The sequence below is a fragment of the Pseudophryne corroboree genome, chromosome 8, assembly GCF_028390025.1.
Source record: "Pseudophryne corroboree isolate aPseCor3 chromosome 8, aPseCor3.hap2, whole genome shotgun sequence".
NCBI classification, from domain to species: domain Eukaryota; kingdom Metazoa; phylum Chordata; class Amphibia; order Anura; family Myobatrachidae; genus Pseudophryne; species Pseudophryne corroboree.
Window position 1 is genome coordinate 394956984 of NC_086451.1, and position 288358 is coordinate 395245341.

The following is a 288358-nucleotide window of genomic DNA, read 5'->3' on the forward strand; positions in this document are numbered from 1 at the left end:
TACACTGGCCCTGTATGTTGTAAAAATTCAGGTGTACAGTTGTTAAAAATTAAAAGCTCATTGCTCATGTATGCTGTAAAATATTGGGGTGCTGCTGGCCCTGTATGTTGTAAATATTCAGAGGTGCATTTGTTAAAAATTAAAAGCACACTGCTCTTGTATGCTGTAAAATATAGGGGTGTTGCTGTTCAAATAACATTACACTGGCCCTGTATGTTGTAAACAATCATAGGTGCAGTTGCTAAAAATTAAAGCACACTGCTGTATGCTGTAAAATATTTGGTTGCTGCTGGCCCTGTATGTTGTAAAAATTCAGAGGTGCAATTGTTAAAAAATAATAGCACACCTCTGTATACTTTCAAATATAAGGATGCTGCTGGCCCTGAATGTTGTAAAAATTCAGAGTTGTAGTTGTTAAAAATTAAAAGCACACTGCTCTTGTATGCTGTAAAATACAGGGGTGTTGCTGTTCAAACACCAATACACTGGCCCTGTATGTTGTAAAAATTCAGAGGTGCAGTTGTTAAAATTTAAAAGCCCACTGCTCTTGTATGCTGTAAAATATAGGGGTGTTGCTGCTCAAATAACATTACACTAGCCCTACATGTTGTAAAAATTCAGGTGTACATTTGTTAAAAATTAAAAGCACACGAGTGAGGAGGACAGATGTGCTTACCTGAAACTCCAACTGATTGCGGCTGAAAACCCATCCAAATACCTCCCTACCTGCCCCTTCAGCCTACTGCATGTCTATTGCCCCTTTGCCGAGTCCCTGGTGAAGATGTAACTGGTCACGGAGCCGGGGAACGCATTAGTTTGTCCCTGCGGGTTGTGGCCTCCTCTCCTCACTGGAGCCACGGCCTCTGTTGAACATCACTTCTACCGGAGGGGTGAGGGGAGACACTCACCTGCTCTATGCCCGCACACCTCCCACTGCTGCCGCTCTGTACTCGGACTCCCTACTGGACTGCTCCATCCTGCTCTCCCTGTTGCTGGTGGCTGCTGCTGGCGATAACCTGCGGGGTCTGTGAGTGTCGCTTCTCACGCTGCAGTGTGGCATCCATCTTCCCACGGCTCTCAGGGACCGGACTGGCTTCTCTCTCAGCCTGCGGGACTACCCTTTCCAGCATTGTTGCCAGCTGCTGCTACCCCCCACAGGTGGCTCGCTCAGGTACCACAGTTTTTGTGCCCCATTGTTTCCATAGCATTCTATATATCATATACCTTCCTGTGCTCCCCCAGCCCTGCTATTCAGCCACAGTAGTGTGCAGTCTCACTATCCTACAGGCTGCTTTCTTCACCCTGGGACTGCTGAGCTCTGCAGTCTATCTGCTGCTACTCCTTTTTCGGACCTTCTGTGTTGTCTGGATTGGTAGTGATCTGTGCAGGCACGGTCACTACTTTCATCTACAGTCTGCAGTGTGTCCCACTGTGCCACCGTGGAGACTGCAGCGTGTTAACTTCAGCATAGCCTAGCCACTTCTCTCACATGTCTCCTCAAAAATATATTATGTTTTGACACTCTATGCCGCTGGGGATTTGAGAGTTTTTTTATATATATATATATATATATATATATATATATATATATAGACGCTCCTCCTGTTGTAGTGTTCTCCATCAGATACCGCACTCCTTCCACCTTTGATAGTCTCCTCTTGAAAAGCACAGTCTTTGATATCTCACTCATGCATCTACTACTCCTGCTCACAATGTCTCAGAGAAATTGCAAGAATTCTGCGACCCCTACTCCGAATATTCTACACACGTGGGAGAAAACTGGTACCCTTCCTAAGTGACTTTCCATTGCAGACCAGGCTTATTATTCAGAAGATACCGCCACGTCTGCTGAGACTCTCTCCCCAACAGCTATTGTTGCTATTGTTACCAAAACCATTCAATCGGCGATGAGATCTATTCTAGCTGACTTTAGGATCGAACTGGCTGACTTGGGCTCCTGTACAGATGCCGTTGAACATAAAATGGATGAAGTGTACCAGTACCAGACGGTGGTGGAACAGGAACTTGCTGATGTGAGGCTTGAAATTGAAACCTTAAAAGACCATCTTGAGGCTTTCGAAAATAGAAACAGATGGAACAATCTGCGTATCTGCAATATTCCTGAATCGGTGACTCCTGATGTCCTTCCTGAGTACTTGGAAGGCCTCTTTCTACATTTGGTTCTGGATATTTCCAAGTCTTCTCTCCTCCTGGATCGCGCTCACCGATCCCTTCATGCAAAACCTCATTCTTCACAGCCGCCACATGATGTAATTCTTCGATTCCACTACTTCCGATCTAAGGAACTAATAATGGCCCTCATTCCGAGTCGTTCACTCGGTAATTTTCTTCGCATCGCAGCGTTTTTCTGCTTAGTACGCATGCGCAATGTTCGCACTGTGACTGCGCCAAGTAATTTTGCTATGAAGATAGTTTTTTTACTCACGGCTTTTTCTTCGCTCCGGCGAACGTAATGTGATTGACAGGAAATGGGTGTTACTGGGCGGAAACACGGCGTTTTATGGGCGTGTGGATGAAAACGCTACCGTTTCCGGAAAAAACGCAGGAGTGGCTGGAGAAACGGGGGAGTGTCTGGGCGAACGCTGGGTGTGCTTGTGACGTCAAACCAGGAACGACAAGCAGTGAACTGATCGCAGATGCCGAGTAAGTCTGAAGCTACTCTGAAACTGCTAAGTAGTTTGTAATCGCAATATTGCGAATACATCGTTCGCAATTTTAAGAAGCTAAGATTCACTCCCAGTAGGCGGCGGCTTAGCGTGTGTAACTCTGCTAAAATCGCCTTGCGAGCGAACAACTCGGAATGAGGGCCAATGTACGCAGTCAGAGACACCCCGACTCCAAAAGAGGTGTGACATAGTCAACATCACTAAAGCCCTGAGGAATCACTCTATTAAATACAGATGGGGCTTTCCTTTTCAACTTGTTGTTTCTAAAGATGGAACCATGCACGTTGTTAGGACACCTCTTCAAGGCTATGAACTGCTACAAAAGTTTGGTATTATCATTGTTCTTCCATAGTTCCTGCAACAAGCGATGGCCGCACATTGGAGCAGCCCACTGACTCATGATCCATACTGGTCTGTTGCTTGACTGTTTGCCTGCCCACATGGCTTTCATAGTCCTATTTCTTTGACAGTGATGTTTTGACCTGTTATTGAATCTTCTACTTTATTTTATTATACTTTTTGATATGTCTGATTTAACACTTTGTTTATTACTGTTAGTCGCATTTCTGTCACTACTCCATGCCTTGCGGTACTCGGTCCTGGTTGGAGCACTGGCTCCCTGGAATGCTTCGCCCGATCCACTTTGCCTGCTATTGCTGGTCTTCGTGTTGATATTTTAAGATTTGGGGCAGTAACTCCGGGGAGACATTTATCTAATGTTTTGCTTGCTGTTCTGATTTTTTTTTCTTCTAGCTGTCATTTATGATTCTCATGATTGCTCTCTCATCTAATTTCTTTTGCTCTCATTTATGCCAATACTTCTTTTTCCTTCCCACCTTGGCTATGTCTCTATTCTTGGCTATGTGAACTGTCTATATGTGTGAAAATGCTTCCTCGTTCATTCTCACGCTTGAAAACTCTTCCCAATTTAGGGTAGGTCTTTGTGCCCTGTACTTACTTGATTGAACTTCCCCTATTCCTCATGGGGGTTCTTCCTGTTCTTTTCTTGGTTCTCCCATTTTCTTGTCTACTGATTTCTTCTTTGTTTTCTTTCTCTTTTACTTCTCTTGATGCAGTCGATGTCATCCATTCATTTTAATACTATCTCCTTTCTTTATGATCCCTCATGACTCTGAAAGTGACAACTCTTAATGTTAATGGCCTTAACTCCCCTACTATATGTGCCATGGCGATTCAGTTTTGTACTAGACGCAATCCTGATATTGTTATGCTGCAGGAACCTCCCCACCCATCCCTATCTTGCAAGAAATACCCGCATGTCTATTATTCTTCTATGTCTTCCTAGCGACGTGGCACTGCAATATTGTTACACCATGACCTTGCCATTACTATTGCTGACACCATCTCCGATGTTAATGGTAGATTTATCATCTTGACTGGTTGTTATAATCAATCTTCTATCATATTGGCTTCAGTTTATGCGCCAAATATGCAGCAGGGCTCCCTGTTCTCAGCTTTTTTCACCCGTCTTGCACAACTACCCTGATGCCTAACCATCATCGGTGGTGATTTCAATAATACCGTAAAGCCTCGCCTAGATCGATCTCGCACCAATGCAGCCCTTCCCTCCCATGCTCGACTCTCGAAACGTCTCATCTCCCACTTATCTCATTGTGATCTTTATGATGCCTGGTGGGTGCTCTACCACTCAGCTAAAGGCTATATGCATTACTCTCCACCTCACGATCTACACACATGCATTGATTATCTGTTTATCGATCGGACGACCTCTCATAATCTCCTCGGGGCCCAGACCTCTCCGGTTTCATGGTCAGATCATCGAGCAGTGGAAATGGATATTAATACTACCCACTCGGTTCCTTCCATGCGTCATTGGCATCTTAATGATGCCTTTCTCCTCAAACCCGATAACATAGCTGATCTTAGTGCAACCATAAACGACTTTTACACTCTAAACAATACTCCTGATATCCCTCCACCAACGATTTGGGAAGCCCACAAGGCTATCCTCCATGGTTCCTTTATCAGTTTGTCGATTGCACAAAAAAAGGCTACCCAGGCACGCATTCGTGACTTGGAGTCTACCTTTACTTTTCTGACTCATTTACATCAAAGACACCCTAAACAATTGTGACAAGAACACTGGGATAGTGTTTGAGGGCAGGTATGTTTGTCCCAGGTTCTTGTCTTACATGTTTTAGAAAATTAAAACTTCTAGGAAAATGCTTTTGTTTTGTTAGAACCTTTTCAGTTTGCTGGAAAAGCTGGATAAGGGCCCTGAGAGAGAGATAGGGCGAGTTCCAAACATTGGGCCCAGTTCGGATCTTTGGCCTCACAGAGGGCTAATCAGGGCTTTCAGCTGTGCAAGAGTCTTATAGGGCTTCTAGCCTGATTAATGTGTGCAGACTGCCTGGGAAGACTGCAGGATCTCTGTGAGAGAAACACGCTTCCTGATACAAGTGAGCTATACAGTGTTTACTGTAGAACTCTGTGTTTTTGTTTAGTGATAGTTAGGAACATCTTGTGTTTAGTTAGTGCCGGACAGGCAAGGTATTTTCTTTTGCTGTTTGTTTTATTTTCTGTATAATAAAACTGTCTGGGGCCAGTTGTACCGGAAACTGGATTTGTGTGGTTCCTCAGCTGCTGCATGCTGCCATTTATCCCAGGAAATGGCACCTTGTACCCTTACAGTGTTACAACATGGTGGAGAATGCGAGCATGCCATTCTGCGCATAGGTGAAAGCAGCAGCTTTGTGAGGCCTGCAGAAAACGGTGGTTTATGCAGATACAGCCCAGTGTGAAGTTACTGAGACTCGCCCTGAGGATTTGATATATGTCCTGGATGAAAGCAGCTACAAAGCCGCCTGAAAAATCTGTCGACATGGAGGAACTGCTTAAGGCCTTGCTGCAAGCTACAGCGGCTCAGCAGGAGGCCAACAGACAGCAGCAGGTGGCAATGGAGGAAAATTGGAGACAGCAGCAGGTGGCAATGGAGGAAAATAGGAGACAACAGCAGGCAGCTGTTGATGAACTTTACAGGCAACAGCGTCAGGATAGAGAGGCCTTAACAGAAGTGGTGCAGAGCCTTGCAGCCCGGATTGGAGATGTGGCCGTCAGTGCTCCGACCAGCTCTAGTTCTATACGGGCCAGTCACTTCCTGCAGAAAATGACAGAGGCTGATGATGTGGAGGCCTACCTGACCACGTTTGAAAGGACTGCCGAGCATGAGAACTGGCCGAAAGCACAGTGGGCCAGTCTGCTGGCACCTTTTCTGTCAGGTGAGCCCCAAAAAGCGTACTTTGATTTAAGCCCTGCTGAGGCTCGGGACTATGATAAACTAAAGACTGAGATCCTGACCCGCCTGGGAGTCATGCTGTCAGTACGAGCACAACGGGTGCACCGTTGGGTGTACGCCATGGAGAAGCCTCCTCGCTCCCAGATGCACGACCTTATTCAGCTAACAAAAAAATGGTTACAGCCAGAGACATTAACTGGTCCCCAGATGGTTGAAAGAGTCGTCATGGACCGCTACTTGAGATCTTTGCCCATGGTCCTGCGCAAGTGGGTGAGCCATGGAAACCCGGGTAGTACTGACCAATTAGTGGACATGGTAGAGTGGTATTTGGCAGCAGAGGAACTACTGATGACTACCCAGCAACCCATAGATCCTCGACAGCGCCCTTCAGTAAAGACTGGTAAGACTGTTCCGTGGGAAAATGTTGCTGGGCGGTTAAGAGAACGCAAGGCTGGAGAGACTGTAAACACTGGCCCTGGAGACAGGCCAATGGGGCTAGAACGGTCTATGCTGCCCAAACGGGTTGATAATCGTGTGGTATGCCAGGTCATGTTATTGCCAATTGCCCAGTCACGCAAGAACCCATGCAATGTGATGCTGCCTTTGAATGTCGCAGAATGTCTTTCTTTGCTAGGTTAGCCTGTACTGTGGTACCTTCACCTGAGCTGGAAAAACAAATGTGTGATGTGTTCTTAGAGGGTAACCGGGTAGAGGCCTTGATAGATTCAGGAAGTTTAGTTACCCTCGTGAAAGCGGGGTTAGTGAACCCCTTAAAGGTCCAGCAAATACCTATTGGGGTAACTTGCATACATGGGGATACCAAACATTATGTCACTGCAGAAGTGAATATAGAAACTTGTTGTGGGTCAGCAATTGTTAAAGTAGGACTGGTCCCCACCTTGTTGCATGAGGCCATAATAGGGAGGGATTTTCCTCATTTTTGGAAACTGTGGGAATCACGTTTATCAACAGATGTGAGAAGTAAAGAGCCAGTTGATAATACCGGTGATTTCATGGATGTACGTGTGTCTTCGGAACTTTCTGACCCTTTGCCTTTTGCTAGTTTGGTTGGGGAAGGGACATATGGGGAATCCAGTGAAGACCCTCTTGCTGGGAACACAGACATAGTAGTTAGAACTGAAAGCGTGCCTGACCTGGAGGTAAAGAAGGATCTGTTTGCATCTGAACATTTAAAGGATCCTACCTTGATAAAGGCTAGAGAAAATGTTAAGATTGTTAACGGGGAACCTGTGGTACCAGATGACAGGGTTACGTATCCCCACATGGCCATCTGTAATGTGCTCTTGTACCACATTGTCAAAAGGGGTGAGAATGTGGTGGACCAGCTGGTAGTTCTCCAGCCTTATCGGAGAATTGTACTAGATTAAGCTCATAGTCACGTTATCACAGGACATTTAGGGGCAGAAAAAACCACTGAAAGAGTTTTACAAAGGTTCTTTTGGCCAGGGGTTTATAAAGAAGTGTCTGAATATTGTTCTTCCTGTCCTGAATGCCAGTATCATGCCCCTAGACCCCATTTCAGGAGCCCACTAGTTCCCATGCCTATTATAGAGGTCCCGTTTGACCGAATAGCCATGGATCTCATGGGCCCTTGTTAAAGTCTGCTCGGGGCCATCAGTATATCCTGGTAATTATGGACTATGCCACTCGATATCCCGAGGCTGTCCCTTTACGCACTATCACAACCAAAGCGATAGCTAGGGAGCTGGTGCAGGTTTTTAGTAGAGTGGGAATACCAAAAGAAATTTTGACTGACCAAATCACTCCATTTATGTCAAGGATCATGGAAGAATTGTGCAAATTATTTAAGGTCACTCATCTCAGGACGTCCATCTACCATCCCCAAACTGACGGGTTGGTGGAAAGGTTTAATAAAACATTAAAAAGTATGTTAAAAAAGGTTGTTGAGAGAGATGGGAAAAACTGGGATTGTTTGTTGCCCTACTTGTTAATGGCCATCAGAGAAGTTCCTCAGTCCTCTATGGGGTTTTCTCCATTTGATTTGTTGTATGGTAGACACCCCAGAGGACTGTTGGACATTGCCAAAGAGATGTGGGAAGGACAGCCCACTCCTTATAGAAGCGTTATTGAACATGTAACACAAATGCAGGATAGGATTGCAGCTGTGGTACCTATTGTCAGAGAGCACATGGAACAGGCCCAAAGTGCTCAACACAGGGTCTATAACCGGAGTGCCAAGATACTGGAATTTGCTCCTGGAGATAGAGTTCTTGTTTTGGTACCCACTGTGGAAAGCAAATTCCTAGCTAAATGGCAGGGTCCATTTGAGATTAGGTAAAAAGTGAATGAGGTTAATTACAAAGTATACCAGCCGGGAAAGAGAAAACCCGAACAAATCTACCATGTTAACTTAATCAAACCCTGGAAAGATAGGTTGTCTCTGTCAGCGGAGCCTTGCCCTTCGGTGTCTTCACCTCGGTTGCTTCCCGCAGTAAAGGTGTCAGAGACATTATCAGCTGATCAGAACAATCAGGTTAAAGAATTTCTCATCCAAAATAGGTAGATATTTTCAGAGCTGCCTGGCCGAACAACCATAATAAAACATGACATTGTCACAGAACCAGGGGTCAGGGTTCATTTAAAGCCATATAGGATTCCTGAAGCTCAGCGAGAAGCTGTTTCTAAAGAAGTTAAAACCATGTTAGAACTTGGAGTCATAGAGGAATCTAACAGTGAGTGGTCCAGTCCCATAGTTCTCATACCGAAGCCCGACGGTAGCATACGCTTCTGTAATGACTTTCGTAAGTTAAATGAGGTGTCCAAGTTTGACGCATACCCTATGCCCCGTGTGGATGAGCTTATAGAAAGGCTGGGAACAGCCAGGTTTCTCACCACGTTGGACCTGACCAAAGGTTACTGGCAAATACCTTTATCTGATAGCGCAAAAGAAAAAACAGCCTTTTCGGTTCCGGAGGGGCTGTACCAGTATAAGATGTTACCCTTTGGGTTGCATGGGGCTCCAGCAACCTTTCAACGGGCGATGGATAAAATTTTGAGGCCCCACAGAAAATATGCAGCTGCCTATTTGGATGATGTGGTAATTCACAGTACAGACTGGGGGTCCCATTTGGTTAAAGTACAAGCAGTACTGAACTCAATCAGAGAGGCAGGGTTAACTGCTAACCCAAAGAAGTGCTGCCTCGCAATGGAGGAGGTAAAATACTTGTGCTTCTCCATAGGCAGAAGTCTGATTAGGCCCCAATTGAATAAAATTGATGCTATTCAAAACTGGCCTTGTCCAATGAATAAAAAACAGGTAAGGGCTTTTTTGGGAATAACTGGGTACTATAGACGGTTTATTCCCAATTTTGCGGCCACAGCGGTGCCGTTGTCAGACCTTACCAAAGGGAAGCAGTCAAATATGGTGAAATGGAACCCTGATGCAGAAAAAGCGTTCCAAGCGTTAAAAGTGGCTTTGTGTTCACAACCGGTATTGATAACACCAGATTTTTCAAAAGAATTTGTGGTACAGACAGATGCCTCTGAGGTAGGGATAGGGGCTGTGTTGTCCCAAACCAGAGATGGGGATGAACACCCTATCATTTATTTGAGTAGGAAACTCAATGAGCATGAAAAAAGGTATGCCATTGTGAAAAAGGAGGCTTTGGCCATTAAGTGGGCACTAGATACCTTGAGATATTACCTCTTGGGTAGACAATTCAGACTAGTGACAGATCATGCCCCTTTAAAATGGATGTATGTAAATAGAGGTAAGAATGCTTGTGTAACTAGATGGTTTCTAGCGTTGCAGGATTTTAAGTTTACTGTCAAATATAGACCGGGTACACAATTGGCCAACGCAGATGCATTGTCCCGCATCTTCTGTTTGGGGGCTACAAGTGTTCCGGCCCCTAGGTCGAAACAGGGGCAGGTATGTTTGTCCCAGGTTCTTGTCTTACATGTTTTAGAAAATGAAAACTTCTAGGAAAATGCTTTTGTTTTGTTAGAACCTTTTCAGTTTGCTGGAAAAGCTGGATAAGGGCCCTGAGAGAGAGATAGGGCGAGTTCCAGACATTGGGCCCAGTTCGGATCTTTGGCCTCACAGAGGGCTAATCAGGGCTTTCATCTGTGCAAGAGTCTTATAGGGCTTCTAGCCTGATTAATGTGTGCAGACTGCCTGGGAAGACTGCAGGATCTCTGTGAGAGAAACACGCTTCCTGATACAAGTGAGCTATAGTGTTTACTGGAGAACTCTGTGTTTTTGTTTAGTGATAGTTAGGAACATCTTGTGTTTAGTTAGTGCCGGACAGGCAAGGTATTTTCTTTTGCTGTTTGTTTTATTTTCTGTATAATAAAACTGGCTGGGGCCAGTTGTACCGGAAACTGGACTTGTGTGGTTCCTCAGCTGCTGCATGCTGCCATTTATCCCAGGAAACGGCACCTTGTACCCTTACAGTGTTACACAATGCACATATCTTAAACTCCTCTCCATCAAAGGCCAACTAGACCAGATCCTTTCCACTAGAGCTTCCCAAGCCCTCTTATGGGCTGGACAAAAATTTTACAAAAAATCCATTAAAGCTGACTCATGGCTAGCTCGCCAATTTCATGCTAAATGTACTCGTAACTGTATTTTTAACCTGACATGCTCTGACGGCTCTACTACATATGACCCCCAGCTAATGGCTAACCAATTTCGATCATTCTACAAATTTCTTTATAACGTAACTGCAACTGGCAGTGTACTCCTTCACAATCTAGATGCAATGCGGCAGTACTTAGATAACTGTTGTCTCCCTAAACTCTCCCCAACTCAAGCATCTTCCCTTAATACTCCGATTATGGACGAGGAAATTCTTGATGCTATTAAAACTCTGCGACGCTCCGCGGCTCCTGGCCCATACGGCTTCACTGCCCTTTATTTTAAGAAATGTTCTACTTCTCTCTTACCTATGCTCACGCTCTTTTTAATTCTCTCTTACAGGGAGCCTCACTCGACTCAGCCACTACCAGGGCCAATATTATAGTGATCCATAAGCCTGATAGAGATCCATCAGAAATGTGTAATTATAGACCAATATCTCTGTTGAGTATGGAGATAAAGCTCTTTGTCAAATTCTAGCCAACGGTCTGGCCCCCCTTTAACCCATTTTGATTCATCCGTATCAAGTAGGCTTTGTCCCTAATAGACAAGCCTCCGACAATACCAGATTGCTTATTGACTTAATTTACCTGGCTAGTAAGAGATCTCTCACGGCCCTGGTGGTGGCTCTGGATGCCGAGAAGGCTTTCGACAGAGTGGACTGGTCTTTCATACAGCAGACCCTTCTCTATATGGGGTTTGAGGGGCCCTTTCTCACTGGGGTTCTTTCTTTATATTGTAATACATTGCCCTCCATTTTGGTTAACGGCCTGGTTTCCGATCCTTTTCATATTAATAATGGCACTAGACAGGGTTGTCCCCTTTCGCCCCTAATATTTCCTATAGTCACGGAACCCTTAGCAGCAAGAAATCGACTACATAAAGATATCACTTGTATTAGATTTGGCCCCGTTGACCACAAAATCACCCTCTATGCTGATGACGTAATCTTGACCCTGACCAACCCTGCTCAATCTCTTCCTACTTTATTCATGGAAGTTGATCTGTACAGTCAATTTTCCAACTATAAAATAAATATTACCAAATCAGAAGCTCTAGATATTAATATTGTCACCCCGGAACTCACCTCTCTACAAATTGTGTTCCTGCTTCGCTGGCAGGATCATAAAATTAAGTATTTATGTATATATTTTACTAGATTACATTCAGACCTGTATTCTGTTAATTTCCCCAGATTGTTCGCCTCCATTAAATCAGAATTTGCATCTTGGAATTAACATTTTATTTCATGGCTGGGTCGTACGGCATCTGTAAAGATGTCAATCCTTCCTTGTTTGCTTTATTTGTGGCAAACTCTTCCCATACCTGTCCCTACAAAATCCTTAAAAAAATTACAAGGAGATATTAACAATTTTGTCTGGGCGGGGGAAAAACCTAGAGTTCGGAAACAAATTTTACAGAAACATCATACAATGGGGGGTCTTGGACTTCCAGATCTTGTAAAATATTACCGTGCTGTTCACTTGGCACCCTGCATTCTTTGGCATGCCCCGCCCTCCTAAAGAGTGTGGACATTTATAGAAGCGGACTGGTTTTGTGCTATTCTCTTAATACTCTCTTGTGGTCTCCCTCTTCGAGCCGTCCGGCTCCGTATACTCTTCTACTATCTACTCGTCACACTCTACATATGCGGGATCTCTGTGTATTATACCACTTACGCTCTTTTTATCCTTTGTTAACCCCTCTTTGGAATAATCCTGCTTTCACTCCCGGCCTGGATCCCAAGGCCTTTCATCACTGGACCCGACACAATCTCCTCTTGCCACTTGATATCGCTCCTTTGACTTCCTTTCCTGATTTTTGATCCCTTCAATCTCAATTTTCGTTTCCTCACAGTGTCTTTTATCAATATTTACAGATCCGTCATTTCTATAAATCTCTTCCACGTCTAACCTCCCCCCTTTTTTGTTCCCAGATGGAATCCCTTTGCCACCACTCCCACATAACTAGAAAACTCATCTCTACCTTTTATCAAATACTTGTTTCCTATCAACAACCCTTAAAAGACGCACATGAATTGGCATGGGAGAAAGATACGTGTGACGTTCTTGATCCCGCTGACTGGATTAACATTAGACTAGCAATTGCAAAATTCTCTATTTCTGCACGTGTCAAGGAAAACGCATATAAAGTCTATTACCACTGGTATATGGTCCCTGCTATGCTTCACGCCATCTACCCTACATCCAGTGATTTGCTGGAGACATTGCAGCCAAAGGGGAGTCTTCCTGAATACTTAGTGGCATTGCCCACTTGTTTGTACCTTCTGGAGTGAAATTCACAGCCTGATTACACAGGTCACTACTGTTCATATGCCCTCCTCCCCACTCTATTCCCTATTGTTTAGACCTATCCCTGATACTCCCCGCTCAACTCAAAAACTGATTAATCAGATTCTCAGTTCAGCTTAATGCCATATAGCCTCTCAATGGAAGCATCCTTCCTCGCCCTCCTTAACAGCTATGATTAATGCCACCTGGTCTACTTATAAGGTTGCGAAAATTACCTCAATTTTACACGACACTCCCTTAACGTTTATTAAGGTATGGTCGCCATGGACTACCCACTTTCAAGCCAAAATTCCATTAACTACCTTTTAACCTTCCATTACTCTCTTCCACGGATTTGGATACACTGACCACCTTGTTCTCTTCTCTCTTCCCACTCTACTGTTCCTTTTTCTCTTTTCTTCATTTCTATCTCTTCTCTTATTTTCTTCTCTTCTTTCTTGTTTTCTACTTTACTCACTCATGGCAGACTTGGTTTTATATTGCCTTTTTATTCCTATTGCCTTACCTGTTTACTATGTCTTGTTATTTACCTATCCTCAATCTCTCATGAGATTGACCCTCTCTGTTGATATATGTATACTGTTTGTTATTTTTGTTCTACCTTGAAAATACAGTAAACAGATTTTCTAAATAAATTTTTTTTAAAGCATACTGCTGTGTGCTGTAAAATATAGGGGTGCTGTTGGCCCTGTATGTTGTAAAAATTCAGAGGTGCAGTTGTTAAAAATTAAAAGCACACTGCTCTTGTATGCTGTAAAATATAGGGGTGTTGCCTTTCAGATAACATTACACTGGCCCTTGCAAGTGCTGGGAAGAGCACCGCCAGTCCAGTTGCTGATATTGAGATTGCGGATGTCACTATAGACGTACACCAGGATGAGGAGGATATAGCTGTAGCTGGCGCTGAGGAGGAAGTTGCCGATGAGAATTCTGATGTGGTTTGTTTGAATAAGGCACCAGTGGAGACAGTTGTTGTCCGTGGGATGAGAAAGCCCATTGTCATGCCTGGGCAAAATACCAAAAAAGCCACCTCTTCAGTGTGGAATTATTTCCCCACAAATCCGGACAACAGGTGTCAAGCCATGTGATGCCCTTTGTCAATCCGTAATCCGTAATAAGTAGGGGTAAGGATGTTAACCACCTAGGAACATCCTTCCTTTTACTGTACGTCACCTGCAGCGCATTCATCAGAAGTCATTGTCTAATGACAATTGAATGAAATTAAAGTGAAGTACATTGTCAAAGTATGTGCTGTTTGTTGCCTAGTTTTTAAAACTGCCATCCTGCCTGCCACTACAGTGCAACTCCTAGATAGGCCAGGTGTTTGTGCAGCACACTTGTGTCACTTAGCTTAGTCACTCAGCGACCTTGGTGCACCTCTTTTTTTTTCTTTGCATGATGTGCTCTTTGGGGCCTATTTTTTTAAACTGAAAACAGAAAGATACCCTTATTGTGCTTATTGTCAGTAGCAGCCCTTAGTCCCACAGATAAACCTTCACCGTGGTTTTAATAGACAAAATTTGACAAAATAGTGAAACCAAGTGGCGCACCTTTACACATTCAGTGATAATAAATTTGTATACACAGTATTGATGTACAAGATACTTCAAAAACTTCAAACAGATAATGATAAACTCTCCTTTGGATATTCGATACAATAAAGCTAAACTTAATTAAAGTTGTTTGAAAATACAACCAATGAAGGCAGCCAAATGCTTTTTCTGCATCTTTCTTTGTGTTCCAATATTCAGGTAATCCTGAAAGACTGTACCTGCACCGCCATCCTGTCTGTCACTGCAGTGCAACTCCTAGATGGGCCAGGTGTTTGTACCGCCCACTTGTGTCGCTTAGCTTAGTCATCCAGCGACCCCGATGCAACTTTTTGGCCTAAAAACAATACTGTGAGGTGTTCAGAATAGATTGGAAATGATTGGAAATTAATATTATTGAGGTTAATAATACCATAGGATCAATATTATCCCAAAATTCTGTGATTTTAGGTGTTTTTATGTTTTTTCAAAAATCATCCAGATCCAAAACCAAAACCCGAAAGGGTGGTTTCTGCAAAATCAATCCAAATCCAAAACACGAGCGGGGATCCAGATCCAAAACCAGAACACGAAAAGTGATGCACATCTCTACTCTATTCATTTTGATACAAAAGTTTCTCTGAAAATAAGGCAATGTAGACCAATTTTCTCATTTTGTGATGATATTTAAACAAAAAGAACATAAAGATAAGCGACAGAGACAGTTTTGAAACACCAGTGGGCGCAATATCCACATCTTCTCTTTCTATAACGGTTTCAACATACTTATAGTACAACTAGCTTGTCTAATTGTTTGTCAGCTGCTCTATTCAATTTAGGGGAGTGCTGTATCACAGACCATTCATACAGTATATGTTCTTTGATTAATTATATGTATGTAAGCAGATGGTCAAACATTTTGTCAACGTTTCAAGGCTTCCATGCCTTTTCATCATGGCCACATGTAATATTGTAAAAATAAATTATAAATAACTATAATAGAGAGCACAAACATACATAATAATAAAAACAATTTATTGTTATAAACAGCATTAAAATTCAATTAGTATAATAATATACAACGGAGCTAGAGAGCCAAGTGCCAATATAAAGAGACACTAGATCATATCATATCATATATTCATGATGAATTGGGATAAATAAATTGATGTAATCCCTTTTTAACTCCTATGATGGTTGATCCAGTAAAAAAGGGGGAAAAAGTTACTTAGTATCCAAGACAATTATTATTCAGCTGAATCCCTGTTACTAAATGCAGTGCCTGTAGTATTGTAAATTGCCTCATTCGATGGTACCAGTATTCATGCAGTGGTGCGCAATGATTCTCCAACAAAAGGTGATTTAAACTCCTTTGACAACGTAATGATGACACCACTCTGCCCAGTGGCGGAACAAGCAAGCGGTGGGCCCAGGTGCGACAAAATGCTTTGGCCCCCCCCCCCCCATCCAAGTCCACCCCGGGGGCAGTGCGCGCCGTAGGCGCGCGCAAAAATACATAGTGGCGTGGCTTCGTGGGGAAGGGGTGTGGCCACAAAATAATACCAACACAGTAGTCTCCATTATTCAAATTACGCCGCACAGTAGCACCACTACACCAGGTAGAGACCCTTTTACACCTTACAGCGAACAGATTCCTCTTTTTACACATTACAGCAGACAGCGTGCCCTTTTTACACATAACGGCAGACAGCGTGCCCTTTTTACACATAACGGCAGACCGCGTGCCCTTGTTACACATTACGGCAGACAGCGTGCCCTTTTTACACATTACGGTAGACAGCGTGCCCTTGTTACACATTACGGCAGACAGCGTGCCCTTGTTACACATTACGGCAGACAGCGTCCCCATTTTTACACATTACGGCAGGCAGATTCCTCCTTTTTACACATAGCAGCAGGCAGATTCCCCATTTTTACACATAGCGTCAGGCAGCCCCCCTTTTTTACACATTACGGCAGGCAGAGTCCCCATTTTTACACATAGCGTCGGGCAGATTACCCCTTTTTACACATAACGGCAGACCGCGTACCCTTGTTACACATTACGGCAGACAGCGTGCCCTTTTTACACATTACGGCAGACAGCGTGCCCTTGTTACACATTACGGCAGACAGCGTCCCCATTTTTACACATTACGGCAGGCAGATTCCCCTTTTTACACATAGTGGCAGGCAGTCCCCCCTTTTTACACATTGCAGCAGGTAGTCCCTTTTTACACATTGCGGCAGGCAGTCCCCCCTTTTTACACAGTGCGGCAGGCAGTCCCCCCTTTTTACACATTGCGGCAGGCAGTCCCCCCTTTTTACACATTGCGGCAGGTAGTCCCCCCTTTTTACACATTGCGGCAGGCAGGCACAAGAAAGAAAGAAGGAAAGAAAAAGAAAGAAAGAAAGAAAGAAAGAAAGAAAGAAAGAAAGAAAGAAGAATTATACTTACCCTCAGGCTCCTCGGTGCAGCTGCGTCAGACGACGATTCCCGGGCAGTAGAGAATGAGGAGGAGGGAGCCGGAGGACGGAGCCGCAGCAGCGCTTTGTTACTGGTGGAGGCGCTGCTGCTGCTGCCCCTCTGCTTCCCTATAGGCTGTTCTCGGAAGACAGCCTATAGGGAAGCAGAGGAGCAGCAGCAGCAGCGCCTCCACCAGTAACAAAGCGCTGCTGCGGCTCCGTCCTCCGGCTCCCTCCTCCTTCCCCCGTCTGTACCGCTGCTCAGCTCCTATCTCTGGGCGGCTGTGCGCTGCGGGCAGCGGTTGCCTGCAGCGCACAGCGGCATGTAATGAGTCAGTTTGACTCATTACATGCTTGGGCCCCTGGACAGAGGCGGGCCCCAGTGCAGTGCACTGCCTGCACTGCCGGTAGTTCCGCCTCTGACTCTGCCGTTAATAGGATATATTCTCACCATACATGCAGTTCTTAATGCCGTGTCCCATTGCACAAGGACGAAGCGGCCGCAGCGGCGGTGGATGCTCGATGTTGGTGCCGGGTCCTATCGCACAAGGACCAGATGGCACATGCAAAAGTGGCAGCAAACCAAGCTGGAAATCACAACGGTGAGGGGCACCTGGATGGGCACTACAGGTCTTAAATGCAGCTGGGTAGAGATGTCCTGGATATAGAGAGCTAAAATTGCGGCTCCGTAACTCCGTATCACAGCCCCTAATATTGTAACAAGCATGTTTACAAGACAACTGTCTTACCTTAAATACCATGCTGGACAAAAGAAAAAGACCAAAAAGAGAAGTTCCTGCCTCCAGAGGTGATGTAAAACTTGTCATACCATAGCAGCAGATACACTGTGGTGTCTGAAAACAGACTCAGCTACACCTCCTATAAGTGAAAATCCACTTTGAGGTGACAGTGCTCATATGTACAGTACAGTACAGTACGTAAGTAAAAACATAACTTAGTACTGTATATAGCACCAATGACCATATCAGTGGCAGAGGTGTTACGGTAATTGGTGCAAACTACTTAGCTTTGTTTTTACTTCATGCACACACTCTTCTGAATGGCAAACAGTGTAGAAAGGAACATTTTCTCCCTGTCTTCATGCACTTTCTTGCTAGGGATGGCCATTCACAGGTCCACCATCAATATCCATGGTGCCATTGATTCAATAAGCCATTGATGAGAAACCTTCAATGATTGTAAGCATCAATGGCCATACCTGCTGTAATTAGGGAAGGGGCAGTGGCTAAGGTTAATAATCATAGGTGTGCGCAGGGGGGGTGCCTGGTGCGCACAGGCACCCCCTAATGTCTGGCACCCTGATCTCACATGCCTGATGCAATGATCGCTGAGCAGGCTGATTACTGTACCCTCTGCGCTGCACCCTGTCAGGATTTCATTACTGACCTGACGCCGGGTTACTCAAGGGTGCCACTGCCCACCCGTCACATGCCCACCTCTCTCCTTCTATGCTATGCCAACGCCAGCCACTGATGAGGATCAGCATTCAGCCAGCGTTCCTCTTAGGAAGACAAATTCAATACTGGCAGGCAGTCGGCAGCAGCATTGACACATCACTCATTTTTCCATCAGCAGCAGTACTAGTCTGCGACTGTCAGTGTCAGTGAGTGACTGACTTGTAAGTAAGCTGCTGCAGCTTGCAGGGGAAAGAGAGGGGGAGCCAGACCAGGCTGAGGAGGAGCAGTGTAATTGCAGTGAGTGCTATCAGGGGTGTTTGTTTGGTGCACACCACAACATCTGACAATGTATCTGCTTTATTAGGATTGGTACAAGGGTGGATATTTTATATTGCGTTGACTGTCAATAGATGGTGCTAGACACGCCCAAAAGGCGGTGCTAGACACACCCCTCCGATGGTGCACCCCCTAATAAAATGTGCTGCGCACGCCTATGTTAATAATTATCAAAGCTTGGAGAGAGATAAAGTGGAGAGAGATAATGTACCAACCAATCAGCTTCTGTCATTTTAATGACTGTGGGGCAGATTTATTAAGCTTGGTGAAGTGATAAAGTGGAAGGTGAGAAAGGACCAGCCAATCAGATCATAGCTACCATGCCACAGGCTGGGTTTGAAAAATGACAGTTAGGAGCTGACTGGCTGATGCTTTATCACCTTCCAATTTATCACTTCACCAAGCTTAATAAATCTGCCCGTGTTTGAAAAATGACAGCTGACTGGTTTGTACTTTTTTCTTTCTCCACTTTATCTCTCTCTAAGCATTGATAAATATTCTGCTTCGTGGCAAAATGGATGGCAAAGTAAAGCATCATGTTCCAAAAGCCACCAAAATATTGGAATACCTCTGCCATTGGTGACAGAGAACCATCGGAACTCGCCATCCTTATTCTGTTATTTAAATTCTCCAGCCAGCAACTGTTTATATGTTATCTGACTCTCTAGTGAAGTACAACTCTCCCTGTTTCTCTCTGGCAATTTCACTCTTCCAGCCCAATGCCTCTGGGGGCTCTAGTTTTGTCTGGGCTGATGACATTCATAGGGGTACATTTACTAAGCTCCATGTTTTCCTGAGTTAGCAAACACAGGAGTGCATGGACATTTTTTAATTTGTGGAAACTTACTAAAGAACAAACACATAGAAACATAGAATTTGATGGCAGATAAGTTCCACTTGTCCCATGTAGTGTGCCCCTTTTTTACCATAATTTTATCTCAAACCTTATTTGATCCTTATTTCTTTGTAAGGATATCCTTATGTCTATGCCATGCAAGGTTAAATTGCGCTTCTGTCTTAGCCTCTACCACCTCTGATTGGAGGCTGTTCCACTTGTCCACCTCCCTTTTTGTGAAGCAATTTTTCCTCAAATTTCCCCTGAACCTCTCCCCGCCTGTCTTAGCGCATATCCTCGTGTCTTATTGCTTCTCTTCATTTGGAGAATGTTTCCCTCCTGGACTTTGTTAAAACCCTTGATATATTTGAAAGTTTCTATCATGTTCCCTCTTTCCCTTCTCTGCTACAAACTATACATATTGAGATTTTTTAGTCTTTCTGGGTATGTTTTGTGATGTAGGCCATGCACCATTTTAGTTGCCCTTCTTTGTACAGTTTCTAATGTATTAATATCCTTTTGAAGACATGGCCTCCAGAATTGAACACAGTATACTAGATGAGGCTGTACCAATGATCTATACAGTGGCATTATTACTTCTTTCTTTCTGCTGCTGATTCCTCTCCCTATACAACCAAGCATCTGACTAGCCTTCCTCATTGCTTTGTTACATTGCTTACCTGCCTTTAAGTCACCTGAAATAGTGACTCCTAGATCCCTTTCCTCCGCAATAGGTTCCAAGTATAGTGCCATTAATACTTAGTGATGTGCACCGGAAATTTTTCGGGTTTTGTGTTTTGGTTTTGGGTTCGGTTCCGCAGCCGTGTTTTGGATTCGGACGCGTTTTGGCAAAACCTTACCGAAATTTTTTTGTCGGATTCGGGTGTGTTTTGGATTCGGGTGTGTTTTGGATTCGGGTGTTTTTTTTCAAAAAACCCTCAAAAACAGCTTAAATCATAGAATTTGGGGGTCATTTTGATCCCATAGTATTATTAACCTCAATAACCATAATTTCCACTCATTTTCAGTCTATTCTGAACACCTCACACCTCACAATATTATTTTTAGTCCTAAAATTTGCCCCGAGGTCGCTGGATGGCTAAGCTAAGCGACCCAAGTGTCTGACACAAACACCTGGCCCATCTAGGAGTGGCACTGCAGTGTCAGGCAGGATGGCCCTTCCAAAAAATACTCCCCAAACAGCACATGATGCAAAGAAAAAAAGAGGCGCACCAAGGTGGCTGTGTGACTAAGCTAAGCGACACAAGTGGCCGACACAAACACCTGGCCCATCTAGGAGTGGCACTGCAGTGTCAATCAAGACAGGATGGTCCTTCCAAAAAATACTCCCCAAACAGCACATGATGCAAAGAAAAAAAGAGGCGCACCAAGGTCGCTGTGTGACTAAGCTAAGCGACCCAAGTGGCCGACACAAACACCTGGCCCCTCTAAGAGTGGCACTGCAGTGTCAGGCAGGATGGCCCTTCCAAAAAATACTCCCCAAACAGCACATGATGCAAAGAAAAAAAGAGGCGCACCAAGGTGGCTGTGTGACTAAGCTAAGCGACACAAGTGGCCGACACAAACACCTGGCCCATCTAGGAGTGGCACTGCAGTGTCAATCAAGACAGGATGGCCCTTCCAAAAAATACTCCCCAAACAGCACATGATGCAAAGAAAAAAAGAGGCGCACCAAGGTCGCTGTTTGACTAAGCTAAGCGACCCAAGTGGCCGACACAAACACCTGGCCCATCTAGGAGTGGCACTGCAGTGTCAGGCAGGATGGCCCTTCCAAAAAATACTCCCCAAACAGCACATGATGCAAAGAAAAAAAGAGGCGCACCAAGGTGGCTGTGTGACTAAGCTAAGCGACACAAGTGGCCGACACAAACACCTGGCCCATCTAGGAGTGGCACTGCAGTGTCAATCAAGACAGGATGGCCCTTCCAAAATATTGTCCCCAAACAGCACATGATGCAAAGAAAAATGAAAGAAAAAAGAGGTGCAAGATGGAATTGTCCTTGGGCCCTTCCACCCACCCTTATGTTGTATAAACAGGACATGCACACTTTAACGAACCCATCATTTCAGCAACAGGGTCTGCCACACAACTGTGACTGAAATGACGGGTTGGTTTGGGCCCCCACCAAAAAAGAAGCAATCAATCTCTCCTTGCACAAACTGGCTCTACAGAGGCAAGATGTCCACCTCATCATCATCCTTCGATTCTCACCCCTTTCACTGTGTACATCCCCCTTCTCACAGATTATTAATTCGTCCCCACTGGAATCCACCATCTCAGGTCCCCGTGTACTTTCTGGAGGCAATTGCTGCTGGTGAATGTCTCCACGGAGGAATTGATTATAATTCATTTTGATGAACATCATCTTCTCCACATTTTCTGGAAGTAACCTCGTACACCGATTGCTGACAAGGTGAGCGGCTGCACTAAACACTCTTTCGAAGTTACACACTGGAGGGAGGGCAACTTAGGTAGAATATGTTCTGAGGAAGCTGCCGAGTTGATCTAAAGGCAGAGAAACGCGTAAACCTTTCTACACTTTCTATCAAAAGCCGGCATTTTATTTATTGGCTTTTATGGCCTGAAAGCTAATCGATATCTGAGGAGAAGCGGCGCTGGGTACAGCATACCACCGCACGGTTCACGGGCAGTGTGGAGCCCGACACTGCAGACACAGAGGGAGACAATCAGGAGACGGCTGCAGGAGAGACAAGCACTCTAAGCAGCGTCGGTAGCCTGGTCCGGAAGTGAGAGACACTAGGAACAGCAAGTGCCGTGCAGTGTGGAGTCTGACACTTCAGCACAGAGGGAGCAGACTGAGAAGCGGTTGCAGGAGAGACGAGCGCTGGAGGCAGCGCCGGCACCGTGGCTTGGAAGCGGTGTGTGGTCTGGCAGAGAAGACGAGGTGAGCACTTCACTATACACCTCGCATAAATGGAAATACTGCCGTCTAGCTCTCCTATTACCAATTAAATCATCATCTGTACAAAAGGAAAACTGTGCCCCTCTTGTGCTTTAGCAATTAAGAGACTGCCTTATAGTGAACCATACTGGGTAAATCAATATTCAGTTTGAGTATTGCACAAAAAACAGCTCATTATCAAATTTACCTCATTTCCAGATAGGTCCGCATTTAAAGGAACTGCTACCAGCGGACGGGAAGAGGGATTATCACTATCGAGCTGGGCATACACATCGGTGCAACAGATCCCTAGTACCTGGATATCTGTCTATTCTAAAGGACACTCTGTATTGTAGCTCTTTTGATACAGGAATGAATTTGTTTTAAATTGTATATTTTTAAGGATTGCACAAATCATGTAATGTATTTGATCATATTTACCGGCCGGTATTAATATAAACAATAATTTTTATTGCTTAAAATTAAAAATTATTAATTATATACATTGTTATAGTACGTGTGTATCAATAATATTTTCATATCAGCGCCTCTACCCTCTTTCCACTTGTGGAAAGAAATTTTCTAGGTAGAATAAAGCCAGTTTGTGCAAGGGCCTCCAAATTGCCTCTTTTTCCTGCCAGTATACGTACGGACTGTCTGACGTGCCTACTTGGATGCGGTCACTCATATAATCCTCCACCATTCTTTCAATGGTGAGAGAATCATATGCAGTGACAGTAGACGACATGTCAGTGATCGTTGGCAGGTCCTTCAGTCCGGACCAGATGTCAGCACTCGCTCCAGACTGCCCTGCATCACCGCCAGCGGGTGGGCTCGTAATTCTTAGCCTTTTCCTCGCACCCCCAGTTGCGGGAGAATGTGAAGGAGGAGATGGTGACGGGTCACGTTCCGCTTGACTTGACAATTTTCTCACCAGCAGGTCTTTGAACCTCGGCAGACTTGTGTCTGCCGGAAAGAGAGATGCAACGTAGGTTTTAAATCTAGGATCGAGCACGGTGGCCAAAATGTAGTGCTCTGATTTCAACAGATTGACCACCCGTGAATCCTGGTTAAGCGAATTAAGGGCTCCATCCACAAGTCCCACATGCCTAGCGGAATCGCTCTGTTTTAGCTCCTCCTTCAATGTCTCCAGCTTCTTCTGCAAAAGCCTGATGAGGGGAATGACCTGACTCAGGCTGGCAGTGTCTGAACTGACTTCACGTGTGGCAAGTTCAAAGGGTTGCAGAACCTTGCACAATGTTGAAATCATTCAACACTGCGCTTGAGTCAGGTGCATTCCACCTCCTTTGCCTATATCGTGGCCAGATGTATAGGCTTGAATGGCCTTTTGCTGCTCCTCCATCCTCTGAAGCATATAGAGGATTGAATTCCACCTCGTTACCACCTCTTGCTTCAGATGATGGCAGGGCAGGTTCAGGAATGTTTGGTGGTGCTCCAGTCTTCGGTACGCGGTGCCTGAACACCAAAAGTGGCCCGCAATTCTTCGGGCCACCGACAGCATCTCTTGCACGCCCCTGTCGTTTTTTAAATAATTCTGCACCACCAAATTCAAGGTATGTGCAAAACATGGGACATGATGGAATTTGCCAAGATGTAATGCACGCACAATATTGCTGGCGTTGTCCGATGTCACAAATCCCCAGGAAAGTCCAATTGGGGTAAGCCATTCTGCGATGATCTTCCTCAGTTGCCGTAAGAGGTTTTCAGCTGTGTGCGTATTCTGGAAAGCGGTGATACAAAGCGTAGCCTGCCTAGGAACGATTTGGCATTTGCAAGATGCTGCTACTGGTGCCGCCGCTGCTGTTCTTGCTGCGGGAGGCAATACATCTACCCAGTGGGCTGTCACAGTCATATAGTCCTGAGTCTGCCCTGCTCCACTTGTCCACATGTCCGTGGTTAAGTGGACATTGGGTACAACTGCATTTTTTAGGACACTGGTGAGTCTTTTTCTGAGGTCTGTGTACATTTTCGGTATCGCCTGCCTAGAGAAATGGAACCTAGATGGTATTTGGTACCGGGGACACAGTACCTCAATCAAATCTCTAGTTGGCTCTGAATTAACGATGGATACCGGAACCACGTTTCTCACCGCCCAGGCTGCCAAAGCCTCAGTTATCCGCTTTGCAGCAGGATGACTGCTGTGATATTTCATCTTCCTTGCAAAGGACTGTTGGACAGTCAATTGCTTACTGGAAGTAGTACAAGTGGTCTTCCGACTTCCCCTCTGGGATGACGATCGACTCCCAGCAGCAACAACAGCAGCGCCAGCAGCAGTAGGCGTTACACTCAAGGATGCATCGGAGGAATCCCAGGCAGGAGAGGACTCGTCAGACTTGCCAGTGACATGGCCTGCAGGACTATTGGCTTTCCTGGGTAAGGAGGAAATTGACACTGAGGGAGTTGGTGGTGTGGTTTGCAGGAGCTTGGTTACAAGAGGGAGGGATTTAGTGGTCAGTGGACTGCTTCCGCTGTCACCCAAAGTTTTTGAACTTGTCACTGACTTATGATGAATGCGCTGCAGGTGACGTATAAGGGAGGATGTTCCGAGGTGGTTAACGTCCTTACCCCTACTTATTACAGCTTGACAAAGGCAACACACGGCTTGACACCTGTTGTCCGCATTTGTGTTGAAATAATTCCACACCGAAGAGCTGATTTTTTTTGTATTTTGACCAGGCATGTCAAGGGCCATATTCCTCCCACGGACAACAGGTGTCTCCCCGGGTGCCTGACTTAAACAAACCACCTCACCATCAGAATCCTCCTTGTCAATTTCCTCCCCAGTGCCAGCAACACCCATATCCTCATCCTGGTGTACTTCAACAGTGACATCTTCAATTTGACTATCAGGAACTGGACTGCGGGTGCTCCTTCCAGCACTTGCAGGGGGCGTGCAAATGGTGGAAGGCGCAAGCTCTTCCCGTCCAGTGTCGGGAAGGTCAGGCATCGCAACCGACACAATTGGACTCTCCTTGGGGATTTGTGATTTTGAAGAACACACAGTTCTTTGCTGTGCTTTTGTCAGCTTAAGTCTTTTCTTTTTTCTAGCGAGAGGATGAGTGCTTCCATCCTCATTTGAAGCTGAACCACTAGCCATGAACATAGGCCAGGGCCTCAGCCGTTCCTTGCCACTCCGTGTCGTAAATGGCATATTGGCAAGTTTAGGCTTGTCATCAGACGCTTTTAATTTTGATTTTTGGGTCATTTTACTGAACTTTTGTGTTTTGGATTTTACATGCTCTCTACTATGACATTGGGCATCGGCCTTGGCAGACGACGTTGATGGCATTTCATCGTCTCGGCCATGATTAGTGGCAGCAGCTTCAGCACGAGGTGGAAGTGGATCTTGATCTTTCCCTTTAACCTCCACATTTTTGTTCTCCATTTTTTAATGTGTGGAATTATATACCAGTATCAATAGCAATGGCCTACTACTATATTTACTGCGCACAACTAAAAGGCACCACAGGTATACAATGTAGATGGATGGATACTAGTATACTTTATGGATGACGAGTGATGACACAGAGGTAGGTACACAGCAGTGGCCTACCGTACTGCTATATACAGTATACTGGACCTGGTGGACACTGTCAGCGAACTGCTAAACTAGTCTAAAAAAAAGGCACCACAGGTATACAATGTAGATGGATGGATACTAGTATACTTTATGGATGACGAGTGACGACACAGAGGTAGGTACACAGCAGTGGCCTACCGTACTGCTATATACAGTATATACTGAACCTGGTGGACACTGTCAGCGAACTGCTAAACTAGTCTAAAAAAAAGGCACCACAGGTATACAATGTAGATGGATGGATACTAGTATACTTTATGGATGACGAGTGATGACACAGAGGTAGGTACACAGCAGTGGCCTACCGTACTGCTATATACAGTATACTGGACCTGGTGGACACTGTCAGCAAACTGCTAAACTAGTCTAAAAAAAAGGCACCACAGGTATATAATGTAGATGGATGGAGATTAGTATACTTTATGGATGACGAGTGATGACACAGAGGTAGGTACACAGCAGTGGCCTACCGTACTGCTATATACAGTATACAGGACTTGGTGGACACTGTCAGCGAACTGCTAAACTAGTCTAAAAAAAAGGCACCACAGGTATACAATGTAGATGGATGGATACTAGTATACTTTATGGATGACGAGTGACGACACAGAGGTAGGTACACAGCAGTGGCCTACCGTACTGCTATATACAGTATATACTGGACCTGGTGGACACTGTCAGCAAACTGCTAAAATAAAATGCACCACAGGTATAGGAATGTAGATGGATAGTATACTTAATGGATGACGACACAGAGGTAGGTACAGCAGTGCACTCTGCACTGTACTCCTCCTATATATAATATTAATTATACTGGTGGTCCCCAGTCCCCACAATAAAGCAGCACACTGTGAGCACAGATATGGAGTGTTTTTCAGGCAGACAAACGTATACTGGTGGTCACTGTCAGCAAAACTCTGCACTGTACTCCTGCTATAGCTGCTCCCCAGTCCCCACAATTAAGCAGTGTGAGCACTCAGCACAGATATATCATGCAGCACACTGAGCACAGATATGGTATGGAGCGTTTTTTTTTTCAGGCAGAGAACGGATAAAAAAAATCTAAACTCTGCACTGTACTCCTCCTAACAGCTGCTCCCCAATCCTCCCCACAATTATAGTAATAAACAAGCACAAGCAATCAAATCAACTGTCTTCTGACTTCTACTAAACGGAGAGGACGCCAGCCACGTCCTCTCCCTATCATCTCCAATGCACGTGTGAAAATGGCGGCGACGCGCGGCTGCTTATAGAATCCGAATCTCGCGAGAATCCTGACAGCGCGATGATGACGTTCGGGCGCGCTCGGGTTAGCCGAGCAAGGCGGGAGGATCCGAGTCTGCTCGGACCCGTGTAAAAAAGGTAAAGCTCGGGGGGGTTCGGTTTCTCGGAAACCGAACCCGCTCATCACTATTAATACTATATTTAGCCTTTGGATTTTTGAGACCCAAGTGCATGATTTTGTATTTTTGCCATTAAACTGTAGTTGCCACACTCTTGACCATTCCTCTAGTCTACCTAGATCCTCAATCATTTGTTTTACCCCACCTGGTGTGTCTACCCTATTGAATACCTTTGTGTCATCTGCAAAAAGGCATACTTTCCCTTTAATGCCATTTGCAATGTCACCAATAAAGATATTAAAAAGCACTGGTCCAAGGACAGATCCTTGGGGTACTCCATTGGTAACATTTCCCTCCTGTGAATGCACTCCATTTACCACAACTGTCTGTTTTCTATCCTGCAACCAAGATCTTATCCATTCAATAATCCTAGTATCCAATCCCAAGCTTCCAAGTTTATTTTAGAAGTCTGCGATGTGGAACAGTGTCAAAAGCCTTACTAAAGTCTAGATAAGCTATAACCACGGCTCCACCTTTATCTATCACTTTAGTCACACTGTCAAAAAAGTCAATAAGATTAGTTTGACATGATCTTCCCCCAGTGAATCCATGCTGTTTTGGATCCTGTAAATTGCTGGATTTGAGATAATGTACAACTCTTTCTTTTAAGAGTGTTTCCATCAATTTCCCTACTACTGATGTAAGACTTACTGGTCTGTAGTTGTTTGCCTCTTCCTTGCTTCCACTTTTGTGCAGTGAAACTACATTCGCTCTTTTCCAGTCCTCTGGAATTACTCCTGTAGCTAATGACTGGTTGAATAATTCTGTCAATGGTGCTACCAGAACCTCTTTAAGTTATTATAGTATCCATGGATGTAACCCATCTGGCCCCATCTGTCCACTTTCAGCTTTGAGAGTTCTGTTAGGACCTTCTCCTCTGTCAATGTACTTGTTTCATTTTCCTGCATATCCCTGCAACTTAACTGTGGCCCCTTCCCCTCTCTTTCAGTAGTAAATACTGAGCCAAAATAATTATTAAGATGATCTGCTGTTACGTTGTCACCCTCAACAAGACTCCCAGACTTGTTTTTCTCCTTTCACTTATAGACCTAAAAAAAAGTTTTGCCTCCTTTACCCACTGACTGGAACATTTTCTCCTCAGTTTGTGCCTTTGCACATCTGATTACCTTCTTAGTCTCCTTCTATCTAAGGAAACTACGAAGATCTATTGGACGAAACGCGTCTGTGCGTAGCTGCTGTGGATAACGCTGACGTGGCGCGTGAGCATTTGGAGTCCGGGAGACAGAGCTGACAAGCGTGGAGAGCACAGCTAAGTGTTTGGAGACTCAGCTAAGTGGTCCCAGCGTGAGAAACCACATGCTGCACTTTCTGTGATATTGCATACAGATGGAGCCACATTCATCTTGGCTTTCCTGCTTCGCTTAGGTGCACCATGGTTTATTAGCATAAGCCTTTCATCTATTGTTCTCAACTGCAATACAATACAGAGAGAACAATACAGCAGGGGATTAAGTCATTACAGCAGGAGATTAAGTCTGACTGCCCTGGCTCAGTTAATCCTATTAAAGGCAAAGATGAAGACGGCTCCATCTGTATATCACCCATGTTCCTTGCGAGTGGTTTTAATCAATTGAAGTACAGCTAAAAGAGTTTTTAAAGTACTTCATTATAGTGCGTCTCCTATTTTTTCAGTGTACAGATAAAATTACCATTGGAAACAAAGGCTATTTGGGAGTGCAGCATCACATATTGGAACAAACCTGAGAAGCCTGGAGATACATAGTTAACTCTGATTGCAGAAACGAGAGAACTCTGTGTGTTTGGTATATATATACTGTGTATATATATATATATATATATATGTATACAGTACTTTAAAACACAACGATTACAGTGCACCCCATAAAGTGCTTTATACACTTATATCACCAAAGTCCGGTGGGATATAGAGTCCTTCCACCTTTAACTGATTTATAACCGCACATGTGTCCGTCCAATGATTCAATATACAGGTGGACCGCAGCTGACACTCTTCAACCCGAAGTCCCACAGGTCACAATTTCTATTTAAAAAACAAAGAGTGCACTCCATAGTGCATTAAAAGATATATTAAGACAACACAGGTAAGGTATCCAGCAAGATTATCTTTTCCTGTACCATAAAATCAAACTCTGTGGGCTGATTACCACATGATAACATGGCAATGCTCCGATTACTCCCCGCTCGCCTCCTCCAGGAACCTTGCACCGCACTTGTCTGCTCTCTCACAACGGACTCACACGCACCAGGAACACAGTCGGATGATGCCGGGTGAAGACACTGCTTACTGGTGATGTCAGGGAAACCCACCTTACGCGTTTCGTATACACTTTCGTCAGAGGGCTGGTTTATATATATATATATATCTCTCCTGTAGGGTCCATAAATCTGTTTCATTAATGGTAATAGGCTCCCATCGGCCAGTAGTATTATGCTGCTCCTTAGGTAAACTTGAATAATAATCACTGTTACTTTACTTGCCCACTAGATGGAAGTGTAGTATCCCTGAGGGCGGTATTCAAATGATATATCATGCCCAATCTCATTTCTAAAGTGATCCCCGTTATCGTGCATATGGCACACATAGTAATCAGGTTCAGCTGCATAAAGGGTTGGGCGCCCCCACTACCCTGGGGGTAGCAAACTGAAATGATTATACCATGCCTGTCAGCAGAAACAGAACGGTTGTGGAAAGGGGTGAAAATAATTGAATACCACCCTTTAAAAGTCTTTTGACCAGAAAGATACCTCAGTAACTAACAATTGCTCCCTTAAGCAATTCCCCCAATCTTATAGCCAAACTGTGTATGTTATGTTGAGGCTATATTACTACAATGTAAGTAGAGTCAGTGCTAGCCTTAGTTCAGATCTATCATGCTTGTGCTGTATGCAGTGTATTGGTCTTGTATCACCACAAGCAGTATACTGGCACTGTATAGCATGGGCCACTTCCCCAGCCAGTTTTGGCTGCATAGGCCACACCCCTTCACTTCACACAGGTGGACAGTGGGTCATTGGTGGACAGTAGGAACCTCAGACTGCCAACTAAATCAGTGTATTACCTCTCCACAGCTTCTCCTAGCTGCTGATGATAGTATTTACCACAAGAATTTGCATTTTTTTATATACGTTACTCATTTTCATGAATTATATATCCTATATGAATAAACATATTTTAAACCCCTACACCAACAATGTGTACTTATACAAATTATTAGCAAAGGTTTAACTTCCTAAAATTAAAATAAAATATAGATATTTATATTTTTTATAATATTTTATTACCACCTACAAATATGTAATTATAAATGTATATTAAACCCATCATAGGGTACAACATAGTTACTGAGGGTTGCTAGACAACAGTTAATGGTTGTCATTGTTAATATATACTGCTAGTAAAATGACACTTTTTGCCATGGTTATGGTCCATTGCTAGGTAGCTGTTGCTGGTTGCCATAGTTAATATACATTGCCAGATAAATGACACTTGCTATATGGACCATTGTTAGGCAATACCTATAGTAGTAGCTGCCATGGAACCAACACAATGCTAGCAAAATGGCACTTGTTGCCTTGCTGGGCAATAGTTACCAGTTGCAATGGTTACAGTACATTTCTAGGACAATGGCTCTTGTTGCCATGGTTATGATTCATTTCGGGGCAACAATTAATGGTTACCATGGTTAATACACATTGCTAGGAAAATGGCATTTGTTGCCATAGTTACTGCCCATTGTTTGGCAAAAGTTACTTGTTACCATGGTTATTTATTATTTACTACTTTTTTATATAGCACAGCGTATTCTGTTGCACTTTACAATTGGTTACTGTCCATTTCTAATAGAAATTAAATGGTGGGCGACCTACAGTACAAAGCTACAACACGGTTTCTGAAACTGAGTGTACAGCACTTGCAAATTTGTAGATGTTGTTCCTGTAACATTTCAGAGTTTTATGCTCGCAGTATTTCAGTTTGAAACACCTCAGTGATTAGCGAGGGATGAAGCATAGCTGGTAGTAAGGAGGGACATTCCCAAACCCACTCATTTGTGGGGTTAAGTCTATTTCTTCTATGTCCACTGGAGACCTGAGGTTGAAGTTCTGGAAAATAGTGGTTAAAAATAGGAAGAGCTCCATTCTGGCCAGTCCCTCCCCGAGACAGATCCTCTTCCCTGCAGGATTAAAGAAAATTGGGAAATCAACATTTCATTGTTTGCAGTTTCAGTCGCCAGCAGTTACAATATTAATGCGATGGCTAATTACATGGAAATGGGCAGAGTAATGGTTTAAGTAAGAGAAGTAAGCATTATGCCAGAAGTAGGTGCCTCGAGTGATAGTGATATTTAAATGAAGGTATAGGAGCTTCATGGCATTCATACAAGTCAGATATATTATAGTGTCATTATGAATTACAATTACTTGTAGTTTTCACTGTTGGATGTACCTATCTGACTCATATAATTGGTAAAGACATTTTATAACATATACAATTGATAATGTTGATACAGTAGTTCTACTTCTGTAACCACACAATCATTTTACACATACTGTAGTCTATTGCAAGTGTCTTTGTATTATCACACATGTTTGTGTTGTGTACTGTTTATCAAATTCTATGCAATGGAATTACTAAAATATCCAATGGGAAAGTACATTCATAAGTGTTGGTGATGATGCACCTCACTGTGAACAAAATCTGCACACGCAAAATTTTGTTTTGCGAGACAAAGGGCCTGATTCCGAGATGGATGGAAATGCAAAGCCGCATGCAAGCAGCATTGTATTTCTGTCCGATCTGAAGGAGGGACATGCAGGAGACATCTCAGTAGTAGCTGCGATCCCAGCAAAGTGACCGATGCTCCTGAGGAAGCTGGATTATACCAGTGAAACGCGTTGAGTTACTCCACTCATCTGGACTTCACTCTCCAAACCGGCCCGCAAAGCCTTTGTCATCCTTCGGCACATTTTGGACTTCTCTCCTCACTGGACCCATTCATCAAACAGGTCTAATCCACCCCTACAGCTATAAATGGACTTGTTCCAACGCTGATGCTTACTAACGTGGGGATCTGGTAATTATTTACCTATTACAGTGAATGCACAAGGAGAGGGTGTCCTAGCCTTTAGGAATGGACAATTTCAATATAGGAGAATGTGAAATCCATGAAATTTTATCCAGATAAGACATTATTAAGTTTTATCGCCACCTTGTGGCAACAGGAATTCCTTCTTTTTTAGATTTGTATACATGTGATATGTTAATAAATTGTTACTTTTTTACATAGAGCAAACCATCTTTATTACTTTATCTAATACCTTATTATTTTGTTCAGCCAGCGCTGGTATACATTTTCTTTCTAAGTGACCGATGTTGCAAGCTGGGATCCAAAATCATGACCATCAGTCGCGATGTTCCACGTTGATGGCCAGCTGAGTAAGCTCCAGGTTACTCAGCTGATTGGTGGAAGTGAGGGCTGCAAGGCCAGTAAGCGAGACCCCTGGTTCTCCTCTCCCAGAAAATGGATGCGCAGAACCTACCTTGCGCAGCCGCAGATTCCCGATAATCGGGAATCTGCATGTGGATACAGACCTGTGGTCGGGTCTGAAACAGGCCCTCAATGTTGACAAAATCTGGATGAGTTGGAGATTGGGCTTGAGGTGGCCTTGATAAAGTTGAAAGTATATTGGGCATATGTTGCTCCAATATATCTAAATCAGTGATGGGGTGGCCAAATGTGTTGTGTTCTCTGTGGTGACATTTTCATGCAAAACATGTGTTAAAGAATCACACCTTCTAAACCAAAATGATAGCTCGCAAGGATACATATGCTTTCCAATATGTGTTCCTTTGTGGTTCCTGGAGGAAATGTAGATAGAAGTCTGCTTTCTAGGAAGTAAAATGAAAGGTGCAAAATGCATCATATTATAAGTCTAGAAAGATATCTTAGAGGTGAGGGATGAATCAAATCGATTTTTAGGGAAGAAAATTGTACCTTTTTTATGTATGTAGAAGTTGCCTTCATACGAATATGATATTCTAGAACAATGACAATGTTGCCTAAATAATTCAACTAGTGATAAAGTGTTTGCTACTGAATGACATTGGTGAATTTGTCATTGAGTGATAGGTTCTAACTTGTTGTACATACCTAAAGAGAAAGGCACGAATGCATCATTCCGACAGAATTTCCCTTCGTCATCCAAAAAATGTCCAGGGTTAAACTGATTGGGGTATTTAAACTGTTTGGGGTCACGTAGAGCAGAACCCAGCACTGGGAAGACTATGGTGTCCTGAAAAGTGGGAGCACAGTCAGTGAGAGATGTAACAAGGTCAACCATTTCCTCACCAGTTACTTATTCTGCAAGCTACTGTAATGGTGATTTTGGTGTAGCCAGACAGTATGATTTTGCTTATTCCATCACATTTTTTATTTTCTTGTAGTATTAATTAGACTCACATCAAATCTGGTTTCATCATCACTTATGTTCTTGTTCCTTCTTAGTAAAACTATGTCCTAATGACAGCATTTAAGTAAACCTATAGGTATGAAATCCTCTACAATGGAAAAAGATAACCTGGTCAGATGCTGTGAGTAGATAAAGACAACCTTTCTGTCAAACTTGACAGGTGGTGACACCCCTTTCTCCTAGGCGCCACCCCCTTTAATATTAAATGATAGTGTTTTATATCGCTTTAATATAAAATTTTATATTAAATTTTATATAAATTTATAGTGTTCGATATTAAACCGTATTAAAAATTTTCGCGTAACACCAGTCGCAGAGTGTCACGTAACACCAGTCGCAGAATGTCACACAACACCAGGCGCAGAATGTTCAATAAAGATCACAAGTCAGTTTGTGATGAAAAAATTCACTATTTTGAAGTAACACAAAATGTTCTTACATTCCAACAATTTAAACATCACGCTTGGTACACATGGTGTCGTTTTAAAAGTCATAATGACTAATGACCATGTCCATTTTCTTAGATGTACGGAAACATCACACATGGCAATAATTTAAAAACATATTGCTTTTAATGATGAATGATGATCTGACATCTTTTAATGGGCATGAGTTATGAATGATGATCTGACCATGGCCATTTTCTTAGATGTACGGAACCATCACACATGGCACTAATTTAAAAACATATTGCTTTTAACGGCCAGGGATGATGAATGATGACAGCACATTCTTAAAAAAAAAAAAAAAAAAGCAGTTTGTTATCTCTGTAGAAGAACATTAGCGCCACCTACAGGTTTATGTGTTGACTCAAATCGGATTTTCCGTATTTTGGATTAATTAAATATCATAATGAGATATCATGGTGATGAGTCCTAAAACTAAGCACAGAATGCATTTATGGTACATGTACACATTATACACACATGGATATTTATGGAATCATAAAATAATTTGTATTCATGTACATTAGTTCATAAGTACTTCTGTATAATGCTTTTTATGAATTATTTTTGTTATTAAATAAATTTATTCTAAATTTGGAAGGACAGCCAATTTGGTATGTGCTTGAAGAGCTGAGTATGACATGTACGGTACCGCTATCAGATTATATCTTTATTGTAACTGAAAAGCATGATTACATTTACTAATGTATAAACCAAAGATTATATGTTTAAAAACCCCGCCCCAGCATCTTGGAAATGTGAGACGGCATACCACAGGTTGGTGGGGGCCATATGGCTCACAGCAATGGCTATAAGAATAGGAAACCGAGCAGTATTGAGACAGATCACTGAGAAGAAAATTCAAACGAGTTTGCATCGCTATACACACGTGAAGACATTATGGTAAGTGTTGTTATTATTATTATTTATTATTATTATCATTATGGATCTAGCATGTTATATTTTATTTTTATGTATAATTGTCACCCCACTGAAGGTTGTTTAAATATGTGGTCATTTTAGGAATGCACCGACATTTTTTTTTATTTTTTTATCTTACACAATATTAATTAATTTAATCAATACTAAGCGGTTCCCAATGGTACTTACTAAATATCAATTGTAGATTAAAGTGCAGAGATTATATATGAAACATTTCAAATATAATTTCTGCACTTTAATCTACAATTGGTATTTAGTAAGTACCATTGGGAACCGCTTAGTATTGATTAAATTAATTAATATTGTGTAAGATAAAATGCACAGGCTAGTTGATCACACAAACAACAGTCATTTATTTTGGTTTTTAATTAATATGATTGCCTGAATGTTGTTTAAAATGTGTCGAGTACCAGGTATTTGTATTGGATTTTAATTAATGTGACTGTCTGAAGGTTATTTAAATATGTGGTAATAGCGACATCTAGTGGTTCATTTTGGGAATGCACCGACACAGTATTTCAATCCTAACATTTCAAATATCATTTCCGCACTTTAATCTACAATTGGTATTTAGTAAGTACCATTGCGAACCGCTTAGTATTGATTAAATTAATTAATATTGTGTAAGATAAAATGCACAGGCTAGTTGATCACACAAACAACAGTCATTTATTTTGGTTTTTAATTAATATGATTGCCTGAATGTTGTTTAAAATGTGTCGAGTACCAGGTATTTGTTTTGGATTTTAATTAATGTGACTGTCTGAAGGTTATTTAAATATGTGATAATAGCGACATCTAGTGGTTCATTTTGGGAATGCACTGACACAGTATTTCAATCCTAACATTTCAAATATCATTTCCGCACTTTAATCTACAATTGGTATTTAGTAAGTACCATTGGGAACCGCTTAGTATTGATTAAATTAATTAATATTGTGTAAGATAAAATGCACAGGCTAGTTGATCACACAAACAACAGTCATTTATTTTGGTTTTTAATTAATATGATTGCCTGAATGTTGTTTAAAATGTGTCGAGTACCAGGTATTTGTTTTGGATTTTAATTAATGTGACTGTCTGAAGGTTATTTAAATATGTGGTAATAGCGACATCTAGTGGTTCATTTTGGGAATGCACCGACACAGTATTTCATCTAATTCGTTTGACAGATATTAATCGTGTCTCATTTTCATTATTGGTTCAGAGACAGACAATGCAGAACATCAACAGCAAAGACGCTTTCATGGTTAGAACCAGATCTGATGATGATGATGATGCTTTGCCAAGTTATCAAACGGCGCATGGTAAGCTATGTCTATAAATGCCATTGACACGTTTTTATTTATATTTCAAGTTTAAATAGTATGAAATTATAGTCAAGGTCTACAATTTGTTCATTTTTAAAAGTTTAAATAGTATGAACGTACAACAGTCTGGATACATTGATAAGTAATTATTAAATAGTAATTATTAAATAATTATTATTTTCTCATTTTTATTTACCCCGATTTGACAGTAATCACAAATACAGAGAATTTCGATTCGGTTGAAGATAGCCCATTTGGTTTAGATTTCAGCATTATACACGATTTTACTAATATTTTGGAATTGGCGCCAGACTGTGAGTAACATGATATCTTTATTTATTTTTTATTTATTTATTTTTTATTATTAGTTTTATTTATTTATTTATTTTTCCACGGCTAAAGAATTAAAAATAAACCTTGTACAGTTGTGCTGATTTGTTGTCAACTGTACACACTTTATATTCTCAATAATGAATCGCTTTTTCATGTTATTCTAATTTTATACCGTATGTAATATTTATTTTTTCATTTTTTCACCGGCTAAAGATGCCACAAAAATGGATGATGCGACGGCTGACGGTATTCTACGGGATATATTGAACAAACCTGATTATTGTCACAACGCAGCTATACAGAACAGCAATGTTGTTGATGAGCGACCGTTTTTCCCACACGCGACAGGGGGTCGGGCTAAAACATTCGAATATAAAGCAGGTGTGTAATCAAACACTGTTATATGGCATATTGTTATGCTGTGATTTAAATGCTGATTTACATGCAGAGGCGTTTATATTTATGTTATAATATATGTATTACAGATGACGCTGTAGCAAGGCGATATGATCCTACGATACCAACAGGCCGTGATACAGTCGCGCAAATACACAGGCTTAGTACAAGCGGGAAAATATCAAAACGCACAACCGCCGCTGAAACGGAGAGCCATCAATTCGCAGCAGCAGGTGTGTAATCAAACACTGTTATATGGCATATTGTTATGCTGTGATTTAAATGCTGATTTACATGCAGAGGTGTTTATATTTATTTTATAATATATGTATTACAGATGACGCTGTAGCAAGGCGATATGATCCTACGATACCAACCGGCCGTGATACAGTCGCGCAAATACACAGGCCTAGTACAAGCGGGAAAATATCAAAATGCACAGCAGCCGCTGAAACGGAGAACCATCAATTCGTAACGCCGGCAATTGTACATAAGGACGTTGCTAGGTCATCAGTTATGGTGGTGCATAACGGTTGTATCAACCCGAACAAACGAAGGCCTGCTCGACCAAGAACGAGTGAGAGAAGTCATAATTCAGCATTTACAGATCTGAAAAGAAAATTGTCATATTCCGAAAATGATAAGCCGCAACGGAGAAGGATCGCGTTACAAACTGTATCATGCGTAAGTAATGATGTTGCTGTAACATCAAAACACACAGCGTTTAACACTGCAGACCGGGATGTCGCTGGTAATACAAAGACTGTAAAGGTTAAGAGGGCATCGCGTCTCTCAAGAAGTAATGTTAAGCAATTGTCGCAATCAGCTGTAATCACAATTCCAGATACACAGGTTTGTTCTGAAACAGAAACAAGGCACATAGCAGGCATTGGTTTGTTATCAAATATTGACTCAAGAAGTAATGTTAAGCAATTGTCGCAATCCGATGTCATCACTATTACCGATACACAGGATTGCTCTGAAACAGAAACAAGACACATAGCTGGTAATCCTGTGATATCAGATATTGATGACATAAATGGGCAAGAGCTTATTTCAAACTGTGTAGAGTCAACGACACAAGATCCGCAGAATAGTTCTGATGAAGTATTATCAGCCGTTGCAGGAATACCTGGTAATACTACAACGGTTGATTGTGTAACATCAATGCCCAATATTTTTACAACGACAGCCCTGGTACACGCATCGACTGATGCTTGTGCACCGGCGCGAGGGCTAGCGCCCGACATAGTTGATGAATGTCAAAATTCAGAACAATTAGGCCAAGACGCTGAAATACAATTTTACGCGTTGTTGGGTAAGATACGGGAAGATGTTGAGAACATGGGCGTAAAAGCCGGATATTTGTTAAAACACATTAAAGGTGTGTGCCACGGTAGTAAATGTAAACAAGACATTGTTAAAGAAGTTGTTGAGACGTATATGAATGTCATGTCAAAATACATAGATTGGTCGGTTAAGACAACTGAATTTATTAAAGCCAACATACATCATTTTGCAGAAATAAATGAAACTGATCCATGACTAGGCATGCTAGGCAATGGTTTGAAACGTGTTTTAAATTTAAATGCCTGTAAAAAAAACCCCACGAATTAAACCTTGTTTAACATACAAGATCTCACAGTAATTCCGACGTGCAAAGGTGAAACAGGCTGTGACAACATTAACCAGATTGAGAAAGCGCAAGCGGCACAGGGAACATGTGGTAGGCGGGAAGCAGAGTGCGATGTATGTAGATTTAGATCAATCGCCACCCCAAGCATTACCGAATGACGAATCACAGGCTGACAATATTGAGCGCAATGCAAGCCCCATATATGATGATGCTGTCGGTGTTGAGTCACCCGGTAATGACGAAGGTCGGCAACATGTATACTTGGAGGCGATTAACTGTTATGAACGACAACGACCGTATTTCAGAGCCGTTGAGTACCACAATCACTATCGGTTTGTTAATTTGGACAGGGTTACATCATTTGTAGAGGGGGTTCGAGCCATTCATACGGCTATACAGGCCATGCTCGATGGTGTCCTTGCGGGCGTGGATCCTGCCGACCGCGTTCAGCTTAGATTGGAGGGGGGTGGGTTACACAACGCCATCTATTCGCATCGTAAGCCACAAGAAACATTAGACGCTGCCAGTTTTTTGAATCAGATTACAAACACGCTTCAAAGTAACGCTGAATTCTTATTATCCACAGGCTTAAGATTTGTGATCAGTATTTTTATGAACAGATCAGGGTCTGGTTTGACTGGGAGGAGTTTACAACGCCTGCCCCAAAGTTTAATAATAAATAAAAGAAAGAGATATCTCTATGACTTCAGCCGCATAGGTAATAACCTGTGTTTGGCCGCTAGCGTCTGTAAACTTCTGGATAAAGGTAACAATGCCAATGATCATGTAATACAGGAGAGAGCGATCCAACTACATAAAGCTTTGAATCTGCCGCTTGATAAAGCGGTCAGCTTTAGCGATGTTGCAATTTTTGAAAATTATTTAAACGTCTCAATCAATCTCCTCTATTATAGTCAAAGTGATTGGAAATACTACAGTACGGACAGTCGTTACAAAGACACGCTGTTTGTGCTATATCACGATTGTCACTTTTATTGGATACTCGATATCAAAGCGTTTCTTGGAGCCCGATATTATTGCATCCGTTGTCATAGCGCTTACCATCATAGAAATAATCACGATTGTCTTTTCTTTTGTAAGGCTTGTCACAGGCCGGATTGTATTGACGATGGTGTGACGGCTTTAAGGTGTTCGGTGTGTAGGGTATTTTGTTGATCAAACGAGTGTTTAGAGCTACACAAAGCTTTAGCTCTTGATCACAAAATATCCGGTCTTGAACATGTATATTGTGACAAGTGTTGTCTCTACAGGCGAACAGATCATAACTGCCGAGGCCTAAAGTGCCCCATTTGTAAGGTGTTCGTTGATGGGTTTTCGAACCATTTGTGCTATATACAAACCATCAAGCCGGAAGAGCCCACAAAGAAATACATCTTTTATGATTTTGAGTGTATGCAGGAGACAGGTGTGCACATACCAAACTACTGTTACGCTTTAACATTAACGGGGGAGAAAGACTGGGAGTTTAAGGGTGTTGCATGTATCGAAGACTTTGTAAAGACATTCATGAAACCAAAATTTGAGCATTACACATTCATAGCCCATAATGCAGGTCGCTATGATGCATACTTTGTGCTGCGCCAGCTGATTAAGGAGAAATTAAAGATGGAATTATTATCTAGAGGCGGCAACATAATGTGCATCACGGTAAAAGATTTGAAGATAAGATTTATCGACTCTTTAAATTTTTTACCCATGCGGCTTAGCAAGTTACCAAAGGCGATGAGGTTTGACGGTACCAAAGGTTATTTCCCACATTTTTTTAACACAGCTGATAACCAAAATTACATAGGCGCTATGCCATCAATAGAGTATTTTGGTCCACAATACATGATGCCTGATGAATTATCTGAGTTTACAGCCTGGTATAAACAGCATGTACACAAACCGTTTAACTTTCAAAAAGAGCTCGTACGATATTGTAAAGAAGATGTGAAAATATTACAAAAAGCTTGTGATGCTTTCAGATCGGCTGTTATAGCCATGACAGAACAGGAATTTCTAATAACAAAGAAAAAAAAAAAGGTTGTGGTTAAACGTCACATCGAAGCTTTTCAATTAGTCACGTTGGCTTCCGTATGCATGGCCATGTACCGTTGTAAATTTTTACAGGAAAAGACACTGGCCCTTATCACAAGACTCAGAAGCGTTACTCAACGCCAGCCATACAGTGGTTAATGTACATAGAACACAAAGAAGGTGTGAGTATAAGACACGCTTTACAAGGGGGCGAGAAGAAAGTTGGTAAATACAGCCTGGATGGTTACGCCGTGATTAACGGAACACCCACTGCATTTGAATTTCAAGGTTGTTTTTATCACGGCTGTGGTGCTTGTTACAACGCCGATGATAAAAACAAACTGACTAAAACGACCTACGGTCAATTACACCACAAGACGCAGGTAAAGTTGCACTACCTTAAACGTTGTGGATTTCAGATACGTGAAATCTGGGGTTGTGAATGGAAGTCTATGCTAGATTCTGATGCGGATCTACAGGCTTTTCTGAAGGGCAAAGAATTACCCGAACCCTTGGAGCCGCGTGATGCTCTTTATGGCGGGCGCACAAACGCCATAAAGCTGTATCACAAAACAGGCTGTGATGAAAAAATTCAATATTTTGACTTCACCAGTTTATATCCATATGTTAACAAAACCAAAACGTATCCTATACAGCACCCACGCATTATTTATAAGGACTTTGGTGATGTCACAAAGTATTTTGGTTTTGCCAGGGTTAAAGTTTACCCGCCTCGTGGCCTATTTTTTCCGGTTCTGCCGGTTAAAATGGGTGGTAAGTTAATGTTTCCATTATGTCGCACATGCGCTGAGTCTGGACAGACTGAGCCGTGCGTTCTTGATTCAGAAAAACGTGCACTCATCGGTACATGGTGTACCGTGGAACTAAACTTGGCTGTAGAAATGGGGTACATGGTGTGTAAAATCTATGAGGTGTGGCATTTTGATGAGAGCTCTGACAAATTGTTTTCAGGCTACATTAAAACGCACCTCAGGGATAAACAAGAGGCCTCTGGTTATCCCGAATGGTGTACAGACGCCGAGAAACGCCAAGAGTATATAGACGCCTATCAAAAAAATGAAGGCGTGTCTTTACGCCCCGATCACATAGAAATCAATCCCGCTAAAAGACAAATTTCAAAATTGTTTTTAAATTCCTTATGGGGTAAATTTGGTCAACGTAGCAACATGCCCAATACGTGTCTAGTGACCGATCCCGACAAACTTTTTGAATACGCGTTCTTACCGTACTATGACGTGTCCGCTTTGGACTTTGTTGACGATGATACAGTTATGGTACATTGGAAGTATGCCAAAGATCATTATACCAGGGGCGCAATTTCAAATGTAACTATAGCCATCTTTACAACGGCTTATGCACGTGTTGAACTGTACAAACTACTGTATAGATTACAAGATAGATGTCTTTATCACGACACAGACTCTGTGATTTTTGTCAGTAGACCCGGTGACTGGTGTCCGCCATTGGGTGATTATTTAGGCGAGTTGACCAGCGAACTACCCACAGGCACCCATATAACAGAATTTGTGTCAGCCGGTCCCAAGTCATACGGCTATCGACTAAACAACGGAAAGACCTGTTTAAAAGTTAAAGGTATAACGCTCAATGTTGATAATGCGCAGCACGTTAACTTTGACAGCCTGAAAGAACTGGTCTTAGATTATCCTTTAAATCCCGAAGGCGATGACCAGAAAAAGGTTGTGATCCGTCAACCCGGTATAGTACGTGTGAAAAAGTGCTGGCAGATAGAGACGCGTACTTTGCAGAAGACGCAAAGGTGTGTTTATACTAAACGGTCTCTTACGGACAACTTCACAACACTGCCGTTCGGCTATTAAGATGGACACCAGATTTCAGCACCCTTTCTCATGTATTTTAGCGGGTCCGTCCAATTCGGGTAAAAGTTATTTTGTGAAAACGCTGTTGCAACACGCTGCAACACATATGACTCATGTACCTGATAATGTTGTTTGGTTTTACACCTGTTGGCAGCCTATATACGACCAACTTCTGCGTGATTACCCCGGTACGCGTTTTATAGAGGGCTTACCAGAGTCTTTTAGCGATGATCAACTTTTTCCCCCTGATAAGATTAATTTAACAGTGATTGATGATTTGATGGACGCGGCAAGTAATAATTCTGAGGTTGAGAAAGCTTTCACAAAGTATGTACACCATCGTAATCTCAGTATCCTGTACCTTGTCCAAAACATATTTTGTCAAGGTAAAAAGAGCAGAACTATACATTTAAACACAAAATATATGGTCCTGTTCAAAAACCCCAGGGATAAAATGCAGGTGGGCATTCTGGCTAGACAAATGTACCCATCGAAACATCGTTTTTTTCTCGAAGCCTATGAATCCGCGACGGCTGCCCCTTATGGTTATTTACTGGTTGATTTAAGAAACAACGCTCTTGACGATTATCGTTTATGAAGCGACTTATTCCCACTAGACATGCCTGTCGCTTTTGTCATTAAGAAGCGCGGTTCTATAAAGCTATAACCGTACAACCTTTAGTCATTTGTTGTCATTCTAACAACGGTGAACATGTCGGGGCGGATAAGACGTAATTGGGTGCTTTTAAAAACGTTAATTAAAGCAACACCATTCCAAAGAAATGCTATTTTATCCAACGCTTCAAACGATTTAGTCACGGCTATTTGTGAGATAGCGCTCAACACGCTTAAAGGTAAAATACCGCTGTCTCAACGCCAGTTGAACTACCTTAAAAAGAAGCGAGCGCTTATAAAATCACTTTGTAATAAGAAATGTGCCATTGGAAAAAAGAAGAGGTTGGTTAAACAGTCGGGGGGTTTTATCGGTTCGCTGCTTGGTTTTGCTATACCACTAATTACAGGACTATTGTCTAATCGTTGATGGAGTACGCTGAGAAAATGTATCTGGTACCTCAGAATCAGATAGACCGTTTACATAATAAACCGAACAGCGACGACATACGTAAAACAGCAACGCATGGTCTAGATGTAGAGATCGTGAAAATACTACAGAATAATGATTTATCAGAATATGAAAAAGCAAAGCGATATACAATGTTGTTGCAGAGATACCTGGTGTTGAGTAAACAGGCTGATAGTGAAATGTCAACTTTAGCTCTTTTATCACCCGTTGCAAAATCTGTTGATGAATCAAATAATACGACACAGCCTATTGCCCCCGATGCTGTTTATCATGAGCTTTTGAGCGGTGTTAATGACCGGTATAAGAAAAACTGTGAAATACTATTGAGTAAAATGACACGCTCTAAACACATCACAGACTGGAACAGTAAAGGGGAGTTTCTGTACAAAGGCGTCACTGTGCCTGGTTCCAACATGTTAGATTTAATAAGAAGCATCACGCAAAGTAACGGTGTGTCGATCCGTAATATACCGAATGGTTGGCCTGAATTTATGCGGGCAATGTCTGAATTGAATATTCCCTCAACCGTCATAGCCAATGTGGGGAATAGAATGTGTTTAGAACGATTAAAAGCTGAGAAGCAGGATGACTCTGATGGCGCTGTGACATCGCCCATGTCGTTACAAACCCTTAACAAAGGTCGGATAAATGTTTTAAGTCCCCCAGGTTTAACAACACCGCACGGTTACTTACTGCCTAGGAAAAGATCCGTAAATCTATTTCAGGATTCACAGTGGCTGAAACTATAACATATAACTAATTTATATTATTTTTATACACTGTATTTTGTGTTGGTATTTTGCGCCACAATGTTTAACTTATGTCAATAATATTTTATGTAATGTTTTAAATGCTTCCTTACTGTGTTATATATATATATATATATATACATATATCAATAAAATATGCTTATGCTTTATAAAACAACGTTTTGTTCTTTGTTTCTATTGCTGTAAACGGAAGAAATTTCAAGCACACGATATAAAGTTTAATAAACAACGTTGTTTATTAGAAAAACATCATAGATATGATGCGTTGTACATAAAACGTATCAAACAGAATGTTGATTACAAGTTACACAAACAATACAACGTTGTGCGTAACACGCTTCACACACAGCGTTGTGCGTGAAACGTTTTATGTACAACGTGTCATAGTTATGACACGTTGTACATAAAACGCTTCACGCACAGCGTTGGTTACAAGTTACACAATTCTGTATATATCTATATGCATAATGACTCAGACAATGGCTTCTTGGGAGTCGTCTTACAAAATTTGAAACAAAACAATCATTACGTTTTGTGTCATCACTAAAACGGGCCAGTACATCCACATATTTGTATTTTTTACACATGTAAAATATAAAGTATATGCAATATTGACCGCAAACGGTACTGTTAAAATTTTGCAACTGCTTATTTTGGTGATAAACACTTTTTGAATTCAAGTTTAAAAAATGTATTATTGCTTTTGGGAATAGGGGGCTGTCAGGGGCTAACCCGTAAGAATCAAAAAAGTAACATTCACGCTTTTCGTTAAAATAAGCGGCCAACCAGTGCTCACCCGGCTGCCCGCTGCTATGCGTATTGATTACAAACGCGCAGGGATATTGCGACAGTTTACTGACCGGCAACATATCGCACGGATACGTTCCTTTAAAAATATGCCTTGTGCTTTGCACGGCGTACAGAATACAGTTTATCTGTAATGTGTTCATTTTTTCAGCAGCGTAGTGTTAGTTTATTTCATTTATAGATAATCGTACAGCACATCGCGCCTTTGATTAATCTCGATGATGTTATCAAATAGAGCGTATATTATCACATTGACTGTCCGGTCCAACGCTTCTGCAAAGCGGAATTCGGCACGTAGATTGCCTGTTCTTATCAGGGAAAGGTGTTCTCCACACTCCTGTTCTGGTGAAAGGTCAAAAGCAAATAGCGTGTAGCCCCTGAGGTACTCTTCGCGGTCAATCAGTATACCATTGTCAGATTTCTGCTTATTTGTGATCTGTATGAGTGACATATACTCTCTTACAGCATTACCGCTTTCAAAGTCGGGTTGAAATGGCTTGGCGGGGTGCGGCGTTCCATCCAGATAAAGGGACGCAAAACTTACATTTTTATGTTCAAAGCACAGGGGGTTCCGGTTATGGATTCCTGAAAATGATTCGTTATCCACGAAACCGGCTATAACTGTTTTCGGCACTTGTCCTAAAAATAAATTTTCTAGATTAAATACTCTACTGCCTGTTGGTACGCTGTAGATTTTCATCCCAACGCGGTCAATCGCGTATTTCGCGTTACCGTTTAACAGAGCCTGCGCGTGCCCAATCCGCACGGCCGGTGAGACCTGAACTCTTTTCACGAACAGGGATGCAGCTGTGATCTGTATTTTAAAGGCATCCGCCTCAGACGACATTAAGCAGAATGCGTCTTTGTTTCTGGTTAGTTTAATCTTCAGATCAACGGCGTTTAAAATTAGTTTATGTTGATGGAAAAGGTCGCAGTGAAGCGGGCCTAGCAGTTCAACAGTGCGACTCTGCGCTGTTGCGCCTGCTCGTTTTTTGAATCCCGTATTCGGGCCGTCCAGCGCCGTGTTGTTAAATTCACCATCCGCATCTTTGTAAAATAATCCTGTTGTGTGTTTTGTTGACAATGCGTCCGAGCTGTAATTTAATATAGTCTCAATGTACGCGCGGTATGCGTAAAGATTGTTGGATTGTGATATGAGCCTGTCGCCCAAAGTTACATCCACTTGGTTGAATAAAGTCGCTATTGGGTAATTAATAAGCGCTACCCGCGCACCTTGCGGTATCGGCGTGTTATCGGTTCGTACGATCTTACATGTCACGTACAACAGCGTATTGTTCAGATCGTAGTAGTGTTCACCGCTGGCTGCTATATAAAATTCAAGCGGAGCTGTGTCGGATAACGCCGCTAAAGGTTGAACTTCGACGTATAGACTTTTCTCTATGCTAGTTTGTGTCGGGGGCACGTCAAAAATATCCAGCTCTGTTTTTGCACATTCAACGGATTCGTGGTGTATGAAAGACATGTTTAAAAAATATCACCAACGGCACTCTTCGGCTTTCTCTTCTTCTTTGAGTTGCGTCGTCTCTGTTTTTTATTTAAAAAGGGTATGTCCCAAGGCGGAAGCGTTATCATACGCTTCCGTTTTCTTTTAGACACGCCTTTTCTTGTATATATTAGTCCTGAACCGTCTTGCTTTGCTTGGTTCGCCTCGTGTATCTTATTCACAACGGCCGTTGTGGCTTGCCCGATAACATCTTTCGCTATATTACGAACCGCTGTCTTCATATGCGGTTTAGCCAACTCTAAACCTCTCCGGAAAAGAGGAACCGCTTTTCTGAAAAGACTTCGAAAAATACCGCCTAAACCGCAGCCGTACATGTATGCGCTGCCGTGAAAACCTGGTAATCCATTACCGGCTTGAGATTTATAATATTGCGCATAGAGTCCCGGATCGCCATAATTTTTAACAGCGACCATTCTGCTTAGTTAATAAAATTCAGTTTTGCGGCGTCTGAAGTGTAGCTTCACGATCGCTTTCCCAAACTTAAATGCCATGTTCTCGTTTTGGTCGTTCTTTATCTCTATGGCTATTGTGTCAAAATGTGTTTTGCACAATGGTACGTAATCGGGTTTCTCGTATCGTATTGTGACAACCTCATTGTTATAACCCTTCATTTCAACAGTGCGAAGTAGCGGTACATAACTATCCCCGACCCGTTGGTGTTCGATAATGTCTGTGTACACGTACATCGTATATTGGCCGCCTTTGATGTCGGCGCATGGTTTAGAAATATTAGTTTTAGGTTGTAAACCCAGTATCCATGTCAGCTTAGAACCGGCGTGGATTTGATACAACAGTTTACTGTCACATGTTACAACGCGTGCAAATGGATCATACGTTAGTCTTAATCCAACGTCCAGTTTCAGTTGTACAATTTCAGCGTTGATTACGTTCAGTAACGCTTCGATTGTTTCATAAAAACCGGGTTTAATGCACAAACTCGCGACTCTCGCCACCGGCTGTTCCGCCGTTCCATCCCATGATAATTGCAGTCTACAATCTTGGAAATCCAATGTATTCCACGTATGCGGGTATTGTATCTCAGTAAGTGCCACTTCCCATTCGCCATTTAAGTCTATCGGTTTAGCCAACTTTGTCGTATAGTTAGAAATCTTATTTTGCGGGAAGGTAACAGCCGATGCGTTGCTAGGTAAGGTTTCGCTCGTCTTGTTAGATACTGATGATCTTTATATGTCTTTTATCACCGATGCTGCGACCCAACTGTTAAATTTTGCGGGGTACCCGCGCCACTTGACTAACGCGTATTTACGGCCTCTGACCGTCTTATTTTTTAAAATCTTTTCCACTTTGTAAACTCTGTTATAGTTTTTTGGTATGCTTTGAAGCTCTTCGGGGTAAAAACTACCTGTTATAACTTCACCGTACAGATCTGCCAACTTATAAAGCGGTTTAATCCCTTTAGTGTTCACACTATGTACAACAAAAATCTCCTCAGAAAAGCTCTGTTCGTAACCTTTCTGAAATATGTCCTTATATTTAGAAATACGGACGTGGTCACCGATTCCTAAACAAACTGGGGCTTTCTTACTTCTAAAGTAATCACCGTAGGTCGTTTTGAAGACACTCAATGCGTTAGAGTCATTCACATCGTTTGGAGCGCACTTAATCGTTCTATGGTATGTGTTATTATAGCTGCGTATGAAGTCTTGTAAAACGTCTATATATCTGTAGGTATTCTTTGCCGTGAAATAGCGCCACATGCGTGTTTTTAAAGTCCTATTGAAGCGCTCTATAACAGCCGCTTTCACATCGTTATTGGTCGTGAAATGATTTATACCGTATTTTTCTAACACCTTTTTTAGGTTTCTGTTTAGAAACTCTTTACCGTTATCGGTTTGTAGCTTCATCGGCACATCGCCGCGCTGGAATATTTTTTCAAAAGCATTAGCGACCGTTGCTGCATTCTTAGCGGTCAGACTTTCACCCCACACCCTCTTACTGAATATATCGATGATTGTTAATATGTATTTAACGCCATCGTTGTATTTTGACAAATCTATCAGCGAGACCAAATCGCATTGCCACTGTTGGTTTATACCCGATACACAAATCATGTTCCTTTTATGGTTTTTTCTTGCTGGCTTGTGCAGCGTGTATGCGTCTTGTTCTTGTAACCACTTTCTTACGTCGGATCTTTTAAATTTATTTTTAACCGACCCATAATATTTATCAATGCCGCTAAAACTACCTGGTTTTAACACTGTGTAATATGCATCTTTCATCCGCCTGATTTGACGCGCTGCGTTGCGTGACATTCTGCGACTGGTGTTACGTGACACTATGCGACTGGTGTTACGCGAAAATTTTTAATACGGTTTAATATCGAACACTATAAATTTATATAAAATTTAATATAAAATTTTATATTAAAGCGATATAAAACACTATCATTTAATATTAAAGGGGGTGGTGCCTAGGAGAAAGGGGTGTCACCACCTGTCAAGTTTGACAGAAAGGTTGTCTTTATCTACTGCTGTGATTTCTCTACTGCAGTTAAACAAATATATGTTTCCATTGCAGCTGCTGTCATTAAAGCTCTCAATTGTGTCTTCCAGTGGTGATATTTTCTGATTATCTTACCTTATTTTAGAATTTTCACTATACACCAAGTCACCAATATTAACTGTACGACCTGAATTAATTTATAAGGAAGTCAAACGTAATAATAGAAACATTTTGTTCCACCAATAACTGTAGGTGAAACTTATGGCGCTAAGGGACAGATTTATCAAGCCTTGGACAGTGATAAATTGAACGGTGATAAAATACCAACCAATCAGCTCCTAAGTGTCATTTTTCAAAGGCACCCTGTAACATGGCAGTTAGGAGTTGGTTGGTTGATACACCATGCAATTTATCACTCTCCTAGGCTTGATAAATCTGGGCATAATTACTATCTGTTTTCTTTTTGCTGCAGTAGCTTTTCCTAGTCATAGGCAAAAGCAGGGGGGTTTCCGGTTGCCCAGAAACCCCCCTCCTCTTGGCAAGTGGCAAATTATGACAACAATACCAATGGTATATAATACGATTACTAAAGTTACTGCCGCATCATGCCCAGTGGTAGCAGTTTTTTCTATTAAGTATGCTGTGTGTGTGGTTCTGAGCCCTCATTCAGTGCACTGGACCAAATAGTAGCTACCAGTAAGAAGAGACAGGTGCCTTACCGTGAGGTGGGAGAATGTGTGCTTAGAAAGTGCAGTACTGGTTCTAAAATGTTTGTGCATTTATTTATTATAGTATGTTTAACCTTTTCCTGACCACTTATCTTTTTTATATTATTCAAATATATTTGATTCAGCCTATACTATAGATCATCTATACTGTATTCCATGTTCCGCAAAGTGGGATATTTGCAGATTGCATTTGGAAACCCCCCTCTAGAAATCCTGCGTTTGCCACTGCTAGTAGTCAGCAATTACAATACTTCCCAGGCACACTGTGATTGAGCTGGTGAATCATAGCACACTGCATTTGGTGATAGTGTCTGAAATATCCTCAATGCACTGTAATCCCCACAAGGGTTCAGTATACTGTATTATATCAACCTATATCATGTCAACATTAACCATGCCCCAGTCAATACTAATGAAATGTTTACTGGTCAGACTGTCAACAATGTGGTTTTAAGGTAAATCTATCCCTAACCTTAATACTAAACCTAACGCTAACCCCTAAACCTACTGTAACATTAACCCTAATGTTAATGTCGTCAGTTTGACAATGATATTTCACTTGTCGACATTCTTTCCATGTGCACATTTTCCATTATTGTCATCATTTGTGACTTCAACATTTTAACCATGTTAACATCATAAATGTCAACGTTCTGGTGTTGACATTTTGAATATGAGCATTGTCACTGCTGACCAGGGGTAAAAGTGACCCGGAACAGGGCAGAACTGTGTTCTGTCAGTTCCACTTGAAGACGGAACGTAGTTCCTCCTACTCCGGCTCACCTAACCCGATGTGTGCCGGTACCGTAGGGAGATGCTGAGTGCCCGATGTAATCACCGGCGCCCGGCTCTCCCTGCACAGGGGAAGCCCGGCGGCAGGAGCTCAGTACTGAGCTCCTGCTTCCGGCTCCTGGCTCTAGTGTGCGCTATGAGAGAGATGTCATGACATCTCTCTCATAGTGCAGGGAGCCGGACGCCGGGAGGATCACAGCGGTTGGACACGGGAGCGGGGCTTGGTAAGTATGGTGCTTTTTGGGGTTTTTTAAGGCACGTCTGCTGGGGCAAGCTACAGGGGGCAAACTACAAGGGGTAAACTACTGGGGCAAACTACAGGGGTGCCATACTACTGGGGGCATTACTACTTGGGGCACACTACTGGGGGCATAACTACAGGGGCTAAACTACTGGGGCATTACTATTTGGGGACTAAACTACAGGGGGGCATTACTACAGGGGGGGCATTACTACAGGGGGGCTAAACTACAAGGGGTATTACTACAGGGGGGCTAAACTACAAGGGGGCAAACTACAGAGGGCATTACTACTGGGGCTAAACTACTGGGGCATTACTATTTGGGGACTAAACTATAGGGGGGCATTACTACAGGGGGGCTAAACTACAGGGGGGCTAAACTACAGGGTGCATTACTACAGGGGGCTAAACTACAAGGGGGCAAACTACAGAGGGCATTACTACTGGAGGCATTACTACTTGGGGCAAGCTACATGGGGCTAACTACGGGGATGCATTACTACTGGGGGCATAACTACAGGGGCATTACTATTGGGGGCAATACTACACAGTGCCATTACCATTAAGGGCATTACTAATGGGGGCACTACTAATGAGTGCATTGTAAAGGAGGCACTTCATAAGGGGCATCACTACTGGGGACATTGCATAAGGGGCACCACTACTATGGGCTCTATATAAGGGGCACTACCAGTACAGTGAACATTGCATAAGGAGCACTACTACTGTGGTCACTGTAAAAGGGGGGCATTGTGTATTACGGGGTGCTCCTACTGTGGGCAATATGTGTATTAGGGGTGCTACTACTGTGGGCATTATTACTATTGTGTGATCATGCCCCTTTCGGTTTGATACCACGCCCCTTTTTTTGGGCGCGCGCTTACGGTGCGTGCAATACTTTTATTGCATGGGTGCTGGGGGGAGGGGGGGGGGGAGGGGGGGGGGGGAGTTCCACCACCTCTCTAGGACCACTTTAAGCACTGCTGCTGACAATCTGACTGTATACCCCCATTATACTGTACGAATACTTTCTCAATTTCATTACAAAATACCTTTTGGCATTTTAAAATACTCACCTCCAATATATACAGTAATTGTGTATAAATCCATGGAAAAAGAAGAGATGCTGACAACAGAATGTAAGAGGTAGTTGGACAATCTGGAAAAACCTCTATGTACATTCATTGACATGTGTCACACCTGAGACTCAGTAACGTCACTGAGGTTGGAGTCACCCAGTGTGCCGTACTAATCCTGTCACCCCATCTCTGGATCCTTGCGCATGCCCGGAACAGGGGCATGATCTAATACCTTTGAAGTTACACCCCTGAAGCATGACGTTTTGAGAGTGTGAAATCAATCTCATTCTGCTGGGGGCTTTGCCAGCGTCTGTAACACAGGCACTGTGTGGATGACGCTAGTGGGTATACATCATCACAGCTGCTCAGTGACACTATCTGAGGGGGTGAGACTAAAATAGCAGAGCAACTCTGCTATTATGGTGACACAAACTCAGATGGTGTCACCTGGAGCAGCCCGAAGCCCTACACCCCATAGAGATGCCACTGCTAAGAATTTACCTGTAAATTAGGCATATTTGTAAATGATATCCTCTTTATGATATACTGTATACCTGTCCTAAGAGATGGATTGGTGTACTGCTATGGAATTACATGTACGCACAGCTCTGTTAAAAGTGAAAAGTGAGACGTGAGTTACACTTCATTTACAGTTCAAGTTAAAAATAAGCATGTTCTTCTTTCTCATCAGAATTAATTACAGTTTCAGTATGATAACCCGGCGGACAGGTTGCCGATGTCAGAATACCGACTTTGGCATCCTGATATTTGAAATCTCAACCAGGGAGAAGTGCTTCCCCCTCTCCCCTCCCCTCCCCTCTAACTCTAACCCTCCCTTCCTGCAGCCTAATCCTAACCTCCCCTCTTATCGGCTAACCCTCACTTTCCCCCCGGTGGTGCCTAAACCTAACCGCCTCTGGCCTGCAGCCTAACCCTAACCCTCCACCCCTTAGTGCCTAAACCAAACCTCTCACTAGTAGTGACTTATCCTACCCCCCCCCCCCCCCCCACACACACACACACACACAGCCTATCCCTAACACCCCCCTCCCCGAAGCCTAACCCTATCCCCCTGGGTGGTGTCTAAACCTAACCCCGCCATCTTCCCGGCCCTAAACCTAACTTGCCAGCTACACCTACTAACAGGATGGCGGCTGTCGGGATTCTGGTGCCGGATTCCAACAGCCGGCATTGTAACTGCATCCCGTAATTATAAATCACTAGTTACCTAACTTAATTTTCTTGCTAAGACCATATAGTATATAATTAGTAAATACAATATATTAGCGTACATTAAGAAAAACATTAAGTAGCCTCCATCATCAGTGCTTACTGCACATTGATTTTGTAAACTGAATTCCAACGTTCATTAGTGTTAAACCATTTGTTTTATGAATACGTTGTAAAAATTGATAGATGTGTCCTCACCTTTGGAATGATAAAATCTCTGAAGTGCACATCCCGGGTCACTTTGTGTGGAAGTGCCATTGGGAGGAGGTCAATGAATCTTTGAATCTCATGGATAACAGCATCCATGTACGGCATATGAGAACGATCTTCAGTACATGGGGCCCGGTTTCTGCCAATGACTTGGTCAATTTCTTTATGGATGCGTTCTGCAGTGATGAAAAGCAGGTAAAGATGTTCTCAAAAATAACAGCTTTAAAGTCTTCAATCTTTTAATGAATAGTGAATATTTACACACTCAAATATTTAAATGAGGCATCAATTTTGTTTACTGTTAATTAAGAGATACTGTATAAGACAGATACAATTTGTTCCTTCAAGTATATTGTAGTTGCAGGGTTAGGCAATGCGTGGCCCTCCAGCTGCTGTGAAACTACACATCCTAGCATGCCCTGACAAATTTTAGCAAGCCCTATCAACAGAACTGTATCAAGGCATGCTGTGATACTGTATGTAGTTGTACAACAGCTGGAGTGCTACACATTGCCTACCTCTGTTGTGGTGCATTAACACATCTAATGATGAAATGTATGACTTTATGGTGAGGTGATGTACTATTGGACATCAGTAATAATACACTGATATCTTACCAAGCATGTACTATGAGTATGAAATTTCATTTTATTTTTTTAATAAATAGCTATTACAGAACAAAATTCCAGGGGGTGACCAGGGGGGGAATTCAAATGTTATCGGCACCATCTCCCGTCTCAAGTGACAGGAGATCGCAGGGGGCAATATTCATTTGATGCCCACTATCATGCTGATCGCGCCCATTAGTGTTGTGTTTAGCCGCATAAAGCGGCGAAACCCAACTAAACTAAATGGCGCGATTGGGAAAATTGCCATTTAGGCAGCCAAATGGATCATTTTTCACACATTTCATCTCTCCACCCCCGCCGGGTGCAAGACGAAATGTAGACACCAGCAGCCGATTGTATACAAACGGAGCTACATTTGAATATCTCCGTTCGGTGCCATCTAGTGGCAGCCGGCGTCAAGAAGATTTGAATTTCACCCTAGGTGTGGATACAACCAAGGATGTAGAAGAGTGAGGGAAAGGAGGTAGATAATAGAATCATTTTCAACAATTTGAATGGCTCTAAGCAAAAGCACTGCTTGTGGAACACTTAAAATTGCTTCCATTCTTAAAACTGCATATAGGCACCTTTTACAGGTAGGTGTCAGGTTGTTATTTAAATAGATCATGGAACAGGCACAAGCAAGAGGTCTCAGATGCAGATGGGCAGTGTCTGTGACACAATCCAACCCATGGAAACAAGAATCTACGCATCAGAGGAAAATGCTACACTTAAAGATGGTGACTACCAAAGACTGAATGATAGACTGTCTCCTTACGTAAATAAATTCAACTCACACATCTACATTTAATCAATAGTATGGCCTTAGTTAAAATTATTTTTCCACATAGGGGGGTATTCAATTAGTGCTGTTTACTTTCAATAAAAGTGCAGTTTTTTCAACTGATCGAAAACACCGGCACGGGCGAAATCTGCGTGGATCAGCAAATTCACAGCCAATCCATGTGTTTTGACAAATTTGCGGGCCATTTTCGCCCATGCCGATTCGACAAAACAAAAAAGCGAAAAGGCATGGGCAAAAAGTGATTCAAAAAAGGGCATAAACGCCCACTTTTGAATATACTAGGTTTAATTAGTGCATTTTTTGGGCTAGCTGAAAAAAAACGGCACTAAATGAATACCCATACTGTAGTTGCCCCATACTGTATTTGTCTACGCATTTGTTCTAAAAGTACATCAAGGCATCTATCCTGGAATAGAAGAGATCAGTGTCAAGTGCCTGAAGCCAGGACATGATAGCTTGTTGAACTTCACCATCATTTGCAAATCGCCTTCCACCCAGGTGTTTCTTCAATGGTCCAAAGAGATGAACATTAGAGATGTGCGGCGGGCACTTTTCGTGTTTTGTGTTTTGGTTCTAATTCCCCGCTCGTGTTTTGGTTTTGGATTGGTTTTGCCAAAACCACCGTTTCGTGTCTTGCTTTTGGATCTGGATGATTTTTGAAAAAAACATAAAAACAGCTAAAATCTCAGAATTTGGGGGTAATTTTGATCCTACAGTATTATTAACCTCAATAACATTCATTTTCACTTATTTCCAGTCTATTCTCAGCACCTCACACCTCATAATATTGTTTTTAGGCCAAAAGGTTGCACCGCGGTGGCTGTATGACTAAGCTAAGCGACACAAGTGTGTGGCACAAACACCTGGCCCATCTAGGAGTGGCACTGCAGTGTCAGACAGGATGGCAGATTTAAAAAATAGGCCCCAAACAGTACATGATGCAGAGAAGAAAAGAGGTGCACCGAGGTTGCTGTTTGACTAAGCTAAGCGACACAACCACCTGTCCCATCTAGTAGTGGCATGCGGTGGCTGAATGACAAAAGTGACCTGCAATTTTTCAGTCCACTGACAGCATCTCCAGCACCACCCTGTCATTGTTAAAAAATTCTGCAATTGGTGGACTTATACGACAATATCCCTGGACTAATACAGTAGTACCCTTGGACTTATACAGCAGTGCCAGACAGGATTGCACTTTAAAAAACCGTGCCCAAAACAGCACATGATGCAAAGATGAAAAAGAGGTGCACCAAGGTTGTTGCTGTATGACTAAGCTAAGCGACACAAGTGTGCGGCACAAACACCTGGCTCATATAGGTGTGGCACTGCAGTGTCAGACAGGAGGGTAAATATAAAAAAGGCCCCAAACAGCACATCATGCAAAGATGTAAAAGAGGTGCAATGAGGTAGCTGTATGACTAAGCTAAGCGACACAAACAATAGGCCCATCTAGGAGTGGCATTGCAGTGTCAAACAGGATGGCACTTAAAAAAAATAGTACCCAAACAGCACATCATGCCAAGAAGTAAAAGAGGGCAATGAGGTAGCTGTATGACTAAACTAAGTGACACAAGTGTGCGGCACAAACATCTAGCCCATCTAGGGTTGGCACTGTAGTCCCACTGCACTAATGGCGGATACCGGACGCACGTCTAGCACCAGCATAGTTGTTATGGCCTCAGTAATCCGCTTGCAACAGGGTATATATATATACGGCAGTAACGCTTGAATTATATGGCAGTACCACTGGACATATACGGCAGTATTACTGGAATTATACAGCAGGATTACTGGATTTATACGCCAGTACCACTGGATTATACGGCATGATCACTGGAATTATATGGCAGGATCACTGGAATTATATGGCAGGATCACTGGAATTATACGTCAGGATCACTGAAATTATATGTCAGGATCACTGGAATTATACGGCAGTATCAATGGACATATACGGCAGTATCAATGGACATATACGGCAGTATCAATGGACCTATATGGCAGTATCAATGCACATATATATGGCAGTATCACTGGACATATACGGCAGTATCACTGGACTGGAGTTATACACCAGTACCACTGGAATTATACGGCAGGATCACTGGATTTATACGGCAGAATCACTAAAATTATACGGCAGGATCACTAGAATTTTACGGCAGTACCGCTGGACATATATGGCAGTATCAATGGACAGGACTTATACGCCAGTACCACTGGAATTATATGGCAGGATCACTGGAATTATACGGCAGGATCACTGGAATTATACGGCAAAACCACTAGACATATACGGCAGTATCAATGGACATATACGGTAGTATCAATGGACATATACGGTAGTATCAATGGACATATACGGTAGTATCAATGGACATATACGGCAGTATCACTGGATATATATGGCAGTATCAATGGACATATACGGCAGTACCACTGGACAAATACAGCAGCACAGGGACACCACCACTGGACTGATGCAGGACAACACAGCACCACTTCAATGGACTGGACTTATACAGCAGCACTGGACATATGGCAGCAGAGGACACCATCACTGTGACTGGACTGATGCAGCACAAGATACTACCACTGTACTGATGCAGCACAACACAGCACCACTGCAATGGACTGGACTTATACAGCAGCATTGGACATATGGCACCAGAGGACACAACCACTGTGACTGGACTGATGCAGCACAAGATACTAACACTGAACTGATGCAGGACACTGAGGATGGAGACACGTTCTCTCTCTACACTCTCCAATGCTGGAGTGAAAATGGCGGGGACCCGCAGCTCCTTATATGGAATCGAAACCCTGCGAGAATCCGGCAACGGGATGATGACGTTTTTTCTCGTTCTGGCTTCTGAGTCAGGTGGGAAAACCCGAAGCTGACTCGGATCCGGGCTCGGGTAGTAAAGTTCGGGGGAGGGGGGTTTGGTTCTCTGAGAACCAAACCCGCTCATCTCTAATGAAAATCAATCTGTGCAAGGTCTGTAGGGAGGATGGTCCATGTGCTCAAGTTGAACATCTGTCCTGTCGTTATCAAAGTCTGTGCACCAAACCCAAACCTTGACAAGTTGGTGAGGAATTTCAGTTTCTGATGTGCCCTTTAGGTGCAGAAATGTGACCACACTACACACTTCAATGAGTGACCATGTTTCCGCCAGTCTCACAATCTTACATCTGATGTTGTGACAGTTTGACTGATATGAGGCGCAGTCTTTTGGCCTTCGGGGAAGCAGTGGTCTAACTGCTCTGTCCTGGTAGAAAGTTAGAATTAAATATAGAACATTAGACACCAAAGAGGTCTTTCTTATTTAACCACCCTTATTTTAAGGGGAATTGGTGGTGATTCTATCTTACAGTTGGCGTTTGAATTCTCACATGGCTCGCCACTTAGAAAGCCTCACTGAGTGGAGTAAAGGTAAAATATTATGCTATGGTTTTTTTCTTTGCGAGGAATCTGTGAAATAGCACCAGATCAGGGGATTATTTTTGTAATCTACATGTATCTAGGGAAGTGTGGTATAAAATGTCTTTTTTTTTCTTGAAGACTTGCTGTTTATTTCTTAATCCTTGCACTTTGTGTATCCACAGTTTTTATTTCACAGTGAAAACATTACCAAATTATAGAGAAACAGAGCATATAATAGGTAAAAGTTTAAAGTACAGTATATTATTACTTAAAAAAAGCTTAAGTATAATATGTAGTGGGATCAAATGATTAAAAAAGTTCAAATACCAGCCTGAGGAAGCAGACGTAGGCTCTGTGAAACATTGCTGCTGCTACAAGTATTTACTGGTATTACCTTCCCATTAATTTCTATGAGATACTAACTTTGTTTTTAATTGTTTTTATTATTTATATACTGTTGGTTTTTTTTTTACTATTTGTACACTGTCATATGTCAATAAATTAGCTTTATAGAATTTTACATTTTGGTATTGCATTTTTTTGGACCATTTGATCCCAGTACACGTAATACCGACGGACATCTGGTTTCTAAATAAATGTCAAAGCATTATTTCATCCTATTAAGTGTGAGTATACTACATAAGTTCTCCAACACAGTCAGGGCCGTTTCTAGCCAATTTGGCTCCTAGTGCGAGATTTAAAAATGCGCCTCCCCCATTCACATAAGAAAAAATGCGCCCCACCCCCATAGATATAAAGAGGAAAAGTATGCACGCGCTGAAGGCGCGCGCGCTCCCGGCAAGGGGGCGTGACCTCGTTAAAATGGGTGTGGCTTTGTTAAGGTGGGCGTGGCCTCATCTGATCCCATCATCACGGCCACCACAGGATAAAAAAAAAAAGTCCTAATTTTACACAGCACGGTAGGCAAGTGTCCCCATTTTACAAAGCACGGTAGGCAAGTGTCCCCATTTTACACATTGCGGCAGGCACGTGCCCCCATTTTACACATTGCGGCAGGAAAGTGTCCCCATTTTACACATTGCGGCAGGCACGTGTCCCCATTTTACACAGTACGACAGGCAAGTGTCCCCATTTTACACATTGCGGCAAGCACGTGCCCCCATTTTACACAGTACAACAGGCAAGTGTCCCCATTTTATACATTGCGGCAGGCAAGTGTCCCCATTTTACACATTGCGATAGGAAAGTGTCCCCATTTTACACATTGCGGCAGGAAAGTGTCCCCATTTTACACATTGCGGCAGGCACGTGCCCCCATTTTACACAGCATGGCAGGCAAGTGTCCCCATTTTACACATTGCGGCAGGCACGTGCCCCCATTTTACACATTCCGGCAGGCAAGTGTCCCCATTTAAAACACATTACGGCAGGCAAGAGTCCACATTTTATTTTACACATTACGGCAGGCAAGTGTCCCCATTTTACACATTACGGCAGGCAAGTGTCCCCATTTTACACATTGCGGCAGGCACGTGCCCCATTTTACACAGTACGGCAGGCAATTGTCCCCATTTTACACATTACGGCAGGCAAGTGCCCCCATTTTACACATTCCGACAGGCAAGTGTCCCCATTTTACACATTACGGCAGGCAAGTGTCCCCATTTTACACATTGCGGCAGGCACGTGCCCCCATTTTACACATTCCGGCAGGCAAGTGTCCCCATTTTACACATTGCGGCAGGCACGTGCCCCCATTTTACACATTACGGCAGGCAAGTGTCCATATTTTACACATTCCGGCAGGCAAGTGTCCCCATTTTACACATTGCGGCAGGCACGTGCCCCCATTTTACACATTACGGCAGGCAAGTGTCCATATTTTACACATTCCGGCAGGCAAGTGTCCCCATTTTACACATTCCGGCAGGCAAGTGTCTCCATTTTACACATCACGGCAGGCAAGTGTCCCCATTTTATACATTGCGGCAGGCACGTGCCCCCATTTTACATAGTACAACAGGCAAGTGTCCCCATTTTACACATTGCGGCAGGCACGTGCCCCCATTTTACACATTCCGGCAGACAGGTGTCCTCATTTTACACATTCCGGCAGGCAAGTGTCCCCATTTTATACATTGCGGCAGGCACGTGCCCCCATTTTACATAGTACAACAGGCAAGTGTCTCCATTTTACACATCACGGCAGGCAAGTGTCCCCATTTTATACATTGCGGCAGGCACGTGCCCCCATTTTACATAGTACAACAGGCAAGTGTCCCCATTTTACACATTGCGGCAGGCACGTGCCCCCATTTTACACATTCCGGCAGACAGGTGTCCTCATTTTACACATTCCGGCAGGCAAGTGTCCCCATTTTACACATTCTGGCAGACAGGTGACCCTATTTTACACAGTACAGCAGGTGGTGGTGGGGGGAGGGAGAGAGAGAGAGGGAGAGGGGCTGACTTACATTTGAAGCGGTTCTTCCCGCTCTACTTCAGCCGCCTCTCCCTCGTCTGCGCAGTGCTGGCCGGCTTGTCTCTCCCTTCTCCCTCCTCCCAAGTGCCCAGCTCGGGGGGCAGGGTTTCGCGGAATGACGCGATTGCGTCGTGACGTCACAACGCAAACACGTCATTCCGCGAAACCCCGCCCCCCGAGCTGGGCACTTGGGAGGAGAGGGGAGGGGGTTTGAAAGTGCTCAGGAAGTGCCGCCGCAAGAAACGGCACTGAACACAGTACTGTACCATTGGATACATTTATATGCATTATGGGGGTCATTCCGAGATGTTCGCTCGTTATTTTTTTCTCGCAACGGAGCGATTAGTCGCTAATGCGCATGCGCAATGTCCGCAGTGCGACTGTGCCAAGTAAATTTGCTATGCAGTTAGGTATTTTACTCACGGCATTACAAGGTTTTTTCTTCGTTCTGGTGATCGGAGTGTGATTGACAGAAAGTGGGTGTTTCTGGGCGGAAACTGGCCGTTTTATGGGTGTGTGTGAAAAAACGCTACCGTTTCTGGGAAAAACGCGGGAGTGGCTGGAGAAACGGAGGAGTGTCTGGGCGAACGCTGGGTGTGTTTGTGACGTCAAACCAGGAACGACACTGACTGAACTTATCGCAGATGCCGAGTAAGTCTGGAGCTACTCAGAAACTGCTAAGAAGTGTCTATTCGCAATTCTGCTAATCTTTCGTTCGCAATTTTGAGAAGCTAAGATTCACTCCCAGTAGGCGGCGGCTTAGCGTGTGCAAAGCTGCTAAAAGCAGCTTGCGAGCGAACAACTCGGAATGACCCCCAATATTTGCACTTTTCTTCTCTTTCCTCGTAACCCCTACAAGATAAGAGAAACCCTGAACAGTTCCAGGTGACATCTATGTTGCTCTCACAGTACTTTAGGACAGTAGTGAGAGTATTGGAACAAGGTGGGTTTGTATGTACTCTCCTATACACTCAAGTATTAGTGCATTATACACTATTATCACCCATATATTTGAGCACATGAATGGAAGAGCGTATCAGAAGGAATATAAACAGTTATTGGTCTAAGACAGCTGAGAACTACTAGCAGCCAACATATGCACCATTACAGTCTATGGCGTGTGTGGGCATATGCACACGCACATCAAAGACACAGGCACACTAGTCGTGCCATTCATGCAATGGATGAGCTTGGCTACATCAATATGTATGTCAATGTGACATGCAAAACGAATTCTGATGGCTGCCAATCATAAAATACGTGTACAAACAGAAGCAAAACGCTGTTCCTCACCACATAACTAAAACTAAGGATAACAAGCAAGCAGAATTCACTTAATTTAATATTTTTTAGACAAGAATGCCATGAACAAAATGCTGATATGATAGGGTGCCGTGATTCAAGAAAGTTTGGGAACCACTGGGTTACACACTAACACAAACTTAAAACACTGGCACATACTGGTGACACTTAACTGAACTACAGACTAGAGATGAGCGGGTTCGGTTCCCTGAGAACAGAACACCCCCCCCCCCCCAAACTTCACTATCCGTGTCCGGATCCGAGTCAGGCTCGGGTTTTCCCGCCTGACTCGCAAACCAGAAAGAGGCAAAACGTCATCATCCCGCTGTCGGATTCTCACAGGGTTTGGATTCCATATAAGGAGCTTTGTGTCACCGCCATTTTCACTCCAGCATTGGAGAGTGTAGAGAGAGGACGTGTCTCCATCCTCAGTGTCCTGCATCAGTTCAGTGGTAGTGCTGTCTTGTGCTGCATCAGTCCAGTCACAGTGGTTGTGTCCTCTGGTGCCATATGTCCAATGCTGCTTTATAAGTCCAGTCCAGTGGTACTGTGTTGTGCTGCATCAGTCCAGTCGTGGTGTCTTGTGCTGCATCAGTCCAGTCACAGTGGTGGTGTCCTCTGCTGCCATATATCCAGTGCTGCTGTATAAATCCAGTCCATTACAGTGGTGCTGTGTTATACTGCATCAGTCCAGTGGTGGTGTCCCTATGCTGCTGTATATGTCCAGTGGTACTGCCGTACATGTCCAGTGATACTGCCATATATGTCCAGCGGTACTGCCATATAAATCCAGTGATACTGCCGTATATGTCCAGTGGTATTGACGTATAATTCCAGTTTTACTGGCGTGAAAATACAGTCCAGTGATACTGCCGTATATGTCCAGTGGTACTGCCATATAATTCCAGTGATACTGCCGTATAATTCCAGTGATACTGCCGTATAATTCCAGCGGTACTGGCGTATAAATCCAGTCCAGTGATACTGCCGTATATGTCCAATGGTACTTCCATATAATTCCAGCAGTGATACTGCCGTATATGTCCAGTGTTCATGCCGTATAAATCCAGTGGTACTGCCGTATAAATCCAGTCCAGTGATTCTGCCGTATAATTCCAGTGATACTGCCGTATAATTCCAGTGGTACTGGCATATAAATCCAGTGGTACTGGCGTATAAATCCAGCCCAGAGATACTGCCGTATATGTCCAGTGGTACTGCCATATAATTGCAGTGATACTGCCGTATATGTCCAGTGGTATTGCCGTATATATGTCCAGTGGTACTGGTGTATAAACCCAGTCCAGTGATACTACCGTATATGTCAAGCGGTACTGCCATATAAATCCAGCAATAGTGCCGTATATGTCCAGTGATATTATTATTATTATTATTATTACATTTTATTTATAGGGCGCCACAAGTGTTTCACAGCGCCGTATAAAGGACAGTACAGGGAGTCAAAAATTAGCATTACAGTAAATAAATGACAAAAATAGAGTACAGGTACTGTAACAAAGAGCACCACAATTCTCAAGATATAATACAGCTTAGATTTAAGAAGCGAGGGAGTAATTATTGTACTACTTGGTGCTGGTGGCCATAGATAGAGATGAGCAGGTAAAGATGGTCGCTGAGTAGGAGAGAGCTGCGAGTAAAATGTGTCAAGAAGAGGGCTTGGATAACAATAGGAAAGAGGGCCCTGCTCTGAAGAGCTAACAATCTAGTGGGGAGGGGCGACAGACAGATGACATGAGGTGCAAGCAAGCGGGAGGAAGCCTGATGGCAGTATGCAAGCAAAGCACAGATGTTCAAGGCATGGGGCAGGGAGATGGAGGAGCAGCCTAAGGACTAGGTTATGCATCGGAGGGGTACGCTTTGATAAAATGGTGGGTTTTCAGTGTCCTTCTGATGAAGCTAGGTGACCGCGCCTAGGGAAACGCGTTAAGTGACAAGCTGCCACCAACATATGCATTCCATCCTGTGAGGATCCAGATATGGACTTTTAACATGAATATTCCTGCCTTGGAAATTTCTCTGTGGGACTGCATCATTACAGCACCGATTGGAGATAATCAGCCTCTGCACAAAACATCACAGCTTGCCTGCTGTTACTTTTCAAGCTCTTGGAGGACTCCATCGCCATGGGTAACACCAGCTGTATTTAAACAACATTATTCCCCAGGGAACTTTATTTCTTAGTCCGGGATCACATGTGGATGCATACTAGCAGCTATTCTCATTTTGATTCTCAGCTTCAATCTATGCCCAACTTTATTTGTTTTTAAGTGATATTTTAACTGTTTAGTGAATAAATTATTTACTTGTTTCAATTCATCCACGTTTCTGTTATTAATATTGGAGAAACTTCTACTAGCGCCAGTATACTTTTTTCATTACTGGCGTAAAAGTCCAGTGATACTGCCATATAAATCCAGTCCAGTGGTACTACTGTATAATTCGAGTGGTACTGCCGTATAATTCCTGTGGTACTGCTGTATAATTCCAGTGATACTGCCATATAATTCCAGTGATACTGCCGTATAATTCCAGTGGTACTGCCGTAAAATTCCACTGGTACTGCCGTCTAAATTCGGTCCAGTGGTACTGCCTTATAAGTCCAGTGGTACTGCCGTATAATTCCAGTGATACTGCCGTATAATTCCAGTGATACTGCCATATAAATCCAGTCCAGCGGTACTGCCATATAATTCCAGTGATACTGCTGTATAATTCCAGTGGTACTGCTGTATAAGTCCAGTCCAGTGGTGCTGCCATATAAGTTCAGTGGTGCTGTCCTGTGCTGTATATTATTTAGTCCAAATAAAGGGGTTATTAATATTTAATCCAAATAAATTTCACAGGGTTTGCCCTGTGTGGTGTAGAGGTACGCTCTCCTGTACCGCATATTGTTATATGGGTGGTCTTCAGTTTGCCAGCGGCCGGGATCCCGACGACCAGCATACCAGCGCCGGAATCCCGACCGCCGGCATACTGACAGCTTTTCTCTCTCTAGGGGGTTCAAGACCCCTCTGGAGGGAGAATAGATAAGGTGGCCACCATCCCCGCAGCGTGGCGAGCGCTACGAGCCCGCAAGGGGCTCATTTGCGCTCACCCAGCTGTCAGTATGCCGGCGGTCAGGATTCCAGCACTGGTATGATGGCCACCGGGAGCTCGACTGCCAGCATTACATAGTACACCCTGTTATATAACTCCAGAAAAATAATGGAGAACAAAAATTTAGAGGATAAAATAAGGAAAGTTCAAGAACCACTTCATCCTAGTGCTGAAGGTGCTGCCACTAGACATGACATAGACAATTAAATGCCATCAATGTCGTCTGCCAAGGCCGATAATCGATGTCATAGTAGAGGGCATTTAAAATCCAAAATACCAAAGTTCAGTAAAAAGACCCCAAAAAATAAATTTAAATGGTCTGAGGAGAAGTAAACTTGCCAATATGACATTTACGACATGGAGTGGCAAGGAACAGCTAAGGCCCTGGCCTATGTTCATGACTAGTGGTTCAGCTTCACATGACGATGGAAGCCCTCATCCTCCTGCTAGAAAAATGATAAGAGTTAAGCTGGCAAAAGCACAGCAAAGAACTGTTCTAAGATGGTGTCACAAATCCCCAAGGAGAGTCCAAGTGTGTCAGCGGATGCGATGCCTGACCTTCCCAACACTGGATGGGAAGAGGTAGCTCCTTTCACCATTTGCACGCCCTCTGTAAGTGCTGGAAGTAGCACCCACAGTCCAGTTTCTGATATTCAAATTGAAAATGTCACTGTTGAAGTACACCAGCATGAGGATATGGGTGTTGCTGGCACTGAAGAGGAAGTTGACAATGAGGATTATGATGGTGATGTGGTATGTTTAAATCAGGCACCGGGGGAGACACCTGTTGTCTGTGGGATGAATAAGCCCATTGTGATGCCTGGGCAAAATACCCAAAAAGCCACCTCTCATGTTGAGTTATTTCTCCACAAATCCAGACAACAGGTGTCAAGCCATGTGTTACCTCTGTCAATCTGTAATAAGTAGGGGTAAGAACGTTAACCACCTAGGAACATCCTTCCTTATACGTCACCTACTGCACTTTCATCAGAAGTCAGTGTCAAGTTGTAAAAATTTGGGTCGAGCGTAAGCAGTCCACTGATACCTAAATCTCTTCTTCCTCTTGTACCCAAGCTCCTGCAAGCCAAACTACCAACTCCCTCATCGTCAACTTCCTCCTCAGTCAGGAACGTCAGTAGTCCTGCAGGGCATGTCACTGGCAAGACTGAGGAGTACTCTCCTAACCGGGATTCCTCCAGGAGGATCCTTGAGTGGTACGCCTACTGCTGCTGCTGTTGCTGCTGTTGCTGTTGTTGCTGCTGGTAGTCGATCGTCATCCCAGAGGGGAAGTTGGAAGACCACTTGTACTACTTCCATTAAGCAATTGAAGCAATTGACTGTCCAACAGTCCTTTGTAAGGAAGATTAAATATGACAGCAGTCATCCTGTTGCAAAGAGGATAACTGAGGCCTTGACAGCTATGATGGTGTTAGACGTGTGTCCGGTATCTGCCATTAGTTCAGTGGGACTTAGAGAAATGATGGAGGAAGTGTCATCCCCAGTACCAAATCCCATCTAGGTTCCACTTCACTAGGCAGGCGATACCAAGAATGAACAGAGATGTCAAAAAAGTGTCCTCAGTGTCCTAATAAATGCAGTTGTACCCACTGTCTACTTAACCACGGACATTTGGACAAGTGGAACAGGGCAGACTAAGGACTACATGACTGTGACAGCCCACTGGGTTGATGTATTGCCTCCCGCAGCAACAATAGAAGCGGCACCAGTAGCAGCATCTCGCAAACACCAACTCGTTCCTAGGCAGGCTACGCTGTGTATCACCGCTATCTGTAAGAGTCACACCGCTGACAACCTCTTACAGAAACTGAGGGACATTATCGCACAATGGCTTACCCCAATTAGACTCTGCTTGGGATTTGTGATATCGGTCAATGCCACCAATATTGTGCGTGCATTATATCTGGGCAAATTCCAGCACGTCCCATGTTTTCACATTCAATTAATTTGGTGGTGCAGAATTTTTTGAGAAATTACACTGTCACTGCATATGATTCTGTCACCACTGAAAGAATGGTGGAGGATTATATGATTGACAGCATCCAAGTAGGCATGTCAGACAGTTCATATGTATACTGGCAGGAGAAAGAGGCAAGTTGGATGTCCTTGCACAAACTGCCTTTATTTTACCTAAGTTGCACCCCCTCCAGTGTGTACTCCGAAAGAGTGTTTAGTGCAGCCGGTAACCTTGTCTGTGATTGGCGTAGGAGGTTACTTTCACAAAATGTGGAGAAGATGATGTTCATGAAAATTAATTATAAATTCCTCCCGGAAGACCTTTACCAGCAATTGCCTCCAGAAAGTACACAGGGACCTGTGATGGTGGATTCCAGTGGGGTCGAATTAATACTCTGTGAGGAGGAGGATGTACACACTGAAAGGGGTGAGGAATCGGAGGATGAGGATGAGGTCAACATCTTGCCTCTGTAGAGACAGTTTGTGAAAGGAGAGAGTGATTGCTTTTTTTTGGTGAGGGCCCAAACAAACCAGTCATTTCAGCCACAGTCGTGTGACAGACCCAACATAAGGGTGGGTGGGAGGGCCAGGACAATTCCATCTTGCACCTCTTTTTCTTCTTTGCATTATGTGCTGTTTGGGGACTAGTTTTTTAAAGTGCCATCCTGTCTGACACTGATGTAAAACTCCAGGGGTATTGCCTTATAAGTCCTGGGGTACTGCCATATAAGTCCAGTCCAGTGGTGCTGTCTTGTGCTGCATCAGTCCAGTGGTGGTGTCTTGTGCTGCCATAAGTCCAGTGGTGGTGTCCTGTGCTGTATATTACATACTCCAATTAAAAGGGTTATATACATTACTTATATTATTCTCAAAATAATTTTTACAGGGTTTGCCCTGTGTGGTGTAGGGGTACGCTGCCTGTACTGCATATTATTATAATAGCTCCAAATAATAGGGTTATTATAATCCAAATAAATTTTACAGGCTTTGCCGTGTGTGTGTTGTTTAGGGGTACGCTCTCCTGTACCACCAATATTGTGCGTGTATTACATCTGGGCAAATTCCGGCATGTCCCATGTTGTTTGTGCCGCACACTTGTGTCACTTCGCTTAGTCATACCGCTACCTCATTGCACCTCTTTTTCTTTTTTGCATGATGTGCTGTTTGGGGCCTAGTTTTTTTAAGTGCCATCCTGTCTGCAACTACAGTGCCACTCCTAGATAGGCCAGATGTTTGTGCCGCACACTTGTGTCGCTTAGCTTAGTCATACAGCTACCTCATTGTACCTCTTTTTCTTTTTTGCATGATGTGCCGTTTGGGGCCTAGTTTTTTTAAGTGCCATTCTGTCTGCCATTGCAATGCCACTCCTAGATGGACCAGGTGTTTGTGCTGCACACTTGTGTCACTTAGCTTAGCCATCCAGCTACCTAATTGCACCTCTTTTTCTTTTTTGTATCATGTGCTGTTTGGGCCTATTTTTTAAATCTGCCATCCTGTCTGCCACTGGAGTGCCACTCCTAGATGAGCCAGGTGTTTGTGCCACACACTTGTGTTGCTTAGCTTAGTCATCCAGCAACCTTGGTGCAACCTTTTGGCATAAAAACAATATTGTGAGGTGTTCAGAATAGACTGGAAATGAGTGGAAATGAATGTTATTGAGGTTAATAATACCGTAGGATCAAAATTACCCCCAAATTATGTGATTTTAGCTGTTTTTATGTTTTTTTCAAAAATCACCCAGATCCCAAACCAAAACCAAAACATGAAAGGGTGGTTTTGGCAAAACCAATCCAGATTCAAAACACGAGCATGACACCAGAACCAAAACCAAAACACAAAACACGAAAAGTGCTCTCCGCACATCTCTACTATAGACTACAGAAAAACCGGACAAGCACCAAACAGTGAAATGACTGAAACCTAATTAAGCAAATACTTAAATGCTGATAATATTTAAATATGATTTTAAAATACTGTATTGACCAGTAAATCCATTAAAATCCTTAATCCTTAACAAGCAGAAAGTGAACAGTGTTCTGGTCTTTGACTCTATGGGGTATATTTACTAAGGTGCGGGTGTAGTGTGAAGTGGAGATGTTTCCCATAGCAACCAATCAGATTCCAGCTTTTATCTTCTAGAACAGGACTGGCCAAACTGGTCCTCGAGATCTACCAACAGGTCACATTTTCCAGACCACCTAGCTGGTGCACAGGTGTAGTCATTACTAATTAAGATGTGCTGCATTCATTCCTAACTGACAACTCTACAGATCTCCAGGAGGCCTGGAAAACATGAACTGTTGGTAGATCTCGAGGACCGGTTTGGTATGCCCTGTTCTAGAAGGTGCTGATAAGTAATATGTAGAATCTGATTGGCTGCTATGTGCAACATCCCCACTGCTATACGGTTCCGGTATGAATGGTCGACCATGTTATGGTCGACAGTCATTAGGTCAACCACTATTGGTCGACATTGACATGGTCGACATGGACACATGGTCGACACATGAAAGGTCGACACATGAAAAGGTCGACATGAGTTTTTTTACTTTTTTTGGTGTCGTTTTTTGTGTAAAGTGACTGGGAACCCCAATTAGTGCACCGCGTCCCCTCGCATGGCTCGCTTCGCTCGCCATGCTTCGGGCATGGTGCCTTCGCTCCGCTATCGCTTTGCTCGGCACACTTTACTGTTCCAATCGTAGTCCATGTGGATCGTAAAGTATGGAAAAGTTCCCCAAAAGAAAAAAAAGTTAAAAAACTCATGTCGACCTTTTCATGTGTCGACCTTTTATGTGTCGACCATTTTCATGTGTCGACCATGTGTCCATGTCGACCATGTCAATGTCGACCAATAGTGGTCGACCTAATGACTGTCGACCATAACATGGTCGACCATGTGAACGGATACCCTGCTATACACCCGCACCTTATTAAATACTGTATACCCCTATTACTTTAAGCCTTGATTCTATGTGTCTACGTACTAACCTTCTACATCTGGATGTTTGAGGAGAATCAGCAGGCCATAACGTAAGGTTGTGCTAGTAGTTTCACTACCAGCGCCAAACATATCAAATGTGGTATTGACAACTGCCTCCTTGTGAAACTCGCTCTGAGGTATATCTTCTTCCTGTGGAAATAGGATGGAGGAATATGTGTGTCAGTTTATGCAGGAATAGCAAATAATCCTCTAATAAAGTTGGTGTGGCCTGGCTGCTCTGGAGCATCACAATGTGACACTTATTCAGCATCTTATTATTATGTTTTACTAATGTAACACTTTTTAGCATTGCAATTAATAACTCTCACCTACTGTACGTAACACTGCATAACACATAGCTGGTGTTAATAAATAAAAGCATAAGCTAACACTTTAGCTACTCACTATTGTGGTGCCTTGGGGCAACTGACCTGTGGGGTCCCGCACTCTGGACTTGAACCTTAGTGTTAGTGTTAGAGACACACCAGATGAGGACACCTGGAGGTTGGTAGGTGAGCCCGTATTTTTGGGGCAAAAATTATGCCAAGAACCTAGATTTTGTTCTATGTTTGATGTTCGATTGCAGAGTTTATTATACAGTGCATCCGGAAAACCAGAAATAACACTGCTTTAAGTGCCTAAGGTTAATAAATGGCAAATGTAATAACACCCAAGCGCTGCCAAAAAGCACTGTGTGTGTGCCTTTAAATATCAACCAGTTAAAAGAAAAAAGAAGGCTGCGCTTGTGGTGTTATAAATAGACAATGCATATGGAGAACTGACAAAAATATATATATATAAAAAGATTATTTATTTGTTATGATAAAACACTGATAAATAAACATGTATACAATACATTAATGAATAAAAAAATATCTATACTCTGAAACACCGTACCTATTTCCAATAGATTGTCCACATAATAAATTAGCTTTTCTTGTATGTAATATTGACTCAATGCAGTTTGCATTAGTAGTACTGTTTAGAAATAGTAACACTGATGTAACTAATTGGTTATAATGTATCACTCCAGAGATTTCCCTCTATATGAGCAGTAGAGGAAACTTCAAACTTTGTGTAAGTGTGGAGGCAGCATGCACTTTATCACTGATAAATAATGGAAGTCCCGGCAATAGGTTAATGTGACAATTGGTATGTGTGTAGTGTTACCTCTCCTGTGGGCTGGTAACACCGAGCGTCCTCGGTGGAGTCCCCTGAAATACCCACTGATATGATGATGAAGGAGAGGAAAAAAAAGCACAAATGCGCTGACAGGGGCTGCTCCTTACAGTGGAAGACGACCTTAGATGGAATACAGGGAGCGTTCCTGTGTTCTCCCGTGGGCTGGTGGAAATCCATTATAGTGCCCACTTTTGTAGGTGGTAGGGAGAGATGCTAGCCGATGTCATTGGTCGGAGCCGCTGCTGATGGCCACTGATAGCAGTAGAAGATGCCACTAGTAACGGGAAAAGTCCTCTGATGAGAGATGGGGAGTTCCCCGTGGGTGATGATAGCCGCTAGTAGCGGGAGGAGGCGCTGTGCAATAGCGCTGGCCGGAGCCGCCACTAATAGTGGGAGAAGTCCTCTGGTGAAAAACGGGGAGCGTTCCCGTGGGTGAACAGTGCCGGTGAGGTGGATTCGGTGATTAGAGTATAAAAGGGGAGAAGCCTAATGCGTTTCATCACGAATCACGTGACTTTCTCAAAGGAATTCCTCCTCTAGAACGTTTTTCAGTATTTATAGCAGTTACAAGCATACGGCCAGGTGAGGCTCATTCATAATAAATAAACAGCAAAACAAAAAGTCAGCTCTCCACAGCTTGACATATACTATGGCCGTTATATAGATGACCTTTTCTTTATTCTCGATGGAGATATCAATCTTTTTTTGGATTTCACTTCACTTTTAAATAATAATGATTTTAATTTACATTTCACCAGCACGTTAGATAGGTCTTCCATCTCTTTCTTCAATGTCTCCCTCACTATAATAGATGGTGCCATCTCGAATAAAACCTTTAGAAAAGAGGTAGATAAATACAACTTCCTGCATTATGATAGTTCACATCATAAGCCTTGGATTAGAAATATCCCGTATGGTCAACTACGACGCTTCAGGCGCAATTGCAGTGAATATCATAACTATAAGGTACAAGCGGATGAATTATCTTAATCATTTTGTGATAAAAGTTATCCCTTAGAACTGATCCAATCAGCTCGTGCACAAGTTGATCAGCTCGATAGGAGAGACCTTTTTGAATACAGACCATCTAATCACAAATTTGAACAGGACAAACCACATTTCTTTTCACAGTACAATAACTCTTCCTGCAAAATAAGGAACATTGGGGCAGATGTATTAACCTGGAGAAGGCAAAAGGAAGTGATAAACCAGTGATATGTGCAAGGTGATAAAGGCAGCAGCCAATCAGATCCTAACTGTTCATTTGCATACTGGAGCTGATTGGCTGGTGCCTTTATCACCTTGCACATATCACTGGTTTATCACTTCTTTATGCCTTCTACAGGTTAATACATCTGTCCCATTATTTCCACTAATTTTCCTATATTGCTCACTGATCACATTCTTAAAACAGAAGGAATTGGTGATAAACCTTCAGTCATCTTCAAACGTTCTACTAATCTGCAACAACACCTTGCCCCCAGTTTCTTTGTAGATAGAAGAACCTCGGGACAATCAAGCACTTCTCTTAATTCTTCACAGTGGTTAACCAAAACAAAAGGCTGTTTTAAGTGCAGCTCTAACCACTGCTTAACATGTTCATAAATACAGAATAAAACCAAACTAATTTTTCTCGACAGATAATACACAATTTACCATCAACTTCTTCATCAATTGCAATAGTGTTTTTGTTATATAAATGTTAGTCTGTAGCTGCAAACTCATTTATGTGGGGCGCACAACACGCAAACTTAGAATTCGTTTTCTGGAACACAGGCGCAACATTCTTAAGGGCTACCCTCTTCATAGCGTCTCCAGACACTTCTCAGAATTTCATCATAAAGATCCACGAGATATTTATCTCATAGGTATCGAAACCATTTCATCCACTCCGAGGGGGGCGACAGATACAGGAAACTTTGTCAAAGTGAAAACTATTGGATTCATAAATTGAGAACCCTGGTTCCCGATGGACTCAACGAAACAATTGAATTTGATCTCTAATATTAGACTATTAACTCATAAAATTTTCTACGTTGGTTCACAATATCTTTAACCCTACCTTTTTTCTTTAATACAGTCCCCTTCCTTTTTCTTTTTTTTTTCTTTCTTTACTTTTTATATTAATCTCCCATTAGTTTAATATAATTATGCTATCAAATATTCATACTGTTAAAATTATACAAACTACGATTCTAATGCTCTTCTTTAATTATCATATATGCTCAGTCCTTATGTGACTGGTTTTTATGCCAGATTTTGAGTGTGGGGATTTGATCCTTGGTCCTATGGTTCCATGTGTGGTTGCTTCCACATAGCAATATATTCTAGATTTCAAGTGTAGGGATCTATTTCTTGGTCCTTTTGGCTCCTTTAGCATTTCTAAACTTAAAGTATTGGTTTTTATGTAATTGAATCCTTAAGACATCTTCTTAAGATTCTCCTCAATTTGTCTAATTTATTTTAATATGTCCGTAACTTGTTCTAGTCTAATGGCAAAACCAGGCTATTTCCCTTGGTAAACGTAAAATCATTTCCCAGTCCATAGAATCTATTAGTGGGAAAGTGAATTAAAGTAATTAATATAAATATTTTTTAAAAATATATATATTCTCTTTGCTCTTTATTGCCCGTTTAAGATTTGAATCAAGTAGATCATTTGTTACATATTACGGAGCACTAGTAAATCAGTGCTATCATCTGTTTCCTCTGTTACTTGTGATGCAGCTGTTTGTAGTCTGTATATTTGCTTTACTTATTTATTTTTTACATTTTTTTCTGTTTCTCTTTTCTATATATAGTTTATATTATATTTATTTATATATGCTCAAGGATTGAATTCTATAGATATTTAAAACCGTATATGTCAAGCTGTGGAGAGCTGACTTTTTATTTAGCTGTTTACTTATTATGAATGAGCCTCACCTGGCCGTATGCTTGTAACTGCTATAAATACTGAAAAATATTCTAGAGGAGGTATTCCTTTAAGAAAGTCACGTGATTCATGATGAAACACGTTAGGCTCCTCCCCTTTTATACTCTGATCACCGACTCCACCTTACCGGCACTGTTCACCCACGGGGATGCTCCCCGTTTTTCACCAGAGGACTTCTTCCACTATTAGTGGCTGCTCTGGCCAGCGCTATTGCACAGCGCCTCCTCCCGCTACTAGCGGCTATCATTACCCACGGGGAACTCCCCATCTCTCATCAGAGGACTTTTCCTGTTACTAGTGGCATCTTCTACTGCTATCAGTGGCCATCAGCAGCGGCTCCGACCAGTGACATCGGCTAGCATCTCTCCCTACCATCTACAAAAGTGGGCACTATAAAGTATTTCCACCAGCCCACGGGAGAGCACAGGAACTGTATTCCAACTAAGGACGTCTTCCACTGTAAGGAGCAGCTCCTGTCAGCGCATTTGTGCTTTTTTCCTCTCCTTCATCACCATATCAGTGGGCATTTCAGAGGTCTCCACCGAGGACGCTCGGTGTTACCAGCCCACAGGAGAGGTAACACTACACACATACCAATTGTCACATTAACCTATTGCCGGGACTTCCATTATTTAGCAGTGATAAAGTGCATGCTGCCTCTGCACTTACACAAAGTTTGAAGTTTCCTCTACTGCTCATATAGAGGGAAATCTCTGGAGTGATACATTATAACCAATTAGTTACATCAGTGTTACTATTTCTAAACAGTACTACTAATGCAAACTGCATTGAGTCAATATTACATACAAGAAAAGCTCATTTATTATGTTGACACTTATTGGAAATAGGTATGGTGTTTCAGAGTATAGATATTTTTTTATTTATTAATGTACTGTATACATGTTTATTTATCAGTGTTTTATCATAACAAATAAATAATCTTTTTATTTATATATTTTTGTCAGTTCTCCATATGCATTGTCTATTTATAACACCACAAGCGCAGCCTTCTTTTTTCTTTTAACTGCATCCGGAAAGTATTCACAGTGCTTCACTTTTTCCACATTTTGGTATGTTACAGCCTTATTCCAAAATGGAAAAAAGTAATTTTCGTCTTTAAAATTCTACACACAATACCCCATAATGACAACATGAAAAAGTGTTTTTTGGATTTTTGAAAATGTATTAAAAATAAAAAACTAAGAAATCACATGTACATAAGTATTTACAGCCTTTGCCATGAAGCTGAAAATTGAGCTCAGGTGCATCCTATTTGTCTCCATTGAATATCCTTGAGATGTTCCTACAGCTTAATTGGAGTCCACCTGTGGTATGTTCAGTTGATTGGACATGATTTGGAAAGGCACACACCTGTCTATATAAAGTCCCACACTTGACAGTGCATGTATGAGCTCAAACCAAGCTCGAAGTCAAAGGAATTGTCTGTTGACCTATGAGACCGGATTATCTCAAGGCACAAATCTGAGGAAGGGTACAGAAAAATATCTGCTGCTTTGAAGGTCCCAATGAGCATAGTGGCCTCCATCATCAGTAAATGGAAGAAGTTTGGAACCACCAGGTTGGCCGTCTAAACTGAGCAATCGGGGGTGAAGGGCCCTAGTCAGGGAGGTGACCAAGAACCCGATGGTCACTCTGTCAGAGCTACAGTATTCTTCTATGAAGAGAGGAGAACCTTCCAGAAAGACAACCATCTCTGCAGCAATCCACCAATCAGTACCATATGGTAGAGTGGCCAGACGGAAGCCACTCCTTAGTAAAAAGCACATGACAGCCCACCTGGAGTTTGCCAAAATGCAGCTGAAGGACTCTTAGACCATGAGAAACAAAATTCTCTGGTCTGATGAGATAAAGATTGAACTCTTTGGTGTGAATGCCAGGCATCATGTTTGGAGGAAACAAAGCTCCACTCATCACCAGGCCAATACAAACCCTACAGTGAAGTATGGTGGTAGCAGCATCATGCTGTGGGGATGTTTTTCAGTGGCAGGAACTGGGAGACTAGCCAGGATAGAGGGAAAGATGAATGCAGCAATGTACAGAGACATCCTGGATGAAAACCTGCTCCAGAGTGCTCTTGACCTCAGACTGGGGCGACGGTTCATCTTTCAGCAGGACAATGACCCTGAGCACACAGCCAAGATATCAAAGGAGTGGCTTCAGGACAACTCTGTGAATGTCCTTGAGTGGCCCAGCCAGAGCCCAGACTTGAATCCGATTGAACATCTCTGGAGAGATCTGAAAATAGCTGTGATCTGACGCTTCCCATCCAACCTGATGGAGCTTGAGAGGTGCTGCAAAGAGGAATGGGTGAAACTGCCCAAAGATAGGTGTGCCAAGCTTATGGCATTATATTTAAAAGGCTTGAAGCTGTAATTGCTGCCAAAGGTGCATCAACAAACGATTGAGCAAAGGCTGTGAATACTTATGTACACGTGATTTCTTAGTTTTTTCTTATTTGCAATAAATTAGCAAAAATCTCTTTTTCTTTTTTTTTTGTCATTATGGGGTATTGTGTGTAGAATTATGAGTACAAAACTGTATTTATTCCATTTTGGAATAAGGCTGCAACATAACAAAATGTCGAAAAAGTGAAGCGCTGTGAATACTTTCCAGATGCACTGTTATTTTTCTGATTAGTAGTGCTTGGTACTATAGGGTGTGCATCTGCATTTTTTTCTTTCTGTGTGGCGCTACAAGTCTTACCATGATAGTACCTCTCATTATGTTTGGAATTAGGGTCTGCAGTCCAAGGACCCCTTCCCCCATAAGTCACACTAATAAATTTACACATTTCAACCAAATCTTCACCCACAACACAAACCGTCCATCTTACAGGCAGTATGGTAGTAATCAGGACCTGATTCAGATATTTATGCAAATACCTCTGCAACCCCAAAACAGTTGTGATGCGCCCGCGTTTGAGTCACTACTTCCCCGTTACCTTCCATAAACACACCCTGTCACCCTGCAAATAATCCGCACTGCAAATGACATCGCAAGACCATTGCGCCACATGTGCAGGCAAATTTATACGCAAATGCAGTGGCAAAGAATTACTATTGTGTCCATCTATGAATCAGTCATTTTTTACTGATATACTACTGTATACTAGTAGGGGGAGGCCTCAGATTCAGAAGTTTATATGCACACTTAGAATGTTCTTGTGCAAAAAGTGAGTGCAAAATCAATGACTAAAACAAAAACAACCTCCAGCAGACATAGGGCCTGATTTATACCAGATCACTGCTGTGTGTTTTCGCACAGGGGGGTCATTCCGAGTTGTTCGCTTGGTAAATTTCTTTGCATCGCAGCGATTTTCCGCTTAGTGTGCATGCGCAATGTCCGCAGTGCGACTGCGCCAAGTAAATTTGCTATGCAGTTAGGAATTTTACTCACTGTTTTTTCTTCGTTCTGGTGATCGTAATGTGATTGACAGGAAGTGGGTGTTTCTGGGCGGAAACTGCCCGTTTTATGGGTGTGTGTGAAAAAACACTACCGTTTCTGGGAAAAACGCGGGAGTGGCTGGAGAAACGGAGGAGTGTCTGGGCGAACGCTGGGTGTGTTTGTGACGTCAAACCAGGAACGACAAGCACTGAACTGATCGCACTGGAAGAGTAAGTCTCAAGCTACTCAGAAACTGCACAGAGATGTCTTTTCGCAATATTGCGAATCTTTCGTTCGCAATTTTGATAAGCTAAGATTCACTCCCAGTAGGCGGCGGGTTAGCGTGTGCAAAGCTGCTAAAAGCAGCTTGCGAGCGAACAACTCGGAATGACCCCCAGTGGGCGATCAGGTACTAACTGTGCATGAGTATGCACCATAAAGCTCATGTGCATCGGACAGCAACAACAGGCATCGCCGCTCAGAGATGGAATGGTGCAAAAAATCCCATTGCACGGGCGTTCACAAGGTGATTGACAGGAGTAAGCCATTTGTGGGTGGTAACTGCCCGTTTATTGGAAGTGTCCAGAAAAATGCGGGTGTTCCCAAACGTTTTCAGGGAGGGTGTCTGACCTCAGCTCCGGCCCTGATCAGCCTGTTCTCATCGCACTGCAGGAGTAAGTCTTGGGCTGCGCAAACACTGCACAATGTGGATTTCAGCAGCTCAGCGTACACATAGGATCGCACACTTGCACAGTGAATTTACACTCCCCCTGGAGATGGCGACTATCTGAAAGCAGGACAGCAAAGTTTGCAGCCCAGCGATCAGGTCTGAATCACCCCCATAGAATGCTTTGCTTAAAAATGTCATTTCGTAGTCTGTGCTTGATAAATGACAGTTAAAAGCTGATTGGTTTGTTGCGGCCACTTCTCCACTTTATCTCTCTCAAGGACTTTATTTGACGAAGCAAAGCCGCAACTTCCTGGGGGGTCCCTTACAGTCAGCATAAGGCCTTGCATGGTTTACACAGCATGCGAGCGCCATTTTAAATTTTCCCCTTCAAGCCGCTAAGATGCAGTGACTTACAAAATTATTTTTATTAATTACGTTTTGGAATTATTGCGTGCCATTTTCTTGCTGTAGAAGCCCCAAAAACTTGATTCAGCTGCCCCTTTGACTTCCAACCATCAATAAACTTACCTGCGTTACACTAAAGAAAAAGTTAAGACTATTAAAAAAATAGTTGTAAATGTGTGTCTCAAAAAGTTGATGATACAGTCCAAGAATTTTTTTATTATTATTTTTTTACTATTGCTTTTATTTTATTTTTCGAATATTTAAGAACTACTTAAATAATGGCAGTAATAATGTTGTTTCTCAAACAGTTTCTTTTGTTAAGTTGTCATTAAAAATGTTTGTATAGGTTGGCAGCCTTGAAACTGACCTGCTTCATTTTAATGAGAAAGCAGTCAATAAAGTCACGAGGAGAACTGAGATCCAACGTCTCCATGTGTTCTTTCACCATTTCTGCAATAATTTCTTTGATTTTATCAACAGATTTTACATATTTCTTGTGAGGTCCTGGCATGTATTCAATCACTTTGGGAAAGATATTGTACATCTGAGAAGACATTAGAGCAATAACGTAAGGGCTTGTTGGCTAAACAAAACTTATATATAAAAGTACTGTAATAAACCATTAGGTCCTTAGACCTAATAATATTTACTAAAGGGCAAACTGTACTTTACTATTTAAGAACGATAACTGCAATGCTTTAAACCAATGACTACTGTGGTATGCAAATTGCCCCATATATGAAACAGCTGCTTACCAAGCGACATAAAAACTTTTCACTTATATGGATTACCACTGGATTATGTCAGACCAAAGTAGCATGAAGATGTTAGGTAAGCACTTATTAAATACACAAATTTTTATTTTTATGGTGACGACAAGTAATTGTCCCCTATAGAAGCATAATTGAGGCAGGGGTTTGCATTGTTGTGTTACAGCACGGAGGTCGTCTCTTCTAATTCCAGTAATGGCCTACCTGTGTGGAGTTTCTCCCTGTTCTTGTGTTGGTTTCCTTCCACACTCCAAAAACATACTAGTGGGGTTATTGACTTGTGACAACAAATTAACCCTAGTATACTATATAACTCTGTGTGTCATGTGGTAGGGCATATAGATTGTAAACTCCTCTGGGGTAGGAACTGATGTGAATGGCCAAATATTCTCTGTAAAACTCTGTGTATTATGTATGCTCTATATAGAAAACTATGAATGATAAATATTAACTAAGGGAATAAATTATTTTATAAATAATGGAGCATGATGTATTTGTTTACTATTGAGGCAATAGTGTTTTGTTTCTTAAGTGGGCCACATTCTACGGACACTTTTGTCACTATAAGTGCAAGTCTGTATTGTCACCACAGTACACGTGACACTTCAGGCTCTACAAGCATTAACATTCAAGAACACTCATGAGCTCTATTGGTTTCTTTAAAAGAATTTAAGGGGTAAAAATGTATGTATCACAACCAATTCTCCATGTGGTTTGGCATAACTTCATATGGTTTACGGGTTTGCAAACAGGGTTGGACTGCCCCACAGGGGTACAGGAGAACCCCTGGTGGGCCCCACTGCCTGCCCCCTTCCCCTTCCTCTAGGGATCAAGTTCCAGACTGTGTACTTAAATTATACATTATATATAGGCAGTAGCGGATCTTGCCACGGGCAAGCAGGACTTTTGCCCGGGGCGCCGCCTTCCGGAGGGCGCTGGCACCATCTGGAGGGCGCCGTACCATGGCAAGATCCACCACTGGTGTGCCCTCCGCTGCCCGCTGTGTCCCCCGGCTGTCCGGCTGTGTCTCCTGTGAAGGGAACTAGACGCGTAGCATCTAGTTTCCCTTCGTGGAGAGGACCTTTTGCTGTGCGGTGCGCGATGACATCATCGCGCACCGCTCAGCATTTAAGCGGCGCTACTACTGTACAGGGGGCGTAACTGACCATGCCCCTGTATTAAGCCACGCCCCCGTTTCCTGTCCCCCGGCTGTGTCTCCTGTGAAGGGAACTAGATGCGTAGTGTCTAGTTTCCCTTCGTGGAGAAGACCTTTTGCTGTGCGGTGCGCGATGACATCATCGCGCACCGCTCAGCATTTAAGCGGCGCTACTACTGTACAGGGGGCGTAATTGACCACGCCCCTGTATTAAGCCACGCCCCCGTTTCCTGTCCCCCGGCTGTCCGGCTGTGTCTCCTGTGAAGGGAACTAGACGTGTAGCGTCTAGTTTCCCTTCGTGGAGAGGACCTTTTGCTGTGCAGTGCGCGATGACGTCATCGCGCACCGCTCGGCATTTAAGCGGCGCTACTACTGTACAGGGGGCGTAACTGACCACGCCCCCTGTATTAAGCCACGCCCCCATTTCCTGCCTGGGGCGCAGAGAGGGCTCGAATCGGCCCTGTATATAGGTTACCTTATACTGCACAAGACTTTTGTTTGTTTGCTACAGTGCATTGTGTATTTGCTACAGTGCATGCATGCACAAGCTGTATTTACTGTACAGTATATATTTAAAGGGGCCCAGACCATGCATTCTTTCATGGTTATGTAAATCAATGTGGTGGATGGCCACCCCCCCTCTGTAGTCTGGCCACACCCCTAAACATGGGCCCCTACCACTGCATTTCCCTGGTTGACCCTTCGTGCCCCGACACTGTTTGCAAACCACCACACATCATATGCAGTTGGAGTTGTCACCTTAATCTGTAGTGGTTAGTAAACTGCATACAAAGGCTCCAAATTCGTTCCTTACCTGTCCTGAAACAGAGCTAAACCATTGAAAGAGTTCATTTAAGAAATTTAGCAGGCGGAGGAAAGTTTCGTCTTCATAATCAAACCGATCCCCAAAAACTACAGAGCATATGACATTTGAAACAGCTTTGCTCAAAAAGAGTGTTGGATCCAGTGGCTGTCCTGTCATTAGAAAAGACACAGGAGTGATTTTTATCATCTGTGCTTTTTACGATACATGCAATTTTACAAAGCATTGCTCACATTATTCAGCACCATTTACAGTACTTGTCTAATTGATATTTAAGATTGTTCTGACTAGCGCCAATTTGGTGCAAATATGAGTCTGGTCCTACCCAAAGCCAAGGTGAAAATAAACCTCCAAATGGGTGTCAGAAGGGATTACATGGGCAAAGAGAAATTATTGTCTGGCATTGGCTATTGAGGACCTGTTTTAATGTTCAGTACTTACGGCAGCTGGTGGAGAAACTGAAGTTAGTAATCTCAAATCTTTTTACCTTATCCATTGCTGGGTTCTAATTTTGATCTTTAGGTTGAGGTGACAACAATGAAGTCAAACACCCCAAACAATTAATCCTCTTTGTGACTGAATACTTAACTGATATCAAATACTTAATAAAAGATGAGATGTCGCAGCTGCTGCCAAAGGATGCAGGGGAAGACCCCAGACTGCAGGGTCAGTATTTTTGGCCTTTAATGGGCATACAGAGGTGGATGAGGTCTGTTTGGCACATTAGAGGCATGTAGTTATCTGATGGGCATGTGGAGATGGTCTGATGGCTTTGGGGAGCTCTGATGGCATTTAAGGGTGATGTGGGATTGGGTCTGATGTGCACTAAAGGCAATTTTACAAAATAAATTAACATTAATTAACATGGGACTTCTGAAGATGGGACTCGTGGTTCCAATTCGACCTCCTTCTATTTGTTTATAGTTTTAATCTGACATCTTCTTTCTATTAAAGTGCTTCTAATAAAAACGTCAAAGTAATCCCATACTACTGCTGAAGTTGTGACTGATATTTTATCCCAAAAATGTTGCTCCCAGGTATCAACCACATCAGAGCCCACACCTATCTAAGTGTGCCAAACCAGGTTTTACTTCCAAAATCTGGGTCTCCCAACTGCTACCAAATCTACAGTTGCCTGTGAGTAGTTGAGGATGCCCCTGGACAAATATTCTACGGCAGTAACCAGTAACAGGTTATGGGACATAAGTATAATATCAATATTGGAAAGTGAGTGGTACTGTAACATGTAGAAAGACAAGAAAATTGCTTCTCCAAGGTATGCCTAGCTCTCATCTACTGTACATGTATAAAACCATTTTCATTCAGAATATCAGAGGAGTTCAGTTGAGTAAATATTTCTCTCCACCTATTTCTCATGGGTTCAAAACATGGTTAAAATTACTTAACTATATGGGATGTTGGGGGAAAGAAACTACTATACATATATGATGATGAACCAACACCTGAGAAAATACTTTACATCTATTTAGACTTATATTATCAGTGGTCCTTACCCTTTACTGTCTATAGCTTAGATGGGTTTCGTTCACTTTGATTTTAGACATATGCAAATTTGAGAAAGAAGGCGAGTCCTTTGTACAGTATGTAGTGCACTAAGACCACAGAAGTTATTTGGTTTAAATTAAGAACCTTATTACATTTTCATGAAATGTATCTCAAACTCATTATACTAATGCACATCCCTAAATATTTAGAACATTATGTAAGAAGTAGAGATGAGCAGGTTTGGTTCTTAGAGAACCGAACCCCCCCCCCCCCCCCCCCCCGAACTTCACGATCTGAGCCAAGATCCAAGTCCGGCTTGTGACTTCCTGCCAGACTAGGATCCCAGAACAAGGCAAAACGTCATTATCACACTGTCGGATTCTCGTGGGTTTTGGATTCCATATAAAGTGCCGAGCGTCGCCGCCATTTTCACTCCGGACTTGGAGAGTGAGGGATACAGACCTCTGTCTCTCTCTGTGGGTGGTGGCATTGGGTGTGGTCAGTGTGTGCTCTTTAGTGGTGCTGTCCTGGGTGCTTTCCTGGCTGTCACTTTGCTGTACTGTGCTGTTAGGGGTGCTGCAGTTGTACATGGGTGTTGCTGTCCTGTCACTGTGCTGTTCAGGAGCACTGTCCTCTATGCTGTAAAAATATAGCGGTGCGAATGGAGTCTAGATTTGGAGTGAAGAAAAGTGAGTCACTGTGAGGCGGTCACATTGCAGTGTCAAAGTCACTGTGACCAGACGGACAGATGAGAGGCTGAGGCTGCTTTCACAATTTCAAGCAGCACAGGAGCCAGAGCACTGACCGGGAGTAGGACTCAGGAGTGGGACATTCTTTTACGTTTAACACCATTTCAATCCGGGTAAGAAATGAAATAAGGACTCAGAGGAGATGCTTTTACATATATATGTATTACAGTGCGTTACGGTGGCATGTATAATAGGAAATGGGGCAGGGGGGCATGAGGCACTTACAGTGTGTGGCATATCATATGGGGCGGGGGCATGCACATTTACTATCTATCTATCTATCTATCTATCTATCTATCTATCTATCTATCTATCTATCTATCTATCTATCATGACCAGCACTCCCAATACTGGTACTCAGCAACCGCGGTGCACAACTCCAATAACTTAAATATAGGAAGAAACAGCGGCACTCCAGCGGATTTTTCAAATAATACACAACAATAGTTGTGTCAGCGGTGTTTCAGATTTTACTCCTTTGTCAGGCAACAAAACTTGATAACAAACACATTACTCACCTAAATATTACATTATTCATTCCTTTAGAATGTAAGCTCTCACGAGCAGGGCCCTCTTCCCTCATGTGCTTATTCTTTTTCTTACTGTAATAATCTTCAACTCCACCAAATCCAGCAGTCTTCTGCCACCTGATACTTATTCCAGTGTCATCTGCTGATGTAGCTATGTTTATTTACCCTGTACTTGTCCTATACTGTCATCAACTGTAAGCTGCTGTTTTCCTGTTTTTGATTATTTGTTTATGTATTCTGTAATTGGGCGCTGCGGAACCCTTGTGGCGCCATATAAATAAAGGATAATAATAATAATAATAATAATAAAATACCCAGCGATGTCTCCTCCTTGCAAAACGCGGTCAACTCTGGGTATTTAGGTGAGTAATGTGTTTATGTTTTGTTGCCTGACAAAGGAGTAAAATCCGAAATGTCGCTGATACAACTATTGTTGTTGTGTATTATTTGCAAAATCCGCTGGAGTGCCGCTGTTTCTATATATATATTAGTCAAAAATTTGCCCTTATCTTGCGCTATTTGATCAGCAGAACCTCCAAAACAATCCCCCTGTTAGTAAGGATTCAGACCGCATATCACCACCAAATGAATCGGAGGGCACTTAATTACTTTCTATTAGACCAGCATTTTGTACAGAAAGTCAATTTATCTCCAAAAATATTTCTATAAAAAATATGTGCTTAGTTCAACACAAATAGATCAGCAAACCCTTTTTCACATACATATAATTTTGAACATAATTTTATGTCAGAAGATAGTAAAAGTGGGGTATTTCTCTTCACATCCCTTACTAGGATGTGTGTATATATATATATATATATATATATATATACATACATACATACATACATACATACATACAGTGTGTTGAGGTCGCGGTGGCTTGTATAATGTGTACCGGGGCAGGGGGGGCATGCACATACAGTGTGTGGCATATGTGGGGGCATGCATTGTATAGGCAGTGTGGCATATAATGTGGGGGCATGCATTGCACAGGTGGTGTGACTGTGAAATATAAATATATATATATAATAATAATAATAATAATTTTATTTATATAGCGCTCTTTCTCCAACAGGACTCAAGGCGCTTTACAGACATCAAAAACAATGCACATGATACAGAGGATTTGAGTAATACAACAATAGACAAGCAACAAAGACATGAAAGAAAACCTTAAGCCCACAGAAAGCATAACGCAGGATTGGTGCAGGCATTTTGGGTAATAACTTCCAAGGGTTGTGTATTCCACCCTTATAGGTACCAAGTGCAGCAGCCATCTTGGGCGCTAAGCGTAGGATTACCCAGGGTGGAATAGTCTACCCCTAGAAGAGATGACACAAAATGGGGGTGATTTCAGAGTCCTACAGTTTAGAGTAGGGTTCCAACAAAACCACAAGGTCCATGTATTTTTCATCCCATTATATATATTATATATATATAATATACATACACAAAAGGTCCCTGGCACTCCGGACTTACGTTCACCTTGCTCCGGTGCCCTCCCTGCTGTTTACTTATGCTAATTAGCCATGTGTTTGGAGGCTGCACCGTTATAGCATATGTTTCTGCTGCTATTCACAAGCACATTGTTCGGCGACACGTCACTTCCGGCGGAAGTGACGTCACCGCCGGAAGTCAGGCGCCGAGTAGCGCGATTTGTAAACAGACCTGTGGGTCTGGTTTATAAGGTATTAACAGACTAAATTCAAGTTTATTTAGGCTGATATGGACAATGTGCTTATATGCACTATTCTAAGCTGTGCAGCACTGATTTTGTTAAATAGAATTCTACTTCCGGTTTCGGAGCTGACGTAAACCGGAAGTGATTTGCATAATGAAAATCTAATTGTTGTGGGTATAAATAGGACCTCATTACAGCATACTCTGATCTCCTGATGAAGCCCTGAGCTGGGCGAAACGCGTTGAGACACCGAACTACTGACCTGCCGACCTACCTTTGCTGACATTTATGTCCTTTATAAGCTAAGCAATTTATTACTATTTTTTATAAATTCTTTGTATACTAAATAAATATATATCTTTCTACAAGAGATACTGATTAGATCGTTACTATATCATCGAAAAAGGTATCCAGATGACCACCACCCTCTGATGAGGACAAAGACTTAAGTGTTTACACTGATACGCCTAAAACCATTGTTTAATCTGGTACGCATGTAACTTTATGTGAGACGTACAAATAACTGACACAAATTGTTGAATAATTACTATGCTATATAGCGATTCCCTGTCTCCTAAATTCTATTTAGATTCCACCGGAGGTATGGACTTGAAGACCATGGGGACCGATAGGCATTGAGTCAAGCCGTAATCCGGTACGCAATATTATTCTTGCGTGTGACGAAAACTAACCTAAGGGATACTACACTAAAGGCGCTCTGCTGTTTCTTCCTCTACTTTCAGATATATATATATATATATATATATATATATAATATACATACACAAAAGGTCCCTGGCACTCCGGACTTACGTTCACCTTGCTCCGGTGCCCTCCCTGCAGATCTGCATCTGTATATAAAGTCCTTATATGGGCGGCACTCAGAGGCTATTACACGCAGTATATGTGAAAAAAGCCCCGCATGATGAATTTATTAATGACATTCTGGGGTATTATTCCCCTTCCTCAGCCAATCAGAAAAATCAAACACAGTGCTATTTATAAGATAAAACAACCCTTACCCTCCAGTACAGCTCCAGTGTGTCCCCACTCTCCCGGCCGCCGGCCCATAGTGGCACTTCCGGTCGCGGGTCTCACGTCGCGCCAGGAAGTGAGGTCACCCGCCCGGCTCCGGTTGCCATGGGTACACACTGTGAATGAAAACAGTGTAGAGTGAAACTAATATATAACTTTGTGAGAGGATGCAAAAGCAATTTAAAAACAATTTAAAAACAGAGTACATTTTATATAAACTGATGCATGAATGTGCTAAGTGTAAAAAATTTGATATATGTATAAATATATATAAATAAAAACACCAAAAGTGCATATGTAGACCGTGTTGGAGAATTACCATAACAATTTATGCATATATGATAAAAATGACCATAACAATTTATGCATATATGATAAAAATGTCAAAAACCACTAGTGACTTGTATCAAATTAATAAAATAAAGTAAATACCAAAAAAGATCTCTTATTACTAGAGATGAGCGCCTGAAATTTTTCGGGTTTTGTGTTTTGGTTTTGGGTTCGGTTCCGCGGCCGTGTTTTGGGTTCGAACGCGTTTTGGCAAAACCTCACCGAATTATTTTTGTCGGATTCGGGTGTGTTTTGGATTCGGGTGTTTTTTTCAAAAAACCCTAAAAAACAGCTTAAATCATAGAATTTGGGGGTAATTTTGATCCCAAAGTATTATTAACCTCAAAAAACATAATTTACACTCATTTTCAGCCTATTCTGAACACATCACACCTCACAATATTATTTTTAGTCCTAAAATTTGCACCGAGGTCGCTGTGTGAGTAAGATAAGCGACCCTAGTGGCCGACACAAACACCGGGCCCATCTAGGAGTGGCACTGCAGTGTCACGCAGGATGTCCCTTCCAAAAAACCCTCCCCAAACAGCACATGACGCAAAGAAAAAAAGAGGCGCAATGAGGTAGCTGTGTGAGTAAGATAAGCGACCCTAGTGGCCGACACAAACACCGGGCCCATCTAGGAGTGGCACTGCAGTGTCACGCAGGATGGCCCTTCCAAAAAACCCTCCCCAAACAGCACATGACGCAAAGAAAAAAAGAGGCGCAATGAGGTAGCTGTGTGAGTAAGATTAGCGACCCTAGTGGCCGACACAAACACCGGGCCCATCTAGGAGTGGCACTGCAGTGTCACGCAGGATGGCCCTTCCAAAAAACCCTCCCCAAACAGCACATGACGCAAAGAAAAAAAGAGGCGCAATGAGGTAGCTGACTGTGTGAGTAAGATTAGCGACCCTAGTGGCCGACACAAACACCGGGCACATCTAGGAGTGGCACTGCAGTGTCACGCAGGATGTCCCTTCCAAAAAACCCTCCCCAAACAGCACATGACGCAAAGAAAAAAAGAGGCGCAATGAGGTAGCTGTGTGAGTAAGATTAGCGACCCTAGTGGCCGACACAAACACCGGGCCCATCTAGGAGTGGCACTGCAGTGTCACGCAGGATGTCCCTTCCAAAAAACCCTCCCCAATCAGCACATGATGCAAAGAAAAAGAAAAGAAAAAAGAGGTGCAAGATGGAATTATCCTTGGGCCCTCCCACCCACCCTTATGTTGTATAAACAAAACAGGACATGCACACTTTAACCAACCCATCATTTCAGTGACAGGGTCTGCCACACGACTGTGACTGATATGACGGGTTGGTTTGGACCCCCCCCAAAAAAGAAGCAATTAATCTCTCCTTGCACAAACTGGCTCTACAGAGGCAAGATGTCCACCTCATCTTCACCCTCCGATATATCACCGTGTACATCCCCCTCCTCACAGATTATCAATTCGTCCCCACTGGAATCCACCATCTCAGCTCCCTGTGTACTTTGTGGAGGCAATTGCTGCTGGTCAATGTCTCCGCGGAGGAATTGATTATAATTCATTTTAATGAACATCATCTTCTCCACATTTTCTGGATGTAACCTCGTACGCCGATTGCTGACAAGGTGAGCGGCGGCACTAAACACTCTTTCGGAGTACACACTTGTGGGAGGGCAACTTAGGTAGAATAAAGCCAGTTTGTGCAAGGGCCTCCAAATTGCCTCTTTTTCCTGCCAGTATAAGTACGGACTGTGTGACGTGCCTACTTGGATGCGGTCACTCATATAATCCTCCACCATTCTATCAATGTTGAGAGAATCATATGCAGTGACAGTAGACGACATGTCCGTAATCGTTGTCAGGTCCTTCAGTCCGGACCAGATGTCAGCATCAGCAGTCGCTCCAGACTGCCCTGCATCACCGCCAGCGGGTGGGCTCGGAATTCTGAGCCTTTTCCTCGCACCCCCAGTTGCGGGAGAATGTGAAGGAGGAGATGTTGACAGGTCGCGTTCCGCTTGACTTGACAATTTTGTCACCAGCAGGTCTTTCAACCCCAGCAGACCTGTGTCTGCCGGAAAGAGAGATCCAAGGTAGGCTTTAAATCTAGGATCGAGCACGGTGGCCAAAATGTAGTGCTCTGATTTCAACAGATTGACCACCCGTGAATCCTTGTTAAGCGAATTAAGGGCTGCATCCACAAGTCCCACATGCCTAGCGGAATCGCTCCGTGTTAGCTCCTTCTTCAATGCCTCCAGCTTCTTCTGCAAAAGCCTGATGAGGGGAATGACCTGACTCAGGCTGGCAGTGTCTGAACTGACTTCACGTGTGGCAAGTTCAAAGGGCATCAGAACCTTGCACAACGTTGAAATCATTCTCCACTGCACTTGAGACAGGTGCATTCCATCTCCTATATCGTGCTCAATTGTATAGGCTTGAATGGCCTTTTGCTGCTCCTCCAACCTCTGAAGCATATAGAGGGTTGAATTCCACCTCGTTACCACTTCTTGCTTCAGATGATGGCAGGGCAGGTTCAGTAGTTTTTGGTGGTGCTCCAGTCTTCTGTACGTGGTGCCTGTACGCCGAAAGTGTCCCGCAATTTTTCTGGCCACCGACAGCATCTCTTGCACGCCCCTGTCGTTTTTTAAAAAATTCTGCACCACCAAATTCAAGGTATGTGCAAAACATGGAACGTGCTGGAATTTGCCCATATTTAATGCACACACAATATTGCTGGCGTTGTCCGATGCCACAAATCCACAGGAGAGTCCAATTGGGGTAAGCCATTCCGCGATGATCTTCCTCAGTTGCCGTAAGAGGTTTTCAGCTGTGTGCGTATTCTGGAAAGCGGTGATACAAAGCGTAGCCTGCCTAGGAAAGAGTTGGCGTTTGCGAGATGCTGCTACTGGTGCCGCCGCTGCTGTTCTTGCGGCGGGAGTCCATACATCTACCCAGTGGGCTGTCACAGTCATATAGTCCTGACCCTGCCCTGCTCCACTTGTCCACATGTCCGTGGTTAAGTGGACATTGGGTACAACTGCATTTTTTAGGACACTGGTGAGTCTTTTTCTGACGTCCGTGTACATTCTCGGTATCGCCTGCCTAGAGAAGTGGAACCTAGATGGTATTTGGTAACGGGGGCACACTGCCTCAATAAATTGTCTAGTTCCCTGTGAACTAACGGCGGATACCGGACGCACGTCTAACACCAACATAGTTGTCAAGGACTCAGTTATCCGCTTTGCAGTAGGATGACTGCTGTGATATTTCATCTTCCTCGCAAAGGACTGTTGAACAGTCAATTGCTTACTGGAAGTAGTACAAGTGGGCTTACGACTTCCCCTCTGGGATGACCATCGACTCCCAGCGGCAACAACAGCAGCGCCAGCAGCAGTAGGCGTTACACGCAAGGATGCATCGGAGGAATCCCAGGCAGGAAAGGACTCGTCAGACTTGCCAGTGACATGGCCTGCAGGACTATTGGCATTCCTGGGGAAGGAGGAAATTGACACTGAGGGAGTTGGTGGGGTGGTTTGCGTGAGCTTGGTTACAAGAGGAAGGGATTTACTGGTCAGTGGACTGCTTCCGCTGTCACCCAAAGTTTTTGAACTTGTCACTGACTTATTATGAATGCGCTGCAGGTGACGTATAAGGGAGGATGTTCCGAGGTGGTTAACGTCCTTACCCCTACTTATTACAGCTTGACAAAGGGAACACACGGCTTGACACCTGTTGTCCGCATTTCTGGTGAAATACCTCCACACCGAAGAGCTGATTTTTTTGGTATTTTCACCTGGCATGTCAACGGCCATATTCCTCCCACGGACAACAGGTGTCTCCCCGGGTGCCTGACTTAAACAAACCACCTCACCATCAGAATCCTCCTGGTCAATTTCCTCCCCAGCGCCAGCAACACCCATATCCTCCTCACCCTGGTGTACTTCAACACTGACATCTTCAATCTGACTATCAGGAACTGGACTGCGGGTGCTCCTTCCAGCACTTGCAGGGGGCGTGCAAATAGTGGAAGGCGCATGCTCTTCACGTCCAGTGTTGGGAAGGTCAGGCATCGCAAACGACACAATTGGACTCTCCTTGTGGATTTGGGATTTCAAAGAACGCACAGTTCTTTGCGGTGCTTTTGCCAGCTTGAGTCTTTTCAGTTTTCTAGCGAGAGGCTGAGTGCTTCCATCCTCATGTGAAGCTGAACCACTAGCCATGAACATAGGCCAGGGCCTCAGCCGTTCCTTGCCACTCCGTGTGGTAAATGGCATATTGGCAAGTTTACGCTTCTCCTCCGACAATTTTATTTTAGGTTTTGGAGTCCTTTTTTTTCTGATATTTGGCGTTTTGGATTTGACATGCTCTGTACTATGACATTGGGCATCGGCCTTGGCAGACGACGTTGCTGGCATTTCATCGTCTCGGCCATGACTAGTGGCAGCAGCTTCAGCACGAGGTGGAAGTGGATCTTGATCTTTCCCTAATTTTGGAACCTCAACTTTTTTGTTCTCCATATTTTATAGGCAGAACTAAAAGGCACCTCAGGTAAACAATGGAGATGGATGGATTGGATAGTTTACTAGTATACAATTATGGACGGACTGCCACGGTTAGGTGGTATAAAAAAACCACGGTTAGGTGGTATATATTATAATAATAATACAATTATGGATGGACGGACTGCCTGCCGACTGCCGACACAGAGGTAGCCACAGCCGTGAACTACCGCACTGTACACTGGTTGATAAAGAGATAGTAGTATACTCGTAACAACTAGTATGACACTATGACGACGGTATAAAGAATGGAAAAAAAACCACGGTTAGGTGGTATATATTATAATAATAATACAATTATGGATGGACGGACTGCCTGCCGACTGCCGACACAGAGGTAGCCACAGCCGTGAACTACCGCACTGTACACTGGTTGATAAAGAGATAGTAGTATACTCGTAACAACTAGTATGACACTATGACGACGGTATAAAGAATGGAAAAAAAACCACGGTTAGGTGGTATATATTATAATAATAATACAATTATGGATGGACGGACTGCCTGCCGACTGCCGACACAGAGGTAGCCACAGCCGTGAACTACCGCACTGTACACTGGTTGATAAAGAGATAGTAGTATACTCGTAACAACTAGTATGACACTATGACGACGGTATAAAGAATGGAAAAAAAACCACGGTTAGGTGGTATATATTATAATAATAATACAATTATGGATGGACGGACTGCCTGCCGACTGCCGACACAGAGGTAGCCACAGCCGTGAACTACCGCACTGTACACTGGTTGATAAAGAGATAGTAGTATACTCGTAACAACTAGTATGACACTATGACGACGGTATAAAGAATGGAAAAAAAACCACGGTTAGGTGGTATATATTATAATAATAATACAATTATGGATGGACGGACTGCCTGCCGACTGCCGACACAGAGGTAGCCACAGCCGTGAACTACCGCACTGTACACTGGTTGATAAAGAGATAGTAGTATACTCGTAACAACTAGTATGACACTATGACGACGGTATAAAGAATGGAAAAAAAACCACGGTTAGGTGGTATATATTATAATAATAATACAATTATGGATGGACGGACTGCCTGCCGACTGCCGACACAGAGGTAGCCACAGCCGTGAACTACCGCACTGTACACTGGTTGATAAAGAGATAGTAGTATACTCGTAACAACTAGTATGACACTATGACGACGGTATAAAGAATGGAAAAAAAACCACGGTTAGGTGGTATATATTATAATAATAATACAATTATGGATGGACGGACTGCCTGCCGACTGCCGACACAGAGGTAGCCACAGCCGTGAACTACCGCACTGTACACTGGTTGATAAAGAGATAGTAGTATACTCGTAACAACTAGTATGACACTATGACGATGGTATAAAGAATGGAAAAAAAACCACGGTTAGGTGGTATATATTATAATAATAATACAATTATGGATGGACGGACTGCCTGCCGACTGCCGACACAGAGGTAGCCACAGCCGTGAACTACCGCACTGTACACTGGTTGATAAAGAGATAGTAGTATACTCGTAACAACTAGTATGACACTATGACGGTATAAAGAAAGAAAAAAAAATACCACGGTTAGGTGGTATATATTGTAATACAATTATGGATGGACGGACTGCCTGCCGAGTTCCGACTGCCGACACAGAGGTAGCCACAGCCGTGAACTACCGCACTGTACTGTGTCTGCTGCTAATATAGACTGGTTGATAAAGAGATAGTATACAATACATACAACAATGAATATACTACTATACTGGTGGTCAGGCACTGTGGTCACCACTAGTCACACTGGCAGTGGCACTCCTGCAGCAAAAGTGTGCACTGTTTAATTTTAAATTAATATAATATTATGTACTCCTGGGGGCTCCTGCTATAACAACCTGCAGTGCTCCCCAGTCTCCCCCACAATTATTATAAGCTTTGCCTTTTATACATTGATGTGCAGCACACTGGGCTGAGCTGAGTGCACACAGACTGAGTCACACTGTGTGACTGGCTGCTGCTGTGTATCGTTTTTTTTCAGGCAGAGAACGGATATAGCAGAGAACGGATATATATTAAAATAAATAAAAGTTAACTAACAACAACTGCACTGGTCACTGTGGTAAACTCTGTCTGACTCTGCACAATCTCTCTCTCTCTTCTAATCTAATTTCTAATGGAGAGGACGCCAGCCACGTCCTCTCCCTATCAATCTCAATGCACGTGTGAAAATGGCGGCGACGCGCGGCTCCTTATATAGAATCCGAGTCTCGCGAGAATCCGACAGCGTCATGATGACGTTCGGGCGCGCTCGGGTTAACCGAGCAAGGCGGGAGGATCCGAGTCTGCTCGGACCCGTGAAAAAAACATGAAGTTCGTGCGGGTTCGGTTTCAGAGAAACCGAACCCGCTCATCTCTACTTATTACATCCATATATTCTAACAAGGCTGGGTTTCTGCATGGAACTCTGCATCAACTTAGCTATATCTTCCTTCTTTTCTGGAAGGAAGATATAGCTAAGTTGATGTCTATCATTGAAACTCAAAATTCCTCTATCAGCCCTATAAAATTTACAATGACGAGTAGTACAAAGGAAATTTGTTTCCTTGATATCTGTATTCAGATTAGAAACAATCAAATTCATACCTCACTATACACGAAACCCCCTGTCCGTAATACAATTCTACACACTGATAGTTTCCATCCTAAGAATACCATTCGTGGGCTTCCCTATTCACAGTTTATTCGGGTGTGTAGAACGAAGAGTGATCAAGATGTGAAACTAAAACAATTGGATATTGTGGTTGAGAAATTTAGGGCAAGGGGGTATGCCCTAGGGGAATTGAGAAAAGCCCGGGACAAAGCCCTGAAAGTGACCCAACAGAACCTTAACCGTAAAATATATTTTAATAAAAAAAACAGGAGACACCATTGCTTGGGTGAATGAATATAACATACAAAGTCCCCAGACATCACAGAAAGCCAAGAATTTGTGGCAGATGGTGATTCTGATTTGAAATGCTGTCACGCGTGGGAGAAATTTAAAGGATTTATTGGCAAAATTGATGTAACAGGTTTTCTTGAACCCCACACACCCCAGAATTTTCTTAGCCGTAAGAATGGGTGTTATAAATGTCTGGGATGTTCTACCTGTTCGTACATGCTTGTTGGAGACTCTATCCCTCATCCACACACAGGAAAACGGTTCAGTATCCAATGGCCACTTACCTGCACAAGCCGTTATGTGATTTATGTTATAGTTTGTCCATGCGACCTATACTATGTAGGTAAGACTGAATGTCAATTTAAGGTTAGGCTCACTCAGCACCGATCAGCCATACATAATGCGCTGATATCAGGTACAAGTGAGCAACCGGTGGCCCGGCATTTTGTACAGTCTAGACACGGTTTATTTAGCCTAAAATACAAGGTAATTGACTATGTTCCACTTTCCCGTCGGGGAGGTGATCGGGGCAAAAAGCTTTTACAGCTGTAATCCCGGTGGATTTTCAGATTGGATTGTTTAGCCCCGAAAGGCCTTAATGAAACCTTGGGTTTGTCCCATTTTCTGTAGATCAGACTCATTGTATGCAGATTAAAAACTAAACGAGTATAGTACTCCTTCAGACATAGGCCCTCATTCCGAGTTGATCGCACGCTAGCTGCTTTTAGCTAAGCCGCCACCCTCTCGGAGTGTATATAAATTTAGCTGAAGTGCGAACGAAATGTTAGCAGAACAGTGCTGACATTTTTTCAAGCAGTTTCAGAGTGACTGCAGACCTACTCCTTCATTGCGATCACGTCAGTCTGTTTAGTTCCTGCTTTGATGTCACAAACATGCCCTGCGTTCGGCCAGCCACTCCCCCTGTTTCCAGGCACGCCTGCCTTTTCACCTGACACGCCTGCGTTTTTAAGCACACTCCCGGAAAACGGTCAGTTACCACCCAGAAACACCCACTTCCTGTCAATCACTCACCGATCAACAGAGCGACGAAAAAGAGTCGCTAGATCTTGTGTAAAACTGCATAGTTTTGTGTGAAAGTACGTCGCGCTTGCGCACTGTGGCCCGTACGCATGCGCAGTTTTGCCATTTTTTTACCTGATCGCTGCCCTGCGAAAATCGGCAGCGAGCGATCAACTCGGAATGAGGGCCATAGTTTTAAGAAATATGTGATCATATAATTCTTAGCCACTAGATGGCAGCAGCTCCATGCAGAAACCCAGCCTTGTTAGAATATATGGATGTAATAAGAAATCTTTTTTAGTATTTACTTTATTTTATTAATTTGATACAAGTCACTAGTGGTTTTTTACATTTTTATCATATATGCATAAATTGTTATGGTAATTTTCCAACACGGTCTACATATGCACTTTTGATGTTTTTATTTATATATATTTATACATATATCGAATTTTTTACACTTAGCACATTCATGCATCAGTTTATATAAAATGTACTGTTTTTAAATTGTTTTTAAATTGCTTTTGCTTCCTCTCACAAAGTTATATATTTGTTTCACTCTACACTGTTTTCATTCACAGTGTGTACCCATGGCAACCGGAGCCGGGCGGGTGACGTCACTTCCGGCGCGACGTGAGACCCGCGACCAGAAGTGCCACTATGGGACGGCAGCCGGGAGCGTGGGGACACACTGGAGCTGCACTGGAGGGTAAGGGTTGTTTTATCTTATAAATAGCACTGTGTTTGGTTTTTCTGATTGTCTGAGGAAGGGGAATAATACCCCGAAACGTCACTAATAAATTCGCCCTGCGGGGCTTTTTTTACATATACTGCGTGTAATAGCCTCTGAGTGCCGCCCATATATGGACATATTATATATTTATTAGAGCGATGTGGTCATGGGCTACATGCACCCCGCCCTGTGAGTGGTAAGTACAGCTGTGTACCCCGCTTCTGTGGTGGAGAGTGCAGTGTTACATGCACCCCACCCTGTGAGTGGTAAGTGCATAGCTGTGCCCCGCTTCTGGTGCGGTGAGTGCTGTGGTTTTTACTCTGTGTGTATATGAAGGGGTTAATCTATGGTTAGCTCTTATTAACCGTGGCCACTAGCTTTCTCATGCACCCCTGTGTGGACTTTATTATCCTGAACCTGTCTCAGCTGTTTTTTAGCAATCATCTTTGAGCCAGTGCAATAGGTGACTAGTGTGCCTTTAAAAGCCATAAAGTCTGTGGCAGGTACACATTACATCTAGCAGGCAGATGATGCAGCAGTGTGGTAGTCAGGTTTTAAGACTCTGTGATAGTGTAGGACCTGTATGAAGGTGGGGTACCTTGAATCGGTATACAGGCTTCCGTGCATTGGCCAATCCACCAACTAAACCCCCATCATTTATTTATTGAATTGTTGAGGATAAGTGAGTTTACTTTGGTGAGTGCTGGGTTCTCTGTTATATTTATTAGAGCGATGTGGTCATGGGCTACATGCACCCCGCCCTGTGAGTGGTAAGTACAGCTGTGTACCCCGCTTCTGTGGTGGAGAGTGCAGTGTTACATGCACCCCACCCTGTGAGTGGTAAGTGCATAGCTGTGCCCCGCTTCTGGTGCGGTGAGTGCTGTGGTTTTTACTCTGTGTGTATATATATATATATATATATATATATATATATATATTTATTTATTATGTGGTTCGTTTGTTTTTTTAGAGTGTTGGTCAAGTTTGGACTAGCTGACGTGAACAACATGGTCACCTTAATTGCCAACTTAACAAAATAATGTTGAATGATGCTGAAAATTCTGAAACTTTGCCTGCGACTACAGCATTGGCAGTGGGAAGGAAACGGAGAGATGGTTTATGGACACATTTTACTTATTGTACAACTGAAAGAAAGACACAGTGTATTATTTCCAGTGAGGATGGAGTGCTGTGTGGAATTAAGATGGCTGGAAAAAACACTACAAATTTTAAGAGACACTTGAAGACACGCCGTCCTTAAGTGTTTTCTAAGGTCAACATGACTTGTTGTATGTTGAATGATATTTCAATAACATAACATTGCCCAAGGAAAACTGTCATATATTGGCCTGCCCTGTATGTACTATGATCAATTCTAGTTGCACAGGTACAGCAGTGTTGGCCAAGGGCCAGGAGGAGGAGAATGTGGAGGTGAAGCAAGAGAAAATATGTATGGAGTTGGGAGGGCTGTGTAGGCTGAGTATAGCTTGTGAAGCGTATGTCAGTGGTTCTGGAATTTGATAAGCGGCCCTGAATAGGTGAGTTTTCAGGAAATGCTTAAACTTGAAGGTTTGGAGTAGAGAGACTAGAAGGAAAGCCTTATTATGTGTGTGGATGACTGGATGTAATCTGTGACAGATTACAACATGATTTTGAGTCAAAACATATTGAATGTGGGGAACTAAAGGACAATTCAGTGAGTCAAGGATGACACCACCTAGGCAGCAAGCTTGTGGTATTTATCGTATAGAGTTAATAACAGTTCAGTTCAGGGCAGCATTCAGTGACGTGGACCAATACAGATAGTGATAATAAATTTGGGGAGGAACATTGTCCACATAGACTGATTATGAAGTAATTCAATGGGCTTGACTGTACCCATAATATAAAACACTTTTTTAATCCCCTAGATTCCAGAAACTATTGCTGTACAGAAAATAGTCTGGGAAAGAGATAAACAACAGACAACTCTTCTGAATGTGATTGCTTTAGCTTCAAAGTACCATCCAGTTGTAAAAGAACAACAAACTAAAGATAGAGCTCTAGCCTTATGGATAGGTCATAGTGGTCTGCCAGCCCGGAGAGTGGCTACGCAACAACTCTTTGTCATGAGAATCACTCAGTTGAGCTAAACAACTATATATTATCATATGATGATATGCATCCTTACGGCTTAATTTTTTTTGTCGCAGTAGTACTACTGTACTACTACTTACTTGTATCAAGATCAACCAGGTTGTATTGTTCTAGTGATTGATTTTTGTATTCTTTAATTAATAATACTGTATTTTTATACTATTTTATCCATCCTCTCTTGCCCTAGATTTACTTGCGCTGTGCAACAAGTCTTTGTCATGAAAATCACTCAGTTGAGCTAAATAGCTATATACAGGTTGAGTATCCCATATCCAAATATTCTCAAATACTGAATATTCCGAAATACAAACTTTTTTGAGTAAGACTGAGATAGTGAAAGCTTTGTTTTTTGATGGCTCAATGTACACAAACTTTGTTTAATACTCAAAGTTATAAAAAAATATTGTATTAAATGACCTCCAGGCTGTGTGCATAAGGTGTATATGAAACATAAATGAGTTGTGTGAATGTACACACACTTTGTTTAATGCACACAGTTATAAAAAATATTGCCTAAATTACCTTCAGGCTGGGTGCATAAGGTGTATATGTGACATAAATGCATTCTGTGCTTAGATTTAGGTCCCATCACCATGATATCTCATTATGGTATGCATTTATTCCAAAATACGGAAAAATCCCATATCCAAAATACTTCTGGTCCCAAGCATTTTGGATAAGGGATACTCAACCTGTATTATCATATGATGATATGCATCCTTACGGCTTAATTTTTTGCAGAAGTAATTAACCGTACTACTACTTGTTTCAGTCAGGTTGTATTTTTCTAGTGATTAAATGTATTCTTTAATTAATACTGTATTTTTGTATACATTTTTATCAAGCCTCTCTGTCCCTAGAATAGATTTACTTGCAACAAGTTGCAATGCCTGCTGCTGCATCACAGGCTTTTGCCTACCAAGCAGGTATTTTTCTGTTGTCATGTTACAGGGCACAGGGCAGGGAGGGAATCAAGTGATCATCAGGGCCCATCGCAACAGGGGGGGCAGGGGTCATAAGAGAGAATAAAACAGTTTGTTTTATCAGTATGTATGTGTACTAGTATGTATATGTACATTGCTTTTTACAACTTGTGTGAAGTGAACTTCAACTACTACTAGTACTTAAGGTTTTAACAATTTTAATTAAAGAACAATTGTATTCTTGAATTGATATTTGCAGAAAATAAATTACCTGCTGTGAAGGAAATATCATTGTGATGCACTTGTTTGTTACCTAGATTACTAAACACATACAGCAGTGAAAGGTGTACAAAGTACTTAGTTGAATAATAGAGAAATGTTCTACATTAAACTGCAAAGTTATGACTAAAACATTTATTAAAATTAGACGAAAATGTTAACTGAGATCCACTGACTAAATCTTGACTAGGACAAAAAGAAAAAATAAGACTAAAATGTGAATTTTATTTTAGTCAAATTTTAAGAAAGTGACTAAGACTAAAACTAAATTTAAAATCCTTGACAAAATTAACACTGGGTGCTGGGAAAATAAATGTACACTGGTCCTGTCCTGTATGCTGTAAAAATACAGGGGTGCTGTGAAAATAAATGTACATTGGCCCTGTCCTGTATGCTGTAAAAATACAGGGGTGCTGTTGTTAAAATAAATGCACACTGGCCCTATCCTGTATGCTGTAAAAATACAGGAGTGCTGTTGTTAAAATAAATGTACACTGGCCCTGTCTTGTATGCTATAAAAATACAGGGGTGCTGTGAAAAAAAGTACACTGGCCCTGTCCTGTATGCTGTAAAAAATACAGGGATGCTGTGAAAATAAAGAACTCTGTTCTGTGTGCTGTAATAATAAAGGGGTGCTGTCCTGTGAAATGGAAATCAATAATTTGGAGGAAAAAATAGTGAAAGATCAGGAACCACTTCCTGTTCCTCGTACTAGTGCTGAAGCTGCTGCTACCACCAGTCATTACAATGATGATGCAATTCCATCACTGTTGTCATCTGCTAAGGCTGATGCCCAATGTCATAGAGGTCATGTAGAATCCAAGAAGCAATTGGGTATTCTTACATAGGCATAGTTCATTGAGGCCATGGTGACAGACCTGCCAGCTTTGCAGAGGGGAGACAAAGCCTAAATACGTATGTTTCCAGGTGTCTGTTATTACACTAGTGCAAGAAGACACTTGATACAATGAGTAGTAGCAAAGCAAGTGTAGGGGTCGAGCACAGATAGAACAAAAGCAATTTTGAATTTTGTATCTCATTTCAATAGGATAGGTGTCCCTAATCTACAGTATACACAGTATTTTAAGGAAATGCCTCATACAGCTTGTGCAAACTTCTGCTCTTCTAAAATCCCACTGAGACAGTTATACTAACTCAGGGCTTTGCAAAGCCCCTGAAGAACTGCAGCTTTGACAGTTGGATTTAAAGCACCAACAGAAAGAAAAGTTAAACCAGAGCCGCATGCAGGGTCAGCCCAAGCTTATTTTTTTAGTAAGCAAAAATAAATGTTGGCGCCCCTTGATGGGATAAATGGGTGTGGTCTCTCAAGGAAGGGTACAGGGTAATAGTGGGTGACAGGGAGATAGTAGGTATCTAGTGATGCAGGGGTGACAGGGAGCCAGTGGATAACTGGTGAGTCAGGGGTGACAGGGAGATAGTGGGTGACTGAAGCAGGGGTGACATTGAGATAGTGGGTGACTGAGGCAGGGGTGACATTGAGATAGTGGGTTATGAGGCGGGGTTATAGGGAGATAGTGGGTGACTGAGGAAGGGGTGACAGGCAGAAAGTGGGTGACTGAAGGAGACGTGACATTGAGATAGTGGGTGACTGAGGAAAGGGTGACTTTGAGATAGCGGTTGACTGAGGCAGGGGTTACATTGTGATAGAGGGTGACTGAGGGAGGGGTGACAGGGAGATAGTGGGTGACTGAGGCAGGGGTGACAGGGAGATAGTGGATGACTGAGGCAGGGGTGACAGGGAGACATTGGGTGACTGAGGCAGGGTTGATATGGAGATAGTGGATGACTGAGGCAGGGGTGACAGGGAGATAATGTAGTGGTTGACTGAGGCAGGGGGGATAGGGAGATAGTGGATGACTGAGGCAGGGGGGGGCAGGGAGATAGTGGGTGAATGAGGCAGGGGGTGCAGGGAGATAGTGACAAGGACCAGGGGCACACTGACACACACACAAACACACACACACAATTTACAGGGAGAGCTGGCAGCCATGCAGAGGCACATACCTTCTCACATCTGCCATAGGGCAGCTCCATCTCCCCATCATCACCACATGCTGCACTGTTCCCTCGCCCTGTTTCCGGGCATCAGGGGAGGGCTAGGAGCCTGGCACTCACACAACTGTGCATTGATCAGAGAGGAGGGTGTCCGGGGTGGAGGGCCACGGAACTGTATAGTGAGTGACTGTGACTCACTGTCTGTTTCAGCACCCTCTACTGTCTGGCACTCTACGCCATCACGTACCTTGCGTATGCTTTAGTCCTGCCCCTGGCTGCATTCCGCTTCCAGGGGCATAGCTAGACCTATGGAGCCCTTCACCAGCCACTCCACCATGCAGTATTTAGAGTGGGTCAAACATTCACATGTGGTTGGATGGGTGCTTGGAAGCCACCCAGACAGCCAAACTACAACCATGTTGTTAGGCTGATTTGTTTGGGATTCATAGCTTGCTTACAGTAGATATTACTTTATATCATACTATCTGCCTGCCTTCTCCATCTCTCATTAACCAAGAACTGGGGCATCTGCAAACCTCCCAACTGTCACAATTTTCGTGGGACCGTTTCTTTTTTTGGACTCTCCCACTGTCCCACCCATGGGCAAGAGTGTCCCATGGTGGTGGTGGGTGGGGGTGGAAGTTGGGAGGCTCCTTTCACTCGCTGCACTGCTTAGCAGAGCAGTGGTGAATAGACATTGTGCACATGTGCATGGCATCTATTCACTGGGGACGGAGGGACTGGGGGCATGCCAGCAGCTTAGAGAGCACTGGGCATGCCCCCCCAATGATGAACATAGGGTTGTGGTTTACGTTTGTGGAATCCTCTGAAGCTACACCCCTTTTCTGCAGGCTACACCCCCTTTTGGGCACGCCACACGATGAGACAGGCATTCCAGACTTCCGATGTTGTGAGGTATGCATCATTAAGTAAGGAGGGACAGAGAAGAAGCCACAGGCAGTAAAACTAGGTGCAGGGGGAGTGCTATTGGGTCCTGGAGGCAGCTCAGGCACCATAGAATCTGCACCTACCATAGCTATGCCCTTGCCTCCTTCTTTTTCCATATTGCAGTGAAAATCATTGCTCCCAAATCCTTGGGGCTAGATTCTTGCAGTTTGTCAAAAAATTATGATCTACAGCTTTGACCATTGTATTTAAAATGGCAACAGAAATAAAAGTGAAGTCAGTGGCACATAATATGTTTAGTTTTGACAAACCTATAGTAAATGATAGTAAATCTTGACCTCCATTTCTTTCCACGATACTGTCAAAACATAGGCATACTTGCACAAATTGCAGCACATAGTAGACCCAATGCTGTTTTTGCACTTTGTAAATGATCTATTATGTATAGAATGTGTTCTGTAGTTGGATGTGGTAGCATTAGTGGTTATGGTTATTTATTTGTTTATTTATTTATAACAGTTTCTTATATAGTGCAGTAAATTACACTGCGCTTTACAATTGGACACAATGATAAAACAAATAGTCATAGAAGTAGGAAGCCACTGCTCGCAATATTACAATCTATAGCGAAATAGGCATTGATACACAAGGATAGGTGCTATATATTGCATAGTTGTCCACCGGATTGTAGAGGTTCTAGGTGGGTTGCATGATATCACATCTCAGCAATGATGAACAGGGGTCAGAAGGAAGGGAAAGTAAAGAAAGAGAAAATATGTGGAGGATATGTGTGGACTGTACAGTAGGGATATAATTGGATAGGAAAGCTTATGATGGTTGAGTGAGTGGTTCTGGAATTTGATATGCTTGCCTAAAGAGGTGAGTTTTCAGGGAAAGCTTGAAGGTTTGGAGACTAGGGGAGAGTCTTATCGTGTGTGGTAGGGCATTCCACAGAGTGTGTGCAGCCCGAAGAATATCCTTCAATCTTGCATGGGAGCAAGTAATGAGTGTGGATGAGAGACGTAGATCTTGTGAAGAGCGGAGAGGTCATGTTGGGAAATATTTGGAGATAAGCGAAGAGTTGTAGATTGGTGTAAACTGGAAATATTGGATCAGTCCAGCACCAGTATCCAAAGAGCAAATAGTGTTCAAATATTCCTTGCTTCCAATTATTTATGTATATATCATATTATTTTGATGACATATCAGTTTTAATATATATTTTTTTCTTTTTTTGGTGCCACCACTATGTTTCAGGTCAAAGACCAACACTTATCTGTACAAAAAAGAAAGAAGAAACATTTATTGGGGTGCACACTGGAACCTTAGTATAATATTAAAATGTTTAACATTTATTGATATGCATTAATATTCCAAGAACGTGGTGAAATGTTAAAAGATTATAGTGTGATATAAAGATTTAATGTGTGAATAACAACTATTAATATCTCCATCTGTTTCTTCTATTTCTGTGATCCCTAATGTCTCTATCCAAGCTGTATTGCATATACAGTATAGTCTGTGCTATTTCTGTTACAATAATATCATCCTATTCATCAATCCTCTCATGATACAACAATTCATTTGTTGTTTCAATGTTATGTTACCAGTGTCGGACTGGAGCATGAAGGGCACATCGGGGGTATGCAGTGGTAGGGGCCCATGATTAGAGGTGTGGCCAGCCTCCAAAGGGGGTGTGGCCAGCCACCACAGATGTTTGGCTAACCATTATAGAGTAACTTGTCTGGACTCCTTGATAATTTATATAGTAATTAATTTTAGTGCATGCATGATAATGTGTCAGATTAATAATAACAATGTACTGTAGAGAATACATCATCATCCTGTGCAGTATAAGGTAATATATGTATAATATATAATTCAAGTGCACAGTCTAGAACCTGATCCCTAGAGGAGGAGGGCCCCCCAGGCAGTGGGGCCTACTGGTGGTTTCCCCTGTTCCCCTGTGGGCCAATCCAAGCCTGTATGTTACTATTCTAAGAATACTGTCTTTCAACAGGAATTGGCAACCTTTTTCTTAATCTCATATATAAATTCCACTGTTATGTATCGGTGTCAGCTCTAATTGTCTTGTTTTTTGATGGGAGGATAATACACCTTTGTAATTATTTAGGACCACAGTTTATTATAATGTGGTTATACGTTCATGTGTATGATAATCAGATTAGTATAGTTACTAACTAACTGGGTGATTCATCGCGCCCTACGGGCGCTCTTCACACCGTTGTAAGGGTTACGCCCCCTTAACCCCCACACAACTTGAAGGTGCAAGACCATGGTGTTCACAGGTATTAGAGGTGCTTATACACACAGTGGGCACAGCTATCTGCGGCGTGTATACACACTGTGTTGACAGGGTGCAAAGACTTGTCTACACACAGTGGCCCTCATTCCGAGTTGTTCGCTCGCTAGCTGCTTTTAGCAGCAGTGCAAATGCTAAGCCGCCGCCTACTGGGAGTGTATCTTAGCATAGCAGAAGTGCGAACAAAAGGATTGCACAGCGGCTACAAAAAAGAGGAAGGTTTTACAGGGGCGTACACACAAACTGGTCACAGGTAGGACAGTTCCTTATGGACACACTGGCCACAGTATTAGTGTTGCTTATTACCAGAATGTGATATGGTGGCATCTATATGTACCATAAAAAATTGTGTGTGGTTTGGATTTGAAAGGGGGTGGGTGCAGTGAGGTGGAGGTGCCTCGTTACCCTTGGATTTAGGTAGTGCCTGCTAGGGGCTTCAGATGGTGTTCAAGGTGGTGTGTGTGTTGTTTCAGGGGTCCAGTAGTGAATGGGGTGTGTACATGGTGCGAGTGGTGTTGGGGCGGCTGCGGGAGGGATGGAAATGGTGGAGGGAGGAACGGGTGATGAAGAGGTGGGTTCAGAGGGGGTGCAGCATATGATAGTGGGGGTTCATCGGTGCTGATGGTGGAGTAGGTTCAGGTGGTTTAGGGTGAGGGGTGGACGTTGTATGTGATAGTTTTTGGGGAGGTTGGTGCAGGAGTGTGGAGGGTGGTGAAGGTACTGTGGTTGGTGGAGAGGTGGTTTTGAAGGGGTACGTGGATTGGGGTGGGGGTCCCCAAGATGCTGTGGGTGCTGGGTGACCGGTTGCAGGTGGGTGACTGTATATGCTGCGGCCTTGGGTTTGAGGGATGGGGGAGGGGACTGGAGGTTTTGTGCTTTAGGGAGTTTTGCGTGCGTGGGGCAGGGAGATGAGGGAGGGTAACCGAAGGTGGCATGGGTGGGGGAGGTCCACATGGGGTGGGTGGGGGAGGGTATTGGGGGTGTGTGGTGTGTGCAGGGGTGGGGGGAGTGGGGTAGGTGGATGGGGAAGGGTGTGTTAAAGGTGCAGGGGGTGGTGGAGGGATGGTGTATGTGTGGAAGGCGGGTGGCAGGTATGGTGTTTAGTTTGGATGGGGGATGGGCTTATGAGGTGCGGCGGTTGTTTCACAGGCAGGTGCGTTGATGTGGCGGGTATCAAATTTAGATTGTGTGTGGTTTAGATTTGAAAGGGGGTGGGTGCAGTGAGGGGGAGGTGTGTTTGTTGGGGTTGTGAGTGTGCAAGGGTTGTGTTAGTTGCTGTGTGGTGAGGGGTAGGGGGTCCTGAGGTGTTGGGGCTGGGAGGGGGGTTTGCACAGATGGGGAAGGTTTTTTTTTGGTGTGCAGGGCGGCATGCCTCCACACTGTGTGCCAGCGTCAGGTGTTTAGGCGCTGGTGTCCCCATCCCTGCTGTCTGGCTGTCAGCTGCCAGGCATAGTGCTTAGTGTCAGGAGAGGAGCGTGGTGCGACCCACGGCTGCAGCGGGAGGGATATCCGTCTGAGCAGCAGTGGGGTTTAGGGAGAGGGTGGTACGTGCGGCATCCCGCTGACCATGTTCCTCACCGCCTGCCTGGCTGTATGACCGCCCCCCCCCCCCGCCGCTGGCTGTGTACAGTAGACCGTGGGATGTATGAGGGAGGTCTTCCCGGTGTGGGGTGTGTGTAAGGCGCCTGGTGTGTTACAGTGCGAGGTGCGGCGGCCGTCCACCTGCCGCCTCCTACTGTTTTGTTTCCGGAGTGGAGCGTGGTGCGGCTGAAGGCTGCAGTGGCAGGAGCTCCGTGTGATCAGCAGTGGTAAGTGGGTGGTGCGTACGGCAGGCGGTGATATTGAGTTGTATGAGGGAGGGTTCCCCGGCGTGGGTGTCAGTGGCGTTACCGGGAGAGGTGCCGTGTCCGTCCACCTGCAGCGTCCATGTGCGGAGGGTATGGCCTGTGTGCTGCCAGGACCTGTGTTTGCTGCTACCGCTGGCCAGCTAGTGTTGTCACAGGGCATGGTGTGTCTCCCTGCACATGCTGCTGACCCCGCCCACCGCTGTGACTCCGCCTAGCGTTAGAACGCCAGGCACAGAGTCACAGGGCTATTATATAGGAGATGACTATGCTCTGATCGTTTTTATTTTACCATTCATTCACATATATTTTACGAGCCAAACTATTTCAAAGTATTCTGATTTTGGCCACTTTAAATATGCATGGCTTATTGATTTTTATAATTATTTAATTTTTCAATAGAGCAAAGCCACATTACTATTCTACTCTCTATGGGTTAGATAAATGTATCCCTTAACACACGATAGTTGAGAATACCAAAGGTGTACTTTTGAATATCTTTTATTATTTGTAAAGCCGTTCCTATCAGGCGGCATGTGTTACTTCTCCCATCTTGTCATGTATATTACCACTGGCCGTCTTCCTGCAGCGCAACTATAGGAGCACTGCTGCAGATCTGTACAGCGGGCTGAGGTCTCCATCTCTTTACCGTGGCTCAGATGGATTAGTCGCCATCGGCAGCGGAGACACGGAGGCTGTGCCCTCACTGCACAGCGTGGTCTGGGTAAGTGCAGCCTGTATGTGCTGGCACATGTGGACGGCTTCAGTCTTCGATATGTGGTTTAGATGGAGTAGCCGCTGCCAGCAGCGGAGTCAAGCTGTGTCTTTCCACAACACTGTATAATTTCTGTGGGATGATTACATATGATCACTTATATTAACATGCACAATAGGTTCACAGGGGCAGATGTATTAACCTGGAGAAGGCATAAGGAAGTGATAAACCAGTGTTAAGTGCAAGGTGATAAAGGCACCAGCCAATCAGATCCTAACTGTTAATTTATATTAGAGATGAGCGCCGGAAATTTTTCGGGTTTTGTGTTTTGGTTTTGGGTTCGGTTCCGCGGCCGTGTTTTGGGTTCGACCGCGTTTTGGCAAAACCTCACCGAATTTTTTTTGTCGGATTCGGGTGTGTTTTGGATTCGGGTGTTTTTTTCAAAAAACACTAAAAAACTGCTTAAATCATAGAATTTGGGGGTCATTTTGATCCCAAAGTATTATTAACCTCAAAAACTATAATTTACACTCATTTTCAGTCTATTCTGAATACCTCACACCTCACAATATTATTTTTAGTCCTAAAATTTGCACCTAGGTCGCTGGATGACTAAGCTAAGCGACCCTAGTGGCCGACACAAACACCGGGCCCATCTAGGAGTGTCACTGCAGTGTCACGCAGGATGTCCCGTCCAAAAAACCATCCCCAAACAGCACATGACGCAAAGAAAAAAAGAGGCGCAATGAGGTAGCTGTGTGAGTAAGATAAGCGACCCAAGTGGCCGACACAAACACCGGGCCCATCTAGGAGTGTCACTGCAGTGTCACGCAGGATGTCCCTTCCAAAAAACCCTCCCCAAACAGCACATGACGCAAAGAAAAAAAGAGGCGCAATGAGGTAGCTGTGTGAGTAAGATAAGCGACCCTAGTGGCCGACACAAACACCGGGCCCATCTAGGAGTGTCACTGCAGTGTCACGCAGGATGTCCCTTCCAAAAAACCCTCCCCAAACAGCACATGACGCAAAGAAAAAAAGAGGCGCAATGAGGTAGCTGTGTGAGTAAGATAAGCGACCCTAGTGGCCGACACAAACACCGGGCCCATCTAGGAGTGTCACTGCAGTGTCACGCAGGATGTCCCTTCCAAAAAACCCTCCCCAAACAGCACATGACGCAAAGAAAAAAAGAGGCGCAATGAGGTAGCTGTGTGAGTAAGATAAGCGACCCTAGTGGCCGACACAAACACCGGGCCCATCTAGGAGTGTCACAGCAGTGTCACGCAGGATGTCCCTTCCAAAAAACCCTCCCCAAACAGCACATGACGCAAAGAAAAAAAGAGGCGCAATGAGGTAGCTGTGTGAGTAAGATAAGCGACCCTAGTGGCCGACACAAACACCGGGCCCATCTAGGAGTGTCACTGCAGTGTCACGCAGGATGTCCCTTCCAAAAAACCCTCCCCAAACAGCACATGACGCAAAGAAAAAAAGAGGCGCAATGAGGTAGCTGTGTGAGTAAGATAAGCGACCCTAGTGGCCGACACAAACACCGGGCCCATCTAGGAGTGGCACTGCAGTGTCACGCAGGATGGCCCTTCCAAAAAACACCCCCCAAACAGCACATGACGCTGAACCACTAGCCATGAACATAGGCCAGGGCCTCAGCCGTTCCTTGCTACTCCGTGTGGTAAATGGCATATTGGCAAGTTTACGCTACTCCTCCGACAATTTTATTTTAGATTTTGGAGTCCTTTTTTTACTGATATTTGGTGTTTTGGATTTTACATGCTCTGTACTATGACATTGGGCATCGGCCTTGGCAGACGACGTTGCTGGCATTTCATCGTCTCGGCCATGACTAGTGGCAGCAGCTTCAGCACGAGGTGGAAGTGGATCTTGATCTTTCCCTAATTTTGGAACCTCAACATTTTTGTTCTCCATATTTTAATAGGCACAACTAAAAGGCACCTCAGGTAAACAATGGAGATGGATGGATACTAGTATACTTATGGATGGACTGCCGAGTGCCGACACAGAGGTAGCTACAGCCGTGGACTACCGTACTGTACTGTGTCTGCTGCTAATATAGACTGGTTGATAATGAGATGTAGTATGTATAAAGAAGAAAGAAAACAAAAAACACAGGTAGGTGGTATACAATTATGGATGGACTGCCGAGTGCCGACACAGAGGTAGCTACAGCCGTGGACTACCGTACTGTACTGTGTCTGCTGCTAATATAGACTGGTTGATAATGAGATGTAGTATGTATAAAGAAGAAAGAAAAAAAAACCACGGGTAGGTGGTATACAATTATGGATGGACTGCCGAGTGCCGACACAGAGGTAGCTACAGCCGTGGACTACCGTACTGTACTGTGTCTGCTGCTAATATAGACTGGATGATAATGAGATGTAGTATGTATAAAGAAGAAAGAAAAAAAAACCACAGGTAGGTGGTATACAATTATGGATGGACTGCCGAGTGCCGACACAGAGGTAGCTACAGCCGTGGACTACCGTACTGTACTGTGTCTGCTGCTAATATAGACTGGTTGATAATGAGATGTAGTATGTATAAAGAAGAAAGAAAAAAAAACCACGGGTGGGTGGTATACAATTATGGATGGACTGCCGAGTGCCGACACAGAGGTAGCTACAGCCGTGGACTACCGTACTGTACTGTGTCTGCTGCTAATATAGACTGGATGATAATGAGATGTAGTATGTATAAAGAAGAAAGAAAAAAAAAACCACGGGTAGGTGGTATACAATTATGGATGGACTGCCGAGTGCCGACACAGAGGTAGCTACAGCCGTGGACTACCGTACTGTACTGTGTCTGCTGCTAATATAGACTGGATGATAATGAGATGTAGTATGTATAAAGAAGAAAGAAAAAAAAAACCACGGGTATATGGTATACAATTATGGATGGACTGCCGAGTGCCGACACAGAGGTAGCTACAGCTGTGGACTACCGTACTGTACTGTGTCTGCTGCTAATATAGACTGGTTGATAATGAGATGTAGTATGTATAAAGAAGAAAGAAAAAAAAACCACGGGTAGGTGGTATACAATTATGGATGGACTGCCGAGTGCCGACACAGAGGTAGCTACAGCCGTGGACTACCGTACTGTACTGTGTCTGCTGCTAATATAGACTGGATGATAATGAGATGTAGTATGTATAAAGAAGAAAGAAAAGAAAAACCACGGGTAGGTGGTATACAATTATGGATGGACTGCCGAGTGCCGACACAGAGGTAGCTACAGCCGTGGACTACCGTACTGTACTGTGTCTGCTGCTAATATAGACTGGTTGATAATGAGATGTAGTATGTATAAAGAAGAAAGAAAAAAAAAACCACGGGTAGGTGGTATACAATTATGGATGGACTGCCGAGTGCCGACACAGAGGTAGCTACAGCCGTGGACTACCGTATTGTACTGTGTCTGCTGCTAATATAGACTGGATGATAATGATATGTAGTATGTATAAAGAAGAAAGAAAAAAAAAACCACGGGTAGGTGGTATACAATTATGGATGGACTGCCGAGTGCCGACACAGAGGTAGCTACAGCCGTGGACTACCGTACTGTACTGTGTCTGCTGCTAATATAGACTGGATGATAATGAGATGTAGTATGTATGTATAAAGAAGAAAGAAAACAAAAACCACGGGTAGGTGGTATACAATTATGGATGGACTGCCGAGTGCCGACACAGAGGTAGCTACAGCCGTGAACTACCGTACTGTGTCTGCTGCTAATATAGACTGGTTGATAATGAGATGTAGTATGTATAAAGAAGAAAGAAAAAAAAAACCACGGGTAGGTGGTATACAATTATGGATGGACTGCCGAGTGCCGACACAGAGGTAGCTACAGCCGTGGACTACCGTACTGTACTGTGTCTGCTGCTAATATAGACTGGATGATAATGAGATGTAGTATGTATAAAGAAGAAAGAAAAAAAAAACCACGGGTAGGTGGTATACAATTATGGATGGACTGCCGAGTGCCGACACAGAGGTAGCTGCAGCCGTGAACTACCGTACTGTGTCTGCTGCTAGTAGACTGGATGATAAATAATGATATAAAAAATATATATATATCACTACTGCAGCCGGACAGGTATATATTATATAATGACGGACCTGCTGGAGTGGACACTGTCTGTCAGCAGAATGAGTTTTTTAATTTTTATAGAATAAAAAAACACCACACAAGTCACACGACAAGTGTACTTTTTCAGGCAGACATTCAATCACAATATACTATACTGGTGGTCAGTGTGGTCAGGTCACTGGTCACAGTGGTCAGTGGTCAGTCACACTGGCAGTGGCACTCTGGCAGCAAAAGTGTGCACTGTTTAATATGTACTCCTGGCTCCTGCTATAACCTATAACTGCTCCCCAGTCTCCCCCAAATTAAGCTGTGTGAGCACAGTCAGATATTATACATAGATGATGCAGCACACTGGGCTGAGCACAGATATGGTATGTGAGTGTGACTGAGTCACTGTGTATCGTTTTTTTCAGGCAGAGAACAAGAACAGAACGGATTATTAAATAATAATAAATTATAAAACTGCACTGGTGGTCAGGTCACTGGTCATCAGTCACTAGTATAACTCCTCCTAAGCTCCAGTAAGTAAATGAAGTGTCTCACTCTCCTATCTATTTTAATTTCTAAACGGAGAGGACGCCAGCCACGTCCTCTCCCTATCAATCTCAATGCACGTGTGAAAATGGCCGCGACGCGCGGCTCCTTATATAGAATCCGAGTCTCGCGATAGAATCCGAGCCTCGCGAGAATCCGACAGCGTGATGATGACGTTCGGGCGCGCTCGGGTTAACCGAGCAAGGCGGGAAGATCCGAGTCGCTCGGACCCGTGTAAAAAAACATGAAGTTCGGGCGGGTTCGGATTCAGAGAAACCGAACCCGCTCATCTCTAATTTATATATTGGAGCTGATTGGCTGGTGCATTATCACCTTGCACATATCACTGGTTTATCACTTCCTTATGCCTTCTCCAGGTTAATACATCTGCCCCACAGTTTTAAACAGCTGGGAAGATAACCTATGGCCGTTTCACCATTGGCTTCCTCAGGGCTGTAACCCGAGCCATTCTGTTTCTGCTGATTTTTATCACCTGTGTCAGTTTTCTATTGGTGGGGTGAACTGTCAATCATGAATACTATTCAGTCCTATTGTATATTATGTTTTCAGGTCCAAATAGCATTATTTTTTATTTAAATGTTCTTGTATCCGTATCCATATTAATTTTACTATATATCTGTGTTCAGTTATCTACAGTATCCTGTCACAAGCATATTTTAAACATGTGGAATTTTTTTTAGCTGGTGGTGAGCCATATCTATTTTAGATTGGTAATAATATCTTATTCCACAGCCATATTACATTCCTATAAATTCCTCCATATAGTTCCTCATCCACTTATGCATATAGTGATAGAATCATCACCCTCTATACAGGTATAAAAATATTAATCTAATTCATTAATGTTCTTGTATTAATGTATCTTTATTAAGGTGATTAATGTGATTATTTTGTTCATGTTGATTTAATGTTATACTGTAAGTGTGTAAATACTGTGCTATTACTGTGTTGGTTGATGTTGAATTAAATTATGTAAATTTTATTAATCATGTGCAGCGTATGTTGAATCCGAATGTACCTTATAAGTGACTACAAGTGAAATTAATACTCAGCTTATCTATCATGAATTAATATATTTTCTTTTATCTATATATTTATCGATTTCTAGTTATTTGTATTTAACCTTTAATATGCATCAATATTTTTTCTCTCTCTTTTTTGTCAAAAATGTTCTGGTTTACTGTATCTATACTTACCCATTATATATATATATATATATATATATATATATATATATAGTACCAGTACAAGGCGGCACTCGGAGACTTTCACAAAAATGGAAACGTGTTTAATGTGAATCAACGTTTCGGGAGCCGAACTCCCTTCTTCAGGACACAGCAAACAACTTGTTTACTGCGTCCTGAAGAAGGGAGTTCGGCTCCCGAAACGTTGATTCACATTAAACACGTTTCCATTTTTGTGAAAGTCTCCGAGTGCCGCCTTGTACTGGTACTATACATCGAGCTGCTGTCTCTTAAGGAGGGCACCAGAGCTGATACCCTGGGAGGACGAGTAGTGCCAGACCTATCTCTGGACTATATATATATATATATATATATATATATATATATATATATATCATCTATTAAAATTAATCCATTTAGTCTGCTACTCAATAAAATGTTTTGATATATAATGAATGCTGCAGGTTTTGTGACCTAGTAAATTATAAAATTAGTGATAAAATGTGTATATAACTCCAAACGTACTAAAAAATAAAAAAATTTGTAAAGTGATAATCAAATTCCTAGAGGGTGATACGTGTCCTCAGTTGCACAGCGGATTGTCATGTTAATGGGTCAATCCCTTACCATTACATGCTTAAATTTTCCATGTGGTAAGTATGTTTCTTATTTTTATAAATTAAAATATATCTGATTATTTCCACACCAGTCCTCGGTAGGTATATTTCCTGTTATTGTATTAGGAATTTTCATTGTCTTATATACTCCTTGGAATTTCTCCACCTTTTTTTTCCCCTCACAGGTGATGGGTTATGTATTTCTTATTTTTTTTTTAAATATATTAAGGATTGTCTGATTATTTTTACACATGTCCTTGGTAAGTATGATTCCTATTTTCCATTTAGGAATTATCATATAGGGTCTTTTCTCCTTAGGTTGTTAATTTAATAAATCCTCCCTTCTCATAAGATGTCTTAGATCTGGTACGGTGTTGGGTTTGAATGTTCTTATAACCTACATCATAATATTCTATAAGAAGTCCCCAAAATGGTTTGTTATTTCAAGTTTTCTATTATAACATTGAAAATATTGAATAAAGATGTTATTTCAATGATCTCACGGAAAAGCTTAATATTGATTATATTCATTCATTCCTAAGGGATCAACCATATTCATAAGGAAGATCCATTTGGTTTCCTTCCTCAGAAGTTCCTTTGTGGTGTCACCACCTCTGATTCCCAAATGGATTTGCTCCAAACCAAAGGCTTTTAAATCTTTGTGACATGCTACACTTGTAATTTTCTGAAATCTTTGGAGATCCATATAAGCATTTTTGATATTTCTTTTGTGCTCCACAGTTTGTGTCCTCAATTGCCTGCTCATCATGCCGACATACATCTTGCCGCAGGGGCATGTTAAACAGTGTATGACCCCTACTGTTTTGCAATTTATGCAGTCAAAAATCTTCCTCTTCTAGCCATAATGATCTTCGATTTCTTTTGTCTGTTGGATATATTGGTAAGTACTGCATGCACCACACGGGAAACGTAGATCCTTTCTCCCAAGGTTTCTTTTAGTTCTTTGTCAGTGGTTATCACATTCCAGTGCTTCTGCAGTATGTGTTGTATCTGTTTGTATTCATTGCAGAATGTTCCTATAAACCTGATTTTTGTTGTTGTTGTTGTTGTTGTTCTCCTTGTGGTTCTTTTTTCGTTTTGGGGTATATTAGGGATTTTCTATCTGTGTTAGTAGCTATTCTATAACCTTTTTTATGTTTGTGTTGCTGTATTCCCTTATCCTCAGTTTGTCAGAGAGTTCTTCTGATCTCTTCTCAAAATCATCTTTACCAGAGCAATTGCAACATATCCTCAAGAATTCTTCTTTAGGTGCTCTGCGTATCGTGGCTGGAAGGTAGGAACTTTGATATGTAAAATACTGTTTGTAGCCGTACAGAGCCGGCCCTAACCAATATGATGCCCTAGGCAAGATTTTGGCTGGTGCCCCCTAGCACAACCCCTGGTTCCGCCTCTGACCTTGCACCTCTTTCCCAGCACCATCACCCCTCACCCATAGCAGTCCTTATTTTGGGGTTTGTACCCCCTATATTTTAAATAGGAACAGTTTGCACATTTTGCGCACAGCCCAAAAAGGGGTGTGTTTTTGCTGGCTAGGGGCATGGCCCCACAATAGTAACCCCAATTCCAATTACACCACACAGTACTGCAACTTTATTCATATTTGATCATGCGATAGTGTCCATAATTCATATTACATCCCACAGTAGTATCACTTTACCTTAAACGTTACTCCTCACAGTAGAGCCCATTATTCACATTACATCACAGTGAATTGCTCCTTATTCACATTACACCACACCCTATTGCTCTTTATTCACATTAGACAACACAGTAGTGCCCTTTCTATATACAACGCCACATAGTAGAGCACCTTATACACATAATGCCACACATTAGTAATGCATTTATACACATAATTCCACACAGTAATGCCCTTTACACATGAGACACATTATTAATGTCCTTATAAACATAATGCGCCTTACACATTATTACAACCTTTATTAATGCCCTTTTACACATAATGTCCCTTACACATATGCCGCACATTATTAATGCCCTTATACACATAATGACACACATAGTGCCACCTACACATTTGCTGCACATTATTAGTGCCCCTATACACATAATGACACACATACAGTAGTACCCTGTTACACATATTCCACACAATATTAATGCCCTTATACACATGACACACATAGTGCCCCTTACACATATGTTGCACATTATTAATGCATTTTACATGACACACATAATGCTCCTTACACATATTCCGAACACTACTGCACAACCAACCCACTCACATGCACACAGCACTCACACTGCCACTAACACTGTGACCTCTGCCTCTGCTTGGATACAACATGTGTCCTCATAAATTTTGCCTCAGTGCTAACGTCGGGCACCTTTTTTTATGAAAATGCATCTTATTTTCATTGCTATGTGGCTAGGATGCACAAGCAGCTTCTGCTGATTAAAATGATATGCAGCGTGCCTATATACTGTGTGAGACTATGGCTGTATCTGCATATGAAATGCTACACACAGAATATAGGCATGCCGCATATCATTTTAATCAGCAGAAGCTGCTGATGCCCCTAGGCATATCAAATGCCCTAGGCAATTGCCTAGTTTGCCTATGCCTATGGCCGGCTCTGTAGCCGTAACTTTTCTGTACAGATCCATAGTGAGTTTTCCATCTCCTTCTACCCTAACGGTCAGATCTAGGAATGTTATTGATGTTTGACTAATTTCTGACATCAATCTCAAATTCAGATTGTTCCGGTTCAATGTATTGATGAATTTCTCCAAAAGTTCTTTCTCTCCTTCCCATAATATCAAGATGTCATCGATATAGCGAAACCATCCTATCACATGTTCTGTGTATCTATCCTTATCATGTGAAAAGCTAATACTATTGTAACAGAAATAGCACAGACTATATATGCAATACAGCTTGGATAGAGGCACTAGGGTTCACAGAATTAGAAGAAACAGCCGGAGATTTTAATAGTTTTTATTCACCAATTCAATCTTTATATCACACTATAATCTTTTAACATTTCACCACGTTCTTGGAATATTAATGCATATCAATAAAAGTTAAACATTTTAATATTATACTAAGGTTCCAGTGTGCACCCCCAATAAATGTTTCTTTAGTTTCTTCTTTCTTTTTCATACAGATAAATGTACATTGGTGTAGTTTGGTTATTGGCCTTGTATGTGAGTAAAAGTATTTTATATTGAATATGGTAGAATACAGGTAACCAATGGAAGGACTGACAGAGTGAATTTGCAGCCGATGAATGTCTTGCGTGGAAGATTAGCCTTACAGCTACATTCAGAATTAATTGAAGTGGTGAGAATCTCTTTTTGGTAAGACCACTAAGAAAACTATTGCAATAATCAATGCGGGAGATAATGAGAACATGGATTAGAGTTTTTGCAGTGTCTTGTGTAAGATATGGTCAGATTTTGGATATGTTTTTATAGATGCATGTAACATGATTTTGAGATAGATTGAATGTGGGGAGGAAAGGACAGTTTTTAGTCAAGTATGACTCCTAGACAGCGAGCTTGTGGGGTAGGATTGATTGTTGAGTTCTCAATAGTGATAGAGATGTCAGGTTGGTAACTACTGTTGGCCAGTGGAAGTATAATAAACTCTGTTTTGAAAATATTAAGTTTGAGGTGGCGAGATGACATCCAAGATGAAATGGCAGAAAGGCATTCAGTGACCCTGACCAATACAAATGGTTAATCTACAGACAGGGTTTGTTTCAGAGTTAGAAACAATTAAAGAAAGGAACAAAAAAATATGCAAATTGCACCTATCAAAACATGCTGTGCTGCAGATGGGGCAGATTTAAAATGTGCAGACAGATTTATAACTGGGAAGAGGTGTGTTCTACCTTACTTCTAAATTGCAGTGTAAAAATAAAACTGATCAGTATTTGTCCGCTAGATTGAAAACACTCAGTATTTTCCCTGCAAGCAAAATATAAATGCATTTGAACCCTTACATTGCAACTATGTTCATTCCATAAGCAAATTGTTCCTTGTTTTTGCTCATTTTTTTAATTTACTCATAAGTCTTATTCAATCCCACAACATATCCACAGCAAAATGACTTACCTTTACTTTTCAGGAATTCTTCATTAAGGAACTGGACCTCTTCCTGGATTCTTTCTTCAATACTTCTCTTACCTATCCCAAAATTTCTTAAGGTCATCAAAGAGAAACGTCGCAACTGTTTCCACCGCTCACCATTACTGAAGATCACTCCTATAAATATTGTAATAGAACGTGAACAGTAAATCATACGTGAAAAGTGCAATGTCTATTTAACTGATAATACTAAGCAGAAAGTGGTGTGCGACAGCATCAAGAATTTGGGCATACATTTACTAAGGGGTAGATTTTGCAAGCTACTGTTTTTCAGAATGTTTAATCTAAGAAAAAGAAAATGTAAATCTTGCTAGAGACAAAATATGGCACATTTGGCCTTTAATATGATTGATGTCTTAAATATCAGGGTAAAGCAAGTTGGATGATGGTAGTTTGCAAAAGCTACTGTTTAGAAAATTCCCCTGTTGGTGCCTGTGGATAAATTGTAGTATTGTCGTATATACAGTATGCCACAGTCCCTCCACTTATGATCATAAAGCAGCCCTTATTATTTTTTATGCTGCTGGATTTACCAATATTTGCATTCCAAAGCTTGGCCACAGTAACTGACACCAGATGATGGGATCACGACAGTTTCTAGCCAATTTGGCTCCCAGTGTGAACACAAAAAAATGAGCCCCACCCAGAAAAAGGTGCGTGGTTTAGCAGAAAATGGGCGTGGCATTTCAGGAAAATACTACCTTACACCATATTATGCCCAAAACAGTAATGCACCTAGTACAATAATATGCCCCACACAGTAATGCCCCTTGGACCATATTAAGCCCCACACAGTAATGCCCGCTAGTACCGTGCCTCACTTAAAATTGACACTGTATCTGCTTGTTGTCAAGGGGTTGTTTCATGCTGCTGGCCTTCTAGCATGTACCCTCCGCTGCTACTGCCAACACCGCCAATGCCGCATCCCTCCGGGCTCCATCTATTAAATGTCCCTCCCAAAATGGCAACCACTTCAAGCATCCTTAAAAACTGTCCTCTCTCAGGCGGCGGCCATTTTGAGAGTGACATTTTCACAGTATTCTATGCGGCCGCCCAGGCCTCATAGAATACTGCAGCAGTGTGCTCAGAATGGCCCTGGACCAGCGCCCCGTGGGATTGCACAGCAGGCCTGGCCTTAAAAATGGCACTGGAGGGAAAGTTAGCTTATAGTAGGCTATGATGATCATGATCATCCAGTGCACCTGTAAACCTGTGTTAATAGCAGTTTTCAATAGTCACACTTTAATAATAAATAAATAGCCAACATTTAAAAATAGAAGCGCTTATAATTTTATATAATGGCCAGTGTATCCTAATTCTGCTGAAAATTAATGAATAGTCATTTTGTGCCCTATTTCGCATTCAAAGTTAGCTGTACATAAACAAAATAAACCGACACGTGTATATGAGACTTCACACGTTGCCAATGTAAGTCCGCTTTCTCTAACTTTCTCTACTGACAGGCTATGAGAAGTTTCCTCTTGCAGATAGACCCAATAGAAACCCTGATTTGTGTACAGCTGGCATCATTCCAATGCTTCCACCACTGTTCTCTAACGACTTATTGTTGTAAAACCAGGACTATTTCTTTATGGATAGGAAGGTGAATAAGACTTGGTTGACTATAGATAGTGTGGATAATCTTAGGGGCCAATCCAATTAGCCGCGATGATTCGCCTTTGCAATATCATCACGACAGTGGCCGCACTTTACGGCGGGCCAAAATTGCACAAAACTGCTCGCCACCCCATAGAGGTCCGAGCAATTTTGTGCAAATTGGGGCTAATTTGAGCCTGCGGAGGGTGCAAGATCGGGTGCCGTTGTTGGAGTTTAAACGCAGTTGCAACGGCATATCGCACCCATCCCGGTTAATTGGATTGACCTCGTCATTTGAGATAACAATTTAATAACTATATGGTTTTAGCCTGGACTTCTTATCAGCCATATGCAACCCTTGCAAGGACTGTGATGGAACTCCTATATTTTTCTTCTTCTCCTTGGCTACAGTTAATATGGATCTAAGACTCTAAAGTGTTTGCCTCAAAAAGCACAGGGTTAAATAACAAAACTGCAATCTTTAGGTAATGTGCAATTATTTTAAAAGCAGCTTTAAGCCTGATAATGTTTGAATTTTTTTGTGTGAATCTGTAATGGTGTCTCCCCTTCTCACCATTTGTTTGTTTTAGTTTTCATTGCTCACCTCCGCAGTGGGTGTTGGTCATTGATGTGGGGTCACAATCAGTGAACATCCAAACACATTTTTGTAGCTCTACTTATTAGGGCCAGGGAACTGAATAAGCCTTGGCTAAATATTGCTAGTAAGTAAAATTCAAAGTGTGGAGATTACAATTGAATAACTATATGTACTTAGGGGGTCATTCCGAGTTGATCACTCGCTAGCTACTTTTAGCAGCCATGCAAACGCATTGTTGCCGTCCACCGGGGAGTGTATTTTCGCTTTGCAGAAGTGCGACCGCTTGTGCAGCAGAGCGCTTGCAAAGTCATTTTGTGCAAAACAAAACCAGCCCTGTAGTTACTCTTTGTGTGCATTGATTCTAACGACGGAGGGACGGCTTTTGACATCACACACCCGCCCAGCATTCGCCCAGCCACGCCTGCATTTTTCCCGACACGCCTGCGTTTTTCTAAGCACTCCACTTCATGTCAATCTTCCTGCGTTCGGCCGTGTGACTGAAAGCTTTGCTAGAACCTGTGCAAAACCACAATGCTCTTTGTACCCGTACATTATGCGGTGCATACGCATGCGCAGAATAGCCTTTTTTTCACTGATCGCTGCGCTGCGAACAACGTCAGCTAGTGATCAACTCGAAATGACCCCCATAGTCTTGACTTTAAATTGGACAAAAACTGAAAGAGAAACATGAAACAACTAACACAACTACAGATTAAATGCTTTGCAACTTCAAATGTGTATACAAATCTCTCACCCTACAATCCGGTATCTGTTCAGATGGTTGACAATGTTACGGATGACACTCATTAGGTCTCCAACTAATGGTCGACAATGACATAGTTGACATGGACAAATGGTCAACACATGAAAATAATCGATGCATGAAAGGTCGACGTGGCTTTTTAAAAAAAATATATTTTTAACTTTTTCATACTTTACCATCCATGTGGACTATGGCTGGGAATAGCAACCTGTGCTGAGCACAGTGGTAGTGTAGTGAGGCGAGCCATGCAAGTGGATGCGGTACACTAATTGGGGTTCCTGGTCATGTTACAGAAAAAATTACACCAAAAATAGTTCAAAAATCAATGTCGAGCTGTTCATGTGTCGACCATGTTCATGTGTCGACCATATGGCCATGTAGATCATGTCAATGTCGACCATTGGTTGTCAACCTAATGAGTGTCGACCTTAACATTGTCGACCATTCATACCGGAGCCCTACAATCCTAACTCTGTGAACACTATGCAATCAGTTTGTGCTTAGAAGAAAACACTTTGCAAGGGAAAAAACCCCTGCAAAAAACCAGGAGCGCTGTGCCTATTCGTTTAAACAAATACAATTTATATATCACACTGGACACTAGATCCTATTTAAAACATTTTCTTGTTTTTATTTTTATCATAAACATAAATGTAACAAATGCTGCAGCATATATTAAAAAATATTGATAAAATGAATATCACATATTCCATACAATTCAATTCCCTAATACTCAATGTTGTTCCTTTCAAATAAGCATTAATCCGTCGAGAATGTCCAATCCCACATATATATATATGTGTGTATATATATATATATATATATTTCTCACTGAGTTTTGTGGGTTCTATTAGCTTAATTCTCACGTAAATGGCTGCTTCCAAAATTTGTGTCATTTATGTATCTAGAGGCTTGATCATTGAATATGACAATAAAGTCCCGAACTACTCAGAGTGCTGAGTTTATATGTGTGCACACATTTTTCTTGAAGAAGAGAAATTATAATAAATATAGAGTTAATAATTTTCACACATTGTTGAAATCATTTCACCTCCAAGGTATTAAAGTGCTTAATATTGATCATCAGGCTCCCTCTATTGATAGTATACTGTCAAAGTCAGAAAAATATCACGCTGCACGTTGCCATATATGCACCTCATGCGTGTGCATGCTACATATTTAATCAAAATAATGGATTTTATAAGTTAATATTCCCCTGAGTCCAGCAGGTATCAGTGGGTCTCAAATGGCTCTTTGACCTTAGAGATTCCCCAAACAATAGTTTGCATGTTGGGAGGGCTTCACGTCTTCATATGCATAGGTAAGCACAGGAATAGTAATTGAAGATTAATTGTATTCCAAATCAGTATCTTTCCTGCAGACGGAGTACAATAGCCTTTAATTACACTGAGCTTTGAGACTCAATGAGGAGGGCCAACACCTGTGTTTACAAATGGGGCTGGATTTGTCTCCAGAAGAATGATTGCTGAGATGTCATTGTCTCAACTGAGAGTGGACAGTGAGATAGTATTCGCCAAACAATAGCTTCCCACAAGACAGGAATGTGTTGGTCATCACCCATTGTTTTGCATAACCAAGGCCACTGATGCAGCTGGCTCACATGCTGTGAGGGACACACACATCTTGTTGTTGACACACCCCCACAGCTGGAATGCAGGTATGATATTATCCACTGGAAATCACAGGGCTCACTCACTCACACAGCTACCTGGCACCCAGCAGCATGGCGGCTACATCCCCAGGACTGACCTCCAAACTAAAGGCTAAGTATTGAATTCACATGGCTAGATAAGGAAATATAGACAGATTGCTTTAAGGTCAATGGTGCTGGTTTAAATAGGATATTGTAACTTGGTTGTGTGATTGTTGGGTGTTTGTGTTGATACTCTGTGAAGTCTGTGATGAATTGGAACAGTAGACAATCTGTAGCATAGTATTTGTGGTATTTGTTTGCCTATGGTGATTTAAAATAGATTGTGCTGGTTAGTTATAATATATCTTGTTAATCATAAATACCACCATGCAGTTACGTTTGAACATGTGCTGGTAGCAATGGCAGGCTGATATGTGTGGTTACATTGTGATCTGGTCTTGTGATGAATATGCTCTGGTTATTGAGATACTGAAGTTGTTTGGAATGTGAAATTGAATAAGATGGTTCTAGGAAGTTGTTTGGAATGTGAAATTGAATAAGATGGTTCTAGGAAGTTGGATTGAAATTGTGAAAGGTGATTTAGATGGTTTGCAATTGTAAAATCAGAACATATGCATTGTTCTGAGGCTTGGACATTTTGGAATAAAATGGAGTCTTGTGTCTTCTGCTATGTGATTGTGGTGTAGCAGAGAGTGCCATGTGTTTGGACCTGCAAATCTAAAATGGCTGCTGTTGGGTATTTTCCCCTCCCCCTTTCAACCATGTGGTGCAGTCTTTGGAATCATGGGAGCTTTCCCAAAATGGAGTCTAGCTTCTGTCCCATGCGGTATTGTAGGGTTGTGTATATAGGGACAGCCAGTATGGGTAAGGTCAAGTATTTTCTCCACAAAGATTCTAAGCATTGACTAACTGCGCAGCGATTGTTCCTCACATGTGTGAGTTTTCTCCGCAATCATATTGATCTTATTGTTATTGTGAGCCATATCTCTCTCTCTCTCTCTTCTCCTCTTTCTCTCTTATTTTCCCTTAAAACGTAATTGCATTGTATTGTATTTCCCGTGTAGTTATCTGGTTAGTTAGTCTATGTTATATTGTAGTGTATGACTTGTATTGTATTAATTCTTTTGCAAGTATAACATTCATAATATATATATAAGGCGTTGGACCCTAAGCACGGTATCTGTGTATTTCTTATAGTGTTAAGTATTCTCAGAGCGTCGGTGACGCTCAAACAGCTTTGAAGTTAATAAGGTTACACTGTGTTGCATCTACACTCTACCACTACACAGAGGTTTACAGTATAAGTACATTCCTTAAGGTATAGTTATTCTAGTTTAATTCTGTAAGTATCTGCAATGCCTGTGTTCACACCCTGTGCACAGCGTCTGCACATACCCTTGCGGTACCTTTTGCGCCAATTGCGTACTGTGTTCTTTAACCTTTAATGTGTTTTTAATAGGACAAATATTATAGACATTGTCAATACCTATTATTACAGGTAGAGTGGATTTCTTTCAAGTGTCCTGATGTATTGTCACAGTGTTCAGGCTCCCTCTGCTGGTATCAGCCCTATTGCATACACACTGGACGGATCTTATCCACAGCACAATACCAGTCAAGCAGGTGATCGTCTCTCACACGGTCCCTGGACCGTGATGAGCCTGATGATCAATATTAAGCACTTTAATACCTTGGAGGTGAAATGATTTCAACAATGTGTGAAAATTATTAACTATATTTATTATAATTTCTCTTCTTCAAGAAAAATGTGTGCACACATATAAACTCAGCACTCTGAGTAGTTCGGGACTTTATTGTCATATTCAATGATCAAGCCTCTAGATACATAAATGACACAAATTTTGGAAGCAGCCATTTACGTGAGAATTAAGCTAATAGAACCCACAAAACTCAGTGAGAAATATATATATATATATATATATATATATATATGTGGGATTGGACATTCTCGATGGATTAATGCTTATTTGAAAGGAACAACATTGAGTATTAGGGAATTGAATTGTATGGAATATGTGATATTAATTTTATCAATATTTTTTAATATATGCTGTAGCATTTGTTACATTTATGTTTATGATAAAAATAAAAACAAGAAAATGTTTTAAATTTTAAGGATCTAGTGTCCAGTGTGATATATAAATTGTATTTGTTTAAACGAATAGGTACAGCGCTCCTGGTTTTTTGCAGGGGTTTTTTCCCTTGCAAAGTGTTTTTTTCTGGTTAATTAGATAAGGAACGCAATTATCCTTATAACTAGGAGCAGCAGTGCCTATTGGTGTTATAGTTCAGAATCTCCATTCTTTCGGCTCTTGCTGGCGCCCGATCGCATGCACGGGGGATTCCACGATATAATAAGTGGGATAACCTGTGGATGCAATTTGTACAGTTTGTGCTTAGTAGCAGTGGCGTCATGAGGCGGGTGCTGGGGGTGCGGCCCGCACCCTGGTGTCACCCTTCAAAGGGGTGACACCAAAAAGAGCTGCACACCCGCACCCTCATCCACTTCTACATCTGCAGCGGCACCCACACGCACCAAGCCCCCACACGCCCGCCGACTTCATAAGCCTGCCTGTGCAGGACAACGAGGCCGGGTCCGTACTGCGGTCTGCGGCTGCCGCAAGCTCTGTACAGATGAAGGGTGCTGTACGTCACTACCCGTGATGTCATCACGCACACGCCGGCACCGCAGCCATTCTGGAAGGGAAAGGGAGGAGAGGCAGTGTGCAACATTACCGAAGGGGGAGGACCTGGCTGTACTGCTGTGAAGAGACTGCGGACCTCAGTGGCTGCTACTTCCTTGGCTGGCTGTGAGCTATTTCAGCTGCCAGAGGGTGTGTTTCTGGTCTAATGTTACAATTTACAATATACTATTACAGTATAATCCAGTGTTATTTTTGTTTAAAAAATGTTTTTTGACTAAATTAACAAAATATGTATTTTTTATATATATATATATATATATATATATATATATATATATATTTTATTAAATTAGTCAAAAAAATGATTTAAACAAAAATAACACTGGATTATACTGTAGCAGTATATTGTAAATTGTAACATTAGACCAAAAACACACCCTCTGGCAGCTGAAACAGCTCATATATATATATATATATATATATATATATATATTTATACATACACACAGTGTTTGAAGTGGGTCGGTACACACCAGTGTGGCATACCGCCACTTCAAGCACTGACTGAGACCATCGCCGCTGCAGTATTTCAAATTCAGCGCTACTGAACCGGTAGCCAATCAGGGGCGGCTCATTGGCTGCTGATTGGCTGCCGGTCTATGGCAAATTTAATATAATGGCGGTAAATAGGCGGACCAGAACCGCGCCAAAGGACACCATCATTGCCCGCTGTCTCCTTCGCACCCACGCCCACAGCCTCCTGCTCAGCACCGCCGCCTCCCACAGCACAGCCTCCTCCGCACTGCTGCCTACAGCCTCCTCATCCGCCACCACCGCCGACCTCAGCCAACTCTGCACAGCTGCTGACCACAACCTCCTCCTCCACGACGCCAATCACAGCCTCCTCCACACCTCCACTGCGGATTAGCTAATTTTATACTGTTGCCTTTCTCTCTCCCTTCTGTATGTCGTTGCTGTCTCTCTCTCTGTCACTATCCCTGTCCCTATGTCCCTGCTGTCACTCTCCCTGTCCCTCTGTCACTATCCCTGTCCCTATGTCCCTGCTCTCACTCTCCTTGTCCCTCTGTCACTCTCCCTGTCCCTATGTTCCTCTGTCACTCACCCTGTGCCTCTGTCACTCTCTCTGTCCCTGAATTGCGGCTCATACTGTGTGGCATAATGTGAATTTTGGCTCATTCCATGTGGCATAATGTGAATTTGGCTCATTCCATGTGAATTTTGGTTCATAATGTGTGGAAAAATGTGAATTTCGTCTCATTCCTTGTGAATTTTGGCTTATTCCATGTGGCATAATGTGAATTTTGGCTCATACTTCGCCTCAGGCAGGCGAAGCAAAATCCCTGAAAACGTCCCAGTTTTTATCCAAAAACAGGGCTGTTGAAAACACACAGGTTTCACTGTGACTGAACCTGTGCGTTTTTGGGAGAAAATGTACTTTTTGTACTTCAGGTGACCTAATTGGATAGCCCCCCCAAAAATACAGTATCAAAGAAGCAGTGTTGATAACCCCACAACGCTGCGTCGCAGCCCCGTGAACTCCTCTGCCTATCAAATCAGGCAGAGGTGTTCACATAAGTTGGATGCGATTGCATCTTACTTTGTGAGCACGCATGGGGTGGTCCGTGTCGGGGGGTGACACCATCAGTTATCACACCGGGTGACACCAACCCTAGTGACGCCTCTGCTTAGTAGCATATGTAATATCATGATTTGAATGAAATTTTAAATACTTGTAATTTAAATTTTGGTCAGTGAGGCATATTTAATGAAGGTATACTGGGCTGGTGTCTGCATAGTCAAATACAGTGTAATCTATCACCTTTCATCAGCTAAACATTTAACTCACTTGCCTTTATTAATCAGCCATAGTATTCCTTTAGATGCAATCTAGGGTCAGATGTGCTGGTCATTTTGCATTCACATATACAAATTGTTTATAACATCCCAAACCAATGTGGTTTAACAAAAATATAAAGGAATTAATGAACATAAAAAGATGAGCATTTAAAAAATACAAATCTGAGGGGGATGCGGAGTCATTTTAACACTATAAGGACTGTAACAAAATATGCAAAAAAGGTATGAGTGGCTAAAGTAGAAACTGAAAGACTAGTAGCAAAGGAAAGCAAAGCGAATCCCAATTTTTTTTTTAAGTACATCAACAGTAAGAGACTAAAGAACGAGAGTATAGGCCCTTTAAAGGACAAGAGGGGAGTCTTAATCAAAAAAGATAATGACATAGCAAATAAACTAAACAAGTTTTTTTCAATGGTATTTACCAGAGAGGACCAAATGCTGGGTCTAACACAAAATCTCAACAAAGATAATGTCCCACTGCTAAATGCTTATTTGAGTGAGGAGGTAGTCTGTGACCGATTAAAAAAGTTAAAGATTAATAAGTCACCTGGTCCAGATGGAATTCCCCCGAGGGTTCTTATGGAGCTGCACGCTGAACTAGCAAGACCTCTATTTTTGATCTTCATGGATTCGGTTAAATCGGGTATGGTTCCCAAGGACTGGCATATAGCGGAGGTAGAGCCAATATTTAAAAAGGCGAGCAAAGCTGAACCAGGTAATTATAGACCAGTTAGTCTTACATCTATAGTGGGGAAAGTATTGGAAGGTATTCTAAGGGACAGTATTCAAAAGTTCCTTGAAGCAAATAAGGTCATTAAAAGGAACCAACATGGATTTGTGAAGGACAGATCATGTCAGACCAACTTACTTGGCTTTTATGAAACAGTAAGTGCAAAACTGGATCAGGGTAAGGAGGTGGATATAATCTTTTTAGAATTTGCCAAAGCTTTTGACACTGTACCACACATGCGTCTTATCTATAAGCTACAAGAAATAGGGCTAGGGAGCACAATATGCACTTGGGTCAGTGTTTGGTTAGATAATAGGGAGCAGTGCAATGTGGTCAATGGATCATTTTCAAATTGAACCAAAGTACTAAGTAGTGTGCCACAAGGGTCTGTACTTGGACCACTTTTGTTCAACATTTTCATCAACGACCTAACAGTAGGTCTAGAGAGCATGGTGTCAATTTTCGCAGACGATACCAAATTGTGTAAGGTTATAAATACGGAGGGAGATGCTGAGCCTCTTTAGAATGACTTAACTAAACTGGAAGCATGGGCAGCAAAATGGAGAATGAGATTCAACACAGACAAGTGTAAGGTAATGCACTGTGGGGGCAAGACCAAAAATGACACCTATATACTAAATGGGGTAATATTAGGGGAATCTGTACTGGAAAAAGACTTAGGGGCTCACATAGATGACAAGTTAAGCAGCAGTACCCAAAGTAGGAGTGCAGCAAAGAAGGCTAATAAGATATTAGCATGCATAATATGGGGAATTGATACAAGGGACGAGAGTATTATACTCCCATTATATAAATCACTAGTGAGGCCACATCTTGAACACTGTGTGCAATTTTGGGCACCATATTACAAAAAGGATATCCTGGAGCTAGAAAAGGTTCAGAGGCGGGCGACCAAACTAATCAAGGGCATGGAGACACTGGAATACGAGGAAAGGCTTGCAAGGCTAGGCATGTTTACATTGGAAAAGAGGAGACTAAGAGGGGACATGATCAACATCTACAAATATATAAGGTGTCAATACACAGAGCTTGGGAGGGACCTGTTTTCTATAAGATCAGCACAGAGAACACGTGGTCACTCGCTTAGGTTAGAGGAAAGGAGTTTCTGCACATTGAGGCGAAAAGGTTTTCTCACAGTAAGGACAATACGTGTTTGGAATTCCCTGCCTGAAAGAGTAGTAACTGTGGACTCAGTCAACACCTTTAAGAATGGGTTAGATAAATTCCTGTTGGATAAAGATATTCAGTGTTATGGTGCGTAGGCACGCATTATAGCTAATTTAACTAGTCCTAACATAAAAATAACTAGTCCTATAATAAGACTGCATAGGAGACCACAAATAGGTTGAACTCGATGGACAATTGTCTTTTTTCAACCTTAGTTACTATGTTACTACAGTAAGTGTTTGAAAATGAACCGCTGAATAACATCAGTAAACAGGTATTTGAAAGTTTAACTTTAACAATTAACTTCATTATGTTGTAAACCTAAATAACTAATTTTTAATTCAAATACACCATGTACCACACATTGCTTTTCTTCATAGGACTCCATGGTATTTCCTCCAAAGCAATTACATAATTCATTCTCCCTGCAAATAAACCCTTTGTACACATTGGGTCTAATTCAGACCTGATCACAGCAGCAAATTTGTTAGCTAGTGGGCAAAACCATGTGTACTGCAGGTGGGGTAGAGATAACCTTTGCAGAGACAGATAGATTTGGGTGGGTTATATTGTTCCTGTGCAGAGTAAATACAGGTTGATTTACCTTTACACTGCAATTTAGATTTCAGTTTGAACACACCCCACCCAAAGCTAACTGTCTCTGCACATGATATATCTACCCCACCCCCCCTGCAGTGCACATGGTTTTGTCGATTAGCTAACAAATTTTCTGCTGCGGTCAGATCTGAATTACCCCCATTGTCACCTCAATTTTCTACTCCCTTCTAATTAACACTCATGAGCTTTTTACTTCTCTTTATACATTGAAATTAACAATCACAACCTGTCACCATAATAACATTCACAAACCTATTACAAGTATATATATCTCTCGCTCCTACTTCTATTAGCTGGTGACATTTCACCAAATACAGGCCCCAACCACTTGCACCACTTACATTCACCTGATCTGCAGCAATATATAAATCCAGCCAACGTCATAAACATCATGTATCCCATCACCCTCCAAATCATTAAAATGTGCCTTATGGAATGCATTCTCTGTTTGTAACAAATTAGCATCCACTGCCTCAATCTTGCATACACCGGACTATACTTAGTTTCTGAATTCACTAACACTCCCTTCCCTCTCTTAGATCACAAGCATATAACCTGCATGTTCTCCTTTACTTCAAAATCAATGTTATTGAAGTCCTCCAATCCTCCTCAAACTTGCAGAAATATTATCACAATTAATTTTCAAGAACTTTCCACCTCTATACAACAACTGCTCTCTCCTATTTCAGCATTCACTTCTGCTAAGACTGCTATATCACACCTGAACCAAACTCTAGAAATAGTCATTGATGAAGTGGCTCCAGCTACCCATCATACCCCACATAGGCCTAGATGTCATCCATGGCACTCTAAATTAACAAGACACCTACCAAGGACCTTAAATAACAAATATCTACCCATAATATATAAATCCTAAGTGGTGTAAAATAGTCCCATAGGGTCCTTTTGTATATATAAACATTTGTATAACTGTATATACATAATTGACAATTCTACACTCTGAAGAGCAGTCTTATAATTCTATTATTATTCAGTGTGAGTCTCATGTCAGACTTAAAAAGGCACAGATTCTGCAATGTCATGCATACATAGTGTGAAAAGCCACAATCTGATAGTCTCAAATTGCATTCAAGACAGACTATGATTAAAACACTAAGGGAAGATCAGTTGTTCTATTACAGTTTCAATGTTTCTATTACACAATGGCCATGATAAATTTATGGAATGCACACATTTGCTTATGACCTCAAATTTTGTCGCGGTCAGAGTTTGCAGGCTAGATCATCATATGAACAGCCCTGGTATAATTTTCCCCTTACCATGACCTCCAGAACTTATCTTGTACAGCAAAGGAGTGCACGCTCTGGCACCAAACTCCTCCGAATAGTCAATGAGAGCCTCCTTCACTACATCATAGCCGAAGAGCACCACAGCCGGTTCATTTCCCATGTAGATGGTGTATACTGGACCATACTTTTCCTTTAGCTACATAGAGAGAAAAAATCAATACAGGTTACACTCATTAGGTCAAATGTACAGTACATGACTAAATAGAAACACAGATAAGATAAATTGTAGCTTGAATCTAATGACTGAGATATGTACAACTAGTTGGTACCAAAGACTATATATAATATTATTATTATTATTATTATTATTATTATTCTTTATATGGTGACACAAGGGATCCACAGCACCCATTACACAGTACATGATCAAATGAGCAAACAAGAAAGCAGCACTAATAGTTCAAGACAATATAGTACAGGCATGGAAAATCAGGGGTTAGGTGCCATTAAAGGGAATATGCAGAACCGGCACTAACCAATATGATGCCCTAGGCAAGGTTTTGGCTGGTGCCCTCTAGCACCAATGCTGGTTCCGCCTCTGACCCTGCACCCTTTCCCAGCACCATCACCCCTCACCCAGAGGAGTCCTCATTTTTGGTGCTCCTACCCCCCATATTTTAAATAGGAACAAAGCACACATTTGGCATACAGCCCAAAAAGGGGCGTGTTCTTGATGGGAAGGGGAATGGTCACACAATAGTACCCCCAATTTAAATTATGCCACAGTAGTGCAACTTTAATCATATTTTATTAAGCGATAGTGTACCTTATTCACGTTACATCACACAGTAGTACCACTTTACCTTATATACGAAACTCCTCACAGTAGTGCCCCTTATTCACATTACATAACACAGTATTGCTCCTTATTCATATTAGACCACACCATATTGCTCTTTATTCACATTAGACCACACAGTAGTGCCCTTTCCATACATTACGCCGCACAGTAGAGCACCTTATACACATAATGCCACTCATTAGTAATGCCTTTATATACATAATACCACACAGTAATGCCCCTTACACATATGACACACATTATTAATGTCCTTATAAACATACACTCTGGCTGTAGCTGCATACAAAATGGTACATTACAGTGATTTCCAGGAATAAACTGTAAGGTAACATTTCGTATGCAGATACAGCCACAGTCACACACAGGATGTAGACATGCCGCATATCATTTTAATCAGCAGAAGCTGCTTGTGCCCATAGGCATGCCAAATGCCCTAGGTATTTGCCAAGTGTGCCTATGCCTAGAGCCGGCTCTGGGAGTATGGAGTATAAGATTGTGTAAGTAAGGAAAGGAAAGACACATGAGGAAAGAAGGCCCTGCTCTTATTTATATATATATATATATATATATATATATATATATATATATATAGATATAGATATATATACACACACACACACACACACACACACACACACACACACACACACACACACAATACTCATGCTTCACTATGGAATTTTAAGTATTTCTATGTGTGTAAGTTTAATTTTGAAGGACTTCCTGGTAAACTAGATTGTTAGTCTTTCCTTCAGGCTGGAGAATGGCCAGACTGTCAGATGAGCTGACTCTGAAACAGGCCATGGGCGAAGCACTCCTTGGATCCACGCCAGCCACTTTAAAATGCTGCCCCTGAGCTTTGTTAATGGTCATGGTGTAGCAGACCTTTACCGGGAACTGCAGCCGCATGAACTAGAAAAGGTAGTTTGATGTGATCAGAGGAATTCTTGGAATGAAGATAGTTTCAGGTGGATGCTAAAGAAGCGTCTAACAATCCTCCAATTTAAAAGGAAACAAAAATGACAGATTGTCAGTAAAAGAATTGTTAAAAAATGTTTGTTTTTAAACCTAGATTAACATGCTACTAAAAATAAATACACTTACTTACAGTAGGCATTTAATTTGGTAACATTTGTATGCAAAAAAACAAATCTAAATCTTATCTGGATTATGAGATAATGAAGAATTTATTAAAAACACAACACATTTCACCCCTTTGGGGGTGTGCTTTTGAAAATCCCCTTCTTAGTTGGTACCTACATTACAAAACAAAGCTACTGTCCAAATATCAAGTTCCTAGCCCTCATGGTTCTGGAGATTTTGTGATGAGTCAGTCAGTGCTGTTTGGCTTTTTCACCCCCTTTAGAAACATAGAATTTGACGGCAGATAAGATCCACTTGGCCCATCTAGTCTGCCCTTTTTTTAACCATATTTTTATCTCAAAACTTATTTGATCGATATTTCTTTGTAAGGATATCCTTATGTCTATCCCATGCATGTTTAAATTGCTCTAGTGTCTTAGCCTCTACCACCTCTGATGGGAGGCTATTCCACCTGTCCACTACCCTTTCTGTGAAGTAATTTTTCCTCAGATTTCTCCTGAACCTCCCCCCCTCCAGTCTCAGTACATGTCCTCGTGTCCTATTGCTTCTCTTCATTTGGAGAATGTTTCCCTCCTGGACTTTGTTAAAACCCTTCATATATTTGAAAGTTTCTATCATGTCCCCTCTTTCCCTTCTCTGCTCCAAACTATACATTTTGAGATTTCTTAGTCTTTCTGAGTATGTTTTGTGATGTAGGCCATGCATCATTTTAGTTGCCCTTCTTTGTACAGTCTCTGATGTATTAATATCCTTTTGAAGATATGGCCTCCAGAATTGAACACAGTATTCTAGATGAGGCCGTACCAATGACCTATACAGTGACATTATTACTTCTTTCTGCTGCTGATTCCTCTCCCAATGCAGCCAAGCATCTGACTAGCCTTCCTCATTGCCTTGTTACATTGCTTACCTGCCTTTAAGTCACCTGAAATAGTGACTCCTAGATCCTTTTCCTCATCAGTAGTTTCCAGTATAGTGTCATTAATACTATATTTAGCCTTTGGATTTTTGAGACCCAAGTGCATGATTTTGCAGTTTTGGGCATTAAACTGTCATTGCCACACTCTTGACCATTCCTCTAGTCTACCTAGATCCTCAGTCATTTGTTTTACCCCACCTGGTGTGTCTACCTTGTTGCATACCTTTGTGTCATCGGCAAAAAGGCATACTTTCCCTTTAATGCCATTTGCAATGTCACCAATAAAGATATTAAAAAGCACTGGTCCAAGTACAGATCCCTGGGGTACTCCACTGGTAACATTTCCCTCCTTTGAATGCACTCCATTTACACAACTCTCTGTTTTCTATCCTGCAACCAAGATCTTATCCATTCAATAATCCTAGTATCCAATCCACAGATTCCAAGTTTATTTAGCAGTCTGCGATTTGGAACAGTGTCAAAAGCCTTACTAAAGTCTAGATAAGCTATATCCACGGCTCCACCTTTATCCATCACTTTAGTCACACAGTCAAAAAAGTCAATAAGATTCGTTTGACATGATCTCCCGCCAGTGAATCCATACTGTTTGGGATCCTGTAAATTGCTGGATTTGAGATAATATACACTCTTTCTTTTAAGAGTGTTTCCATCAATTTCCCTACTACTGATTTAAGACTCACTGGTCTGTAGTTGGTTTGCCTCTTCCTTGCTTCCTCTTTTGTACAGTGGGACTATGTTCGCTCTTTTCCAGTCCTCTGGAATTACTCCCGTAGCTAATGACTTGTTGAATAATTCTGTCAATGGTGCTACCAGCACCTCTTTAAGTTTTTAGTATCCTTGGATGTATCCCAAATGGCCCCATAGATTTGTCCACTTTTAACTTTGAGAGTTCTATTAGGACCTTCTCCTCTATAAATGTACTTGTTTCATATTCTTGATTATCCCTGCAACTTAACTGTGGCACCTTACCTTCTCTTTCAGTAGTGAATACTGAGCCAAAATAATTATTAAGATGATCTACTATTACATTGTCTCCCTCAACAAGACTCCCAGTCTCTGTCTTTAGTTTTATAATTCTGCCTTGTGTTTTTCTCCTTTCGCTTATATACCTAAAAAAAGTTTTGCCACCTTTACCCACTGACTGGGCCATTTTCTCCTCCGCTTGTGCCTTTGCACATCTGATTACCTTCTTAGTCTACTTCTGTCTAACAAGATATATCTCTTTGTCTTCATTATTTTGTGTCTGCTTATATTTCCTAAGAGCCATCTTTTTTTCTTTCACAATATTTGCTACTTCTTTCACAGACCACTCTGGCTTCCTTTTCCTTGTTTTTTTTTCTAACACTTTTGATACAAGGGTCTGTTGCCTTTAATATTGCACTTTTTAATGTTTCCCACCTCTCCTGCACTGCTTCCAAGTTCCTCCACTCTGCCAAAGAATTGCTTAAACATTTTCCTATCCCTACAAAATCAGCCTTCCTAAAATCCAACACCTTTGTTTTGTATGGGATGAGTCAGTCTGTGTCTTTATGCTGAACCATACTGCTTGATGATCACTGGGGGTGGACTTTTGAAAAATCCCTTGTTAGTGGATGCCGATGTCACGAAACAAAGCTACTGTCTAAATTTCAAGTTCCTAGTCCTCATGTTTCTGGAGATTTCGTGATGAGTCATTAAGTCAGTTAGTGGTAGTTGGCTTTTCTCACCCCTTTTCATCCCTTTGGGGGTGGACTTTTGAAAAATTCCTTCTTAGTGGGTGTCTACGTCACAAAACAAAGCTAATGTCCAAATTTCAAGTTCTTAGTCCTCATAGTTCCAGAGATTTCATATGAGTCAGTGAGTCAGTGATATTTGGTTATTACATGTGTGTGTATATATATATATATATATATATATTATAGATGAGCGGGTTCGGTTCATTGAGATCCGAAACCCCCCGAACTTCTCCTATTTTACACGGGTCCGAGGCAGCCTCGGATCTTCACGCCTTGCTCAGTTAACCCGAACGCGGCCGAATGTCATCATCCCACTGTAGGATTCTCGTGAGATTCGTATTCTATATAAAGAGCCGCGCGTCGCCGCCATTTTCACTCGTGCATTGGAGATTGAATGGAGAGGATGTGGCTACGTTCTCTCCCTGAAAAGCTCAGTATCTGTGCTTAGTGTGCAGCATTGTGGGGACCACCAGTATATAATTATAGTAGTAGTACAGTACAGAAGGCTATTGCTGTATCTTGCAGCTCCATGTCAGACTCAGTTCTAGACAGTATCCTGATCATCAGTGCTCAATATCTGCTGCATTGTTGTGTGACCAGTATATATATATATATATATATATACTAGGTGATTCATTGCGCCCTACCGGCGCTCTTCACACCGTCGTTAGGGGCTACGCCCCGTTAACCTCTGCACGGCTTTGAACATATGCAGGGCGGTAGATAACAGAATCAGAAACGCAGGGCAGTATAGAGGGCATACAGAAATGGTGTCCGGTTGAGATAAGATAGAGAGGCGTAGGGGGGGAGAAAGGGAATGTACAGACACGCTGTGCGATCGGTAAAGGATAGGGAGAGTCAGGGTGGTAGGGAGAGGATAAAGAGAGGCAAGGGGTTAGAGAGAAAATACCGTTGCAAGAGGCTACGACCCATTATCCCCTGCACGGGCTTCAGCTGTGCTATAATTGTTATTACATGGAGTATTACCTGATTTTTTTTTTATGGCAGTGGGTAAATATTGTAAGGGGGGAGGGCGTGCGATTGTCAAGGGGCGTAGGCCTTTGTGAGGGCGTGCAGTGTGGCCGCAGGGCACAATGAATAACATAGTGTAGTATATACTGCTAGTGTCTGCATTATGAAGTACCAGATGAGTAACAGCAATGCACTATAGATAAGATACCAAGGTGCTGTGGCCACAGGTAGCAGAGCCGCTTATACACACAATGGCCACAGGTAGCAGAGCCGCTTATACACACAATACCCACAGGTAGCAGAGGCGCTTATACACAGTGCCCACAGGTAGCAGAGGTGCTTATACACCCAATGGGCACAGGTAGCAGAGCCACGTGTACACACAATACCCACAGGTAGCAGAGCGGCGTATACACACAATACCCAGAGGTAGCAAAGCCGCTTATACACACAGTGCCCACAGGTAGCAGAGCCGCTTATACACACAGTGTGCACAGGTAGCAGCGCCACTTATACACAATGGGCACAGGTAGCAGTGTTGCTTATACACATAATGGCCACAGTATTAGTGTTTCTAATTAATCCAATGTCCATTGGTAGCAACTATGCTCAAAAAAGTTTGGGGGTTTGGAAAGGGGGTGGGTTCAGTGAGGTTCCTATCCGTGCGGCTGATCAGCCCGATTCAGGGAATCACTTGTAGCGGCTGTGGATGGTGTCCGAGGTGCTATGTGTGGTGGAGGGGTGGGTGTGGGAGGGGTCACGGATGGGGAGTGTAGTTGCTGTTGGTGGGGGAGGGGTGGGTGCGGGGGACTGTGGATGAAGGAGGGGGTATGGAGGTAATGTGTGTGTGTGGGAGGGGCAATGTAGGGGTGTGCGTGTGGAGGTGCAGGGGGGTGAGCTTAGGTGATGGGTTTCAGAAGTGCTGTGGGTGGGGGAGGTGTGGGATGGTACGGATGGGGGATGTAGATGTTGTGGATGGGGGAGGGGTGGATGCGGGGGAGCTGTGGATGGGGGAGGGAGTCCGGAGGTGGTTCGGGTGGTGGTCCAGAGGTGTTGCGGGTGGGGGAGGGGCAGGTGTGGGAGGTCCGCAGATGTGGATGGTGTCTGTAGATAATGCGGGCGGGTAGGTGCTGTGGTTGTGGGAGTGGCGGGGGTGTTGCGGGTGGGGTACGTGATCTGGATGGGGTAGGTGATGTGGATGTGCGGTAGCCAGGGGAGGGGCGGGTGCGGGGATGGCACGGATGGGGGAGAGGGTCCGTGGGCGCTGTGGATGAGTAAGGGGTGGGTGCGGGGTTACGGCGGTTGTGGTGGGCCAGGTGTGCTGCTGCGGTGGGTGGGGGAGGGTGCCGGTGCAGGGATACCGCGGTTGGGGTAGGGCGGTTGGTGCAGCTGCGGCAGGTAGGGGAGGGGCCGGGGAGGGGGTGCAGCGGTGGGGAAGGGGCGGGTGTGAGGATGCTGCGGGTGGGGTGCCAGGGGTGGGGGTGGGGCGTGATGGGGTGTGGATGGGGTCTGTAGATGCTGCTGGTGGTGGAGGGGCAGGTGCAGGAGGCTGTGGATGAAGGAGGGGGTCTGGAGGTGCTGTGTGTGGGGGAGGGTGATGTAGGGGGAGGTGGGGTTGCAGAGGGGGAGGTTGGATGATGGTCTGTAGAAGTGCTGGGGGTGGGGGAGGTGTCTATAGATGATGGGAGTGGGGGAGGGGCCGGAGGTGCTGTTGGTGGGGCAGTGGTGGCTGTGGGGTGTGGTGGGGGTCCGGATGCGCCGCAGGCAGAGGACAGGCGGGTGCGGGATAGGGCGGATGGGGGAGGGGATCAGAGGGCGCTGTGGGTGGGTGAGGGGCTGGTGCGGGGTTAACGCAGTTGGGGAGGGCCGGCTGTGGTGGTGTTGTAGGTGTTGGAGGGGCAGGTGCGTGGGTGTTGGGGGGGAGGGGTGGGTGCAGGGGTGCTGTGGGTGGGGGAGGGGGCTATTTGGCGGGGTGGTGCAGTTGGGTGGGTGTGAGGGTGCCACGGTTGCGGGAGCGGGTGGTGCTGCAGGAAGGGGAGGGATGGGGGTGGGGGAGCAGGGGTCCTGTGCGTAGGGGAGGGGCGGGGTGCCATGGGTGGAGGGTTGGGAGCAGGGGTGATATGGGTGTGGGAGGGGTTGTGGGAGAAGCTGGTGTGGGAGTGCCGTGGGTGGGGGGCTGCGGGTGGGAGTATGGTGCCATGGGTGTGGGGACAGGTGCGGGGGGCAGGGACGGGTGCAGTAGTGCTGCGGTTGGGGTGTGGGAGGCGGCTGCGGGGGTTTCCGAGGGTTGGCGCTGGTGGGGGAGGGGGTGCGGGAGCAGGGGTGTTGCGGATGGGGGAGAGGCGGGTGCAGGAGGGGCAAATGCGGTGGTGGTGGTGCGGGTGGGGTGGAGGGGTGTAGCTGGGGAGAGGTGGGTATGGGAGTGGAGTGGGGGAGGGGCGGGGTGCCGCGGGTGGGGGAGGGGGCAGTTAGCCGGTGTGGTGCGGTTGGGGGAGGGTGGGGGTGAGGGTGCTATGGTTGCAGGGACGGGTGGGGGGGTGCTGCAGTAGGGGAGGGGTGGGGGTGCGGGAGCAGGGGTGCTGTGCGTAGTGGAGGGTCGGGGTGCCATGTGTGGGGAGTTGGGAGCAGGGGTGATGTGGGTTTGGGAGGGTTGGGGGGGCTGTGGGAGAAGCTGGTGTGGGAGTGCCGTGGGTAGGGGAGGGGGGGGTTCTGGGCGTGGGGGCGTTGTGCCATGGGTGGGGGACAGGTGTGGAGGGGCAGTGGCGGGTGCAGTGGTGGTGCGGATGGGGGGTGGAAGGCGGCTGCGGGGGTTCCGAGGGTTGGGGGTGTGGCGTGGGTGGGGGAGGGGGTGCAGGAGCAGGGGTGTTGCGGATGGGAGAGGGGTGGGTGCAGGAGGGGCAGATGCGGTGGTGGTGCGGGTGCAGTGGAGGATGCAGGGGTGTAGCGGGGGGAGAGGTGGGTATGGGGGTGGAGTGGGGGGGTGCCAAGGGTGGGGGAGGGGGCGGTTTGCCGGTGTGGTGCATTTGGGGGGTGGTGGGTTTGAGTGTGCCACGGTTGCAGGGGCAGGTGCTACAGGTAGGGAGGGGTGGGGGTGCGGGAGCAGGAGTGCTGTGCGTAGGAGATGGGCGGGGGTGCCATGGGTGGGGGGTTGGGAGCAGGGGTGATGTGGGTGTGGGAGAAGCTGGTGTGGGAGTGCCGTGGATGGGGAAGGGGGGGTGCTGGGGGTGGGGGCGTGGTGCCATGGGTGGGGGGACAAGTGCGGAGGGGGGGCAGGGGCTGGAGCAGTGGTGGTGCAGTTGGGTGGTGGGAGGCAGCTGCTGGGATTCCGAGGTTTGGGGAGGGGGTGGGGGAGGGGTGGGTGCAGGAGGGGCAGATGCGGTGGTGGTGCGGGTTGGGTGAAGGGTGCAGCGGGGGGAGAGGAGGGTATGGGGGAGGGGCAGGGTTGAAGCGGGTGGGGGAGGTGTTGGGGGTTCTGCTGCAGGTGTGGGAGCTACGGGTGGGGGTGGGAGTGCCGCAGTGGGAGCGGATGTGGGGGATGCGTTGGGTGCCGCAGGGGGGGCAGCGGGTGTTGGTGCTGTGGGTGGGGGAGGGGGCAGAGTGCCACGGGTGGTGCGGGTGTTGGTGCTGCGGGTGGGGGAGGGGGTGTAGTGCCACGGGTGGTGGGTGGAAGCGGTGGGTGTCGCGGGTAGGTGGCGCGGGTGTTGGTGCTGCGGGTGGGGGTGAGGGTGGGAGTGCCGCGGGTGGGGGGCGAATGCGGTTAGTTGCAGCGGGTGTTGGTGCTATGGGTGGGGGAGAGGGCGGGAGTTCCGCCGGTGGGTGGCGCGGGTGTTTGTGCTCTGGGTGGGGGAGGGGGCGGGAGTGCCGCGGGTGGTGGGTGGATGCGGCGGGTGTTTGTGCTACGGGTGGGGGAGGGGGCAGGAGCAGTGGCGCCACAACGTAGGTGCGGGGGGTGCGGGCCGCACCCGGGTGTTACCCTCTGAGGGGTGACACCAAAGTGCCGGCTCCTGCTCAGTGACAGGAGCTGGATGCTGCAACCCGGCTCCTGTCACAGCGCAGAAGCCAGCACTGCAGATTCAGCAGTGTCCGGGTGAAGGCCGTATACCCCGACCCACAATGTGCCGAAAACGGGGGTCGGGACACGAAGCCACGCCCCCTTCCGTGAATCCACGCCCCCTTTTCACTCGTGACCGCACCGGGTGTTATAACAGTAAGTGACGCCTCTGAGCGGGAGTGCCGCGGATGTTGGTGCTGCGGGAGGGGGAGAGGGCGGGAGTGCCGCGGGTGGGGGGCAGATGCGGGTGGTTGCTGCGGGTGGGAGGGGGAGCGATAGCAGCTGCCAGTGCTCAGCATGTCCCCCTGAACTCTGCAGCAGTAGTCTGTGAGGCGGGTAGTGTGAGTTCCGCTCACAGTCAGCGGCTGCTCTGTCACCAGAGAGTGTACAGGGAGAAGGGAGACAGGGGACTGGGCGGAGATAGGGAGGGGACTGGGCGGAGATGGGGAGGGGACTGTTCCTGGCCAGATCTGTGCCTGTGACTCTGCCCAGTATTAGACGGCCAGGCACAGACAAGGCAAATATATATATATATATATATATATATATATATATAGTACAGTGCAGCATTTTGGTGACCACCAGTATAGTAGTACAGTACAGTAGACTATTGCTGTATCTTGCAGCTCTGTGTCTAGTATACTATTCATATCTGTGCTGCATTGTTGTTGTGAGCAGTATATAGTAAGACAGTGCAGCATTGTAGTGACCACCAGTATACATAAACAGTAGTACAGTACGGTAGGCCATTGCTGTATCTTGCAGCTCTGTGCCAAGTATACTATCCATATCTGTGCTGCATTGTTGTGAGCAGTATATAGTAGGACAGTGCAGCATTTTAGTGACCAGCAGTAGTAGAACAGCAGTACAATAGGCCATTGCTATTGATATATTACTGGCATATAATTCCACACATTAAAAAATGGAGAACAAAAATGTGGAGGGTAAAATAGGATAAAGATCAACATCCACTTCCACCTCGTGCTGAAGCTGCTGCCACTAGTCATGGCAGAGACGATGAAATGCCATCAACGTCGTCTGCCAAGGCCGATGCCCAATGTCATAGTAGAGAGCATGTAAAATCCAAAAAACTAAAGTTCAGTAAAATGACCCAAAAATCTAAATTAAAAACGTCTGAGGAGAAACGTAAACTTACCAATATGCCATTTACGACACAGAGTGGCAAGGAACGGCTGAGGCCCTGGCCTGTGTTCATGGCTAGTGGTTTAGCTTCACATGAGGATTGAAGCACTCATCCTCCCGCTAGAAAAGTGAAAAGACTTAAGCTGGCAAAAGCACAGCAAAGAACTGTGTGTTCTTCTTAGGAGAGTCCAATTATGTCGGTTGCGATGCCTGACCTTCCCAACACTGGACGGGAAGAGGTGGAGGAGCACCCACAGTCCAGTTCTTGATAGTCAAATTGAAGATGTCACTGTTGAAGTACACCAGGATGAGGATATGGGTGTTGCTGGCGCTGAGGAGGAAATTGACAAGGAGGATTCTGATGGTGAGGTGGTTTGTTTAAGTCAGGCACCCGGGGAGACACCTTTTGTCCGTGGGATGAATATTGCCATTGACATGCCTGGTCAAATTACAAAAAAATCACCTCTTCGGTGTGGAATTATTTTCACAGAAATGAGGAAACAGGTGTCAAGCCGTTTGTTGCCTTTGTCAAGCTGTAATAAGTAGGGGTAAGGACGTTAACCACCTAGGAACATCCTCCCTTATACGTCACCTGCAGCGCATTCATCAGAAGTCATTGACAAGTTCAAAAACTTTGGGTGACAGCAGAAGCAGTCCACTGACAACTAAATCCCTTCCTCTTGTACCCAAGCTCCTGCAAACCATACCACCAACTCCCTCAGTGTCAATTTCCTCCTTAGACAGGAATGCCAGTAGTCCTGCAGGCCATTTCACTGGCATGTCTGATGAGTCCTCTCCTAACTGGGATTCCTCCGATGGATCCTTGAGTGTAACGCCTGCTGCTGCTGGCGCTGCTGTTGTTGCTGCTGGGAGTCGATCATCATCCCAGAGGGGAAGTCGTAAGACCACTTGTACTACTTCCAGTAAACAATTGACTGTCCAACAGTCCTTTGCAAGGAAGATGAAATATCACAGCAGTCATCCTGCTGCAAAGCGGATAACTCAGGCCTTGGCAGCTGTGTTGGTGTTAAACATGTGTCCAGTATCCACTGTTAATTCACAGGGAATTAGAGTATATCTTTAGGTAGTGTGTCCCTGGTACCAAATACCATCTAGGTTCCACTTCTCTAGGCAGGCGATACCGAGAATGTACACAGACGTCAGAAAAAGAGTCACCAGTGTCCTAAAAAATGCAGATGTACCCAATGTCCACTTAACCACGGACATGTGGACAAGTGGAGCAGGGCAGACTCAGTACTATATGACCTTAACAGCCCACTGGGTAGATGTATTGCCTCCCGCAGCAAGAACAGCAGTGGCGGCACCAGTAGCAGCATCTCGCAAATGCCAACTCGTTCCTAGGCAGGCTACGCTTTGTATCACTGCTTTCCATAAGAGGCACACAGCTGACAACCTCTTACGGAAACTGAGGAACATCATCACAGAATGGCTTACCCCAATTGGACTCTCCTGGGGATTTGTGACATCGGACATAGCCACCAATATTGTGCGTGCGTTACATGTGGGCAAATTCCAGCACATTCCATGTTTCGCACTTACATTGAATTTGGTGGTGCAGATTTTTTTTTTTAAATGACAGGGGCGTGCAAGAGATGCTGTCGGTGGCCAGAAGAATTGCGGGCCACTTTCGACATTCAGCCACCGTGTGCCGAAGACTAGAGCACCAGCAAACACTCCTGAACCTGCCGCTCCATCAGCTGAAGCAAGAGGTGGTAATGAGGTGGAATTCAACCCTCTATATGCTTCAGAGGATGAAGGAGCAGCAAAAGGCCATTCAAGCCTATACATCTGCCTATGATATAGGCAAAGGAGCGGGAATGCACCTGACTCAAGCGCAGTGGAGAATGATTTCAACATTGTACAAGGTTCTGCAACCCTTTGAACTTGCCACAAGTGAAGTCAGTTCAGACACTTTCAGCCTGTGTCATGTCATTCCCCTCATCAGACTTTTGCAGAAGCAGCTGGAGAGATTGAAGGAGGAGCTAAAATGGAGCGATTCCGCTAGGCATGTGGGACTTATGGATGGAGCCCTTAATTTGCTTAACCATAATTCACGGGTGGTCAATCTGTTTAAATCAGAGCACTACATTTTGGCCAACGTGCTCGATCCTAGATTTAAAGCATATGTTGTATCTCTCTTTCTGGCAGACACAAGTCTGCAGAGGTTCAAAGACCTGCTGGTGAGACACTTGTCAACTCAAGCGGAACGTGACCCATCAACAGCTCCTCCTTCACATTCTCCCGCAACTGGGGCTGCGAGGAAAAGGCTAAGAATTCCAAGCCCACCCACTGGCATTGATGCAGGGCAGTCAGGAGCGAATGCTGACATCTGGAGGTGGACAGACTCATCAAGCTGGACCATGATAGTGGTTGGATTGATGAGAACGTTTTGGAATTTCTTGCTGTTGATTTTCCAATATGTCCTGTGCTATATATGCTACCAAAACAACACAAATTGCAGGTGGATTCCCCTGGCAGACCAATAATATCTGCCAAGGGCTCCATACTGCAACACTTAGCCCTGTTTCTTGACTACTTCTCGTAACCTTTTGTGAAAACCACTAAAGTTATCTAAAGGATACAGGTCAATTCCTGTCCATATTGAATCAAATTGTATCTTTTCCAGCTGATGCAAAATTAGCCACTCTGGATGTGGTATCGTTATATATGATCATACCACACCAGGAGGGTATTAAAGCTGTATGAGAAGCTCTTACAATGGGTCCCTAAGAAGGACCACCCTTTGAGTACATCTGTTAATTATTGATGAAGGTCCTAGTGTGTAATTACTTTATATACCAAGGTGAATGCTATTTACAGTTAGTAGGGACCACAATGGGGTCTAACATCTCCCCAGTTTATACCAATATTTATATGACTAGATTTGAACAAGAACACATTATATGTAAATACTCTGATAAGATTCTATATTACCGGAGGTTCATTTATGATATTTTTTTAATTTTGAGTGGTGATACCAATTTTTTCAATAACATGGTAGAAACCATACATGACCTGAATACTCCAGTGCAAATCATAGCTTCATTAAATGCCACAACCATTGATTTTTTGGATGTTGCAGTTCTTAAAAATGGGTGCACACTTGAATACACATTGGTGGTCATTCCGAGTTGTTCGCTCGCAAGCTGCTTTTAGCAGCTTTGCACACGCTAAGCCGCCGCCTACTGGGAGTGAATCTTAGCTTATCAAAATTGCGAACGAAAGATTAGCAATATTGCGATAAGACATCTCTGTGCAGTTTCTGAGTAACTCGAGACTTACTCGGCATCTGCGATCAGTTCAGTGCTTGTCGTTCCTGGTTTGATGTCACAAACACACCCAGCGTTCGCCCAGACACTCCTCCGTTTCTCCAGCCACTCCCGCGTTTTTCCCAGAAACGGTAGCGTTTTTTCACACACACCCATAAAACGGCCTGTTTCCGCCCAGAAACACCCACTTCCTGTCAATCACATTACGATCACCAGAACGAGGAAAAAACCGTGAGTAAAATTCCTAACTGCATAGCAAATTTACTTGGCTCAGTCGCAATGCGGACATTGCGCATGCGCACTAAGCGGAAAATCGCTGCGATGCGAAGAAATTTACCGAGCGAACAACTCGGAATGACCCCCATTGTTCCAAAAACCAACTGATAGGAACACATTGCTGTGGGCCTCTAGTCATTACCCAGAGTCCCTGAAACCTGGATTACCAACATCACAATTTTTAAAAATCCTGCGAAACAATTCTGATAAATCCAGGCTGATTTACAGTTACAGGAATGTATACAACGATTTGCAGAACGCGGTTATCTGGCTAAAGTTAATGAGTTGCCTCACTAAGGCCAGAAAGATATTTTGTTCTAATAAGAAACAGAAAACTATTAAAAAATATTGGTCATTGGTCACCACAGATCCAGCTTTTAAGAAAATGAATGGCCAGAGACCACCGCAGGGGTTCAAATTTAAAAGATGCCCTGCTCAGACCTAATATGCAACCTAGCACTGTGCCGGAGAACAACTGGCTAACACAGTAAAAGGAGTGTTACAGATGCCTGGGCTGTACAACATGCTGGGCAATGGTGACTGGAAAGTTCGTTAACCACCCATATACTGATTGAAAAAAGTACTTAAAATATCATTTAACTTGCCTTATGGACCATGTGATATATTACCTCATATGCCCTTGTGGGTATATGTATGTTGGAAAAACCATACGAAGATTTCGTGAGCACATGAATTAACACAGATCTTCCATATGCTTCGCTTATAGTAATGGATTCTCTGACAAACCTGTTGCTGTACATTTCCTGAAGGAGGGCTATCAAATTTCTGCTCTCCGTTCTATGATTATAGACTGGATACCACTGCCCCAGAGAGGGAGTGATCGAGGATTAATGCTTTTGAAGAGGTAAGCATGGTGGATACACTACTTGGATATAGAGATGAGCGGGTTCGGTTTCTTTGAATCCGAACCCGCACGAACTTCACTTTTTTTTCCACGGGTCCGAGCGACTCGGATCTTCCCGCCTTGCTCGGTTAACCCGAGCGCGCCCGAACGTCATCATGACGCTGTCGGATTCTCGCGAGGCTCGGATTCTATCGCGAGACTCGGATTCTATATAAGGAGCCGCGCGTCGCCGCCATTTTCACTCGTGCATTGAGATTGATAGGGAGAGGACGTGTCTGGCGTCCTCTCCATTAGAATAGAGATAGATAGATTAGATAGAGAGAGATTGTGCAGAGTCGCAGACAGAGTTAGTTTACCACAGTCAGTGACCAGTGCAGTTGCTAGTTAACTTTTATTTAATATAATATATCCGTTCACTTCTCTCTGCTATATCCGTTCTCTGCCTGAAAAAAAAAACGATACACAGCACAGTCAGTCACACAGTGTGACTCAGTCTGTGTGCACTCAGCTCAGCCCAGTGTGCTGCACAGTCATCAATGTATAAATTAAAAGCTTATAATTAATTGTGGGGGAGACTGGGGAGCACTGCAGGTTGTTAGCAGGAGCCAGGAGTACAATTATATTAATTAACAGTGCACACTTTTGCTGCAGGAGTGGTGACCAGTGCCTGACCACCAGTATAGTATTGTTGTATACTACTAATATCTCTTTAAATATCAACCAGTCTATATTAGCAGCAGACACAGTACAGTGCGGTAGTTCACGGCTGTGGCTACCTCTGTGTCGGCACACGGCAGGCAGTCCGTCCGACCAGAATTGTATTATTTATTATTATATACCTACCACCTAACCGTGGTTTTTTTTTCATTCTTTATACCGTCATAGTGTCATCCTAATTGTTACGAGTATACTACTATCTCTTTATCAACCAGTGTACAGTGCGGTAGTTCACGGCTGTGGCTACCTCTGTGTCGGCACACGGCAGGCAGTCCGTCCGACCAGAATTGTATTATTTATTATTATATACCTACCACCTAACCGTGGTTTTTTTTTCATTCTTTATACCGTCATAGTGTCATCCTAATTGTTACGAGTATACTACTATCTCTTTATCAACCAGTGTACAGTGCGGTAGTTCACGGCTGTGGCTACCTCTGTGTCGGCACACGGCAGGCAGTCCGTCCGACCAGAATTGTATTATTTATTATTATATACCTACCACCTAACCGTGGTTTTTTTTTCATTCTTTATACCGTCATAGTGTCATCCTAATTGTTACGAGTATACTACTATCTCTTTATCAACCAGTGTACAGTGCGGTAGTTCACGGCTGTGGCTACCTCTGTGTCGGCACACGGCAGGCAGTCCGTCCGACCAGAATTGTATTATTTATTATTATATACCTACCACCTAACCGTGGTTTTTTTTTCATTCTTTATACCGTCATAGTGTCATCCTAATTGTTACGAGTATACTACTATCTCTTTATCAACCAGTGTACAGTGCGGTAGTTCACGGCTGTGGCTACCTCTGTGTCGGCACACGGCAGGCAGTCCGTCCGACCAGAATTGTATTATTTATTATTATATACCTACCACCTAACCGTGGTTTTTTTTTCATTCTTTATACCGTCATAGTGTCATCCTAATTGTTACGAGTATACTACTATCTCTTTATCAACCAGTGTACAGTGCGGTAGTTCACGGCTGTGGCTACCTCTGTGTCGGCAGTCGGCAGGCAGTCCGTCCATCCATAATTGTATTATTATTATAATATATACCACCTAACCGTGGTTTTTTTTTCATTCTTTATACCGTCATAGTGTCATACTAGTTGTTACGAGTATACTACTATCTCTTTATCAACCAGTGTACAGTGCGGTAGTTCACGGCTGTGGCTACCTCTGTGTCGGCAGTCGGCAGGCAGTCCGTCCATCCATAATTGTATTATTATTATAATATATACCACCTAACTGTGGTTTTTTTTTCATTCTTTATACCGTCGTCATAGTGTCATACTAGTTGTTACGAGTATACTACTATCTCTTTATCAACCAGTGTACAGTGCGGTAGTTCACGGCTGTGGCTACCTCTGTGTCGGCAGTCGGCAGGCAGTCCGTCCATCCATAATTGTATTATTATTATAATATATACCACCTAACCGTGGTTTTTTTTTCATTCTTTATACCGTCGTCATAGTGTCATACTAGTTGTTACGAGTATACTACTATCTCTTTATCAACCAGTGTACAGTGCGGTAGTTCACGGCTGTGGCTACCTCTGTGTCGGCAGTCGGCAGGCAGTCCGTCCATCCATAATTGTATTATTATTATAATATATACCACCTAACCGTGGTTTTTTTATACCACCTAACCGTGGCAGTCCGTCCATAATTGTATACTAGTATCCAATCCATCCATCTCCATTGTTTACCTGAGGTGCCTTTTAGTTCTGCCTATAAAATATGGAGAACAAAAAAGTTGAGGTTCCAAAATTAGGGAAAGATCAAGATCCACTTCCACCTCGTGCTGAAGCTGCTGCCACTAGTCATGGCCGAGACGATGAAATGCCAGCAACGTCGTCTGCCAAGGCCGATGCCCAATGTCATAGTACAGAGCATGTCAAATCCAAAACACCAAATATCAGTAAAAAGCCTCTTTTTTTCTTTGCGTCATGTGCTGTTTGGGGAGGGTTTTTTGGAAGGGACATCCTGCGTGACACTGCAGTGCCACTCCTAGATGGGCCCGGTGTTTGTGTCGGCCACTAGGGTCGCTAATCTTACTCACACAGCTACCTCATTGCGCCTCTTTTTTTCTTTGCGTCATGTGCTGTTTGGGGAGGGTTTTTTGGAAGGGACATCCTGCGTGACACTGCAGTGCCACTCCTAGATGGGCCCGGTGTTTGTGTCGGCCACTAGGGTCGCTTATCTTACTCACACAGCGACCTCGGTGCAAATTTTAGGACTAAAAATAATATTGTGAGGTGTGAGGTATTCAGAATAGACTGAAAATGAGTGTAAATTATGGTTTTTGAGGTTAATAATACTTTGGGATCAAAATGACCCCCAAATTCTATGATTTAAGCTGTTTTTTAGTGTTTTTTGAAAAAAACACCCGAATCCAAAACACACCCGAATCCGACAAAAAAAATTCGGTGAGGTTTTGCCAAAACGCGGTCGAACCCAAAACACGGCCGCGGAACCGAACCCAAAACCAAAACACAAAACCCGAAAAATTTCAGGCGCTCATCTCTACTTGGATATTGTATCCCCTATAGGCCTGAATGAAATGAACACCCTTTATATTGTTTTATAAGGGTGACTATGCTGCATAATGTGAATATAAATGGTTCGTAAAACCATGACAGTGTTGAATTTGGCACTTTAAAAGCGATTATTTTTCTTTCTTTTATTCATTTTTCACTTTTTTAATTGGTGACCTGACTCTGAGATTGACAATGTTTATGCATTTGTATTTATATTGTTTTTATGGTATGGGCACCTTTGGACTCCTATGCCGATGCCTTGTATGCTTTCTGTACTTTATATACCATATAGAAAGGGGTAGTGTATTACTATTCCAGTGAAGTTGTGCGCTCCACACAGAGTATATGCGGCCTACAACGATGGTGGAACCCATGCCGCTGCGAAAGTGAAGCGTCTATGTGTTTCAGATGTAATCCACATATTTTACGCAACACTTCTGGTCGCAGGTTCCTTGGGACTGTGAGTGGAACGCAGGGTGCATCGCAAGTGATGTGGTCATGCGTTCCATGCTTTAAGTAAATGGCGTCCGTGCCACTTCCGGTCACGGATGCCGCACTAAATAATAAACATGTGCATGACTAAAGGCCAGGACTGCAAATATGGGTGAGTGGTGTTTTGCCCATATATATGTGTATGTGTATATATATATATATATATATACAGTATATATACACATGTATATTTAAAGAAAATAGGTACTATATGTAATTGATAAATACAAGTACCGCTTATTAAGTGTAGTATGAAATCACTTCCGTTATTAACCATGTGTTTAGGCCTTAATCAGCCAGGTAAGGTATATGAGTCCTTGGGTGCCCATGGGGGGTTTGGTTGTGTTTGTTATGGTCTAGCTAAGCAACCCTGGGACTGGATAAAGGTCCTGGCATGGTCCGAAACGTCAACCGATTGTATTTTAAGAATGCTGCAATAAATTTGGATTTTATTACATGGGAATAAGAAGTCTGGTGAGTGCATTCACTTTTCTATGGTATATATACTAGCTATTCTACCCATTTTTCACATGGTAATTTCTGATTTTCACGGTTGTACATATAAATGAGTGTTAATAATTTGGTGAATATATAGAGATGTAAATTTGAGACGTGTTAATGAGAGTAAATATGAATCCCTGGTTCTTGGCGTTACCCGAGGAGCACCCGGAGCAGATACGGTAAAAAGTGACAGGACCATTTTTGTAGTTTATTCAATTCTACACACTGGAGGTGCAATCCAGGTTTTGATCCGATTGTCCGTTTGGGCATTATCGTTAATGCAACAAAAGCCACGTATCGGTAATGACATCATTTTGTCAACCCCCTTTTCATCCCCTTAGTGAAGGTGTATTCAAATTCTGATTACGTATTTTTCCTATTTCCCACCTACAGAATACCTATGTTAAATTTAAGCTTCCTAACATATCGGGAAGTACGAGAATTAGTGATGAGTCAATCAGTCAGTGAGTAAGTGAGTGAGTGAGGGCTTTCGCATACAGTATATATATATATATATATATATATATATATATATTTGCATGTATTTATAGATACGACGTGATGAGTTAAGGAAGAAGAACAACTAAGGTAGATCACATCCACAGAAGAATATATATTTCCAATGTCCTATTACCTTAACTCATCATAATTTGGTGAGCACAGTACCTTAAAGGGATTATTCTCATTAAAGAAATGTGCAGCAATGTAGAAAGCAAGATTTGAGAAGGGCTCATCCTTTTTATTTTTTGGACTGACACCACATGATCCTATTTGTATTGTAACATTTGTATGTTGCAGTATATGTAACTTAGCACCATATCGCTCTGTATTTTTTACTTTGTCCACATTGGGGTCTATTCATGAAGCAGTGAAAAGAGTGGAGAAGTGAGCCAGTGGAGACGTTGCCCATGACAACCAATCAGCTGCTACATATAATTTTATAGAATGCACTTGATAAATATTACCTCAATGCTGATTGGTTGCCATGGACAACTTCTCCACTGGCCCACTTCTCAGTTTGTTTCACTGCTTCATTATGTTTACTGAATGTTTGTCTTCCTACACAGTATTTTAGCTGACACAAGGAGGACTGGTGGAATAAAACACAAATATAATTAGATACAGACCTAATATTGGAGTGGGCAACACAGGTTAGATGATACAGCTCTCATCCTTACCCTCTGTCCCAGGCTCACTGTCTACCCCATCTGTGTAACCCATGTCTGTCTGCCCCTCCCGTTTAGAATGTAAGCTCTCACAAGCAGGGCCCTCTTCCCTCGTGTGCCTTTCCTTCTCTTACTTATAATGTCATCTACTCCATACTCCCTACAATGGCACTAAACCCTTTTCTGCCATCCTGAGGCTTATTTTAGAGTAATGACTGCTGATGCAAAAATGATTATATTCCATGTGCTTGCACTGCATTGCCTTGTACTGTAATACCCCTTTCAAACAGAAAAAAAACCCAGCTTCAACTAGGCTTGGACCCGGGACACAGAGCACGGTTTGAAGCCATGGTTACCCCTTTCACACATGGGGACAACCCGGGTTATTTCTGGGTCGCCACCCTTCACACTGGACATGGTCTTTCAGTGACCCAGATCTTCTGGCTTTCAGTGGGTGCTTGGAGATGATGTCATTTCCAAGGGCTACTGTACCTGGCCAATTTATATCTTTTAGGCATTTCTTGGGTCATCTAGACCTGGGTTTCACCATTCAGACATAAGCCAGATTGTCAACATGGGTTTCAAGTCTCCGGAAAAATCCTGATAGCGACCAGGTTTGTGGATCTGGAACTGTCAACCTTAGACCTTTCAGACATATGCCGGACCCAGGTCGATGTGCGTTCACGTGCAAAAACCCAAGTTTTAGGTTTATGTCTGAAAGGGGTATAAGTCAGTGTTTTCTTGTTCTGATCATTTAATTACAGATGTGTCCTCATCCTCAAACATCTTGCCTCAATACGCCACCCAGCGGGAGATACCTGGTGTGAGTGAGTTGACAGGTCCCGTGCAACTCCGTTAGTGCCAGGCGTTTTTATTTTGCCTAAAATGCATCTTATTTGAATCACTATGTGAATAAGATGAATAAGCAGTGTTTCTAGGATAACACTGAAATGTAGGATTTCATATATAGATACAGCCATGGTAGCACACAGAATATAGGCATGCCACATATCATTTCATTCAACAAAAGCTTGTGCATCCTATTCGTGAATAAGAAACATTTTAATGGAAAAAGTTGCACGAAAGCACGCTCGGCACTACCAAGTCATGCCACAGCATGGCATGACTAAAAGGGCTGTTTAATTTGCAGGGAGGCTAGATGTACATTAAGTGGACATATTTGTATGTGCTCTGTAAGAAGAAGGACAAAGACAAGATCCATGACACCACTACAAGGATTTTACTTTGACTAATCACTATGCCTTCAGACTTTGTTGGATTTTGTAGCTAACAGCTTGATTACACTACGTTATACTGAATCTGATCATTTGGGCAGATGGCTTTGACTGATGAATGCTCAAAGTTAATACCTATGCATTGTAAATCAGTTTCATATTTTGGTTTGCGTATTACCTCAGACTATTATCATCTAATTTCAAACATTGTTTTACTGAATTGTGTTTCCTGTTTATAGTATGATAGGTCATGAATTGTTATTTTAACTACTTCCCTGGCTAATCATTTTTCCAAAAACCATTCAGAAATTGTTAGTATTTTAATGATTGAATTAGGTTAAGAATATCTATTTGAAATGTACCTAACATGATTTTATCTAAAAAACAAAACAAAACATTTTTATAGTTTTTTTTTTTAAATAAACATAGGTTAAACATTAATACCCAAAATATCGGTCTATTGATGATTGGGAACATTGCATTTAGGGATGAGCAGGTTTGGTTTCCAAGGAACAGACTCCCCCCATCCCCCCCGCGAACATTGCTATCCGAGCTGGGATCCGAGTCTGACTCGGGACTTCCGCCTTCCTCGATTAACAAAACAAGGCAAAACATCATCATCCCGCAGTCGGATTCTCTTTTAGATTCTATATAAGTCCCCGGTGATCGGCGCCATCTTCTCTCTGGCATTGGAAAGTGTACTGGATGGACGTGTCCTTCTCCAGTACTTTGTCTGGTGTGGCATGGGGTGGGTGCTCTGTGGTATCTGAAAGGGCTACTCTGTCTGCTGTAAATGAAAGGAGTGCTCTCTCTGTCTGCTGTATCTGAAAGGGGGGCTCTCTCTGTCTGCTGTATCTGAAAGGGGTGCTTTCTGTTTGCTGTATCTGAAAAAGGGGTGCTCTCTCTGCTGTATTTGAAAGGGGTGCTCACTCTGCTATATCTGAAAAAGGGGTGCTCTCTCTGTCAGCTGTATATGAAAAAGGGGGTGCTTTCTCTGTCTGCTGTATTTGAAAGGGGTGCTCTCTTTGTCCGCTGTAACTGAAAAAGGGGTGTTCTGTCTGTCTGCTTTATCTGAAAAAAGGGAGCTCTCTCTACTTGCTTTATCTGAAATGGGTGATGTGACCATATATCCAGGGGCTCTGCCCCAGTGTAAAATTAAAAGAATAAAAGCTAAAAAAAAAAAGCCAAAAATTATAATTATAAAACAATACATATTTTTGTTTGTGTTGTACTCCAGTGTACTATACAATTTTTATTTTATTTTCATAAGTACTCTGACACTGCCAGTCAGAAAGCAGTATATTATGTCCTACTCATATTGTAAACGCATTGTGCGACATTGTGGTATTATATATATTTCTGACTTATTTGTGTGACACTGTAACCGCTGGTGCGTGATTTAAAAAAAAACTTCTAGATATTTCTGACTCATTTGTGTGACGCTGTCGGTGAAGTCAACCGCAGTGTGTAATTATTATACATATTTCTGAATAATTTGTGTGACACTGTTGGTGAAGTCAACCGCAGTGTGTAATTATTATACATATTTCTGACTCATTTGTGCGATGCTGTCAGTGAAGTCAACTGCAGTGTGTAATTATTATATATTTCTGACTAATTGCTGTATCCCTCTTTGTGTTGATAAAAATGGAGGACAAACAATTGAAAAATCAGGAACCACTTCCTACTACTAGGGCTGAAGCTGATGCCACTAGTCATGACATTGACAAAGCAAGTCTGTTAACGTCATCTGCTTAGGCCGATGCCCAAAATGTCAAAGGGCATGTCAAAATCAAAGAAGCAATATTTTACAGTGCTAAATAAAAATAAACAAGTAAAGTTAGCTGATGAGAAACATAAAATTGGTAATATGCCATTCACTACACAAAGTGGCCAGGAAAGGCTGAGGCTTTGGCCTGTGTTTATGTAAGCCCTCCTCCCTGTAGAAGAGTTAAAAAAATGAAACTTGTTAAGGCACAGGAACCAACTGTGCGTTCAGAAACATCACCAATCCCCAAGGAGAGACCAAGTGTGTCCGTGGTTGCGATGTATAAGCCTGACCTTTCCAATACTGTATGGGGAGAGGAGGCTCCTTCCACCATTTGCACGCCCTCTGCAAGTGTTGGGAGGAGCATTGCCAGCAACGTGCTGACATTGAGATTGAGGATGTCAATGTAGAAGTAAACCAGGATGAGGGGGATATTGGTGTATCTGGCGTTAATGAACATGTTGACGATGAAGATTTTGATGATGGGGATGTGGTTTGTTTAAATAAGGCTCCAGTGGAGACAGTTGTTGCCCGTGGTATGAAAAAGCCCATTGTCATGCCTGGGCAAAAGACAAAAAAATCCACCTCTTCTGTGTGAAATTATTTCTCCCCACACCTGGACAATTACTGTGTAGCCATCTTTAGCCTTTGTAAAGCCGTTGTAAGTAGAGGTAGGGACCATAACCACCTACGAATCTCCTCCCTGTTACACCACTTGCAGCGCATACATCACAAGTTGTTGACACTTTCAGAAATGTCAGCTAAGAATGTACCGAGTCCAGCGACACCTGGCTCCCTTATCTCTTTTGAATCCAAGCCCCTGCAATACCCAACACCAACAACCTCTTCGTCAATTTCCTCCTCAATCATTGCCAGCTTGTTTTGTGGCGGTCCAGACAACAGAGGTGTAAGTAAGGTTTTCGGAGCCCAGGGCAAGATAAAGAGTGGTTCACCCCCCAAAAAAAGAAAAAGAAAGCACATAAAATCAACTGTGTGTGCGCGCCAGAGGCGCACACCGGGAAAAATGGGCGTGGCTATGCACCAGAAGGCGCATAGTCATATACCAGATGGGGCGTGGTCACATACCAGAAGGTGCATGGCCACTGAAAATGGGGCGTGCCAACATGACTATCACCTACATCCTGTGTCGCCTCTCAGCACACTATCACCTACCCCTTGTGTCATCTCTCAGCACACTGTATCGTCTGCATAGTCTTTTAACACACTATCATCTACCCCCTGCATCGTCTCTCAGCACACTATCACCCATCTCTTGTGTCGTCTCTCAGCACACCATCACATAGTAACATGGTTTCTGAGGTTGAAGAAAGACAATTTGTCCATCGAGTTCAACCTTATCACCTACCCCTTGTGTCATCTCCCAGCACCTTCATTCAATTTTTGCACATTACGGCAGTAGAGTTCCCTATTTACACAGTACACAGGTAGAGTCCCCTTTTTACACAGTACACAGGCAGAGTCTCCTTGTTACACAGTATGCAGGCAGAGTCCCCTTTTTACACAGTACACACAGTGCCAGATACACATTGACCCACAGTGTAGATACACAAATGCCCCAAAGTGCCAGATACATATTACTCCAAAGTGCCAGATACACATTGCCCCACAGTGCCAGATACAAATTGTCCCACAGTGCCAGATACACAAATGATGCACAGTGTCAGGTACACATTTCCCCAAAGTGCCAGATACACATTGCCCCACAGTTCCAGATACATAAATGCCCCACAGTGCCAGATACACATAGCCCCACAGTGCCAGATACACATAGCCCCACAGTGCCAGATACACATAGCCCCACAGTGCCAGATACACATAGCCCCACAGTGCCAGATACACATTGCCCCACAGTGCCAGATACACATTGCCCCACAGTGCCAGATACACATTGCCCCCCAGTGAGAGATACACATTACCACAACCCCCCGCTCACTGCTGCTATCTGCTATGTGAAGGAGGAGAGCGCAGTGCCCCTCCTGCCCCTCAATGCTCCATGAAGTCCGGTCTCCAGCGATGGGTATCTTGGCACCAGTTCATTAGCCAATCAGAGCTTGTGCACCAGCAGCCAATCAGGAGCTGGTCCGCAAGCTCTGATTGGCTAACAAACCAAACCAATGAGACTCACCCCACCGCCGCCAGAGACCAGACACTGAGCACATTGAGGGGCAGGAGAGGCACTGTGCTCTCCTCCCCTCACATAGCAGCGGGATGGGGGATGGCCCGGGGGCAGAGTAATAGCAGGGGCGAGTGGGCATGATGCCCTGGCCGCCAGTGGCGCCCCCCTCTGCTGTGCCTGCCAAGGCGCCCAGGACATGTGCCCTGCTCGACCCCCTTGGTTACGCCTCTGCCAAACAAACCAAACATTTCAGCCACGAGTGACGGTCACTGTTGCTGAAATGACTGGTTTGTTAAAATTTGCATGCCCTGTTTAATATACTGTACAACATAATCAATTTCCATTGTGCTCCTCTTTTCTCTGCATTATGTGCTCTTTGGAGCATTTGTTGGGCATAGTTTATGAAACTTATATCCTGTCTGCCACTTCAGTGTCACTTCTAGATGTGCCACGTGTTTTTGCCATCCACTGCTGTGACTTAGCTTAGTCATCCAGCTACCTTGGTGCAACCTTTTGACCTAAACTGGATGAGAACAATATTGTGAGCTGTGAGGTGTTCAAAATAGACTGGAAATGAGTGGAAATGAATGTTATTGAGGTTAATTATACTGCAGGAACAAAAACACTCCCCAAATTCTGTTATTTTAGCTGTTTTTATGATTTAAAAAAAAAAAAATTCAAAACCAAAACCCGCAAGGGTGGTTTTGGCAAAACCAATACAGATCCAAAACACGAAGGAGATAGAGATCCAAAACCAAAATCCCAAACCCCCAAAATTACCCGGCACACACCAGTAATTGCAACCATCATGACCATCGGGAACCTACATTTTTCCAGTGTCTGCTTCTATCTGCAGCCACTGACAGAGCCGGCCCTAATCAATATGATGCCCTAGGCAAGATTTTGGCTGGTGCCTCCTAGCACCACTTCTATATCCGCCCATGACCCTGCACCCCTTTCTCATCACCATCACCCCCAGTCATAGCAGTCCTCATTTTGGTGCTACTACCCCCTATATTTTAAATAGGAACACTGCGCACATTCCACGTGCAACCCAAAAAGAGGTGTGTTCTGTTGGGAAGGGGCATGGCCACACAATAGAACCCCCAATTAAAATTACGCCACACAGTAGTGCAACTTTATTCACATTATATCATGCAGTAGTGTCCCTTCTTCACGTTACATCACACAGTAGTACCACTTTACCTTATATACAGCACATTACTCCTCACAGCAGTGCTCCTTATTCATATTACATCACACTGAATTGATCCATATTGACATTATACCACACCATATTGCTCTTTATTCACATTAGACCACACAGTAGTGCCTTTTCTATACATTATGTCACATAATAGAGCACCTTACTAATGCCTTCATACACATAATACCACACAGCAATGCCCCTTACACATATGACATACAGTACATTATTGTCCTTATAAATATAATGCACCTTACACATTATGCCATCCTTTATTAATTCCCTTATACACATAATAACACACATAATGCCCCTTACACATATGTTGCACATTATTAAAGCATTTATACACATGACACACATAATGCCCCTTACACATATGCTGAACACTAGTGCACAACAAACCTACCCACACACAGCAATCACACGGGCGCTAACAGTGTGACCTCTGCCTTTGCTTGGTTACAGATGTGTCCTCATACATCTTGCCTCAATATGCCATGCAGCTCCCATCCAGCTCTGCTAACGTTGGGCCCCTTATTTCTCATTGCTCTGTGACTAGGATGCACATGCAGCTTATTATGATTAAAATTATATTTGGCATGCCTATATTCTGTGTGTGACTGTGGCTGTATCTGCATATGAAATGCTACGTTACAGTGATTTCCAGGAATACACTGTAACGTAGCATTTCGTATGCAGACACAGCCGCAGTCACACATAGAATATAGGCATGCCGCATATAATTTTAATCAGTAGAATCTGCTTCTGCCCCTCGGCATTCCAAATGCCCTAGGCATTTGCCTGGCTTGCCTATACCTAGGGCCTGCTCTGGCCACTGGGGCAAAAAGCAAGGTAAGGGGGACTTCTATAACATTTCCCTGGTGGATGCTAATGGCAGCACAGCAGGCACTGGGGCAGGGAACCAGGAAATAGAGGGATCGTGATTACATAGTAACATAGTAACTAAAGTTGAAAAAAGACAATTGTCCATGGAGTTCAACCTATTTGTGGTCTCCTATGCAGTCTTATTATAGGACTAGTTATTTTTATGTTAGGACTAGTTATATTAACTATAATGCGTACCTACGCACCATAACCCTGAATATCTTTATCCAATAGGAATTTATCTAACCCATTGTTAAAGGTGTTGACTGAGTCCGCCATTACTACTCTCTCAGGCAGGGAATTCCAAACACGTATTGTCCTTACTGTGAAAAAACCTTTTCGCCTCAATGTGCGGAAACTCCTCTCCTCTAACCTAAGCGAGTGACCACGTGTCCTCTGTGCTGATCTTATAGAAAACAGGTCCCTCCCAAGCTCTGTGTATTGACCCCTTATATATTTGTAGATGTTGATCATGTCCCCTCTTAGTCTCCTCTTTTCCAATGTAAACATGCCTAGCCTTGCAAGCCTTTCCACGTATTCCAGCGTCTCCATGCCCTTGATTAGTTTGATCGCCCGGCTCTGAACATTTTCTAGCTCCAAGATATCCTTTTTGTAATATGGTGCCCAAATTTGCACACAGTATTCAAGATGTGGCCTCACTAGTGATTTATATAATGGGAGTATAATACTCTCGTCCCTAGCATCAATTCCCCGTTTTATGCATGTTAATATCTTATTAGGCTTCTTTGCTGCACTCCTACTTTGGGTACTGCTGCTTAATTTGTTATCTATGTGAACCCCTAAGTCTTTTTCCAGTACAGAATCCCCTAATATTACCCCATTTAGTATGTAGGTGTTATTTTTCTCTTCCTGCAGCCCTGCACAGTGGGTTTTCTGATTGATCACATCTGATGCAGCCATGCCAGGCAAGTGGTTAAGAACCACCTTCCCCAATACCCACCTCTTCCAGAGATTCATGTAATTGCAATACAACTTAATTACTGGTTTTAAGCACAGTTGTTCAAAACTCTATTTAAAATTTCATTATACAGGAAATAATCAGCAGACATCTCTGCTAGTAACCTTTTCCACAATAAGAACAGGTAAATGCATACAGTATACAATTTACCAACAGTACAATTTTTAAATTAAATGTCAGCAACTGACAGATACAGTAGGTTAAAATATATTTCCAGTGTTAAAGTTACTGTTGCTCTTTCTTCACAATACCATACAGATGTGTCATTGCTCATCTTGGCCGCAAACCAGTTGGCCGCATCAGTATTGCAATTTGCCGCGCCCGTGTTCGGCCTGCTTGCAGAAGCGTATGCACCCATGCGATCCTTTGGATAGCCAGTGCACGCGCAGTGCACATGCATATCTGCGGGCATGCTAATCGCGGCAAATGTCCGCGGGTGTACCGCGATTAGCAGGTTAGATGAGCTAGGACTCCTCTGTCATTAAGTAATTTGCACATCATAACATTTTACTTTTACTAGTTAACTATTATTATACTGCAGTATAACTAACCAAAATATCTTTAAATTTAAGGCCCATACACACTGGGCGTTTTTGGCCTCAAATTTTTATTTTGGCCATTTTGAGCTATTTTGAGGTCAAAGTCACCCAGTGTGTATGGCCCAGCGACTGAAGACTGGCGATGATGCGTGCTCCAGCATCATCGCCAGCAAGGTGGTCTGTTGGCTGGTAAAACCAATATGCTTGAAGATGATAGTTCATTTTATAGCCATCATCGCTCAGTGTGTACGGCTGCGAGCGATGATGGCTGGAAGCTGAACTCTCCTCCTCCCGGTGGACCCGCCCTGCACTCCTCCGGAAGCCCCACCTGCTATCCGCCGCGGTCCTTCTGCTCTCTCCACTCCCACTCAGTGCTCTGGTCTCCCTCAGCTACCGCTCAGTGCTCCAGCCTCCCTCTGCTACCTCAACTACTGCTCAGTGCTCTGGGTTCCCTCCTCCAGACGCAGCTCCCTCCAGACACAGCGATATCAGTGAGTCGCTGCGCATAGGCCAGCAATACTTATGTAATGCATTTTTAATTTTTTGCCAGTAATATATACATTGCTGGCACAGGCTAGCAATGTATATATTACTGGCTCCACAGGCGACCAATGATCACTAAGGTAATAATTAGAGATGAGCGGGTTCGGTTCCTCGGAATCCGAACCCGCACGAACTTCAGGGTTTTTTACACGGGGCCGAGCAGGCTCGGATCCTCCCGCCTTGCTCGGTTAACCCGAGCGCGCCCGAACGTCATCATCACGCTGTCGGATTCTCGCGAGGCTCGGATTCTATATAAGGAGCCGCGCGTCGCCGCCATTTTTCACACGTGCATTGAGATTCATAGGGAGAGGACGTGGCTGGCGTCCTCTCCGTTTATAGAGATTCGAGAAGAGAGTGAGACAGTCTCACTAGAGAGAGACACAGTAGTAATTTTGGGGAGCATTAGGAGGAGTACTACTACTACTAGTACTTGCTGAAGTGAAGTGATAGATAGTGTGACTGTATTGTATTATCTGACTTGTGGGGGAGACACTGACAGTGGGGAGCAGTTAGAGTCTGAGAGCAGGACTCAGGACTCAGGAGTACATAGTACATATAACGTACAGTGCACACTTTTGCTGCCAGAGTGCCACACCAGTATAATATATATTGTGATTGTATGCTTAGGAGTACTACTTGCAACTGCAAGTTGCTGATAGTGTGACCAGTGACCTGACCACCAGTTTAATAATCACCACCAGTTTAATTAATATATATATATATATATATATATATATATATAAAATTGTATATAATTAATATATATATAATATTATAATTGTATACCACCTACCCGTGTTTTTTTTTTTTTCTTTCTTCTTGATACATACTACTATAGTAGCTTACTGTAGCAGTCTGCGGTGCTGCTGAGCTGACAGTGTCCAGCAGGTCCGTCATCAGTCATCATTACCTAATAAATATATATCTACCTGTCCGGCTACAGTACTAGTGATATTATATATACATATATATATTGATTTCATATCATTATCATCCAGTCTATATTAGCAGCAGACACAGTACGGTAGTCCACGGCTGTAGCTACCTCTGTGTCGGCACTCGGCAGTCCATCCATAATTGTATACCACCTACCCGTGTTTTTTTTTTTTTCTTTCTTCTTGATACATACTACTATAGTAGCTTACTGTAGCAGTCTGCGGTGCTGCTGAGCTGACAGTGTCCAGCAGGTCCGTCATCAGTCATCATTACCTAATAAATATATATCTACCTGTCCGGCTGCAGTACTAGTGATATTATATATACATATATATATTGATTTCATATCATTATCATCCAGTCTATATTAGCAGCAGAAACAGTACGTTAGTCCACGGCTGTAGCTACCTCTGTGTCGGCACTCGGCAGTCCATCCATAAGTATACTAGTATCCATCCATCTCCATTGTTTACCTGAGGTGCCTTTTAGTTGTGCCTATTAAAATATGGAGAACATAAATGTTGAGGTTCCAAAATTAGGGAAAGATCAAGATCCACTTCCACCTCGTGCTGAAGCTGCTGTCACTAGTCATGGCCGAGACGATGAAATGCCAACAACGTCGTCTGCCAAGGCCGATGCCCAATGTCATAGTACAGAGCATGTCAAATCCAAAACACCAAATATCAGTAAAAAAAGGACTCCAAAACCTAAAATAAAATTGTCGGAGGAGAAGCGTAAACTTGCCAATATGCCATTTACCACACGGAGTGGCAAGGAACGGCTGAGGCCCTGGCCTATGTTCATGGCTAGTGGTTCAGCTTCACATGAGGATGGAAGCACTCAGCCTCTCGCTAGAAAAATGAAAAGACTCAAGCTGGCAAAAGTAGTAGCACCGCAAAGAACTGTGCGTTCTTCGAAATCCCAAATCCACAAGGAGAGTCCGACTCCAATTGTGTCGGTTGCGATGCCTGACCTTCCCAACACTGGACGTGAAGAGCATGCGCCTTCCACCATTTGCACGCCCCCTGCAAGTGCTGGAAGGAGCACCCGCAGTCCAGTTCCTGATAGTCAGATTGAAGATGTCAGTGTTGAAGTACACCAGGATGAGGAGGATATGGGTGTTGCTGGCGCTGGGGAGAAAATTGACCAGGAGGATTCTGATGGTGAGGTGGTTTGTTTAAGTCAGGCACCCGGGGAGACACCTGTTGTCCGTGGGAGGAATATGGCCACTGACATGCCTGGTGAAAATACCAAAAAAATCAGCTCTTCGGTGTGGAAGTATTTCACCAGAAATGCGGACAACAGGTGTCAAGCCGTGTGTTGCCTTTGTCAAGCTGTAATAAGTAGGGGTAAGGACGTTAACCACCTCGGAACATCCTCCCTTATACGTCACCTGCAGCGCATTCATAATAAGTCAGTGACAAGTTCAAAAACTTTGGGTGACAGCGGAAGCAGTCCACTGACCAGTAAATACCTTCCTCTTGTAACCAAGCTCACGCAAACCACCCCACCAACTCCCTCAGTGTCAATTTCCTCCTTCCCCAGGAATGCCAATAGTCCTGCAGGCCATGTCACTGGCAATTCTGACGATTCCTCTCCTGCCTGGGATTCCTCCGATGCATCCTTGCGTGTAACGCCTACTGCTGCTGGCGCTGCTGTTGTTGCCGCTGGGAGTCGATGGTCATCCCAGAGGGGAAGTCGTAAGACCACTTTTACTACTTCCACCAAGCAATTGACTGTCCAACAGTCCTTTGCGAGGAAGATGAAATATCACAGCAGTCATCCTACTGCAAAGCGGATAACTGAGGCCTTGGCATCCTGGGTGGTGAGAAACGTGGTTCCGGTATCCATCATTACTGCAGAGCCAACAGACTTGTTGGAGGTACTGTGTCCCCGGTACCAAATACCATCTAGGTTCCATTTCTCTAGGCAGGCGATACCGAAAATGTACACAGACCTCAGAAAAAGACTCACCAGTGTCCTAAAAAATGCAGCTGTACCCAATGTCCACTTAACCACGGACATGTGGACAAGTGGAGCAGGGCAGGGTCAGGACTATATGACTGTGACAGCCCACTGGGTAGATGTATGGACTCCCGCCGCAAGAACAGCAGCGGCGGCACCAGTAGCAGCATCTTGCAAACGCCAACTCTTTCCTAGGCAGGCTACGCTTTGTATCACCGGTTTCCAGAATACGCACACAGCTGAAAACCTCTTACGGCAACTGAGGAAGATCATCGCGGAATGGCTTACCCCAATTGGACTCTCCTGTGGATTTGTGGCATCGGACAACGCCAGCAATATTGTGTGTGCATTAAATATGGGCAAATTCCAGCACGTCCCATGTTTTGCACATACATTGAATTTGGTGGTGCAGAATTATTTAAAAAACGACAGGGGCGTGCAAGAGATGCTGTCGGTGGCCAGAAGAATTGCGGGACACTTTCGGCGTACAGGCACCACGTACAGAAGACTGGAGCACCACCAAAAACGCCTGAACCTGCCCTGCCATCATCTGAAGCAAGAAGTGGTAACGAGGTGGAATTCAACCCTCTATATGCTTCAGAGGTTGGAGGAGCAGCAAAAGGCCATTCAAGCCTATACAATTGAGCACGATATAGGAGGTGGAATGCACCTGTCTCAAGCGCAGTGGAGAATGATTTCAACGTTGTGCAAGGTTCTGCTGCCCTTTGAACTTGCCACACGTGAAGTCAGTTCAGACACTGCCAGCCTGAGTCAGGTCATTCCCCTCATCAGGCTTTTGCAGAAGAAGCTGGAGACATTGAAGGAGGAGCTAACACGGAGCGATTCCGCTAGGCATGTGGGACTTGTGGATGGAGCCCTTAATTCGCTTAACAAGGATTCACGGGTGGTCAATCTGTTGAAATCAGAGCACTACATTTTGGCCACCGTGCTCGATCCTAGATTTAAAGCCTACCTTGGATCTCTCTTTCCGGCAGACACAAGTCTGCTGGGGTTGAAAGACCTGCTGGTGAGAAAATTGTCAAGTCAAGCGGAACGCGACCTGTCAACATCTCCTCCTTCACATTCTCCCGCAACTGGGGGTGCGAGGAAAAGGCTCAGAATTCCGAGCCCACCCGCTGGCGGTGATGCAGGGCAGTCTGGAGCGACTGCTGATGCTGACATCTGGTCCGGACTGAAGGACCTGACAACGATTACGGACATGTCGTCTACTGTCAGTGCATATGATTCTCTCCCCATTGAAAGAATGGTGGAGGATTATATGAGTGACCGCATCCAAGTAGGCACGTCACACAGTCCGTACTTATACTGGCAGGAAAAAGAGGCAATTTGGAGGCCCTTGCACAAACTGGCTTTATTCTACCTAAGTTGCCCTCCCACAAGTGTGTACTCCGAAAGAGTGTTTAGTGCCGCCGCTCACCTTGTCAGCAATCGGCGTACGAGGTTACATCCAGAAAATGTGGAGAAGATGATGTTCATTAAAATGAATTATAATCAATTCCTCCGTGGAGACATTGACCAGCAGCAATTGCCTCCACAAAGTACACAGGGAGCTGAGATGGTGGATTCCAGTGGGGACGAATTGATAATCTGTGAGGAGGGGGATGTACACGGTGATATATCGGAGGATGATGATGAGGTGGACATCTTGCCTCTGTAGAGCCAGTTTGTGCAAGGAGAGATTAATTGCTTCTTTTTTGGTGGGGGTCCAAACCATCCCGTCATTTCAGTCACAGTCGTGTGGCAGACCCTGTCACTGAAATGATGGGTTGGTTAAAGTGTGCATGTCCTGTTTATACAACATAAGGGTGGGTGGGAGGGCCCAAGGACAATTCCATCTTGCACCTCTTTTTTCTTTAATTTTTCTTTGCGTCATGTGCTGTTTGTGGAGTGTTTTTTGGAAGGGCCATCCTGCGTGACACTGCAGTGCTACTCCTAGATGGGCCCGGTGTTTGTGTCGGCCACTAGGGTCGCTTATCTTACTCACACAGCTACCTCATTGCGCCTCTTTTTTTCTTTGCGTCATGAGCTGTTTGTGGAGTGTTTTTTGGAAGGGCCATCCTGCGTGACACTGCAGTGCCACTCCTAGATGGGCCCGGTGTTTGTGTCGGCCACTAGGGTCGCTTATCTTACTCACACAGCTACCTCATTGCGCCTCTTTTTTATTTTGCGTCATGTGCTGTTTGGGGAGTGTTTTTTGGAAGGGCCATCCTGCGTGACACTGCAGTGCCACTCCTAGATGGGCCCGGTGTTTGTGTCGGCCACTAGGGTCGCTTATCTTACTCACACAGCTACCTCATTGCGCCTCTTTTTTTCTTTGCGTCATGTGCTGTTTGGGGAGTGTTTTTTGGAAGGGCCATCCTGCGTGACACTGCAGTGCCACTCCTAGATGGGCCCGGTGTTTGTGTCGGCCACTAGGGTCGCTTATCTTACTCACACAGCTACCTCATTGCGCCTCTTTTTTTCTTTGCGTCATGTGCTGTTTGGGGAGTGTTTTTTGGAAGGGCCATCCTGCGTGACACTGCAGTGCCACTCCTAGATGGGCCCGGTGTTTGTGTCGGCCACTAGGGTCGCTTATCTTACTCACACAGCTACCTCATTGCGCCTCTTTTTTTCTTTGCGTCATGTGCTGTTTGGGGAGTGTTTTTTGGAAGGGCCATCCTGCGTGACACTGCAGTGCCACTCCTAGATGGGCCCGGTGTTTGTGTCGGCCACTAGGGTCGCTTATCTTACTCACACAGCTACCTCATTGCGCCTCTTTTTTTCTTTGCGTCATGTGCTGTTTGGGGAGTGTTTTTTGGAAGGGCCATCCTGCGTGACACTGCAGTGACACTCCTAGATGGGCCAGGTGTTTGTGTCGGCCACTAGGGTCGCATAGCTTAGTCATCCAGCGACCTCGGTGCAAATTTTAGGACTAAAAATAATATTGTGAGGTGTGAGGTATTCAGAATAGACTGAAAATGAGTGGAAATTATGGTTTTTGAGGTTAATAATACTTTGGGATCAAAATGACCCCCAAATTCTATGATTTAAGCTGTTTTTTAGGTTTTTTTGAAAAAAACACCTGAATCCAAAACACACCCGAATCCGACAAAAAAAATTCGGTGAGGTTTTGCCAAAACGCGGTCGAACCCAAAACACGGCCGCGGAACCGAACCCAAAACCAAAACACAAAACCCGAAAAATTTCCGGCGCTCATCTCTAGTAATAATAGATACATTGCTGGCACAGGCATATATGTGTAGTGTGTGTACTGTATGTAGTGTGTGCCTCCTGTTGGTGTCATTTGTGCAGTGTTGTGTATGTAGTATGTGCCCCTGCTGCTGCTTTGTGTGTAGTGTGCTGTATATAGCGTGTGCCACCTGCTGCCGCCATGTATGTAGTGTGCTATATGTAGTGTGTGTCCACTGCTGCTGTCATGTGTGTAGTGTTCTGTATGTAGTGTCTGCCTCCTCCTGCCACCATGTGTGTAGTGTGCTAACCCCTACTCCAGCCTTGTTTGTAATGTACTGTATGTAGTGTGTGCCTCCTGCTGCTGCCATGTCTGTAGTGTGCTCTTTGTGTTTGCTTTTTTCCTGTGGATCCATTGTGTATAATTTTCTTCTTATTGAGGTCAATGTGATTTTGTTTTATTTTCCTGTGGGGACCAGTATTTTTTTTCTTTCTTGTGCAATGTGTTTAGTTTGCGCATGTATCTGAGTTGCACCACACGTGTCCCATGTGGTGTTTATACAGAGGTGCAGTACAGAGTCAGACACATGCACCAAGAAGTGTACTAGACATGTTGAACATTCCTGGGCAATTGCAGGAGGATGGCTAATCAGACACAGATGTAGCATAGCAATAAATGCTGATAGTGGCTGGGTACAGAGACGCTGCATTGCTCACATTGGATGCCATACTCAGATGGACAAGCTTCGCTTAGCATTGTACTGGTGAAAGTCTCAATGGTGCGACTGATGGTAGCATCTAAAGACGCAAAAAGCATGATTGCAGTGCCTGTATACACTGACAGAGGACGTCTCAGTCCTTGCACAGTTGGATGCATGGTTGTAGACCATGGAGGGCTTTGTAACGGTATTACCATGCAGACACAACAACAACAAAAGACGCAAGGAGAAAGCAACAGTGTCCAGCTCAGAATCAGGCCTCATGAAGAGTGATACTGCCCTCTTGACAGAATCCACCCCCTCGACAGACCCTGCCCCCATTAGGGCTGGTTCTGTAAATTTCCCGGGCTGGTTTTCGAAACCCAATCCACCCCTGTAAGCCAGTAATATATACATTGTTGGCACAGGCCAGCAATGTATATATTGCTTGCACCACTGGCCACCAATGAAGAATATAAGCCAGTAATATATACATTGCTGGCACAGGCCAGCAATGTATATATTACTGGCCCCACTGCCCACCAATGACATCTATTTAAGCCAGTAATATATAATTTGCTGGCACAGGCCAGCAACGTATATATTACTTGGGCCACTGCCCACCAATGTATATGACTAAGCTGACAACATATACATTGCTGGCACAGGCCAGAAATGTATACATTACCTGCACCACTGCCCATCGATATATATGAATAAGCCGGTAGCCGTAATGCTGGAGGCAGGTGACCGCAACGAGTCCCCTTGCGGGGTTGCTGTCTCGCTTTGCTCAACAAAAGGTTCTCTTCCACCTCTATGGGTGTCGTGGACACCCACAAACAGGATCAGACACTGTCTGCTGGAATTCTGCCGGCATATGATTTTTTTGGTATGTTGCTATACGTATGTTTTTTTTTTACCCTTTGTATTTTTGTTTACAGAAATGCCACAATCACGTTATCAAACCTTCTGGACTTGATTCATAGACTTATATCACTAGACTGATTGTCTGTGGCGAACTAAAAGTCGAGAGTACTTTGACAAAATCAAAAAGTTAAGGTCATTCCAACAATTGGTGGACTAAAGTAATAAGTACTATGATGAGGCTGACATAAAGTGGGTGAAAAGTAAGATACAAAATTTGAGGATCATCTTCAAAAAAGAACATAATCGAGTTAAAGATTCACAACGTTCCGGTGCTGGAACAAGTGAAGTTTATACACCATCCCTATGGTATTAGGGCCTTCTTCTATTTACCCTGGAAGAAGAAGCCGTGACCCAATCCCGGAGTTCAGTGGAGCTATATTCTCTGGGGCAGATGGCAGAGGCTAATAATGAGAATCCTGAGAGTGTGGATTAGGGATGAGCGGGTTCGGTTCCTCGGAATCCGAACCCGCCCGAACTTCATGTTTTTTTACACGGGGCCGAGCGACTCGGATCTTCCCGCCTTGCTCGGTTAACCCGAGCGCGCCCGAACGTCATCATCCCGCTGTTGGATTCTCGCGAGGCTCGGATTCTATCGCGAGACTCGGATTCTATATAAGGAGCCGCGCGTCGCCGCCATTTTCACACGTGCATTGAGATTCATAGGGAGAGGACGTGGCTGGCGTCCTCTCCGTTTATAGAGAAGAGAGTGAGACAGTAGAGAGAGACACAGTAGTAATTTTGGGGAGCATTAGGAGGAGTACTAGTTACTTGCTGAAGTGATAGATAGTGTGACTGTATATTATCTGACTTGTGGGGGAGACACTGACAGTGGGGAGCAGTTAGAGTCTGAGAGCAGGACTCAGGAGTACATATAACGTACAGTGCACACTTTTGCTGCCAGAGTGCCACACTTCCATTGTGACCACACTGACCACCAGTATAATATATATTGTGATTGTCTGCTTAGGAGTACTACTTGCAAGTTGCTGATAGTGTGACCAGTGACCCGACCACCAGTCACCACCAGTTTAATATATATATATATATATATATATATATATAATTGTATATAATATATATATATAATATTGTATACCACCTACCCGTGGTTTTTTTTTTTCTTTCTTCTTTATACATACTACTATAGTAGCTTACTGTAGCAGTCTGCGGTGCTGCTGAGCTGACTGTGTCCAGCAGGTCCATCATCAGTCATTACATAATAAATATATATACCTGTCCGGCTGCAGTACTAGTGATATTATATATATATATATATATATATATATTGATTTCATCTCATTATCATCCAGTCTATATTAGCAGCAGACACAGTACGGTAGTCCACGGCTGTAGCTACCTCTGTGTCGGCAGTCGCTGGTCCATCCATAATTGTATACCACCTACCCGTGTTTTTTTTTTTTTTCTTTCTTCTTTATACATACTACTATAGTAGCTTACTGTAGCAGTCTGCGGTGCTGCTGAGCTGACAGTGTCCAGCAGGTCCGTCATCAGTCATTACATAATAAATATATCTACCTGTCCGGCTGCAGTACTAGTGATATTATATATATATATATTGATTTCATCTCATTATCATCCAGTCTATATTAGCAGCAGACACAGTACGGTAGTCCACGGCTGTAGCTACCTCTGTGTCGGCAGTCGCTGGTCCATCCATAATTGTATACCACCTACCCGTGGTTTTTTTTTTCTTTCTTCTTTATACATACTACTATAGTAGCTTACTGTAGCAGTCTGCGGTGCTGCTGAGCTGACAGTGTCCAGCAGGTCCGTCATCAGTCATTACATAATAAATATATCTACCTGTCCGGCTGCAGTACTAGTGATATTATATATATATATATTGATTTCATCTCATTATCATCCAGTCTAAATTAGCAGCAGACACAGTACGGTAGTCCACGGCTGTAGCTACCTCTGTGTCGGCAGTCGCTGGTCCATCCATAATTGTATACCACCTACCCGTGGTTTTTTTTTTCTTTCTTCTTTATACATACTACTATAGTAGCTTACTGTAGCAGTCTGCGGTGCTGCTGAGCTGACAGTGTCCAGCAGGTCCGTCATCAGTCATTACATAATAAATATATATACCTGTCCGGCTGCAGTACTAGTGATATTATATATATATATATTTATTTCATCTCATTATCATCCAGTCTATATTAGCAGCAGACACAGTACGGTAGTCCACGGCTGTAGCTACCTCTGTGTCGGCAGTCGCTGGTCCATCCATAATTGTATACCACCTACCCGTGGTTTTTTTTTTTCTCTCTTCTTTATACATACTACTATAGTAGCTTACTGTAGCAGTCTGCGGTGCTGCTGAGCTGACAGTGTCCAGCAGGTCCGTCATCAGTCATTACATAATAAATATATCTACCTGTCCGGCTGCAGTACTAGTGATATTATATATATATATATTGATTTCATCTCATTATCGTCCAGTCTATATTAGCAGCAGACACAGTACGGTAGTCCACGGCTGTAGCTACCTCTGTGTCGGCAGTCGCTGGTCCATCCATAATTGTATACCACCTACCCGTGGTTTTTTTTTTCTTTCTTCTTTATACATACTACTATAGTAGCTTACTGTAGCAGTCTGCGGTGCTGCTGAGCTGACAGTGTCCAGCAGGTCCGTCATCAGTCATTACATAATAAATATATCTACCTGTCCGGCTGCAGTACTAGTGATATTATATATATATATATATATTGATTTCATCTCATTATCATCCAGTCTATATTAGCAGCAGACACATTACGGTAGTCCACGGCTGTAGCTACCTCTGTGTCGGCAGTCGCTGGTCCATCCATAATTGTATACCACCTACCCGTGGTTTTTTTTTTTTTCTTTCTTCTTTATACATACTACTATAGTAGCTTACTGTAGCAGTCTGCGGTGCTGCTGAGCTGACAGTGTCCAGCAGGTCCGTCATCAGTCATTACATAATAAATATATCTACCTGTCCGGCTGCAGTACTAGTGATATTATATATATATATATATTGATTTCATCTCATTATCATCCAGTCTATATTAGCAGCAGACACAGTACGGTAGTCCACGGCTGTAGCTACCTCTGTGTCGGCAGTCGCTGGTCTATCCATAATTGTATACCACCTACCCGTGGTTTTTTTCTTTTCTTTCTTCTTTATACATACTACTATAGTAGCTTACTGTAGCAGTCTGCGGTGCTGCTGAGCTGACAGTGTCCAGCAGGTCCGTCATCAGTCATTACATAATAAATATATCTACCTGTCCGGCTGCAGTACTAGTGATATTATATATATATATTGATTTCATCTCATTATCATCCAGTCTATATTAGCAGCAGACACAGTACGGTAGTCCACGGCTGTAGCTACCTCTGTGTCGGCAGTCGCTCGTCCATCCATAAGTATACTAGTATCCATCCATCTCCATTGTTTACCTGAGGTGCCTTTTAGTTGTGCCTATTAAAATATGGAGAACAAAAATGTTGAGGTTCCAAAATTAGGGATAGATCAAGATCCACTTCCACCTCGTGCTGAAGCTGCTGCCACTAGTCATGGCCGAGACGATGAAATGCCAGCAACGTCGTCTGCCAAGGCCGATGCCCAATGTCATAGTACAGAGCATGTAAAATCCAAAACACCAAATATCAGTAAAAAAAGGACTCCAAAATCTAAAATAAAATTGTCGGAGGAGAAGCGTAAACTTGCCAATATGCCATTTACCACACGGAGTGGCAAGGAACGGCTGAGGCCCTGGCCTATGTTCATGGCTAGTGGTTCAGCTTCACATGAGGATGGAAGCACTTAGCCTCTCGCTAGAAAACTGAAAAGACTCAAGCTGGCAAAAGCACCGCAAAGAACTGTGCGTTCTTCGAAATCCCAAATCCACAAGGAGAGTCCAATTGTGTCGGTTGTGATGCCTGACCTTCCCAACACTGGACGTGAAGAGCATGCGCCTTCCACCATTTGCACGCCCCCTGCAAGTGCTGGAAGGAGCACCCGCAGTCCAGTTCCTGATAGTCAGATTGAAGATGTCAGTGTTGAAGTACACCAGGATGAGGAGGATATGGGTGTTGCTGGCGCTGGGGAGGAAATTGACAAGGAGGATTCTGATGGTGAGGTGGTTTGTTTAAGTCAGGAACCCGGGGAGACACCTGTTGTCCGTGGGAGGAATAGGGCCGTTGACATGCCTGGTGAAAATACCAAAAAAATCAGCTCTTCGGTGTGGAAGTATTTCACAAGAAATGCGGACAACATTTGTCAAGCCGTGTGTTGCCTTTGTCAAGCTGTAATAAGTAGGGGTAAGGACGTTAACCACCTCGGAACATCCTCCCTTATACGTCACCTGCAGCGCATTCATAATAAGTCAGTGACAAGTTCAAAAACTTTGGGCGACAGCGGAAGCAGTCCACTGACCAGTAAATCCCTTCCTCTTGTAGCCAAGCTCACGCAAACCACCCCACCAACTCCCCCAGTGTCAATTTCCTCCTTCCCCAGGAATGCCAATAGTCCTGCATGCCATGTCACTGGCAATTCTGACGAGTCCTCTCCTGCCTGGGATTCCTCCGATGCATCCTTGCGTGTAACGCCTACTGCTGCTTGCGCTGCTGTTGTTGCTGCTGGGAGTCGATGGTCATCCCAGAGGGGAAGTCGTAAGCCCACTTTTACTACTTCCACCAAGCAATTGACTGTCCAACAGTCCTTTGCGAGGAAGATGAAATATCACAGCAGTCATCCTGTTGCAAAGCGGATAACTGAGGCCTTGACAACTATGTTGGTGTTAGACGTGCGTCCGGTATCCGCCGTTAGTTCACAGGGAACTAGACAATTTCTTGAGGCAGTGTGCCCCCGTTACCAAATACCATCTAGGTTCCACTTCTCTAGGCAGGCGATACCGAGAATGTACACGGACGTCAGAAAAAGACTCACCAGTGTCCTAAAAAATGCAGTTGTACCCAATGTCCTCTTAACCACGGACATGTGGACAAGTGGAGCAGGGCAGGGTCAGGACTATATGACTGTGACAGCCCACTGGGTAGATGTATTGACTCCCGCCGCAAGAACAGCAGCGGCGGCACCAGTAGCAGCATCTCGCAAACGCCAACTCTTTCCTAGGCAGGCTACGCTTTGTATCACCGGTTTCCAGAGTACGCACACAGCTGAAAACCTCTTACGGCAACTGAGGAAGATCATCGCGGAATGGCTTACCCCAATTGGACTCTCCTGTGGATTTGTGGCATCGGACAACGCCAGCAATATTGTGTGTGCATTAAATATGGGCAAATTCCAGCACGTCCCATGTTTTGCACATACCTTGAATTTGGTGGTGCAGAATTTTTTAAAAAACGACAGGGGCGTGCAAGAGATGCTGTCGGTGGCCAGAAGAATTGCGGGACACTTTCGGCGTACAGGCACCACGTACAGAAGACTGGAGCACCACCAAAAACGCCTGAACCTGCCCTGCCATCATCTGAAGCAAGAAGTGGTAACGAGGTGGAATTCAACCCTCTATATGCTTCAGAGGTTGGAGGAGCAGCAAAAGGCCATTCAAGCCTATACAATTTAGCACGATATAGGAGGTGGAATGTACCTGTCTCAAGCGCAGTGGAGAAAGATTTCAACGTTGTGCAAGGTTCTGCAACCTTTTGAACTTGCCACACGTGAAGTCAGTTCAGACACTGCCAGCCTGAGTCAGGTCATTCCCCTCATCAGGCTTTTGCAGAAGAAGCTGGAGGCATTGAAGGAGGAGCTAAAAGGGAGCGATTCCGCTAGGCATGTGGGACTTGTGGATGGAGCCCTTAATTCGCTTAACAAGGATTCACGGGTGGTCAATCTGTTGAAATCAGAGCACTACATTTTGGCCACCGTGCTCGATCCTAGATTTAAAACCTACCTTGGATCTCTCTTTCCGGCAGACACAAGTCTGCTGGGGTTCAAAGACCTGCTGGTGAGAAAATTGTCAAGTCAAGCGGAACGCGACCTGTCAACATCTCCTCCTTCACATTCTCCCGCAACTGGGGGTGCGAGGAAAAGGCTCAGAATTCCGAGCCCACCCGCTGGCGGTGATGCAGGGCAGTCTGGAGCGACTGCTGATGCTGACATCTGGTCCGGACTGAAGGACCTGACAACGATTACGGACATGTCGTCTACTGTCACTGTATATGATTCTCTCACCATTGAAAGAATGGTGGAGGATTATATGAGTGACCGCATCCAAGTAGGCACGTCAGACAGTCCGTACTTATACTGGCAGGAAAAAGAGGCAATTTGGAGGCCCTTGCACAAACTGGCTTTATTCTACCTAAGTTGCCCTCCCACAAGTGTGTACTCCGAAAGAGTGTTTAGTGCCGCTGCTCACCTTGTCAGCAATCTGCGTACGAGGTTACTTCCAGAAAATGTGGAGAAGATGATGTTCATTAAAATGAATTATAATCAATTCCTCCGTGGAGACATTGACCAGCAGCAATTGCCTCCACAAAGTACACAGGGAGCTGAGATGGTGGATTCCAGTGGGGACGAATTGATAATCTGTGAGGAGCGGGATGTACACGGTGATATATCGGAGGATGATGATGAGGTGGACATCTTGCCTCTGTAGAGCCAGTTTGTGCAAGGAGAGATTAATTGCTTCTTTTTCGGTGGGGGTCCAAACCAACCCGTCATTTCAGTCACAGTCATGTTGCAGACCCTGTCACTGAAATGATGGGTTGGTTAAAGTGTGCATGTCCTGTTTATACAACATAAGGGTGGGAGGGCCCAAGGACAATTCCATCTTGCACCTCTTTTTTCTTTCATTTTTATTTGCGTCATGTGCTGTTTGGGGAGTGTTTTTTGGAAGGGCCATCCTGCGTGACACTGCAGTGCCACTCCTAGATGGGCCAGGTGTTTGTGTCGGCCACTAGGGTCGCTTAGCTTACTCACACAGCTACCTCATTGCGCCTCTTTTTTTCTTCTTTGCGTCATGTGCTGTTTGGAGAGTGTTTTTTGGAAGGGCCATCCTGCGTGACACTGCAGTGCCACTCCTAGATGGGCCAGGTGTTTGTGTCGGCCACTAGGGTCGCTTAGCTTAGTCATCCAGCGACCTCGGTGCAAATTTTAGGACTAAAAATAATATTGTGAGGTGTGAGGTATTCAGAATAGACTGAAAATGAGTGGAAATTATGGTTTTTGAGGTTAATAATACTTTGGGATCAAAATGACCCCCAAATTCTATGATTTAAGCTGTTTTTTAGGGTTTTTTGAAAAAAACACCCGAATCCAAAACACACCCGAATCCGACAAAAAAATTCGGTGAGGTTTTGCCAAAACGCGGTCAAACCCAAAACACGGCCGCGGAACCGAACCCAAAACCAAAACACAAAACCCGAAAAATTTCAAGTGCACATCCCTAGTGTGGATCCAGTAAGCACTGTAAATAAACATTTTTTTCACATACCATGTTCTTCAAGTAAAAAAGTATATTACATGTGCTTAATTCTTTTATCAAATTTAAGCCAACTCTGGATTTGGAAATGGAGTGTGCCGGAACAGACAACTCCAACTCCAAGTGTACCATGATTGTCAGAGCGAGTTTTGAGGAATGCGGAGGTATTTCTTCAACGTCCCCCGGATAAACTTGCTATTTTTGGAATGCATGTGGCTGCCGAAATGCGTAAAATGTTGCTGGAACAAGCGCTTTGGTACAAGGAAGTGGCATGTGCTACTGCGATAATGGGCCAAAAGAATCAGTTGCCTGAGAACTAGGGATGTGCACCTGAAATTTTTCGGGTTTTGTGTTTTAGTTTTGGGTTCGGTTCCGTGGCCGTGTATTGGGTTCGAACGCGTTTTGGCAAAACCTCACCGAATTTTTTTTGTCGGATTCGGGTGTGTTTTGGATTCGGGTGTTTTTTTCAAAAAACCCTAAAAAACAGCTTAAATCATAGAATTTGGGGGTCATTTTGATCCCATAGTATTATTAACCTCAATAACCATAATTTCCACTCATTTTCAATCTATTCTGAACACCTCACACCTCACAATATTATTTTTAATCCTAAAATTTGCACCGAGGTCGCTGGATGGCTAAGCTAAGCTAAGCGACCCAAGTGGCCGACACAAACACCTGGCCCATCTAGGAGTGGCACTGCAGTGTCAGGCAGGATGGCCCTTCCAAAAAATACTCCCCAAACAGCACATGACGCAAAGAAAAAAAGAGGCGCAATGAGGTAGCTGTGTGAGTAAGCTAAGCGACCCTAGTGGCCGACAGAAACACCTGGCCCATCTAGGAGTGGCACTGCAGTGTCACACAGGATGGCCCTTCCAAAAAATACTCCCCAAACAGCACATGATGCAAAGAAGAAAAAAAAGAGGCGCAATGAGGTAGCTGTGTGAGTAAGCTAAGCGACCCTAGTGGCCGACACAAACACCTGGCCCATCTAGGAGTGGCACTGCAGTGTCACGCAGGATGGCCCTTCCAAAAAATACTCCCCAAACAGCACATGACGCAGAGAAGAAAAAAAAGAGGCGCAATGAGGTAGCTGTGTGAGTAAGCTGAGCGACCCTAGTGGCCGACACAAACACCTGGCCCATCTCGGAGTGGCACTGCAGTGTCAGGCAGGATGGCCCTTCCAAAAAATACTCCCCAAACAGCACATGACGCAAAGAAGAAAAAAAGAAAAAAGAGGTGCAAGATGTAATTGTCCTTGGGCCCTCCCACCCACCCTTATGTTGTATAAACAGGACATGCACACTTTAACCAACCCATCATTTCAGCGACAGGGTCTGCCACACGACTGTGACTGAAATGACTGGTTGGTTTGGGCCCCCACCAAAAAAGAAGCAATCAATCTCTCCTTGCACAAACTGGCTCTACAGAGGCAAGATGTCCACCTCATCATCATCGTCCGATTCATCACCCCTTTCACTGTGTACATCCCCCTCCTCACAGATTATTAATTCGTCCCCACTGGAATCCACCATCTCAGATCCCCGTGTACTTTCTGGAGGCAATTGCTGCTGGTGAATGTCTCCATGGAGTAATTGATTATAATTCATTTTAATGAACATCATCTTCTCCACATCTTCTGGAAGTAACCTCGTACGCCGATTGCTGACAAGGTGAGCGGCGGCACTAAACACTCTTTCGGAGTACACACTGGAGGGAGGGCAACTTAGGTAGAATAAAGCCAGTTTGTGCAAGGGCCTCCAAATTGCCTCTTTTTCATGCCAGTATACGTACGGACTGTCTGACGTGCCTACTTGGATGCGGTCACTCATATAATCCTCCACCATTCTTTCAATGGGAGAGAATCATATGCAGTGACAGTAGACGACATGTCAGTAATCGTTGGCAGGTCCTTCAGTCCGGACCAGATGTCAGCATCAGCAGTTGCTCCAGACTGCCCTGCATCACCTCCAGCGGGTGGGCTCGGAATTCGTAGCCTTTTCCTCGCACCCCCAGTTGCGGGAGAATGTGAAGGAGGAGATGTTGACAGGTCGCGTTCCGCTTGACTTGACAATTTTCTCACCAGCAGTTCTTTGAACCCCTGCAGACTTGTGTCTGCCGGAAAGAGAGATCCAACGTAGGTTTTAAATCTAGGATCGAGCACGGTGGCCAAAATGTAGTGCTCTGATTTCAACAGATTGACCACACGTGAATCCTGGTTAAGCGAATGAAGGGCTCCATCCACAAGTCCCACATGCCTAGCGGAATCGCTCTGTTTTAGCTCCTCCTTCAATGCCTCCAGCTTCTTATGCAAAAGCCTGATGAGGGGAATGACCTGACTCAGGCTGGCAGTGTCTGAACTGACTTCACGTGTGGCAAGTTCAAAGGGCAGCAGAACCTTGCACAACATTGAAATAATTCTCCACTGCGCTTGAGACAGGTGCATTCCACCTCCTTTGCCTATATCGTGGGCAGATGTATAGGCTTGAATGGCCTTTTGCTGCTCCTCCATCCTCTGAAGCATATAGAGGGTTGAATTCCACCTCGTTACCACCTCTTACTTCAGATGATGGCAGGGCAGGTTCAGGTTTTTTTGGTGGTGCTCCAGTCTTCTGTACGCGGTGCCTGCACGCCGAAAGTGGCCCGCAATTCTTCTGGCCACCGACAGCATCTCTTGCACGCCCCTGTCGTTTTTTAAATAATTCTGCACCACCAAAATCAAGGTATGTGCAAAACATGGGACGTGCTGGAATTTGCCCAGATGTAATGCACGCACAATATTGCTGGCGTTGTCCGATGCCACAAATCCCCAGGAGAGTCCAATTGGGGTAAGCCATTCTGCGATGATCTTCCTCAGTTGCCGTAAGAGGTTTTCAGCTGTGTGCGTATTCTGGAAAGCGGTGATACAAAGCGTAGCCTGCCTAGGAAAGAGTTGGCGTTTGCGAGATGCTGCTACTGGTGCCGCCGCTGCTGTTCTTGCAGCGGGAGGCAATACATCTACCCAGTGGGCTGTCACAGTCATGTAGTCCTGAGTCTGCCCTGCTCAACTTGTCCACATGTCCGTGGTTAAGTGAACATTGGGTACAACTGCATTTTTTAGGACACTGTGGAGTCTTTTTCTGACATCCGTGTACATTCTCGGTATCGCCTGCCTAGAGAAGTGGAACCTAGATGGTATTTGGTAACGGGGGCACACTACCTCAAGAAATTGTCTAGTTCCCTGTGAACTAACGGCGGATACCGGACGCACGTCTAACACCAACATAGTTGTCAAGGCCTCAGTTATCCGCTTTGCAACAGGATGACTGCTGTGATATTTCATCTTCCTCGCAAAGGACTGTTGGACAGTCAATTGCTTACTGGAAGTAGTACAAGTGGTCTTCCGACTTCCCCTCTGGGATGACGATCGACTCCCAGCAGCAACAACAGCAGCGCCAGCAGCAGTAGGCGTTACACTCAAGGATGCATCGGAGGAATCCCAGGCAGGAGAGGACTCGTCAGACTTGCCAGTGACATGGCCTGCAGGACTATTGGCTTTCCTGGGTAAGGAGGAAATTGACACTGAGGGAGTTGGTGGTGTGGTTTGCGCGAGCTTGGTTACAAGAGGAAGGGATTTACTGGTCAGTGGACTGCTTCCGCTGTCGCCCAAAGTTTTTGAACTTGTCACTGACTTATTATGAATGCGCTGCAGGTGACGTATAAGGGAGGATGTTCCGAGGTGGTTAACGTCCTTACCCCTACTTATTACAGCTTGACAAAGGCAACACACGGCTTGACACCTGTTGTCCGCATTTCTGTTGAAATACTTCCACACTGAAGAGCTGATTTTTTTTGGTATTTTCACCAGGCATGTCAATGGCCATATTCCTCCCACGGACAACAGGTGTCTCCCCAGGTGCCTGACTTAAACAAACCACCTCACCATCAGAATCCTCCTTGTCAATTTCCTCCCCAGCGCCAGCAACACCCATATCCTCATCCTGGTGTACTTCAACACTGACATCTTCAATTTCACTATCAGGAACTGGACTGCGGGTGCTCCTTTCAACACTTGCAGGGGGCGTGCAAATGGTGGAAGGCGCAAGCTCTTCCCGTCCAGTGTTGGGAAGGTCAGGCATCGCAACCGACACAATTGGACTCTCCTTTGGGATTTGTGATTTCGAAGAACGCACAGTTCTTTGCTGTGCTTTTGCCGCAAGTCTTTTCTTTTTTCTAGCGAGAGGATGAGTGCTTACATCCTCATGTGAAGCTGAACCACTAGCCATGAACATAGGCCAGGGCCTCAGCCGTTCCTTGCCACTCCGTGTCGTAAATGGCATATTGGCAAGTTTACGCTTCTCCTCAGACGCTTTTAATTTTGATTTTTGGGTCATTTTTTTACTGATCTTTTGTGTTTTGGATTTTACATGAACTGTACTATGACATTGGGCATCGGCCTTGGCAGACGACGTTGATGGCATTTCATCGTCTCGGCCATGACTAGTGGCAGCAGCTTCAGCACGAGGTGGAAGTGGATCTTGATCTTTCCCTATTTTTTAAACCTCCACATTTTTGTTATCCATATTTTGCGCACAACTAAAAGCCACCACAGGTATACAATGTAGATGGATGGATAGTATAGTATTACTTATACTTATGGACGACGAGTGACGACACAGAGGTAGGTACAGCCGTGGCCTACCGTACTGCTGCTTAGTGCTTATATATAAATATAATATACTGTATAACGGACCTGGTGGACAGTGTCAGCAGACTGCTAAACTAGTATGAAGAAAGAAAAAAAAACCACCACAGGTATACAATGTAGATGGATGGATAGTATAGTATTACTTATACTTATGGACGACGAGTGACGACACAGAGGTAGGTACAGCCGTGGCCTACCGTACTGCTGCTTAGTGCTTATATATAAATATTATATACTGTATAACGGACCTGGTGGACAGTGTCAGCAGACTGCTAAACTAGTATGAAGAAAGAAAAAAAAGCCACCACAGGTATACAATGTAGATGGATGGATAGTATAGTATTACTTATACTTATGGACGACGAGTGACGACACAGAGGTAGGTACAGCCGTGGCCTAACGTACTGCTGCTTAGTGCTTATATATAAATATAATATACTGTATAACGGACCTGGTGGACAGTGTCAGCAGACTGCTAAACTAGTATGAAGAAAGAAAAAAAAACCACCACAGGTATACAATGTAGATGGATGGATAGTATAGTATTACTTATACTTATGGACGACGAGTGACGACACAGAGGTAGGTACAGCCGTGGCCTACCGTACTGCTGCTTAGTGCTTATATATAAATATAATATACTGTATAACGGACCTGGTGGACAGTGTCAGCAGACTGCTAAACTAGTATGAAGAAAGAAAAAAAAACCACCACAGGTATACAATGTAGATGGATGGATAGTATAGTATTACTTATACTTATGGACGACGAGTGACGACACAGAGGTAGGTACAGCCGTGGCCTACCGTACTGCTGCTTAGTGCTTATATATAAATATAATATACTGTATAACGGACCTGGTGGACAGTGTCAGCAGACTGCTAAACTAGTATGAAGAAAGAAAAAAAAACCACCACATGTATACAATGTAGATGGATGGATAGTATAGTATTACTTATACTTATGGACGACGAGTGACGACACAGAGGTAGGTACAGCCGTGGCCTACCGTACTGCTGCTTAGTGCTTATATATAAATATAATATACTGTGTGTATAACGGACCTGGTGGACAGTGTCAGCAGACTGCTAAACTAGTATGAAGAAAGAAAAAAAAAACACCACAGGTATACAATGTAGATGGATGGATAGTATAGTATTACTTATACTTATGGATGACGAGTGACGACACAGAGGTAGGTACAGCCGTGGCCTACCGTACTGCTGCTTAGTGCTTATATATAAATATAATATACTGTATAACGGACCTGGTGGACAGTGTCAGCAGACTGCTAAACTAGTATGAAGAAAGAAAAAAAAAACACCACAGGTATACAATGTAGATGGATGGATAGTATAGTATTACTTATACTTATGGACGACGAGTGACGACACAGAGGTAGGTACAGCCGTGGCCTACCGTACTGCTGCTTAGTGCTTATGTATAAATATAATATACTGTATAACGGACCTGGTGGACAGTGTCAGCAGACTGCTAAACTAGTATGAAGAAAGAAAAAAAAACCACCACAGGTATACAATGTAGATGGATGGATAGTATAGTATTACTTATACTTATGGACGACGAGTGACGACACAGAGGTAGGTACAGCCGTGGCCTACCGTACTGCTGCTTAGTGCTTATATATAAATATAATATACTGTATAACGGACCTGGTGGACAGTGTCAGCAGACTGCTAAACTAGTATGAAGAAAGAAAAAAAAACCACCACAGGTATACAATGTAGATGGATGGATAGTATAGTATTACTTATACTTATGGACGACGAGTGACGACACAGAGGTAGGTACAGCCGTGGCCTACCGTACTGCTGCTTAGTGCTTATATATAAATATAATATACTGTATAACGGACCTGGTGGACAGTGTCAGCAGACTGCTAAACTAGTATGAAGAAAGAAAAAAAAACCACCACAGGTATACAATGTAGATGGATGGATAGTATAGTATTACTTATACTTATGGACGACGAGTGCACTGACGACACAGAGGTAGGTACAGCCGTGGCCTACCGTACTGCTGCTTAGTGCTTATATATAAATATAATATACTGTGTGTATAACGGACCTGGTGGACAGTGTCAGCAGACTGCTAAACTAGTATGAAGAAAGAAAAAAAAACACCACAGGTATACAATGTAGATGGATGGATAGTATAGTATTACTTATACTTATGGACGACGAGTGACGACACAGAGGTAGGTACAGCCGTGGCCTACCGTACTGCTGCTTAGTGCTTATATATAAATATAATATACTGTATAACGGACCTGGTGGACAGTGTCAGCAGCAGACTGCTAAACTAGTATGAAGAAAGAAAAAAAAACCACCACAGGTATACAATGTAGATGGATGGATAGTATTACTTATACTTATGGACGACGAGTGACGAGTCGACACAGAGGTAGGTACAGCCGTGGCCTACCGTACTGCTTATTAGTGCTTAATTATATATATAATATACTGTATAACGGACCTGGTGGACACTGCAGTGTCAGCAGACTGCTAAACAAACTAGCATGAAGAAAGAAAGAAAAACAAAAAACACCACAGTGTTTTTCAGGCAGACAAACGTATACTGGACTGGTGGTCACTGTCAGCAAAACTGTGCACTGTACTCCTGCTATAACTGCTCCCCAGTCCCCACAATTAGGCAGTGTGAGCAGTGCACTCAGCACAGATATATCATGCAGGAGTGCAGCACACTGAGTGAGCACAGATATGGTGGAGCGTTTTTTTTCAGGCAGAGAAACAACGGATTAAACTCAAAACCCTGCACTGTACTCCCTAACAGCTGCTCCCCGTCCCCAATCCTCCCCACAATTTTAACTAACTAAGTTCTAATATAATACAACGGACTCGGAGAGGACGCCAGCCACGTCCTCTCCCTATCAATCTCAATGCATGTGTGAAAATGGCGGCGACGCGCGGCTCCTTATATAGAATCCGAGTATCGCGAGAATCCGACAGCGGGATGATGACGTTCGGGCGCGCTCGGGTTAACCGAGCAAGGCGGGAGGATCCGAGTCGCTCGGACCCGTGTAAAAAAAAGGTGAAGTTCGGGCGGGTTCAGATTCCGAGGAACCGAACCCGCTCATCACTACTGAGAACCCTATCGTAGTGGCATCTACCACTTCTCAGTCCCATTCCCAAATACCTACCTGTGTCCAAATCCACTATCCACTCCACACCTTTTCCGCATGGCCAAATCCTCCATATAACACCCCATTTAATCTGTCGGGTGCCCCTCCCACAACAGACACCCACCCCATCACCTCATCTTCATCCTCCTGTGGTTTTTACTCAGCTCTGCTGAGTGTAGAATCCAGTGAAGAAGGCGATCCTGATTTTTTAACATTTGTGATTTTTTTTTAAAGTGGTTTTTCTAATTTAATGTTCCTCAAAATTTGTTCTTTTGACATTCTCACGGCTTCTTGATCCAGGGCATTTTGGGATTGTTCATTTAGACCAAGGGGGTGGACCATGGACTTGATTTGTTCCATGTACATGAACGCTGTGATCTTTTTTCTTTATTATGTTCTTATTTATTATTGGTCCTCATTTTGTATCTTCCTCTAAACCCCAAGTATGTCAGCCTCATTGTTCCTCTGAACTATATGTCCCAAATTGTTGGAGTACCTCATGTTCTTGGTTTTGTTAAAGTAATCTCGGCTTTTTGGCCACTTCTCGCAATACAAGATTATGAAATCAGTCCTAATCTGGTTTGTGATTTTCTTCACAATTTTGATACTAAAGTTTAGTAATGTTTACTTAAAAACAGTGTTGTATTTTTATTTCAAACATATTTAGGGGTGTAAAAATTTTATTTTGCATGTAAAGTACAGTTAAAAGGTTTGAACAATTAAATGTTGACAGCAATAACTAGGGGACACTTTAAAGAGGTTAGGCCCATGTTATTGCTATCACACGTTGCTGGGATAATGATACCCAAAGACTGGGGAGAGATCAGTGTCCCAAATTTCAGGTCCTGAAGAGATCTTCCAGTTGCGAGGAATCGCAGGGTGGCAAAAAGCCTGTCCTTGGCAGGTATGGCTCTCCGCAGCTTGGTATCCTGCCTCTGTATGAATGGCATCACCAGGCCCAATAACTCCTCGAATGTAGCATAATCCATCTGAAGGTAATTCCGTTAGTCATCCGGATTGTTCTCACGCCGTTCGGCAAGCAGCAGCATATGCGACAGAGACTCCCGATGCAGAAGCCAATGCTTGGTCCAGCAAGAGCATTCCCTTCTCCTTCTGTGTACTCTCTCCCTGTCATTCACCACCAAAGCCACGGCATATGATACTAGAACATGATAACGAATTACATCCATCACAAGAATGAGAAAAAACACTTTGTAAAGGCAATCCCAACGAATAATACACTAGTACTGAGACAAGGGCCCTCATTCCGAGTTGTTCGCTCGGTAAAAATCTTCGCATCGCAGCGATTTTCCGCTTAATGCGCATGCGCAATGTTCGCACTGCGACTGCGCCAAGTAAATTTGCTATGCACTTAGTAATTTTACTCACGGCTTTTTCATCGTTCTGGCGATCGTAATGTGATTGACAGGAAATGGGTGTTACTGGGCGGAAACAGGCCGTTTTATGGGCGTGTGGGAAAAAACGCTACCGTTTCCGGAAAAAACGCAGGAGTGGCCGGAGAAACGGAGGAGTGTCTGGGCGAACGCTGGGTGTGTTTGTGACGTCAAACCAGGAACGACAAGCAGTGAAATGATCGCAGATGCCGAGTAAGTCTGGAGCTACTCAGAAACTGCTACAAGGTGTGTAATCGCAATATTGCGAATACATCGTTCGCAATTTTAAGATGCTAAGATTCACTCCCAGTAGGCGGCGGCTTAGCATGAGCAAATCTGCTAAAATCCGCTTGCGAGCGAACAACTCGGAATGACCTCCAAGGTTCAGGTGGCAAACCAGGAACAAAAATGCACTGAGATAAAATGGCCCCTGCTCCCACCCTTAGAATTCAAATCCATCCCATTATGTAAATAGCCTTTCTAATGAAAGAATTTCAGCAAAGTCTTTTGCCTCCTGAAAATCTCTTGCTCTTTGGGAAAATAGCTCAGTGTATATTAGTGATGTGCACCGGAAATTTTTCGGGTTTTGTGTTTTGGTTTTGGATTCGGTTCCACGACAGTGTTTTGGATTCGGACGCGTTTTGGCAAAACCTCCCTGAAAATTTTTTGTCGGATTCGGGTGTGTTTTGGATTCGGGTGTTTTTTTTACAAAAAACCCTCAAAAACAGCTTAAATCATAGAATTTGGGGGTCATTTTGATCCCATAGTATTATTAACCTCAATAACCATAATTTACACTCATTTTCAGTCTATTCTGAACACCTCACACCTCACAATATTATTTTTAGTCCTAAAATTTGCACCGAGGTCGCTGGATGGCTAAGCTAAGCGACACAAGTGGCCGACACATACACCTGGCCCATCTAGGAGTGGCACTGCAGTGTCCGGCAGGATGGCACTTCAAAAAAATTGTCCCCAAACAGCACATGATGCAAAGAAAAAAAGAGGCGCACCAAGGTCGCTGTGTGACTAAGCTAAGCGACACAAGTGGCCGACACAAACACCTGGCCCATCTAGGAGTGGCACTGCAGTGTCAGGCAGGATGGCACTTCAAAAAAATTGTCCCCAAACAGCACATGATGCAAAGAAAAAAAGAGGCGCACCAAGGTCACTGTGTGACTAAGCTAAGCGACACAAGTGGCCGACACAAACACCTGGCCCATCTAGGAGTGGCACTGCAGTGTCAGACAGGATGGCACTTCAAAAAAATTGTCCCCAAACAGCACATGATGCAAAGAAAAAAAGAAGCGCACCAAGGTCGCTGTTTGACTAAGCTAAGCGACACAAGTGGCCGACACAAACACCTGGCCCATCTAGGAGTGGCACTGCAGTGTCAGGCAATATGGCACTTCAAAAAAATTGTCCCCAAACAGCACATGATGCAAAGAAAAAAAAGAGGCGCACCAAGGTCGCTGTGTGACTAAGCTAAGCGACACTAGTGGCCGACACAAACACCTGGCTCATCTAGGAGTGGCACTGCAGTGTCAGGCAGGATGGTACTTCAAAAAAATTGTCCCCAAACAGCACATGATGCAAAGAAAAAAAGAGGCGCACCAAGGTCACTGTGTGACTAAGCTAAGCGACACAAGTGGCCGACACAAACACCTGGCCCATCTAGGAGTGGCACTGCAGTGTCAGGCAGGATGGCACTTCAAAAAAATTGTCCCCAAACTGCACATGATGCAAAGAAAAATTAAAGAAAAAAGAGGAGCAAGATGGAATTGTCCTTGGGCCCTCCCACCCACCCTTATGTTGTATACACAGGACATGCACACTTTAACGAACCCATCATTTCAGCGACAGGGTCTGCCACACGACTGTGACTGAAATGACTGGTTGGTTTGGGCCCCCACCAAAAAAGAAGCAATCAATCTCTCCTTGCACAAACTGGCTCTACAGAGGCAAGATGTCAACCTCATCATCATCCTCCGATTCCTCACCCCTTTCACTGTGTACATCCCCCTCCTCACAGATTATTAATTCGTCCCCACTGGAATCCACCATCTCAGATCCCTGTGTACTTTCTGGGGGCAATTGCTGGTGAATGTCTCCACGGAGGAATTGATTATAATTCATTTTGATGAACATCATCTTCTCCACATTTTCTGGAAATAACCTTGTACGCCGATTGCTGACAAGGTGAGCGGCTGCACTAAACACTCTTTCGGAGTACACACTGGAGGGAGGGCAACTTAGGTAGAATAAAGCCAGTTTGTGCAAGGGCCTCCAAATTGCCTCTTTTTCCTGCCAGTATACGTACGGACTGTCTTACGTGCCTACTTGGATGCGGTCACTCATATAATCCTCCACCATTCTTTCAATGGTGACAGAATCATATGTAGTGACAGTAGACGACATGTTAGTAATCGTTGCCAGGTCCTTCAGTCCGGACCAGATGTCAGCACTCGCTCCAGACTGCCCTGCATCACCGCCAGCGGATGGGCTCGGAATTCTTAGCCTTTTCCTTGCACCCCTAGTTGCGGGAGAATGTGAAGGAGGAGCTGTTGACGGGTCACGTTCCGCTTGACTTGACAATTTTCTCACCAGCAGGTCTTTGAACCTCTGCAGACTTGTGTCTGCCGGAAAGAGAGATACAACGTAGGTTTTAAATCTAGGATCGAGCACGGTGGCCAAAATGTAGTGCTCTGATTTCAACAGATTGACCACCCGTGAATCCTGGTTAAGCGAATTAAGGGCTCCATCCACAAGTCCCACATGCCTAGCGGAATCGCTCTGTTTTAGCTCCTCCTTCAATGTCTCCAGCTTCTTCTGCAAAAGCCTGATGAGGGGAATGACCTGACTCAGGCTGGCAGTGTCTGAACTGACTTCACGTGTGGCAAGTTCAAAGGGTTGCAGAACCTTGCACAACGTTGAAATCATTCTCCACTGTGCTTGAGTCAGGTGCATTCCCCCTCCTTTGCCTATATCGTGGGCAGATGTATAGGCTTGAATGGCCTTTTGCTGCTCCTCCATCCTCTGAAGCATATTGAGGGTTGAATTCCACCTCGTTACCACCTCTTGCTTCAGATGATGGCAGGGCAGGTTCAGGACTGTTTGCTGGTGCTCCAGTCTTCGGCACGCGGTGGCTGAATGCCGAAAGTGGCCCGCAATTCTTCGGGCCACCGACAGCATCTCTTGCACACCCCTGTCGTTTTTTAAATAATTCTGCACCAGCAAATTCAATGTATGTGCAAAACATGGGACGTGCTGGAATTTGCCCAGATGCAATGCACGCACAATATTGCTGGCGTTGTCCGATGTCACAAATCCCCAGGAGAGTCCAATTGGGGTAAGCCATTCTGCGATGATGTTCCTTAGTTTCCGTAAGAGGTTGTCAGCTGTGTGACTCTTATGGAAAGCGGTGATACAAAGCGTAGCCTGCCTAGGAACGAGTTGGCGTTTGCGAGAAGCTGCTACTGGTGCCGCCGCTGCTGTTCTTGCTGCGGGAGGCAATACATCTACCCAGTGGGCTGTCACAGTCATATAGTCCTGAGTCTGCCCTGCTCCACTTGTCCACATGTCCGTGGTTAAGTGGACATTGGGTACAACTGCATTTTTTAGGACACTGGTGACTCTTTATCTGAGGTCTGTGTACATTTTCGGTATCGCCTGCCTAGAGAAATGGAACCTAGATGGTATTTGGTACCGGGGACACAGTACCTCAAACAAGTCTCTAGTTGCCTCTGAATTAACGGTGGATACCGGAACCACGTTTCTCACCACCCAGGCTGACAAGACCTGAGTTATCCGCTTTGCAGCAGGATGACTGCTGTGATATTTCCTCTTCCTCACAAAGGACTGTTGGATAGTCAATTGCTTACTGGAAGTAGTACAAGTGGTCTTCCGACTTCCCCTCTGGGATGCCGATCGACTCCCAGCAGCAACAACAGCAGCGCCAGCAGCAGTAGGCGTTACACTCAAGGATGCATCGGAGGAATCCCAGGCAGGAGAGGACTCGTCAGACTTGCCAGTGACATGGCCTGCAGGACTATTGGCTTTCCTGTGTAAGGTGGAAATTGACACTGAGGGAGTTGGTGGTGTGGTCAGTGGACTGCTTCCGCTGTCATCTAAAGTTTTTGATCTTGTCACTGACTTCTGATGAATGCGGACCAGGTGACGTATAAGGGAGGATGTTCCTAGGTGGTTAACGTCCTTACCCCTACTTATTACAGCTTGACAAAGGCAACACATGGCTTGACACCTGTTGTCCGCATTTGTGTTGAAATAATTCCACACCGAACAGGTGATTTTTTTTTGTATTTTGACCAGGCATGTCAATGGCCATATTCCTCCCACGGACAACAGGTGTCTCCCCGGGTGCCTGACTTAAACAAACCACCTCACCAGCAGAATCCTCCTTGTCAATTTCCTCCCCAGAGCCAGCAACACCCATATCCTCATCCTGGTGTACTTCAACAGTGACATCTTCAATTTGACTATCAGGAACTGGACTGCGGGTGCTCCTTCCAGCACTTGCAGGGGGCGTGCAAATGGTGGAAGGCGCAAGCTCTTCCCGTCCAGTGCTGGGAAGGTCAGGCATCGCAACCGACACAATTGGACTCTCCTTGGGGATTTGTGATTTAGAAGAACGCACAGTTCTTTGCTGTGCTTTTGCCAGCTTAAGTCTTTTCATTTTTCTAGCGAGAGGATGAGTGCTTCCATCCTCATGTGAAGCTGAACCACTAGCCATGAACACAGGCCAGGGTCACAGCCGTTCCTTGCCACTCTGTGTCGTAAATGGCATATTGGCAAGTTTACGCTTCTCATCAGACGCTTTCAATTTTGATTTTTGGCTTATTTTACTGAACTTTAGTTTTTTGGATTTTACATGCTCTCTACTAAGACATTAGGCATTGGCCTTGGCAGACGACGTATATGGCATTTCATCGTCTCGGCCATGACTAGTGGCAGCAGCTTCAGCACGAGGTGGAAGTGGATCTTGATCTTTCCCTATTTTAACCTCCACATTTTTGTTCTCCATTTTTTAATGTATGGAATTATATGCCAGTATCAATAGCAATGGCCTACTACTATATATACTGCGCACAACTGAAATGCACCACAGGCATGGATGGATAGTATACTTGACGACACAGAGGTAGGTAGAGCAGTGGCCTTCCGTACCGTACTGCTATATATACTGGTGGTCACTGTCAGCAAACTGCAAAACTAAAATGCACCACAGGTATAGAATCTAGATGGATAGTATACTTGACGACACAGAGGTAGGTAGAGCAGTGGCCTTCCGTACCGTACTGCTATATATACTGGTGGTCACTGGTCAGCAAAACTCTGCACTGTACTCCTCCTATATAATACTGCTGGTCCCCAGTCCCCACAATAAAGCAGTGTGAGCACAGATATATGCAGCACACTGAGCACAGATATGGAGTGTTTTTCAGGCAGACAACGTATACTGGTGGTCACTGGTCAGCAAAACTCTGCACTGTACTCCTCCTATATAATATACTGGTGGTCCCCAGTCCCCACAATAAAGCAGTGTGAGCACAGATCTATGCAGCACACTGAGCACAGATATGGAGTGTTTTTCAGGCAGACAACGTATACTGGTAGTCACTGGTCAGCAAAACTCTGCACTGTACTCCTCCTATATAATATACTGGTGGTCCCCAGTCCCCACAATAAAGCAGTGTGAGCACAGATATATGCAGCACACTGAGCACAGATATGGAGTGTTTTTCAGGCAGACAACGTATACTGGTGGTCACTGGTCAGCAAAACTCTGCACTGTACTCCTCCTATATAATATACTGGTGGTCCCCAGTCCCCACAATAAAGCAGTGTGAGCACAGATCTATGCAGCACACTGAGCACAGATATGGAGTGTTTTTCAGGCAGACAACGTATACTGGTAGTCACTGGTCAGCAAAACTCTGCACTGTACTCCTCCTATAAAATATACTGGTGGTCCCCAGTCCCCACAATAAAGCAGTGTGTGCACAGATATATGCAGCACACTGAGAACAGATATGGAGTGTTTTTAAGGCAGACAACGTATACTGGTGGTCACTGGTCAGCAAAACTCTGCAAGATACTCCTCCTATACAGGGCCGTTTCTTGGGGCAGGCGAGCAGTGCAACCGCACTGGGCGCCCGCCGTGGCACTAACTGTGGCTCCCTGCTTCCCCCTCCTATTTCTCGCCGAGTAACCCGCTCGGGGGGCGGAGTTCCACGGAATGACGCAGTTGCGTCGTTACCTCACGACGCAACCCCATCACTCAGCGAAATCCCCCCCCCCTCCCGAGCGGAGTTTAGAGGGGGATCCAAGTTAGGAAGAGGGAAAGGCCGGCGCGAGGAGCGACTGGTGAGGCTGGCCGAAGAGCGGTAATCGCCTCTGTAAGTATTCTCTCTCTCTCTCTCTCTCTCTCAATGTGTAAAATGGGGAAACCTGCCGTAATGTGTGAAATGGGGACTCTTGCCTGCCGTAGTGTGGGGATTTAATGTATCAAGGGCATTGCGGTGTGTGGCATAATATGGTGCAGGAGGCATTACTGTGTGGGGCTTAATATGGTAGAATTTTTTTTTTCCTGTGGTGGTCGTGATCTGTTGGAGCAGCGTCAAAAACTGGATTGTGAGGTTTTCTTTTTAGACGAGGCCATGCCCATTTAAATGAGGCCACACCCATTTAGATGAGGCCACTCCCCCTTGCCGAGTGCGTGTGTGGGGGGCACATTTTTTTATGTCATGGGGGCGCATTTTTAAATCTCGCACTGGGAGCCAAATTGGCTAGAAACAGCCCTGCTCCTATATAATATACTGGTGGTCCCCAGTCCCCACAATAAAGCAGTGTGAGCACAGATATATGCAGCACACTGAGCACAGATATGGAGTGTTTTTCAGGCAGACAACGTATACTGGTGGTCACTGGTTAGCAAAACTCTGCACTGTACTCCTTCTATATAATACTGCTGCTCCCCAGTCCCCACAATTAAGCAGTGTGAGCACACATATATGCAGCACACTGAGCACAGATATGGAGTGTTTTTCAGGCAGACAACGTATACTGGTGGTCACTGTCAGCAAAACTCTGCACTGTACTCCTCCTATATAATACAACTGCTCCCCAGTCCCCACAATTAAGCAGTGTGAGCACAGATATATGCAGCACACTGTGCACAGATATGGAGTGTTTTTCAGGCAGACAACGTATACTGGTGGTCACTGGTCAGCAAAACTCTGCACTGTACTCCTCCTATTTAATACAGCTGCTCCCCAGTCCCCACAATTAAGCAATAAGCACAAATATTTTTGCATCAAGAATTCAAGATTAATAAACGGAGAGGACGCCAGCCACGTCCTCTCCCTAACATTTCCAATGCACGAGTGAAAATGGTGGCGACGCGCGGCTGCTTATATAGAATCCAAATCTCGCGAGAATCCGACAGCGGGATGATGACGTTCGGGCGCGCTCGGATTAACCGAGCCATACGGGAGAATCCGAGTATGCCTCGGACCCGTGTAAAATGGGTGAAGTTCGGGGGGGTTCGGTTTCCGAGGAACCGAACCCGCTCATCACTAGTGTATATGCACTACTTTGGGTAAAAGATATATCTTTCAGAGATGTTGTCAAAGTCTTTTGAAATGAAAATCTACTAGTGTGTATGGACCTTTAGACTTCAATAAGAATTAATTTATTGGTATACACTGTTTTATTACTCAGTTCTGTTAGGGTCTTTTTAGTACTCTATAGCAGTAACTACAGCAATTGAATACGGCTAAAAAGTTTCTAATGCTTGTTAGAGTAAAGTTGAGGCTTCTTCCATAGACAATTTTCCTAGTAAAACAGCTGCACTGTGTAGCCGATCATATATCTTGATGGGACATTACACTTTTATCTTCAGGATAATGAGTCCTGGCATTGAGTCACTCAACAGATACAGATAACAGTGTAACTTTCAGAATGTTTCTCTTGTATTAATGTGATAGGTAGATTAGGCAGTATCTTCTATAACGAGCTTCCTATTCTACGGTATCTCCCAAACTTTTTTAAGAGAAATACTATTAAGAATTGGTTGAAGTAAGTTTATTTTCCTACTCCCTATTGTAGTTGGCTTATTATAATAGCAGGATAAGGTCCATCTCACGTAAGAGTCAGTTTACATCTTCTTTCTTCCTGACTTCAGCTGTAGAAGGCTTTCCTTTTTGGCAGCATGTGATGGAGCTGTACAAGGTTGTATTGGCCCACAGGAGTACAGAGGAATCCCCTGGCAGACCCCACTGTCAGACAGCCCATCACCTCCCCTAGGGATTTGGTTTCAAACTGTTAACTTAATTTATAGATTATGCCTATGTTAGATTATACAGCACTGGAAAATGGTGTATGTTCTACAGGCATTACTATTATTAATCTGGTACATTATCATCCATATACTTTCAGTACTCACTGTGTATATATTTATAAGGGCCACAGACCATACTAATAGTTATCCATGCCTCTGTGGTACCTGGCCACACCCCTAAGCATGGGTCCCTACCACTGAATTTCCCTGGTGGGCCCTTCATGCCCCAGTCTGACATGCTCTCTCTTGTCTTCTCCTAAGCCATCATTGTAATAATTACTGATGGGAAGTGTGCAGGAGCCATCAATTTCAGTTATCTGGGGCCCATAACAGTTATAAGCAAAGGGATTTCATGGCTCACCACTCCTGTGACAGCTACAAACTGTGAAACCTCTTTGCTACCACACATGGATTTTTTCACTCTGGCAGCCCTCCGGAGGATGGATCTCTGGATACTGCCTCCAAATGAAAGTCCTACAGAAAAAGTTCACCTCTCCCACTGTCTGCTTCTCTAGGATGGGAGGACTCTAAGCATTTCCCAGCACCATCCCTTGGGATGTTTTTTTTACATGCCCAAAGTCTCTATCTACAGCTTGTTACTCCCACTGGCTCCTCCTCTTGTTCTGACCTCACTCCTTCAGCAGAACTGCACCTCACCATGACCAAAGCACTACCCAGACACTGTTCCTCCACATCAGGAATTCCAGGGTCGACAGCTCAACATCCACTCAGCATGCCTTTTACACTGCAGAGCATGCAGCTTCCACCTGCCTGCTCCCAGCACATGCCACCGATAGTGGCCAGCATTGTCTTATGGTGGAACTTGTGCTGAAGCCTCACTGGAGACATCACGTGACAGCCCTCTCTCACAAGACAATTGCAATATATGGTAACTAGACAGTAAATACATTTAAAATACATTTACTACATATACACTTCACATTACACTCATAACTGCATAAACAGATAACATTTATACACTATTTCCCCTACAGTGGTGCCCCATGCCAGACACATGTGTTACACAGTGCATACACATTAAGGCTCAGCTGTGATTGAGATGCATCTTTATCAGAAATGTCTCAGAAAAGTGCTGGGTGTCCCTGGGCAAACACAGGGAGGTGGCTATTCAGACAAACTGAGATATTCTATCTTATGGGCATGTCACAGGGTTGTCGTGGGCATGTTGTCTGTTGCTCCATCATTCACACTGAAGTCTATACTTAGATGGAAAATCTGTACCTGCCATAGGGCAGTTGCAAGTTTCAATGGTGTGACCGATGGTGGCATCAAAAGGTGCACCAGGCCGTGTTACACCATCTACAGACACCATCTACAGTCCTTGCATTAACAGATGTACACCAGAGAAGGGCTTGTAGAGGCATTTGAATAAGTCACATACATACAGCAACCTTGTCTCTACCCACCTCTGAATCCGGAACCATGGGATATATTAACTAAAGCTTCTAAAAGAGACCAGTGGTGGTGTTGCCCAAAGCAACCAATCAGAATCTGTCATTTCTCTATTGCAGTCTAGAAGATAGTAGACAGAATCTGTTGCTATGGACAACACCACCAATTTTTGGCTTTAGAAGCTTTAGTAAATCTTCCCCCATGTACTTTAATATAATTGCATTTACACATGTAGTCAAGCTCAGCTTTGCCACTGAGCGTCCTAGTGATGGCAAAGCTGGCTCGGCTTGCGTGCGGTGTACTATGACGCGTGTGCTCATGCACATGCCACCTTAGGAAATACATTGGGCTGTTGCTCGTCGCACCTGTGGCATGGCACGTCCTGTATTCCCATGCAGCGTTGCAGGTGCGATGAACATGGCTACATCTTTAAGTGCACAATTCAAACCAAACAATTGTAACCAATTTGAATGGAGCTTTAATTGCAGGGCAAGCTGGGAAGTGTAGTTTCACAACACCTGGAGAGCCACAGGTTGGCCAAGCCTGTCCTAGGCAATTAAAAGTAAATAAAGTTAATTGTCATGGTTCATAGTACAGTTTGTTATTGACACCAGATCCATTTTTTTTACAGTGTGCCAGAAAGAGAATTCCCTGCAGATGTGCATAATACAATATTTTAATATTTTGATAAATACTTTTTAAACTATATTAACTGTAAAAAAAATTCAAACAATGTTATTAACGTTTTTGAAGGGAGTAAATGTCAGTTAAGTGGTTAAATAACACATTTCAATATACTGTCAAACCCAGTATTTAAACTCGTAACCTGTCGCATTCCAACCAAACACCCTACTCATTGAGCTATTTGATCCTGAATAAAAAGTATGAGATTTCTAACTATACTAAGCAATTTGTACTTTGTAAAAGAAAATAATCTACATAGATCTGCTCAGATGCAATGTTGATAATTTTTTCACAAAGTACAATGTAAGCTTCAAATAGCCAGGATACTCTAGCTTAAGGGGGGTACACACGGATAGATCCGTGTTTAAAATCTAAGCAATCTGACTAGATTGCTTAGATTTTAAGAACAGATCTGCCGTGTGTATGCCCCACAGCGATAGCGATGCGCGGCCCCGCGCATTGCTGTCGCTGGAGCTAGATTGAGCCTGCATGCAGGCTCAATCTAGCAGGTCACTCACTTCAGCACTGTGTGAAGTGAGCGGCCCCCCGTCATCGCCCTTCCTCGCTCAGCACATCGTAATGTGCTGAGCGGGGGGAGAGATGTGTGCTGAGCGGTCTGTGTTAAGATCGCTCAGCACACATCTCTCCCGTCAATACCCCCCTTTAGAATTCTCTACGGACAGAAGGGGTGAGGGAGGGAGACTGGAGCGGTCAGAAGATGCTGGGCTTCAAAAAGGGGGAAGAAGTGCTGCCAACAGCGCCCCTCAGCAGCGCTGTGTGCAGTGGCACTCTCCGACCCACCCTAGTTACATCCCTGATTGACACCATAAATTCATGCTGAATACACTTACCTTACTGAGTGATTTAAAAAGCTTTCTGGAATTGAGTTGCAGAATATTGCCCAAGATGGGCAGTGGGGTTGGCCCTGGCGGAAGTCTGCCATTGCTCTTCTGTCTCCTAGCTATAGTAAAAAGCAGAAAGCTCACACAGCCTAAAAGTAACACAGCAGTTGCTCCAATGATCTCCATTCTGATACTGTGTTCAACCTCACTGAAGCTATTAAAATGCATGCCAGTCTTATTTATTCATTTAGTCATTACAATGGGCTGAATTTGGCTCACTTTGCTACCAGTTACATAATAGTCGGTTGAGAGTTTACATCACTAAAAGTACTTCGTTCACTAAGAAAAAACATCTAGGGCCAAATGTAATAGACTGAGAGTTTCAGAAAGTGAGAGATTTGGTAAGGTTTTTCAGTTATTTTTAAAGTGGCAATCATTTACACTTCAAAACCAGGTTGATCTTGCTGTGTAAATGATTGCCGCTTTAAAAAAAACTGCAACACTTTACCAAATCTCTCACTTTTTGAAACTCTCACTCTATTACTTTTGGCCCCTAATCTCTTGTGAACTGAAAAAAACTATAAACTGAGTGGCACATGCATGACTCCTGTAAATAGATACTGTAAGATTAAGGAAAACTTAACTTTTATATCCATAAATTTGATTCATACATAATATTCCCGAATTTTGACAAAATACTTTGATATTACACATAGGTAGCATGTCAGACATTACAATTAACCTCTATCATAGCTTCAAGTAAATTATCTATAGTGTTTATATTTAAGTACATCACAAAAGTAAGGTTTCAACCATAGAATCAGGTTTCACTTGTTGCCAATTTGTATTCCTTAGAGTAGTGGTCTCCAACCTTAATTAGGGTGTGAGCTACTTTCGGAAAATAAAACCTCTGAAGGAGCTACCCCCTCCCCCCAATGCACGTGCGTTCCTGGGGAAGTGGGTGTGGCCTCACAAAGTGGGTGTGGCCTCACAACTACAAGTAATGCCCCCACGCGTAGTGCCAGATACACAAATATTGCCCCTCAGCAGTGCCAGATATTCAAATAATGCCTCCCAGCAGTGCCAGATACACAAATAATGCCCCCAGGAGTGCCAGATACACAAATAATGCCCCCCCCCCCCCGCAGTGTCCGATACAGTGCCCCACACAGTGCTAACCCTTGTTGGCTTCTTCTACTGCCGCTGGTGCTGCTCCTCCTGTATGAGGGACGGAAGGGGAGGAGATCGCAGCGCGAGCCTCTCCTGTGAAGTCCGGAGAGCGGCTATGGTGAGGGTGACAGAGTCTCTGGCGCCAGTGGGCATTTATAATATGGTGCTGGTAAGTGAGCCAATCAAAACTCGCGGTCCGGCAGCCAGTCAGGTGCCTTGAGCTCTGATTGACTGACGGCTAAAAATGAAGGGAGGAGGAGTGCCAGTGACTGCCCAAGCCCGTGCGCTCTGTGAGCTACCGAAAATACTACAGCAAGCTACCGGTAGCTTGCGAGCTACGGGTTGAGAATCACTGCCTTAGAGTATGCAAGTGAATTATTATTATTATTATTATAAAAATTGTGTAGGAGACAATCCCCAACCTATCACCATAAGGCCTTTTGAAAGGAATTGTGTGAATAAACGGGGTGACACATGGATTACAAATTAAGGACTTGTATATCAGTGAATTGAATCTTTTTTCTTGTACAGATTGAGTATCCCATTTCCAAAATGCCTGAGACCAGAACTCATTTGGATATCGTATTTTTCCGTATTTTGGAATAATTGCATACCATAATGAGATATCATGGCGATGGGACCCAAGTCTAAGCACAGAATGTATCTGTGTTTCATATACACCTTATACATACAGCCTGAAGGTCATTTTAGCCAATATTTTTAATAACTTTGTGCATTAAACAAAGTTTGTGTACATACACACAATTCATTTATGTTTGATATACACCTTATACACACAGCCTGAAGGTCATTTAATACAATATTTTTAATAACTTTGTGTATTAAATAAAGTTTGTGTACATTGAGCCATCAGAAAACAAAGGTTTCATTATCTCAGTCTCACTGAAAAAATTCTGTATTTCAGAATATTCCGTATTTTGGAATATTTGGATATGGGATACTCAACCTGCATATGGACACACTATACAATTATATGGAAGATAATCTGGCAGAGCAAATGACAATGGTCCATTTTCTCCCAAACACTGGAAAACGAACAAAACCTGTCGTTCACACAAAGTGGTTAATCACAAATTAAACCAACTTGGATGAACAACTGTTTACAATTATCTAGCAAATTATCTGGCAGATCTGGCTGGTTGGAATGAAAATCTGGTAATGGATAAGAATTAGTCTGTTTTGCAGTGTTTGGGAGCAAATGATCAATTGTTAATTGTTCTTATCCATTACCAGTTTTGCATTCCAACCAGCCAGATCTGCCAGATAATTTGCTAGATAATTGTATAGTGTGTACCTAGCTTAAGGACTACTATTCCAGTGATTGATTTTTTTTTTTAGATTGAACCAATTTGAAAATAATGAAGGGGATGTAATTTGTGGCGAGATGTAATGTCATCCGAGATCACCGGAGGTGCGGGATGCCAGACGATCTTTGATGTTGTTTTAAAGCAGCACTCACTTACAAGGCATGGTTTTGGTTTGTATGTGAATGCATCTTTAAAAAAAACGGCACACTACTGGATAAACTTGTTCCTTAATTCTGTTACTCCATTTATATTGAAGTACATAAGGTACATCAACCAACGCATCTTTGTGGAAACCTAGCAGTGCTTATGTACCACTTACTTTTTGTTTGATATATATGCTGTTCAAGAACTGGTGCTCTTGTGAGTTGGGAGAAGGTGCAGGTTATTCGATCTAATTTTTATATAAATTCCACAAGTGAAACATGGGGTGTTTCGTGCTAAATGCAGAGTTGATATTTTGCAAACAATGTTATAAATTGCAGTTATCTCTAGTAAATCATGTTCTCCCAAATATAGAAATCCCAAATCTGAGTACCTTGGAGCCAGATTGTGCAAGTGGCCAGAGCCCAGGGAAATACAAAAGTTCCATGGATGCATTCCCACCCACACCATGGATGTGTAAAGACAGATTACACAAAAAAGGAGCTGATAATTGAGCAGACGCATAGTTTATGGCATCATATTGGACTTTGTAATCATGTTTTCTATTCTGCATGTGTCTATCCCTAAATAAAAGAGGCCGCCAGGAAGCAATTTAAATTCCATTTGCTAGCCTTCATGCTATAATGCAAATGCTCCTTGAAGCTCATTATGGTCTCAGGTTGGTAAGTGAGAGCACAATCTTATCCAGTTGCCTGGCATGGTTGCACCAGATGTGACCATGCCAGGCTGTGCTTTCCCTGACATGGTGAAATCTGTTGTAATCAGACAAAAATGCCCAGTTGGTGGCTGCCGGAAAATAATCTTTGCAGTAGCCATTCTCAGTTCCCTCCACCAGTGCCTGCCAAATTTAAATAAAAGCAGCTCCCAAACTACCAGGTTATACCAGGCAGCTTCAGAGAGAAGAAGCCATCAGGGTAATGCAAAATCACAACCTTGCAATGTTTCGGTCATCGATGGGCCAATATATAGGGTACTGATATTTTTTATTTTTTTTATTTAAGAAAATCAATATTTCAAACTTTTTTTTTAAAGAAAATATGAACAGTTTAAAAAAAATACAGAGCGTTTTTTGTAGAAAAAAATAAGGCAGTTAAGTGTTTAAGCACTGCCTGGGTATATTAGTAGCGGTGACTGTGTGTATTTTTACACTTTTAAGTCTACTATATTATACAGAAAATCTGTCATCTCTAATTGGTTATAAAGTGGTTTTGAAATTATTATTTCCATACTAATAATATTTAGCTATTGATGTGGTGGTGGCACCCATATCACATGATGTTTGCTTAATTCTGAAAGATTCAATCCACAGTTGGGTGTCAAACATGGATCCATTCTAGGACACCTACACCACCTACAGTATTCTATTAATTGAACAGGTCACAAAAAAGATGGAAATGAACTAGCCTTTGAGATCAACAGTCTGGGCACTGTAGATATAATATGGATAACAATGTTTGTAGCCAAATTGTGCCATGGTCTTGTTTCTTGGCTCTTGGTTTGAGATGCAGGACTTGCGAGTTTGTTACCATATTTGGGTGTCATCAAAAGCATGAGAATTTTAGTCAATTTTTTTATTTTTTTCCCAAGGAAATCTATTTCTGGATATTTAAAAATAAAAATTATGATGGATGTTCAGGAATGGATTTAACATTTTTGTTCACTTTACAGTAAATGCTCACATAGCTGTGATTCAAGGGCCTTATACAGGTTTGTTAACAAAACAAAACAAAAAAGCACACTAATGGGCAAAACCATGTTGCACTGCAGATGGAGTAGATGTAACATGTGCAGAGATATTTAGATTTGGGTTGGGTGTGTTCAAACTGAAATCTAAATTGCCGTGTAAAAATAAAGCAGCCAATATTTACCCTGCACAGAAACAATATAATCCACCCAAATCTAACTCTCTCTCTGCACATGTTACATCTGCCCCACCTGCAATGCGGCATAATTTTGCCCATTAGTGTGATTTTTTTGGTTTGTTATCAAACCTAATAACCCACCAAGAGTGTTCCTTTAATTAAAAATACTAATATAATGAGACCTTCATTTCTAAACATTAGGCACATTTTCAGAAGGAGTTAGTAGGAGGTCCTTTAACCTGGGTTGTCACCAGGACTTAATTTATGAGAATGGAATAATACTGTCTCTTTGTAAAAGGATCTTTGACCAGTATGATCCTCTGTCTCTGCCTGAATAAAAGTTCTTGGGTGCCTACCAAATAAAATAAGTTGACTACTGAAAAATGTAATAAAGGAAAGAGTTTATTAAGTCATGGTTCGCTTGCTCTCAAGTAATCTTAGTACACTTCAGTTATCCAAATGTTTACTCTTCATTTCAAACAAAGTCTACAGGTATGCAATGAGTTCAGAAGCAACAAAATGTCTAATGTACCCAGCCCTTTTAGATTAGTACACAACGTTAAGGTTTTCCCGGTCACTGTGCAGGGTAAAGTCACAAACATATTTGTAGCATCATTGTGCCACCTGTGTCTCATCAAAATGAAGCAGACTCACCCCTCCCATATCAGATAGCCTTCAGTATTAAGCTTAGCTACAGAACATCCACACAGTACTCTTCCAGTCTACATCCGAGATAAGTACATACCTCTAGACCAGGGATGGGGAACCTTCGGTCCTCCAGCTGTTGTTGAACTACACATACCAGCATGCCTTGCTACAGTTTTGCTATTTGGCCATGCTAAAACTGTTGCAAGGCATGTTGGGATGTGTAGTTCAACAGCAGCTGGAGGGCCGAAGGATCCCCATCCCTGCTCTAGACCAAAGTAGGCACTTGATTACTAGCTCTCATCAGAAGTGGCCCAGATTCTCGGCCCTCTAGAAATCTACTAGCAATTGTTTCTCATAGCTCAATAAACATTAAATATAGGCCTACATAGCAACTGTATTAATTATATACAAATCCAAAGTATTTTGTCTAAGTACTGTTTCTGCTGGAAAAACTTAGTCCATCACCTCATGCAGGTGAAATCTCTTTTTTGCAGTTTATTCTATAACTATGTTTTAGTTCAAAGCATAGTGTTACATCTCTTCCAGGAGCGGTTCTAGGCACGGGCAAGCAGAACGGGCGCCCGCGGGCGCGGCTGCAGTCACCCCGCAGGTGCCTGCCGCCCACCTGCACCCCACATCCCACTCCCCGCTCCCCGGCAGCAGCAGGTGCCATGGGCTGTGTGGGCGCCCGCTGCAGCCAGCACCATTGCCAGATGGTGGATGTCATAATTGACCTCTAGTGTCTGTGCGGCTCCCATAGAAAGGAGCGAGCGGCCAGAGACGAGCCGCAACGGCAGCAGCAGTCGGGAAGCAGGAGCGGGTCTGGTGAGTATTGTGGGTTTTTTGTGTTTTTTGTTGTGTTTGTAAGTGGCGCTACTAAGGCGCACAACTGCAGGGGGCACAACTACTGGGGGCACAGCTACTGGGGGCACAACTACAGGGAGCACAACTACTGGTGGCACAGCTACAGGGGGCACAACTACTGGGGTCAAATCCACTGGGGTCACAACTACTGGGGGCACAGCTACAGGGGGCACAACTACTGGGGGCATAACTACAGGGGGCATAAATGTGGCCACGCCCTTTCCCTAAGAAGCCACACCCCTATTTTTTTTGGCACCCACTAACTCTGTCTTACCTGTTGGGGGAGGGGGGGGGCAAAGGAAACCTTCACCCTGGGCACCACGAGGTCTAGGACCGGCCCTGATCTCTTCATATGGCCACTGATAACATTTTTAAATGATAGAAGGTACAAGTAGTTCTTATTTGACGTACTGTACGATCCCATTTTATTCTTTGTTTAAAAAGTTATTGGAAAAACAAAAGTAAACATTAATCACCACAACAATGGGGTAAATTTATCAAGGTGGGAGCTTTTAGAACTGGTGATGTTGCTCATAGCAACCAATCAGATTCTACTTAGCATTTATCTAGCTGCTTCTAGAAGATAATAGATTGAATCTGATTGGTTGCTATGGGCAACATCACCAGTTCTAAAAAAAACCTCCCACCTTAGTAAATTTACCCCAATGTTTGGAGCAGTTATAAAGGGTCGTTGTGGCATAGGCTTACCTTTCAGCACACTATACAGATTTATTCAAGTCCAAGCACAGTAATGAATGTGGGATTAATTCTTAATATAACACCATCTGGGAGCTGAAGCCTGATTCTGTAGCAGCTTGCACTTTCTCAACTACACTTCCCTTACATTTCTTGTTCACTAGGCATTGATATATAGAACATTTAAGGAAAAAAGGTATTGTGGATGGGCAATAATTACTCGGTAATAGGCATTTAAACCATTTTAGTCCATCAGTTGCTTTTATAGTTTAGGCTTATTTGAGAGTTTAGTAAATGATAGGCTGTGGCCAGTGGTGCCAAGAGAGGGGGGGAGAGGATACAAATTACCCGGGCTCAGGTCTGATGGTGGGGCCCCCTCCCCCTTACATGGCAGCAGTAGCTGCAGCTCTTCTCCTCAGCCCAGCATACGCTGCTGTGTACTGGGCTGCAGTGTGGCCATTGAGGTGCTTAAAATACTATTTTTTTCAGTATTTTTTTTGAAGGGTACATGACCACACCTCCTGTGATTAGGCCACGCCCTTTGAAAAGTACCTGGGCCCAGCCCAACTCTCGCAAGCCCTGGCTGTGGCCATTTATATAAGTGCATATTATATAAGTGCATATGTATCAACGTGTGACTATAATTGCAGCATACTGTAACTTTAGCACTATACTGAAAGGAAAACCGAAGGAGAACATTCTACAGAAGAACTGCTTTAAAACAACAAATGTGAGTTCACATAAGGGCCCTACACACTTGGCGATACCACTACCAAACGATATGAACGTTCTCGTTCATTAATGAACGAGATCTCGTTCATATCGTTCAGTGTGTAGGCACCAACGATGAACGATGCGCGGCCCTGCACTCATTCATCGTTGGTGCCGGGTTGCTTATGCATGCAGGCCAATATGGGCAATCTCGTCCATATTAGCATGCACTGCTATGGAGCCGGGTGACAGGGGGAGTGAAGAAACTTCACTCACCCTGCCGCTGGGCCACCAGTCGGTCGTATTGGCCGTCGGGCAGCTCGGCGGCGGGTCGTCTGATGTGTAGGGCCCATTACTCTGTACAATAAGCAACTGCTGTCTCTAACCTAGACATTCAGCACTGAACTCCCTGCTTTAACACTACAAGAACTTACCACTTCACTTGAAACTGCACGTATTTGTTAGTGATGAGCGAGGTTCGGTTTTACTCGGTTTTACTCGGTTCTCAAAACGGCATCTTATTGGCTATCCAAAACACGTGACATCCGTGAGCCAATAAGATGCCGTTTTGAGAACCGAGTAAAACCGAGTAAAACCGAGTAAAACCGAATCCGCTCATCACTAGTATTTGTATTCCTCGGCCTGCGGCTACACCCCCAGCTCACAGTCATCCTCCGGTGAACATATAAATCAGCGCCTCTGCCTCCATATTTGATGACTTTTCACATTATGAGAAGAGGCAAGAGGAAGAGTACAGTGTCAAGAAGGTGATTAAAAATTAGAGATGCACACGCAATCAGGAACAACACTCAGGCTTTCACTTCCACTCCTATATTGGTGTGGAACAGAAAGGACTTTAACATGCAAATATACTCTATAATTACCACATTAGTGGACAAACTGAAAAACTAGGAGCCAAAGCCTTCGAATTTGTACCCCCTTCTCCATTTTCAGGGAATACGATAATCTTAGATTTAATGCTGGGATGCAACTAAACTGCTGTATACCACAAGATCAAGATGGGATATTTTCCCCTCCATGGAGTCTGGAGAATTATTCTGTGAAAATCTTGTGGGTTTATTTTTTTCCATTTTTTAATTGCATTTTTATTTACATATTTTGTGTCGTTTTTCAAAGCTCCCATTTACAAGCATGTGAGCACACGTATGTGTCCCAGTTACACGCATGTGAGCATACCTGTGTGTCTTGTTTATTTTAGTCATATTTTATGTTTAAATAAAGCAGCCCTTTAGATGTTTTAGCAGCCCCTCATGAGCCCACACAGCAGCCCCGAATCACAGAGAAAAAATATTCAAACAAAACCACATCATTTAGGTGTCAGTGGACTGCTTACGCTATTACCTTAAGTTTCTGAACTTGACAATGACTTATGATGAATGTGCTGCAGGTGACGTATGAGGGAGGATGTTCCCAGGTAGTTAACGTCCTTACCCCTACTTATTATGGATTGACAAAGGCAAAAGATGGCTTGACACCTGTTGTCCGGATTTGTGGAGAAATAATTCCACATCGAAGAGGTGGCTTTTTGGTATTTTGCCCAGGCATGACAATGGGCTTTTTCATCCCATGGCCAACAACTGTCTCCACTGGTGCTTTATACAAGCAAACCACATCACCATCAGAATCCTCATTGTCAACTTCCTCTTCAGCGCCAGCTAAACCAATAGCCTCATCCTGGTCTACTTCTACAGTGACATCCTCAATCTCAATATCAGCAATTGAACTGGTGGTGCTCCTCCCAGCACTTGCAGGGGGCATGCAAGTGGTGGTAGGAGCCTCCTCTTCACATACAGTCTTGGGAAGGTCAGACCTAGACATCGCAACCGCGGACACACTTGGACTCTACTTTTGGATTTGTGATATCTCTTAACGCATAGTTGTTTTTTCCTGTGCTTTAACAAGCTTTCTTTTTTTAATTTTTCGAGAGTGAGGGCTTCCTTCTTCATGAGAAGCTGAACCACGAGTCATGAACATAGGCCTAGGCCTTAGCCTTTCCTTGCCACTTCGTGTTGTGAATGGCATATTGCCAATTTTACGTTTCTTATCTTTCTTTTTTTTTTTGGTTATTAATTTTTGCTTCTTGGATTTTACATGCCCTCTATGACATTGGGCATCAGCCTTAGAAGATGACGTTGATGGAATTGCATCGTCAATGTCATGACTGTTGGCAGCAGCAGCAGCTTCAGCACTAGTACTAGGAACTGGAAGTGGTTCCTGATCTTTCACTATTTTTTCCTCCAAATTTGTGTTCACCATTTCACAGGGCAGCACCCCTTTATTATTACAATAAACAGAACAGTGCCCCTTTATTTTCACAGCACCCATGTATTTTCACAGCGTACAGGTCAGGGCCAGTTTACCTTTTATTTATAGAACACCCCTGTATTTTTTACAGCATACCGGACAGAACCAGCACCCCTGTATTTTCACAGCACCCCTGTAATTTTACAGCATACAAGAAAGGGCCAGTGTACCTATATTTATACAACACCCCTGTATTTTTTTTACAGCACACATGACAGAACCAGCACCCCTATATTTTCACAGCACCCCTGCATTTTTACAGATTACAGGACAGAGCCAGCACCCCTGTACTTTAACAACACCACTGCAATTTTACAGCACAGAAGACAGGGACAGTGTTCCTTTATTTATACACCACCCCCTGTATTTTTACAGCATACATGACTGAACCAGTATCCCTATATTTTCACAGCACCCGTGTAATTTTACAGCATACAAGAAAGGGCCAGTGTACCTTTTTTATACAACACCCCTGTATTTTTTTACAGCATACAGGACAGAACCAGCACCCCTATATTTTCACAGCACCCCTGCATTTCTACAGCATACAGGACAGAGCCAGCACCTCTGTATTTTAGCAACACCCTGTAATTTTACAGAATAGAAGACAGGGCCAGAGTTTCCCTATTTATACTAGAGATGAGCGGGTTCGGTTTCTCTGAAACCGAACCCGCACGAACTTCATGTTTTTTTTACGGGTCCGAGCAGACTCGGATCCTCCCGCCTTGCTCGGTTAACCCGAGCGCGCCCGAACGTCATCATGACGCTGTCGGATTCTCGCGAGACTCGGATTCTATATAAGGAGCCGCGCGTCGCCGCCATTTTCACACGTGCATTGAGATTGATAGGGAGAGGACGTGGCTGGCGTCCTCTCCATTAGAAATTAGATTAGAAGAGAGAGAGAGATTGTGCAGAGTCAGACAGAGTTTACCACAGTGACCAGTGCAGTTGTTGTTAGTTAACTTTTATTTATTTTAATATAATATATCCGTTCTCTGCTATATCCGTTCTCTGCCTGAAAAAAAACGATACACAGCAGCAGCCAGTCACACAGTGTGACTCAGTCTGTGTGCACTCAGCTCAGCCCAGTGTGCTGCACATCAATGTATAAAAGGCAAAGCTTATAATAATTGTGGGGGAGACTGGGGAGCACTGCAGGTTGTTATAGCAGGAGCCCCCAGGAGTACATAATATTATATTAATTTAAAATTAAACAGTGCACACTTTTGCTGCAGGAGTGCCACTGCCAGTGTGACTAGTGGTGACCAGTGCCTGACCACCAGTATAGTAGTATATTGTTGTATGTATTGTATACTATCTCTTTATCAACCAGTCTATATTAGCAGCAGACACAGTACAGTGCGGTAGTTCACGGCTGTGGCTACCTCTGTGTCGGCAGTCGGAACTCGGCAGGCAGTCCGTCCATCCATAATTGTATTACAATATATACCACCTAACCGTGGTATTTTTTTTTCTTTCTTTATACCGTCGTCATAGTGTCATACTAGTTGTTACGAGTATACTACTATCTCTTTATCAACCAGTGTACAGTGCGGTAGTTCACGGCTGTGGCTACCTCTGTGTCGGCAGTCGGCAGGCAGTCCGTCCATCCATAATTGTATTATTATTATAATATATACCACCTAACCGTGGTTTTTTTTTCATTCTTTATACCGTCATAGTGTCATACTAGTTGTTACGAGTATACTACTATCTCTTTATCAACCAGTGTACAGTGCGGTAGTTCACGGCTGTGGCTACCTCTGTGTCGGCAGTCGGCAGGCAGTCCGTCCATCCATAATTGTATTATTATTATAATATATACCACCTAACCGTGGTTTTTTTTTCATTCTTTATACCGTCGTCATAGTGTCATACTAGTTGTTACGAGTATACTACTATCTCTTTATCAACCAGTGTACAGTGCGGTAGTTCACGGCTGTGGCTACCTCTGTGTCGGCAGTCGGCAGGCAGTCCGTCCATCCATAATTGTATTATTATTATAATATATACCACCTAACTGTGGTATTTTTTTTTCTTTCTTTATACCGTCGTCATAGTGTCATACTAGTTGTTACGAGTATACTACTATCTCTTTATCAACCAGTGTACAGTGCGGTAGTTCACGGCTGTGGCTACCTCTGTGTCGGCAGTCGGCAGGCAGTCCGTCCATCCATAATTGTATTATTATTATAATATATACCACCTAACTGTGGTATTTTTTTTTCTTTCTTTATACCGTCGTCATAGTGTCATACTAGTTGTTACGAGTATACTACTATCTCTTTATCAACCAGTGTACAGTGCGGTAGTTCACGGCTGTGGCTACCTCTGTGTCGGCAGTCGGCAGGCAGTCCGTCCATCCATAATTGTATTATTATTATAATATATACCACCTAACTGTGGTATTTTTTTTTCTTTCTTTATACCGTCGTCATAGTGTCATACTAGTTGTTACGAGTATACTACTATCTCTTTATCAACCAGTGTACAGTGCGGTAGTTCACGGCTGTGGCTACCTCTGTGTCGGCAGTCGGCAGGCAGTCCGTCCATCCATAATTGTATTATTATTATAATATATACCACCTAACCGTGGTTTTTTTATACCACCTAACCGTGGCAGTCCGTCCATAATTGTATACTAGTATCCAATCCATCCATCTCCATTGTTTACCTGAGGTGCCTTTTAGTTCTGCCTATAAAATATGGAGAACAAAAAAGTTGAGGTTCCAAAATTAGGGAAAGATCAAGATCCACTTCCACCTCGTGCTGAAGCTGCTGCCACTAGTCATGGCCGAGACGATGAAATGCCAGCAACGTCGTCTGCCAAGGCCGATGCCCAATGTCATAGTACAGAGCATGTCAAATCCAAAACACCAAATATCAGAAAAAAAAGGACTCCAAAACCTAAAATAAAATTGTCGGAGGAGAAGCGTAAACTTGCCAATATGCCATTTACCACACGGAGTGGCAAGGAACGGCTGAGGCCCTGGCCTATGTTCATTGCTAGTGGTTCAGCTTCACATGAGGATGGAAGCACTCAGCCTCTCGCTAGAAAACTGAAAAGACTCAAGCTGGCAAAAGCACCGCAAAGAACTGTGCGTTCTTTGAAATCCCAAATCCACAAGGAGAGTCCAATTGTGTCGTTTGCGATGCCTGACCTTCCCAACACTGGACGTGAAGAGCATGCGCCTTCCACTATTTGCATGCCCCCTGCAAGTGCTGGAAGGAGCACCCGCAGTCCAGTTCCTGATAGTCAGATTGAAGATGTCAGTGTTGAAGTACACCAGGATGAGGAGGATATGGGTGTTGCTGGCGCTGGGGAGGAAATTGACCAGGAGGATTCTGATGGTGAGGTGGTTTGTTTAAGTCAGGCACCCGGGGAGACACCTGTTGTCCGTGGGAGGAATATGGCCGTTGACATGCCAGGTGAAAATACCAAAAAAATCAGCTCTTCGGTGTGGAGGTATTTCACCAGAAATGCGGACAACAGGTGTCAAGCCGTGTGTTCCCTTTGTCAAGCTGTAATAAGTAGGGGTAAGGACGTTAACCACCTCGGAACATCCTCCCTTATACGTCACCTGCAGCGCATTCATAATAAGTCAGTGACAAGTTCAAAAACTTTGGGTGACAGCGGAAGCAGTCCACTGACCAGTAAATCCCTTCCTCTTGTAACCAAGCTCACGCAAACCACCCCACCAACTCCCTCAGTGTCAATTTCCTCCTTCCCCAGGAATGCCAATAGTCCTGCAGGCCATGTCACTGGCAAGTCTGACGAGTCCTCTCCTGCCTGGGATTCCTCCGATGCATCCTTGCGTGTAACGCCTACTGCTGCTGGCGCTGCTGTTGTTGCCGCTGGGAGTCGATGGTCATCCCAGAGGGGAAGTCGTAAGCCCACTTGTACTACTTCCAGTAAGCAATTGACTGTTCAACAGTCCTTTGCGAGGAAGATGAAATATCACAGCAGTCATCCTACTGCAAAGCGGATAACTGAGTCCTTGACAACTATGTTGGTGTTAGACGTGCGTCCGGTATCCGCCGTTAGTTCACAGGGAACTAGACAATTTATTGAGGCAGTGTGCCCCCGTTACCAAATACCATCTAGGTTCCACTTCTCTAGGCAGGCGATACCGAGAATGTACACGGACGTCAGAAAAAGACTCACCAGTGTCCTAAAAAATGCAGTTGTACCCAATGTCCACTTAACCACGGACATGTGGACAAGTGGAGCAGGGCAGGGTCAGGACTATATGACTGTGACAGCCCACTGGGTAGATGTATGGACTCCCGCCGCAAGAACAGCAGCGGCGGCACCAGTAGCAGCATCTCGCAAACGCCAACTCTTTCCTAGGCAGGCTACGCTTTGTATCACCGCTTTCCAGAATACGCACACAGCTGAAAACCTCTTACGGCAACTGAGGAAGATCATCGCGGAATGGCTTACCCCAATTGGACTCTCCTGTGGATTTGTGGCATCGGACAACGCCAGCAATATTGTGTGTGCATTAAATATGGGCAAATTCCAGCACGTCCCATGTTTTGCACATACCTTGAATTTGGTGGTGCAGAATTTTTTAAAAAACGACAGGGGCGTGCAAGAGATGCTGTCGGTGGCCAGAAAAATTGCGGGACACTTTCGGCGTACAGGCACCACGTACAGAAGACTGGAGCACCACCAAAAGCTACTGAACCTGCCCTGCCATCATCTGAAGCAAGAAGTGGTAACGAGGTGGAATTCAACCCTCTATATGCTTCAGAGGTTGGAGGAGCAGCAAAAGGCCATTCAAGCCTATACAATTGAGCACGATATAGGAGATGGAATGCACCTGTCTCAAGTGCAGTGGATAATGATTTCAACGTTGTGCAAGGTTCTGATGCCCTTTGAACTTGCCACACGTGAAGTCAGTTCAGACACTGCCAGCCTGAGTCAGGTCATTCCCCTCATCAGGCTTTTGCAGAAGAAGCTGGAGGCATTGAAGAAGGAGCTAACACGGAGCGATTCCGCTAGGCATGTGGGACTTGTGGATGCAGCCCTTAATTCGCTTAACAAGGATTCACGGGTGGTCAATCTGTTGAAATCAGAGCACTACATTTTGGCCACCGTGCTCGATCCTAGATTTAAAGCCTACCTTGGATCTCTCTTTCCGGCAGACACAGGTCTGCTGGGGTTGAAAGACCTGCTGGTGACAAAATTGTCAAGTCAAGCGGAACGCGACCTGTCAACATCTCCTCCTTCACATTCTCCCGCAACTGGGGGTGCGAGGAAAAGGCTCAGAATTCCGAGCCCACCCGCTGGCGGTGATGCAGGGCAGTCTGGAGCGACTGCTGATGCTGACATCTGGTCCGGACTGAAGGACCTGACAACGATTACGGACATGTCGTCTACTGTCACTGCATATGATTCTCTCAACATTGATAGAATGGTGGAGGATTATATGAGTGACCGCATCCAAGTAGGCACGTCACACAGTCCGTACTTATACTGGCAGGAAAAAGAGGCAATTTGGAGGCCCTTGCACAAACTGGCTTTATTCTACCTAAGTTGCCCTCCCACAAGTGTGTACTCCGAAAGAGTGTTTAGTGCCGCCGCTCACCTTGTCAGCAATCGGCGTACGAGGTTACATCCAGAAAATGTGGAGAAGATGATGTTCATTAAAATGAATTATAATCAATTCCTCCGCGGAGACATTGACCAGCAGCAATTGCCTCCACAAAGTACACAGGGAGCTGAGATGGTGGATTCCAGTGGGGACGAATTGATAATCTGTGAGGAGGGGGATGTACACGGTGATATATCGGAGGGTGAAGATGAGGTGGACATCTTGCCTCTGTAGAGCCAGTTTGTGCAAGGAGAGATTAATTGCTTCTTTTTTGGGGGGGGGTCCAAACCAACCCGTCATATCAGTCACAGTCGTGTGGCAGACCCTGTCACTGAAATGATGGGTTGGTTAAAGTGTGCATGTCCTGTTTTGTTTATACAACATAAGGGTGGGTGGGAGGGCCCAAGGATAATTCCATCTTGCACCTCTTTTTTCTTTTCTTTTTCTTTGCATCATGTGCTGATTGGGGAGGGTTTTTTGGAAGGGACATCCTGCGTGACACTGCAGTGCCACTCCTAGATGGGCCCGGTGTTTGTGTCGGCCACTAGGGTCGCTTATCTTTCTCACACAGTCAGCTACCTCAGTGCGCCTCTTTTTTTCTTTGCGTCATGTGCTGTTTGGGGAGGGTTTTTTGGAAGGGACATCCTGCGTGACACTGCAGTGCCACTCCTAGATGTGCCCGGTGTTTGTGTCGGCCACTAGGGTCGCTAATCTTACTCACACAGTCAGCTACCTCATTGCGCCTCTTTTTTTCTTTGCGTCATGTGCTGTTTGGGGAGGGTTTTTTGGAAGGGCCATCCTGCGTGACACTGCAGTGCCACTCCTAGATGGGCCCGGTGTTTGTGTCGGCCACTAGGGTCGCTAATCTTACTCACACAGCTACCTCATTGCGCCTCTTTTTTTCTTTGCGTCATGTGCTGTTTGGGGAGGGTTTTTTGGAAGGGACATCCTGCGTGACACTGCAGTGCCACTCCTAGATGGGCCCGGTGTTTGTGTCGGCCACTAGGGTCGCTTATCTTTCTCACACAGTCAGCTACCTCATTGCGCCTCTTTTTTTCTTTGCGTCATGTGCTGTTTGGGGAGGGTTTTTTGGAAGGGACATCCTGCGTGACACTGCAGTGCCACTCCTAGATGGGCCCGGTGTTTGTGTCGGCCACTAGGGTCGCTTATCTTTCTCACACAGTCAGCTACCTCATTGCGCCTCTTTTTTTCTTTGCGTCATGTGCTGTTTGGGGAGGGTTTTTTGGAAGGGACATCCTGCGTGACACTGCAGTGCCACTCCTAGATGGGCCCGGTGTTTGTGTCGGCCACTAGGGTCGCTTATCTTACTCACACAGCGACCTCGGTGCAAATTTTAGGACTAAAAATAATATTGTGAGGTGTGATGTGTTCAGAATAGGCTGAAAATGAGTGTAAATTATGTTTTTTGAGGTTAATAATACTTTGGGATCAAAATTACCCCCAAATTCTATGATTTAAGCTGTTTTTTAGGGTTTTTTGAAAAAAACACCCGAATCCAAAACACACCCGAATCCGACAAAAAAAATTCGGTGAGGTTTTGCCAAAACGCGTTCGAACCCAAAACACGGCCGCGGAACCGAACCCAAAACCAAAACACAAAACCCGAAAAATTTCAGGCGCTCATCTCTAATTTATACATCACCCCCTGTATTTTTTACAACATACATGACTGAACAAGTACCCCTGTATTTTCGGAGCACCCATGTAATTTTACAGCATACAAGAAAGGGCCAGTGTACCTTTATTTATACAACACCCCTGTATTCTGTACAGCATATAGGACAGATCCAGCACCCCTCTAATTTCATAGCACCCCTGTATTTTTACAGCATACTGGAATGGGCCAGAACCCCTGTATTTTAACAACACCCCTGTAATTTTACAGCATACAAGACAGGGCCTGTGTACTTTTAAAACACCACTGTATTTTTTACAGCATCCAGGACAGTGCCCCTGCACAGCCCAGTGACAGGACAGTAACATCCATGTACAGCACCCCTAACAGCACAGGACACCACAGTGACAGGACAGCACCCCTAAAGAGCACACACTGATCCCACCAGACACCACCACCCACAGAGAGACTGAGGTCTGTCTCCCTTACTCTCCAAATCTGGAGTGAAAATGTCGGCAATGCATGGCTCCTTATATGGAATCCAAAACCCACGAGAATCTGACAGCGGGATGATGACCTTTTTTCCTTATTCTGGGGTCTGAGACTGGTGGGAAGTCCTGAGCCAGACTTGGTTCCCGGCTCAGATAGTAAAGTTCGGGGGAAGTTCGGATCTCTGAAATCCGAACCCACTCCTCTCTAATTTAAACCATTCAGTTTTCAACACTGTGTAAAATCACTGCTAGAATATTGTTTGTAGCTGCTCTGGGACCCAGAGCTGAGAGGGGTCCTACCTTCCCTGTCACAGTTACATGTGTTATATATAAGGGCGTAGCTGTCATAGGTGAAGAGAGTGCAGCTGCTATGTGACCCAGAGCTGAGAGGGACCACCATCCCAGTCACAATTACCTGTGTTATACCTTCCATTAGCAAGTGTCTCAATGTTGCTTCTTAATGGATGACAGCAAAATGCCATCACCATCACCTTCAGCAGAAAAGGAAGGCAAGAGATGAAGTGGGTAGATGTGGAAGACAAATTTGGGAAGTTGAAGAAGGTTCAAGACAAGATGAACAGTGGTTTGTGAAGGACACGGGATGGATGGTTGTTGGGAAATAATAGAAGTAGGTGGGGGGGCATAAAATAGGAGGAGCAATGGGAGACACAGGCAAAAGTGAACACACATAATGATGATAAGAGACACACTGGGGCCTGGACATGGATTCATACACAGTAGGGGCCTGGGAGGACATGGATACATTTATATTGAGGACCAGAGGTTACATGGTGACATTCATGCATGGTGAGGCCTTGCGGACAGGGGGACATGGTGACACACAGTGTGATCTGGGGAGTGGGGTGACATGATGACATTCATAAATGGGGCGAGAGCAGCAAGGTGAAAAATTTGTCCAAACCTCCGAAAATGCCATTTTCAGAGGTTAATCCGAGTACTGCATATGCACCAAGCCATGGAATGCAATAGATTCCAGGTATTGGATGCAGTGGACAACGCCATATTCAGAAGCCTACTGGCTTCTATCACACTTACCCACTAAGAGGGATCCAACCGGTTCCCTCCCAATCCCTACCCCCTGCACTAGTGCAGTGTTTGGTATGGGAGAAAGATGATGGGTGGGCAGGGAAATCAATAAACTCTGTCACCCGCCTCCACTCCCCGTCGGCACTCGTGGCTCCAGCTCTGCCCATAACACTCCTCCACATGCAGGCACTAATCACCACTATGATGTTAACATAGTTCACCGGGTGATGGGCACTGCAACAGCAACACACATCCAGCCTGCGCCTGCCCTCCAGGTATCTCTACAAGGCAGAGAAATTACATAGTGCACTTAGGGGGAAGGTGGAAACTGGGACAATGGAGGAGAGGTGTCCCCTTCAGGGCCAGAGCCCAGCTACAACTGCCCCCATTGTGTCCTCTAATTCCACCACTGTGGGGAGAGTGTTCCAGTTTATTTTGTAATTATGTGTTGTGATGAAAGCATTGGAATCTTGTTTGAGGTCTGGAATATTTGTCCAAAGTTTCTGTTTTATGAGTTCATAACCCTAGGTATGTGTTTCTAAATGGTTTGGTAAGAGCTATTTCAGCTTTTATAGAAGCCAGTCAGGGGTTCCTGGGGTTACAGATGGAGATTGAGTGAGTGCTCCATCCTTTAGGCCCAGTCTGGGTCTTTAGAGCCTTAGCCTCAGAGAAGGCTAATCAGTGCTTACACCTGCATCGGTGTGTTAAAAGGCTATCAGCCTGGACATGGAGTGAGAAAGCTGTTGGCTTGGAGACGACCCCATTACTGCCTGAAGTGAGTGATGTATTGAATTGCTGTTTCGGTGAGTTGGACAGTAGGTCCTTCTAACACATAGAGAGGAAAACTTTATGTATAGTTAGATGGGGAGTGGCTTCAAGGGGAAGGTGCGTGGCCACAAAATAATACTAATTCATATTACACTGCACAGTAGTCTTCATTATTCAAATTACACCGCACAGTAGCGCCACTTACATACATTACGCCATGTAGAGCCCCTGTCACACATTACACCAGGCAGAGCTCCCTTTTAAACGTGACGGCAGGCTCCGGCAGCAGCGACTCTGACTCCGAAATGCAGGAGGGGAGGGGGAGGCAGCGGTATGTATACAAGAGGATACCAGGGAGAGTATGCTAGCACCAGGCCGCAGCACCGTGGACCATGTACTAGAGCAGCTACAGTATTGAACTGTGAGGTGTGCTCCCACCCCGGAAGTATAGATATATAGATGTATGTGGTGCTGTTTAGGGACTTTACCCTTCCCTTACGCATTACGCCACACACAGTAATGCCCCTTACACATTACGTCACACACATCGATACCTGTTATACATTACGCAACACACAGTAATGCTCCTGAGTCCTTACACATTATGTCTCACACTGTAATGCCCTTTACACATTATGGCACACATTGCGTAATGACCAATATACATTATGCCACACATTGTAATGCCCCTTACACCTTATGACACACAACATAATGCCTCTCACACATTATGCCACACATTGTAATGCCCATTTCACCACACACTATAATGCCCATTACACATTGCATCTCACACCATCATGCCCCTTACACATGGCAGCCTCATACTTACCAGGAGGCATGTTGAGAGACAGAGGCATGGAGATGGAGAGAGAAAGAGAGGAGAGGCATGGGGGTAGAGAGGCATGGGGGGAGAGGCATGTTAGAGAGAAAGAGAGAGGGGAGGGGGGGAATGTTGAGAGAGATACATGGCAGGTAGAAGAATGTTTTATTAAAATAAAAGTATATAAATCAATCTACGCACCAAAATAACTCGTATACACTGTGAAAATAAAACATTATAAAAAATACATTAGCAAAATCCACTTACAGGTGAAACAGACACTACATGAAGTATAAGTGTACTTTCTGTAATAAGAACACAGCCAGGCAGCAAAAATAAACAGGGGGACTTGCCAATGGGAAATTAAAAACCCCCCACAGCACAGAGGTTTTCTCGCAGCTGCAGGAATTTGGTATTCAATTGCGGGACTGATAATCACTGCATCTTTTTTTCCGTTCCTCCAGAGCAAGTCTGATTCCCCCCCACCACCCCACCACCCCTTCCTGAAGAGTAATAAGCAATTGGAAGTGTTCAATTAGTTATATTAGTCAGTTATTACTCACCTTCTGAAGCAGGGTTTTCTGTATCTAGCATCAGAAGCAGAATCCTCTGCAGTTGGATGAGTATGTGAGGTATTTGGAGTGTCTGTAAGTGTGTATAGGTATGTATGAGTGTATGTCCACATGTGTGTGAGTGACCCCGGTGTACGTGTAAGTGACCCCCCTGTGTGTTTGTGTATGCCCCCCCCCCCCCCCGTAACCTGCCTTTGAGGGAAATACATCTCCCAGCAGCCCTTGCACCACCCTGCAGGCCCCTGGGACTCTCCTAATCCCACTCCACAATCGGCAGATGAAGGGGAGACCACCGAAGATCTTCATAGTTACATAGTTACATAGTTAGTGAGGTTGAAAAGAGGCAAAATGTCCATCGGGTTCAACCTGTATTTTGTGTTACGCTGTTCCTATTATAATGCACCTGCTGAAGTAATGGTTTTAGTCCCAATTGACAACTATGATCATTTAAAAAAAAATACCACAGACAGGGTCTGTGTCAATATTTGCACAGACAAGGTAACTGTGTATAAGTCGTCTCGTAATGTGCATACACACTAGTAAACAATATTGCTAATTTTCCCCCTCATGAGTGATATCATTTACAATATTACCCAGTCTGACGATGGCTGATGCACTGCCCCTTGGTTCGTTAAAGACCCTCGGTGTTGGACGTACATGCTGCTCAATTTGGACTCATCGTTCAAAGCTGCATGTACAGCCCGGCCACGGCATGATGTCACTGTGCAATATCACTACTGATTTCGCACAGCTGTCGGAAGGGGACACACTAGGCGATGTCGCTCATGGAACACATTGCATAGTGTGTACCCACCTTAAGACTCAACATAAATCCATTGCCTACAATTAGTATTTGACTGGATTTAAACACTCCTTATACCGGAATAAGGGTGATATACCGGCTGACTGGATGCCAGCTGTCAGTGTGCCGACAGCGGCATACCAGCAGTGAGGCAGTGAGTTCCATTATGGGCTTGCTACATTCGCCACAAGTTCTATTCCTACTCGGTTGGTGGCGTGGACTTACCAACTAAGTGGGAGTTATGAGGGAAGGCGGGTGTTGGCATTCCGACTGCCGGCAATATGTCGGCTGTCGGGATTCCGGCGTCAGCCTTCTGAACGCCTGGATCCCGACAGCCGGCATTATAACTAGAGATGTGCACCGGACATTTTTTTGGTTTTGTGTTTTGGTTTTGGATTCGGTTCCGCGACTGTGTTTTGGATTCGGATATGTTTTGGCAAAACCTCCCTGAAAATTTTTTGTCGGATTCGGGTGTGTTTTGGATTTGGGTGTTTTTTTTACAAAAACTCATCAAAAACAGCTTAAATCATAGAATTTGGAGGTAATTTTGATCCTATAGTATTATTAACCTCAACAACCACAATTTCCACTCATTTCCAGTCTATTCTGAACACCTCACACCTCACAATACTATTTTTAGTCCTAAAATTTGCACCGAGGTCGCTGGATGACTAAGCAAAGCGACCCAAGAGGGCGGCACAAACACCTGGCCCATCTAGGAGTGGCACTGCAGTGTCAGACAGGATGGCACTTAAAATAATTGGCCCCAAACAGCACATGATGCAAAGAAAAGAGAAGAAGAGGTGCACTGTGGTCGCTGGACGGCTAAGCTAAGCGACACCCACACCTCAATATCACATGAATTATTCATTCTAATCAATGGTATAATTGGTCCAAATCACTGGAAGAAAATGACAAAATCACTGGAATTATTCGTTCTAATCAATGGTATTATTGGTCCAAATCACTGGAAAAAAATGACAAAATCACTGGAATTATTCGTTCTAACCAATGGTATTATTGGTCCAAATCACTGGAAGAAAATGACAAAATCACTGGAATTATTCGTTCTAATCAATGGTATTATTGGTCCAAATCACTGGAAGAAAATGACAAAATCACTGGAATTATTCATTCTAATCAATGATATTATTGGTCCAAATCACTGGAAGAAAATGACAAAATCACTGGAATTATTCGTTCTAATCAATGGTATTATTGGTCCAAAGCACTGGAAGAAAATGACAAAATCACTGGAATTATTCGTAAACATTTGTAGAAAGTCGCTGCTTTCTGATTACAGAAATGCTCAGATATTCCTGCAAATCCACAATCCCTTCCCAGAGGAAAAAGAAATTGAGAAACCGTTGTTTGAGAACGTTTGTTCTCTTTCCCTTACAAAGGAACAAACCACTTTCTCTAACGTCCTAGAGGATGCTGGGGACTCCGTAAGGACCATGGGGAATAGACGGGCTCCGCAGGAGATAGGGCACTTTAAGAAAGCTTTGGATTCTGGGTGTGCACTGGCTCCTCCCTCTATGTCCCTCCTCCAGACCTCAGTTTTACACTGTGCCTAGAGGAAGATGGGCGCACTGCAGGGAGCTCTCCTGAGTTCTTTGCATTAGAAAGCATTTTTGTTTGGATTTTTCTATTTTTACAGGGAGCACTGCTGGCAACAGGCTCCCTGCATCGAGGGACAGGGGAGAGAGGAGCAGACCTACTTAAATGATAGGATCTGCTTCCTCGGCTACTGGACACCATTAGCTCCAGAGGGGGTGAACACAGGTTCGTCCTGGGCGTCCACCCCCGGAGCCACGCCGCCGTTCTCCTCACAGAGCCAGAAGAACAGAAGCAAGAAGACGTCTCAGGCGGCAGAAGCTTCACTGAGTTAACGCACAGCACCGCAGCTGTGCGTCATTGCTCCACACACCTCACACACTCCGGTCACTGTATGGGTGCAGGGCGCAGGCGGGGCGCCCTGGGCAGCAATAATAACACCTCAAAACATGGCAAAAAGATATATACATGTACAGCTGGGCACTGTACATGTATATAAAAGAGCCCCCGCCATTTTTACACAAATTTGAGCGGGACCGAAGCCCGCCGCTGATGGGGCGGGGCTTCTCCCTCAGCACTCACCAGCGTCATTTTTCTCTCGACAGAACGCTGAAAGGAAGCTCCCCGGACTCTCCCCTGCTTACACACGGTGAAGAGGTGTTTAAAAGAGAGGGGGGGGGGGCACATAATTGGCAGATAAGATATTATACAGCGCTGCTGGGGAAAAACATTTTGTGTTGGTCTCCAGGGTCATTGCGCTGGGGTGTGTGCTGGCATACTCTCTCTCTGTCTCTCCAAAGGGCCTTAAAGGGGATACTGTCTTCAGAAAAGAGTTTCCTTGTGTGTGTGAAGTGTGTCGGTACGTGTGTGTTGACATGTTTGACGAGGAAGGCTCGCTTAATGTGTTTGAATGACAGGTCGCCGTCGGCAACGCCGACACCGGACTGGGTGGATATGCTGAATGTCTTAAATGCAAATGTGAATCTCCTGCATAAAAGGTTATACAAGGCTGAGGCTAGGGATCAGTCAGGTAGCCAGACCGTGCCTGTCCCTGTGGCGCCAGGACCTTCAGGGTCTCAAAAGCGCCCCATATACCAGGTCGCTGACACAGATACCGACACAGATACTGACTCTAGTGTCGACTATGAGGATGCAAAATTACAGCCGAAGGTGGCAAAGGGTATTCGATACATGATTATTGCCATAAAAGAGGTTTTGCATATCACTGAGGAACCCCCTGTCCCTGACACGAGGGTTCACATGTATAAGGAAAAAAGCCTGAGGTCACGTTTCCGTCCTCATTTGAGCTAAGCGAATTGTGCGAAAAGGCTTGGAAGTCTCCGGATAGGAGACTACATGTTCCCAAAAGGATTCTTATGGCGTATCCTTTTCCACAGAAGGATAGGATACGATGGGAATCTTCGCCTAAAGTAGACAAGGCACTGACACGCTTATCCAAGAAGGTGGCACTGCCTTCTCCGGATACTGCTTCCCTCTAGGATCCTGCTGATCGCAAGCAGGAAATTACCATGAAGCACATTTACACACATTCAGGAACTATCGTTAGACCGGCCATGGCGTCGGCCTGGGTTTTTAGTGCTGTCGTGGCATGGGCAGACTCCTTATCTACGGAGATTGACACCTTAGATAGGGATACCATTCTAATGACCATTGAGCATATCAGAGATGCTGCCTTGTATATGAGGGATGCTCAGAGAGACATTTGTTTACTAAGCTCCAGAATAAACGCTATGTCTATTTCTGCTAGGCGACTCTTGTGGACCTGACAGTGGACGGGAGACGCCGACTCAAAGCGGCATATGGAGTCATTGCCTTACAAGGGGGAGGAGTTGTCTGGAGAAGGCCTCTCGGACCTTGTCTCTACTGCTACGGCCGGTAAATCGAATTTTTTACCTTATTTTCCCCCGCAGCATGCTAAGAAGGTACCGCATTATCAAATGCAGTCCTTTCGTTCCAATAAAAGAAAGAAGGTACGAGGATCGTCCTTTGTTGCCAGAGGTAAAGGCAAGGGAAAAAAGCTGCACTCGGCTAGTTCCCAAGAGCAGAAGTCCTCCCCTACTTCCGCAAAGTCCACCGCATGACGCTGGGGCTTTCCGGGGGAGGGGGGGGTCAGATCAAGTGGGGGCACGTCTTCGTCTTTTCAGCCACGTCTGGGTTCTCTCACGGGTGGATCCCTGGGCAATAGAGATTGTTTCCCAGGGATACAGACTGGAATTCGAAGACATGCCTCCTCGCCGGTTTTTCAAATCGGCTCTGCCGGCTGCCCCGTCGGAGACTGAGCTGGTGTTAGCTGCAAATCAGAAATTGTACATTCAACAGGTGATAGTCGAAGTTCCTCATCTCCAGCAAGGAGAGGGTTATTATTCATCCCTGTTTGTGGTACCGAAACCGGACGGTTCGGTCAGACCCATTTTAAATCTGAAATCCCTGAACCTGTACTTGAAGAGGTTCGAGTTCAAAATGGAATCGCTCAGAGCGGTCATCGCCAGCCTGGAGGGAGGGGATTGGATGGTGTCCCTGGACATAAAGGATGCGTACCTTCATGTTCCGATTTTCCCTCCTCACCAGGCATTCCTGAGATTCACAGTACAGGACTGTCACTACCAATTTCAGACGTTGCCGTTTGGTCTTTCCACGGCCCTGAGAATTTTCACCAAGGTAATGGAGGAAATGATGGTGCTCCAGCGCAGGCAGGGCGTCACAATTATCCCGTACTTGGACGATCTCCTCATAAAGGCGAGATCTTGGGAGAAGTTGCTGGACAGCGTGTCTCTGTCCGTGAAGATGTTGCAGAGGCACGGCTGGATTCTCAATTTACAGAAATCCCAGCTAGTCCCTGCAACGCGTCTGACCTTTTTGGGCCTGATTCTAGACACAGACCAAAAAAGAGTTTTTCTTCCAGTGGAGAAGGCTCAGGAGCTCGTAGCTCTGGTCAGGAACCTATTGAAGCCAAAAAAGGTTTCAGTGCATCATTGCACGAGGGTTCTGGGGAAGATGGTGGCTTCATACGAGGCCATCCCCTTCGGCAGGTTCCATGCAAGGATCTTTCCATGGAACCTATTGGACAGTCCCATCTACACGTGCAAAAACGGATCACCCTGTCTCCCAGGGCCAGGGTGTCTCTCATGTGGTGGCTGCGCAGTTCTCACCTCCTGGAGGGTCGCAGGTTCGGCATTCAGGACAGGGTCCTGGTGACCACGGACGCGAGCCTCCGAGGTTGGGGAGCTGTCGCACTAGGAAGAAATTTCCAGGGTCTCTGGTCAAGCCTAGAGACTGGTCTCCACATCAATGTCCTGGAGTTGAGGGCCATATACAACGCCCTACGCCAAGCGGAGGAATGGCTTCGGAACAAACCAGTTCTGATTCAGTCAGACAATGTCACGGCAGTGGCTCATGTAAACTGCCAAGGCGGCACAAGGAGCAGAGTGGCCATGGCAGAGGCGACCAGGATTCTACGCTGGGCGGAAGGCCATGTAAGCGCACTATCAGCAGTGTTCATCCCGGGGGTGGACAACTGGGAGGCGGATTTTCTCAGCAGGCACGACCTGCATCCGGGAGAGTGGGGACTTCATCAAGAAGTCTTCACACAGATCACGGATCGGTCGGGACTGCCTCAGATAGACATGATGGCGTCCCGCCTCAACAAAAAGCTAAAGAGGTATTGCGCCAGGTCAAGAGACCCTCAGGCGGTTGCGGTAGACGCTCTGGTGACACCTTGGGTGTTCAGATCGGTCTATGTGTTTCCTCCTCTACCTCTCATACCCAAGGTGTTGAGGATAATAAGAATAAGAAGGGTCAGAACAATCCTCATTGTTCCAGATTGGCCAAGGAGGACTTGGTATCCGGATCTGCAAGAGTTTCTCAAAGAAGATCCGTGGCCTCTTCCTCTAAGGCAGGACCTGCTGCAGCAGGGGCCCTGTCTGTTCCAAGACTTACCGTGGCTGAGTTTGACGGCATGGCGGTTGAACTAGAGATGAGCGGGTTCGGTTTCTCTGAATCCGAACCCGCCAGAACTTCATGTTTTTTTTCACGGGTCCGAGCGACTCGGATCTTCCCGCCTTGCTCGGTTAACCCGAGCGCGCCCGAACGTCATCATGACGCTGTCGGATTCTCGCGAGGCTCGGATTCTATCGCAAGACTCGGATTCTATATAAGGAGCCGCGCGTCGCCGCCATTTTCACACGTGCATTGAGATTGATAGGGAGAGGACGTGGCTGGCGTCCTCTCCGTTTAGAATAGATTAGAGAGACACTTGATTTACTAATTTTGGGGAGCATTAGGAGTACTCAGTACAGTGCAGAGTTTTGCTGATAGTGACCACCAGTTTTATTTATAATCCGTTCTCTGCCTGAAAAAAGCGATACACAGCACACAGTGACTCAGTCACATACCATATCTGTGTGCACTGCTCAGGCTCAGGCCAGTGTGCTGCATCATCTATTATCTATATATAATATTATATATATCTGTCTGACTGCTCAGCTCACACAGCTTATAATTGTGGGGGAGACTGGGGAGCACTACTGCAGTGCCAGTTATAGGTTATAGCAGGAGCCAGGAGTACATAATATATTATATAGTGAGTGACCACCAGACACACAGTGCAGTTTATTTAATATATCCGTTCTCTGCCTGAAAAAAGCGATACACACAGTGACTCAGTCAGTCACATACCATATCTGTGTGCACTGCTCAGGCTCAGGCCAGTGTGCTGCATCATCTATATATATTATATATCTGTCTGACTGCTCAGCTCACACAGCTTATAATTGTGGGGGAGACTGGGGAGCACTACTGCAGTGCCAGTTATAGGTTATAGCAGGAGCCAGGAGTACATAATATTATATTAAAATTAAACAGTGCACACTTTTGCTGCAGGAGTGCCACTGCCAGTGTGACTAGTGACCAGTGACCTGACCACCAGTATATATAATATTAGTAGTATACTATCTCTTTATCAACCAGTCTATATATTAGCAGCAGACACAGTACAGTGCGGTAGTTCACGGCTGTGGCTACCTCTGTGTCGGCACTCGGCAGCCCGTCCATAATTGTATATACCACCTAACCGTGGTTTTTTTTTCTTTCTTTATACATACATACTAGTTACGAGTATACTATCTCTTTATCAACCAGTCTATATATTAGCAGCAGACACAGTACAGTGCGGTAGTTCACGGCTGTGGCTACCTCTGTGTCGGCACTCGGCAGCCCGTCCATAATTGTATATACCACCTAACCGTGGTTTTTTTTTCTTTCTTTATACATACATACTAGTTACGAGTATACTATCTCTTTATCAACCAGTCTATATTAGCAGCAGACACAGTACAGTGCGGTAGTTCACGGCTGTGGCTACCTCTGTGTCGGCACTCGGCAGCCCGTCCATAATTGTATATACCACCTAACCGTGGTTTTTTTTTCTTTCTTTATACATACATACTAGTTACGAGTATACTATCTCTTTATCAACCAGTCTATATATTAGCAGCAGACACAGTACAGTGCGGTAGTTCACGGCTGTGGCTACCTCTGTGTCGGCACTCGGCAGCCCGTCCATAATTGTATATACCACCTAACCGTGGTTTTTTTTCTTTCTTTATACATACACACTAGTTACGAGTATACTATCTCTTTATCAACCAGTCTATATTAGCAGCAGACACAGTACAGTGCGGTAGTTCACGGCTGTGGCTACCTCTGTGTCGGCACTCGGCAGCCCGTCCATAATTGTATATACCACCTAACCGTGGTTTTTTTTTCTTTCTTTATACATACATACTAGTTACGAGTATACTATCTCTTTATCAACCAGTCTATATATTAGCAGCAGACACAGTACAGTGCGGTAGTTCACGGCTGTGGCTACCTCTGTGTCGGCACTCGGCAGCCCGTCCATAATTGTATATACCACCTAACCGTGGTTTTTTTTTCTTTCTTTATACATACATACTAGTTACGAGTATACTATCTCTTTATCAACCAGTCTATATTAGCAGCAGACACAGTACAGTGCGGTAGTTCACGGCTGTGGCTACCTCTGTGTCGGCACTCGGCAGCCCGTCCATAATTGTATACTAGTATCCAAACCATCCATCTCCATTGTTTACCTGAGGTGCCTTTTAGTTGTGCCTATTAAAATATGGAGAACAAAAATGTTGAGGTTCCAAAATTAGGGAAAGATCAAGATCCACTTCCACCTCGTGCTGAAGCTGCTGCCACTAGTCATGGCCGAGACGATGAAATGCCAGCAACATCGTCTGCCAAGGCCGATGCCCAATGTCATAGTACAGAGCATGTCAAATCCAAAACACCAAATATCAGTAAAAAAAGGACTCCAAAACCTAAAATAAAATTGTCGGAGGAGAAGCGTAAACTTGCCAATATGCCATTTACCACACGGAGTGGCAAGGAACGGCTGAGGCCCTGGCCTATGTTCATGGCTAGTGGTTCAGCTTCACATGAGGATGGAAGCACTCAGCCTCTCGCTAGAAAACTGAAAAGACTCAAGCTGGCAAAAGCAGCACAGCAAAGAACTGTGCATTCTTCGAAATCCCAAATCCACAAGGAGAGTCCAATTGTGTCGGTTGCGATGCCTGACCTTCCCAACACTGGACGTGAAGAGCATGCGCCTTCCACCATTTGCACGCCCCCTGCAAGTGCTGGAAGGAGCACCCGCAGTCCAGTTCCTGATAGTCAGATTGAAGATGTCAGTGTTGAAGTACACCAGGATGAGGAGGATATGGGTGTTGCTGGCGCTGGGGAGGAAATTGACCAGGAGGATTCTGATGGTGAGGTGGTTTGTTTAAGTCAGGCACCCGGGGAGACACCTGTTGTCCGTGGGAGGAATATGGCCGTTGACATGCCAGGTGAAAATACCAAAAAAATCAGCTCTTCGGTGTGGAGGTATTTCACCAGAAATGCGGACAACAGGTGTCAAGCCGTGTGTTCCCTTTGTCAAGCTGTAATAAGTAGGGGTAAGGACGTTAACCACCTCGGAACATCCTCCCTTATACGTCACCTGCAGCGCATTCATAATAAGTCAGTGACAAGTTCAAAAACTTTGGGTGACAGCGGAAGCAGTCCACTGACCAGTAAATCCCTTCCTCTTGTAACCAAGCTCACGCAAACCACCCCACCAACTCCCTCAGTGTCAATTTCCTCCTTCCCCAGGAATGCCAATAGTCCTGCAGGCCATGTCACTGGCAATTCTGACGAGTCCTCTCCTGCCTGGGATTCCTCCGATGCATCCTTGCGTGTAACGCCTACTGCTGCTGGCGCTGCAGTTGTTGCCGCTGGGAGTCGATGGTCATCCCAGAGGGGAAGTCGTAAGCCCACTTGTACTACTTCCAGTAAGCAATTGACTGTTCAACAGTCCTTTGCGAGGAAGATGAAATATCACAGCAGTCATCCTACTGCAAAGCGGATAACTGAGGCCTTGACAACTATGTTGGTGTTAGACGTGCGTCCGGTATCCGCCGTTAGTTCACAGGGAACTAGACAATTTATTGAGGCAGTGTGCCCCCGTTACCAAATACCATCTAGGTTCCACTTCTCTAGGCAGGCGATACCGAGAATGTACACGGACGTCAGAAAAAGACTCACCAGTGTCCTAAAAAATGCAGTTGTACCCAATGTCCACTTAACCACGGACATGTGGACAAGTGGAGCAGGGCAGGGTCAGGACTATATGACTGTGACAGCCCACTGGGTAGATGTATGGACTCCCGCCGCAAGAACAGCAGCGGCGGCACCAGTAGCAGCATCTCGCAAACGCCAACTCTTTCCTAGGCAGGCTACGCTTTGTATCACCGGTTTCCAGAATACGCACACAGCTGAAAACCTCTTACGGCAACTGAGGAAGATCATCGCGGAATGGCTTACCCCAATTGGACTCTCCTGTGGATTTGTGGCATCGGACAACGCCAGCAATATTGTGTGTGCATTAAATATGGGCAAATTCCAGCACGTCCCATGTTTTGCACATACCTTGAATTTGGTGGTGCAGAATTTTTTAAAAAACGACAGGGGCGTGCAAGAGATGCTGTCGGTGGCCAGAAGAATTGCGGGACACTTTCGGCGTACAGGCACCACGTACAGAAGACTGGAGCACCACCAAAAACTACTGAACCTGCCCTGCCATCATCTGAAGCAAGAAGTGGTAACGAGGTGGAATTCAACCCTCTATATGCTTCAGAGGTTGGAGGAGCAGCAAAAGGCCATTCAAGCCTATACAATTGAGCACGATATAGTAGGTGGAATGCACCTGTCTCAGGCGCAGTGGAGAATGATTTCAACGTTGTGCAAGGTTCTGATGCCCTTTGAACTTGCCACACGTGAAGTCAGTTCAGACACTGCCAGCCTGAGTCAGGTCATTCCCCTCATCAGGCTTTTGCAGAAGAAGCTGGAGGCATTGAAGAAGGAGCTAAAAGGGAGCGATTCCGCTAGGCATGTGGGACTTGTGGATGCAGCCCTTAATTCGCTTAACAAGGATTCACGGGTGGTCAATCTGTTGAAATCAGAGCACTACATTTTGGCCACCGTGCTCGATCCTAGATTTAAAGCCTACCTTGGATCTCTCTTTCCGGCAGACACAGGTCTGCTGGGGTTGAAAGACCTGCTGGTGACAAAATTGTCAAGTCAAGCGGAACGCGACCTGTCAACATCTCCTCCTTCACATTCTCCCGCAACTGGGGGTGCGAGGAAAAGGCTCAGAATTCCGAGCCCACCCGATGGCGGTGATGCAGGGCAGTCTGGAGCGACTGCTGATGCTGACATCTGGTCCGGACTGAAGGACCTGACAACGATTACGGACATGTCGTCTACTGTCACTGCATATGATTCTCTCAACATTGATAGAATGGTGGAGGATTATATGAGTGACCGCATCCAAGTAGGCACGTCACACAGTCCGTACTTATACTGGCAGGAAAAAGAGGCAATTTGGAGGCCCTTGCACAAACTGGCTTTATTCTACCTAAGTTGCCCTCCCACAAGTGTGTACTCCGAAAGAGTGTTTAGTGCCGCCGCTCACCTTGTCAGCAATCGGCGTACGAGGTTACATCCAGAAAATGTGGAGAAGATGATGTTCATTAAAATGAATTATAATCAATTCCTCCGCGGAGACATTGACCAGCAGCAATTGCCTCCACAAAGTACACAGGGAGCTGAGATGGTGGATTCCAGTGGGGACGAATTGATAATCTGTGAGGAGGGGGATGTACACGGTGATATATCGGAGGGTGAAGATGAGGTGGACATCTTGCCTCTGTAGAGCCAGTTTGTGCAAGGAGAGATTAATTGCTTCTTTTTTGGGGGGGGTCCAAACCAACCCGTCATATCAGTCACAGTCGTGTGGCAGACCCTGTCACTGAAATGATGGGTTGGTTAAAGTGTGCATGTCCTGTTTTGTTTATACAACATAAGGGTGGGTGGGAGGGCCCAAGGACAATTCCATCTTGCACCTCTTTTTTCTTTTCTTTTTCTTTGCATCATGTGCTGATTGGGGAGGGTTTTTTGGAAGGGACATCCTGCGTGACACTGCAGTGCAACTCCTAGATGGGCCCGGTGTTTGTGTCGGCCACTAGGGTCGCTAATCTTACTCACACAGTCAGCTACCTCATTGCGCCTCTTTTTTTCTTTGCGTCATGTGCTGTTTGGGGAGGGTTTTTTGGAAGGGACATCCTGCGTGACACTGCAGTGCCACTCCTAGATGGGCCCGGTGTTTGTGTCGGCCACTAGGGTCGCTAATCTTACTCACACAGCTACCTCATTGCGCCTCTTTTTTTCTTTGCGTCATGTGCTGTTTGGGGAGGGTTTTTTGGAAGGGACATCCTGCGTGACACTGCAGTGCCACTCCTAGATGGGCCTGGTGTTTGTGTCGGCCACTAGGGTCGCTAATCTTACTCACACAGCTACCTCATTGCGCCTCTTTTTTTCTTTGCGTCATGTGCTATTTGGGGAGGGTTTTTTGGAAGGGACATCCTGCGTGACACTGCAGTGCCACTCCTAGATGGGCCCGGTGTTTGTGTCGGCCACTAGGGTCGCTAATCTTACTCACACAGCTACCTCATTGCGCCTCTTTTTTTCTTTGCGTCATGTGCTGTTTGGGGAGGGTTTTTTGGAAGGGACATCCTGCGTGACACTGCAGTGCCACTCCTAGATGGGCCCGGTGTTTGTGTCGGCCACTAGGGTCGCTTATCTTACTCACACAGCGACCTCGGTGCAAATTTTAGGACTAAAAATAATATTGTGAGGTGTGAGGTATTCAGAATAGACTGAAAATGAGTGTAAATTATGGTTTTTGAGGTTAATAATACTTTGGGATCAAAATGACCCCCAAATTCTATGATTTAAGCTGTTTTTTAGTGTTTTTTGAAAAAAACACCCGAATCCAAAACACACCCGAATCCGACAAAAAAAATTCGGTGAGGTTTTGCCAAAACGCGTTCGAACCCAAAACACGGCCGCGGAACCGAACCCAAAACCAAAACACAAAACCCGAAAAATTTCAGGCGCTCATCTCTAGGTTGAACGCCATATCCTAGCAGAAAAAGGGATTCTGGAGGAGGTCATTCCTACCCTGATCAAGGCTAGGAAGGACGTGACGTCGAAACATTATCACCGTATATGGCGAAAATATGTTTCTTGCTGTGAGGCCAGAACTGCTCCTACGGAGGAGTTCCAGTTGGGCCGTCTGCTTCACTTCCTTCAAACGGGAGTGAATTTGGGCCTAAAATTAGGGTCCATAAAGGTTCAAATTTCAGCCTTATCCATTTTCTTTCAAAGAGAATTGGCTTCTCTTCCTGAAGTACAGACTTTTGTGAAGGGCGTGCTGCATATTCAGCCTCTCTTTGTACCTCCGGTGGCGCCTTGGGACCTTAACGTGGTATTAAGTTTCCTCAAGTCACCTTGGTTTAAACCACTCAAAACAGTAGAGTTGAAACACCTCACTTGGAAAGTGGTCATGTTGTTGGCCTTAGCTTCTGCAAGGCGGGTTTTGGAATTGGCGGCTTTATCATATAAAATCCCATACCTGATTTTTCACGTGGATAGGGCAGAGTTGAGGACTCGTCCTCAATTTCTGCCCAAGATGGTCTCATCTTTTCATATGAACCAACATATTGTCGTGCCTGTGGCTACACGGGACTTGGAGGATTCAGAGTCCCTGGATGTGGTCGGGGCTTTGAAGATTTATGTGACCAGAACGGCTAGGATCAGGAAGACCGAAGCTCTGTTTGTTCTGTATGCGGCCAACAAGGTTGGCGCTCCTGCTTCAAAGCAGACTCTTGCTCGCTGGATCTGTAACACGATTCAGCAGGCGCATTCTTCGGCAGGATTGCCATTGCCTAAATCGGTTAAGCCCATTCCACTAGGAAGGTGGGCTCTTCTTGGGCGGCTGCCCAAGGGGTCTCAGCACTACAACTGTGCCGAGCTGCTACTTGGTCGGGGTCAAACACCTTTGCAAAGTTCTATAAGTTTGATACCCTGGCTGAGGAGGACCTCCTGCTTGCTCAATCGGTGCTGCAGAGTCATCCGCACTCTCCCGCCCGTTTGGGAGCTTTGGTATAATCCCCATGGTCCTTACGGAGTCCCCAGCATCCTCTAGGACGTTAGAGAAAATAAGATTTTACTTACAGGTAAATCTATTTCTCGTAGTCCGTAGAGGATGCTGGGCGCCCGTCCCAAGTGCGGACTTCTCTTGCAAGACTTGTATATAGTTCTTGCTTACATAAGGGTTATGTTATAGTTGATCAGGTTTGAACCGAGGCTATGTTATTGTTCATACTGTTAACTGGGTAGTTTATCACAAGTTATACGGTGTGATTGGTGTGGCTGGTATGAATCTTGCCCTTAGATTTACAAAAATCCTTTCCTCATACTGTTCATCTCCTCTGGGCACAGTTTCTCTAACTGAGGTCTGGAGGAGGGACATAGAGGGAGGAGCCAGTGCACACCCTGAATCCAAAGCTTTCTTAAAGTGCCCTATCTCCTGCGGAGCCCGTCTATCCCCCATGGTCCTTACGCAGTCCCCAGCATCCTCTACGGACTACGAGAAATAGATTTACCGGTAAGTAAAATCTTATTTTCCAAGAAGACTGACATTTTGGGGATTATGGAGACATAATGTTTTTGAATATAAATCCTAAAGCAGGTGGTGTATTAGAGCAAAAGAGTGCAAGAGACCAGCCATGCAGTTTCTGAAATATTATGACAAAATGCTACTGTATTTCATAAGCACTCATTCCTAACTCTGCTAAGTACAATTTGGTATACTGTATCTTAGAGATGAGCGGGTTCGGTTTCTCTGAATCCGAACCCGCCCGAACTTCATGTTTTTTTTCACGGGTCCGAGCGACTCGGATCTTCCCGCCTTGCTCGGTTAACCCGAGCGCGCCCGAACGTCATCATCACGCTGTCGGATTCTCGCGAGGCTCGGATTCTATCGCGAGACTCGAATTCTATATAAGGAGCCGCGCGTCGCGGCCATTTTCACACGTGCATTGAGATTGATAGGGAGAGGACGTTGCTGGCGTCCTCTCCGTTTAGAAATTAAAATAGATAGGAGAGTGAGAGTGAGACACTTCATTTACTTACTGGAGCTTAGGAGGAGTTATACTAGTGACTGATGACCAGTGACCTGACCACCAGTGCAGTTTTATAATTTATTATTATTTAATAATCCGTTCTGTTCTTGTTCTCTGCCTGAAAAAAACGATACACAGTGACTCAGTCACACTCACATACCATATCTGTGCTCAGCCCAGTGTGCTGCATCATCTATGTATAATATCTGACTGTGCTCACACAGCTTAATTGTGGGGGAGACTGGGGAGCAGTTATAGGTTATAGCAGGAGCCAGGAGTACATATTAAACAGTGCACACTTTTGCTGCCAGAGTGCCACTGCCAGTGTGACTGACCACTGACCACTGTGACCAGTGACCTGACCACACTGACCAACAGTATAGTATATTGTGATTGAATGTCTGCCTGAAAAAGTACACTCGTCGTGTGACTTGTGTGGTGTTTTTTTATTCTATAAAAATTAAAAAACTCATTCTGCTGACAGACAGTGTCCACTCCAGCAGGTCCGTCATTATATAATATATACCTGTCCGGCTGCAGTAGTGATATATATATATTTTTTATATCATTATTTATCATCCAGTCTACTAGCAGCAGACACAGTACGGTAGTTCACGGCTGTAGCTACCTCTGTGTCGGCACTCGGCAGTCCATCCATAATTGTATACCACCTACCCGTGTTTTTTTTTTCCTTTCTTCTTTATACATACTACATCTCATTATCATCCAGTCTATATTAGCAGCAGACACAGTACAGTACGGTAGTCCACGGCTGTAGCTACCTCTGTGTCGGCACTCGGCAGTCCATCCATAATTGTATACCACCTACCCGTGTTTTTTTTTTCTTTCTTCTTTATACATACTACATCTCATTATCAACCAGTCTATATTAGCAGCAGACACAGTACGGTAGTTCACGGCTGTAGCTACCTCTGTGTCGGCACTCGGCAGTCCATCCATAATTGTATACCACCTACCCGTGGTTTTTTTTTCTTTCTTCTTTATACATACATACTACATCTCATTATCATCCAGTCTATATTAGCAGCAGACACAGTACAGTACGGTAGTCCACGGCTGTAGCTACCTCTGTGTCGGCACTCGGCAGTCCATCCATAATTGTATACCACCTACCCGTGGTTTTTTTTTTCTTTCTTCTTTATACATACTACATCTCATTATCATCCAGTCTATATTAGCAGCAGACACAGTACAGTACGGTAGTCCACGGCTGTAGCTACCTCTGTGTCGGCACTCGGCACTCGGCAGTCCATCCATAATTGTATACCACCTACCCGTGGTTTTTTTTTTCTTTCTTCTTTATACATACTACATCTCATTATCAACCAGTCTATATTAGCAGCAGACACAGTACAGTACGGTAGTCCACGGCTGTAGCTACCTCTGTGTCGGCACTCGGCAGTCCATCCATAATTGTATACCACCTACCCGTGGTTTTTTTTTTCTTTCTTCTTTATACATACTACATCTCATTATCATCCAGTCTATATTAGCAGCAGACACAGTACAGTACGGTAGTCCACGGCTGTAGCTACCTCTGTGTCGGCACTCGGCAGTCCATCCATAATTGTATACCACCTACCCGTGGTTTTTTTTTTTTTTCTTCTTTATACATACTACATCTCATTATCAACCAGTCTATATTAGCAGCAGACACAGTACAGTACGGTAGTCCACGGCTGTAGCTACCTCTGTGTCGGCACTCGGCAGTCCATCCATAATTGTATACCACCTACCCGTGGTTTTTTTTTCTTTCTTCTTTATACATACTACATCTCATTATCATCCAGTCTATATTAGCAGCAGACACAGTACAGTACGGTAGTCCACGGCTGTAGCTACCTCTGTGTCGGCACTCGGCAGTCCATCCATAATTGTATACCACCTACCCGTGTTTTTTTTTTCTTTCTTCTTTATACATACTACATCTCATTATCATCCAGTCTATATTAGCAGCAGACACAGTACAGTACGGTAGTCCATGGCTGTAGCTACCTCTGTGTCGGCACTCGGCAGTCCATCCATAATTGTATACCACCTACCCGTGGTTTTTTTTTCTTTCTTCTTTATACATACTACATCTCATTATCATCCAGTCTATATTAGCAGCAGACACAGTACAGTACGGTAGTCCACGGCTGTAGCTACCTCTGTGTCGGCACTCGGCAGTCCATCCATAATTGTATACCACCTAACCGTGTTTTTTTTTTTCTTTCTTCTTTATACATACTACATCTCATTATCAACCAGTCTATATTAGCAGCAGACACAGTACGGTAGTTCACGGCTGTAGCTACCTCTGTGTCGGCACTCGGCAGTCCATCCATAATTGTATACCACCTACCCGTGGTTTTTTTTTCTTTCTTCTTTATACATACATACTACATCTCATTATCATCCAGTCTATATTAGCAGCAGACACAGTACAGTACGGTAGTCCACGGCTGTAGCTACCTCTGTGTCGGCACTCGGCAGTCCATCCATAATTGTATACCACCTACCCGTGGTTTTTTTTTTCTTTCTTCTTTATACATACTACATCTCATTATCATCCAGTCTATATTAGCAGCAGACACAGTACAGTACGGTAGTCCACGGCTGTAGCTACCTCTGTGTCGGCACTCGGCAGTCCATCCATAAGTATACTAGTATCCATCCATCTCCATTGTTTACCTGAGGTGCCTTTTAGTTGTGCCTATTAAAATATGGAGAACAAAAATGTTGAGGTTCCAAAATTAGGGAAAGATCAAGATCCACTTCCACCTCGTGCTGAAGCTGCTGCCACTAGTCATGGCCGAGACGATGAAATGCCAGCAACGTCGTCTGCCAAGGCCGATGCCCAATGTCATAGTACAGAGCATGTCAAATCCAAAACACCAAATATCAGTAAAAAAAGGACTCCAAAACCTAAAATAAAATTGTCGGAGGAGAAGCGTAAACTTGCCAATATGCCATTTACCACACGGAGTGGCAAGGAACGGCTGAGGCCCTGGCCTATGTTCATGGCTAGTGGTTCAGCTTCACATGAGGATGGAAGCACTCAGCCTCTCGCTAGAAAACTGAAAAGACTCAAGCTGGCAAAAGCACAGCAAAGAACTGTGCGTTCTTCGAAATCCCAAATCCACAAGGAGAGTCCAATTGTGTCGGTTGCGATGCCTGACCTTCCCAACACTGGATGTGAAGAGCATGCGCCTTCCACCATTTGCACGCCCCCTGCAAGTGCTGGAAGGAGCACCCGCAGTCCAGTTCCTGATAGTCAGATTGAAGATGTCAGTGTTGAAGTACACCAGGATGAGGAGGATATGGGTGTTGCTGGCGCTGGGGAGGAAATTGACCTGGAGGATTCTGATGGTGAGGTGGTTTGTTTAAGTCAGGCACCCGGGGAGACACCTGTTGTCCGTGGGAGGAATATGGCCGTTGACATGCCTGATGAAAATACCAAAAAAATCAGCTCTTCAGTGTGGAGGTATTTCAACAGAAAAGCGGACAACAGGTGTCAAGCCGTGTGTTGCCTTTGTCAAGCTGTAATAAGTAGGGGTAAGGACGTTAACCACCTCGGAACATCCTCCCCTATACGTCACCTGCAGCGCATTCATAATAAGTCAGTGACAAGTTCAAAAACTTTGGGCGACAGCGGAAGCAGTCCACTGACCAGTAAATCCCTTCCTCTTGTAACCAAGCTCACGCAAACCACCCCACCAACTCCCTCAGTGTCAATTTCCTCCTTCCCCAGGAATGCCAATAGTCCTGCAGGCCATGTCACTGGCAATTCTGACGAGTCCTCTCCTGCCTGGGATTCCTCCGATGCATCCTTGCGTGTAACGCCTACTGCTGCTGGCGCTGCTGTTGTTGCTGCTGGGAGTCGATGGTCATCCCAGAGGGGAAGTCGTAAGCCCACTTGTACTACTTCCAGTAAGCAATTGACTGTCCAACAGTCCTTTGCGAGGAAGATGAAATATCACAGCAGTCATCCTGCTGCAAAGCGGATAACTGAGGCCTTGACAACTATGTTGGTGTTAGACGTGCGTCCGGTATCCGCCGTTAGTTCACAGGGAACTAGACAATTTATTGAGGCAGTGTGCCCCCGTTACCAAATACCATCTAGGTTCCACTTCTCTAGGCAGGCGATACCGAGAATGTACACGGACGTCAGAAAAAGACTCACCAGTGTCCTAAAAAATGCAGTTGTACCCAATGTCCACTTAACCACGGACATGTGGACAAGTGGAGCAGGGCAGGGTCAGGACTATATGACTGTGACAGCCCACTGGGTAGATGTATGGACTCCCGCCGCAAGAACAGCAGCGGCGGCACCAGTAGCAGCATCTCGCAAACGCCAACTCTTTCCTAGGCAGGCTACGCTTTGTATCACCGCTTTCCAGAATACGCACACAGCTGAAAACCTCTTACGGCAACTGAGGAAGATCATCGCGAAATGGCTTACCCCAATTGGACTCTCCTGTGGATTTGTGGCATCGGACAACGCCAGCAATATTGTGTGTGCATTAAATATGGGCAAATTCCAGCACGTCCCATGTTTTGCACATACCTTGAATTTGGTGGTGCAGAATTTTTAAAAAAACGACAGGGGCGTGCAAGAGATGCTGTCGGTGGCCAGAAGAATTGCGGGACACTTTCGGCGTACAGGCACCACGTACAGAAGACTGGAGCACCACCAAAAACTACTGAACCTGCCCTGCCATCATCTGAAGCAAGAAGTGGTAACGAGGTGGAATTCAACCCTCTATATGCTTCAGAGGTTGGAGGAGCAGCAAAAGGCCATTCAAGCCTATACAATTGAGCACGATATAGGAGGTGGAATGCACCAGTCTCAAGTGCAGTGGAGAATGATTTCAACGTTGTGCAAGGTTCTGATGCCCTTTGAACTTGCCACACGTGAAGTCAGTTCAGACACTGCCAGCCTGAGTCAGGTCATTCCCCTCATCAGGCTTTTGCAGAAGAAGCTGGAGACATTGAAGGAGGAGCTAACACGGAGCGATTCCGCTAGGCATGTGGGACTTGTGGATGGAGCCCTTAATTCGCTTAACAAGGATTCACGGGTGGTCAATCTGTTGAAATCAGAGCACTACATTTTGGCCACCGTGCTCGATCCTAGATTTAAAGCCTACCTTGGATCTCTCTTTCCGGCAGACACAAGTCTGCTGGGGTTGAAAGACCTGCTGGTGAGAAAATTGTCAAGTCAAGCGGAACGCGACCTGTCAACATCTCCTCCTTCACATTCTCCCGCAACTGGGGGTGCGAGGAAAAGGCTCAGAATTCCGAGCCCACCCGCTGGCGGTGATGCAGGGCAGTCTGGAGCGACTGCTGATGCTGACATCTGGTCCGGACTGAAGGACCTGACAACGATTACGGACATGTCGTCTACTGTCACTGCATATGATTCTCTCACCATTGAAAGAATGGTGGAGGATTATATGAGTGACCGCATCCAAGTAGGCACGTCACACAGTCCGTACTTATACTGGCAGGAAAAAGAGGCAATTTGGAGGCCCTTGCACAAACTGGCTTTATTCTACCTAAGTTGCCCTCCCACAAGTGTGTACTCCGAAAGAGTGTTTAGTGCCGCCGCTCACCTTGTCAGCAATCGGCGTACGAGGTTACATCCAGAAAATGTGGAGAAGATGATGTTCATTAAAATGAATTATAATCAATTCCTCCGTGGAGACATTGACCAGCAGCAATTGCCTCCACAAAGTACACAGGGAGCTGAGATGGTGGATTCCAGTGGGGACGAATTGATAATCTGTGAGGAGGGGGATGTACACGGTGATATATCGGAGGATGATGATGAGGTGGACATCTTGCCTCTGTAGAGCCAGTTTGTGCAAGGAGAGATTAATTGCTTCTTTTTTGGTGGGGGTCCAAACCAACCCGTCATTTCAGTCACAGTCGTGTGGCAGACCCTGTCACCGAAATGATGGGTTGGTTAAAGTGTGCATGTCCTGTTTATACAACATAAGGGAGGGTGGGAGGGCCCAAGGACAATTCCATCTTGCACCTCTTTTTTCTTTAATTTTTCTTTGCGTCATGTGCAGTTTGGGGAGGGTTTTTTGGAAGGGACATCCTGCGTGACACTGCAGTGCCACTCCTAGATGGGCCCGGTGTTTGTGTCGGCCACTAGGGTCGCTTATCTTACTCACACAGCTACCTCATTGCGCCTCTTTTTTTCTTTGCGTCATGTGCTGTTTGGGGAGGGTTTTTTGGAAGGGACATCCTGCGTGACACTGCAGTGACACTCCTAGATGGGCCCGGTGTTTGTGTCGGCCACTAGGGTCGCTTATCTTACTCACACAGCTACCTCATTGTGCCTCTTTTTTTCTTTGCGTCATGTGCTGTTTGGGGAGGGTTTTTTGGAAGGGACATCCTGCGTGACACTGCAGTGACACTCCTAGATGGGCCCGGTGTTTGTGTCGGCCACTAGGGTCGCTTATCTTACTCACACAGCTACCTCATTGCGCCTCTTTTTTTCTTTGCGTCATGTGCTGTTTGGGGAGGGTTTTTTGGAAGGGACATCCTGCGTGACACTGCAGTGACACTCCTAGATGGGCCCGGTGTTTGTGTCGGCCACTAGGGTCGCTTATCTTACTCACACAGCTACCTCATTGCGCCTCTTTTTTTCTTTGCGTCATGTGCTGTTTGGGGAGGGTTTTTTGGAAGGGACATCCTGCGTGACACTGCAGTGACACTCCTAGATGGGCCCGGTGTTTGTGTCGGCCACTAGGGTCGCTTAGCTTAGTCATCCAGCGACCTAGGTGCAAATTTTAGGACTAAAAATAATATTGTGAGGTGTGAGGTATTCAGAATAGACTGAAAATGAGTGTAAATTATGGTTTTTGAGGTTAATAATACTTTGGGATCAAAATGACCCCCAAATTCTATGATTTAAGCTGTTTTTTAGTGTTTTTTTAAAAAAACACCCGAATCCAAAACACACCCGAATCCGACAAAAAAAATTCGGTGAGGTTTTGCCAAAACGCGGTCGAACCCAAAACACGGCCGCGGAACCGAACACAAAACCAAAACACAAAACCCGAAAAATTTCCGGCGCTCATCTCTACTGTATCTGGCTTCCATGAGGTAGTTGTCCATTATTTCAACTTCCATTGACTTTTTGAAAGCGGTAGAAGTTATCGATTCTTTTATTTTATTTTTATTTTCCCCTATTTTTAATTTTCTCCTGCATAGCCCAGTAAAATGTTGCAATGTTAAGTATTGACTTGTGCCTTCTGGGGGTCCACTTCTTCACCAAACCCAGCCAAATCTCATCCTAACCATCTGTTCCATGTTCTCTATGTACCCCATCTGTGTCACCCATGTCTGTCTACCCCTCCCCTTTAGATTGTAAACTCTCACAAACAGGGCCCTCTTCCCTCATGTGCTTATCCTTTGTCTTACTTTAATATTCTTCAACTGTACCACATCCAGCAGTCTTCTGCCACCTGATACTTATTCCAGTGTCATCTGCTGATGTAACTATGTGTATTTACTCTGTACTTTTCCTATGCTGTCATCAACTGTAAGTTGCTGTTTTCCTGTTTATTATTTATGTACTCTGTAATTGGGCGCTGCAGAACCTTTGTGGCGCCATATAAATAAAGGATAATAATAATAATATAGGGTGTATAATCCCCAGGTGTATCTCACACACAGGGCCGGTCCTGGGGCTCTGTGCGCCCCGGGCGGCAATAGGGGCATGGCTTCATACAGGGGGCGTGGCCATTTACGCCCCCTGTACAGACTTAAATGATGTGCGGTGCGCGATGACGTCATCGTGCCCCGCACAGTAATGGACCTCTCCACGAAGGGAAACTAGACGCGTACGCGTCTAGTTTCCCTTCACAGCGGCAGTGGGGGGGGGGCAGCGGCCAGCGGCAGCAGATGGCAGCGGGGGGCACACGGCAGCAGCAGATCTTGCCCTGGTGCGGTGCCCTCCGGATGGTACCCTGCGCCCTCCGGAAGGCGGCGCCCCGGGCAAAAGTCCTGCTTGCCCGTGGCAAGATCCGCTACTGCTCACACATCACACAGTACAGTATGTAGGGTGTATAATCCCCAGGTGTATCTAGCACATCGCTCAGTACAGATTACAGGATGTATAATCACCAGGTGTATAACACAGGTCGCACAGTACAGTATACATACTGGTCACAACAATGCAGCAGATATTGAGCACTGATAAGGATACTAGAAGTGACACAGAGCTGCAAAATACAGCAATGGCCTACTGTACTGTACTATATATGTATACTGCTGGTCACCAAAATGCTGCACTGTCCTACTATATACTGCTCACAATAATGCAGCACAGATATGGAATGGATACTTGCAGTGACACTGAGCTGCAAGATACAGCAAAGGCATACTGTACTGTACAACAATATATACTGTTGGTCACCAAAATGCTGCACTGTAATACTATATATACTGCTCAGAAAATGCAGCACAGATATGGAATGGATACTTGCAGTGACACAGAGCTGCAAGATACTACAGCAATGGCCTAATGTACTGTACAACTATATACTGTTGGTCACCAAAATGCTGCACTGTAATACTATATATATACTGCTCACAAAAATGCAGCACAGATATGGAATGGATACTTGCAGTGACACAGAGCTGCAAGATACTACAGCAATGGCCTAATCATGTACTGTACAACTATATACTGTTGGTCACCAAAATGAAGCACACTGAGCACAGATATTTGCAGCACACTGAGCACAGATATGGAGCTTTTCAGGAAGAGAACGTAGATATTTTCAGAACACTGAGCACAGATATTTGCAGCACACTGAGCACAGATATTTGCAGCACACTGAGCACAGATTACGGAGCGTTTCAGGGAGAGAAAGCAACCACGTCCTCTCCAATGCACGAGTGAAAATGGCGGTGACGCGTGGCTCTTTATATAGAATACGAATCCCGCGAGAATCCGTCAGTGGGATGATGACGTTCGGGCGCGTTTGGGTTAACCGAGCAAGGCGGGAAGATCTGAGGCTGCCTCAGACCCGTGTAAAATAGGTGAAGTTCGGGGGGGTTCGGATCTCGAGGAACCGAGCCCGCTCATCTCTAGTTATTATGTATGTTCTCCCTGTTTTTGCATGGATGTAGTGCACAGACATGAGAGTTTCATTGATTAGGCGGTAAGACTGGCTCGTGGCATTCAGACCCTCCCCCATATGTGCCTCCCCAGCCTCTAACCTCACCACATGCCACTGGACTTCATTAGAACACCCAAATGTCGTGGCTTACAATCTTTCTCTTTTAGGGCGGGATGTACTAAGGGAAAAATGTGGTAAAACCCCTGTTTTCGGGGTTTTACCGCATTTTCAAAAGTACTAAGACCCGGCCGCCGGGTTTTCGCCGCCCAGGGTATTGCGATCTTTGGATGCCGATACCCCATAGAAGCCTATGGGCTTCTTATTGCCAGCCTCCACAACCCCCACCCCTCACCGCAGAAGCCGACCCCCCTCCTCCCCGCATACCTTCCTCCAAGCAGCCTGGACCAGGAATGTAAACTCCTCCTCCCCCTAGCAACGAAGACGGAGGTCCTTCCAGCTGAAGGGGGGAGGAGGAAGCACCGGGGACAGCCTGCTGATGCTTCCCGGCATGCGGGGAGTGTGGAGACCCCTAGTAAATGATGGAGACCCCCCCGCTCACCACCTCACAGGTATCACGGGGGGGCCTCCGTCATTATCCTGCTGCAGCTCCATCACCTCCCCCGGCGGCGCTGTATACTCCAGCACCCTGGTTGCCGGGTACTTACAGCGGAGGGCTCCGGTTTGGCAGGTTACGCACAAACACTCACCGCAGCTCTCTGGGATCGCATGACCGCATCTAGGGAGGAGGTAAGAGGGTCCCCCAGGCGGGAGCCGCTGGAAATCGTGATCCGGCGCGGCCATTAAGAGACGGGCCGCGCGCGCTGGCGTGGACACTGTGTTGGCACAGGGACCCTACTAGACCACCAGGGCAGGCGCACAGGTCAGTTTCACTAAAACCCATTTTACTATGGCCCACAGTACCCGATTGTGAAGTCTAGCAAAGGGATAAGGCTCTGACCTGTAGACCCTCCGCCGGCCCCGGGGCGCAATTTAGAGTAAATGTTCTCGCCCTGGAGCTGCATCTCTCTCTCTCCCTCACTCCCTGTCAGCGTTTGGGTGCCATCTTCACATGCTGAGCTGATTTTGGGACTGTATGGGCAAAGCCTCCTCTGTAAAGCTGCCTGCATTATCAGCGCTGTGCATTTTACAGGACACTTAAGTATTCTACATGTCTGTTGACAGTATTAGTTAAGAAACAGTGCATTACTTCAGGGTTATGTAGGACAAGTACCCTGTGATATACATCCATTACAGTGCATTACTTCAGGGTTATGTAGTACAAGTACCCTGTGATATACATCCAGTCTTTACTGTGCATTTGATATATGTATAAGTTTCTATAGCTTTACTTAGTATTACTTAGTATTGCTAGTCCAGTGTAGTTTTATTGTTTGTCATAATTTCTGCATTGTACATGTGACTGTGTGTGTGTGCAAATAGCTGCTGTGTGATTTCTACTTTGTGCATCTCACTCAGATTGCTATTCCTATATTCTGTACCCTGAGGGGGGCTATGTGCGTCAGGGTTATTGTTTGATATAGGTATTTCACGGGATAGACTTACTGTGTATTTTTCTCTGTGATTTTCAGTCACTGTGTACCTCTTGAATCCTCTGTTTGTGCTATCACACTGCACACGGGGTTCTTGGTCAGATATTATACTGCTGATATTGTACCGTGTTGCCCGTGGTTCATGCTTTCATATTATGTCAGCTTCAAGGGGCAACGGTTCTGTGGCTGATCCCGCAATACGCGGTGGTGACACTGCAGACGCATTCGAGGAAAACATAGCAGTGGAGGGTTTAGGTTCAGGGGGTTCTCTACCCCCCAGTCAGTTTGTAGTCACGGGGGCACATCACGACCCACCGTGGTCTACTTTCTCTAATTTGCTGACTACGCTGGTCACTAGACTTACGCCCCCTATGGGACCTCCCGTGCCCTTACAGCCACATAACGTCCCTGCGGTTAATCTGCCATGGGCAGATCTCCTGTCCACTCAGTTACAGCAATTGAATCACTCTTTGACTAAAAAGAAACCTAACCCTCACCCGCCGAAGACCAAGAGTTCCTCTAAGTGGGCCATTACTTCCTCACAATCCGCTCATGTTCCGGATTCCGATGAAGATGGTGTGCATACTGACCCCTCAGACACTGATCCAGATGCTTCTGATGAGAAGTCTGTTTCACAGGTGGATGTTCCTGACCTCCTAGAGGCTTTCAGCTTAATTCTTCAAATTGATGATTAACCAGAACCTGCTGATACCTCTAAGAAACCTGATAGATTCAAACATCAGAAGGTTACTAAATTAGTTTTGCCTTATTCTGACCACTTGGTTGACATACGTCAGGAATCCTGGGAGAATCCAGCAAAGAAATTCACACCTCACAAGAATATGCTCGCTCGCTATTCCCTCGCTGCGGAGTTGAGTAAAAATTGGGAAAGGCCACCGCGGTGGACTCGCAGGTCGCTTGGCTGGTGGTGTCATCTGCTCTGCCTGTCAATACCGTCACCTCTCTGAAGGATCCAACGGATAAGTGCATGGGGGGTTGCTTAAATCTATTATACGCTTGCAGGAGCTGTGCATAGGCCCACTATTGCGGCTACTCTGGCTGCAGAAGCTATTTAAGCGTAAGCTCAGGAGGTAGAAGCAGAGCTGCCATCCAATTTTCATGATAATGCTAGATAATGTCTTTCGTATATTGTTACAGCCTCTCATTACATTAAGGAGGCGGCTTCTGATGCCTGTGTTCTGACTGCCAAGGCCTCTACTACGTCCATTCTGGCTCGCTGGATTCTCTGGTTGTGGTCCTGGTCTGTGGATCTGGACTCTAAGAAAACCCTGGAGACGCACCCTTTTAGATTGTTGCTGACTTAGCTTCCGCTAAGACGGCATGTCTACCTAGTACTGCTCCTTCGGCTCCGAAGGTTAAGAGTACTTCCTTTCGTTCCTTTCGACCTCCAAGTAAAGCAAAGGGTCAGGCGTATCCGAAACAGTCTTGCACTTCCAAAACCACTAAGCTTAAACCGAAACGTTCCTGGGCTGCCCGTCAGCTTGCTTCCAAATCAGACAAGCCTGCTGCATGACGGAGCGGGCCTCCCCTGGGGGAGGCTGACTTCTACAGTTTGCCCAGGTATGGTTGAAGACAACTTCAGACATCTGCGTAAAGGAAGCCGTCACTCACGGATACGCCATATCCATCAAGAAACGTGCACCTAATCACTTTTGCCTGACAGACATCCCTTCGGATCAGGTAAAGGCAAAAACACTTCGTTCAGTGGTACAGTTCCTCCTGGTAACAGGAGTGATAGTGCCGGTGCCTCTGGCTCAGAGAATGGTTCCTCTCGGCCCATTCTCAACGCCAAGTCTTTGAACAAGTTTGTGAGGGTCTCCAAGTTTTGTGTGGAAACTCTTCGCTATATTGTTCTGGCTTTGGAGCAAGGGGACTATTTGGTATCCCTGGACATACATGATGCTTACCTACATATAACTATTGCCATGTCACATCAGCAATATCTACGGCTTGCTATTGGCAACCTTCATTATCAATTCCGGGCTTTACCCTTTGTACTGACTACGGCTCCGCGAATCTTCACCAAGGTCATGTAGGTGATGACGGCCCTGCTCCGCAGTTAGGGTATCAGGAACCTACCGTATCTGGACGACTTGCTGATCCTGGTGAATTCCCCAGATGTTGTCCTCCGTCATCTGGATCTGATGGTCCAGTTTCTGCAAGCCCACGGGTGGGCTCATCAACTGGAAGAAATCGTCACTGGTCCCTGCTCAGAGCATGGTGCACCTGGGGGCGTTGTTGGACACACACAACCAGTGGTTGTTCTTGTCTCAGGAGAAGGTCCTGAAACTTAAGGACAGGATAAGATGCTTCCTCTCTCGCCCGCGAGTGTCGATACACTCAGCGATGCAAGCACTAGGCCTCATGGTGTCGGCTTTCGACATGGTAGAGTACACTCAGTTTCATTCCCGCCCTCTGCAGAAGCTGATTCTTGCCAAATGGGATTGCCTGCCTCACCGGATCAGGTCTCCCATGATCTCCTTGTCTCCGGAGGTTCGTCTGTCACTGAGCGGGTGGCTACAGGACCAACAATTGTGCAGGGGTCGTCCCTTCTGGGTCTCCAACTGGGTCCCCCTGACGACGGATGCCAGTCTGAAAGGTTGTGGTGCAGTGTTGGAGCAACACTCTCTTCAGGGTCGGTGGACCAGGGAGGAATCTTTCCTCCCGATAAACATTCTGGAATTGCAGGCAGTGTTCAATGCTCTGAAACTGGCCCAGCATCTGGTACAGAACAGGCCTGTTCAAGTACAGTCAGACAACGCCACCATGATAGCGTACATAAATCATCAAGGCGGCACTCGAAGCCGCATGGCAATGATGGAAGTGTCAAAGATTCTTCAATGGGCGGAACGCCAGCCATATCGGTAGTGTTCATTCCGGGGGTCCTCAACTGGGAAGCGGACTTCCTCAGTCGTCAGGACGTACATGCCGGAGAGTGGAGACTTCATCCAGAAGTATTTAAACTCCCAATGGACAAGTGGGGCCTACCAGATGTTGAACTGATGGCATCTCGACACAATCACAAGGTTCCGGTCTTCGGAGCAAGAACAAGGGATCCTCAAGCAGTGTTCGTGGACGCACTGGCAATTCCATGGAACTTTCGGCTGCTGTACGTGTTCCCTCCAGGGTCATTCCTGCCCAGGGCAATAAGGAAGTTCAAGCAAGAAGGAGGAATCCAACTCCTGATCACTCCAGCGTGGCCCAGATGACATGGGTTCTCAGACTTACAGGGTCTCTTGTTGGAGCGTCCTCTTCTGCTTCTGCAATGCCCAGATCTCCTCGTTCAGGGCCCTTGTGTCTACCAGGATTTGGCCAGGCTGGCTTTGATGGCGTGGCTCTTGAAGCTTCATTTCTGAGGGCCAAAGTATTTTCTGAGGTGATCATTCAAACTTTGTTGAAGGCCCGTAAGCCGGCTTCTGCTCGGATTTATCATATGGTCTGGCATTCTTACTTTGCTTGGTGCACATCTAACAATCAGGACATTTACAAGTTTAGTACGGCCAGTAGTACTGACACTGCAGTCATGCCTTTAATCTACTTCTGGTTTTATTGATTTTCCATTCTACAAACCCCTTTATTTTAACCTTATATGTTTCAAAGTACAGGGAGGGAGAGCACACAAGTAGTGAAACACAGACACAGGGGACCAGCGTAGCGGAATCTGTCTCAGTAGCCAATCTGCCCCTGATTACATGCATTGCCACTACATTATTACATGAATAGCACCACACTACAGGTATAGCACTGCATTACATGTACTGTATAGCACGGCACTACATGTATAGCACCGCATTACACAAATAGCACAGCATTACACAAATAGCACCACATAACAAGAATAGCACCACATTACAGGTATAGCGCCGCACTACACATATAGCACCACATTACACATATAGCACTATATTACATACATAGCCACCACATTACATACATAGCCACCACATTACATACGTAGAAACCGCATTACATAAATAGGCCCATCGTCATGGACAGACATTGGGCAGCTATAGGGCTGAAGGACGTTGCATTACAGATTGTCCCAGGGCTGGCTGTGAGTGCTGCCTGATCAGCTGGCATCCTGAGAACAAGGTACATTCTGCTCCTGTCCAGTCCCCAAACCAGACACTGTGACCGGGGCCGCCCTAACCATTACACTAACATGATAATGCAAATAATGTAATTAAACATAACCTCTCTGCCGGGTCCCCTTCAGTGCTCAGTTGCCACTCTGGCCAGTTCAGTGAGAGTGCGGGAGCTAGGGTGGCGGCGGGTGTAGTGAACTCGGCTTCTACAATCGCTATGCTGCTGCTCCCAGGCCGGGCTCGTTGAAGAGACCTTTGGCCGTAGCCAGAGAGTGGATGCTGCTTAGCCTTGTTAACTTTCTCCAGGTCCTCCGTTGGTAGAACAGCTTTTCCACTTTTCACGGCTAGTGGCACCTGGAAATGCCCGCTAGCCTATCTTCCGGATTGTGTTCCAATGAACCGCAAGTACTGGAAGCAGTGTGAGCCAGCCCAGCCTGAGTGTGAATCGGCCTGGCTGAGGGGGATATGGTTCCGGCCCATCGGAATCTGTCATGGTGTCCTTGTGGGCCAATCCGCCACTGTCTATGCATTTTTGTGATTGCAAGCCGCTTTTAACCCACTAACCACCAAATGCATGTACTTTTGAGAGCTTAACATATAGCAGAGTTTATTGTACTAACCTCACTGGGATGCCAGTGAGAGAGTAATCAATTGTCTTGGGAGAGACTGTTATTTTAATGTCTATCAATTTGAACTAATATGCACTGGATAACATACAGTATGTGCTACAGCACTATGGTGGTCATTCCGAGTTGTTCGCTCGTTGCCGATTTTTGCTATGCTGCGATTTGGTGCTAAATGCGCATGATACGCAGCGCGCATGCGCTTAGTTATTTAACTAAAAACGTAGCAGTTTTGCTGTTGTCTGTGCGGCGCTTTTCAGTGGCACTGCTGTCGGTGAATGATTGACAGGAAAGGGGCGTTTCTGGGTGGTAACTGAGCGTTTACCGGGAGTGTGCTAAAAAATGCAGGTGTGTCAGGGAAAAACGCGGGAGTGGCTGGAGAAACGGGGGAGTGGCTGGCTGGACGCAGGGCGTGTTTATGACGTCAAACCAGGAACTAAACGGACCAAGCTGATCGCAATCTAGGAGTAGGTCTGGAGCTACTCAGAAACTGCAAGAAAATATTTAATAGCAGTTCTGCTAATCTTTCATTCGCTATTCTGCTAAGCTAAGATACACTCCCAGAGGGCGGCGGCCTAGCGTTTGCAAATACTATAGGCTGACCATATTATCCCTTTAACCTGGGACACTCATGAATTACACAGGTTCTGTTGCTGACTGACTACAAGCCTACATTTCACCTGGTTTTAAGCAGCCACAGAATCTGTGTAATTCATGAGTATCTCAGGTTAAAGGGATAATATGGTCAGCCTAGACTCTAATGTACTTAAAGTTTGCAAACTTAAAGCTTGTTTACTATTTTATATGTGTGATATTGTTGTTTGTGAATCTATTCATATATAAACTCATTTTTATATTACTGAGCTTCACCGAGTCTATTTAATTAATGGGAGACAACACAATTTGATATTTATATTTTTTTAATTGCCCTTCTCTGAGCGCAGTGATTTTTCCCCCCCGATATATTGATTGTTCCTGAACAGCTTAGCAAACTGTGTTCATTTTGCAGCTAGAGAAGTATTTATTATTCAATTCAATTAAAGTGCTGTTTAAACATTTTCCATTTACTTAAAGTGCATTTATGCCACAGAAAGAACCATAAAGTTTGTCTTGGTGATGTTTTGAAATAAAAATAAGTATTTTTGCTTTTAGTTCAATTTCTTGCAATTTCAATTCAAAAAAAAAAAAATCTCCATATTTTTCTGATAATTCAAAGTATTCTGATACAAGGGGGTATATTTACTAAAATTCGTATTTTTCCAAATGAGGTTAAAGTTCAAACACGAAAGACATCGAAAGTGTAATTTTGCAACTTTTTGAATTTATTACGACTAATTTACTAAGCTGTCGTATTCTGCATTTTCGTATTTTCCGATGTCGATGTCATTCGTATTTTTTGGCAGTGTTTTACGGGAGTGAATAGTAAAACACTGCCGACATTAACACAATGAATCTCGGCCGGATCTGTGAGATCCGTGCAGGGCTTCATTGTGCATCTTTCGTATAAAAAAATAACTGTTAAAAATAAAAAAAATAAAAATGCGTGTGGTCCCCCCCCCCTAAGCAAAACCAGCCTCAGGCATTATGTACCTGGCTAGTGGAACCCGGTGCTGGTTTCAAAAATACGGGGTACGCCTACGCTTTTCCCCCCCGTATTTTTGGAACCAGGACCAGGCGCAGAGCCCGGTGCTTGTTTTTTGAAATATGGGGGAACCCATGTCATTTTTTTCCCCATATTTTGTGAACCAGGACCGGCTCAAAGAGCCCGAGGCTGGTTTTACTTAGGAGGGGGGACCCCACGCATTTAAAAAAAAAAAAAATTTACACTTTCCCACCCCTTCCCACTGATAAACATGCACGGATCTCACGGATCCGTGCATGCCTATCAGAACACGGTAAAAAAAAGCAGGTCTATTTTAAAACTGCTTTTTTTTTACGATTTGCATTTATTCACGGCAGTGTTTGGCTATTGCCGGCAGTGTTTGTGAAATACAAATTTTAGTAAATGACCGAGTTCTATCAAATAACAGGCGTATTTGACTGATGGTGTATTCATTCGTATTTTTTTTCTTGGACTTCAAAAAAAAATACAAATGCCCTCATCACTGCCGAAATTTGTTCTTAGTAAATTCCCGAGATGACACTTTGAAGAAAAAACGCAAAATCGGTCAAAATCGGGAGCTTAGTAAATATACTTCAAGGTGTAATTTACTCCATAGACAAATGACTAATAATGATTTTGTAATGTGACCATTGAAAATAATGACTAAAAACCCTGGGACAGATGTATCAAAACTTGGAAATACTTACAGTGGAGAGAGATAAAGTATCAACTAATCAGCTCCTGTAGTTTTTCAAGCACAGCCTGTAGAGTAACAGATGCTGATTTGTTGGTACTTTGGGGGTGATTCCGAGTTGTTCGCTCGCTAGCTGCTTTTAGCAGCATTGCACACGCTAAGCCGCCACCCTCTGGGAGTGTATCTTAGCTTAGCAGAAGTGCGAGCGAAAGATTAGCAGAATTGCGAATAGAAATTTCTTAGCAGTTTCTGAGTAGCTCCAGACTTACTCAGCCATTGCGACCAGCTCAGTCCTTTTCGTTCCTGTTTTGACGTCACAAACACACCCAGCATTTGCCCAACTACTCCCCCGTTTCTCCAGCCACTCCTGCGTTTTGCAACTCAAACGCCTGCGTTTTTCCGCACACTCCCATAAAACGGCCAGTTTCCGCACAGAAACACCCACTTCCTGTCAATCACACTATGATCAGCACAGCGATGAAAAAGCTTTGTTATGCCGTGAGTAAAATACCTAACTTTTGTGTAAAATAACTAAGCGCATGCGCTCTGCGAACCTTGCGCATGCGCAGTAATCGACTAATCGCAGTTTAGTGAAAATCGGCAACGAGCGAACAACTCGGAATGACCCCCTTTATCTCTCTCCGCTTCATTTCTCTCCAAGATTTAAATTCGCCTCCACCATGGGCTGAGAAAAAATGCAGAAGTTATTTTTAGTAACTTATTATTAACCCCATCAATTAGCAACGGGCAAACTTACCTTACAGAGTGATTTACAGACCTCTTTGCCATTGAGTTCCAGAACGTTGCCCAGTATGGGCAGTGGTGTAGGCCCTGGTGGCAGCCTGCTGTTATTCTTCTCCTGTTTCCTGTCTCGTATTATATTGATAAGCAGAAAGACCACACAGGATATAAGTATCACAGTGGTTGTGTCAAAGACCTCCATACTGTCTCTGCGATCTGCAGCACTGAAGACAATTTAATGTTTACCAGGCTTATTTATGCCGAGAAACAATAGGCTGAAGTTGGCACACTTCATTCTAGGTTAGAGAACTGCCAATTATCATTTTACCTGCCTCACAGACTTACTTACTGCTTTGTCATCTGTAGAATTGCAATGAGTGTGAGATGAGCTGTATAATCATTACTCACTGACGCATCCTCCCATATGTAAGAGGATTATATATCCATTCCTTATACAACCTGTCTACACCTGCAAAAAATAAATGTATCTTATTTATCTGTATTTAACCACTTCATATCATAATGGTTTTCTCTTTTACATTTTATTGATGTGTCGTTTTTACCATACTGTACATTACTTTTTTTTACTTTTTAAACAGTCATTATCAATTATTCAGCAAAAATGATTCATTGTTTTATCTTACCCACTTTTCCCCCTATTTTACTATAATTTTCAGGATATTTTTAATTTATTTTTGTTGAGTATTGGTTTAAAAATAGGAGTCATATCCTCAGCTGGGCTTCGGTCATTTAGGGCGAGATTCAAATGAATTTTTTTGGCCGGCAACCTCTAGATGGCGCCGAATGGAGGTATTCAAATGTAGCTCCGTTTGGGCACGATCGTCTGCCGTCGTCTACATTTCCGCTCGCACCTGCCGGGGTGTCGAGCTGAAATGTATGAAAAGAAAACCGTTTGGGCACTCAAACGGAACTTTTCCTTATTACGCCTATTGGTTTAGTTGGATTTAGCTGCTTTATGCAGCTTATTGTGACCGCGCCCCGTTTGGGCGTGTGCTATTATTTACATCTTAGAATGTTTAGAAGGGCACATTTTTCTACAGTTCGCACTGGGAGCTAAATTGTCTAAAAACAGCTCTGGTCATCATTGGCAGCCTGATGCCATACTGTTACCGACGTCGCAGACCTATGCCGCACATTTACAGTACAGGTCTGGTGCACGCATGTGCATTGTACCAAGCATCGATACTTTGAGCTATGTGCAGCAACTCTGTCCACTGTCTCTATCAGACCCACTATGCCAATGTTGAAAAGATTCAGAAAACAATGTTTTTTATTTACAGAACACACAATATAAAAATGTAACACTCATTTTTGGAGCCATACGTAATATTAGGTTATGGGTATAGCGCATGGTGGGGTGGTGAAAGGCTACACGCCCCATGTCTACAAACTGTAACTTTTCTCTGGCCCCTCCTCTGGGTACACCCCTTTCAGATGGCCGTGCAAATCGGGTGGGATATGATATGTCAGCAGTCACTATGTTGATATTGACCATGTCAGAATTAATTATGTAGACCATGATGAAATGTTGACATGTTTGTATGTCGATATATAGTCTCTGGTGACACAGTAGTAGCTTACTAGTTCCTGATGGCTGCAGCAGCTGCAGAGGCATCTTCAAGGTCTCAGCGGTCATGGGACTGAGACTTCTGTGACATACCTCTGATCCTCTGGCTTTTGGATGAGTATTTCTCTATTTCTTCCTAACCCTAAACTCTACCCCTAACCAGTGTCGGACTGGGGCATGTAGGGAAATGCAGTGGTAGGGGCCTATGTTAGGGGTGTGACCAGTCTACAGAGGGGGTGTGGCCTGCCACCTCATTGGTTTGACTAACCATTAGAGAGTGAAGCATCTGGGCCCCTTAATAAATATATACAGTACAGTAAATTCAGCTGCTGCATAGATGATAATGTACCAGATAAATAACAGATTAATAACAGCAATGCACTGTAGAAAATACACCATAGTCCAGTATAAGGTAACATATGTATAATGTATAAATGAAGTGCACAGTCTGGAACCTGATCCTTAGAGCAGGAGGTGGGCCCCCAGGCAGTGGGGCCCACCGGTGGTTTCCCCTGTACCCCTGTGGGCCAGTCCAAGCCTACCACAACCCTTACTCTCACTCTAGTATTTAACCCTTTCCCCCTTCCACAGTCTAACCCTCACCACCCCCCATATCCTAACCCCCCACCCACAGCCTAACACTAATGTTGGAATTTCACCTGTCACCATGCTGAAAATGTCATCATTTTAATAGTGATGAGCGGGTTCGGTTTCCGAGAAACCGAACCCACCCGAGCTTTAAATTTTTTTACACGGGTCCGAGCAGACTCGGATCCTCCCGCCTTGCTCGGCTAAACCGAGCGCGCCCGAACGTCATCATCCCGCTGTCGGATTCTCGCGAGATTCGGATTCTATATAAGCAGCCGCGCGTCGCTGCCATTTTCACACGTGCATTGAGATTGATAGGGAGAGGACGTGGCTGGCGTCCTCTCTGTTTATATAGTTAATTATTAATAGTATACTACATAGTTGATCTGATTGCTTAGCTTATTGTGGGGAGGATTGGGGACTGGGGAGCAGCTGTTAGGAGGAGTACAGTGCAGAGTTTTGCTAGTTTTTTATCCGTTCTCTGTCTGAAAAAAACGCTCCATACCATATCTGTGCTCAGTGTGCTGCATGATATATATCTGTGCTGAGTGCTCACACTGCCTAATTGTGGGGACTGGGGAGCAGTTATAGCGGGAGTACAGTGCACAGTTTTGCTGACAGTGACCACCAGTATACGTTTGTCTGCCAGAAAAACACTCCTGTGGTGGCTTTTTTTATACTAGTTTAGCAGTCTGCTGACAGTGTCCACCAGGTCCATTATACTGTATATAGCAGTACGGTAGGCCACTGCTGTACCTACCTCTGTGTCGTCACTCGTCGTCCATAAGTATACTATAGTATCCATCCAACTACATTGTATACCTGTGGTGTCTTTTTTTTTATACTATAAACGCAGTCTGCTGACAGTGTCCACCAGGTCCATTATACTGTATATAGCAGTACGGTAGGCCACTGCTGTACCTACCTCTGTGTCGTCACTCGTCGTCCATAAGTATACTATAGTATCCATCCATCTACATTGTATACCTGTGGTGTCTTTTTTTTATACTAGTATATACGCAGTCTGCTGACAGTGTCCACCAGGTCCATTATACTGTATATAGCAGTACGGTAGGCCACTGCTGTACCTACCTCTGTGTCGTCACTCGTCGTCCATAAGTATACTATAGTATCCATCCATCTACATTGTATACCTGTGGTGTCTTTTTTTTAATACTATAAACGCAGTATGCTGACAGTGTCCACCAGGTCCATTATACTGTATATAGCAGTACGGTAGGCCACTGCTGTACCTACCTCTGTGTCGTCACTCGTCGTCCATAAGTATACTATAGCATCCATCCAACTACATTGTATACCTGTGGTGTCTTTTTTTTTATACTATAAACGCAGTCTGCTGACAGTGTCCACCAGGTCCATTATACTGTATATAGCAGTACGGTAGGCCACTGCTGTACCTACCTCTGTGTCGTCACTCGTCGTCCATAAGTATACTATAGTATCCATCCAACTACATTGTATACCTGTGGTGTCTTTTTTTTTTATACTATAAACGCAGTCTGCTAACAGTGTCCACCAGGTCCATTATACTGTATATAGCAGTACGGTAGGCCACTGCTGTACCTACCTCTGTGTCGTCACTCGTCGTCCATAAGTATACTGTAGTATCCATCCATCTACATTGTATACCTGTGGTGTCTTTTTTTTTATACTATAAACGCAGTCTGCTGACAGTGTCCACCAGGTCCATTATACTGTATATAGCAGTACGGTAGGCCACTGCTGTACCTACCTCTGTGTCGTCACTCGTCGTCCATAAGTATACTATAGTATCCATCCATCTACATTGTATACCTGTGGTGTCTTTTTTTTTATACTAGTATAAACGCAGTCTGCTGACAGTGTCCACCAGGTCCATTAAACTGTATATAGCAGTACGGTAGGCCACTGCTGTACCTACCTCTGTGTCGTCACTCGTCGTCCATAAGTATACTATAGTATCCATCCATCTACATTGTATACCTGTGGTGTCTTTTTTTTTATACTAGTATAAACGCAGTCTGCTGACAGTGTCCACCAGGTCCATTATACTGTATATAGCAGTACGGTAGGCCACTGCTGTACCTACCTCTGTGTCGTAACTCGTCGTCCATAAGTATACTATAGTATCCATCTAACTACATTGTATACCTGTGGTGTCTTTTTTTTTTAATACTATAAACGCAGTATGCTGACAGTGTCCACCAGGTCCATTATACTGTATATAGCAGTACGGTAGGCCACTGCTGTACCTACCTCTGTGTCATCACTCGTCGTCCATAAGTATACTATAGTATCCATCCAACTACATTGTATACCTGTGGTGTCTTTTTTTTTATACTATAAACGCAATCTGCTGACAGTGTCCACCAGGTCCATTATATTGTATAAAGCAGTACGGTAGGCCACTGCTGTACCTACCTCTGTGTCGTCACTCGTCGTCCATAAGTATACTATAGTATCCATCCATCTACATTGTATACCTGTGGTGTCTTTTTTTTATACTATAAACGCAGTCTGCTGACAGTGTCCACCAGGTCCATTATACTGTATATATCAGTACGGTAGGCCACTGCTGTACCTACCTCTGTGTCGTCACTCGTCGTCCATAAGTATACTATAGTATCCATCCATCTACATTGTATACCTGTGGTGTCTTTTTTTTATACTATAAACGCAGTCTGCTGACAGTGTCCACCAGGTCCATTATACTATATATAGCAGTACGGTAGGCCACTGCTGTACCTACCGCTGTGTCGTCACTCGTCGTCCATAAGTATACTATAGTATCCATCCATCTACATTGTATACCTGTGGTGTCTTTTTTTTTATACTAGTATAAACGCAGTCTGCTGACAGTGTCCACCAGGTCCATTATACTGTATATAGCAGTACGGTAGGCCACTGCTGTACCTACCTCTGTGTCGTCACTCGTCGTCCATAAGTATACTATAGTATCCATCCAACTACATTGTATACCTGTGGTGTCTTTTTTTTTATACTATAAACGCAGTCTGCTGACAGTGTCCACCAGGTCCATTATACTGTATATAGCAGTACGGTAGGCCACTGCTGTACCTACCTCTGTGTCGTCACTCGTCGTCCATAAGTATACTATAGTATCCATCCATCTACATTGTATACCTGCGGTGTCTTTTTTTTATACTATAAACGCAGTCTGCTGACAGTGTCCACCAGGTCCATTATACTGTATATAGCAGTACGGTAGGCCACTGCTGTACCTACCTCTGTGTCGTCACTCGTCGTCCATAAGTATACTATAGTATCCATCCATCTACATTGTATACCTGTGGTGTCTTTTTTTTTAATACTATAAACGCAGTATGCTGACAGTGTCCACCAGGTCCATTATACTGTATATAGCAGTACGGTAGGCCACTGCTGTACCTACCTCTGTGTCGTCACTCGTCGTCCATAAGTATACTATAGTATCCATCCAACTACATTGTATACCTGTGGTGTCTTTTTTTAATACTATAAACGCAGTCTGCTGACAGTGTCCACCAGGTCCATTATACTGTATATAGCAGTACGGTAGGCCACTGCTGTACCTACCTCTGTGTCGTCACTCGTCGTCCATAAGTATACTATAGTATCCATCCATCTACATTGTATACCTGTGGTGTCTTTTTTTTATACTAGTATAAACGCAGTCTGCTGACAGTGTCCACCAGGTCCATTATACTGTATATAGCAGTACGGTAGGCCACTGCTGTACCTACCTCTGTGTCGTCACTCGTCGTCCATAAGTATACTATAGTATCCATCCATCTACATTGTATACCTGTGGTGTCTTTTTTTATACTATAAACGCAGTCTGCTGACAGTGTCCACCATGTCCATTATACTGTATATAGCAGTACGGTAGGCCACTGCTGTACCTACCTCTGTGTCGTCACTCGTCGTCCATAAGTATACTATGACAATGCTAAATTCCTTTGTCGTATAAACAACCCTTTATGAAGCTAAGAACACTGTACGCTGTTTACTTAAGAAGTACCGTAATGGTACGCTGTTGGCGTAACGATCGCTCGGCCGTAGGCGAGACGCTCAAGCGTCACGTTCGCTCGCGGCCCAGCGATCACAGGACACGTTATTGGTTATGTCTAGGGTAATGATTCGCTATGGCGTAGCTTACGCTCGAGACCACGAGGAGGTCACCAGCGATGCAGACGCTCACAACACTATACCTTTATGTTAAAACCTTATACCAATGAAATACACTGAATACCTTAATGTGAGTACAGGGTGTAAGTGCAACCTTGTGTAACCTGACTAACTACAAAGCTGCTTGAGCGTCACCGACGCTCAAGTGAACACTTAACACTATAGAAAATACACAGATACTGGTTTAGGTTCCAAAGCCTATTAACTGTATTATATCTAATATACTTTTAAAAGGGGATAACAGTACAAATGATACACTACAATATAACAAGGACTTCCTAACCACAGAACTAAACAATAAATACAAAAAGACAATACTACACTGACCTAAATGCAATACAGTACAATACTATAATACTATGAGAGATATAAGAGAAAAGAGGAGAGAGAGAGATAGAGAGAGAGAGAGAAATTGGCTCACAGAAAGACAATGATTACGGAGAGAAACTTACGCACAAAGGGTTTGATCGCCTGCGCCTCGATATCCAGCTCCCGGCTATCAGCAGATAACCGTTGATGAGAGAGTGAGCTGGATGTGGTCGGCCTGCCTATTTATGCCCCACACACAATGCAATCTCATAGTCCCTACAATCCCATTGTTCATTGGCCGAAGGAATTCGGCCCTGCATCTTAACAAAAGGTCATAAGTTGATTCATATCAGTGGCCCTGGTTATGCAAAATAATGGGTGATGACTAACACATTCCTGTCTTCTGGAGAGCGATTGTTTGGCGAATACAAAACAGAATCCTGTCTGGGTTCTGTTCTATATTCATGATGTCCACTTTCAGTTGAGACAATGACATCTCAGCCCTCATTCTCCTGTATACAAATCCAGCCCCATTTGTAAACACAGGTGTTGGCCCTCCTTATTGAGTCTCAAAAACTCAGTGTAATTAAAGGCTATTATACTCCGTCTGCGGGAAAGATACTGATTTGGAGTACAATTGATCTTCAATTACTATTCCTGTGTTTACCTTATGCATGTGTAGATATGAGGCCCTCTTAACATGCAAACTATTGTTTGGGGGATCTCTGAGGTCAAAGAGACATTTGAGACCCACTGATGCCTGTCTCCAACTGTTCAGATGCATGACTAAGTAAGAACAAATAATAATAAATAAATGGACATAACTTCTTATGTCCATAACTATTCGCACGAGCGATTAATACGCTCCAAACCAACACCGGAATATTGCTAATTAAATACTCTTCCGATGGGTACCAAACACTGCTGTATGATTCCTGTTAGACCCTTCGTACGATGCAAAGAGGGATTCCTCAGCTCAGGGACATTCTATTTTAACCAAACTTTCAGAATCTATCAAAGGGACCATGATCTATAAACTACATTAATTGTGAACATTTGTAACGAATGGGTCGCACGCTACGACTACGTAAACTCTACCGTAAATACGCATACCGCGCCTGCGAGTGCACGCTATTGCGGGTATGCGCCTCCACGGGAGAGCGCACGCATGCGCAGCACGGACCAGTGTGCGGTGCAAATATGGCAACGTGCATAGAGACATTTTTCTGACTTTGACAGTCCACCCTTTGGCAGTCAATAATAACTGCCACAAAACGTTTAAGGAGAAAAATGTAAGTCAGGGGTTAATTGATTTCCATGGTGGGGTAAGGAAGAAGAGAGGAGTAGGTGTGAAAAGGGTATGACCTAGTGAGAGAGTAGAAGCATGTGTGTATGAGTCCATGTTTGGAGGGTCATGTATCATCGTGCCGTACGTGTGGTAAATCAAGCTTCGAGGTATTGCGAAGTATACATTTGAATTCCTTCTTATCCTATGGTACAGGTCTGTGGATGGGCTGTCAAACTCTACCGAGCTCATTTCGGCTGTGGTTGTAACAAAATGGGGATGCACATTTTAGTTGATGATACATGAATGGGGGAGGTATGTGGTTGCTGCTATCTGTGCCTGTATTCCCTATCGTCTATGTGTGTCGTTACCTGGGGGTTGTAGAGATGAAGATAAAGAACACTTACGAAAAATGCAATGATATTCTATGTCAGGGAAATGTACATCTGTTGTTGAAGTTGTGTTCGGTATCTGTTGAGAGTCGTCTTCTTTGCGCTGTATTGCTCCTTAGGCATGAGCAAATAGCTTTGTCTGAGCCATCAGATTTACAAAAAATGTTGGGCTAGCGTGAGTTTAAAAATACTAGGGAAACTGGGGATCCATGGCAAAGTTCATCAAGTGTCCATATTTAAAGTTGTCAAATCTTCTTCTTTGGTGCTTGTCTGTTGTCTGTATAGCGTCTCGTCAACTTCCTCGTCCAAGGGGGTCTTTGTATCTTGGAGAAAAGCAGAAAAACAGGTGAAAGAAACGGACCGTATAATCGCATTTTCATCACATTCTGGTTTCTATCATTGGGTCATAAATCAAATCCAGGTTAATTACGGTTTCCTCACTCCTCAAGCTCATCACTCTTGTACTTTGTTTGCACCTCATTAAAGCCTGCCCGCATCTAAATATCAATCCAATCGATATAACAACACCCAAGATACATAGGAGAAACTTTCCAACATCCATTATGACTCCTTGAGCCCAGTCTCCTAAACCGGAGAACCAATTTCGCGGGTTCAACCATGACACCCAACCAGTCAGCTCATTACCTACAGCAGCAAGAGTGAGATTGTGTTTTCGACGAAATTCCCACTTCAATTGGAGAATATCGTCCATCTTTTGGTCTATGACCTCTACCGGATCCTCGGTGCTATTTGTGATGTACGTGCAACACTTTATGCCGTACTGTGTTGCCAATGTAACACAATATCCGCCTGTTACTGCTGTAAGATAATTAAGAACCATCCTATGCTGAACTAGTTCTGTTTTATAAGCTTGAAGTTCTCTTCCAGTGTATCTAAACGTGTCATCATACATTTCAGTGATATTATCTAACAAATTGGCGAGTGCGGAAATGTATCTATAATTCATCACTCCCCGAGCGGTACGAGTGAAATCTAACGCTACCAGAACCTGAATCCCGGTGGATTCATGGATAAGATCAGAGGCCGGATGCTCTAACCTTTCTGACAGTTGTCTTTTAACTCGGTGCTCGTAATGAGTGTGAGTATAAGGAGCTTGGGCACCACGGTGTATGTCCTTCATTTTGTCATGTGTAACAGTCATCACTTCAGGCAATACTTTTCCAATATAACACAATCCTTCAGAGTTTGGGGCAAGCCACTTGTACGCCTTTCTCCCGCATATGAAATATGCGTCATCGGGGAGAACATAAGGGACGGAGAAGGACATGACCATGTTACAAACCTTCCAGGTGAAATCTCCTGACCCTAATTCTTCCAACTGCTTAATGCACGTATCGGTTTGTACGATGTGTGCACAGTATCCTGGTGATACCTCTCCAACTCTAGTAATCCTATTTCCTAAGGTATATCGACACCGGAAAGATTTTCCTCTACTGGCTATGTGGCGTACGAGCTCTGTATCTGTAGGCATTCTATCTGCTCTGTGTGAAAAGGTCATGGTAAGGTTGCTCCATGACACTTCCCAATTTCCCGGCTTACGGGGATTGGAGATATTAAAACATATGAGGGACCTATCCACATGGTATTGGTGGAGCTTCAAACTAGGAGGGCTGGAGATGTTAAACCTCCGGTCCACCGGTCTCCCACCACTTAGCTCAAGTACCTCCCCTAACGTTAAAGGAAATGGTACTAGCCCTGATTTGCTATGCCCTTGAGGTACTTGAGAACATACCCAAAAATCTGTCTCATTTAACACGCTACCCACTAAGGAGTGATAGTCACTCAATGGATGCCGGTCCATATGGATATTAAAACTGGATTGGCATTTCTTTGTTACAGAGCCTACAGATACAACTTTCTTTTTGAACTAACATTCCTTCACAGTTGTTTACAAATAACATGGTTGTTAGATCGTGCCCGGTACTCGCCTTTGCTTGGTGATTGGGTTGCTATTGGAAATTTACACCTCCGTCTCAGTCATCAGGACCTTTCTGGATCCTTTCTCGACCTCACTGGTACTCTCACCGAAACAGACTGCTCTGGTCAACATCATGGTTAACGGGAAAAATCCATATCACAGTCTCTTGGGGCAAGTCCATCTTACAGGAGGAGAAAAGAAGACATTTGTAAATGGGGTATAAGAAAATCAGTTTGAGGGGGAGAGAACTCGTTACGATAATAAGTTCTCTCGTCTTGTTGTTCTTCTTGTTCTGCTGTCCTCTCAAAGGTGTTGTCTCTCAGTCTTCCAAACGAACATTCTGGTGATGCAATGTTCCTTCCCAACCGACGATCTTTCTGTAAGGAGCAAAAATCTGGCATTACCATTGGTCCAACTGAGGGGTGACATACCATCTTTAAACCATGGAAACATGAGTGAGAAGAGAGAGAAAAAATAAAAAAACAAAAGAGATAGAGAACAATTCATGTGCATATATACATTACATAACTCGACAATAACCATCAATAAGAAAAGAGAAACAAAGCATTTTTAAACATTGTAAGAAAACATTGTTAGCATTAGAAAAACATTGTCAGACTTATTAGGCTGTCATATCTATGTGTCTAATGGTCTCCCTGAGCAGTCCCTTCCCACCAGCACCTGCATTACTCCACTGTCTGTATCTGGCCAGAAATACATTGTGGCGGAGGTCATGCTGGGGTTTGGTAGACTTCTGCAAGGACCAAGTGGATATGCAATGTGTGAATTCTTACCACTACTAGTCAGAGATGGGGATAGAGAGAGGGAGAGAAAAACATTTTTCACAAATACATTTACAACTTTTCACCTGGTCATTCCTGTGTCTTTAGTGAATGACCTCCCACTTCATTAACCGTTACTTCAGGCTTGCCTCCATTCCTAATAATCACCTTTCCTGCCTATGTGATCCTTGATTATAATGGTGTGTATTGTAATTTTGCTCATTTCTTGGTCTAGGGGGTCTAACTTTATGTGGGTTATTACAGTTGCTAGCACAATGCCCTTCTCTCCTACACTGATAACAAATCCTGGGCTTCCTCCACGTGTCCATGACCTGAGGTTTTGGTTGATTTGATGCCTCCTCAAACGCTCGGATGCTCATCATCATCAATCGTTTCCCCTGTACTTCCCTGATTCCTTGGATTTTATGATTATGGTGTTGTCTTTCTCTTGATCTACAATCTCTGGCAATGTGTCCCTTTTTTATGACAATGGTAACAGACTACCATATCTGGATTTCTCGCAGGGGTGTGGGGCTTTTGTTGGGGTGGTCTTGTGGTTTGGGCCTGTATATTTGCTGCCATTAACTTATCTCTTTGTGACTCTCTGTATCTGGTGATATTCTGGTCATGATTAATGACGGCCTCTCTTAGTGCGGCCACCGAGATCTCTCTCCAGTTTGGGTTGGTGGTCTGTACCCTTGTTTTTAATTCATCCTTTAAACCATTCATTAATACCTTAACCGCTATTCCTTTATGTTGTGCATTTGTCTTGATGTCTGCGATCCCAGTGTTTCTAGCCATTATTTGCAGTGCTCGATTGAAATAATTAGAAACATTTTCCTTTTCGTTTTGCCTTATGGAGAAAATTTCATTCCACTTGACAGCAGCTGGGAAATATATTCCTAACTGTCGGTTAATCTGCCTAATACATTCCTGATTGTGTTCCTCCATACAAGGTACCTCTGTGTTTAATTTACAATCAGCAATGAATTTTTCAGGGTCAACCCTGGAGGGCAAACATGCCCTCAGCACTGTCCGCCACTCTTTGTTGGTGGGTTCTGTGGCGTTTCCTAGTTCTTTAATAAACCTTTGACATTTGGCTAGATTTTTCCTCGGATCAGGAAATTCAGACATAATTGATCTCAATTCGGTCCGGGACCAGAGACAGCGCATTGCACTGTCCTTGACGGGAATGATTCCCTGATCGTCAGTCTTCCCATTGGGGACTGAGATCACCCTGGCCAGATCGAGCTCAGTTACATCATCTGGTGTTGGTCTTACATTTTGGGGTACATCTGTTTGTGCGTGATATGAAACATTGTACGTACCTGTGGACACGACCTCACCTGACCCTCCGTTAGGGGGTTCGATTATTGCCTTTACCAATTTGGTCGCGTCCACCTGGATGGCTTTTGTGATGGTTGCTGGAAGAGGTGCTGACATCGTTCTGGGCTCACTTTCTTGTTTGTATTCCTGAGGGAGGTTTGACATGGGGTGCAGCTTGCACAGGTTAATAGTTGTACATTCAACAGTATTACAATAATCATTGTTACATTTATTACACTTATTCTTATAATCTATATTACAGTTGCTAAGAGCGTTTTTATTGTTCACCCTTGTGTCTTTCTCTCCGCAATCAACCCCTCTCCTGATGCCACTGTCTCTCCTCTCAAGATAAGAGTCAGAAAAGTCAATAGACTCTTTTTGTAATTCACTTTCCTGTTGCCATAACTGTAAATATTCATAATGTTTATTTTGTCTCTTCGTTGGTTCAATGAGACTTATCCTCCTCCTTAAATTTTGTAACACTACTGGACTGAAGCTACCTATTCTTGGGAATTTGTCCCTGTCTTGTACAGTCATTCTCTCCCATTCATCACATAAAATTTCTGTGTGACTTCCGTATTTTTCACACATGATGTACCTTGCCGACCCAATTGATCGGTTCTCTGAATCAACCCGAACCGAGGTTGATCGCCCCCTACCTGAACAACTGGCCCCCATAATCTGCAGGCGTTGCTTATTCCTCCTTGAATATCAAGGCTTTCAGCGAACCCTTACAAACAAACCAAGAAGTCCTGGGCAGGCCGGCGGTGGTGGTTTATCAAGTACCCCACTTACTTCTCGCCCACGTTGGCCAGTACTGCAATAACTGTAACCAGAGCTGCGGTACCCAACCCAGGGCCCCTGTGAACCTTTATTTACTGGGGCGTGCTGGACCTACCAGTCCCCAGCAAGTATCGGTTGTTGGATAGTTCCCGAGTGACCAGCGAACTTCCCTTTAAAAATAAAAAATTACACAAATCACGTCAGAGTGTACAAATAGCGTTTGTGACCACTTTACTCTAATGGTATTAGGTCAGATTACTAACTACTGCACACAATTACGTGCGGTCCAATCGTTCAGTACACAAGCACTACTTGTCATGTACTGAAAGATCAATGGAATCGATGTTTCCGGCCGCGATTCCTTCAGCATGAGCTTATGGCCTATATGGGTTCTGCACCAACGCCCCAGGCGTTGTGCCACTGGACTTTTATAGCGGACCTCTTTGTCTATTTTGTGACCTCCTGGTCTTGTTCCTTATGACCTCCTGGTCTTGTTACCTTATGACCTCCTGGTCTTGTTACCTTATGGTCCGCTATACTCTAATGCTCAAATATTATTTAACCAGGGATGCCTCCCTAGCCACCGTATATGTCACTTACACGTATGTCCCTTGACGAGTACCCGACTTTCCTTTTGGTTCCACCTTAAAGTTGTATAAACTTTTGTATACAAAACACACTCACTCAACACATGTACACTTTTGTTTCTATATCTATTTCTGCGCAGAAATTTGTCTTTAGCCCAACAGTGTTACCAATTAGGAGCAGGATCTGTTAAACTAAATTTCAGATTCTCCAAAAATAGACTTGCGTTATTTTCCGCGTCGCGTTATCTACCGCTGTGCGTTACTTATCGCCTTTGCGTTACTTCACTTTATCACAACTTGAGCTACGTGGGCGTAACCGGACGCTATGTTGCGTCTGCCTTTGGATTGCGTACGCTAGTCTTTGTTAGCGACACGTGTACGCAATGCAAAGATCCACCGTAACACAATATATTTTTATCAATGTAAATGATCCCTGATCATCTACCGCAATCCACACTGACTGCCTTGTATCTCAGACAAACCGTGTGTTTGTTCTATACTTTAACTATTACCTCTACTATGAAATAACAGCAAATCTCTTTTTAGCACTTTCTATCAACTATAAAATTGGCAAACAGGAATAGTGATATACGAAAATGAAACAGAAATGCAGATATATGCGTGCGTACGCAAGACAAAAGAAAAATAAACAGTTTTAAAAAGACACAAGCGTTTTGTTCTTACTTCCGGTTCCCGGATTCCTTCAGCACTCTTTATCTAAGCGAAGCAGACGCTTATCCCGCCAGCACTATGAGACAATCTCCCACCCTTTGCTGGGGGATAATGTCTGCTGATCTACCTAGTGCAGATGTGAGAAGTATAGGACGAATTCCCAATTGACAATGCTAAATTCCTTTGTCGTATAAACAACCCTTTATGAAGCTAAGAACACTGTACGCTGTTTACTTAAGAAGTACCGTAATGGTACGCTGTTGGCGTAACGATCGCTCGGCCGTAGGCGAGACGCTCAAGCGTCACGTTCGCTCGCGGCCCAGCGATCACAGGACACGTTATTGGTTATGTCTAGGGTAATGATTCGCTATGGCGTAGCTTACGCTCGAGACCACGAGGAGGTCACCAGCGATGCAGACGCTCACAACACTATACCTTTATGTTAAAACCTTATACCAATGAAATACACTGAATACCTTAATGTGAGTACAGGGTGTAAGTGCAACCTTGTGTAACCTGACTAACTACAAAGCTGCTTGAGCGTCACCGACGCTCAAGTGAACACTTAACACTATAGAAAATACACAGATACTGGTTTAGGTTCCAAAGCCTATTAACTGTATTATATCTAATATACTTTTAAAAGGGGATAACAGTACAAATGATACACTACAATATAACAAGGACTTCCTAACCACAGAACTAAACAATAAATACAAAAAGACAATACTACACTGACCTAAATGCAATACAGTACAATACTATAATACTATGAGAGATATAAGAGAAAAGAGGAGAGAGAGAGATAGAGAGAGAGAGAGAAATTGGCTCACAGAAAGACAATGATTACGGAGAGAAACTTACGCACAAAGGGTTTGATCGCCTGCGCCTCGATATCCAGCTCCCGGCTATCAGCAGATAACCGTTGATGAGAGAGTGAGCTGGATGTGGTCGGCCTGCCTATTTATGCCCCACACACAATGCAATCTCATAGTCCCTACAATCCCATTGTTCATTGGCCGAAGGAATTCGGCCCTGCATCTTAACAAAAGGTCATAAGTTGATTCATATCAGTGGCCCTGGTTATGCAAAATAATGGGTGATGACTAACACATTCCTGTCTTCTGGAGAGCGATTGTTTGGCGAATACAAAACAGAATCCTGTCTGGGTTCTGTTCTATATTCATGATGTCCACTTTCAGTTGAGACAATGACATCTCAGCCCTCATTCTCCTGTATACAAATCCAGCCCCATTTGTAAACACAGGTGTTGGCCCTCCTTATTGAGTCTCAAAAACTCAGTGTAATTAAAGGCTATTATACTCCGTCTGCGGGAAAGATACTGATTTGGAGTACAATTGATCTTCAATTACTATTCCTGTGTTTACCTTATGCATGTGTAGATATGAGGCCCTCTTAACATGCAAACTATTGTTTGGGGGATCTCTGAGGTCAAAGAGACATTTGAGACCCACTGATGCCTGTCTCCAACTGTTCAGATGCATGACTAAGTAAGAACAAATAATAATAAATAAATGGACATAACTTCTTATGTCCATAACTATTCGCACGAGCGATTAATACGCTCCAAACCAACACCGGAATATTGCTAATTAAATACTCTTCCGATGGGTACCAAACACTGCTGTATGATTCCTGTTAGACCCTTCGTACGATGCAAAGAGGGATTCCTCAGCTCAGGGACATTCTATTTTAACCAAACTTTCAGAATCTATCAAAGGGACCATGATCTATAAACTACATTAATTGTGAACATTTGTAACGAATGGGTCGCACGCTACGACTACGTAAACTCTACCGTAAATACGCATACCGCGCCTGCGAGTGCACGCTATTGCGGGTATGCGCCTCCACGGGAGAGCGCACGCATGCGCAGCACGGACCAGTGTGCGGTGCAAATATGGCAACGTGCATAGAGACATTTTTCTGACTTTGACAACTATAGTATCCATCCATCTACATTGTATACCTGTGGTGTCTTTTTTTTTTAATACTATAAACGCAGTATGCTGACAGTGTCCACCAGGGCCATTTTACTGTATATAGCAGTACGGTTGGCCACTGCTGTACCTACCTCTGTGTCGTCACTCGTCGTCCATAAGTATACTATAGTATCCATCCAACTACATTGTATACCTGTGGTGTCTTTTTTTTTATACTATAAACGCAGTCTGCTGACAGTGTCCACCAGGTCCATTATACTGTATATAGCAGTACGGTAGGCCACTGCTGTACCTACCTCTGTGTTGTCACTCGTCGTCCATAAGTATACTATAGTATCCATCCATCTACATTGTATACCTGTGGTGTCTTTTTTTTTATACTATAAACGCAGTCTGCTGACAGTGTCCACCAGGTCCATTATACTGTATATAGCAGTACGGTAGGCCACTGCTGTACCTACCTCTATGTCGTCACTCGTCGTCCATAAGTATACTATAGTATCCATCCAACTACATTGTATACCTGTGGTGTCTTTTTTTATATTATAAACGCAGTCTGCTGACAGTGTCCACCAGGTCCATTATACTGTATATAGCAGTACGGTAGGCCACTGCTGTACCTACCTCTGTGTCGTCACTCGTCGTCCATAAGTATACTATAGTATCCATCCATCTACATTGTATAACTGTGGTGTCTTTTTTTTATACTATAAACGCAGTCTGCTGACAGTGTCCACCAGGTCCATTAAATTGTATATAGCAGTACGGTAGGCCACTGCTGTACCTACCTCTGTGTCGTCACTCGTCGTCCATAAGTATACTATAGTATCCATCCAACTACATTGTATACCTGTGGTGTCTTTTTTTTAATACTATAAACGCAGTCTGCTGACAGTGTCCACCAGGTCCATTATACTGTATATAGCAGTACGGTAGGCCACTGCTGTACCTACCTCTGTGTCGTCACTCGTCGTCCATAAGTATACTATAGTATCCATCCATCTACATTGTATACCTGTGGTGTCTTTTTTTATATTATAAACGCAGTCTGCTGACAGTGTCCACCAGGTCCATTATACTGTATATAGCAGTACGGTAGGCCACTGCTGTACCTACCTCTGTGTCGTCACTCGTCGTCCATAAGTATACTGTAGTTTCCATCCAACTACATTGTATACCTGTGGTGTCTTTTTTTTTTATACTATAAATGCAGTCTGCTGACAGTGTCCACCAGGTCCATTATACTGTATATATCAGTACGGTAGGCCACTGCTGTACCTACCTCTGTGTCGTCACTCGTCGTCCATAAGTATACTATAGTATCCATCCATCTACATTGTATACCTGTGGTGCCTTTTAGTTGTGCGCATTAAAATATGGAGAATAAAAATGTGGAGGTTAAAAAAATAGGGAAAGATCAAGATCCACTTCCACCTCGTGCTGAAGCTGCTGCCACTAGTCATGGCCGAGACGATGAAATGCCATCAACGTCGTCTGCCAAGGCCGATGCCCAATGTCATAGTACAGAGCATGTAAAATCCAAAACACAAAAGATCAGTAAAATGACCCAAAAATCTAAATTAAAAGCGTCTGATGAGAAGCGTAAACTTGCCAATATGTCATTTACGCAAGGAACGGCTGAGGCCCTGGCCTATGTTCATGGCTAGTGGTTCAGCTTCACATAAGGATGGAAGCACTCATCCTCTCTCTAGAAAAAAGAAAAGACTTAAGCTGGCAAAAGCACAGCAAAGAACTGTGCGTTCTTCGAAATCACAAATCCCCAAGGAGAGTACAATTGTGTCGGTTGCGATGCCTGACCTTCCCAACACTGGACGGGAAAAGCTTGCGCCTTCCACCATTTGCACGCCCCCTGCAAGTGCTGGAAGGAGCACCCGCAGTCCAGTTCCTGATAGTCAAATTGAAGATGTCAGTGTTGAAGTACACCAGGATGAGGATATGGGTGTTGCTGGCGCTGGGGAGGAAATTGACAAGGAGGATTCTGATGGTGAGGTGGTTTTTTTAAGTCAGGCACCCGGGGAGACACCTGTTGTCCGTGTGAGGAATATGGCCATTGACATGCCTGGTCAAAATACAAAAAAAATCAGCTCTTCGGTGTGGAATTATTTCAACAGAAATGCTGACAACAAGTGTCAAGCCGTGTGTTGCCTTTGTAAAGCTGTAATAAGTAGGGGTAAGGACGTTAACCACCTCGGAACATCCTCCCTTATACGTCACCTGCAGCGCATTCATCATAAGTCATTGACAAGTTCAAAAACTTTGGGCGACAGCGGAAGCAGTCCACTGACCAGTAAATCCCTTCCTCTTGTAACCAAGCTCCTGCAAACCACACCACCAACTCCCTCAGTGTCAATTTCCTCCTTACCCAGGAATGCCAATAGTCCTGCAGGCCATGTCACTGGCAAGTCTGACGAGTCCTCTCCTGCCTGGGATTCCTCCGATGCATCCTTGAGTGTAACACCTACTGCTGCTGGCGCTGCTGTTGTTGCTGCTGGGAGTCGATCGTCATCCCAGAGGGGAAGTCGGAAGACCACTTGTACTACTTCCAGTAAGCAATTGACTGTCCAACAGTCCTTTGCGAGGAAGATGAAATATCACAGCAGTCATCCTGCTGCAAAGCGGATAACTGAGGCTTTGGCAGCCTGGGCGGTGAGAAACGTGGTTCCGGTATCCATCGTTACTTCAAAGCCAACTATAGACTTGTACTGTGTCCCCGGTACCAAATACCATCTAGGTTCCATTTCTCTAGGCAGGCGATACCGAAAATGTACACAGACCTCAGAAAAAGAGTCACCAGTGTCCTAAAAAATGCAGTTGTACCCAATGTCCACTTAACCACGGACATGTGGACAAGTGGAGCGGGGCAGACTCAGGACTACATGACTGTGACAGCCCACTGGGTAGATGTATTGCCTCCCGCTGCAAGAACAGCAGCGGCGGCACCAGTAGCAGCATCTCGCAAACGCCAACTCGTTCCTAGGCAGGCTACGCTTTGTATCACCGCTTTCCAGAATACGCACACAGCTGAAAACCTCTTACGGCAACCGAGGAAGATCATCGCAGAATGGCTTACCCCAATTGGACTCTCCTGGGGATTTGTGGCATCGGACAACGCCAGCAATATTGTGCGTGCATTACATCTGGGCAAATTCCAGCACGTCCCATGTTTTGCACATACCTTGAATTTGGTGGTGCAGAATTATTTAAAAAACGACAGGGGCGTGCAAGAGATGCTGTCGGTGGCCAGAAGAATTGCGGGCCACTTTCGACGTACAGGCACCGCGTACAGAAGACTGGAGCACCACCAAAAACACCTGAACCTGCCCTGCCATCATCTGAAGCAAGAGGTGGTAACGAGGTGGAATTCAACCCTCTATATGCTTCAGAGGATGGAGGAGCAGCAAAAGGCCATTCAAGCCTATACATCTGGCCACGATATAGGCAAAGGAGTTGGAATGCACCTGACTCAAGCGCAGTGGAGAATGATTTCAACATTGTGCAAGGTTCTGCAACCTTTTGAACTTGCCACACGTGAAGTCAGTTCAGACACTGCCAGCCTGAGTCAGGTCATTCCCCTCATCAGGCTTTTGCAGAAGAAGCTGGAGACATTGAAGGAGGAGCTAAAACAGAGCGATTCCGCTAGGCATGTGGGACTTGTGGATGGAGCCCTTCATTCTCTTAACCAGGATTCACGGGTGGTCAATCTGTTGAAATCAGAGCACTACATTTTGGCCACCGTGCTCGATCCTAGATTTAAAACCTACCTTGGATCTCTCTTTCCGGCAGACACAAGTCTGCAGGGGTTCAAAGACCTGCTGGTGAGAAAATTGTCAAGTCAAGCGGAACGTGACCCGTCAACATCTCCTCCTTCACATTCTCCCGCAACTGGGGGTGCGAGGAAAAGGCTACGAATTCCGAGCCCACCCGCTGGCGGTGATGCAGGGCAGTCTGGAGCGAGTGCTGACATCTGGTCCGGACTGTAGGACCTGCCAACGATTACTGACATGTCGTCTACTGTCACTGCATATGATTCTCTCACCATTGAAAGAATGGTGGAGGATTATATGAGTGACCGCATCCAAGTAGGCACGTCAGACAGTCCGTACGTATACTGGCAGGAAAAAGAGGCAATTTGGAGGCCCTTGCAGAAACTGGCTTTATGCTACCTAAGTTGCCCCCCCTCCAGTGTGTACTCCGAAAGAGTGATGTTCATTAAAATGAATTATAATCAATTCCTCCGTGGAGACATTCACCAGCAGCAATTGCCTCCAGAAAGTACACGGGGACCTGAGATGGTGGATTCCAGTGGGGACGAATTAATAATCTGTGAGGAGGGGGATGTACACAGTGAAAGGGGTGATGAATCGGACGATGATGATGAGGTGGACATCTTGCCTCTGTAGAGCCAGTTTGTGCAAGGAGAGATTGATTGCTTCTTTTTTGGTGGGGGCCCAAACCAACCAGTCATTTCAGTCACAGTCGTGTGGCAGACCCTGTCGCTGAAATGATGGGTTCGTTAAAGTGTGCATGTCCTGTTTATACAACATAAGGGTGGGTGGGAGGGCCCAAGGACAATTCCATCTTGCACCTCTTTTTTCTTTCATTTTTCTTTGCGTCATGTGCTGTTTGGGGAGTATTTTTTTGAAGGGCCATCCTGCGTGACACTGCAGTGCCACTCCTAGATGGGCCAGGTGTTTGTGTCGGCCACTTGGGTCGCTTATCTTAGTCACACAGCTACCTCATTGCGCCTCTTTTTTTCTTTGCGTCATGTGCTGTTTGGGGAGTATTTTTTTGAAGGGCCATCCTGCGTGACACTGCAGTGCCAATCCTAGATGGGCCAGGTGTTTGTGTCGGCCACTAGGGTCGCTTATCTTAGTCACACAGCTACCTTATTGCGCCTCTTTTTTTCTTTGTGTCATGTGCTGTTTGGGGAGTATTTTTTTCAAGTGCCATCCTGTCTGACACTGCAGTGCCACTCCTAGATGGGCCAGGTGTTTGTGTCGGCCACTTGGGTCGCTTAGCTTAGTCACACAGCTACCTCATTGCGCCTCTTTTTTTCTTTGTGTCATGTGCTGTTTGGGGAGTATTTTTTTCAAGTACCATCCTGTCTGACACTGCAGTGCCACTCCTAGATGGGCCAGGTGTTTGTGTCGGCCACTTGGGTCGCTTAGCTTAGTCACACAGCTACCTCATTGCGCCTCTTTTTTTCTTTGCGTCATGTGCTGTTTGGGGACTATTTTTTTGAAGGGCCATCCTGCGTGACACTGCAGTGCCACTCCTAGATGGGCCAGGTGTTTGTGTCGGCCACTAGGGTCGCTTATCTTAGTCACACAGCTACCTCATTGCGCCTCTTTTTTTCTTTGCGTCATGTGCTGTTTGGGGAGTATTTTTTTTAAGTGCCATCCTGTCTGACACTGCAGTGCCACTCCTAGATGGGCCAGGTGTTTGTGTCGGCCACTTGGGTCGCTTCGCTTAGTCACACAGCTACCTCGGTGCAAGTTTTAGGACTAAAAATAATATTGTGAGGTGTGAGGTGTTCAGAATAGACTGAAAATGAGTGGAAATTATGGTTATTAAGGTTCATAATACTTTGGGATCAAAATGACCCCCAAATTCTATGATTTAAGCTGTTTTTTAGGGTTTTTTTAAAAAAACACCCGAATCCTAAACACACCCGAATCCGACAAAAAAATTTCGGTGAGGTTTTGTCAAAACGCGTCCGAATCCAAAACACGGCCGCGGAACCGAACCCAAAACCAAAACACAAAACCCGAAAAATGTCCGGTGCACATCACTACATTTTAACTATATTATGTAAACAATGATCAAGACTGTGCAATCAGTGAAGTGCAGCCTATGAGAATAATGAAGACTTCACAACTCCTCCAATAAAAAAAATAATAATAATAATAATAAATAATTCTCGCAATTGTTACATTCACAATACAATTTCACATACAAGAGGCATATATGAAACTTCTTACACTTTATTTTAAATGTAATAACTTTTATGTAAGCCTCTTGTATGTGAAATTGTATTGTGAATGCGCCAATTGTGAGAATCATTTATTATTTTAACAATATTGACAGGTGGTCTTCTGTATGCCGAATGTCGGGATCCCGGCGCACAGTATACCAGCGCCGGAATCCCGACACCCGGCATACCGACAACTATTCTCCCTCGTGGGGGTCCACGACCCCCCTGGAGGGAGAATAAAATAGTGTGGCACGCGTAGCGCGCCACCGTGCCCGCAGCGTGGCGAGCGCAGCGCGCCCGCAAGGGGCTCCTTTGCGCTCTCCACGCTGTCGGTATGCCGGCGGTCGGGCTCCCGGCGCCGGTATGCTGGGCGCTGGGAGCACGAGCGCCGGCATACCGTACGACACCCATATTGACAACATACTGTAACTGTCAACACTTTCATGCCTACATTATGAATGGCTTCATTGTCATTGTAGACCTTTCAACTACAACCCATGCAAAACACCTGAAAGTAAATATGAATTAGAAAATGAAAATGTGTTACTCTTTTCACCTCAGGCACCAATGTTTATATTCTTTGCATAAGGGCAGACAAGGGGACTGTGTGACCTGGTCCAGCTCCTTCACCCTTTTGCACAGTTCTCTGGGTATTTGCGCTGTGATAACATCATGGCATCATTTGTTCTGGGGGTGCTGCAGAGGAGCAGGATGGTGTACTAATGACGTCCTCTTCATCTTATCTTGCAGCAAGATAAAACAATGTGGCTGGGTACCGTCAGTACCGATTGTGCGGGCCACTTGACCATGCTCCCTGGTTATCAACACCGGTCATACACACAACTCATTATAGCTAAGACCAGAAGTACATGGAGAAGTTGAATTACCTAAAAGCACATTCCAGTTGTGTCAACCACCAACATTTGAAGAAAGCATGTGTATTTTGCAGCAGTATCTTATTTTGTACAACATCATTTTCATTGTAAACTAGCTCAGTTGTCATAGCTTAGTCTCAGCAGTCAACGAGAGAGATACTTATTCTAGTAACACTTCCAACAAATTATCACCTCTAATGATAACTGGTAAAAAGACTCCATTCCTGCAAATAGCATCCACAAAAATCTAATTGAGTATCATTTGTGTAACTTACATTTCTCTTACGTCCTAGAGGATACTGGGTTCCATTTAGTACCATGGGGTATAGACGGGTCCACTAGGAGCCATGAGCACTTTAGATAGTGTGGGCTAGCTCCTCCCTCTATGCCCCTCCTACCAGACTCAGTTTAGAAAATGTGCCCGGAGGAGCCGGTCATGCTGAAGCTGCTGAAGAGTTTTCTGCATTTATTTTCTGTGTTTGTTATTTTCAGGCAGGGCTGGTTGGCACCAGCCTGCATGCTTCGTGGGACTTAGGGAGGGGAACGGCGCAACCTCTTGAAGGGTTAATGGTCCTGTTCCTCGCTGACAGGACACTGAGCTCCTGAGGGAACTATTCGCAAGCCCCACCACAGCGAGCGTACATTCCCACAGCACGCCGCCACCCCTAACAGAGCCTGAAGAATGAAGAGTGGTGAGTACTGAGCCGACGTCCCGGTTAGCGGGGCGCCGGCAATTATAGCGACACGAGGGTACGGAGACTCACGGCTTCTAAATGGGGCAGAATGCGTCTCCAGACACAGTACACAACTGCATTTCAGAACACTGGACACAGTACCCACACTGGCAAACACAGCCTTAAAACGGTTATGCTCCATTTTAATCACAAAAATGACCTCAGCCAGTATAAAAAAAAGTGGGAAGATCGCGCGCCATTGAAGAGGCTGGGCTTCACTATGAAAGGATCCAGCAGCTCACCAGTGCCATTTTACCTCTGCAGTGGACACAGACGCTGACTGACAGGGATGCGCAGCTCCTCCAGTGTGACACCAAATTACCTCAGCGGAACCAGGGGGTCATAGCAGGGGGGAGCAGCTATTAGTGTACTAAGTCCCCTATAAGGGTACTTAGTCTGCGACCCAGCTAAGCTTGGCATTAGCGGTAAGGGCACGGTGGGGGCTGGCTCCAAACAACTCTGTAAAGGGCTCTTTGTGGGTTACTTGTGCTTAACCTTTTCCTGTGTATGTGTGCTGTCACATTTACATTATGTCAGGCAAAGAGTGTGTTTCTTGTACAGCGGAGTGTTCCTCTTCACCAGGTGGCTCACTACTGGGTACTCAGGGTTCACAGAATAGCGGGGCTGAACCGAAGTGGGTTAATTCTCTTAAAGGAATGATCTCCACTCTTTCTACAAAATTGTCTCGCAATGAGAAAGAGACGCAATACTTAAAACAGACTGTGGATGAGTTTATGAACAGAGACTCCGTCCACAAAACAGTGTCCCAATCCCCTCCCATTTGTCTGCAAAAGCGATCTCTGGCCGATATCCTGCAGTCTGACTCTGACACTGACAGGTCAGACATGGAGGAGGGGGCGGTGGACTCAGAGGGTGGGGATGCAGCTCTGTCACAGGGAATATAGGCTCTTATAGAGGCTATCAGAGATGTTCTGCATATTCCTGATAAGGTGTCAGAGGAGTGTGAGGAATCTTATTTTAATGTAAAAAAGAAGTACTCAGTTACTTCTCCCATGACAAAGGAATTGAATACCCTGTTTGAAGAATCATGGGTTAATCCTGATAAAAAGTTTCAGATCCCTAAAAGGTTGCTCTCATCTTTTCCTTTTCCTCTGGAGGATTGGAAAAAATGGGAAAATCCACTGATAGTGGACGCATCAGTCTCTAGGCTGTCATGTAAAATTGTATTGCCTGTTCCTGGTACAGCCTCCCTGAAAGACACGGCTGATTGTAAATTGAGACTACACTCAAATTATTGTACACAGCTGCTGGGGTGGCCCAAAGACCCACTATTGCATGTGAGTGGGTCACTAAAGACATTGCGAAATGGTCAGGTAAAACCTAATTGAGGGGTTAGATTCTTTATCTAGGGGGGATGTTGTCTTACTCCTGCAGCATATACAGGACTCTGCAAACTTTATGGTGGAAGCCAATAAGGAAATATGCTTGCTTAACGCACGTACCACCGCTATGGCAGTGTCGGCACACAGGGGCTTGTGGCTACGCCAGTGGACTGCTGACACGGACTCCAGGAAAGGCGTGGAAGGCCTACCATTCACAGGAGAGGCCTTGTTTGGAGATGAATTAGACAAATGGATCTCCACAGCTACTGCGGGTAAGTCTACGTATCTTCCTTTGGCAGCCCCCCCAACCAAGAAGACTTATTCAGCTTCTAAGTTAAAGTCCTTTCGGACGGCCAAGTTCAAGGGCAAATCCAGAGGTGCTTCTGCATCCTCCAGCGGCGCAAGACGTAAACCACACAAACCAGCAACAGCAGGTGTTCAGGAACACAGCTCAGGCTGTGCTTCCTCAAAGACTTCAGCATGACGGTAGACCGCAATGCCTGGAAGGCTGTCAGGTGGAAGCCCGACTACAATTCTTCAGTCAGATCTGGTCAAATTCATGCCAGGATCCCTGGGTCATAGATCTTATTTCCCAGGGCTACAGACTGGGGTTCCAAAAGCTCCCACCTCACAGATTCTTCAAATTAGGCTTGCCAGTTTCACAAGAGGCAAGTATAACTTTACAGCATACCATCCAAAAACTGGTACAGACTCAGGTCATTGTTCCAGTTCCACCTCATCTACTAAACAAGGGGTACTGTTCCAACTTGTTCGTAGTACCGTAACCGGACTGTTCGGTAAGACCAATTCTGAACCTCAAGTTTTGAACCCGTACTTACGAGTGTGGAGGAGGGGGAATTCCTAGTGTCTCTGGATATCAAGGATGCGTACCTTCATATTCCAAGCTGGCTGCCTCATCAGGCTTATCTCCGGTTTGCACTGCAAGACTGTCACTACCAATTCCAGGCCCTGCCATTTGGTCTCTCCACAGCACCGAGGGTGTTCACCAAGGTGATGGCAGAGATGATGTTTCTACTCCGCAAACAGAGAGTGAACATAATTCCGTACCTGGACGATCTCCTATTAAAAGCGCCATCCAGGGAAAGGTTGCTGGACAGCATTGCTCTCTCAACCAAACTCCTTCAGGATCACGGGTGGATTCTGAACCTTCCGAAATCTCACCTAGAGCCACCACGGAGGCTCCCATTCCTGGGAATGATACTGGACACGGAGTCACAATGGTGTTCCGTCCGTTTGAAAAAGCAATAGTAATCCAGTCGACGGTTTGGGATTTCCTGTGCATACTCCTTCTGGGAAAAATGGTGGCCTCTTACGAGGCACTTCAATATGGAAGGTTTCATGCAAGACCCTTCCGATTCGATCCATTGGACAAATGGTCCGGATCGCATCTTCACATGCACCAGAGGATCCGTCTGTCGCCAAATGCCAGGATCTCCCTTCTGTGGTGGCTACAGTCTTCTCACCTGATTGCAGGATGGAGGTTCGGAATTCAGAACTGGAGTCTGTTAACCACAGACACAAGCCTCAGAGGTTGGGGAGAAGTCACTCAGGGGGTGCAGTTTCAGGGAAGATGGTCAAGTCAGGAAGTCATCCTTCCAATCAGCATTCTGGAACTCAGGGCTATATACAACGCCCTTCTGCAGGCCTTACATCTTCTTCAAGATCGGGCAATTCAGGTCCAGTCAGACAATGGGACGGCAGTGATATACATAAACAAACAGGGCGGAACGAAAAGCAATGTCAGAGGTGTCAAGAATTCTCCTCTGGGCAGAAAGAAACACTGTGGCATTGTCAGCGGTCTTCATTCTGGGAGTAGACAACTGGGAAGCAGACTTCCTCAGCAGACACGACCTACACCCGGGGGAGTGGGGCCTTCATCCAGAAGTGTTCAGGTGCTTGACAAGTCGATAGGGATATCCACAGATCGACATGATGGCCTCTCATCTCAACAAGAAGCTCATGCGGTATTGTTCCAGGTCAAGAGAGGTGGCGATAGATGCCCTGACAACTCCATGGGTCTATCAGATGGTGTACGTTTTTCCTCTACTTCCTCTGATCCCAAGAATTCTTAAACGAATAAAAAGGGAAAAGGTTCAAGCAATAGTCATTGCTCCAGACTGGCCAAGAAGGATCTGGTATGCGGACCATCTGGATATGCTCCTCGAAGATCCGTGGCCTCTAACTCTTCGCGAGGATCTTCTGCAACAGGACCAGTTTGTCTATCAGGACTTACCGTGGCTATGTTTGATGGCATGGAAGTTGAACAGCTGATTCTAGCCAGGAGAGGGATCCCTAACAAGGTTACCCCGACTATGATCCAAGCCAGGAAAGGGGTAACTTCTAAGCATTTCCATCGTATTTGGAAGAAATACATCTCTTGGTGTGAGAGCAGACATTATTCTGCGGTGGAATTTCATCTGGGACGTTTCCTGCTTTTTCTGCAGGTAGGCGTGGATGTGGGCCTGCGTCTGGGCTCCATAAAAGTCCAGATTTCAGCCTTGTCCATTTTCTTTCAGAAACAATTGGCTTCTCTTCCTGAGGTCCAGACGTTCTTGAAAGGTGTTCTGCACATCCAACCTCCCTTTGTGCCTCCCACGGCACCTTGGGATCTCAATATGGTGCTGCAGTTCCTCCAATCGGACTGGTTTAAACTGTTACAGGAGGTGGACGTAAAATATCTTACGTGGAAGACCGTCACACTGTTGGCCTTGGCTTCAGCAAGACATGTGTCGGAGCTGCGGGTTTGTCTCACAAAAGTCCCTATTTAATTTTCCATGAGGACAGAGCTGAACTCAGAACTTGTCAGAAATTTCTTCCTAAAGTGGCGTCCGCATTTCACATCAACCAACCTATTGTGGTTCCAGTTGTCACCGACACCTCTGCTACTTCAAAGTCTTTGGATGTTGTGAGGGCTTTGAAGGTGTATGTGAAAAGAACAGCTTGTCACAGAAAGACGGACTCGCTTTATGATCCCAATAAGATTGGGTGTCCTGCATCAAAGCAGACAATTGCACACAGGATCAGACTTACTATCCAGCATGCTTATTCCATGGCAAGTTTGCCGTATTTAAAGTCTGTACAGGCCCACTCTACATGGCCGGTGGGTTCTTCCTGGGCGGCTGCCCGGGGTGTCTCGGCTTAACAGTACTTGGTCAGGTTCGAACACGTTCACTAAGTTTTAAAAGTTCGATACTTTGGCCTCTGAGGACCTTCAGTTTGGTCAATCAGTTCTGCAGGAACCTCAGCACTGTCCCACCCGGTATGGGAGCTTTGGCACATCCCCATGGTACTAAATGGACCCCAGTATCCTCTAGGACGTAAGAGAAAATACTGGTAAATCCTTTTCGCATAGTCCGTAGAGGATACCGGGCTCCCGCCCAGTGCTTCATTCTTCCTGCAATGTTACTTGTTTAAGTAATGTTGGTTCAGCCATTGCTGTTAATGTTTCAAGTTTGGTTAGCTTGGCTTTCCTCTTGTGTGTGCTAGTTCGGAATCTCACCACTATCCTTATCTATCCTTCTCTCAAAGTATGTCCGTCTCCTCGGGCACAGTTTCCTAGACTGAGTCTGGTAGGAGGGGAATAGAGGGAGGAGCCAGCCTATGCTATCAAATTCTTAATGTGCCCATGGCTCCTAGTGAACCCATCTATACCCCATGGTACTAAATGGACCCCAGTATCCTCTGCGGACTACGAGAAAAGGATTTACCGGTAGGTAATTAAAATCCTATTTTCTCTAGCATCCATAAGGGATATTGGGGACAGATTAGTACGATGGGGTATAGACGGGTCCAAAGGAGCCAGTGAACTTTAAATTACTTCAACTGGGTGTGCTGGCTCCTCCCCTCTATGCCTCCTCCTACAGCTCAGTTTAGAAAAAAGTGCCCTCAGAGGAGGATGCACACTCTGCAAGCTCCAGATTTTTTCTTCAATATCTTTTAAAGGTTTTATTTCTTTCGGTATGCTGTTTGGGCAACAGCATACCTGCACCATGGGATTTAGGGGGAAAACGGTCACCGGCCTCTTGAGGTGCAGAGCCACTTCCCCGCTGCAGGACCACCATCCTGATGGGCTGTTTGTTCAACGGGGCATGGTGCCTTGGCTGTCGCAGCCTCAACATGACACACACCCCTAACGCTGCCTGAAGGTGATCATCGGTAGTGAGTACTAACCGGGAACCCTGCTAGGGGAGATCCCCTGGTTTAATGTGCTGCTGAAGCACGATTGAGGCATATGGGTCCCTTCTGGGGGGGACCCGCTATAGCCCCTGCGGGAGACTAGATAATATAGGTGTACCAAGCATTTATGTGAGGTTACACACATAGGGAGACATGGCCAGTATAAATATTCAGCAGTAGCTCTGGCGCATTGGTGGGGGGAGGAGCTACACGAGACCGGGCTCAGTGGCATTTTGGCACCTTCCTCTGCATAGCAGCAGCAGCAACCTCCACAGCTCCACCATTACAGTCCATGGATCGCTGGTACCGGGTGTAGACGGGGACAGCCGCTATATTTGTGCACAATAATAATCCCTCTGAGGGATTTTTCATATTACAGTCTCACTGTTGTTTACATATACAAACGCTGACCGCCTCACTGAGGCTGCACAGTGTTAGGTGTGCTGGGGTCCTCTATACTGTGTCTCCTCTCACATGCAATAGGGCAGGCTTGTAATATACAGCATATAATATCAGGCTGTGTTGTATATGTATAATACCAGTTTTTCTGCTTCACAATGGTAAAACAGAAGTCATGCTAGATTCTCTCCTAGTTCATCTGGCTCAGTATCATGTGAGCAGTGTTCTCTGTCATCTCAGAATGCTGATATCAATATGGGGGAGAGTCCAGAGAGGAATTGGATGACTTATTTAAAATAGCATGGAAGAATCCAGTTAAAAAATATCAGGTGTCAAAACGGTTTTTGCATACATTCCCCTTTGCCCCTGAAGGCAGGAAATTCTGGGAAGAGTCTCCAGCAGTAGACGTCTCAGTCTCACGCCTTTCTAAAAAGGCAGTACTCCCTGCTCCAGGCTCCTTTACAGTGAAGGACCCTGCAGATAGGAAAACTGAGACAACTCTGAAATCTATCTACACTGCTGCAGGTGTAGCTCAAAGACCGGTCATTGCAGGTTGCTGGATGACACATGCAATTCATTCCTGGGCTAATCAAATGAAGCAAGGTGTCAGGACACGACAAGAGTCCTCTGTGACTCCCTTAAAGAGATTGGCAATATTAATGCTAGAACCACGGCTATGGCTGTGTCTGCGAGCAGAGCCATATGTTTAGGTCAGTGGATTGCTGATGCTGACTCCAAACGTAATGTGGAATCTCTTCCCTTCACAGGTGAATAGCTCTTGGAGGTGAATTGGACGCATGGATTTCCAAAGCTACTGCTGGAAAATCCACGTTTCTTCCTTCGGGGGCTCCACCTGCTAGACGTACCTATCTGGGACCGTCCACTCAGTCCTTTTGGTCTTCCAAATTTCGATCTAGGGCCAGAGGAACCTCCAACATGGCTAGAGTCACTTGAATCAATCTATTGTGATTCCATCCAGTTCTGACAGTTCTGCTCCTCTGTTGGCGTTGGATGCAGTGCGAGCCTTGAAAATCTATGTCCAGAGGACGGCTTTAATCAGAAAGAAGGATTCCTTGTTTGTGCTGTATGATGCGCAAAAAAAAAAGGGTCGCCCTTGCTTCAAAGCAGTCTAATGCACATTGGATTAGGCTTACTATCCAACAGGCGTATGCGTCGACAGTCTTACCTGTTCCATAGTCTCTGAAGGCCAACTCTACCAGGTCGGTGGGCTCTTCCTGGGCGGCTGCCCGCAAAGCCTTGGCACTACAGCTATGCCGAGCTGGTCGGGTAAGAACACCTTTGTGAAGTTCTACAAATTTGATACCCTGGTCAAAGAGGATACCCAGTTTGGGCAGGCGGTGCTGCAGATGTCTCAGCACGTTCCCGCCCATTCTGGAATCGTTGCGACATCCCCATTGTACTAATTTGTCCCCAATTACCCTTATGGATGCTAGAGAAAATAGGATTATAAATACCTACTGGTAAATCCTTTTCTCGTAGTCCATAAGGAATATTGGGCGCCCGTCTCTGTGAGCTGACTTTCTGCAGGTTCTCTGTCATGTGTTATCTGTTCAGCTGTTGCTGTTAATTTTGCCAGCCGTTGCTAGCCCGGTTATGTATTGGTGTGCTGGTGTGTAAATCTCACCACACTTGTTGTTGTTATGTTTCTTCTCTCAAGTATGTCATTCTCCTTCGGGCACTGTTTTGCCTATAACTGACCTGTAGGAGGAGGCATAGAGGTGAGGAGCCATCACACCCAAGTTGAAGAAATTTAAAGTGCACTGGCTCCTTTGGACCCATCTATACCCCATCGTACTAATCTGTCCCCAATATCCCTTATGGACTACGAGAAAAGGATTTACTTGTAAGTATTTAAAATCCTATTTTCAAGTACTGTATAGCATTATGGTGTAATATTTTGGTGTAATATTTTGCAGGTTTAACTTCTTGAATTCATATATTTAACTTGTTTTTATACAGCAATTGTGCTAGTTCATTCTATGTTTTGCCAGAGTAATCCCCTTACACATGCAGAACACAATGTTCTTGTTAGAAAACCGGTTCCAAACTTGCTGTTGCACGTAAAGCCAAGTAGCAGGTTGCTAGGAACGGTATGATGAGATGGAGCCATTCAAGTACATTTATCAATATTTTACAATAGTGTTTAAGTGTTTACATTGTCTCAAATCTCAGACTATTTTTGAATGTCAATCTTGAGATCCTTCTTTGGTCATTTTCCATTAAACATGTATTATGATGAGTTGACTTCAATCAGACCTGTGGGCTGAGTGTGAGTCTTGTATTTAGAAAAAAAAGGATCAGAAACAGAATATGTAGTTTAGTAATTTAGGGGCAAATTTATTAAGGTCGGTGAAGTGATATAGCGGAAGGTGATAAAGTACCAGCCAATCAGATCCTAACTGACATGTCACAGGCTGGTTTTGAAAAATGACAGTTAGGAGCTGATTGGTTGGTCCTTTATCACCTTCCACTTTGTCACTTCACCGAGCTTAATAAATCTACCCCATAGAAACTAAAGTTTTGCACTATCTCCTTTATTTACCTGTCTCCTTTATTTACAGCTCTTTTGTAATAATAGCTGCTAAAATTCTACCTCTGTCATCATTATTAGAGATGTGCACCGGACATTTTTCGGGTTTTGTGTTTTGGTTTTGGATTCGGTTCCGCGGCCGTGTTTTGGATTCGGACGCGTTTTGGCAAAACCTCCATGAAAATTTTTTGTCGGATTCGGGTGTGTTTTGGATTCGGGTGTTTTTTTCAAAAAACTATCAGAAACAGCTTAAATCATAGAATTTGCGGGTAATTTTGATCCTATAGTATTATAAACCTCAAAACCATAATTTCCACTCATTTCCAGTCTATTCTGAACACCTCACAATACTATTTTTAGTCCTAAAATTTGCACAGAGGTCGCTGGATGACTAAGCAAAGCGACCCAAGAGGGCGGCACAAACACCTGGCCCATGTAGGAGTGGAACTGCAGTGTCAGACAGGATGGCACTTAAAAAAATTGGCCCCAAACAGCACATGATGCAAAGAAAAGAGAAAAAGAGGTGCACTGTGGTCGCTGGACAGCTAAGCTAAGTGACACAAACACCTCAATATCACTGGAATTATTTGTTCTAATCAATGGTATTATTGGTCCAAATCATTTCAAGAAAATGACAAAATCACTGGAATTATTTATTCTAATCAATGGTATTATTGGTCCAAATCACTGGAAGAAAATGACAAAATCACTGGAATTATTCATTCTAATCAATGGTATTATTGGTCCAAATCACTGGAAGAAAATGACAAAATCACTGGAATTATTTGTTCTAATCAATGGTATTATTGGTCCAAATCACTGGAAGAAGACTGACGTTTTTGGGATTATGGAGACATAATGTTTCTGAATATAAATCCTAAAGCAGGTGGTGTATTAGAGCAAAAGAGTGCAAGAGACCAGCCATGCAGTTTCTGAAATCTTATGACAAAATTCTACTGTATTTCATAAGCACTCATTCCTAACTCTGCTACGTAGTGTTTGGTATACTGTATCTTGATTCCATGAGGTAGTTGTCCATTATTTCAGCTTCCATTGACCTTTTTGAAAGCTGTAGAAGTTATCGATTCTTTTTTTTTATTTTTATTTTCCTGTATTTTTAATTTTCTCCTGCATAGCCCAGTAAAATGTTGCAATGTTAAGTATTGACTTGTGCCTTCTGGGGATCCACTTCTTCACCAAACCCAGCCAAATCTCATCCTGATTCCTAACCCTCTGTCTCACGTTCTCTATGTACCCTATCTGTGTCACCCATGTCTGTTTATCCCTCCCCTTTAGACTGTAAGCTCTCACAAGCAGGGCCCTCTTTTCTCATGTGCTTATATACTGTTGGTCACCAAAATGCTTCACTGTAATACTATATGTACTGCTCACAAAAATGCCGCACAGATATGGAATGGATACTTGCAGTGACACAGAGCTGCAAATACAGCAATGGCCTACTGTACAACTATATAGTACTGTTAGTCACCAAAATGCTGCACTGTAATACTATATATACTGCTCACAAAAATGCTGCACAGATATGGAATGGATACTTGCAGTGACACAGAGCTGCAAGATACAGCAATGGCCTACTGTACAACTATATACTGTTAGTCACCAAAATGCTGCACTGTAAGACTATATATACTGCTCACAAAAATGGCGCACAGATATGGAATGGATACTTGCAGTGACACAGAGCTGCAAGATACAGCAATGGCCTACTGTACAACTATATAGTACTGTTAGTCACCAAAATGCTGCACTGTAATACTATATATACTGCTCACATAAATGACACACAGATATGGAATGGATACTTGCAGTGACACAGAGCTGCAAGATACAGCAATGGCCTACTGTACACAACTATATACTGTTGAGTCACCAAAATGCTGCACTGTAATACTATATATACTGCTCACAAAAATGCTGCACAGATATGGAATAAATACTTGCAGTGACACAGAGCTGCAATATACAGCAATAGCCTACTGTACTGTACTACTATAATTATTATATACTGGTGGTCCTCAGTCCCCACAATGCAGCACACTGATCAGATATTTGCAGCACACTGAGCACAGATATGGAGCGTTTTCAGGCAGAGAACGTAGATATTTTCAGCACACTGAGCACAGATTATTTGCAGCACACTGAGCACAGATATGTGCAGCACACTGAGCACAGATTATGGAGCTTTTCAGGGAGAGAACGCTGCCACGTCCTCTCCGTTCAATCTCCAATGCATGAGTGAAAATGGCGGCGACGCGCGGCTCCTTATATAGAATACGAATCTCGCGAGAATCCGACAGCGGGAGATGATGTTCGGGCGCGTTCTGGTTAACCGAGCAAGGCGGGAAGATCCGAGGCTGCCTCGGAACCGTGTAAAATAGGTGAAGTTCGGGGGAGTTCGGATCCCGAGGAACCGAACCCGCTCATCTCTAATTATAATCCATACTGTTCCCTGTACTGCATGAGCTGAACCTTTTAATACTGTTTATAGACAAACAGACATACAGTATACCTTACTATAGATAGGGGAAAATAGGCAAAAGACCTTTAATCCCACATTTCAGTGGAACAACACTTTCATCAGTGACCATAAAAAAAAAAAATAACACTCAACTTTATACCTGAGAATACTGCCGTCACCTGGGCTTGTTTTACAGCACAATTCCCGACACAGAAGTGCAGGAAATATAAAATGTGTTGCAATCGGTGTCTGTGATGCCACTGAATGATATCTCCAATAGCGTGATTATCATGGTGAGCGTAAACTGAAGTAAAAATAAATAAATGCAGATACATACTTTAGATATGCGGAGCAAATAATTGACATAAACATGGCAAATACATGTATAAGAAAGAAATAAAGCAGTCTAATGCCAGGGAGACAGAATGCTTTCTACCTGGACATCCCTCTTAACATATGATTGGCGTTACTTGTGTTAAACTATTTCATTGCTATAAAGGTGTTTTAAAACAGGTGATTGCAATCAAAAATTAAGAGAGTCCAGGTAGAGGGCATGTTGTCCCTCTTGGAATGCGTCATGTTGGGAGGTATGGATTGTGTACAGTATATTAAACTATTTTATAATGTTTTCTTGCAGTGGAACAAAAACAGCTTAAATAACCTTAAAATACACACAGAAAAATAAAGGGGTATATTCAATTGGTGTCGAATTACTGAATTTGTCGAAAAACTGGGCTTTTTCTTCCAAAAAATCATGTCGAATCGGATTCGACAATTCAGTACGGCACTTATCGTCAAAAAACCTGTTGTTTCAGTTTTGACTTTTGACTATTCGACAGTCGAATGTCTGTAATGTTAAAAAGGTGACATTTCAACAAAAGTATATTCAATTGAAGACTGTCAAATTGGTATCAATACTTTTCGACATTACTTTCGTCAATTTCATTGCGCCAAGTTTTTCTGGCGTTAGCTGACAAGAAATCTTAAATACTTAAATGTTTGGTGCTTTTTTGATTTCTAACAGCATATCTATTTATATTTGAAGTAATTATCTACTTGGTTTTTGTATTTATGACCCACATTATTATATTTAGATTTTTTCAAAGAATATTTTTTCCTGTACTCGGCTAAGGGATATGTACCCATGATTCCACAGTTTTACCCAGGTTACACTTCTCCAAAGCAACTCCTCTCTCCTCACTCCCGTTTTTGAGACTTCAGGGAGACGAGCAGCCATTACAGTTAGCTCTCTTGTGGAATCATTTTTTTAGGACAATCCCTGCGTTTTTAACATATATATCCTATTTTTTTACACTGACTACAATAATGGAGCCTTTTTCTGACCAGATTGTGATGTTCATGCTGGTGGCAAGTGTGGAGGATAAAAAGGCTGTGGAACATCAAGATCGTGGTCAGCAAATGTCTGCGTGCTTCATTTCCACGTCCACACCAGTATCGCACTACTGGAGGATCTCTCTGAGTTTGAGGTGATACAAAATGATCGCTTATTGGCTTGCCAAATATATTCGCTGTACGATCTGTTGGAGGCCGACCTGGATCCTCGGGCACGGACCAATCACGCAGTCAGTGGCTTCCAGAAACTGCTGGCTATGTTACATTTTTTGGCGTCAGGCACATTCCAGCCTACTTTGTCTCAAATGTGTGGTTTTTTCACAGACGACACTGTCGCGCTGTATAACCCAGGTCATTAAGGCGTTCCGCAAATTAATGATCCAGTTCATCAAATTTACAGATACGGACAGCGGATGGTACGAGATCAAATTAGGCTTTTACAACTAATTAAAATTTCCCAATATTCTGGGCGAGATTGACTGTAGTCATGTGCACATCAGGCCGCCACGGAATTCGGAAGAATGTTTTCAGAACCGAAAATGCTTACATTCCATGAATATTCAGACGGTCTGTGATGCCGATATGAAATTTACCAATCATTTTGTGGGATTTCCGGGGTCATCTCACGACTCCTTCATCCTAAACCAGTCATCGCTGTTTCAGGATTTTGAGACAGGAAATATGCCGGGTGGCTGGCTGTTAG

At 44.2% G+C, this 288358-nt stretch overlaps 1 protein-coding gene across 2 annotated transcripts; it reads right to left on the reverse strand.

The window, feature by feature from the left end:
* Window positions 1-30682: 30682 nt before the first annotated feature.
* On the reverse strand, window positions 30683-197390 carry LOC134949263 (cytochrome P450 2C5-like). 2 transcript variants are annotated; one of them, XM_063937751.1, is made up of 10 exons: window positions 197206-197390; window positions 131597-131762; window positions 118572-118721; window positions 81768-81928; window positions 79395-79571; window positions 70439-70580; window positions 53763-53950; window positions 33565-33706; window positions 33207-33302; window positions 30683-31587 (listed from the first exon to the last, which is right to left on the reverse strand). In XM_063937751.1, the coding sequence occupies exons 1-10, from the start codon at window positions 197380-197382 to the stop codon at window positions 31406-31408; spliced, it is 1581 nt and encodes a 526-aa protein (XP_063793821.1). In that variant the 5' UTR covers window positions 197383-197390; the 3' UTR covers window positions 30683-31405. The 2 variants fall into 2 exon arrangements, with proteins under 2 accessions (XP_063793821.1, XP_063793822.1); XM_063937752.1 differs by lacking the exon at window positions 33207-33302.
* Between the last annotated feature and the right edge of the window lie 90968 nt (window positions 197391-288358).

What these genes read in the sequence shown, in the direction of transcription:
- LOC134949263 (XM_063937751.1), bottom strand. Translation starts at nt 197,382, where the DNA reads ATGGAGATCATTGGAGCAACTGCTGTGTTACTTTTAGGCTGTGTGAGC. An exon ending in TTCTCATTAAAATGAAGCAG is followed by an intron (nt 70,581 to 79,394) that starts GTCAGTTTCAAG and finishes CTATTTCCACAG; the next exon opens with GAAGAAGATATACCTCAGAG. An exon ending in CTATCATTTTGGTTTAGAAG is followed by an intron (nt 31,588 to 33,206) that starts GTGTGATTCTTT and finishes TTAATCCTGCAG; the next exon opens with GGAAGAGGATCTGTCTCGGG.